The sequence below is a fragment of the Pholcus phalangioides genome, unplaced genomic scaffold (assembly GCF_987345545.1).
Source record: "Pholcus phalangioides strain wild (caught in Gottingen) unplaced genomic scaffold, Ppha-v1.0 ptg000011l_1, whole genome shotgun sequence".
NCBI lineage: Eukaryota > Metazoa > Arthropoda > Arachnida > Araneae > Pholcidae > Pholcus > Pholcus phalangioides.
In genome coordinates this window covers 21,114,157-21,373,219 of record NW_028301604.1, presented here as the reverse complement: position 1 = coordinate 21,373,219, position 259,063 = coordinate 21,114,157, and the positions used below count along the sequence as shown (strand labels likewise).

Sequence of the window (259,063 nt, the reverse complement as noted above, 5' to 3'; positions counted from 1 at the left end):
CTTGGCTCGGTAGGTAAAGAACTTGCCTCGAATATTCTATGCCCGGATTCGAACCCATGAACCTTCATAGTGGAAGACGAGCATCTTTACCGCTGCGCCACTCGGGCACCTATATATATATTACTGTCAAAGCCTGAAATTGGCCAGTTCGCGATCTGGCCAGCCCAGTGAACCCAGCCAATGTCCGAATTACGGGCTTTCGCCAGGCCCTACATGTCGATCCGTATACATGGATCACTAAGATATCGATATTCAGATTCCTTTGACTGTTAGAGTTGCCACAGCTAACCATAATAATTACGATTAGCTACAGCTAATTATAAATGGCCATAATTGTCACAAAAAATACTCCAATGCGGCGATAACCTCGAACCATAGGCATCGATATAAGGATGTATAGGAATACACACAAAAGGCTGGCCAAAGCCCGTATTTCGGACTTTGGAAGGGTCAACTGGGCTAGTCAGTTTGCGAAGTGGGCAATTTCGGGCTTTGGCAGTAACATATAAACCGTTATTCTCCTCTCTGGGCTAAATCCCCCCAGCTCCCACTGTGGGGCCATGGGAGCTGGACCCCCAAGAACAACACTGCCGTGTGCACGAGTTCAAAGGGTTCTGTCTATAGTGAAGTGCAAAATTATTGTGGGGGGGGGGGATATCCATGAATAAGGAACTAACTATTACACGCGTCTTCACTAGCGTGGATTTGGTAATCTGCAAATTCTTCCTTAAGACCAACTTAGAGGTTCAATTTTAAGAAATTTTTTGGTATGCGCCCCTTCGCCGCGAGAAATTCAAATCCCGACAGAAATCGCGAAGTGCAGCTTATACGGCGAAATTAAAATTTGAAAATTTATTTGATCGCAATTTATCATTCTTATCGTCGCCCCAACGCCCCTCGTCGCGAGAAATTCAAATCCCGACAGAAATTGCGAAGTGCGGCTTATACGGCGAAATTAAAATTTGAAAATTCATTTGATAGCAATTTATCATTCTCATCGGCGCCCCAACACCCCTCGCCACGAGAAATTCAAATTCCGACAGAAATCGCGAAGTGCGGCTTATACGGCGAAATTAAAATTTGAAAATTTATTTGATCGCAATTTATCATTCTCATCGTCTCCCCAACACCCCTCGCCGCGAGAAATTCAAATCCCGACAGAAATCGCGAAGTGTGGCTTACACGGCGAAATTGAATTTTTAAATTCGTCCGTGTCGGGATTTTGACCTTGTCGGATTTCGACCCTGTCGGGATTTTGACTTTTGCCCGCTTCGCTTCAAAAGGGTGTGATGCGGTCTCGTAGGGACGGCTCGCGAAGTCCTCACTCCACTTTCCTTATAGTGTTGGCCTACTACATTGCTGATAGCTCTTATTGATATGACAGTATGCTTATTGATTATATTGATTGACAGCACGTGGCTTAAATGTGAATTCAGTTTTGAAGGAATTGTGGCCAGATTGTTTTCCAGGCAGAGAAATTTCGAGAACTTTGACACAGTAAAACCCCTCTTAACTGGACTGACCATATTCGCTCAAGAAAAATACGTGAAATCGTACTTCGAAATACGGGAAAATATAAGACATTGCCAATAATCGCCGAAATTAAGCCTAATCCTAAAATCCCGTATTATTTCAGGAAAATATGGTCATCGCTCATTTTACTCACAGTTCGGTTCAAAACAAGATCAGCTGATGAAAATGTTGTTTGTTATCGTATAGGGAGGGTGTGGAGTAGGGTGACCATATGTCTCGTATTTGCCGGGACAGTCCTGTTTTTTTCTTTTTTTTGACCGTCCCGACTTTTTGGTGAAAGTGTCCCGGTTTTTCCCGTTTTTTATATGACGCCTACTTGGATTATAAATATTTATTGAAGTCAAAGATTGAAATTACTTTTCAACTCATAAATTATATTATGATTAAGAACATTAATCTCCCATATTTATCTTGGTGAACGTTTTATTTCGTGGGATTCATTTTAATCCACTGCAATTTGCTGTAATGCTTTATTTCCCGCCATGGCGATTTTTCCGTTAAATCAGCAATATTTGGCAACTTTTTCACTTTTGGCGTCATTTTTGGCGATTATTGGCGATGTCCCGTATTTCCCCGTATTTGGAATTCCAATTTCCCGTATTTCTCTCGAGGAAATATGGTCAGATTAGTGTGGGGGAATGAGTAAGAGTTGGGAAAGGCAGAAGTAAGCGGAAAAACTTACAGCGTTTTCCCGGTGTCAACATTAAGGCATTTTGTCTGTAAACAACTTTTGTTATTGAATGTTGTTTCTTTAGAATTAATCACGTTATTCCATGGCGATAAAGCTTACTTAATTGAGTTCTACTATCAGAAATTTATGAAGATTGCTGTAATTTATAAAGAAGTTATGATGCGGTGAGAAATCATACCTTACAAGTTCAAGTTATAGGTATGCTACTTGTCCCAAAGAATTTGAAACTAATGGTTCCTTGGAGGAAATAACAATATTAATATAAATTTTCGAACAAATCGAAGAAGATATTTACATGCTTCCCAGTGTGTCCTGGTCATATTATGTGTTAGTTTTTTTTTTTTTTTAATTTTATAAATATATCTTTGAATACCTTTCGGAAAAAAATCCCAGTTGCAAAACTAGCTTATTTATATCATTATGAAGAACACGGACCATTTTATGATTAGTTTTTTTCATCTATCAAGAAGGATATTTGTTTCTTTCGTTGATTACCTGCTGAAATATAAAAGGTTTCCTTAATATTTGATAAAAAAATGAATAGTTCTCACATGGAGAAAAATTTAGAGGCCAAATGCAAAAATATAACTCAAATCTTGCAACGTGAAAGAAGTTAAGTTTGCATCAAACTCTTCAAAATTTTTTCAAAGGGTAAGTATGAAAGTATATATCATTCTTTTTTTCTATTTTTTAGTTTAAATTGAGGATAACCTAACCTAATTTAAAAGTTTAATGCCGGGCACAAGGCCAAGCCTCTTTCAATGGCAACTTAAAAGACCCTCGGGGATGAGCACGGAAAATTCTAGAGAAATCTCAAGTCCCAGGAATATTTTGAGTTAGACGTCTTCATCTAAAAAATTTAGAAATGGAAAAATGCAACCACAACCTTACTTTGTGAGAGAAGAAATGTCGCTGTGAAGAAAGCCGGATATCCATGAAATTTCATCTAAATCCTGACTCGCTGTGATTAGCCAGTTTGGTAGTCTTGCTTTACCATTGCCTGAGGCTGTTCCTAGATAGTAGAGATAATTATGTATTAGGATGAATTGGGAGCCTGAAGGCAGCAAAATAATTTTTAGAAATAATGTCAGCATGTCTACTAACATGGAAAGGATCTTCAAGTCCTTGACAAGTCAAGGGATAACTTTTGTGGAATTTTTTTTCCAAAAGGGAAATGCTTGGCATTTATGAAATTTTGGTTGCCACTTTTCCTAATTCTTTCAGTTAATAAAACACTCGAAATATTTGTGTGGAAAACCTATGCAAAATTTGATTAAGATGTCTGATAATTTCATGCAAATGAAAAATTGCCTCTTGGAAAACTGGGAATAAATATTATTTTTAATTATTATAATTGTAAATTACTTTACTAAAAAAATTATAAAGAAAAAATTTGATGAGAAAATTTCTTTCATAGAAAAACACTAGTTTGTTCCAGGTCATTATGCCGTAAGGGTAACAAGAGAATCTGTATTGCCACCTATATAAAACTTTTGATATGTCATTATTAAACCGGAGACTGAGAATGACACAATATTTTCTGATTTCGTGACAGTGGGTCTTCCAACTTAAAGGGTCATTCAGTCCTGGAAAAGTTGAAAAAAATTATTTAGGACCATTTTTCGTGGGAAAAAAACCCATGCGATGCTCTTGAGAAACTTAGCTGATGCCTAAATTTTTTTTCAATTTGTCAGTCTTGGCTTTGTATATACCAAAAACAATTCTCATTTGGGAACAAAATAAATAACACCAACTATCTTTCGACTTTTCTTTGAGAATTTCACGACACAATACTTATTGGAGATCATCCTGAAGTAAAATTAAATTTTTTAACTGGGTTTGAAAGAAAAAGAAAAAAAAAGTCTTAATATATCAGGAAAAAGGTTATTGAATATAGCAGAACTTGACAAATTAAAATAAAGAAAAAATCTACTTATCAGCTAAATTTCATTGGAGCCAAACCTTTTTTTCCTGAGGAAAAACAGTCCAAAATAATTATTTGAAGTTTTTTAAGCCATGGCTTCATTATAGAAAATAATGGTGTATTTTCATGAATAAAATAATATTTTTATGAAATTTTCTTAGCCTATTCCATTTAATATATGTGCTAAAAATTTTCCATAAAATTTATGAAGTTTTTTTAATTATCACTGAATTAAATAGTTTTATGCATCATCTTAAATCAGCTTTTGTTACCTGTAAATCATCTGTCATTTGAGTGATTGGCGTTTCATGCAAAACGTAAGACATCAGATTCGCATGACGTTGGTTTCAAACAAGTGACTGATGTTGAATTTGACAGTCCAGACCAGTGTTTTCCGAAGAAATAATTTTTAAGAGTAATTTCTCTCCTCTCCAAAATTTTAAGGGGTATTTTATTTATTTATCAGTGAGAAATCTATTAAAAAAATTACCTAAAATTTGAAGGAGTATTTTCACTCCAACAAAATTTGGAGGGGTGAAATTGAATTTTGATGCGTATTGGAAAACACTGGTCCAGATATCACAACAACCAGGGTATTTTTAAATGATGAATGTATTCGATATTTAGATATCATGTAGGAATAACATATCACCCTTATATTATAAAAATGCTTAGGTTTGATGATTAGTACTTTGGTTTTTAATAAATAGGATTTTATTTTGCTATTTCAGTGATGATTTAGAAATCCAAGAAAAGTATGCCTATAATTTTCATTCCATTTTAAATGAGTGTTTTGACAGAGAAATTCAGTATTGGTTATTCACATGCCCGAAGAAAGTGAACCTAGGTGAGTTTGATAGTAATATACTTTTCTTTCTGAACGTGTCAGCTGAACATCATTTTACAATTTTATGAACATAGGAAGAAAAAACATTTTTTTTGATATAAACCTATACATAAAATTTGTTATACAAAGATAATTATTGGTTTGTTTGTACAAACTTTTCGCAGTTTTAATTTATGAGGAAAATCTCTGAAATATATACATAGGCCTGAAAGCAGAGATCCCGTTGTTTTGCAAGCCAGTGTACGCCATTTTTAAAGAAAGCTTTATGCTGTGAGAACAACCAATCTTTCACAATGCTCTTCATCTAAGTGTATACGACTAATAGCGTTTATGGGAGTTTAGATATAACTTTAAACTAAAATGTGTTAATTCTTTTTTTCCTCCATGTAAGGGCGGCTCAAGCTTACTTGCCACTCGGGTGCGAAGCCTCATGTGCCGCTCCTAGAGTGGTGATTTATTACAAGGTTGATTTTTATTCATAAATTTATTTCAAAAAAGTGTTTTTGGTGCTCCAGGGACTGGACAAGTGAGTAGCCCAATTTTTCCTTTGCCTTCATTTGACCATTCGGGAAAAAATACTAGGTGAGGGAACCAAAATGCACAGTTACCCCTTTGTGGTCAGGGTCCCTGATACAGGATGTGTGGGCCATGGGAAGAGGATAAGCCGGAAGCAGAAGAAATAAGTCTTGCATGGACAGAGATTCCGTCTCGAACTACACCTGGTGGATTACTCTCTTGTTTCTCTCAAACTTTTGACATCTGATCCCTGGGCCTATATGCCTAGAATGCTCTAATAAAAATAAATGTTATAAAAATCAGATAAACTATGTTTTCCTTAACCCATTACATGCCAAAACCCCTATTATTTAACTTTTTCAAAAAAAAAATTATATAAAAATGATAACATGGATGGAAGGAAAACTATTTGGAGAAAAAAGTTTCATTAAATTAAAATTAATTAATCATTATTTATTAAAAATTTCAGAATATTTTTATTCAGTTTGTAATGTTTATAGCAGTCAGTTCAAGATTTAGGTACAGCAATCAAAACCAAAAATTTCACTGCCAAATTAGAAATGAAAACAAGCATCCCCTAAAAATTGACAATGGTAAATATTGGGTTAAACCAAGGGTTCTCAAACTTTTTCCACTGGCGGTGCCCCTTCTCTTAATCAATGCTTATCTGTGGCTCCCCAAAGCAATTTAACAGAGAATCTCCTTGAAAAACCTTTGTCCAGGCTGGTGCTCCACCCCTGATAAAAAAAAACCTTTGTCCAGGTTGGCAGACAAACCCACAAAGGTTGGACCAACCCACAATTTGAGAACCCCTGGGTTATATGAATCATTAAGAGTAAGCAGACATCAATATTCTAAGCTTGACTCAAGCATAAGCGCCAGAACCTAGGGGCTGAGGCCATTTGAGCTCCCCCCAAATATCAAAAAATATGCAATGCACCACACCTTCCCTCCCTCTTGAGTACGCATTTGAGTCCTGTATATACGGGATGACTGACAACTTTCAGCCCCCCCCCCCCACCAATGTTTTCTTCATGTCGGCATCTCTGGGCATGAGTCAAAAATGCTGCAATGCACTAGTTCTAAATGTTTTTTCTATGCTAAATTCATCTCACTATGCTGAAATTATTTTCTCTTAAGTTTGAAAATGATTTCTCATATTGAAATAAATTTTAAATCAATAATTAGGAAAATTAGATGTTTAATTATATTAGATTTATGTTCATAACGATGATAAGAAAGTAACCACGTGCTTATATCATGCTTTCTTTTTTAATAGTTCATCGATGAGGGTACGTATTAGCCTGAAGTTGTTACTACTAATTTTCACAGTGATTGTTATCATCACTACACTATCATACTGGACAAAATGTGATGTCAATCTTCCAGTAACAGAGAAACAGTGGCATCTGAAGGACCCATGTCCTAAACTGACTTCACAGAAATCATTTCAGGCTGATCTTTTTCAATTTGATGAAAAAGAATATTCTGAGTATGATCAGCTAGACACTGATCATCAGATTAACTTGCGTGGCAACTTGAAAACAGTAGAAGAGATAGAATGTTTCATAAATGATGATTACTCTGTTCCATGTCGACAAGAAAATGGTGAAGTGTATGTACCATTTTCTTTTTTGCATAAATACTTTGAAATATATGGAAAAGTTGTGAAGCATGGAGGTACTGAACGTTTTGATTGGCAACACAGCTATTCACGAGTATATTTCCCAAAGACTAAATATGATCCTAATGGACCATACCTGTGGTTTGAAAATTATAACGTGGAAGTCAGAGATCGAGTCAAGTGCATCAGTGGAACTGAAGGTGTGTAAAAGAATTATTTTAATTGAATCATTATTTCAACTTATGGTGTTACAGTTTGTTTAGTTATTATTGTAATCAAGGAAGGAGAAGTTATTTAAGGAGATTTAAAGGGATATAAATGAAAAAAATACAGTAGACTCTCTCGATAGTTCAGTCATGCATTAATCTGGCCCATCCAGTAATCTGACAATTTTTAGGTGGGTTTTCTTTGAGTATATATATATATAGAAGAGGAAAACATATCACTGTGCATGTCTATGAACAGAAGTTTATATTATTTGAGTGGGCTTTTTCAATTGATTTCCAGTAATCCGGCGATTTCGGTAATCAGGATTACTGGAATCACTCACTCATCTGGAATCATCAGCATACTCCAGTCTGATATGTGCTGGATTAGCAAGAGCTTACTGTAATGAAGATAAATCTGAATTTGGCTTGCACACAGAAGATTAAAGTTTGCTGACAAAGGAGTCAGTTTGCTGGTAGGAGTCAGGGCTTTGCTTACTTTTGCTGCTAGAAGGGGGTTGGGAGGCACAAAAGATGTTTAATTTCTACTTTTGTATTGGCCTATATATACACCTAGGGTTACCAGATTCAAAAACTGAGAAAGGAGAACTCCTTAGCATACGCCCTCGATAATGCCATTTTTTCTAATTTCTACAACAAATGACACTGTTAAACCAACAAAAAATTCACCACCACAATAATTTTTCCTAACTAAAGCACAACCACTAAAAAAAGTAAAAACAGAAAGAAAAAGAAACAAATAACAATTTGTGTCTCTGCTAAAAATGAATAGTTCAGACTCTCCGATCAGTTTTATTGCTCTTCCCTCAGAATGTTTTTTCTTCCAAGAGCATTGCTTTTTTTGTCAGAGGTGATTTGCAAATCACCATAGGAAATAGCGTTGAGTTTTTTTTATCCTATTCTCTTTATTTGTGAATGGAAGAGGTAACACCCTCCCCTTATTTAGTACACAGCATTAGCTGTTGGTGAGTAAACAATCGTATTCTCAAAATGGATGTTGCAGTTTTGTTCTTCCAGAGCTGTTTTTTCTGGACTGTTTTTTTAATATTATTCTGGAGCAAAAGCTTGGCCGTGGTTAGAATAGTATCTGCCCTACTTGGAGTCAACTTGGGTTCTTGTATTTTGGGAATTTTGGCAGCAATTGGTCAAAGCGTGGGAAAAAAATGTCAAACACTCATGTCAATGAAAAGATTACAGAGTGAAAAAAAAGAATTGGGAAACCTGAAAAGGAGAACAAAAGGGCAAATTTTCTAAAACGTAGGAGTAAGCTTGAAATGACATAAAAAAAGGACGTCTGGTAACCCTACCTACACCCCACCACAGCTGATGCGATTATCTAGGAAATGATCACATAAACAGTAGGCCTATCACTTTTATTAATGTTAAGGACGCCCTACAGTCACATGTATTGTCTCATGGCAGGGTTCCCTAGAGGCATTTTTCAGCATTATAATGTTTTGTTACATACAAAGCAAGGACATTACATGCATCAGGGGTCTGTCCAGCCGGAATTTGGGTCCGGAAAACGGACCCTTCACAAAATTCCGGGGCTAAAAAACGGACCCTTCACAAAATTCTGGGGCTAAAAAACGGACCCTTCACAAAATTCCGGGGCTAAAAAACGGACCCTTCACAAAATTCCGGGGCTAAAAAAAAGGATGTTTCACAAAATTTGGAGGATAATAAACGGATCCATCACAAAATTCCAGAAAACGAACCCTTCATGAAAATTACGTCGTAAAAAACGAACTTTTGCGACTGCTGTGCGACAAAATTCTTATCAGTTATGACCCTAGTTGTAATAGAAAGCCATTGATCTTTTTTTTTAAGCATGTATTGTTGGCCCAACACCACCACCCCCTCCCCCATAGATGAGTAATCTTATCTATAGAAGTTGTTGGTTGGATACCGGAAAACATGACCTTGAAAAGGCGATCGGAGAAAGAGCGTGACCTTGAGAGGGCTTTCCTTGTTTCTAGTCTTCTGGTTAGGACATCCCGCTGGTTGACCACGGATTGACCGCGTCCGATATTTTATCGCGCAACCTATGCCATTATACAAACGCTTTAGCCCCGCACTTCTCCTCAAATGGTCTTTGAATCACAACAACAATCATCAACAATTGTAGAATTGGATTTTTTGTGCACGTTTTTTTTCCTGTATTGCGCTTTCATTTTTGAAAATTTAATATGAAGCGTGGTCGACCACCAACAGGTGGAAATTCAAGGAATAGTGATTACTACATTAAAAAAATACGGCCAACTGACGTTAGGGGATGCAGCTCCATAACATCGTTTTTTAAACGAGGATCTGAAAACGTCACCAAAAAGACGTCAGATACAGATAATTCCAATTGTGCTAACCCGGAAAAAATTACTGAAACATTGCTTCCTTCATCGGTTTCGAACCACGCTGTCGAAACCTTGGAAACGGCGCGATACATTACCGATTTATCGGAGGCGCCTAAAGACATTACCGATTTATCAGAAGCGCTGAAAGACATTTCGGATTCTTCGAAAGACATTGCCGATTCGTCGGAAGACAATTCCGTTTCTTCGAAAGACATTACCGATTCGTCGAAAGCGGTGGAAGACATTGCTGATTTATCGGAAGCGCTGAAAGATGCTACGAATTCGTCGGTAGAGCCGGATTTTAAGAAAATTTCATCTACAGAAGCTAGAAAAATGGGTCTAAAAGTACCGAATTTGTTGAACATCGCACGTTTTGAGAAGCTTCACAGTTGGCTATGTTACAGCATTTCTGCATCTGGCTTTCTTTGCAAAATATGTTCTACATTTTTTGATAAGGGACCCTGGATTGACCAAGGGGGTGCAATTTGATGATCACCCAACACGATGTGTCAACAAGCATATATATAGCCAGAAACACAAACAAGCTGTGAGTGCATCAAAAACTAGGAAAATGATAATAAAAATGAAATAAAATAGGAAAATGAGGTTGCTGTTTAATTAGTATTACTTTCACTGCTATTTTGAACGTTTTCACAAAAATAAGGTACATTTTCACAAAAATAAGGTACATTTTCACAAAAACAGGACCCTGTGCAAAAAGTCTGGACAGACCCCTGTGCATGTTCCCACCTGGCTGCTTTACCTCCTTGGCCTACATAGTTGCAAGATCAATTGCTAATCAAACTGATCATTTGAGGTATCAACTTGTACAGTCCACAAGTTGCATGATCCCGAGCATAGTTTCCCAAACTATTTTGCTCATAGACCACTTTCTCAGTGATCTCATACGATCCTTTATTATATACGTAACCATAATTGTCCCTCCAGAGAAGATATTGCCTACTTTGGAAAACACTAATCTAGAGGCTCTGTTTCTGCAATTATGGCTAGATATGCCGTAGGATATGATATAGAACTTGTATGTCTTCGTGCTTGCCTGTATCACATCTTGTATCCAGTATAGGGGGTGACCAATTAAATAACTAGTCTCCTTTTATGTGTTCAGTTTTCTATTACAGTAAAACCCCTCTTACCGATCACCCCTGTTTTATGGCCAAATAAAAATATCCTGGCAAAAAGTCTATTTAAATAACGTATTTTGAACTTCTATTTAACTGTCACTCTCAGATACGGTCACAGACTCCATTTTCATCATTCGTTCCATTGGACTAAAACCCCTGTTCGTATACCAATAGTTCCAATTTTGGTTCAAATTATGATCGCTAGATAGCAGAAAAGGTTTAAATATTTGATCACAAATTTTTTATATTTGGCTACATTTGAATGAAATTTTGGCTTGAAGTTTGTCAATGTTTGGCACCTGATGTTCGTTTAGAATCTGAAATCATGTGTTGCTGTGATTGTCCTATATATTTTACATCATTCCCTGATGTTTAATATGGTCAGCTCTAGTATAATCATCACTCTGTATCACTAAGAGAAAAAATTGTCTCAAATACAATGAGAAATGTAAAATTTGAGTTCGTGTTCTTGCAAATGAATTCAATGCATTGATTAAATACATTTTCCTGTGAACACAATGATAGAAAGTCATTGGATTTAGTCTTTCAGCTTAAAATGCATTTTGTAGGAGTTGAAATACTCAGCAAAATCCACCACACCACGACTGATCAGTTTTTCCAAAGATTGTTGTAGAAAGTTGTTCAGCATGTAAACTTTGTATAACATTTCTTTTGTAATTTTAATTTCATATCTATGCAATAATTGTGTATTTTCATGAGTTTAAACAGATCTCATATTGTCAGAATTTCATTCATATTCAAATAAAGAACCATTTCAATTGCTGTTAATACAGTTTTCCAAATTTTTTGTTCCATCGCCCCTTCTTCAAAATTTTTTTCATTCTCATCGCTCCCCAACTCAAGTCAACCCATTAGGATCCTATACTAAATGCAAAGCTTGTACCGCCCCCGCTGGACAATTAATACAGGGAACCCCCCCCCCCCGATACGGTCACTCCTATAGTTTGTTTCAGGTTAACTTTGCAGTGAAGAGAAAGGTAGAGCGTGTATTCCTTCGCCACAAAATATAGTTCCCATACATCGGAGGTTTATGATGATCATTTATATAGAATATTTCAAATTTTTTTATGATTTTGAAAAAGATACTGAAAAAATACAGTTTTGAACCAATGGATTTTGAACCAATTCGTTTAAAATTTTTAAATTAGAAAAAATATTGGTTACCATTATCAAAAATCCATGGCTAGCTCATGAACATTTTGGCGCGATTTCCAAGAAATTTCCCCCCCCCCAATATTACTATTGTGCTTTTTTTTGGTTGCACAATTATCTACATATATTATATGGTCATTTTGTTGAATTTTCCGATACAATTTTTCATTCAGTTTTGCATGTAGTTATAGGCCTACACGCCCAGACAAATATTCAATTAGTTTTTTTTTCTCCCGAAAATAACCTCTAACGAATTCAGATATTCACTCATAGATTACAGGAAGTGTCCCTCTTTCACAACAGCGCCGATGCCGTTGTGAGAAGCTCTCTTTATGGGTGTAGGTTACGGTTCCAGACACCCCCTTTTTTTTTAAATTATCTATTTCTTGCCGTGTTTGTAGGATAGGGGTGGTTTCCGAATTCCAATAGCCGATAGCGGAGAATGTTGACATAAGTAATGTGTCTTTTACACCAACACCATCTTCTCCCCCACAGCAGAGGCTGTTCCTCCAGATGCCTCTCTCTTCAGTGTCTTTCCAGATAAATATAAATAAGCAAGCGAGAGAGAGACCCACAATGGTTTAGGCTTTCAGTGTATTTTTTCCTTCTGTGACAGTTGAATCTTTGTTTTCACTAGAGATAGACACGCTAAAACATTCTCCGTTCTTTTTGGCAATAATGCTTAAAGCACGTTATTGAAAAAGAAGAGAAATTTTGGATTGCAGATGGCCTGATGGAACACATGTTGGAGCAACAACAATTAATAAGTAATAGAGAATCCGATAGTTCTACAACTTCAAGTGAGGATTCCATAGAATGGGAATCCGTAAAAAATGTCTAAAACTGTAGCGATAACAAGTGGCATCGACATATATGCATTCGGGTGGGTGTGCGACGGAAATTTCGGCAAGAAAAGTGAGTAAAAGAATTCTAAATTCCCTCCGCCCCGTATCATTTTTATTATTATTATTTGGGGCTATTCCCAAATTTAAACGTGAAAACCGGGTTAATAGGAGTTAATAACATACTTTTCAATAAAAACAAATTTAAAAAACCACACTTTAATTTCTGAAAGTATCGATAATGATTTTTTTTTTCATTAGCTAATTTTTTGTTACTAACTGACTACAATTTTTTCTACAAGCATTCCGTTACACGTAAAAAATATTTGTTTTCTGCGAGATTGGCGAGAATCAGCCATACCTTACCGAGGCCGCGCATCGATACATAGGTTAAAAGGCTTTCGTTGTCATAGCAACGAGTGATTCTGTTCCCTCGTAGCTTCCTCTTCACTGCAAAGTTAACCTGAAACGGACTATAGACCCCAAAGCAGAATGTGCCAAAATCTGCAACGTACGTCGCAGAACAATTACATACATCGCAGAACATTGTACGTCGTAGAACAATGCTACTGCAGAACAATTTGGAAGGATTTTAAGAAAAAGTGCAAAAAAACATTATTACATGTATGGGAATTTTTACCACAGAACATTTCCAGTCAGCTGAGGACTCGTCGCAAAACAGTGCTAAACATTCTGCTTTGGGGCTCCTAGAGATGTGAGGTGAGAATATTCTCTGGAGAATTCTGGATGTAAAAATTGGAGAATAATCAAGAATATTCGTTTTCCTTTTAAGTAATGAAATTTTTTTGACTAATTTTATTTATATTATGAAATATAAATCAGTTTTCCATTTCCTGAAGCATTTAAAACAAAGCAATTTTTGACATAATCACCCTCCAATGACAACTTATTTCGGCACAGGTACGCCTGATAGAAAACGAAGTTACCTACTCCCTCATTACCCAAGGTTGGCCTACCGTTAGAAAATTTAAGATCCAGTTCGTTTGAAATAACGTCCTGGTACTTCTTGACCACGCTGAGGACTGAAGGCATGATAAAATAGTTGAGAAATCACAAAAATCTAATTATAAAAAAGTATAAAAAAGAAGAAATGTAACGGAAAAATACAACCTGGCAAAAAATCCGAAAGAAATAATCTGAGGTAATCCGTTGGAAACTAGAAACGAAATGACGCTACTGCACAAAGGGAAAAAATGCAGTTATCCTTTTGAATCGCCCGCGCTTTAAGCGCCATCTATAATGGATGGGTAATGGAAGCTTCTAGAAAGAAGCTACTGAGGAGCAATCTAGAACAACGACAACCCGGCAAAGCTGGCCGGCAGACACAAGAGCGCCGGCATTGGCGACTTATAGCACCCTTGGCGATCTGGATTATATTGGATTTGGCGGTCTGGATTATACAGCCCCTGTACCGAAAATTTTGGACATCTTAAGATTTAACCCTTGAAAAATTATTTTAAAATTACATAAATTTTCAGAAATAAGTTCAAAACAAAAATGAAACCAAAGTTGATTGATAAAGGAAGCTATTCTTATATAATCATCTTCATTCTAAGAACATACAGTACTGTAGTTTTCTACAGTGCACGTACACTTAAATTCTGTATCACTCATACTTCTTTAAAAGTTGTGCAATTCAGCCATGTTAGTTTAATTTTCTTGCTTTCAAACTTTAATATTGTGTTCTACAAAGTTTAATATTCCCATCTTCTTGACAGGAAGAGAGATGGGGACAGATATTTTTGAGAATATTCTCTCGAAGGATTACTATTATAAATTACTAGAGAATATTCTTATCGAAAATAATAAGAATTATTCTCTAGTTATTTATAGAGATTACTGGGAAAAAAGTTTGAATTATCAAAAATTCAAATTATCCAATTAAAGTATCCTGGATCTGTAAAATGACTAAAAATTGCAGCTTTATCATCAACATTCACATAGGATAATAATTATCTGTCATTAAAATTTTAACATTAGTTATATACAAAACTATTTCTCAAATTTTAATAATTTGTAACTATAATAATCGCTCTTAGCTGCTACGTTATTCCACTGTTCTGGAATCAGCATAACTGCAGAATTTCTTGACCATGTTCAAAGTCTGATTTACGGAAACATGATCTGGATACACGGAAAGTTCATGATCATCCATTATGAAACCATTTCCCAAATTTTGCTTATCATTCTTATGCTATCAAAGGAAATATACTTTCATTGACATATTATTACAATCTGAACTTTCTGATACTTTCCATACTCTTGATGATGACAAAAAGATTCAGATTTTGAATGCCATGCCTTGATCTATAGGTTGAAAAGCATAATAGGTATTAAGTGATACAGTTTTGATGCACTCCAGCTGAACAATGTTGCACATTAAATTATCAAAAAAAAGAGTGGAGGAAAAATAGTCTTTTCAGACTTTTATTAATTTCTTGTTTAACTACTTGATCGAAAAAGTCTGGATCCTTGAATTTTTTCCAAACTAAATATGCTCATATACAAAAATCATGATTTTTTCCTCCAAATTCGAATTATCTGAAAAATTTGAAAAAAGTTTGAATTAAACAAGAAATTTTAACATTAAATTGGATAGAAAACTCAAGGGAAGTTGATAACAGTTTGAATTATCCAAAATTTGAATTAACCAAGTTCTACTGTAATTACATCACATGAATAATACAATGTAATGACGTAAATAAACATACAATACAATATTTACAAATGTACTTACTATGAATAACGAGAGAGAAGGACTACTATTAATGATAATTTACAGACTTACTTTTGTCTGCAAACTTATTTTTTTTGTGTGGCTTTGAAAAAGAATCTATCCAATGACACTTGCTTTTCCCATTTTTTAAGATTTCTCAGAAATGTTAAAGTGCATTGTCATTGGCCCAATTCATTACTTGCACTGCTACAGCTTTATTTGGGTAGTTCTTTTCTAGAAACAGCAGCTTTTTGCACAGATTCCCACATTCTTCACATCTCTCTAATCTTATTTGAAGTGTGGAACTGAAGGAGGGTACATTTCTCTTTCTCTTCCAGTCTCATCACGAAATCTCATTCATAAGCCCTTGCTGTTGTGGAGATTCATCAGTGTGGTCAACTCCTGGTCATGTTTCCCCACTAGTTCTTGAATGTCATTCTCATTTGCCTCTAGTCCCATGGTCCTTCTTAAGGACACAATCTCTTTGACAACTGGTGGTTCCTGTTCATGAGCTAGCTCCTCAAAGTCTCGTTCAATAATACCCACAGTTTTCTCCAAACAAGATTTTTAAAAAACTAAGTGCATATACGCTTGGTTACAGTGCTACATCAAGTTTCCCATCATAAACAGTCACACTTGCATTGTGTGTTCATTTTTCGAGTGGGGCATGCTGACCAAAGACTGTAGGAGAAAATATCTGCAATTTTCCACAGGATGTGTGTTGACAAAGGTTAAAAACCATAGACTCAGTTGTGATAACGTGAAACTAAATAAAGCAATATGCAAAATTTTTGCTCATAATGCAAATCACTTGTTAATCAAATCAAACTTTGTTAAAGATTTTTGCTTGCTAACCACTTGCTTGTTTTGCCATGCCATATGGGTGCTGTTTTTAAGCCTTTACTGATTTACGTATCTGTTCCATTTTAATATCAAATCAGTCATATAGATGATGGCAGTTGTCCACTGAATGGTAATTTGTACTAGAATAAGTTTTTTTTATATGCAACAACCATAAATGTAACTTCCCTGTTAGGCGCTCTTGTAGGAAGAAAAGAAAACTTCCAGAGAAAATATTATTTTATTTACAGTGAAAAAAGTTGTTCTAAATTTTTAAAAATGTCAGACATGTTAATTTTTTTTTTAATATAATTTTCCTACTTACAAATATAACAAAAAAATGCAATAATAAATGTGATATTTTTTGGATCGAATTCAGGAAAAAATGAAACAGTTAACCCATTTTTGACTGATGTTGCATTTGTGCAATGCTTTAAAATTTTTTTCAGTTAGTTTTTATTCATATTTTTGAATGAAATTCAAATTTTTGGAAATAAAAAGGTAAAATGAATGTCATAGTATATTTTTAAATTTGTTTATAAAGAAATTTAATTTTTTTATGGCTTTTCAAAATTGAATTTTTTGGAAATTTATCCTGATTTTTTCAATCTGGTTTTATTCCCCATGATCAGGAGTAGATGTTTTTAAAAATAGAAAAGAATATTTTTCTTAAATTTTTTTTGTCACATGATACATGAGGTTTCCCAATGTCATAATCACTAATTATTTTAATTGAATTAAGTTAATTTATATTAATTAAAAAGTTTATTAATTTTAAATTCCCATTAATTACAAAGAAAAACATGCTAAATTAATATAAAATTTTTTGAAACTTCTCAAATACGTTATTTAAGTAACCAGTTATCATATATAAAAAATAGTACAATTTGGTCATGACTTTGAGAAGCGGTCAAAACTGGGTTAAGGAGTTAACCAAAGTTCCACTGTATCCTCATTTTAATCATTACTTATATTAATATTACACTCACATATGCATACAGTTTCATTCTACTCTTTCATCAACTCCTTAGTGGTATGTGGTTTTTATTTGGCTTTTATTTTGTGATCAGATATTGCTTACTTTCAAGATATTTTGTAGTTATTATAGGTGTTAAGTGGATCCCGCTTATAACGTTCCTGCTTAGTATGACTTCTTTTTATGGCCCCAACTGTTACTAATACTAATTGAGATTTCCCATTTAAAACATTTTCCCCACTTACAATGATTTTTATGACGTTTTTTTGAAAAACGTCCACTGTAGTTACAATTTTATTTTTTAGGAGTTCCTGTTTCTACACAGTGGGATACACGGGGACATTTCTACCCTATTCAGATTGCACAATTTGGATTAAGTCATTTTAGCAAAAACTTCACTGAAGTCTCACACTCGCTTGTGATTTTGGATGATGGTGAAACCACATCACATGGTCATTGGAATATATCAGCATACAGATCGAGAGAGACTTTGCTTAGAAAACTAAGAGATACGAGTATCCAGAATACAGTTTTGGAATTTAAAGCTTATGGTACATTGTTTTATATTAATTACTTTACATATGATACATTGTTTTATTAATTTTGTTTTACACAGTTTGAATTTTTTCCTATATTGGATAATTTTTTTTAAACCAAATGTCATGCTTATTTAGGTTATATTTTTACATTCACTTGCGGTTTTTCTTTTTGTTAAATATATATATACAGTGCAAGACATGATTATAAGATACTCTTAAATTTTAGTGAACGTACAAGGAGTGAAGTAAAAAATATAAAAAATTCTAAGCTGTTTTATGACAGTGAAAAATAACTTTATCAAATATTGGGAATATAAAAAAAGATTTTCATATATATTATTTCATGGAAAAACCAAAAATACGGTATACGTGTTCAGGGTGTCTACCATTACGGAAAAGTCACGAAGTCCCGAAAAAGTCACAAAATTTGAGTGAAGGTGACAGATTTTTTTTGATTCTCCAGAGATTCCCCCCCCCCCTAAAATCTAGGCTTTGGAGAAGCTGTGGCATTCAATATTTTTTTCTTGCTCAGGTTTTATTCCTATTTTTTTTGCCTCGGATGGATGGGTGAGTAGCAACAGAAAAGAACAATGTCAATGTGTAGCCACCCTGCATTGGGGCAGACATTATATGGGTGAGGCAAAAAAGCTAGACTGGATGAACAAAAAAGATTTTTTTTTTCTTTGCTTGTCCGGACCTTTCAACATCTGTAATGTTCCCCCTAAAGCAGTGTTCTTATGATCGCATGATAATTTCTAGAGGAGGAGTGTAATAGATCACAGCAGTAGAGAGTCCTCTTGGGAACAATATTGGTTTTTCGTAGAAAGGACATGACCTTCTCCCCCCAAATCATGGAGCAGGGCTGTTGGATCTTTGGTGGGTCCTCAAGCCAGAGTTTTCACTGAGTGGAGCTCTATAGTGAATTTATGGCATGAAAAAACAATAATAGTGCTTGTCCCGGGCCTTAAGGTTGCAGCTCATCTTTGTGGGGGCCAGGTGGAAGGGCACAAAATTTTTCCCCACGAAGGAAGAAACATTTTGTTTTAAAATTATTCCTTTTTTTTAATTACGTCTATCTTTACCGACTAGCTATAGCAAAAGAACCCGGTTGCAAGAGTACCCCCGTTACGGTTTGAATATAGACAAGGTTCTAGAATGCAAGCCCCGGACGCGTTGTCTAGGATGCCCGACTCAGCTAATGTTGAGGCAGACGTTGAAGATAAAATTGATAATAGGTTGTACCTTTTTTCTTTGTTGGATTTGTCTGAATTAGTGACGCAGCAGCGACTATAGTACAGTGATTTAATTAGTTATTTTGAAAAGAAAAGTTCTGGAGAAACAATACAAAATGAAAAAATTGAAAAGAATTACATTTTTGAAAATGACATTGTTTTATTTACGTAAAGGTAAAAAATTATTGGTAGTTCCTTCGTCTTGTAGAGATAAGTTTCTCTTTGAGATGCATAACCATCCAATGTCAGGACACATGGGTGTCTGTAAAATGTACCACTGTTGTATTCAGCGTGCTTACTGGCCTGGGATAAGAAAAGATGTAAAAAAATATGTTCTCGCCTGTAAAGTATGTCAGACTTGTAAATTCGACAACAAATGGAAGTGGGGGGGAAATTATGTCAACTTCAGTTAATAGTCCCGGAGAGGTGGTTGGAGTGGACACCATGGGACCGTTCCCTATTTCCTCTAAGGGAAATGTTCATTTGTTAGTCGTAGTCGACTATTTTCCTGAATGGGTTGAAATGTATCCCTTAAGGTGCATCACTACCAGTGCTGTGGGGAAAAAGTTTGTACACGAATATTGCACACGGAATGGTTTTCCAAACAATTTCGTCTCCGACAATGGGCCGTGTTTTGTCTCTAATGAAGGAAACATGCAAAGAACTTCAAGTTAACCAACGCTTCATTACACCCTATCATCTTCAGTCAAACTTAACTGAACAGGTCAATTAGACCATTAAACAAATGATTTCATGTTATGTACAAAATGATCACAAAAATTGGGATAGAAATTTGTCCTTTTTTGGTTTGGCAGTGAGGTCTGTACCTTCTTAAACAACTGGTCAGTCCCTGGCAAGGTTGTTCTTGGGTAGAGAACTCGTTTTACCCTTTGGTTGGATTATGGATCTTCCAGTTTGGGATCGAGTTAGTCTACTAGAAAAATTACTCGTACAAGTTAAAGAATGAGTTAAGAAGCAACAATGCCGACAAAAATATTATTATGATAAGAAGAGATTGCAACATAGTTTTAATGTTTCGGACATTGTTTTGGTTCGTACTCACTACTGTTCCAGTGCTCAGGGCAACATCATGGGAAAATTAAAAGCAAAATGGGATGGTCCTTTCCAAATTAAGATAAAAATTACTCCTGTGGTCTATCTCGTGGTAGATTTCGAAGATAGAACCGTTGGAAAGTTTAACGCCTGTAACATTAAAAAATTCATTGGGGACGGACAGGAAAATTCTCACTTGGCATTGAGTTCAGGAAATTTGACTCTAGCGAATATCACTCAACGCAATTTGGATGAGCGGCCCTCTGCGAAGGATGGCCAAACCAAACACATTGATGGTTCCGTCTTGCAGAACTCTCAAAACATAAATTTGAGTGTTCCGGTTGCTAGTAATAGTGGTTCAGGAAATACACTTCCTAAAAGGCTTCAAAGTTCTCTTGGTCCCATTGCCGCATAAAAATTACAGATTCCTTTTCAAAGAGGCTGGCAAAGAGTTCTCGTAAAAAGAAAAAAAGGACCTAGATCAGATGTGTACTATTACTCTCCATACGGGAAAAAATTTCGAAGTATTGTTGAGGTGTGTAATTTTCTTCGGGGTCAAGATACTGATCTCTCTGGTAATAATTTTTCATGTAACAGTAATGTGAATATACAGGGAGATAGGAGATTTTTAGGAACTTCAAAAATTTCCCTTGAGAAATTTTTTTTTTTATGGTCGGGGGGAATGTAACATGACGGCCTCCGGGTCATGTTTTTCCTTAATAATCCTAATATCAAGAGAGAATGCTTACCTTTAGACCCCAGGGACTGCTTAGCTAGCGGAAACCACCGAAGGTCTTGCTAGCATTCCGGTATGGGCTAGTTCGTTTGCTTAGTCTTTTGGCTGGAGGGTGGGGTCTTCCAGTCGCTTGATGAGGATGAGACTGCAGGTCGGGCTGCTAATGTCCCATCTAAATGAATCTCTCAGCAATATTTTCATAAGTTCTTAACCTGTTGGTGCCTCCTGGGAGAGATGTCACCTAGTCTCATTGGAGGTTGTGTTCCTTTTATACGTTTAACTATAAGTTTTATGCTGTTAACTTAAGCATTTTGTTTGCCGGCGGATGGCCGCGGACCTCCGTTGGTAAACCTTCCTGATTGTCGTTGGTCATGTTGGGTGAACCTTGCCAGTTCACCTGACATGTTGCCAAACGATAATTTATTGTTTACACTAATATTCTGAAACTATATGTAAATTATGTCAAAGTGTATGTTGTGACGTAATAGTTTTCTTGTTGTGACGAAGTGTTTCCGTGGTCCAAGTGGACCAAGAATATTTGTTTCATGATTAGTATGAATACGGGTTGTGCTTGTCGGACGTTCGCATTCCTTTTCACCTGATTCGTTTTACGAGTTCATTTCTCCGATATTGTAGTAGAGTGGTGCTAGTTTTTCACTAATCGGATTAAATGTAACGAAACTTCATCTAGCCTTAGGCTTGGAACCGTATCCTGTGATGTTTTTTTAAATTTGCATTTGTGTCTCGGCAGGTCCAAATTTTTTTTTTAATAGTAACTTTGCATATGAGCGGTGACTTAGCTCTTCTAACGCTAGCTAGGTGACAACGGAAAGGTCTCTACTCCTAGAGTTTCTGGTCTTGGTCTAGTTGGTATCGCCAACCACGTACAATGGATGGGTCGACTGTGGCTGTTCTCAACATCTGCCTCATCGCAGCCTGATTCCCAACCTCCTGCAATCCTAGCCCTTTGGCACTCTCTGGGCTGACGTCCGATGATTGCTTCACCTACAGACTTACATCACCTGCATGGTCAAATTCTCCTCTCAGTTTCAATGTTGTGCCAGTTCTAGACAGTGCCTCTTGAAATGTGGTATTGCGGTCCCCAGCGCACTCCGTTCACTTCGGGGCTAATGTGAATCGGCCACTGTCTGGTCTACTACTCAGAAGACATCCACTTGAAAACTGGACTTTGGAAATCGTGTGGAAACGGTGACTTTCCTCTAGTCACATGCTGAAGTTCCGAACCACATTCAGATAAGTGCAATATGTGAAAAAAATTTGTGATATAAACTGAAGAGCCAAAAAAACTGGTACAGGCATGCGTATGCAAATAAAGAGATATGGAACCAATCAGAGTACTACGCTGCGGTCGGCAACACCTATATAACACAACAAGTGTCTGGCATAGTTGTTAGATCGGTTACTGCTGCTACAATGGCAGGTTATTGAGATTTAAGTGAGTTTGAACATGATGTTATAGTCGGCGCACGAGAGATGTGACGTAGCATCTCCGAGGTAGCGATGAAATTTGGATTTTCACGTACGACCATTTCAGGAGTGTACCGTGAATATCAGGAATCCGGTAAAAAATTAAATCTACAACATCGCTGCAGCCAGAAAAAGATCATACAAGAAAGGGACCAACGACGACTGACGAGAATCATTAAACGTGACAGACGTGCAACCCTTCCGCAAATTGCTGCAGATTTCAATGCTGGGCCATCAACAAGTGTCAGCGTGCGAAACATTCAACGAAACATCATCGATATGGGCTTTCGGAGCCGAAGGCCCACTCGTGTACCCTTGATGACTGCACGACACAAAGCTTTACGCCTCGCCTGGGCCCGACAACACCGACATTGGACTGTTGAGGACTGGAAACACGTTGCCTGGTCTGGCGAGTCTCGGTTCCAATTGCTTCGAGCTGATGGACGTGTACGGGTATGGAGACAACCTCATGAATCCATGGACCCTACATGTCAACAGGGGACTGTTCAAGCTGGTGGAGGCTCTGTGAAGGTATGGGGAGTGTGCTGTTGGCGTGATATGGGACCCCTGATACGTCTAGATACGACTCTGACAGGTGACAGGTACGTAAGCCATTGTGCATTCCGATGGCCTTGGACAATTTCAGCAGGACAATGCGACACCCCACACGTCCAGAACTGCTACAAAGTGGCTCCAGGAACACTCTTCTGACTTTAGACACTTCCGCTGGCCACCAAAATCCCCTGACATGAACATTATTGAACATATCTGGGATGCCTTGCAACGTGCTTTTCAGAAAAGATCTCCACCCCCCCCCTCTTACTCCTACGGATTTATGGACAGCCCTGCAGGATTCATGGTGTCAATTACCTCCAGCACTACTTCAGACATTAGTCAAGTCCATGCTACGTCGTGTTGCGGCACTTTTGCATGCTCGCGGGGGACCCTACACGATATTAGACAGGTGTACCGGTTTTTTTGGCTCTTCAGTGTATATAAATGTTCTTCATTTAACGTTATACTAAATTTTTAATATTGTTCTTAAGTAAAATTTGTAACAATGTTTACTTTTCTTGTGATTGAATAAATGTCTTGATTTGAATTCTGTCATTGAGTTGTTTCCTTTTGCTGTCAAAGAACTTGAAAGTTAAAAGTAGAATCTGGGAGTGCACTAAAGAGATTGCACATCGGACTCGTTCGCCATTAATTGTGTTGCAACACAACGTTTAGACCAAATTTAAAGGAGTACCAGTATTTCCAAAGGTGTGCGTCGCGGCTCCTAGGAGTGTTGTGGAGAGTTGAAAATATTGATTTGTGCACCTATGTTACAATATCTGCCAAACTTTTTGGGAAGCTGCCGATGAACCATGAATTACTCAAGGGAAGCAGCTGAAAAAAGAGAACCATTGGAATACCGTGAAAAGCTTGCGATCTAGACCGACACCTTAGGCATGACAATAGAGCAAATAACAAGCATCTAATATTGGACTTCGAAAAATGTAAATAGGAAAAGGAATATGTGAAATACATGCGTCCTTCAGAAGGGCCCTTGGTTGGTTTAGTGCAGTGTTTCTCAACCAGGCCATGAGTGGTTTATTATTTCATTTTTACCCATTTCTCTTGTATGTGCCCAGGCCTTCCAATCAAGAAAAAGAAATCAACCGTGCGGTGGGATTCCAAAGGTTGAGAACCACTGGTGTAGTGGCCCCACATCCTGCATTAGGGCCCCCCTAAGCTAAGATCTTTGGTGGGCTCAGGCCAAATTTTTCATGGGCCCCATATAGTGAATTTATAGTGTGAAAAAACAAATGAGAATTATCTCATTTAGGGTCCCTACTGTGCTGCCTTCCTAATTGGAAAATCGGCCGGACTATGTACCCTTACACTATGGTTTCGGCTCTCGTATATATAAGAAACGCTTCTCATTTTTTTTATTTTACCTACAGCAATACGTTTTGTCTGTGTAACGTATTCATGGGCCCCCGGCATAAAAGTCTGAGATCGTCATCACATATACACATAAATGTTTACTTTTTGTTGTTTTTCGTCGGCAACGGTGGTCATGTGACGATGATCAAAACCGATCGTGATGTTGCCGGCCTACGATAACATGTAAATGAAATTACCTTGAAGCCAATTAGTTTGTTCAGACATGTGCGACCGAGAGTTTTCCCTTTAAATACCGGCCATACGTTGTCGCGATCACTCTCTTTTATCACTGCATTTTGTCTCCAATAACTTCTTGTTTTGCTAGCTTAAAACGACCAGCTGAGGTCATTAAACTAAAAAATCATGTCATAATTTGAATAACTTCTGTTCTCTATTTCCCGGCTGGTTCGGCGAAAATGATTTTATCACACACACGAAAAGTGATGTAAATGAAAGTCTAATAGCCTTTTACGAGTTTTACAGCACTGATCTGGTAACTATCGGCCTGCTCTGGATGATGAAACCCCAAACGGATCGGTGAAGGTGCCGATCTAGACGTTTCGTTATCCTATGTTCTAAGACGTCAGCTTTACTAGTTTCCGAGGACTTTCATCTCTAATCTCAGAGAGATCTTTGCTTGGTGTTGGTTACTGGTGACTTGCCATGAACTCCGGAACCTTGTTCTTCAATTAGTTCTACTAACGTGGATGGATCTGCATCGTGTCTACGACTGGACAGGTGATGTTCAGCAGAACATGGACTTCCTATGGTGAGATCGAACCATATCTACTAAAATGAAATTTTTTAACTGAAAAAAAAAAAACCCCACTTAATTGTAAAATTGTTCTTAAATGATAAATTGAGAGTTAACCTGTGAATGTAAATTTACAAAATCCGTTAAATGTAATAAAGCAGTTGAAATGATACAAAACAAACTTAATTATTTATTTTTTACTTGTTATCTGCCTTAACTGAGGATAATTCGAACTGGGCATGTAACCCCCCCCCCCCCCCCATAAGGAATGTTACAAATTGGGGGCTCGACCGGGCTCTCTACGTAGATCGACACCTTCACCGATAATCCGTTCGGGGTTTCATCATCCAGAGCAGACCGATAGTTACCAAGTCGGTGCTGTAAAACTCGTAAAAGGCTATTAGACTTTCATTTACAGAACTTTTCGTGATAATATCATTTTTGCTAAACCAGCCGGGAAATAGAGAACAGAAGTTATTCAAGTTATGACATGATTTTTTAGTTTAACGACCTCAGCCGATCATTTTAAGCTAGCCAAACAAGAAGTTATTGGAGACAAAATGCAGTGATAAAAGAGCGATCGTGACAACGTACAGCCAGTATTTAAAGAGAAAACTCTCGGCTGCATGTGTCTAAACAAGCCAATCGGCTTCAAGGTAATTTCATTTACATATGATCGCAGGCCGGCAACATCACAATCAGCCTTGATCGTTGTCACATGACCACTGCTGCCGACGAAAAACAACAAAAAGTAAACATTTTGTGTATATGTAATGACGATTTCGGACTTTTACTCCGAGGGCCCATGGATACGTTAGGCCCCTTTCACACGAGCACTAAAGATGCAGGCGAAACCCCCGCGTCGATCAGTAGTGTGTTCAGCAGTTTTAATTCGCAGGACGTGTTTTCAACGATCGTGGGTGCTTCCACGGAGCTTGCTTTGGAAAGTTGTGTCGTAAGTGGCAAAGGAATTCAGACACGACAAAACATTGATGAGGGGTGGGGATCTAGGGTTGCCAGACATCCGTATATACGATCCTCGAGGGCATATGCAGGAATGTACTGCATTAAATATTCGTGATCTGCTGAGGGCTTAGGCAATCTCGCCAAGTTCGTTGAAGCCATAGGGGATACGGGGGAGGACAATAAAGACGATCGCGCCGCTGCTCCCCCCCCCCCCCCCCCCATTAAAAAAATTATTGGCTTAGGCAGAAGAGCAGGTGGCCATTAGTTCTCCCCTTTATGCTTTTGCAGAGGGGCTAATGTGGCTTGAGCCCCTAAGGTCCAGTTTCTATGGGGCTTTGTATTTAAATCAATAAGCAATAATTACAATGCTCAAGTAAAGAGTTAGAAATGGATGTGCTTCATTTGTCAAAATGATTAGAGGACAATAATAAATGATTACACTACTTTACTGCACGCCAACTCCGGTCATATATCGCCATACATCAATTTCCAACCAGGGAAGTTGGGTGGGAAATGAAGGCATCATCTATTGGTGGTTGCTTCAGGCTCAGTAGGTAAAGAACTTATTTCTGATGTTTTCCCTGGATTCTAACCTGTAGACCTTGATGGTAACCTTCATCGTGGAAGACGAGCAGCTTACCACTGTGCCACTCGGGCAAAATGATTGCACTGCTTTACCGCACACCAACTCTGGTCATATATCGCCGTACGGCAATTTCCAACTAGAGGAGTTCGGTGGGAAATGAAGGCTCCATCAATGGCCGCCCCAGTTTCGGTGGGTAAAGAACTTGCTTCTAACGTTCTATGCCCGGATTCGAACCCATGGACCTTGATGGTAACCTTCACAGTGGAAGACGAGCATCTTACCATGCGCCACTCGGGCCCCAAAATGATTACACTGGCATTGAACACAAAAATTTAAACAAATCCTTTTTAAAAGGGATGGACAACACAGTAAAACCATCTGGGCCATCTTAACTTATTTATATCAGACCGTGTGTAATTTACACATTTGGCACTATGCTTTTGGAAGTGGTATCGAAAGAGCTGGCATTCTTAAAAAACTTACATATCTTCATAATTTGCTGTGCGTATTGTCAAAGAGAGTAGACAGACTAGACTGTGGAAGAATCCAAAAAAAAAAGTTATATATATATATATATATATAACTTTTATATATATATATAACTTTTATATATATATATATAACTTTTATATATATATATATAACTTTTATATATATATATATATATTTTGTGAGGAGAGCACAGAAAAGAATTATCTGTAGTTGCTAAGACCCTATTTTGGCCAAAAATTGTTTTTGTAACCAAGTCATTTTTTTTCATGTTGCTTTGGCTCAAGTTAATCTTATAGGGTACTGAAATAGTGCTATGGAAAAAAAAATTTCTAGGGATTTTTTTAAAATTATATTATGATTATGTTGTCTAAGAGGGGTACCCTCCCCCATTCTACTTTTTCTAATTTTTTAAGTGGGAGCCCTGCAAATGAGAAAAGGTCACAGAAAACTCCCTGAAAAGTGAAAGAATTTTTCTTTTGGTATTTGATAGACTTCCTGGTGTTTCCCAAAGTGAGTGATGGAATGGTGGGGGGGGGGGAGCAATAAAAGCTACTCATTTAACATAGGGTCCTATGAATTTGCTTGAGTTGGGGGGGGGGGCAGTGAGAGAAAAAATTTCTGAAGAAGGTGGGCGATGGAACAAAAAGTTTGGGAAACTATGGTAGACCAGTGGTGTGCAAACTGGATCTCGCGATCCATGAAAACTTCCAAATAAGAAACTCATTTTTATTTAAAAATATGTCAGAACTAAAGAATGCCTTTATTCAGCTGAGCTAATTACCATGTATCATACAATGTAGTTTTATCAAATTCTACCTGTACACTTCCATCTTGCATAAATTACATCAAAATACAAAGTAAGCATTTGAATGATATTTAAAAAAACAATATCTTTGGAAGTCAATGTCGCCTAATTAAAATCGGAGCAAGCGTTCCAAAAAGAGCTTTTGGGACAGCACGTTTACTGGCAGAAAAAAAAATAGGTATGTCCCAGAAAACCGGGACACGTGGTCAGCGTATGTGGGAGTCGCGGGACATATGGTGAGCATATGTAGGGTAGGGGGTCGCGATAAATTTTTTGGGCAAAAGGGGGTCGCGCTTCAAAAACTTTGCGCGCCACTGATCTAGACCAGCGGTTCTCAGCTGGTGCTCCACTGAGCCTCAAGGGCTCCGCACCCACTCAAGAAAAATTTTTTAAAAAGTTTTATTTAAAAAAATATATATAAATATTTTTTAAATAATGAAAATAAATCAGTGACTTTGATGAATAAATAAAAAATATGCCCACGTGGCTGCTCCATGGAAATTATAGACCAGAAAGGGCGCCACGAGTCAAAAAAGGTTGAGAGCTGCTGATCTAGACCATCCACGATTGATTTTTTTTTCATTGGAGAACAGAATAGAATACCACTGAGTCCAAGGCATGGTACGTTTTTCAAATGACCCTGTTTGTCTTTCAAAGTGAATGGTGGTTTTATCTTCATTTTCATGAATTTGATCTTACTTGTAGAACTTAAAACCGTTGAAATAGTTTGCTATGAGCACTGCAGTTGTAAGGCAGATTTTATATTTCTGGATGACATTTTGCTTGTTATTGCTAGAGACAAGCACTGTGCTTTGTTTGGGCAGACAAGCATGGGGTACACCCAGATTGGTTTTTTTTCACAGAGCCACATAATCTGCCATTTAAAACATTTGTAGTGGCATATCGAGAACATCCAGTTTGCTTTGTAAGTTTTAGAAACTCTGGTGCCATGCAATAGCCAAATTTCACAAATTTCACTTTCTTGTAGTTCTGTACCTCTGGCATTTTTTCTACTAATCAAGGTAGTTGTATAAGAGTGTATCAGGGGCGTAGCCAGAAATTTCGTTCGGGGGGGGGGGACCAAAGTGACAGAACAATGGATTTGGCCATCTTTTTCCCTTTTTTCGGTCATTTTCTCACATTTCGGGGGGGGGGGGGGGCCAGACCCCCAAGTCCCCCCCCCGCTATGCCCTTGGAGTGTATATTATTGGTTTGTTATCCAGTGATGTAAAAAATGATTTGTTTAAAGTAACGCAGCGCTACACTATTGTAAAATAGTGGAAATTAAAATGTTTTATATTTCTGTCCTAATTTCTTACTGATTCACGAAACTATTAAAATGTCAAAAACTATTTCTTGGACGTCCTTGCAATTTCACTCATAATTTTAAACAGGACCGATGCATGTACTTAAGTTTCATTATTGTGGAAATATTCTTTCCATGTTTTTTTCCGTGAATACTCGTGGTGTCTCATAATTATGTCTTGCATTTTATACACAATATGTGTTGTACTACAAATAAAACCTTTGAAGATGAAAATCTGATGCATATGTAATTTTTTTAGCTTACTTGAGTACACAAATATCTGTATCTGTTTGTGTAACAGATTTAAACTACCTCAATTCTCTTTTGTTAGAGATGAACTGCTTTCTTCATCTATGAGATGTTAGCGAGATATTCTAAGTGTTCCCAAAGGAGAAAAACTATTTGAAAAAATTATAATTTTTTTGTTAAAGTATGCCCTGCAATTTACCTTTCAAAAAATAGTAGGTGATTATTAAGTAAAAATATAGCAAAGTATTTTTTCTGTTAGAAAATTGTTTTCTGTAAATAAATAAATTTATAAAAATATATACAGTTGATCCCGCTTATAGCATTTCCTCTTAGTACGACTTATTTTCATGGTTTTAACTCTAATTCTCATTAAGATTTCCTATTTAAAGCATTTCCTGCTCATGTTTTTTCTTGGTGTTTAAAAAACCTTATAAGTGAGCTCCACTGTATATATTTTGATTTTTTTTCAATCATTGTGTTGCTAAATTTCAAATTAATTGCACAATTAAAAATGCAAGAGCAGAAACATAATGACTACTTCTAAAACAAATATTATTCCCAAATTTATGTCTCGTGATAGTATACAAAATATAGTTTATATGAAATTAAAAATTTTGTCTCAATATAACAGTCTATTTTCATGAAAAAATTCATTGTATAGAAAATTTATAAATTGAAAGTTATGGAGAAATACTTTTAATGTATAGTAAATTGACATTAAATGTGAGCATTACAATATAAATGTTATTATGTAGGAAAATTTGTCAAAGTTGATTATTTAGAGAGACTCCCTTTTATCTAATGCTACTTACTATAGTAGAACCTCGAAAACTTCACATGTGGATAACTAGACTACCCACATAACTTGACATTTATTATTCTCATGGTTAGCATAATATTAAATTCAATGGGGAGAAACCTCTTTAACTGGATACAAGATAGCTAAGCCCTGCTTAACTCGACTATGATTTGCATTTTGTTATCACAACTAATTTTTCAAAATTGCCCGTGGATAGGCCAGTTAATTTTCATGAAATTTCTCTTGTATATTTCAACAATTCTTCAATTCCTTTTTTTTTGTCATTTGTTGATCAAAAATACTTCCTCATACCTTGGGGTAGGGTCATTTTGCACTTTTGTGAGCCTGGAAACTCAACCTGTGGACTATAAAAGTCACTGATAAGCGTGGATGATATCTCTAATTTTTGAGCAGGAGGTGGTTCAATAAGGTAAAAAATAATTTTTTTAGATTGAAACTTTTAAGTTAAAAAATATGAACGTTTTCCTAACTTTCGACAATCTCACTGCTCATTTGCAAATAACAGATATTTCGATAAACTTATGCATTTGTTTTCACCATAATTCAAGATTGTTCAGAAACTTTCCGTACAAAATTGCAGAGAATTTGCTTATGTTAATTTATAGATGATAGAATGGAATTGTTCAATTATTTATACATATACATACATATATCATAAATGATGTTTAAAAATTGGAGGTTGAGATCAAATGAAGCCTCACTAACTTGACATGCGCTTAAGTCAACATGTTCATTGATACGTTTAGAGTGTTAAGGTACCACAGTATGTATACAGCAATACCCTGACCTAAGCAAACACAGAGTTATACAGTTTACTATCAAAAATGCTCATAGGTTTATTACCTGTAGTGGTTATTAAGTAACAATTGAGTAAGAATTTTCAGTTGATCAGAATGCAATATGTAATAGAACTATGCTGACTTATAATAAGGCTGCAGTAGAAGCTGGTGAAATAGGAAACATTGCTGTGATTTTAGGGCCATATGTGTGTGGTATCTGTCGTTTTTGTAGACTGCTTACAGTTGCATACTTGAAAAATGATTTTTATACTTAAATCGTTTGACTTTACAGAATTTAAGAAATGCAGTCTTTTTTAAAGACCAAATGGCAGTTAAAAGCAAGTTATATTAATTATATTTTATGAAGCTAATGGTATCAAAACAACTTTTTTTTTCCATTTAGTATGTTGTGCATTTTTTATTACAATTTTTACCAAAAGAGAGCTGCTTCTCCCGAATTTTTGTTCTAACTAATATTTGTATGCAAAATTGCATCCCAGACTTATGCAGTTATTGTCTCTCCCACTGATATCATTTTAGGGTATTGCTGTATAGTATGTTACAACAGAAAGATTTATTATTTCCTTATGTTGATTTTATATATAATTTTATCACTCATATTACTGTGATGATAAATATACACTCTAATAATGTTCAGTGTATTTTTAAATATTGGTATTTATAGGCACTGAGAAAGAAGCTGTTTTGTTAGTTGATGACAATCTTGAGGAGACTACACTAAGCTGTGATCTGATGCTTATTTCTAATGCAAGTATGACTGTAGTATTGAATGGTCAAGGCACTTCATCTACATATAAAATTCATTATGTAATGTCAGATACAATGTTATCTGCCACAGACTCTGAAGTGTTTTATGGGGTAGGAAAAAGTATTCAATGGAAGACTTTAACCAGAGACCTTGTCACAGACTTAAATAAAGGTCTGCCTTCACTGCAGATGAGCCGTAAAATACAGAAACTGCGGAATCTTCGTGTTCGATCTATTATCTTTCATGGCTTTGGAAGAGTTGACAACATAAGCTTATCATCATCTTCTCATATGGCACATTTTTATGCTGCTGCAAACTGGCTGGTGAACCATCAAGATAAAAGAGGTGGATGGCCAAACATGGTTACCAGAAAATTGTCTAATGGAATGCTTGAGTTGTCACCGGGTTGGTATTCTGCCATGGCTCAAGGGCAAGCAATGTCAGTGCTAACACGTGCATTCAAAGTAACTAATGATTTAAATTATCTAGAAGCAGCTCTACGTGCTATTAAGCTCTTTAGCATTCGTTCTGAAAACCATGGAATTCTAACTACATTCTTAGGCAAATATGTGTGGTATGAAGAATATCCTACTGTACCTAGTTCTTTTGTGCTCAATGGTTTCATATATTCTTTATTTGGATTGTATGATGTGAGGCAAAGCTGTACACATGAAGATTGTCATTTGGCTGGACAACTTTTTGAAGAAGGTCTAATCTCATTAACAAAAATGTTGCCTTTGTTTGATACGGGTTCAGGTTCAGTATATGATCTTCGTCATTTCTCTCTTGGTATTGCGCCAAATTTGGCACGATGGGATTATCATAGCACACATATCAATCAACTTCTTTTTCTTAGTACAATTCATGAGAATCCTATTTTGAAATCATTTTCAACCAGATGGACATCTTATATGAAAGGGAGACGTGCACAACATAATTGACACAAACCTTTAAAAATATTTCGGAATAATATAAAATATATTTTTCGTTTAAAATTATTCTGAGCCATGCAAAAATTTTTAATCCGGTTTTTTGTATATGCAGTATATATATAAATAGGTTTACCAATAATTATGAGTACAAAACAAACTGAGTTTTGAAATCTTTGAAAATTCAGTCCATAAAATTTGGTTTTACCCATTATCCGTCTGGGCATGGAAGCAAAACACTTTGTTCGTGTATGGTACTGAGAAGGTATTTCCTGGGGTTTTTCAAAACAGTTTATAATTCACAAAAAATTAGTTAGATTTGTTTACACATATCACACTATAGGAAATTTGTCTTCCAAATACATATTTCAAGAGGTATAATGTTTTCACAAATCAGATTGTTTCATTTTATTTATAGAAAAATATATATGTTGAAACTAAATAGTAAAATGGAAAGTACATTCAGAATAGTTCAATCTATTCAAAATCCCTCTTGGCAATAAAAAACATTTTTACTATTATTTTATACATTCATCCACTATTAAATGATTATTCTTTTATAGCAATGATATCAAACTCACGGTACAGAAAATATTCTGATACATTTTGGTTCCTTTAACTTAACTATCAATGAAGCATGCATGATTTTTGAATGTTTTCAATAATAATATATATATACATACACACAACGTTGAGGTTTCAAAAACAAATCACTTTGCTCCATCAAAAAATGTGTTTTTTAGAAAATTCCTGATAAAAAAATAATAGTGATTATTCCCAAAGTTTCTGAACCCAGGAGTTCTGTTCTTTTTCTTGTAAGGTTTTGAGCAAAGAAAAAAAAGTTTTTATCTTTACCTCACTAGTTTGAAGTACTCTTTTTTTTTTTTTTTTTTCCTTTCAACTTTATTTTTCTGGTATTTTAAAAATTCTTTTCTTGACGAATTTGGATGGTTTGGAGGCACAAAATTCATTTTTGTGTGTTTTCACAGCATCACATCAATTAGTGATTTTCCACATAAAGACTTTTAATCAGAACAAAACAAATGAAGGTCAGATGATACAATGTCTGTTTGGTTTGGTAGATTTGATGAAACATCCCAGCCCACCCTTGTTGTTTTTGGTAATTTTTCTCTCAGTAGTTTCACTTTTAACAAGACAAGTTTTATGAATTGTACTTTCGGGAATGCTTAGAATCTTTTTTGAGCTAAATTTTGAGTAATAAACTTTTTTGTTTCTTAGATTACCACCTGTATAATATTGTAATATGCTGCAACATGTCATCTACTTTAATCCTCACCTTCTAGACCAGTTTTTCTCAAAGTGGGCAGCACTGGTCAACAATGGAATGGTCCAAGGGGGTGGTAGAAGCTATAGGATTAGTATAGGATCCTATGGGTTAGCTTGAGTTTAGGGGGGTCATGAGAAAAATAATTGGAAGAAAAAGAGGGTGATGGAACAAACAATTAGGTAAACTACGTTCTCTAGACTGAAATGATCATATTCATAACTTTGCAAAAGCATTTTGGTTAAAAATTTTGTTTCAAAGAAGTTTGTTATAGTGTATTTTGAGATTCTACTGTATTTTGTATGCCCCTATAAAATTGTAACAGCAATTTTAATGTCTCTGCAGGAAATGTGCTCTCTAAAAATGCAAATATTTTCTAATTTTCTGTTTCTTATAATCCTCTGTCAGCTTTTATCTACCAGGCACACAAACTAATTTTATGTTGCATTTTTTTATATTGTGCCTGAAGGAGAGTAAATATACCTGTAGCTGACATTTAAAAATTCCCCTCATTTAACTAATTTCTGAACTAATTGGACTTATACATCTCAAAAACCTCATATATGTTGGTAGGGGGAAAAATTATACAATTACAATATCAGTGCTTTTTGACAAGCATTGCTGCAGTTTAATTGAGCTCAATAAAAAATAATTTGCATACATACACATAAAAAAAGCAATGTGAATATTCAAGAGTGAAATCATCTTTTTGCAAAATTTGGTTTTATTCAGATTTTAGTGGATTTAACAAAGCTGTGGTGTGTGAAAGCTACAGCATTGTAACAAAACTTGCATGTTAGCCTGTCATAGAGTCTGGTCTTAGTCTTTGACTAACAGTTTTTAAGAAACACCATAAGTTGCTGTAGGTTTTCATTTCATACTCATATTCAAACTTGGCTTACAAAACTATGAAATTAAGTGCAGTTTAATGATTAACAACTGTTTTGTTTGGTCTGATCAAATATAACTGTGAGAAAAGCTGCTGAATGTCTATTATAGCTTAACCTCTAGCATATCAGCGATTTACTAAAATATAGAATGCATTTTTTAGAAAAAAAAGGAAGGGAGCTTACACAACAAACACATTATAGTATGCATACAGCCAGCTGCACAGAATCCTGATTTTTTGAAAAGGGAGGGATTTATATATTTTTAAATCATGTGAGTAATCGTATATGTAATGTATGTTACATATATTCTATACTCTTTTTGTTTTATGGCCATTCAAGGGCAATCACCACCTTCAGCTGAAGAGTCGCAGAATTGATGCTACTATTCACTGGTGTAAGAAATTAAGAGAATTTGCAGACTTGGTCTATTATCTCTAGAACTACTGTACCGATTTTAATGAAATTTGATATGTACATACATGGATACAATACAAAACAAATAACCATGCAATAATTGTGTGTAATACACACGCATGATCGTGCGTAACACTCATTGGAGTCGGAAGGTATGAAACAGCGGTTGCAGAATAAACAAAAAAATAGGTTAATAGATGGGTTAATAGGGGGTATGGTCCCCTCTTACAGATATACAGGTCTTGCAGCGTGATTTCATACTTGAAATAAGGCAGTTTATCATTTCCTGTGGCAATTGGTCCCACTCGTTCAGCAACACTGTTTTCATTCCCTGGATGGTTCCCAGAGGGGGGTTGCGAGTTGCAATTGCCCTCCCCAGAGCGTCCCAGACATGCTCTATAGGGTTAAGGTCTGGAGATCTGGCTGGCTAATCCATCCGGCGAATATCCTCACTCTCTAGAAAATCATCGAGCAGAAGAGCTCTATGTGACCTCGCGTTATCGTCCATTAAAATTGAACTCAGGGCCAACTGCATCCCTGAAAAGGCAAACATGGGCTCCAAGACCTCATCCCTATACCTCACACCAGTCACAGTGCCTCTTTCAAAGACATGGAGAGGTGTGCGGCCATCCAACATGATGCCTGTCCAGACCATTAAACCTCCTCTGCCATAATGGTCGATTTCGCGGACATTGGAGGATAGGTAGCGGGTCCCTGGTTCCTGGTTCTCTCCATATGAATGTACAGCGAGAATCGGTGCTTAGGCTGAACCGGGACTCATCAGTGAAGAGAACGGTCGCCCATTGATCCATACTCCAATCTCTATGCTCTCTGCACCATGATAAGCGGATTCTCCTGTCCGTAGAAGTGAGCGGGACGCAAACAGCAGGTCTTCTTGCAAACAACCCTCTCTCATGAAGTCTTTTGGAGACAGTCACCCTTGATACACGGGTTCCTGTGGCTGCATACAAGTCATGAGAGAGCTGAGAAGCTGTAGCACTCCTGTTACGCCTCGCTATAATCGACAAATGGCGATCTTCTCTGGCCGTCGTGGCTCTTGGACAACCTTGCCCAGGCTTTCTCTGGATGGATCCGGTATCCTGGAACTGTTTCCATAAGTTACACGCGACACTGGGCGTTAAATTGAACTCTCTACAAATTTGGACTTGAGATTGGCCTGCTTCTAGCCTCTCCACAATTCGCCACCTCATTCCATTATCTAAATGTTTGTGGTTACTCATTTTTACTGTTACAATTTGAAATTAACCATTTGCTGCAAAATAACACCAAGAAATTCGCTGAGGTGTGCTAGCGACCGAAATGCGTCTTAACTTACGTGCGCTTATAAAGCCTGTTTCTCTACTGGCTCCGCCTACACACACGTGTACGCTTACGTATTTGACGTACAAGATTTGCATTTTTGTCTAGAAGCATTGGTTTTACATTCAGTTCAGTTCTTTTCATGAAATTCGATAAAATATGCAAATTCTCTTAATTTATTTCACCAGTGTATAATGAAAGCTGGATCAGTGGTGGGAAAAGGGGGATGATGTATATACACTGCTCAAAACAAGTAGGGGAGCAAGCAAAAAAGTGAAGAAAACCGTGCGAGACAGCCACGTATTGGCATACAATGGATAGTACACGCGTATCAATGCGCAATACAGAAAAAAGACGTAAAAAAAATTGGAATTAAGCTTTAATTCTTTGAAAATATGGAAAAAACATGAAAAGATGATTTAGGGCAACAATTTGGTTACATGTAAACGATAAAAAAAAGTACTGTTTAGACATGATGCATGAGTTTTAATAGGGCATGTGGTCTCCTCGAACAGCTAAGACTGCTGCACACCTGTTTGCCATGGATGCGATGAGGTTATCGATCAGACTTTGGGGAATACTGTTCCACTCCTCAAGAAGTGCAATCTGCAAGTATCGGACAGTAACAGGCGGCCTTGGTCGCGCAGCAATACGTCGTCCAGGAGAGGGATTCAGGTCAGGAGAGCACGCTGGCCATTCCATATGCTGTATTGTTTCAGCTTCAAGCATGTTTTCCACCAGACGAGCTCTATGCGGTCGGGCATTATCATCCTGGAAAACAAAGGAATCTCCAATGGCTCAAGCATAAGGGATGACACGAGGTCGCAGTATCTCATCTGCATACCTTCGGGCCGTCAAAGTGCCATTCCGAATGATATGCAGGTCCGTACGTCTGCCTATGCTGATTCCACCCCATACCATCCAACCAGCTCGTCTGTATTGTGACCTTTCATGAACGAATGCGGGGTTATTTTGAGTGCCCCTGTCCCTCCATACCAGAACACGTCGGGTGTCACACTCCAGACTGAATCGGGACTCGTCTGTAAACAGCACTTGGCTCCAATCATGTTGCTCCCAATCTCGATGTTCAGCAGCCCATCTTCTTCGGGCCGCACGGTGGCGTGGGGTCAACGGAATGCAGACCATTGGCCTACGTGCGTAGAGCCCTCCCTCATGAAGCCGATTACGTACTGTTTGGCTGGACACCCTTCGTCCTGTTGCCAAGAGCAACCGTCTTTGCAGCTGCGTAGCATTCTCTGTTCTGTTTTGACGGGCTGTTAACCGTATATACCGGTCATCAGTTGCTGTAGTGGCGTGTGGCCGACCTTGCCCTGGTCGACGTCTAACATTTCCTGTTTCTTGGAATCGATTCCACAGCCTTGCAACAACACTTCTGGCGACTCCAACAGCGTCCGCGACACTACGTTGTGTTTGCCCGGATTCCAGTCTGCCTATAACACGCCATGCCATGGATTCCAGTAAATCACGTTGTTGAGACATCCTCAAGTCACCTTGTGTCAAAAAAAAATACTGTGCAATAGAATTTCACAGTTACGGCAGTAAAACAGACGTTTCTGCAACATCCCGATTTCTGCCCTTATCTCCTTTTTCTGGTTTTGACGTCATGAACTTTGATTTGCATATGAAGTTTTCTTCTTCCGTTTCCTGCTAGGCTTTAAATTATGGATGATTCATTTTATGTTACTTATCGATATACATATCAAGTATACAAGTATATCTTTGCGTAATTTTGTTAAAACCATGTGCTCCCCTAGTTGTTTTGAGCAGTGTACATACTATGGGCTATTACTGAGACGAAAAAATTACACATTTATAGTGATGAATTTTATTTCAAACTTTATTATAAGCTTAGATTACATAGGAAATTTGAAAAATGTCTGGTATTTTTTTGCAGACAATAATTTTTAGTTTATATATGTTTTTGTTTTGTCTTTCGATCACTTTGAACAAAATTTTGACATCTTTTATGCAGTGTAATTTCTGACGCATGCATTAAAACACTCATCCCTTTTTCCATGAGCACTCAAATAAGAAGTTTGGTAAAAATGAGGAAATGTTTTGAATTCTGAAAGAGTTTTCTTTGCGCCCCTTTTTGCTATAAAATAGGTTAAAGCAACAGAATTTGACCATTTCCAAACTCTGGGTTCAAGGTTGATGGATGCTAATTAAAAGAAGACAACAAATTATCATTTGTCAAATAAACATTGGTATAAAATGCTTTTTCCGCCTTGTGTCTAGATTTTGGCCCTATCTCCTTTTTACACAACATTTTGGAAAATGGAAGGAAACATTTATATATTGACATGCAACATGGTTATCTTGCCATAGTCTAGAACAGGGGCTTCCAACGTAAAAGCTTTTGTAGAACCCTTGATGGGTATGAGGCTATTCCACGGAACCTTTGATGACAGTGTTTCTCAAAGTGTGCGTCGTGGCTCCTAAGGACATTGGGCTTTGTCAGGGCATCACGGCGGGCTGGGGATATTGATTTGTGTGCCTATTTATGCTTTGAATTGGCTCTTTTATATGGGAAAATATCTATCGAGATATTCTGATAAGCCACTTCCCTCCCCTAGTTGCACCTGGGGCACAATCAGTTCAATGAGCTTTCTTTTTGTAGGGGTTTTATGCATGGCCATCTCAGCATTATGGGTGACCCATGACGGGTTCCCTGGGCAAAGTGATGTTCTGTGGCCACATACCGTATATACTCATGTATAAGCAGACTTGTATGTAAGTCAACCCCCCCCCCCACTTCAGGACCACCAAAACTGCAATAAATTGAAAACCTGTGTATAAGCTGACCCCAAAAAATCCATGCATTTCAGAGAAAACAAATCTTATATTTTCCATGCAAAATGAATAGCTTATGGCAGCGGTTCTCAACCGGTGCTCCGCGGCGACTCGAGGAAAATGAAATGAATCTGTAAATTTGATAGATAAGTGAATAAGAGAGGCCTACAAGGTTCTGCCATAAAAATTATGTACAAAAAAGGGCTCCTCGAGTCAAACAGGGCTCCGCCATAGAAATTATATACTGAAAAGGGCTCTGTGAGTCAAAAAAGGTTGAGAACCGCTGGCTTATGGAAATTTACAATAGAAAATGATTCATACTTTTTAATCTATTCCTTCGGAGTCTCCAAGCTCATTGTAATCCATCAGATGATCATAGGGTGCTGCATCTTCGTTTTTATCTTCATCTGGGCTGTCATCGCCATTGTCACTTTCAAAGAGGATATCATTGTCAGTTCCATCCATCACATTGCTGATGCAACACTTTTTGAAGGATTGGATGATAATTTCAGTGGAAACAGAATTCCACGCCTCATGTACCCATTGGCACACTAGGCCAATATCAGGTTTCTTCAAAGTACCACTTTTTGTAGTTCATCATCGGAACTCATCCATTCTATCCACAAATTCCTCAAATAGTCTTTGAAAGGCTTGTTGATGCTCACATCTAAAGATTATACAATCGAGGTTAGCCCACCTGGTAGGAAAGCCAATGATGTTTTGGACTTCTTTGCCTCGGTTTGACATTATTGGTTCTGTGGGGTTTAAACATATCCCATACCAATAATGTTGGTTTCTCGAATACTGCTCCGGGCCTTTTGTTCCATATTTCCTGGATCCATTGTTGAATGCCCTTTTCCTGGGCTTTCACAATCATTCTTGGTGGGAACTTCGTGTTTGAAGGAATTTTCTTCCTTTTGAAAATCACAACTGGAGGAAATTTCTTTCCATCGGCCATTCATGACAGCACAACCATAAATCATATTTTTTAGTGCCCAGTTGTTCTAACAAAGATGGGGTTTTTTTTTCAGAGTTCATCAACAGGTCTATTTCTTGGAACATCAAAAGTAACTGGGGTTTCGTCCATATTACCGATTTGTGATCCATGTCTTTTTCACAGTTCAATTATGAACTTCTGGAAAGATTCGATTCTTCTGGGAATTTTTGTGAGATCTTTGTTCACTGGCATAAGCACAGGGCAAAACGGTTCATGAACCGAGTGCACTAACCTGGGGGATGTATAGAACATTTCTGGTTTTGCGTTTTTGAATTTAACACTCTCGGCTAGTTTTGATGCTTTCAGACGAATGGCTGTCCTTGTCATGATTATACCTTTCAGTCTGAGGTGTAGCACCCATTCATTCAGTTCCTTCGATCAGATCAAGTTCAGGGACCATCGATACTTTTCCTGGAAGAGCCTTTTTTGTCTTCTGCATTGCTAAAATTTTCTTTTTCGTTTCCCACCACTTTCTCTCACTTGTTTCTCATTGGCGTTATATGTTTGAGCTGCAGCACAGTTTTTTTTTTTTTTCGAATTTGATCACTTTCTGTTTGAAAGACGCATCACATATGCAAATTTTTTTACTTTCTCCATTTTTGATTGTTGATACCCTCTGATACAACTATAGATCAATGGTTTTTCTGTGGGTGATCACGACTTGTACTGCTCTGGGAAAAAAATGACCACTTGGATTTAACCTGGAAAGTACTAACACAACCGCCATCTAGAGCTACAAAAATCACTCTGATTTGCAATGCCATCTATTGCTACTAATCAGTAGCGCATCTATAGTTACAAAAATGACTTGATTGCAGGGGTCAATTTTTTCTCATCAAAAACTAACCCGAGTATAAGCCAACCCCCTCCCCCCCCCCCACTTGAGAAACAAATTTTTCCACAAAAAAACTTGACTTATACATGAGTATATATGGTACTTAGCTGGAATTTTCACAGCTTACATATTTACATCTACTTACACTCAAATCTACTCAAGGTCGGGAGAAAAAACTACTGCAATTACCGTTTTCACTGTTGTTTGGTCATCCAAATTAGTCAAAATATGTACTACTTTTTCATCAAAATGCAAAATAAAGAACAGCATCTGTAACAAGTATTTTATATTTTTCCATAAGGTCTCCGGGTTCCAAAATTTTTTTGGGATCCATAGTGTTTGATTTTGCGGAACCCCAAAAAACTTTTGCGAAACCCTGGGGTTCCACGGAACACCAGTTGGAAATCTATGGTCTGGAAAACCAATAAGAAATGAATAGGCATAGATTCGCATATATTCATGTTTTTCATTAACTTTACATGTTTAGTCTTGCATTCATTCAAACTTTAAAATGATGTGTTGTAGTGTGTGTTATTAAGATTTTATTTAAAAACTTTTATGAAAAACAGCCCATATAGAGACAAATTTTAAATTTTTCATTTGTTGTATCAACATGTAGCTATTTGTCATATGAAGAAATTCTTGCAAAACTGTTTATCAAAACTATTACAGTTTTCATGCCAGATGCTATCTATTTGTCCTGCAAGAAATACAGGAAGGATAAGGTCACAAAGTTTGGTAGCCTCATTTCAATAGGCATCCTAGTTTTATGCAGCCTAATGTTAACATTTAGCATGGCTATAAAAACCAGTATCTTATGACAGTGTTTGCTAAAAAAAAAAAGATGAACAGGAAAACCTGTAGTTTTTCTGATGGTGATTGTATGATAGTTTCATAAATTAACAGAAAATATTCAGCTACAATAATAATTTTTTTAATAATTTAATTTTTAATTTTTCCCAAGAAATTCATGTGATCTGTCCAGGAAATTTGGTAGTGTTAGCCAGTTGGGTGGTTATGACAGCATATGCTGTTGTGCTAATTTTTAATCTAATTATTTCAATTTTTGAAAACTAATTAGTAATTATTGCAATTATAATTTTTTTTGTTGATTTTAAAAAACAGTTAAGAACATAAAGTCAGTTTAAATGTATTCATGAAAAATTCATTTTATTAGCTCCAAACTTTTAAAAAAGGGAAACAGTAGAAATTAATTGAACAGCTGACATCCATGCACAAACCGAGACTCAATCCCAGACTTGTACGGCTAAAGACTAGCACGCTAACCACTCGACTGTTGGGCAGCAACCTCACAAATTTTAAACCCTCTTGCATTTATTATGTCATCATACTTATTTTAATAAAATACAGTACTTTATTCTGGACTGAATGCGAAATCTGAGTATGCTAATTTGATTAAGTACCTTATATATATACCTAATACTCTGAGTCTAATCATGCTATTTTCTATGCAACACATGCAGAACATCAATTGAATATGATACTATTTGAACTTCTTTAATTTACCTTGTGACATATTTTACTATTATTAGTGGGTTTAAATTCTTTTAAATTGTGTTATACTTGATGTGGTTAACTCACAAGTTGTTTTCAATTTCATATGTACAGGGTTCAAAGCAATATATTAGGATCTTTCATTTTGTAAATAAAATGCACAATATGTATATATATATATATATATTATAAATAAGTGTGTAAAATATCAATTTAGTGTATCCTTCCGTGTCTTAGTAAGCATATTTGTTTCATTTTATTTTTTTGTGTCAACCTGAAAACTGACAGCCATGGTAAAGATAAGCTTTGTAAAAATCAATGTAAATGCTGATTTGGTAGTCAAGTTTTATGTTTGAGAAAGCCTGCTCAAGAAATAAAGTTGTTGAATTGTATACTAAACTTCTTTTTCTCTCTCTTATCTACAATATCATTTAACACTTCACAACTAGTTATCATGTCAGTGAAGTTTGAGTCATGAAATGAATTAAATTTACTGAGTGTAGTACTTTCATAGCTGCCAAGTCTCCCGAATTTTAGCTTCATCTCCCGACCTCCCGAAAAGTTCTTAAATCTCCCGAATTTTTACGAAAATCACAAAAAATCCCTAATTGTTTCTAAAAATTCCCTACTTCATTTAAAAAAAATTCCTTCTTCTGAAAACAATCCCTAAGGAATTTCTTATGGGGCAAAAAGTTGCCTCTGTTTTTTTCCCCTTTCAAAATGATGTCATACGTTGTAAATGGAGGAATATTGGGAAATTCTTTTTTTAAGGAAGTTTTACTAACCATCATAGTAACAAGAAAAGTTGTTTGTCTTATTGTGCAGGGAAATACCTTAGCAGCCAATAGTCCTGGATAATAATTGAAGATTATAGTGATGCCATGTGATTACATGTGGTCAAAACTTCCTTTTTTGTTGAAGTTATGTAGGCCTACGTGCGATAAAACATGAATACTGATGAGCAAAAAAATATATAATCAATTTTAAAGATACTTATTCCGATTATTTCCTTTCATCAAACGTTCCAGAAAAAGGCTGACTTTTTCTTTTTGTACAAGTTGTGTTAAGGACATAAACATCTGTCATGGTGGAAAGACTGACATCATCACCCATGTGAAATCAAAAAAACATCTAGTAAGTGTAACAAAAAGTTGTGTTCCTCAAAAATTGACGTTTTTTTCCCTTCACGTTCCAATGATTTTGGGGTCATTCGCGCAGAATGTTTGTTCACATCGTTTCAGATTAAACACAATATTTTTTTCAGATCATTGTTTTGGCCTCTAATTTCACTTGTTTTTTGTGTAGGGATTTTATTCCCTACGCTTTAACTTTTGTGTGTGTAAAATCTCTTTTTATTTATTAGGGAATGATTTCACTATAAAATACGAGTCCGCATGAAAATCTCCCTAGTTTTCATTTTCAAAAGTTGGCAGCTATATACTTTCAATGACTTTTTTCGCATCAGTTTTTGATAGAGAATGTGAGATCCACTTTTATGAAGATGCACAGATTTACAGGAGTAGTGTTGCTGAAGGTATTGTCCCGGGGGGTTGGGAGCTTGCTAATGTGGTTCAGATATTTAAAAAAGGCAGTGGAGAAGGCATATCCAATTATCGTCCAGAGAGTTTGATGAGCTCCCTCTTGAGAATTTTGGAAATCATCAAAAGGCAATTGGTGAATTGGATGGATGAGAATAATGTTTTATCAAAAATCAGCACGGGTTCAGGAACGGCAAGTTATGTGTAACCTTCCTCCTTTGTTTATAATTGCATGACTAAGGCTATGGGGACAAGGGTGAAAACGATCTTGATTTCCAAAAGGCATTTGATCGGGTGCACCATGATAAAATCTTCAAGCATTTAAATTAGATTAGGTGCTTGTTGAAGTACATAGAATCGTGTGGTTGTGAGATAGGTGACAATGGACTGAGGCTGCTTAAACAAGGGGTGCGGTAGGTTGTAAGGGCGGCAGCGAAGAACTTTTGTTCAAAAGTTTTAAAAATTTCACACAGTAAAAATTCACATCACACTGTTGAGCTATACCTCAACAACGGAGGTGTTGAGAAAACTTGAGAGAATAGACAAGGCCTGGGACCATGATACACGGAAGTAATTTAACAGGGGGTGGTTTGAGACGAAATCTCTACCTGTGCAAGATAATATGTGATTCCAACTGGCTCGTAGCCAGAAATTTTGTTCGGAGGGAAGTCATCTTTTTTCTGGTCATTTTCTCACATTTTGGGGGGGGGGAGGACTAGGCCCTTAGGTTCCCCCTCTCGCTATTGCCTTGGATTCCAAAATCATAATGTGCTATCTCAGAATCATAATAAGTAAAACCTTGATAAGTCGTCACCTCATGTTATCGAAGAATTATGGCGGCTTAAGCGGAGTGATGACTTAAGCAAAGTGCCGTCAGTTTCAATGTGTAAATATTGTGAAAACTATATAAATTTAAAGTAATATAACATTTATTTTGAAATATGAATTAAAATTACAATATTAATAAAATTTATAGATTGCAAAAGAAAAAATGGAAATTTTTACTTTTTCAGAGTTTTTATTACTTAATTTATTGTATTAAAATATACTGGTACACTTTGATTTATACTAGTAATTTTTTTGATTTAGACTAATCGGCAACTGTTAGAATAGTTAACTTTTCTTCACAACAGAACTACTGCACATCAATTTTACATATACATGAAATTTAATTTTTGTTTTAATTCTTTATCATGAAACAACTACAAGGTAATCTCGAATACAGGGTCCACTTTGAGGGACTTATGGAGGGCCCGGGGTAAGGAAAAGCACACATTAGACGACCAACTTTGGAAAAAATGTCTGGTTTTTCAACAAAGATAATTTGTTTAAATTTTAAGCCCTAAATTAGTGGGGCCCATGCAGAAATCAGATTTAGCTCGAACAGTCCCTAATGTTTCAAAAACTTTAGCCGGAAAATGAACTTTCCCAGCGTAACTTTTGTTACCCGAACTGTTCCGTTTTGGAACATAAGGCTTTTATGGTGACTTTTAAGCACATGGCAATGTTGTCAACAAGCTATTTTTTTTAAAGGAAGCCATAGAGAAATTATCTGTTCCTTTTTCAAACTTTTTCATGGTGACGAATTAACCGAAATTACCCACGAGTAAACGAGGGTTTAGTAACATTTCTGTCTATGAGAGCTGGACAGGCCTGAAGAAAGACGACTAAATGAGGTTTTACTGTATGTGATTCTACAATCGTAATGTGTTATTCTAGAACCATAATACAGGGTGAATCCGACCTTTTTTTGCCAATCGAAAGGGGGTGATAGACGAGCCCAAGTGGATCATGAAACAACCCCCCCCCCTTCCAACCCTGTCCTATCTCAAACCGTTCCCGAGTTATGGTGGATAATCGATTATGGAAAAAATGTGTCAAGTCTAAAAAGCCCGGCATTTATGAAGTTTCTAAGAGACCAAGACGCAAACTAAGCACATATTTGGAAAGAACGAAATCCTATAGGACATGTAATCATTTTTATCGAAATGTCTGGATTTATTGGCGAAGTTCAAAATCGAATTTTCGACAAAATTTTTCATCGCCAATTATGCAAATACCCTTCTGGTTCAATCGGTCAAAGTTATTACCGAAAACTTATTCATTGCACCAGCTTTCGAAAAAGCCTATAATAGACTATATCAGTGTTATATGGTTCAGTAAAAATTTTGCCTTTTGTTCGTAATGTAGTTTTGCCGTTTGTCGAAGTAGATATTCAACGAAAATTCGGGATTGGCAGTTACATATTTTAACGACAATATTTGATTTTGCAGAAAAAAATTTAAGGTTACATTACAAAATCATCGACATCTACAGGATATTTGTATTTAATGGCGAGCTTCAATCGCTGAGAGATTGGTGAAGTGAAAAATCGAATTGTCGCCAAAACCTACTAAAATTACTTCGACGAACGCAGATTTCAGTGATGTATTGCGAACAAAGGGATAAATTTCTTCTGAACTAGAACACCGATACATTTTATTGTAGGCTCTTTCGAAAGCTGGTGCAATGGAAAAGCTTTGGTAAATTTAACCAATTGTAGCCAGAAGGGTATTTGCGCAATTAGTGATAAAAAATTTTTGCGACAATTCGATTTTGAGCTATGCCAATCTTTCAGCGCTTGTAGCTCACCAATAAATCTAGATATTTCAATGAAAATTATGTCATCTTATAGGATTTTTTCCGTTCTTTCCAAATATGCACTTAGTTTGCGTGTAGGTCTCTTAGAAACTTCACAAATGCAGGTTTTTTTTAGACTTTCCACATATTTTTTCCATAATCGATTATCCATTATAACTCGAAAACGGTTTGAAATAAGACAGGGTTGGTGGGGTGTTTCATAATCCACTTGGGCTCGTCTATCCCCCTCCCCCTCCTCGTTTGGCAGAATAAGTCGGATTCACGTTGTATATGATTCCACAATCATAATTTTTTATTCCAGAATCGTGATTGTAGAAGTGCTCTGGCAAATCGTAGTGGATTTGTATTTATTTCGTAGAAGAAAACGTTTATGTCACATGACAAACATGTGAGATGAATATTTATATTCATAAGTACCACTATATGATTGGGAAATAATTTCAATCCTTGATTTCAGAAAAGAAAAATTTGAGAGGCATCGTTGAAAAATCGTGTCATTTTTATAAAAACAGTCTATGGCCAAAAATACGAGAATTTCACGGGAGAAACGTTTCTTATTGTCACCCTACACCCTAACGAAACTTTTTGCTTTTCCCACAATCGCATTAAAATAAATTGTGAAGTTTGCAGTGACGCTGGGGAGCAATGCCCCCCAGCGTCAAAGGTGGAGTTGACAGATCTAATGTATATGCGTATACATGAATTCACATCATCATCATCGTGCGCCCCAGATTTCCAAGTCTATCTCCGCCTATGAACGAAACCCTAAATTTGACATTTCATTTTCCCTTTTTACAAAATTAACTAAATTATCTCTTTCCTACAAAATTAAGGACCATTTTCACAAAAATAAGGAAAATTTTCCCACAAACAGAACCCTATGAGGCTTTCGAATAGATGTCATAATCATCATCACAATCACTCTGAGGGATAAACACTGGATGATCCCCGTAGAGATCAATGTTAAAATTGCCGATTTTAGCGTAGAAATGCGGAAATTGAGTGGGATTTTCCACCACATCAATAATTTTAAAAATTGAATTGAATTCTTGATTTTCGAAATATTGAGTTTGAGAGACTTAGAGATACGAAGCCCAGAAAATTGAATATAAAATAATGAGCCAGACCCACTTTTGAGTTGGATATTCATAAAATAACATTGATTTCAGCTTTTTATTTATATCTTCTCGAGCACCAAAATGAAAATTAATGTCTCCGTATTGTCTTATAATATCCAGTTTTCAATCCATATTGTTTAGGATGTTTTGAAATTAATTATGAGCCCATATAAATTACATTGATGAAATTCCATAGCTTTAATCAAGTATTTTTAAAGCAAAAACAGGCAGATCGATAACTTGAACTAAAAGAAATTTCTAAATATCTGGCTCCATTAGGCTATCATTAAAAAAACGATTCATTTCCATGTTCCTTTAATTTAGATTTGTTTCATTCATGAGTGGCTAAGAAAGTCGCCATATTGGTTACCTTGTACGTCCCTCAAGAAAGAGAGAAATATCACTTGATCCAAAAAGCCTCATTAAAAAAAGTCTGGATAGACCTCTGAATGTAATGAAATTTTAATAGCATGTAATTGGAAATATATCTTATGATAGAGGTATGAATTCATTTCCATTGTTATACATTTTCAGTCTTCTTGCTTGTGCCATAATTCATTTTCGGTAGAAACTTTTTGGACGTGTCTTGAGAACAAAAGCAGTGAAGATGCCTCCACCAGCTAAAAAGACGACCCCCAACGATATCATAATTGGTCCTATAATTTTCAACAAATGAGTTCCCATGAATACATTGTAATTGGGACTATAATATTGTGGCCGAAGTTCAGTGAATGCAATTCCACTGAGAGCACCACCACCGACTATTAAAGCCAAGCCAACCAGCATCACAGTCATGATGATCCAACGGAAATATGTCAATGTGCTTGGCGAAGAAGGATGCGAAGGAGGCGAAGAAGGAATCTTTGCATTCATTCTTTATCTAATAAAAAGAAAAGAAAAATATCTCATATACACGTTTTCCTTATATATGTTAAAATAAGGTAATTTTGCCGGAAAAGTCAAATATAAAGGCAAAGGAAAAAAAAAATCTGTTTCTCAATTGTCCGATCTCTTGAGCAAAAGAAACGACATTGAAATAAATTTCTTTTAGTAAAAGTCACCTCGTTTTACTTGTTCTCTTCAGCTCCGCGGACTGCAGAAGTGGTTCGCAGGTAGACTTGATAACTTAATTCTCATTGAAAAAAAATTATTCTACCGTTGTAAAATTGATATCAGTAATATCCATAAATGACGACCAATTCAATTTAATGACGACGTTCAATTAAAAATAAACCTTTCCATTATACATCATCGAGGAAATTGCGATCGTAAACATGGCGCGAATCCAGGTGATGTGTTGGGGGGGGGCGATTTTTTCCAGTGAAGGTTTCAATCAGTGAGGCCCAACCCAGTGTCCGCAGATGCCAAACATGCTTAAAATATAAAAATTAATATTTTTAAAAAATGAATTTAAAATTATTTATACCTTTAAATTATTTAAAATTTAAATTGATTAAAAATTTAAACTAAATTAAAATTTATATTAATAAAAATTATATTTTTTTTCAATAAGTAACACACTTATTTAAGAAATTGCGTGTATAAACTAATGTTACAATTAATGAATTAGGGTAATGCCGAAAGAGCGTGGTAATGCCGAACACTTCAGGGAAATCTATAATTACTAAATTATTTGCAATATAGTTCATGAAAAAATTCACTATAGGTAGATTACCCTGTTTAATTACCTACTTAAAAACCACAAAACATTTGACTTTATAGTTAAAGTTTGCGTAGAAATTTTTTTTTGTAAGAGCTTACACTGTTCGGAATTACCCCGTGGGTCGGGGCAATACCGAACGGGGTCAGCTAAGTAACTAAGTAAGTAAGTAGCTTCCGTTAAGGCGCGGATCATGCAATGAGAGCATTCGCAATTGGTTGTTCAGTAATTTGTACGGTGTTGTGAACGATTCTTGATCTGTTTTCACTAGACCCACCTGGAATCGATTTTTTCAAGCAACGAATACAAAGGAACACAAAGGAAGTTTGTGTACTCACGAGCGGATTAGAACCGCTGCAGGGGGGTCGTGCATTGCAAGATAGGAGCGCTAGTGTATACACGCCTTTACGTAGTTTTTTTTATGAAATTAATTAACTTAATTACTTAAATGGCATAATAAACTCTAGAATCAATTGTTCCTGTGAAAATATACAACTAAGGTGAACATAAAGCTGGTAACTATTTTTAATTGATATGAATACTTTTCATGTTGTAAAAATTTAAGTAGCATTTGTATCATGTTCTTAAAAATAGCAAAAATAACATCAATAGCAGAGTTGAAACTGGCTTAGAACCTAACGCTGCCTACAAAAATCACAAATAAAATTTTCTGCAGTCTCTGCACCACTGCACTCTTGAGTGCATCCACCAAACAAGGTGTTCGGAATTGCGCCAAACGACACCTCGTGGCAATATCTCAATCTAACCTCAAAATGTACACAGCAACGAAACTTTCTTCCTACTTAATAAATAGCTAAAGAAACGTAGAATCTAAGGATACCAAGCCCACTACTCTAAACGCGAACGCATTTTACTTATCTCGTTTTAATTAAATAATCATAATCAGCTCGCAATTAAAATGTAATTGGCTGTTTATTAATTATTCTCTTATGAACGAGTAAGCTATTCTAGACCAGGTCGTAGACTCATAGAAATTTGATTCACCGGGCCGCGGTTCCAAAAAGGTTGAGAACCACTGTACTAGAGGGAAACAACGTAACTATACCCAAAATGAGAAGCGACCAACAGCTAGACGCGTTTCAGAATTGTGTAAAATTCCTTCTTCAGTGTAGCAAAGAAAAATTAAAAGATAAATATTTAGGATAAACATCATTTCGACTCTGTCTTGAACAGTGAGTAATTCCCGCTATAAGGAGTATTTATCTTTTAGTTTTTCTTTGCTACTGAAGAAGGAACTTCATACAATTCCGAAAGGCCTCTAGCTATTGTTCGCTTCTCATTTTGGGTATAGTTACGTTGTTTCCTTCTAGTACAGCGATTCGCAACCTTTTGACACGCGGAGCCCTTTTTGGCATATAATTTCTATGGAGGACCCCATAGGCATACTTTTCTACTTATTCATCAAAGTTACTGATTTATTTTTATCATTATATATTATTAATTTATTCATAATTATTTTTTTTTAATTAACTGTTTTTTGTTTTCTCGAGCGGCCGCGGAGCCCCTGGGGAGTGCGTACCGGTTGAGAACCGCTGCTCTAGTATATTGTCTCACCCAAAAGAAGTTTCATTTCTATTTACTGTAGTATTTCGAAAGAATTCATAGTTATTGTAAGTAGCATTAGAATTCAGTATCACCTAGATGCAGGGTGTCCTGTAAGTGCTAATACGGCCTTTATCTCATCAACTGTCCATCGTAGAGGAACGATTCTAATTCGAAAAATGCTCGAAAGGCGTTCAAAAATTACCCTGTACCAGTTTTGAGAGTTAAAATACAGTGTGTCACAAAAATAAAAAATCTAAATTTTTATGCTATCCCCCCCCCCCCCACTGTCCTCTAACTTCCAATTAGAAAGTTGTTGTCCTGTCTTTCCTGATGCCAAAAAAATTCCATGTTTTCTAAAAACAATATTCCCAGAGATATTCGAATTCGAAAAACGATGGAAACTTTGGAAAGAACAGCGTTAAATGCAGAAAAAGCATTTTACCCGCATTTAACGTTGTTTTTTCTGAAAAAACTGATTTTTTTCAATAGAGCTGAGCTTAATGTTATATTGACTTTTTGCTTGGATATAGAAACCGAACAACAAAACACACGATTTTTTTCTTTAAGCTTTTAAATAACGCATTTTTTTATTTCAAATCTTTATCAGAACATGTTCAAAACTGATCAAAAACATCATAAGAGTTTGAGATTTAAGAAACAGTAATGTTTTATGTTAACCTTAAGTGTTCTGTGTTTTCAGTAATTTTTTTCTTTATTTTAATTTTATGAAATATGATTTTAAATTACAATAGTAACTTTTAATAATACTTAGTAATAGTTAACTTTTGATTTCAATTGCCCTGGGGAAATTTTTACGGAAGAGGAGAGTAGGGGTTCATCATTAACGTTAAGTTTCAGTTATGCGAATATTTCATTTATACGACGCTTAGTCCCGCTGTTTCGGCTGCGTGACCAAAAACCTCATTTACACGACGCGGCGTATAATTGGGGTTTCGTTGTATGGACCCGAGTCCCCCAACATTTTCAATAACTATACAACTATGCATAATAACATTATAATCTCGGCTCGAGCGGGGGGGGGGGGTTAGAACCCCAAAAACCACCATTTTGCGTACGTTAATGATGCTATATGCCTCTTGGTCTTATTATTCAGGGCTCTATGGTTTACACTTCTCTTACAGTGTTTACGCCGCTAAATTTACGGTTCGAGAGTAACTCATTCCCGCTCCTCTGTGATTGCGAGTTCACTAGGGAATGTCGGATTTTTAGCTGCTAGTAAGTAGGCAAAGGCAAAATCAAAGATTTCTGGCAGTACCTATCGTATTCGATATTAGCTGCGCTCAGAATAGGCTCGCGGGGAGCCAATATGAAGGGGAAAGACAGGGAGTAATTGTTTTTTTTTTTGTGAAAGTGCATGAATGTTTGTCAGAGTCCGGTAAATTGTCTAAATCGGGGGGGGGGCACTGTTAATTATAAAAAACTAACTATTATAGGAATTACAAGCTCAACATGTCCTTCTGAGAGGGTTAGTATTATTACTTATTAATATTTTCGGCAGGAAAAGTGAACTGCTTCGTGACGTCACTACTTTACGCCATGGTCTCACCTCATTGGTCGGTTGAGTGCCTGAAATATGATTGGCTGAAAAATATTCACAATACATGAAATACAATTTATTAATGAAAAATATTAATTAGATTCCTATGCTTATTTAATTATTATAATAAGCATAGCAGTAATGTTCAGAAAATTAAAACCTAAATTGGTACCCAAGATGAAGAAGATGCGACATATCCGGCGTGAGCCAGTTGCGCGGAGCCGATGCTTCATATCACTTTCCGCGGTAACGGTAATATTAATTAGAGGGGAAGAAAAAAGAGGAATAGTATTAGTATTTTTACAAAGTTGGGAAATAAAGTAGGAGAAAATTTTTATTTTGTTTTTTCAGAGTCATTTCTGATATTACTATCAGAATAGACTCATAATTTATATTTTTTATAAGATTTTTTAAGAAAATATTTTTGGAAAGACGGTGAAGGGAAATGAAGGAGAAAGAGATACTAAAAAAAATACCGAAATTTAATTTCGGTCAATTAAGAGCAATTAAGTGCTCTTTAAGAATTTCTCGCCGCTACTATGCGAGTATTTTCCAGCTTCCTTCTTAAACTTCTGGAGAAGTTCTCGCTTCTCTTTTCTCGAGCTTAGCTGAATAATGTCATTTATGTATGCTTTTGCAATTGCATACATTTCGTGTGCTTGGTTAAGGCTAGCGGTCAAGTCATTAGAGGCCGAGGGCACTTTTTCACATGCCTTTGTTTTGGGCTTCCTAATGTCCGTAACCGTTCCTCTAGTGACGACTTGAGTTCTTGCCTCTCCGGTACCACTCACGGGTAGTCCTGGGTTCGACCCTTGCCCACGCTGGACGTCGCTCGTGCGTTGCATCTTGCTTGCCTCATCGCGTTTACCCAATAACTCGGTACTGGCTGGGCTAAAGTCCATAGAGCTGGACTTGTCAGCTGCTTGTCAGTTACCGTAGCAAAGCCCGTAGAGTGGATTCGGCCAATCGCGTTCGTCTTTGTCGTCTTTCCCAAGCGAAATTTGCTTTTTTCTGTCATTGAAGTTTTTCCAAACGCTTCGTGGGAGAAAAAAAAAAGTTACATTTGAATAATTTTTCCCGGATCTCACGAAAGTCGCGGGCGGGATTTTCTCCTGGATTTGATGGGAATCTGGAAAGTTCATTTGGTTGTTCCGGAATTTTAAAAGTTCATTTTTGTACGTTCACAACTAACTGCAGTATTCACCAACACAGTTTAAACTACAATCGCAGGTTAAACGATCAGCGATCGACACGGATTGGTTAAAATCCTTAATTTAACCAATCCGTTTCGATCTTCAATCCTTTCACCTGGGATTGCAGTTGAAACTGTGTTAGTGAATACTTAAGTAAACTGAGCTTTCCTTATAGCTTAATAGTGGCAATTGACTGTCCCGATAAATACGGGACGTATAGTCACCCTATGTCTTACCAACAGCACTGAGCACGGGCTGCAGGTTGCTATTGTAACATTAATTTACAAGTAATATTTTTTTACTTGTATTTCAAATCAGGTCAAACTTATTCATTTTCATGTACAGTCGGCTCCCCGTATTCGCGGGGTTACGCTCTAGGGGTGACCGGGAATAACAGAAACCATAGGTTTTTTTACAAATATCTTGTTTATTGAACATCATGAGAAAGAGCAGGGTGACACAGAGGTAGAAGGGAATGTAAAAGAGGGTAAGGCAATTGTTGGCGATGTTTTCTGAAAGAACATTGTGATTTCTGTTCGCCGTCTGTGGGGTAATCGAGGGGACATGTTGGGGTAAATCGAGAAACTATCCATTCTTAGAATAAGACAACCATAAGTATTCTTTATGGGCATTGTATAATATTTTATCATGTGTATATATTGTTTATAATTTGTGTTAATTGCATTTTTAATTGGGTTGCTGTATTTTTGAAACATATGACATCCATATTTTTATGGGCATCTTTTTATCAGCCACCTCGTTGGGCATTTTGCCTGTTGTGGCGTTGTATTTGTATTTGTCTCTTCTTCTTCATATCTTCAAGTATTTAGACCATAGTCTCCCAAACTTTTTGTTCTATCGCCCCGTTCATCAGAAATTTTTTCCTCTCATCGCCCCCCAACTCAAGTAAACCCGTAGGATCCTATGTTAAATCAGTAGGTTCTATCGCCCCCTTGGACCATTCCATCGCCCACCAGGGGCGATATTGCCCACTTTGGGAAACACTGATTTAGACCATTCTCAAATCTCTCCCACTGCAACATGCCGACTCCGTCTTCTTACTTGTCCCACAAGTCTTTTCCACAGTTCTTTTGAAATCTCAGGCTGCGGTCTCCGGCCCTTAAGCCAGGTTTTCCTAGAAGCAGGCTTTCTGCTGCGCGTCCAGCGTGAAAACTGTGATTGGTTAAAAACCTCAAATTCAGGTTTTTAACCAATTAGCGTTTTCACGCTGCACACTGCACAGAAATTTTACTCCTAGGAAAACCCGGCTTTATGTGCCACCCCCAGTAGCACAACGATATAGTACAATATCTGGACCATATTGTTATATATCGAAATGTCAGAGGAATATCAGATGTCATAACACTATGATATAGAACGATCTTGTCCTATATGGTGCAAATTATTTATGATATTAATTGATCAAGTCTCTAATTTTTCAGTCGAATATATATTAGATTCTATTTGAATAATCTCTACTTTGAAGGACAACTTGGGACGATAAATTATTTTAATATAGTTTGAAAAACATAGATCTATATCGTGAACCTGACAAAGATCTATATCAGATTCTCGATATAGACCTGATATAGATCTATGAAAGAAGACATAGCTCTATATCCTGAACATGACATACATCTATATCGTGAATCTGACAAAGATATATATCAGATACACAATATGCTGATATATCAACATATCGTGTGTTTTTAAATAAAAATATTGCCTTCAAATAAAAATTTGGAGAAAATTTAAAGTCGAGTGTACAATTTTTTGTTTGAATGGAAATTGCAACTACAAAGGTGCAACTACAACCACGGTTGTTCGGATTTTAGATTCCTTTTTCTTTTGATATATCTTACCGTAGATGATTCCGTAATAGCGGGCCACAGCAGCAATTGACTTACTTTAAGCATAGTCAATATATCCAATTTTTCTTGTAAAGTTTAAACTTTTGTTTGCCTTTTCGAAGCATTATCAGTAGCACTAGGAAAATGAGCCATGCTAAACACACACAACTCAAATTTTGTAAGCAAAACACGTGAATGACGATTGCTGAGTGTTGCCAAAAACATTTTTCCAATAAAGGAAAAAAAAAACCGCGAATACGGACGGGCCGACTGTATACACAAAAATTACAAAAGAAAAAATGTGAGACATATTTATCCTCTAAAAGCAGATGATTGAAAAAATTATATTATAATTAGGAAAATTATATAATACAAAAAAACACAACATAAAAAAAGACAAATTAATGTATTAAAATTGACGTATTGTGTAATAAAGGGTGTTTCAAAAAGAATCATCCGATTTTAACTATTCAGCTGTTAACCCGTTTTAATCGAATAATGTATAGATAGAAAGAGGGAAATCTCGAGTTTCACGCAGTTGCCAGCAGGTAGCGCTAACGCTCTTCCTTCTGCCGCCACTTCAGTGCATAGGCGGTGATAGACTTGGAAGTCTGGGGGGGGGGGGCACGATGATGATGATGTCAATTCATATATACACATATATATTAGATCAGTCGACTCCACCTTTGACGCTGGGGGGGAGCAATCCCCCCGTATCTCCGCCCATGCTTCAGTGTTTGTCAAGATGGCGACTTCACAACAGAAATCGTTTTGTGTTTTAAGCTTCGCGAAGTGTGAGTCCGTAACAACTGTTCATCGTGCTTTTCGTCTACAATACCCTAGTGTTGAACTTCCTACCGCTCAGAGCATTAGACGATGGTATAAACAATTCCAAGACACGGGTTGTCTGTGTAAAGGGAAATCCCCTGGCCGTCCCTGCATGTGAGACGAAAATGTGGAGCACATCCAACAATTTCGCACGAAGTCCACAGAAACCCATTCGCAGTGAATGCAAACATGCTCGCAAAGGTTTGGGACGAATTCGACTACCGTATAGACATATGCCGTGCATCCCAAGGTAGACATATTGATCACCTTTAATTTGGCGTGTAAAAAAACTTTATGATTAGAGTAATATATAATTAATCTTAAAAGTGTCTATGTTCAATATTTTTCGGAATATACGCATTTCAAATCGGGTGATTCTTACTGAAAATTCCTGTATATTAATTATTTATTTAAAATAATTAATTTATAAAAATACGCAACATAAAAAAAAGTTCTTTCTCAAAGTATGGTAAAAAATGAACAAAACATCTAAAATAAATAATAGTAACAAATAATTTGAAGAAAAACACACTCATATATATATACAACAAAAACCAGAGCAAATTTTTCTAAATTAAAAATTACCTGCAATTATAAAGTGGAAATTAAAGTTATGGTGGATAAGTTCTTGCTCTCCTAAAATACCAACATCTACGATATAAAACATACACAGTAAGGATTCAGATATAATCGATGAAACGATTTTTATAGATCAACATGATTTATCCTATTGAAATCAAAATTTCATATGAACAATGGTTCATTCAAACGTTTTTAATTTCCATTCAAACGCAAAATTGTACACTCGACTTTATATAAATTTTCTCAAAAATTTTATTTGAAGGCACACAATATGTTGATATATCGATATATTGTATATCTGATATATATCTTTGTCATGTTCAGGATATAGGACTATGTCATGTTCAGGATATAGGACTATGTCATGTTCAGGATATAGGACTATGTCATGTTCAGGATATAGGACTATGTCATGTTCAGGATATAGGACTATGTCATGTTCAGGATATAGGACTATGTCATGTTCAGGATATAGATTTATGTCTTCTATGATAGGTCTATATATATCAGGTCTATATCATGAACCTAACAAAGATATACAGGTTGTTCTAAACTTGGACCAACAAACTCAGAGGGTTGTTAGTAGCCATCAAGAGGAATAAAAATTGCAATGGAACATGGTGTCGCAAACCACGTAGAGAGGGTGAAAATTGAGAAAAACGCATGCAGGCTCTGAGTCCAGAGGAGACGAAAGGTGGATCTCAACTGATCGCTGAATGCGTTCGTGCGTTCGCTCACCATATCTGACGTAAGCAGCGTCGCGAAGCGCATGCGCTGGGGTAGGATCACGCTCTGCGGACGACATCAAAAGCACACCTGGTATCTTCGAGCGCGTACGAGAATCGTTTTTACGTTTTTGTAGACTGTGCAACGTCAGCGGCCGCCGCTTCCAACAACTCTTGTAATAATTAATCAAATAAATCTTTTTGTAGTTATAATTGTTCCAGCGTGTCGTCGAAACCTGCATGCGTTTTTCGCGATTTTCACCCTTTCAACGTGGTTGGCGACACCATGTTCCATTGCAATTTTCGTTCCTCTTGATATCTACTAAACAACGCTCTGAGTTTGTCGGTAAAATTTTAGAACACCCTGTATATCAGGTTCACGATATAGATGTATGTATTTCACACTATATTAAAATAATTTATATCGTCCCAAGTTGTTGTCCTTCAAAGTAAAGATTATTCACATAAAATCAAATACATATTCGACTGAAAAATTAAAGACTTGATCAATTAATATCATAAATAATTTGCACCATATAGGACAAGATCGTTCTATATCATAGTTATGACATCTGATATTCCTCTGACATTTCGATATATAACGATATGGTCCAGATATTGTACTATGTCGTTGTGCTACTGGGACTACATCATGTACAAGCATGTGAGTGACCAAAACAGTGTCCAAACATGTGAGTGTCCAAAACAGTGTGCAAGCATGTGAGTGACCACAACAGTGTGCAAGCATGTGAGTGACCAGAACAGTGTGCAAGAATGTGAATGTCTAAATGAATAACTTAAAGAATGTGTGACCAAAAGAGTGACTTGGAATCATAAGTGTACTTGCAGGAGTGGAGGGAGGCCAAGCGAGTGGCCACGTTGAGAGGGTGGCAAATTCGAGGAAAGAGTAGTCAAGAAAATTAGACTACAATTGGGGAAAGGCGGCAAAATTCGTGTATCCCGCAAGCGGAAAAATTATAAATGCGCCTCTGGGCCCCTGTTAATGGGGGCAAGCATGTGAGTGACAGTATTTTAAAATTTTCACTTACCGGAAATAGCTTTTTTTTTCAAAGATCCGGCCATTTTTTGGTCCATTTCAAGTTTGCATGTTTAAGGACTGAAGCCAAAAAAAGGAAAAAAGAATGACTAGAAATGGATGATTCATCTTATTCGATGGCTTGTGCTTCATTGTGCGTTACCAAGGAAACTGAAGGGTGTACGCTTGCCTTTTCCCTCGCAAAAAATTACACATGTACCCTTAGGAAGCTAGGGGTATGTATGGGTGAGTTGCACCGGAAAGGCAGCGTGGCGGCCGAATCACATCCTTACAGAAAGCTGAAGGTTACACTTCCTAGGGTACACAAATTTCAGCAAAAGGAAATTTAAGAAGAAAAAAATTAAGGATTAATAAAGAAAAAAAATGAGGTAACCGGAATTATGTTTGCTTGAAGGCTCTGGGGAGGGGCGATCGCCCCCTTCGCCCCTACAGAGAAAAATCCAAACGATCAAAATTACAGGATTGTCCCGTAATACGTGGCAAAAGTGGTCCGTAAAATTGTTTCAGAAATTTCGCTGGTCCTTGGATTCAGAAATGTTGAGAAACGCTGCTCTACAGGATAAGTACAAGTAATGATGGCTCATGAATAAGAGCTGTAATGTAGATTATTATCTTAGCCCCGTTCACATGTGCAATAACACATCCCGGGATGTTCTAGCACCTCCTAGAGATAGAAGGCCTCTGCAGTCGGCTTGTGACTTCAATAAGTAGTCCATTTTCCCTCAGAATATTCAGGGAAAAAATTCCCTGCTTCTGCCGGTATCATCTTTGTGAGGAAAAGAAATGATCGGGCTCAGAATTGGCGATTTCTATGCCCCACATCTAATCACTATGCGGTATTTGCGAGCCAATCGGGTAGATTCTATGCCGCTAGATAGTATGAATGACGTTTATGGCAAACCCTGCAGAGGCCTTCTATCTCTAGGAGGTGCTGGATGTTCCTGGTAACGGGGATTAACGCTACAAACCATTCACACATGACGTTTAGCTTATGCCGATAATCCCCCTCTTCTTTCCGGAAGTCGTCATTGATTACGTGAGTTGAACGGAAGGGGTTGGTTCAAGATGGCTGACGAAGGAGCTTACAGTAGTTTTCGCGGCGCAAAGGATTATGGGAGAGAAGGTCGGTGTCGACCACCAATCCACCCCAAGAAAGATGGACTTTTTTGTGCGATGAGCTTCTCTCCCACCTTTTTTTCCCTACGAGGGGAAAAAAGTTGTCATGCTGGTAATTATCACCAAAGCGACCCCCAATCTTGCAACGGGGCAAGTGAACGGGGCTCTTCGCATAAATAAAAACACCAAAGTAATCCTGGCCCAAAAGCGGGACGTATGGGCACGCGGAGTTTGTTTGGTTAAACAATGTGAGTGTGACTTTTGTACTTAGAAGAATCTGGTATATTTCAGGGTCAGCCTATCGCTAGGCCAGAGCCGTCTTAACAATGTCATGTCCCCCTCGGAGAAAGGGATATTTCTGAGGCCCCTAACCGGTTGGACATGCCTACCTACCAATTTAGATGCTTTATCTTGAAAACCAGATCTCATTACCATGAGGCCCCAGGCAGTGAGATGATTCGGCCATACAGGATGGGCAAAAGTCCGTAGAAACTTTAAAAATGAATAAAAACCTAAAAAAAATCGAAATAAAAAACGGTTTGCAGGGTTAGCATCGCTAGGTCACGGGAATTTTTTTAAGACAGGGGGAAAAAATAACAAAAAACAGCCGATAGGTGGCACTGGTACGATCGATTTCGGTGTAAATATGCAAATTAGGAGGTTATAAGAACTTGCTCTCTCCTAATCCACCACCAGTTCACCGTTATAAACCGTGTATGTGCACTTGCTGCACTCTGTCGTTGCTGGATTTGTGACTCGTCTGCAATGTGTTATCCCCTGCGGTGGTGGTACACATACTGCTGTAATAAACGATTTGGAGGCATTCTATTCGTTATTTTCGAATATTTTCTATGACTTGTGCACGTCAGTGCCATCTATCGGCTGTTTTTTGTTATTTTTTCTTCCCGTCTTAAAAAAATTCCCGTGACCTAGCGATGCTAACAACCCTGCAAACTGTTTCTTATTTCGGTTTTTTTCCGGTTTTTATTCATTTTTAAAGGTTCTACGGACTTTTTGCCCACCCTCTATATGTATGTGAATGTATGTCTCCTCCAATTGCTTCTAAAATGTACCTTCATTCGAATATATGTACATTCATCCTTCTTAACGAAACCCCGGAACTTTTCTCCAACTCCCAACGCCATCTCGTCTATAATCGCGACAATACCCGTTTGTTCGGGGAAAATATGTTGTAAAATTGTGTATGTTTGTTATTTTTCTAAGTGTTTTCCAACCTTTTTGATATTGCGTACCTCTTTCACGGGAGTTTCTGCATTGGAAGAGGATTACACCAAACTGTGCTAGGAACAGGGCCGACACCAAGCATAAAGTAATGAGGCAACCGCCAAGGTGGCATTATTTATGACAGATTTGTTACAACGGTTTTTTCCTTCGTAGATCTTTATTATACGTACATCGAAACCATTAAATGATTTTGATGCATAAAAACTCGCGGTTTCAAAATAAAAAAGCGCAAGTAAATACACTACTTTGAAATGCTAATTTATGTCTTTGCTATTCAATGCCCAATTCATCTCAATGCACCTCCTTTTCTGCGCCTCCAAAAAGTGCCGCCGGTCTCTACAGACAGGCCGGACGTAGCCGCAGTATATGTTTTCGTCCATCCTTCGGGAAGGTTCGAAATCGCATAAGTGATGGGAACTTGGGTGCATCTGGTTCTTCAGGTTTAGGCAGAGCTGGATTAACCATTAAGCAAAATAAGCACGTGCTTAGGGTATCGAGAGAAAAGGAGCACCACAAAAAATGATCAAATAGTACCTATATGTATATAGTAAAAGGATACATCATTTGTGGGGGAAAAATTCGCTAATAATAATATAAAAGGAAGGTAAAAAGAACAACTTCGTGTGTGTAGGATTAAAAAAAAACCTCGCGATGATGAGGAGCAAGGAAAGAAAACAGAGAGTTTGTTTGAGTTTATTTCACAGACGTTTGGACGCAATATTACGTCCTTGATCGTAAAATAGTTAAATGAGCCGTCAAACGGGTGGTGGTTCAGTGCTGGTTTATAGAGCATTTTCTGCCCAAGGAAAGACCGATGTAGTTTTTATACCCTCAAGGATGAACTCAAAAAGCTATGTAGAACTTTGGCAGGAGTAACTTGGTATATATAAAGACGTTCTTTGTGGCGGAGATTGCATATTCCTTTAAGATAATGCGTCAATTCACATGTCAGGTCACACAAACTAGTGGTTCAAGCAAGAAAACATCAATGTTCTTTCATGGCCGGCTCGTTCCCCTGACGTCAGCCCCATGGAAAACTTGAGGGGCATCCTTTGCAGGTCAGTATACGCAGTTAGGAGGCAATTTTTTCCTTCGAGAATCCAAAAGCCGCCATATCACAGGCTTGGAATGTCTCTTGTGAGACTCTCATTGATTTGGTTGAATCCATGCCAAATCGAATTTTGGCTTTGATTAGCAACAGAGATGGTTTAAAAAAAATATTGATTTTGAATTTGGCGAATTTATATGAATTGTTTTGAATTTTATTTCCCCTTTTTTCCTCAAAAGTCAATCGGTGTCATAATTTTGTCTATATTATATTTTATGTTTTTCCATAAAATAATGTGTAAATCTTTTTTTAAATTCCGAATGTTTAGTAAAAAGTTATTTTGGGCCATCATTAAACAGCTTGGAATTTTTTATATTTTCTACTTCGTTCCTTGCGATTTCACTGAAATTCAAGAGTGTCTTATAATTATGTCTCGCACTGTGCTTCCCGTTAGTCATTTGCTAAATCCGAGGTCTATTTTACTAATACGTGTCGAATAAACATTTCTGCAAAATTTCAGAATTTTTGGGGCAGTAGTTCTTTTTTAATCTTACGGATGAGCCCAAAAACTATAATCTGCGAAAATCGCATTCAAAGTGTTTTTTCTTGAATACGTTTACACTATAATTCATTATATATTTCTTTCATTATAAAAGAACAAATTAATCGACTAACACGAAATTTTTAGTGTTTTATTCGAAATTGAATGAAATATTTTTTGAAGCCATTTTTGAAAATTGACTTTAACTCCCTTTCCGATTCAGTGTGCCTCTGTGCACACCTAAAAATTCCCTTTTCAAACACTGAAAATAAACGATAAATAAAATGAAAATTAGTTTAGGGGGATTACTTTGAATCTTCTACATATCAACACTAAATAACAGCACTACTCAAGCCAATCCATACTTTTTGCTTGTGAGATTTTTTTTTTGAAAACCCTTATTTTTCAAATAAATGGATTCAAATTTGAAAGTTTTTGTTGTTTTTTTCGGACATAAAAAAAGATTTCTGAAAAAAAAAAAATTCTTTGTTATTTTATTGACTCTGTACACTAGTTTTAATTTTACATGCAAAGCTTACCTAAAATCGAGTCCCGAATTCAAGGTTGGGCACACCCACAAAATTAAAAGTCCAATCTTTACAAAATTATACCTACGTACTCCTCTAAGCCTGAATAGACTGCCTACAAAATTTTTTTGTGAAATTCCAACTTTAAAGGGTAGCGTGCCGGAAAGGGCCGCTTTTCCCTTAAAAATGCCAAAGTTAAAAGCAGAGGCATACGTATATTTATAGGAAGGCTAAGCGGGCTATTGGGTGGCTAATTTGGGGGATAGGTAGTGAAAAAAAAAAAATTAGATCAGAACGGTGTGAAACTGCATAGCTCGCAGACAGGAAAACCGTAAATCTGCTTCAGTATCAGAAAAAAATATTTTGATCAAACATACAAATACGAAGTCCACAATCTGCCCAACGAGGTTGTTAAAAGAAAAAAAATACCCATAATAATATGGATGTCAAATGAAAAATTTAAAATTCAGCAACCCAAAAAAAGCAATTTTCATGAACAAATGTAAAAGCAAAAAGTATGAGGAAAATATAATACATTGCCCATAAGGAATTATAGTTGTCTTCTCCTCTAAGTCAGCGTTTCTCAAAGTGTGAGTCGCGGCTCTTTGGGGCGTCGCGGTGAGCTGGAGATATCCATTTGTGTGCCTATGTATACTTTGAAGTAGTACTTTCGTAAGTGAAAATATCTACTATAAAGTATTCTGGAGAGCTGCAAATGAACCATGAATTGGGCGAGGGGGGTCACGGGTAACAATAGTTTGAGAACCACTGATCTAAGTATAGCTTCTCGATTTATCTACTAAAACTGTATTAACCGCTATTACTACTCTTTTGATCATGCAAAAAAAAAATTTCTCCATAATCAAAGTCTCTCTGAACGTCTAATCAATGAAAACCACTGTATACGAAATTTTATTTTGAAAAACCTCATAATTATGTTTATCAATTTTTCTTATTCCACGTAAATAAAGAAGACAAACACGATTATACCTGCGTATAGGAAGTTATTTAAATCAAAGAAATTTAAAAAGAGAACTTACTTGGGATTAATCGACGTAGAAAGATTTGTCAATCAGCAACATAATTTTTTGTTATTTATGTTTGTGAAATCGTGTCTTCTACCTTTTCTAAATCTTTAAAATACTTCTGTCTGATAGAAGACATCAAGTATAACCTCGAAAGATAAGTTGCGCAGATAAAGCTGTTGGAGGATTAGTATTAATAATGGTTCGTGCGATGTTATACGCTAAGAGAATGAGCTGTGTTGGATTTAAAGAAAAGTAAACGTAAATTATCAGTTTATACGCTATATTTGCTTCTAGTATATGTATTTTATTTCAAACATTGTGCACGTACAGTAGGCCTATTGTAAATGACACACAATATTCAATCTATGAAAATATCATGCTTGGAGGAATACGCCTTCTGAACTTTCATGGAACAAAGCCGTGCTTGCAAAATTGTGAGGCAAGTCTTTTTATGGGAGGCACCGAAATTCCCCGTTGGAGGCATAGATTTTGAACAAATGTGGATATAAACAAAATAGGGTGAAAAACACTCTCAATACACGATTTTTTAATAAATACCCCACATTAAAAGCATGAGCTAAAAAAAAATGTTGTATATGAATAGTGGTTGTTTGGGTTGAGAAACAAGTGTTGGCGTTTCTTCGTATATAGTTGCGCTATCTCTTGCAATGATATGTAAGGGGAAGTAACGTTATAACGGGTGCACGCGCATGCGTCCTTATTTCCAATTTCTGGAATCTGATAACCTCATGTCCCCACATCCGATAGCGCGGCCCCCCTTGTCACACTTTTCACGGGGGCCCCCCATAATTAATTTGTAGCGTGAAAAAAAAAAAGGATGAGAACTGTCCCGGTACCCTAGGGAGAATCTTGTCAGCCCGCCCTTGTGGGGGTCATGGTTAACACCACTGTAACCATAATAAGCGGAGATAGACTTCAAGGTCTGGGGAATGGGGACTAGAGGCGTATTTACGGGGGAAGGGGGACTATCCAGGAGGTGCCCTATAACCGATTTTCTAGCTAATCTTTTCGAAAAATCAATTGTTGTCACCCGATTCCTCACGCGACCGTCTCCCGTTGGAACACTGAGTAAAATTACTGTTTTTTGATATTTTTTGCATAGTTCTAATTCCCAATTTTCTGAGGAGATGCCACAAATACCGCTGATTATTATATATAAAATACAGTATATCTTTTTATATTTTTTTGAAAGTTTTTTTATTTTTGACAGATTTTTTTTTCGACCCATGTATGCAATGTTAAATAAATGGGAAGTATGCACGTTTGTAAAATCAAAAAGGGAAACGGAAAGGGAATTATCAGAATGGGGGAAAAATTTTCCCCATAAAAGATGGCTTTTTGATATTCAACGTTCAGTGGGAATGTATAAATTGGAATAAGTTATGTTTTCATCTTTTTCTTATAACTCGGCCTTACATTCAGAGCCGCAACTAGGGGAGAGCAGGCGGGTCTGGTCCGGGGGGGGGGGGAAGGCAAGTTTCACCCTTTCACCTCTCCTTCAATCAACATTACAAGCAGGGCCGCATTTAGATGCTTGGTCACCCGGAGCAAGTGCGCATTTTGGCGCCCCCCTTGTAATGTTGAAAGAGAGGTTTCTGGAATAAAATTTGCGCCCCCTCTGGTCCCGCGCCCGGGGCACGAGACCCACCTGCTCCCCCTAGTTGCGACCCTGATTAGAAGGGGACGCCAGAATATGTACTTGCTTGGCTGACCAAGCATCTGTTTGCGGCCTTGTCCACATTACTTGTTGAACATAAAACAGGGCCAGATTTCCTCATGGGGAAGTGAAGCATTTGCCCTGGGACAGGACCGCAAATAGATGCTTGGTCAGTCGGAGCAAGCAAGTATTTTGGCGCCCCCTTGTAATGTCGAAAGAAAGGTTAGAGGATAAAATTTAGCCCCCGATCCGGAGCACCAGACCCGCCCGTTCCCCTCCGGGTTACGGCCCGGCTCGGGAGCTCCAACATTTAAACAACATGCGTTCACTGATTAACAAAACGTCTTTGATCCAGGTCACGGATACCCCTCCCCCCGATGTCTGATTTGGGCCCCGACATGGATGGTCAAACTCTTCTGTTTGCGGGCCATATGGCAATGAAAACAGGGATAAAATTAATTTCAAAATGTTTAATTGATGCTTGAACAATTTCTGCATAGTTACTACTGCACCACAATCATTGGTGCATTATATAATATAATTCGATTTCGTATACGTGTTACCCAGGCGTGTACTTTTTTAGTCTGCGGGCCACAAACTAATACAATTATCGTGTTGTAAGCGCACTGGGTACTTCCTTAACAACACTTTTTCGCGAGCCGGATGGAATCTCTTGTCATCCCACCCTTGGGAATGGAGGGGACTGGTTGTCCCGCATATACGGGACTCCAGCCCTTATACAGGAGGGCAGTGGTGCGTTGCATTGTATATTTATTAATTATTGGGGGCTCAGCCCCCTCGCACAATTTATTAGGGAGGGACTCAAACATCTTCAACCCCAAGTTGCAGTGCCTATGGCCCGGAGACAGGGCCGGGTTTTCATTCAGCGGCACGGTGCAAGAACAGTTTTGTGGTCCTGGTGATAGGGGTTAGGCCGAGGTTAACTAATTTTTGCTCTACAAATCCACCGAAATTTCTTTTAGGTGTGGGTGGGTGGGGGGTTTCGAATTTGGATCCGTAAAAAATCTTTCCGAGGAGGAAGCCCAGTAAGTAGGGCCGTTTTAGCGCATGGGCAGACTGGGTATGGGCAGTGCAGGTGGTTACAAAGCTTCACATTAACGAGAAATATGTAAAACAATATAATGTCTAACAGGGCCGCAACTAGGGGGGTGCTGGCGGCTCTGGTGCCTCGGGCGCTGTACTGGAGGGGGCGCAAATTTCACTCTTTAATCTCTCCTTCAATATTATGAGGGGGCGCCAAAATGCATGCTTGCCCGGCTGACCAAGCATCTAGTTGCGGCCCTGATGTCTAATGCTGCGAAATAAGATTTTGAATCGGGATGACTGGCGCTTTAAGTCTGATAGGGTGAGTCCCTTGCACCGAGGGTTCATCACAGCGTTAAGGCCATGGCCAAGCAAGGGGTACTGTTTAAGTTAAGGCCATGGGAAAGGCAGACCGGGCTGTAGGGGCTTTGGCTATCGATAGGGTCTTATATTTATAAATATATAAAAATATAAATTTTCTTGAATTTCAAAAACAAAGAAGCCAGATAAAAATCTTAGTCTGGGGGTCCTTTCAAAAATTAAGGCGAAATTATAGTGTTATTTGTCAAAAAAAAAACGTACCCCCCCCCCCCATGCCCGTCATTTGGGGGAATCTTGCTCCCTTCCCCGGCTTTAAAAAATGCACTAGAAGCGATATATATGTGTATACATACAAGTTCTTTGTCCCCCTCCCCACCCAGAAAATATTGAAATGACGGGCCTCCCACCCCATCAGAGAAAAAATGAAACCCCGACCCCAGCCCTTGGGAAAATCCTGAGTACGCCTATGTGTAGTAATAAGACGTTTTCAATAAAAGTATCAGCAGAATATCAGAATATTTGCGGTACAAAAAACAATGGCATCTCAAGATGATGTGGCTCACCATTCGGGAATCACAGCCACTGTCTTCAATATAATCCCTAACATATCTCGCGACACTGTCGTACTCGGAGGGAAGAGCAGAATCGTCCAAAGAGCATCTTCTTGGGGCCCCCGGGAAAAAATTGATTTTTTTTAAGACCTCCCTACCTAACTAGAAATGGTTACACAGTGTCGCAACTAGATGATTGGTCAGTCGGGGCAAGCACGCATTTTAGTGCCTCCTTTTAATATTGAAGGAGAGGTTAAAGGTTGAAATTTGCACCCCTTCTGGTTCAGCGCCGAGGGCACCAGACATGACTGCTCTCCCCTAGTTGCGGCCCCGTGATTGCTTACCAATTTGCATGCTTAATCTCGCGAACGATATCTCATTATCACGAGGGCCACCTCTTCGTGAGACCCCCGGGCCGTGTCCGGGTGGGCCCATGCGTTAAGACTACACTAGGAAAGAGCGCGATTACTTTTTTTTAATGCAGTTAAAAAACGAACGAAAACCCCTTCCTCTTGTTATTGCCCCTTACCCACGGTTCCGTGGCATCCTGTTTGGGAATCAATTTCACTACATTATAACTGTTTAAACAAATTCAGGTGTAGGCGAGTTCAAAATAAAGATAATAATAATAAATAACTAGTAATAAATAATAATTAATAATATAAATAACTCTTATTTTACACCAAGAAATTTTTTTAAATTCAATCAAAATTATTAAACACTCAAATGTATCTAATATCTGTATGTTTTTTTCTCCGTAAAGACGCGTTCCTGTATCAGGAACGCAATTTATCATTCTCATCGGTGCCCCAACGCCCCTCGCCGCGAGAAATTCAAATCCCGACAGAAATCGTGAAGTGCGGCTTATACGGCGAAATAAAAATTTGAAAATTTATTTATACAAATACAACGCCACAACAGGCAAAATGCCCAACGAGGTGGCTGATAAAAAGATGCCCATAAAAATATGGATGTCATAAATTTCAAAAATACAGCAACCCAATTAAAAATGCAATCAACACAAATTATAAACAATACATGCACATGATAAAATATTATACAATGCTCATAAAGAATACTTATGGTTGTCTTATTCTAAGAATGGATAGCTTCTCGATTTACCCCAACATGTTTATCGTATTTCTTTTTAAACGTGTCAATTGTGTTACAATTTACTAACTCCGGGGGTAAGCTATTCCATTTAGCAACAACCCTATTAGAGAAAAATTCCCTGCGACACCATAACCTTGCATTATCCCTCACCAATCGATACTGGTGTCCCCTTGTAAAAGCAGTCGATTGGCGGTGTACTAAAAGTTCATGGTCCATCCTATCCATCCCATTGAAAATTTTGAACACTTCGATCATATCTCCTCGACACCTGCATTCATCCAATGTAAACATATTCAAAAAATGAAGTCTCTCTTCATAACTCAAGCCCTGTGTGCCAATAAGGACACGCGTAGCTCTTCTCTGCACCCCTTCAACCAAGTCTATGTCCCTCTGTAGGTATGGTCTCCAAAACCTTACAGCATACTCCAGTCCAAGGCGAACTAAGCGTCGAAAAAGTGGAAGAATGACTTTAGGAGAACGCGAAGAGACTTTTTTGAAAATGAGACCAAGCATTCTATTCGCTTTTTTGACCACCGCTGAACAATGTTCAGAAAACCTAAGTCGCTCGTCAATGAGAATTCCCAAATCGGTGACCCTAGTTGCATCCGGGATAGTGACACCATTCAACTCGTAAGAGAACCGTGGGTTGTTAAAACCAAAATGAGCGACCACGCACTTATCAACGCTAAACGTCATGCTCCATTCATTTGCCCATGCTGCAATCCTATTTAAGTTGGTCTGGAGCAACTCCCTATCGCTTTCATTCCCGATTACCCCCATTAGCTTCACATCATCTGCTAGTAATCCCATCGATACCCTGATCGAGTTTATCGATAAAAAGTGAAAAAAGTATGGGGCCAAGGACACTTCCCTGAGGAACTCCACTTGTGACGTCTGTCCAACCAGAGAATTCCCCGTTCACCATAACTCGTTGCGACCTATCTCTTAACCACAATTCTATCCAATTCAGCAAGTTGCCCCCAATTCCAATATCGTGTAAACGCTTCAAGAGTTTGCCATGTTGGACCCGATCGAATGCCTTCTGGAAATCAAGGTAAACAACGTCGACATTTTTTCTCTTACCCAAAGCCTTAGTCACGTGATCATAGAAGCAAAGGAGGTTAGTTACACATGACTTCCCCTTCCTGAACCCATGCTGATTATCCGACAATACATTATTCTCATCTATCCACTTCACAAACTGCCTTTTGATGATAATTTCCAAAATTTTCGAGAGGGAGCTCATCAAACTCACTGGACGATAATTTGACACAGTTTCTCTACTACCCTTCTTAAATATCGGGACAACGTTAGCAAGTTTCCAATCTCTCGGGACGATACCCTCAGCAATACTACTCCTGTATATCTGTGCGACTGGCCCCAACAATTCATTAGCACCTTCCCTGAGAACCCTGGGATAGATATCATCTGGTCCTGGTGCTTTGCTTGCACATACATTTCTTAGAAGATTTAGGACCTCCACGTCTTCTACTTGAATATCGTTGAGGGTTTTATTACCCCATGCAACATCCGTATATCAAATATCATTATCTCCATTAAAAACCGACGCAAAAAAGTCATTGAAAGCACTACACATGCCTACATTGCTCTCTACTCTAAGAGCCTCCTATCGAGAGGGGGCCAACTGTCCCCTTACATCCATTATTGACATATCGAAAAAATGATTTTGGGTCAGAGCCAATGTTATCTGCCAACCTAGATTCGACTTCCTTTTTACTATCCGTTATCGCTTTCTTCAACAGTCTTCTTTTATCAGTAAACAATGATAGGTCACCTCGTCCACTTTTATACTCTCTGAATGCTCTTTTCTTTTCAAGATAAAGGTTCCGACGCTATCCATGAACCATAGAGGGTGCGATGTACAAACATGCTTTTTTCGAACAAAGGGTATGACATCGTGCAAAACAGAGGACAGCTTCGTACTAAATTCTTCCCATTGACTTACCACCCCTACTGATTCCAACCAGTCTTTGAAAACTTCCGCTAACCTTCTTCTCAAAACATCAAAGTTAGTTCTCCGAAAACAAGGAACCAGTCTTTCGTTATCAACCTTACCCGAGGAAAAGTTACAGTGAAATCTGACAATACGATGATCACTGGAAGAAAACTTCTTCCCCCACCGAAACATGGTCAACTAGATCCTCAGAACTAGTAAGAACTAAATCCAAAATAACAGTACCCCTAGTGGCTTCTGATACATGCTGATACAAAAAATTTTCGAGCACCAACTTAAGAAAGTCTCTTTCATACTGATTTCCAGATGAAAGGTTCTCCCAATCAATACCTGGATAATTGAAATCCCCTAGTATGAGAACCCTCTTTCACTTACACATGTAGGAAATTTCATCATGCAATTTGGCGATGTAGTTTTGATCCCTATTCGGTAGATTGTAACAAACCTCAACAATAAGTTTCTGACGTTTTTTGTTCTCAAGTTCAACCCATATGGTTTCAATATCACTTCTCTGCACGTTACACTCTCTAGCCTTCAAACAGGATTTCACGTATATCAACACTCCACCCCCTTTCCTATCAGATCTATTTCTCAAAAAAGTATTGTATCCTGAGATGTGTAAGAAAGATTCATCCCTATCGTTTGCCCAAGATTCTGTAATGGCTACAAGGTCTAGGCCCTCCACAACTATCATAGTTTCTAAAAAATCTTTCTTATTACCCAAGCTCCTGGCATTTATTAGCACACATTTTAATTTGCCCCGTGATTTAGTGTCAATCGAGAAGCCATCCAAGTCAGAGGTGGGTGATTCCCCGTCAGTACTGTTGTGATTATCATTAAGTAACCCGCATTGCCGACTACATGGTCTGGGAGTAAAAAACCTGACCTAAGACTATCGTAAACCTCCCAGCAATTGATCGCAATTTATCATTCTCATTGGCGTCCCAACACCCCTCACCGAGAGAAATTCAAATCCCGAAAGAAATCGCGAAGTGCGGCTTATACGGCGAAATTGAATTTTTAAATTTGACCGTGTCGGGATTATGACCCACACCCAACTAAAATATAGGTTTTTCAAATTTGCATTTAAGGTAGCAAAACTATGACAAAATTTGAGCAAAGATTTAATAGTTAACTTGTAAAAATTACAGCAAAATTCCAAATTGAACGACGAGATTCAGAAACAAGACCCATGTAGACCAATAAATGTTCATAATTGTAAATAGAATTGTTAAAAACATTTTATAATTGACTTGTATGCTTGTTGCTCAGCTTTATAATAAGAATAAACAAATTAGAGGAATAAGAAAAAAATTAAAAGATAAATTGCATACTCCTGGTATCTATCATTGAAAAATATTTTACAGTTAAATAAAAAAATATCATAATTTGATTTTTTTTTGTCATGATTTTTTTTTACCAAAATCAAACAGTGTTTAAAACTTGTTTTCATAACCAATCCATGCATCATAAATATATATATATAAAAGAATTTCAAGTTACCAAAGAAAAATAAAATAAATAAATATGCAGTAAATATACAATATATACAGGATTGAAACTCAAGTCAGTTTCGACTCGAATAAATCGTAAACTGTTGGTTATAGAAAGATACTTCAAATTATAAAAAATATCCAATTAACGTGCCCATTTCAGATATGTAATTTTACTGGGAGCAATATACGAACTGAGATACAAAGTTTATTTTTTCATGCAGTCCCTTTGGGGCATTCAAATATTAGGTAAGAAGATTTTCAGCCATTTTTGACCCCCTTCCCCCTTTGTTAGCAAAAGTCAGCAAAACACTGACCCCCCCCTCCCCCCATCAGCAAAATTTCATCAGCAGCTTAGAATATTTCATATCTTCAAAAAGGGGTGGTTGATGACGTAAGCAACCTTCAAACCCCCCTCCCCCCTTGTCATCAAGAGTCAGCAAATCCGAAACCCCTCCTCGATGCTGACATAATACTTAAATGACCCCTTTGTAAACTAACTTCCAATTAAAAAGTTGTTTCCCTGTCTTTGCTGAGCAAATGCATTATCAGCCAAGATATCTGAATTCATAAATTTCTGGAAATGAGGGAAAGAACAGCATATAATAATAGTTCAGCACATCATATGCCACTTTTGCCCTCATTTCCAGAAATTTTTGAATTCAAATATCTTGGCTAATATTGCACTTGGAACTAGAATTTTTTTTTGAGCCAGGGCAACAGCTTTTTAATTGGAAATTAGAAGACAGTATAAGAAATAAAATTTTGTGACTCAGTACACATGTACAGTTGCTAGTACATATCTAAAATGTGGGTGAAAGAATATTTATATAACTAATGGTTTATGAGGTGTTTGAGCTGAAGCTGACTTAATGTTCCTAATGCATAGGAAAGTCCCTTCACTCTGGAATAACTCACAAACAGCTGATCCTAGAAACACACTTCCAATTGGAAAAAGTATCAAAATAATGTGTAGACCTCAAATACGTCATTCATTTTGTAAGGGGTCGTATAGTTATTAAAATAAAAAAATGTTTTGTCATTCTGTTGTAAAGAATCCAATTAGAGAAAGTTGTTGCCCTGTCTCTCCTGAACCTCCTCCCGAAAATTCCATGTTTCTAAGTGCAATTATTCATTTAGAAATTTGTATTCAAAAACCACTGAAATGAGAGAAAGAACCTCATAACTAGCAAACAAGCTTATTCTATGCTACGCTTCATATGCCGTTTTTTTCTTAATTTTCAGCAAATGTTGAATGCTTTGAATTTGAATATCTAAGTGAATGTTGCACTTAAAAACATGGATTTTTTTTTTGTGGGGGGGGGGGGGGCTAAAGAGAGATAGAGCAACAACTTTCTAACACACTTTTTTAGGATAGAGTGACCAAATAGAAAGTTAATTTTATTATTTAGTAATAACTATACAACCCTTGCAATATAAATAATGTATCTGAGGTCTACACGTTATTTGGATACCTTTTTCAATTGGAAGTATGATTCCAGGATAAAGTGACTTTCCTATACCTTCTGTACATACAGAATGTATATAAAGTCCAACCTTTCAAGCATATCCTTATATACCCTTTATCTTTTGAACTTTTGGTAATAGAAACATAAAGAGGGTGGTCATAAAATAATTCTGCTGATATACAAGTCTCTATAATGGCCATGAAAATCAACAAATGCAAATGAAATTCAAGGTGTTGATTCTTCAAAATATGTGCACAAGAATGAAGAGAAAACAAAATCCTAACTCTCATGGGTTACACAGCTATAAAATTTCAAAGAATTCGAATAGCAATGCTCACTTTTATATCATGTTAAGTGATCAGTCTAGTGAAAAACCATGAATAGCAGTAGAATGGTACTAGTAGCACAATAATCACCGGTGCAGGACACAGACAAGCAGAGAAGATCTCATCAAAGAAATGGTGCACTAACCCCGCAGGAGAAGGGGCTCTCTGCAGTAGTAATCTAATCTCATTGGTTGTTCCACATGTTTCTTTATCTACATCCTGTGCTGGCATTTATTATGCTACAGGTACTGCTCCTATGCCATTCATGGTTTTTCACTGTGCCAATCACTTAGCAAGATATAAAAGCAAGTGTTGCCCTTTGAATTCTTTAAAATTTTGTTACTGTGACCATAACCATTAGAACTAAGGTTTTGTTTTTCTCTTCATTTTCAAACACATACTTTGAAACAGCGATATCTCAAATATCATTTGTATTCATTCATTTTTGCGGCTGCTATGGGCTCGTATATCAGCTAAGTTATTTTATGATCACTCTGTATTTTCCAATTAGAAAAGCATCCAAATAACATGTTAATTTTAGATATGTAATGAAGTACAAAATTTAATTTTTTACACTGTCCCTCTGTCCTACAACTTCCAGTTAGGAACGTTTTGCCCTTCCCTCCTAAGCCCCCCCCCCTCCCCCACACACACTGAGCTCAGGACAACAATTGTCTAGTTGAACATTAGAGAGAGAATGGTGGGGGAGGGGGTGATTTAATTTCGTATCTTAGTACATAGACAGTCTCTAGTAGAAGAAATAACATATCTAAAATGGGCACGTTTCAGATATTGGTATACATCTAAAATTTTAGATACATACCAATAATAATTATATCAATAATATACATCTATATATATCTATATTTTAGATATATATTATACTTTTTCTAATTTCAATTATGTTTCTATCAACAACTGTTTGAAGTAAAAAGTGTGTATAAGGATAAAACTTGACACCCGGTATATCCAAGATCAAAATTTAGAGGTGACCTTCATCCAGCAGTGGATTGAAAATGGTTGTTATTGATGATGATATCCAAGATTGGACATTGACTTCTTGCAGAAGTTTTTGATTAGAGTTTTATTCAGCCAAGATGTTTCATAAATAGAAACTTACATATATTGTAATTAAGTTACATAATTAAATAAGACACTTGGAAATTCAGTGTAAACCACATTCAATCAAAATTTTGACTAAGATACCTGAAGCTTAAATATGATTGCACTGGCATTTCATTTATGACAGAAAAAACTTAAAACAAAAAAACTAGTTTCAATCACCACAACTTGTGACCATTTTATTTTGTTGTATATTTAGAATTATTTCCTTTATCCATCTTTAATTGCATGGGATTCAAATTAGACACATATAAAAATTGTGTGTATATAAAAATGAACCTTCTTTTAAAATCAAAATATCTGTTCAATATGAGGAAAAAGTTTTTGAATGCCTTCAAGAGAGAAATGAGAACGTGAATATATAAGGTAAAATGCAATGAAAATTAGAGAAAGAAAATCAGCAATGAAGTAGATATAATAAGAAATTTTGAGGTTATGTATAGATTGAATAAAAATACTGAAGGAACGAGCAAGATAGAGAGATTATAATAATAAAGGACATCAAGACATGTGAGACAAAATGAAAAAAGAGCGGTATAGAAAATGCAATAGTGAAAAATTTAAAAAGTTCCCTTCTGTTGGAGTGTCAGCAATCTATCAGAAGAAAAAGAGAATTTTAAACAAACAAAACAAAATAAATTTCACATATAACTCACAGTTAATACTAGTATGCTATTACAAAATTTAGATGAGTGAATAATTGAACATAACATTCAATGACACAATATGAAGTTTGTTAAAACATGTTCATTAGCAGTATTTTTAATTTGATTTCTAAATTATTATGCTTAACAAGTTAAGCCATTATATAGCTGTCACTGAAACCTGTTCAAGTCTGTAACATATTGTTGTATTACTAAATGTGCTACCTCATTCACTAATTACACAACATGACTTTGCCTTTGATGTTTTTTCCCTCCTCATACCCCAAAAACGAAAGATTTGGGTTCCACATTATGTGATTTAGAAAAAATTTCATAAGCTTTGCATCATACAAAATCTTAAAATCTAACAAAAACTAGCAGTAGAAATTTCAATTTATATTGAGGATCAGCGTATATAATATTATTAAAAATATCCGAAAAAGATGAATTTTCTCATTGAAATGTGCTAACTTTCATTGCTCATTTCACCATTAAATGTTTTTGTGCCTGTGCTTTCTTTTTCCAACGATAACAAATCTTTAAACCAGCAGTTCTTAAACTTTTGTCACCTACAGCTTCCTTGCTCAATTTATGGTTCACCTGTAGCTCCACAGAATAGTTTGGTAGATATTTTCAAGAAAAAGAGAGCCTCTTCAAAGCATAAATAGGCCCACAAATCAATATCTTCAGCTCCCCGCAATACCTCTGACAAAGGTTGGTGATGCACACTTTGAGAAACACTGCTCTAAACCATAGAATCATATACCAAAGAAATATGGTTTAGTTATCAAAATTCTGCTTCTCATTAGTCCAAGTCATTGAGAATACCTTAAATACAATCTTACACAAAGTTGACTTAGTAATAAGGTTTGTGATTTTGATAAAAAATCTAACTGAATTTTCATCTTTTAAAAGAATGTAATTGAAAAAAATATATATATAATGTACAGTTTTGTGTGCCGGCAATATATGTGTTTTTCCTACTATATGATCTCATATAATCATGATATGAGAATAGACATTTCAGAAATAGACTAAATAACATAAAACATATACCAACAAAATTTCACAGCACATGAATAATTAAATAAGCAACAAATGAAAGTTTTGTCAATATGATGCACTCCTGAGAATATCAGACACCTCTGATTACATGTGGCACCATTAACAGTGAATATATACAGAAAAAATTATTTTCCCTATGCTTGACAGTCTCGATAAAACGCAGATCTTTCGTCTATCATCAGTAAGTTTTCCTCCATTTCCATACTCAATTTATTAAGCAGATCAGAGTAATCCTTTAAACGTCTTTCATTTTCATCAAATTCATCTTCCATGCCTGCAAAATATGAATCATACCATTTTAGAAACTTGACAAAACATATCAAAAATAAAAAATTAAGAATTTATGTTTCAAAACATGCCTTGTAGTTCATTAAGTCGCCCATTCGCATCCTCTGCCAATTTTTTTGCTCTTTCGCGAAGCCTTTCTGCTTGTTCTTTGGCTGCTCCACTTATCTTTGCTTTTTCATCCAGTGCTTTGCTTGCATTACTATATTTATCCTCTAAAGCACGTGCATCCTATGAATAAAAGTGAGTTAGAGTGATACAATTGTGATTTTTATGATAACAATATATATGGCTTGTATTGAGAATTTTTGTTCACATCATATTCAGAATAGCTTGAAATTAGCACTCACCACATCAGTAGTATAATATTGATAAATATTTTGTGAGTTTGAAAAATGCTGTTATAGTTTGAAGATGTAAATATTTATTTCAACAGCTGTAAATATTCATTTCAGTAGCTGTAAATATTCATTTCAGTAGCTGTAAATATTCATTTCAGTAGCTGTAAATATTCATTTCAGTAGCTGTAAATATTCATTTCAGTAGCTGTAAATATTCATTTCAGTAGCTGTAAATATTCATTTCAGTAGCTGTAAATATTCATAGTACACTTGGTGTAGTCAGAGCTTTGCATAACATCTGTAATTTTTAACATCCACCTATAACATTTGTTTTCAAATGTTATAGGTGGAATATTCCCTGCCAGCAGGAAAAAAAATTATGAGAAGAAAAGAGTTGTGGTCCATTAGAAACTGGCTTCACAGACATCTTGTTCACATCTTTAGTGGTGGGAACCACAGTGTTGTTGTGATCTTTTTGGTTGTCTAGAAGTGACTGAACAAAAAAAAAAAAAGCATAGGATAGGATAAAAATTTATCTACCAAACTTTCCAGCATTCAGAATCATATTTGAATTCTAAAAATGCTCATTAGGTCACCTTAGGACACTTTTCTTTCATTATCATGTGACTCAGACTAAGGGATTCCATCTTCTATTGTTAAGTAAATTCCCATTCACTTCTTTCTTCCAATAATTATTCAAAGGAAGAAATACCCATCCATTAACCATTATCCTAAATAGCTATTAGATTATAATTTGATGGTTATTGGTGGGATACGCAAGACAGCTGGAGATCTGTGCAGTGTGTCTTAATATATGAAATCCATATATTTGCTGATGTGCCCTTTGACCAATTCCTCAGGCATAAAATATCAAGAAAGGAAATACAAACTGTTTTTCTAAAACAATGCAACATACCAAAAAAGTTGTTTGAATACAATTTTAGCAGCACGAGAGAGGATAGAAGACTAATTGAAAGGAGAAAGGCCACACAAAATTTAGATATTGGAAAAAGTCAAACAAGTGTTCCTAATATTGGTAAAAATTGCTCTAATTTAAAAATTTGTGTTCATATCAAACTTTTTCATAAAGAAAAGGCTATTGAAATCAAAGAAGAATTGTGCTTGTTCTTATGATGTGTTTGTATGCTGTATATATATTGTGACATTTTTAATGCCAACAAATGCAGACTGTTCTCCCACCAATACCAGATAAATATCTTACATTGAAAAATGAAAAATGTAATTATCTATTCCTAATTTATGCAAAAAATACTTTGTAAATGAATAATCATAAATGTAAATCACGAGTGTAAATTTTCACTTGTCAAATCAAGCACAGTCACACAGTCAGAAGTGTTTATAAAATAACTTTTCTTTGGTTCTCAGATGTTATACCAAGGTCCGACAGTGTTTATTGAATTATTGGTCTATGTCGTAATCTTAAAATGTAAGAATACCATAATTATTATGAACTAAATTTCCAAAATTCACTGCTTAACCACTTTTCTGATGTTCATTAGTCTTAATTTGATTTGAAGAAATACTTATGATCATCTTTGATAACCATAGGATAGAGTTGGGAGGAAAAAAAGGGGAAAAATACTGGTTGGACAAAGTAAATATTACAAAAGAAATAGAGGAAGGATGGTCAATGTTTGAGAGTATAGATGTTGTTTGGTAAGAGAAGAACAATTAAACACACTCATCCTTTTCCTATTTCCTGAATGTAGTGAAAAAATTCTAGCTTTGAAAATTTTTGCAGGGACCTAAACTAACATTACAAATTAAGACCAAATTTGTAACCAAAAACTCATTAGTGAGAGGTTGATACCTCTTAGTTCAGCAGATTGATGAGCACTAAACTTAATCCGACACAAAAAAAAACCAGTTTGCACATGTTTATTGTGCATGATTAAGTATTTGCACCATTAAAATTCCACAGAATTTTGTTTATGAACATTTACTTTTTCATTCATTTACAGGTGATTAATTGTTGAAAAACTAAGATAAGAATAAACACATAGCATAAAACTAGCGATTCTTGTAACATATATCATACTGGTGCGCATTTCTTATAAAGTAAGCCTAATTCTCCTTTTGATTGATAGATTATTCAAAAAAATTAATTACTGTGTAATTTCTGATCATTTTTTCATGTTTATTGTTTGTAGGAAAAATCTATTCTTTAAGAATGTGTGAAATAAAGTACTGAATACTATTTTTGATGATAATCAAAAAGCTGAAAATTATAACAACTTAACCTTTTAATGGCTAATATTTGAAATCAGAAGTTACTTTTAATGAATTAAAAAATATATATATCTGCATGCCAGAGGTAAAGGGCACTATGTCCATTTTCATCAACATTGGGATAACATGCTACTAATTTGCAGTACTTTTTGCTACAATACCTATAGGTATAGGAAACTAAATCCTTTTTGAATAAATTGCAGAGATATCCACTATAGCAGATGCATAAAATTTCACTTTGTAAAACAAGCAAATTCCACAGAAAGGCATAATAAAAAATCTTTACACGGTTCTCCCATAAAATTTCCCTTTTGTGTGACTTTGTGCCCTTTATATCTTTTATATCTCCAGAATACAGATATATATATACATACATTTATTTACAAGAACAATTTTATAAAAGCAGTTAATTTTTTCCCTGAAGATGTGATTCCTAACAATTTAGAAAACAAAAATTTCATTCATTTTTGAACTTATGAATAATTTTTTCTCTAAAATTCTGCATTTTCAAGGAAGAAAATAATCTTTGTTTTTGCTAGTTCAATGTTGTTTTTATGGACATAGGTGAGTACAGAGGAAACATACAGGAAAATGTTTTTCTGAGTTTTTGATCAATATCTTCAAACAAAGGGTGTTCAACTTTTAGGAGAGTGTGGGGCACTTTACTGATTTAAAATGTGTCGTTGGAAACTTTATTTACCCTTAAACTGCTCCCATCATCCATAGATGATGAGTATGGTAGCCTGCTCAATTGCTTTTTCACAAGTCACAAAATGGGGAAATTTTTTTCTTGCACATACAAAGGCATAATTCTGACTATATGCACAGTCAAGGGGTTAAATGATGTGGAACTGTACTGAGGGTCATTTAAGTACTCCGGAACTGTTCTGTAGAGATCTGTAAATATTCCAAAGGTCACTTAAGTGATCTGGAACTGCACAGCACAGTGAGTCACTTATGTGATCTGAAAACGTGCTACTTAGTCCACCTTTACAAAATTATGATTGAGGTTGAGGTTTCATCAGATGGCTCTGAGGGCCACATTTGGCCTGCTGGTCATGAGTTGAGTATATATGCTCTAAACTAAAATATCGCAATGGAAAATAAAAAGAAAAAGTAATGATCAATCCGAATCTTAATATGGTCTGTTAAAGGTTAACATATTGGGTGTTCCGAAATTTCTCTGTACAAATTTCTTGAACATAAAATTTTACCTATTGAAAAACACAATACACAATAGCTGTTAACTTTTGATATAGATAAGTCTCATTAAAATTGACGATACAAATTATCAATGGTGTTAAACAAATTCTTCAAGTCTCCACTCAAGTTTGCATTCAAACAACATAAATTATAATTAGATAAAACAGTGGTTCTCAACCTTTTTTTACTCGCAGAGCCCTTTTCAGTATATAATTTCTGTGGCGGAGCCCTGTTTTACTCGAGGAGTCCTTTTTTGTACTTAAATTTTATGGTAGAACCTTGTAGGCATCTCTTATTTACTTATCTATCAAATTTACTGATTCATTTTATTTTCCTCTAGCCACCGTGGAGCCCTTGGGGCTACGCGGAGCACCGGTTGAGAACCGCTGAGATAAAGTAAACTACACAATTGGTAAAATATTTGAATATCTCTTTGAATGTATGCATTGTCGATGTTAAAAGTTTATAATCTCACTAAAATAAAACTCTAAAGATAAAAATCATACATACCTGATCAATCTAGGATAATGCAGAAGAAAAAGAATAAATTTATTTCAAGTAAATAGGGTAAAAATATGTGGTTAGCCCATACAATACATATACACTGTCTGCCAGAGAAAATTCAATGACATGAATATAAAAAGATTTGAAGCACTGATCACACAATGGGATCTTTTTTAAAAATCTTACATGCAGCAAGTGAATGAATATACAGGGAAATGCAAAATAAAAGGTTCAAAAAGAAAACATGCCTGTAACTGATGTTATAAATTTATTTCACACATATCAACTAGGAATGGAACGAATATTCGATTGGTATTCTATTTTTTTCCTATTCGACCCTTTTGCTGAATATTTGATTTGGCTGAATGTTTGCTAGGCATTCAAAAAAATACAACCTCTGACAATAAAGTTCGGTGAATAGTTCTGTAACATTAACGTAGATGAAATGTTAATGAAAGTTACCTTACTGTCCTTTGAAATAGTCACCTCCCATTACTATGCACCACTGAGATCTGCTATACATGTCCTGGAAACTTTGCAAGAAGTCTTCTTTTGGGATGGAGTTCAAAAGCCTCGTCACGTTTCGCTGGATGTCAGGAATATCATCAAATCTCTTTCCTTTCAAAGCGAGTTTGAGTCGTGGGAATAAGAAGAAGTCTGGAGGATTGAGATCTGGCGAGTATGGTGGATGTTCAATTTGCACCACCCCTTTTTTGCCAGGAACTGTTTGACGATATTGGCTGTGTGAGGGCGAGCATTGTCGTGAACAAGAAACCATGAACCTTGTTGTGCATACTGAGGTCGTACCCTGCGTAGATGTTTCATGAAATGGGTCAAAATTTCAATGTACCTTGCAGCATTCATCGTCGTTCCCTCAGGTAGAAATTCCTTGTGGATACACTTGTCAGAAACACTTTCCCGGCCTTCTCTAAAACGGGCGAACCACTCTTACACACACTTCATGGACAGTGCTTGATCTTCATAAACACGTACCAGCATCGCGTGAGTTTCTTTCAGTGTCTTGCCAAGCTTAAAACAAAACTTTAAATTGATCTTTTGTTGATCATTTTCCTGTTCTCAGTTAAGAACCAACGCACTAAACAAGCACTTTGTAAAGCAAGTCTTTCACGGAACACAAATGACGCTCAACTGAACAACGGTGGTGGCAGATGGTCAACACCTGCCGCTATGCATGTGCAGCGTTTTGCTTTGCCAGTGTTGCCAGATCGGCCGTTCTGACTTTATTGTCAGAGGTTGTATTCATGGTTTAACAAATCCTAGGTGCCAGGTCACAATGGTGAGAATAAAATTATTATTGGGGGCCTATATATAAAATTTTCTATATATAATTTTTCTAAATTGAAACCTGAGGAGAAAGGAGAACACAAAATTTTCTGATTTTATGTGAGAGCATCCTACAACATAACCAAGGTGTTAATAAATTCTGGAAAAATTGGAAAAAAATTAATGGCAATTGAAAAATTTAACTGGAGCCTAATTTTGTTTCTGATTTGTCAACTGAATATTAGATAGATCAATATCATAACAATTCAGTATGTCAATTGTTAATGTAATCCTTTTTTGTGTATTTTTGCTGGTGGGCATACGGTTAAGACAACAATGACTGGGATGAACAAAGATTTAATAGAATTCATAGAACGAATACATGGAGCCAGGAACACAATGGCTGTGCATGTGAGGAGGAAGAGAACAACTGAACATATGGGGTTGCAGTTAGTGTGTATGAAATACAGTCAGATGCACTTGCAACAAAGTCAGAAAAACAGTGAAAATATTCGTTATATTTGAATTTTATTATATCCATACCATGTTGATGAGCATGAATAAGCAGTATGAAAGTCACAAAAAAAGTGAAATTTGTAATATCTGTGTTTGTTATAAGTGAGTCAAACTGTATGTATAACATCCTTAATTTTATTTTCAAACCAAAAACACCAATTTCATTTATAATTGCAATGATTTTTAAGAAAAGCTAATATTTTTTTGGCCACTGAATATTTGGTATTTATCCACAAAATCAACTGAAAAGTTGCCAGTCGCCACCTGGCAGTCCAGTGGTTAGGGAGCTAGATCTGACTATGCAGGTCTGGGTTCGAATCCTGGTTTAAGCATGGATGTCTACTATCACACTAAAAAATTCCCAGGACAGATCATAAAGGTCTCTTGGGAATACGTAATGATCACATTACTATTAAAAGTCTGTACTTGATTATTTGACCAAATCACTATTCATCCAATCTCTAATGTCAACCTACTGTGAAAGGTTAACTCTAATTTTCATTTGCCAACACTGCAAAACACCATATCCTAAATATTCACTAGAAGTGCAGTTAGTTTTTGCCAAATCAAATTAAAACATTGAATCCAATCCAAGTTAGTTTTGGCCACATTTGTGAGAGCACAGCCTGAGCAATTAAGCCAATCCCATCACCCACGCACTGCATCAACTGTTGTAAGTCTTGTAGGTGTGAACTTTTCACATACTCAGAAATTAGTGAAAAAAAAATTCGAAGTTGTTAAGAGTTTTTGCATATTCTAGCACACCGTAAGCTTTCTATTTCACTTATGCTTTCTTTTTGAATAACAGCACTTCTCGTGAACACTGAAGTGATGACAGCTTTTCGGTGTTGGCTAATGAAATGTGAAGAGTTAACCTTTCACGTTAGGTTGATATGAGTGAAGGAAATTAATTATAGCAGTCACAGGCATGTTTTCTTTTTCTTATCATTTATTTTGAATCATCCAGTACATTGTGATATGTAAGTAAAGAACTATCATAATGTGCTTGGGATTCTGCTACTCTGTGTGGCATAGATTGGATGAGAATTCCAATTAATGTTGAGGTATTGCTGCCAACATGACTAACAAACCTTAACATCACAATGAAACCCTCATCCAATCAACCGCACACAGAATAGCTGAATCCATAGCACATTATGGTGGTTCTTTACTTACATATTAGGCTGTATATTTGGCTACTTGCTATGGGTAAGATTTCAAAAGAAATATCATGTGCTTAGAACAGTGTTCTAATCAGTGTGCTTCTATCAGTGTTTCAAACTTCTTATTAATTATATTCATTCACTCCTTTGTGATGTTGTATTATCTCTATAGGCCAAAATACATCAAATCACAAAACATTTTCACTTTCTCAATTTCTGTAAGTGAATACAAGATAAGACGATAAACTGGTCTATACATCAGTAAAATCAGTAAAAAGAAAATCAGAAAAGTGGATATGATTTTGGTGCATAAAAAAGCTAAATCAAATGCTCATTATTATAGTCTGGAATATTTGTAAACTATGTAGATAGCACTCCTGAAATAGATTCTGAATTTATAATTATTAATTCTTTTCATCCACTTGTTTGCACGACATGTAAAGAAAGTATATGTGGAATGCAAATTCTAATCAGCTGAGGCAAACATTAACTTATAAATGTACTTCCTTCCCTCAGGAGAGAAAACAAATCAAATGAAGCTGTTAACTGCTATTTGCACGATTAGATAAACTGCATAAATGAATATTTGGGCATTCAATTTCAACAGAAAGTGTTTCAGGAATTTTACTTTTTGACATCCACATTTCTAAGCAACATATTTATAAGCTATACAGGTATGCATATACTTTTTGTATGTTTTTAAAAATAATTCTCAATGTCCCAAATAAAACCTTGCAGTATCTGGTACAACAGTTAGTGTAAAAAGTATTGCAAAATGAGCAGAAGAAAAGTGTATTTGCATACATTTTTAAGCTAAACAGCAAAAGCAACGCAAACACCAAACATCTGATACATTACATATAGATGTCTTTTTAAAACAATATCCACTTTTTACCAGCAATATTTCACAAATTCTTCAAATATTCCTTTCTGTTTCCACATTAGGCAAATTTTGTATTATGCGAAGTTAATATCACTGGAATGCCTATTTTCTCGTCAGAATGTTATTATTTGTTAACTGTGAAAAAGTTTCCTTCTTATGCACATTCAATTTAGGATATGTTAATATTGATTAAATTTATTTGCTAAGGAGTTATGACTTAGGTATGGATATTTTTTACACAAAACATCTTAGAAATATGCAAGTATTTATGGCCTGAAAACATAGAAATATGACCTTAAAATACAAGAATATGACCTAAAATACAAGAATATGACCTTAAAATACAAGAATATGACCTAATAATATTCCTTATTATTTCTTCTTTTTCTGTTATAGCTTCTTATCTTATTCAATTAAAAAATAAAAACCTAATGTTTTAGTTTCCCTGATGATTAAATAAGTAACTAATAATAATAATAAATATTTTATAATGATTAAAATACTTTTTTTTTGAATGATTTTCAGTTAAAAATTAATCAATTTAATTAAAAAAAAAGACTTCATAAATATGTCTTAAAATATGACATGTCATAAAAATCTGCACCGTTATGACAATTTTACTTCTTTAGAATGTTTTATTGTGGTTCTTAAAGATCGTAAAAAAAATTAGGTAGACATATTTTTCAATGATTGGAACCTAATGTTTACCACATGACATTGTTTGTTGACAAATCAAAGTGAAATGTAAATTTAATTGGAAGAGCTGATGATTATTATTACCTGTTCTGCTTGCTCAGCAAGTTTACCAGCAATGTCAGCCTCGAAGGCAGCTTTCTTTGCATTGAGTTCATTTTCAGTGAATTTTCTTTTTAGTCTGTCCAATCTATCTTGCATAGTTTCAACTTCCTCCACAGACTGATTGACAACTTTTTGAGCACCAGTAGTTTCAGTAGCTATCTGTAAATAATGAAATAAAAATTTTTTTTGCAAAACAACAGGGATGGCATTAAATCAAAATATGACTTCTTTCACAATTATTTTCTGCTCAAAAAATTATTTCACCTTTTCTTCTTAACAAATGCTACAAGGATAAGGGTGGAGTTTTTATTACTTCAGGAAAATTTGATGAAAATGATTGAGAAAGAGAAATGTGTTAATAAACTCAGTCAATAACAGAGCACCCATGAAGGGAACTTGTCCAGCAACCAGTGCTTATCCCATTTCTACACTTATTGCAATGGCAGAAATACTGGTGTACCAATATTTGGAAATCAAAAACTATTAATAGTTTCATCTTATTGTGAAAATAGTAGACCAGTAGCAAACATACAACCTTTAAATAAAACAGAAACAGTGACACATTTTCACATTTTTCCTTTTCTCAGGCAATGACCTCTTTAGAGCATCATTGCCCCCTCCCAAAGCAAAGTGATGTTCAGTTCAGGAGACCCCCCCCCCCATTCAGCTGAAGTGCCTGCCAACTAATTTGTATGATTACTCTGATAAAAAACATAGCATTGAATTTCATTATCATAAAGCTTCCTATGTTATTGACCTCCTTGGACTGTGTCTAGATGAGCCTACACATTAAGATGGCTATATTGTCAGGTCCTGTGGGTAATGTGCTACCTTTGCATCACAAAAGCCTGGGTTCACTTACTGCCTGCAACACAGTAGTAGTTGGCTGAAGTTGGATATATGTGGTTTTCCACCTTTGAAGCTCATATGCAAGTTGGTCCCTTCAAAAATATCTAGCCACACACAGCAATAGACTTAAACTACATAAAAAAAAATAAATAATGATCCAATGCCAGTTTATTACCTTTACTTTGGAAAATAGATGGCAGCACCTGAATACACAACATGCAATGCATGTAAATATAAGTACACAGTTATGTTCCACAAGGAATATTTCTGACAGAACCTCTAACTAAGAGATGGTTAGGAATAGATGTGATTAGAATAATTATAACTTTTCAGAGGCAAAATGGTAGTAGATTGCCTCTGTGGAAATAAAATAGGGTTGTGTATGGTTAGTTAAATAAAGTGGTATATTTTTCAACAAATTTACATGATTCAGATAACTGTATATATGAATGGTTCTGAAATAACATATTCATCTAGTTGTTCAAGAACTAGACGTATGAAATATTCTCTGCATGTCGAATTTTCTTTGTCATAAAAAAAGGGTATCTCAAAATTTGCAATTTCATTTGCCATACATAATTTTCTGACAGAAAAGCTACTTCATTTTTCATCAGCAGGCAGATTCTTAATTTCAATTTTTATCACAAAAATGACTGAAAATATAAATACCTCAGCTAAATCTGTATCAGCATCTAAAATATCATTTTTTGCTTTGCTGATGGCACTTTGTGCTCTGTCTTGTGCTTCACGAGCTTCTTCAAGGGCTTCAAGTACTTGTTTAGCTATATCTAAAATTTCATCTGCATTTGCTCTTTAAAAGAAGTATCAAATAAGATTTAAATATGCAAACACATAGGTCACATGATTAAGGTCAAACATAAAAAGTAATTATGATATTAAACTTCCTGCATGCATGCATAAGTAGGAGATGTTTAAAAGGTAACAAACATTTCACAATTTATTTCCGCTACAATCTGTCTCCCTCAGGGTATCTACCAAATATCTGTGACTTTTCGGTAACCTTTTATCATTTGCAGCACTCCCACTCAAAAAATTAGAAAAAGTAGGATGGGGGGGTATCCTCCCCCATCCTACTCCCCCCCCCAGACAACATAATCATCTTATTTTAAATTTTAAAATTAATTTTTTTCTCATAGCACACTATTTCAGTATCCTGTAAGCTTGACTTAAGCCAAAGCAAAATGACAGAAATGACCTGTTTACAATAAAAAAAAAAATTTGGCCAACATAGGGTCTTAGCAACCACACATAATTGTTTTCTGCTCTCCTCACAATATATATATAACATTCTCTTTTTTGAGAGTCTTCCACAGTCCAGTCTATCAACTCTCTTTGACATTACACACGGCAAATTATGAAGATATGTAAGTTTTTTAAAAATGATGCTCTTTCGATACCACTTTTAAAAGCAAAATGTGTAAATTACAAGGTCTGATATAAATAAGTCAAGGTGGACCAGATGGTTTTACTGCATTGTCCATCCCTTTTAAAAAATATTTGTTGAAATTTTATTGGTCAATGCCAGTGTAATCGTTTTCGACAAGTGAAGCACTTTCATTTCTAGCTCTTTACTTGAGCATTGCAAATATTATTTGTGTCTCTGCATGCCCTAAAAATACAGAACAAAATTGAATACTATTAGGCCATCAAAGTTAAAAAACCTAAAATAGGTCTATGTACCCAACTGCTTTGTTATGCAAACTGTTGTTTCACCTATACACAAAATGTGCACCATAATTTTGAATGATGAATGTTAGTTACTGACCATGACCATGAAGTACTAAATACAAAATTATTTCTTTTCAATCAGGCAGAAAGTCTAAGATCTTCAAAGATTCTAAAGATCTTCAAACTAAGTAATTGAAAAATGACTAAACCACTAAATGATGCACATACACCCCACCCCACAAATAACCTTAAAACAATACAATTTCTGCTTTGGCAGAATCATTAATTGCAATCTACTACATTTGTATTATTTGGCTTTATGTCCATGATTGTCTTTTCAATTAAAATCAATTATACAAATTTTATTGAATGGATTTTGGTAAAAAGGTAGGAAAAATGGGACATTTTACCAAAAAGTAGGAAAAGTAGGACAAGTAGGAGCCCTGCATTCGACAAAATGAGACTGTTTTCTTCCATCAGTTGTTCCCAAACTGTGAGTAGCAACCACCTAAGGGGGTTTGGGTTAATAACATAGAGGGTCTTAATAAAAGGGGGAACGCAAATAAAAGACCTGAATTTTGTTTCAAATTTTTAAAAACTTTTAAATTTAAACTTGATTTAAATACTATGCCCCATAGAAACTGGATCCTAAGGGCTCAATCCACATAAGCCTCCCCCCCCCCCGCAAAAGCATAAGTGGATACAGGTTGTTACCCTAACAAGGTGGGAGGTCTAATGTCCACCTTTTGCTCTTCTGCTTATGCCAATTTTTTTAATTCGGAGGAGGGGGGGGGGGCGATCGTGGGACGCACGATCGTTTTCATTGCACCCCCCCTGTATTCCCCACCCATGGCTTCAATCAACTTTGCGAAATCACCCAAGCCCTCAGGCTATCATGAATATTGAATGTAATCCATTCCTACACATGCCCTTGCGAGTCGTATATATGGACGTCTGGCAACACTAGACACCACCAATCATCAATGTTTTTGTTTCAACTTTCCAAAGCAAGCTTTGTGGGTGCAACCGCGCTCATTGAATACGCGTCCTGCGAATGAAAAACTGCTGAACGCACTATTGATCAATATTAAGCTGGCGCAACAGCAGCTTTGCGCTGCTACGCATAGTAATAATGGGCTCAAAACAGAACAAAAGACCAGAACGATGTTGAATGGAGCAAAGGTGTTATTGATCGCGCCGTTTGTTCAGTCGGTTCAACGATCGGCGCCAACTGTAGAAATTGACAGTTTGACGTCGGAATCGACATGCATTGCAAGACACGGATGAGCACCAGAACAAAACGCTGTCTTAACAGAATGTGCACAAATGAGCCCATTTCTTTACTGATTGCATTAACGTATTGACTCAGGTAAAATAAAAAAATTAGAAGAAACGTTTCTTATATACGGAGAGCTGAAACCATAGTTTAAGGGTACAAACATAGTCCAGCCGATTTTCCAATTTGGAGGGAAGCACATAGAGGTCTGATCCAGCCCGTCGACTATAAATGAGATAATTCTCATTTTTATTTTTTCACACTATAAATTAACTATACGGGGCCCGTGAAAAATTTGGCCTGAGCCCTCCAAAGATCTCAGCTTAGGGCCCCACTGCAAGATGTCCAGCCACTAGACCAGTGTTTCTCAACCTTTGGAATCCTGTGTCACAGTTGATTTCTTTTTCTTGATTGGAAGAGCCTGGGCATACACAAGATTAATAGGAAATAAATAGGTAAAAATGAAGCAATAAATCACTCACGGCCCAGTTTGGCAGATGCCAGGGCCTGGCGGTTGAGGGACACAGCACTAGACCAACCAAGGGCCCTTTCGAAGGATGGATTTCACATATTCCTTTTCCTATTCACATTTTTCGAAGTCCAATATCAGACGCTTTCTATTTGCTCTATCATCATGCTTAGGTGTCTGTCTAGATCAGGCATCTTCAATCCGTTGCTCGCGAGCACCATGGTGCTCCCTGAAGCACTTAGAGTGCTCGATGCTCATGTCTGATTTGGTGCTTGCAAGCACTTGATCAACGTTTCATTTAAACACCTTGTGCAAATTGCATTCAATTATTAAAATCATCCAGATTTCATGCATTTGTATGTCAAACATGACATAAGAGTGCTCTTCTTTTGAGGTACAGGCATTGCTCGCAACTGGAAAAAGGTTAAAGACCTCTGGTCTAGATCGCAAGCTTGTTACCATATTCCAATGGATCTCTTTTGTCAGCTGCCTCCCTTGCATAATTCATGGTTCATTGGCGGCTTCCCAAGAAGTTTGGCAGTTTTTTTCACCATATAAAAGAACCATTTTAAAGCATAGGGTTTGTGTGCACAAATCCATATTTTGAGCTCACCACAATGCTCTTAGGAGCCCAGATGCACACTTTTAGAAGCACTGTGGCACTCCTTTGAATTTGGCCTAAAAGTTATGTCACAACACAATTAATGTTGAACGAGTCCTATGTCATCTTCTCTTGAACTCTCTCGTTCTGTTGAATGTGTATACTGTACGTTTTCATTGTTCACTATAGCTAGTCAGTAAAGATGGACACGATCAAAAAATAAAAAAATAGATGATCATTTAAAAAAAATTTCTTTCATGGGGGAAAAATTGCTGCCCTTTCACCTGTCCCCCACAAGGATGGGGGTTGACAGGGATGCAGCCTTAAGGCCTGGGACAATCACCAACATTGTTTTTTCATGCTATAAATTTACTACAGAACCCCCCCCCCCCACTCAGTGAAAACTCTGGCTTGCGGACCCGAGAAAGATTCAACAGCCCTGCTCCAGGATGTGGGGAAAGAATCATGTTCTGTCTACAGAAAACCAATATTGTTCCCAAGAGGACTCACTACTGCTGTGGTCTATTACAGTTCCCCCTCCTCTAGGAATTATCACATGATCTTGAGAACATTACTTTAGGGGGAATATTACAGATGTTGAAAGGTCTAGACAAGCAAAAAAAGAAAAGTTATTTTTTGTTCATCCAGTCTAAATAGCTTTTTTGCCCCACCCATATAATGTCTGCCCCCAATGCAGGGTGGAAACATATTGGCATTGTTTTTTTCTGTTGCTACTCACCCATCCATCCGGGACAAAAAAAAGAGTGAATGAAACCTGGGAGAGAAGAAATATTGAATGCCACAGCTTTTTTAAAGCCTAGATTTTAAGGAAAAAAATCAGAAAAAAAAATCTCTGGAGAATCAAAAAAATCTGTGACCTTCACTCAAATTTTGTGACTTTTTCGGACTTACCGAGACCTTTTTCTCATTCAGTGGCTTTTCCGGGACTTTGTGACTTTCCTGTGACGATAGACACCCTGTCCCTTGTGAATGGTTTTAAATATAGGTAGAAAAAAAAATGGTGTTCTTAAGACTTATTTTGCTGTTTTCTTCTTCCAAAGTGGTATTTTGAGATATTATTTTTAGTGTTAGTCTTGTCTAGAGTGTAGTCATCATTATGAGCCATTGCCTTGCCTAGAATGCAACTTCAGGTCTTGTTCAGTGCACGTGCATAGCTTTGACCAGGAGCATATAAATTTGGATACAGAACATGCTCGTGCACTTAGAAGGCTAACTAGACATGAATGCAATGTATAAGCTATGATAAAATTACTTCTATCTCCTTTCATAAAATTCAACTTTGGAGTATGTAGGAGATATGTGCTCTCCTACCGACACATATCTCCTCAAACTTATGCAGCAACCTTTCTTAAAAAATCAAAATTACTTCATTCCCATTGGAATAGGATAGTAGGACCCGTAAAATATTCAAATTAGAATATGTTCATAAGGAAAAAAATGAACTGGAAAAAAAAAATCATATTAGTTGAAATACATAACTGGTAAAAAGCTGTGATATGAAATAAAAGATATTATTTACTAATGTAATGAGAATGGTGGTTTCCTTACTGGCAGTTACAATTTATGGCAGTTACAATAATTTCTCGTAATAAAGCAGCAGCTTGTACAGTTCTGAAAGTTAATTTTTTGGACTTGTGGTTAACTCAAAGCTATATCTTGTTCCATAACTTTTTTTCGCTGCTTTTTCTAAAAATTTTTCGTTCTTGCTGAGTATTGCTGACTTTGAACTTTACTGCTGTCTACAAATCTGCCACCTCCCAAAAAAAAAAATGTTTTTCTAAAAAAATGTTATCTAAAAAAAAAGGTTTAAAAAAAAAAAATTTTCCAGAATTCAAATCAACTTTCTTCAGCTTCAGAAAAAAAAATTGTGAATCTGAGTGTGACATTCTATATCAAAGTAGCAGCAGTAATACTTGGGACTACCCGGGTTTTCTTCATAAACTGGGAGCATTAAAAAAGTGACAAATCATTGTTTGGGAACCAAGGTAACAAAAGTAGACATTCCAAAAGTCATTGTTGCTGGGCAGTTTTTTGACCCTATCAGGAATTTTCCCAACTCTAATAAACTTTAAAGTAGCTGATCGTTAAAGTTGGGCGGCCTGTTTGGTACGCATACAAAATTTGGCAAAAGATTGGTATGAAATTGCAGATTTGGATAGAGAACATACATGCAGAAAATCAATTTTTTTTTTTGTGTTTTATAGTGTTATCTGTGAGTGAAATTTTAATTTTCTTTTATTTATCAACAAAAAAAACCTCTAGGCCATAATAAGTTATCTTAGTGCAAACCGCACCTTTTTATGTCAATTAATTGATTTGTTTTTTGTTTTAAACATGATCATCACATATTCCCAAGAGATCTTTAAGATCTGTCCAAGGAATTCATTAGTGTGTTAGTAGACATTCATGCCAGAACCCAGACCTGCAAAGTCAGAAGCTAGCTCCCTAACCACTGGACTGCCAGGCGGCATGTCATTAATTTTATTTTTATTCTTGGCTTGATATTTATTCTTTGGAGATGCAGTCATTGCATGACGTCATTTTGTACTTGATAGGATAATGGAATTCAAAGAAATCCTTGAACAAAAGAAGTTTATAAAAAAAAAACTGGACTTCCCTAGTTTTTCACAATTTGCTGTAGTTGTGTAGACTATTTCATGGTAGAAATTCATAGAAAGAAAGAAAGAAAAGAAATAAGGATAGGGAGGAACAGTACAGAGATAAATGGATAAGAGAGTATTAGTACACAGTGCCTTACTTTTTCACCCACACCTACAAACGTGTTTTGTAGTTTTTTTACTTGTTCTTTCTTTATCACTTCTATGTGCAGTATATGATAGAAGGATTAATTCTGAGAAAGATACATATTTTTTTATATGTGTGTAGGCGGGGGGGGGGGACGCCATGGAGAACAAGGAGGGGGAAAAAACTGAGGAGAACTCAACCATCATTGTCTCAGTTGATCATTATCTCATTGAGATATCATAATGATGGTAGGAGAATGGAGGAACACATGAACACACAACTTTGTTTTATAGGGTTACAATAAACCTTTATGATGAGGAAAAAAGAAGTTAAAGAAACAGTCAGCTGGATTGAATTTATTCCACTGGCGTTTTGACACAATATTACACCCCTAAATGCAAAGGGGTTAAATATAGGTAAAAGTGTGTTCTTAAGACTTATTTCGTTTTTCTGTTTTTTTCTTCCAAAGAGGTACTTTGAGTTATTTTTTGTGTTAGCACTTGTCTAGAGTGTAGTCATCACTATGGGCTATTGCTTTGCCTAGAATGCAACTTCAGGTCTTGTTCAGTATATAGTGTATAGCTAGAAGATCACTGGTCAACAGCATATAAATTTGGATACAGAACATGCCTGTACACTTAAAAGGCTAATCAGATATGAACACAATACATGAAAGTTATGATAAAAATACTTCTATCTTATTTCACAAAATTTTATGTAGCAAATAGAAAACTGACATTTCTACAAAAAATTTTATTCCAGTCACTTTTCTTGGTGCTGTGTGGATATTCCAGTGGCTCATTTGCTGGAAATTATGGTATATTTGAATTAAGTTTATTATATAAGGTAGAAAATATGATCATCATTCATCAAAATGTATTCAAGTCGAAATTTCAAGTAGTGCCAATTAAAAATAAAAATTTAATAATACGCTTTTACTAATAATACTTTTAATTTGACTTGTGCATCCACAAAGAATTATTCACAGCTGATTTTTAGTACATTCATCAAATTCATCATGAAAAATATTTCAATTTGAAGCGTTCATTTTACTGTCATTTTTATTGCTATATATACCTCTATTTGTATGTCAAGTGAATAATAAAAATAATTTATTCTAAAAAAGAAAACATGTTAGAGGAAGAACTGAAATATGAAAATATTCACAAATACCTACTTAGCCATATCTGCTCTATCTTTCAAAGCTTGCGCTTTTGCATGGTCTCCAGCAGTTGCAGCAAGTATCGCATCAATATCTGTGAGACTGGCAATGGTTTCATTAATTTGGTGAGCTAAATTTGTAATCTGTTCAGGTTCTAGTGATACAGATAAACTTAGACACTAGTTTGGGGGAAAAAAAATCAAAGTTCAAATTATCATCACATGACTTCATTTCATTGGAATTTTGATATTCAAATAACATGATAGCATATATGCATATATGTTTTTTATATTCAAGTAATGACAATAATCATACATACAAGTGTTAGATTTCAGTGAAGTGTGGAGACATTAATACATTAATTGTGTAAAGTGATAAGAAGGAAGTACAGGGTATAGGAGCAGTATTCAGAGGTTTCATACAGGCCTGAAGGACATTTTTCCCCCATCTCAGTCACATTTTTTGAGATTTCTGACTTCACTGGGATGGGGGTTCACTGAAATAGGGAGGGGGAGTTTACAAACCTCTGAGGTTAGTTTTTTATTCGCGGACCACTAAAGGACATGTGGAGTAATCAGTGAAAATTATGATAGTAGAACTGGGGAAATAATGTAATAAAGACCTGGATGGCCTCTTCATTAACAATACATCATGGAGCAATGAAAATGTGTTCTAATAAACACCAGAAGCTTGGATAATAAAAAAGAACTCTCAGAAAGTATGATGGCTGCCAAGGAGCCTTGATCTTATACAGAAACTTGGGAAAATGAAAGGATGAATCTTTCTCAAGCTGCACTCATATTGGAAGAGGTATGAATTACAAAAATTACTGGGAAGAAAAAATCGCATGGGGTGAAGGAAGAGATGTCAGCACAAAGTAAAGGAAGAGGAGGATAGAAAAAATTACTAGAAGGGTTCTGAAATTTAAGGGTGTGATGATGATGATGATCTCTCCTCGGAAGCTGTTTTTTAAAGAGGGAAAAAAAGGGAAAAAATGCACCAATCAGCAGATCAAAGTGAAAACAAATATGTTTGCTCAAGTCATGCACCTCATTGAGCGGCCTTTTTCTCTCCTTTGTCTCACTCCTTGAGTATGTGCCACGTAAAACAAAACAATATAATTGTTTTCATTGCAAGTCTCTATTATACACTCCCATACCTCTTGGTCATTCCACTATTTGTGCAACATTTTGCATCCCTGGATGCGATATATTTTCCAGAAATACAGCAAATAAGAAAGAGAAGGGGTATTGATACAGAAGAACCTTGATTATCCATGCACAGATTAACTGGGAAGAGGATTAACCATTTCATGTTCTGCTTTTCTCTATCTGCGATGTTGTTGTTGGTTTCTTCTTTTCATTACCCCTAAAAAACCTATCTAAAACAGATTTTTCCCATCCCCCAGTAACCATGAACATCCTGGTGCATGCCAAGTTTACATGGGCACCTGAGAATGAACATCAAACTACTATTTTATTGCGTTAAAAAACCAGTTTAACAATAAATTTGGACAATTTGACAACAGTGCCCACTGCCTAGAAAAAAAATGCAAGTGAGCTCCCAGGCACTTAAACGTCGGAGTCAGGGCCGCAACTAGATACTCTTTCAGCCAGGCACAAGCATGCATTATGCCTACCTCATGTAATTTTGAATAATTAAAAAAAAACAATTTGGTGCCCTCTCTGATCCAGTGCCTGGAGCACTAGATCCACCTGCATCCTTCTCTTGGCTTGGGGAGGAGTTCTGTGAAGAAAACCCTAGGCAAGAGGGTTCGATGTCTGAACTTTTACAGGTCTTGAACAGAATTTTAAGCTATTTGCTTTCGCAAAATGTTTAAGTCAGAATGTAATCAAAGTATTTTTTTTGCCTTTTCACGGCCTGGTGCAGCAGCATAGTTTGCACCTGCCTAAGTCCAGCCCTGGCTTCACCAGAGGAGGGGGGACTCTCATCTTTTTTTGAATTTATAAAAACTTTTCAATTTAAAATTCATTTGAATACAACACCCCACAGGATCGTACGGGTTCAAGCCACATAAGCAGACATAGGTTGTTTTGCGACCAGGCAGGATAAATGTCCACCTCTGCTCTTTTGCCTACACCAATACATTTCTTTCAATGAACAGAGGAGGGGGAGCAGGTATTTTAGGTGCGAACAAAGAATACTGTTATGAAATTATTGAATTTTAGAATTGTGGGTGGCAAAAATCCTGGTTACTGCCCCGACTAGCACACTTTATGTCACAAAATATTTAATGGCAAACAATTTGTCAATTCCATCACAGACTATATTCTAGTCTGGGATTTGTCTTGTCAAACTCTCTCATTCTGTCACAAGTGCATACTGAATGATTTTGCTATTCACTATAGCAGTAAAGACTGGTGCGATAAGAAAAGGATGATATAATTGCAAAAAACACAACTTTCTTCCTTCATGGAAAAAAATTGGTGTATTTTCTTGTGATCCACAATGGTGGGCCTGACAGGGCTGTAGCCTTGAGGCTTGGGAAAATTACCATCATTGTTTGCTTTTTCCCCACCCTTCGTGAAAACTCTGGATTTGCGGACCTGCCAAATATCCCAGCGTAGGAGTCCTGTTCCACGATGTGGGGGGGGGGGGTTTGTCCTTTCTTATATGGAAACCAATATTGTTCCTAAAATCCTAAAAGGTCTAGATCTGTGGTCCATGATTTTGATTAAATTTTTCGACTTTCCCATGATCCTTTTCTCATTTCGAGACTGTGACTTTTCTGTGATGGTAGACACCCTGGATTTCAGAATCCACTAGAAGTGCCCAAATTTTGGATTTGATTTTTACTAATTTCCGATGATCTTGTTGAGCATGTTTTGGGGGGATGAATTTTCTTCTAGTGATCATGTCATAAGTTTTGTCTGTAACTTTTCTTCGAATAAAAGTTGATAATATAAGAACAGTTCCTTTTCGTAGAACCAATTTCAATCTTTTGAGAGAAAGGTTGGTGGATACTTTCAAGGACCAGTTAGAATTAGTTAGTGTCCGAATGGCACAGTGGTAAGATGCTTGTATTCCACTATGAAGATTACTGTCAAGGTCCACAGATTCAAACCCGGGCAAAGAACATCAGAGACAAGTTCTTCACCTACCAAACCTGAGATTACCACTGATAGATGGCGCCTTCATTTCCCACCCAACTCTACTGGTTGGAAATTGCCGTACGGCGATACGTGACCAGAGTTGGAGTGAAGTAAAGTAGTTAGAATCAGTTGGAGAGATAAGCAGATGGGCAGAATTTTCTGAGAAACTTTCCTCTGTTTTGCATGACATAATACCCTTTGTTTGAAAGAAGTGTGTTTACTCATTGTTTCCCCTTTGGTTCACATTTGATGTGTGGAATCTTCATCTTGAAAAAAAAAGGGGTATGAATAGAATTCAAGAACTGAAGCTTCAGATTTGTTTACATATAATTGTGAAAGAAGGAAGTTGAAGAAATTGATTAGAGATAACAAGGAAGCAGTAGAATCTAGGTTGGTAGACTACTGGTGTTGAATAAAAATCACTTTTAAAGTATGTTAACACAGGCATTCCTTGTTTTATGTGATTAATTGGTTCCGCAAAATAATCATGTAAGATGAAACAGCATAAAGTAAGTTGAATTTAGCAAAGGTAAGATAGTGATTGGGAGGGGGGAGTTCTTTAGTTCAATTAAAAAAAAATTACTGTATTATTCAAGCTTATAAATGAATCTGGTAATAAATAAAATTGATGATTCTTTTTTTGTTAGATGAATGATATTAATTAATACCATTTTATAAATGCTGTATAATTAGTCTTCAGTCTAATTCTATAATTAAGTCTTCAATCAGATGATGAATAGACTAGTTTTGATCAGTGAGTGCTCTCCGGAAATTCTTGGGAAAAAAAATAATAGTCTCATACATTTTTTCAGTGAAACAGTCAAGATTTGTTTTAGACACAGCATTCCTTGTCTCATTAATGATATCTAGATGCCTCTCGCAAATGTGAAAATTCTATTGGAATGATTTCTACGATTACAATTTTGATGGCATAGTGAATGTGTTAAAAAAATCAGCCATTTGTTTTCTTGAAAACTTGGTGGGCTCAATAAACATTGGTAATGGACCCAACAACAAAAGGCTTCTAATTTTTATCATTCATTTCATTTTACATTCTACTATTTTTACATTACTAAGCATTTTTATTGAGCTATAAACACTATTGATAAGTGAATCAATAGCTCATTTGGATGTGTGGGATTTGAGCATTTTATATACAGTGAAACTTCAGTTAATGAGCTTAATTCATTCAACCAGCGTGCTCGTTATCCAAATCACTTGTTATGTGAATCAAACTTCCTCAAAGGAAATAATGTGAAATTGGATAATTTGTTCCGCAGTTATTCATTCACATGAAAATGACTAATAAAAACGTCATTCATTCATTCAATTATGCAGCATAATAATAATAATATAATAAATAATACAATAACATATTTAAAAAATAATAATACCATAAATAAATATACAATACGATAATGTTTACAAACTAAATTATTCTAAATGACCAGACAGAGGAGGAGGAGGACTACTGTTTAGGATTACTTACGCACTGCACTCACCATCTGTAAACTTATTTGTATGACTTAAAAATGGAACCTGATCTATCACACTTGCGTTTGCCTCTGTTTTTTTTTTATTTATTTTATTTGGAAGTTTGAGAGATCGCACTATCCTTTATTGTTCGCACTGCTACAGCTTTATATGGGGTGCTTCTCTTCTACAAAGTTTCACACAGATTCCCACATTCTACACATCCCTTAATCTCATTTGAAGTGAGGGACTTTTCATTTCTCTCTTCGTCTTCCTCAGAAGAGATCATAATAATCTCTTGCATTAATCATAAGTGAGATCTTAATAAGCTCTACGTGCATAAGCTCTGGCTGTTGTGCGCAATGGAGATCCATCAGTTTGTCTGTAGATATGATCATATTCCTCCAATTGTTCTTGAATGTCAAGCTCGTGAACCTCCAGTCACATGGTCTTCCCCAAAGACACAATCTCCTAAGAAATGGTGGCCCTTGTTCATGAGTTAGCCCCTCAAAGTCACGGTCCATAAAGCGATCAGGCCAAAGATTTTCTCCAAGCAGAATTTAAAAAACTTCAAGGGCACGTACACATGGCTACATCTAGTTTCATATCGTAAACAGTCACGTTTGTAGGAGGGCTGTTCATTTTTCGAGTTAGGCACAAAGACACAATCATCGCAACCTGATGACATACTGGTGAATTTTGACGTCGTATCATTGTTCACCAAAGTGCCACTGAGGGATGTCTTATCAAAACTTGATGAAATATTCGAAAAACATATAGTAGGTCTTTTCCAGCTTTGCCTTACTACAACCTACTTCACCTGCAACTACATCATCTATGAACAGATGGTTGGAGTAGCTATGGAAGTCTTTGAGTCTGGTAGTTGCCAACTTCTTTATGGATAATTTCAAGGAGCAGGCAGTAACAACAGCGCCTCTCCAACCAACAATTTGGCTCTGCTATGCTCATGATACTTTTGTTGTTTGGGGGCATGGAGAAGAAAACCTTCACAGATTCTTGGACCATCTCAATGGAATTCATGAAAACATCAAGTTCACTATGGAAATAGAGAAAGAAGGACAGCTCCTGTTCTTGGACATTCTGGTCAGCCGTCAGGGTCAATGTTTAGGCCACAGCATTTATCGCAAGCCCACTCACACCAACAGATATGTTCATAAGCTTTCCAATCATCATCCTCACCAAAAACGAGATGTACCAAAAACCTTGATCGAGAGGTCAAGAAGACTGTGTGAAGAAAAACATCTAAGTAAAGAGACTAAGCATTTAAAATCAGTTTTCCGCTCTAATGGGTACACAAAAGACGACATCGGAAAAGCCTTACACCCTATGAAGGAATCACCAGTGAAAAATGAGGAGTCACAATCAATTGGAAAAGCTGTGCTGCCTTTTATCCCTGGAGTGATGGCAAGAATCGGCAAGGTCATGAAAGAACATCACATAAAGACTGTTTTCAAATCAACCAGAAAAATATGTGAAATGCCGCAATCAACAAAAGGTCACCATGACCCTCTATCAACATCGAGGATCTACCAAATACCATGCACCTGTGGCCAGGTATACATTGGAACCACAAAAAGATCTGTGGCCACAAGAATAAAACAGCATGAACGATGCTGCAGAATGGGCCAAACAGAAAGTCAGTGGTGGCGGAGCATGAGCTTAACGACAACCACAGTGTACACAGGTAATAGGTAATGTTGACCACTTCTTCCCATGAATCTACAGAGAGGCTATTGATAGGAAATATACAAGAACAAGAACAGCTACAATAGCAGAGAAAAAACTTTGAAATTGAGCAGATCCTGGACACCAGCTCTCAGAAGAATGACAACCTTCCTCTTCAAGATCTAGCAACAGAATGACAACAACAGCCGATCAGATAACTCCACATCTCTCAGCAAATCAGGTTCTCCCGGCATAAGAACTGTTTTCAATTCATTGCCAGCCATAGGATCAACTGACCAATCGCAAAACAATAGTACATGTCAAGCCACTCATGTACGTAAATGCAACCTGAGACTCCGGAAAATTGACTTTTGATCCAGTTTTATCAATTCTCCTGATGATGTCAACAACTAGTGTTGGGGAAACGTTGAGAACTAACTCAAATGGACGACAGTCTTCGAACCTGAACAAACAATTTTCATCATATTTGTACACTTGAAATAAATTCACTTTGCATGTTTCTACTTACTTGTTCAGCATAATCTCTAATCTCTGCAGGTTTTGCCCCTCCGGCTTCAAGAAACTGATCAATTCTATCAAGTAGTTCCTCAATGGCTGATGTAGCATTTTCTGTTCTATTTTTTGCAGCTTGAGCTTGCTCAAATGCAAGTCTAGCCTCTTCTAAAGCTTCATCTGCTTCTTGCTTTGCTCCTTCCACCTGAGAAACAGAATAATGTGCCAATGGCCTAGAGGGTTAATTCTCAAATTACACTTCTTTCACCAGATTGCACTACTGAAATTGAACTAATTTTATTAATTTAATAATTATTGATAAATTTCAGTTCTAAGTTCTTACAATATAACTTTTTCTTTCATGCTTGAAAATTATATTTTTCTTTAATCTTTCAAAATCACAATCATCAAACAAGTATCAATAAAAAAATGAAATTAAAAAGGTAGAATTTATAAAAAAAACACTTCATTACTTCTCCTAAAAGTTTTCTTGATTTCTCTTCTTTATCTTTCAACTCTTTTTCTGCATCTCTGGCTAAGGAAAGAGCATTGTCAGCTCGTGTAACTGCTCCACCACAGCTCAAGCCCCCACATTTATCACAACCAGCTCCTCCACAGAGAGGATCACATTTTGAGACTGTACCACTACCATCACACACCTAGAATTTTTAATTTATAAATGATAAAATGCAGTATATTTTTTTGACTATATCTTGGAAAAACCAAAACATTTTTAAAACTCACAGTATTTTAAAGTGCTGTGGCACTATGATTGGAACTATTGGGAGTCACTTGCTTATTATGTTCAATATAATTTCATTTCCAAATACTTACCTTTGAAACCCTGATTGAATTTGTATGGTTCCACATAAAATGTGTCACCGCTTTTAGCCGGATCAACAACGGTCTGCATTATCATAAAACTCAAGGTTTAAAACTCATCAAACACACGATCAGACTAAGCGAGTCAGGTGATGGAAGTATAACTTAATTCATTTTTAATTTAACTAAAATATCACGGACCAGCCGGAACAAACCATTGATGAACAATAAAACAGAACAATGTGAGCGATAACATAACAAAAATCAACTATGTTAAAGAACGCTGGACGCATGCGCATTACACGGCACAAATCACTGCACAAGCTATGATGACGGAATAATCTTCATTTGCATATCCGCCACAAATTCATGGTACTAAAGTGTGTCATGGGTCATGGTGGGGAGGGAAACATGTGCTCTCCTCCCAAGATGATCAGAAATACTTTTGAATAATTTTTTTTTTAAATAAATTAATAAAATACCTTTGCATGCCATTTTAATCAATCTCTATAAATTTAACATGCTTTTAGAAGGTTAGTAACTCAAAATTTCTCTGAAGAGATTGTTGTGCATCCCTGTCTCAAATCTTGTATGCCTTGGAGTGGTTTTGCGCATTATTCTTAACTTTTGGACATGAGTGTATCAACTGTTTGTATTGCAATCTGGGTGGCAACCATCTCTAAGAGCATTCAATATTTTAAAGACATTACATCTATAATGAGCTTAATGAAATTCCCACTAAGTATTTGACTTGAGGTAGCAAAAAAAAAAAGAAAAAAAAAAAGAGAGACGGAAAGAGTACTCATGAAATTTTGTCTGTTAAATCAGAAGTCTATAGGAATGAGATCTGCTAAATCAGAAGTCTGTAGAGTCGAGATCTGTTGAATCAAGGATTTACTCTGTTTTTATTTAATTCAATAATCAAAACATGCAAATACCATGAAGTGCTTGATTTTTACATATCAGTATATGAGCATTAATATATAATTTTATTTACAAAAGACAGCTCCCGAGATGAGGTATATTAAAAATAGTAAATTACATATTTATGTGATTCAAAATATATAAAGTTATGAAGTTTTTGCAGATTTTGTACCTTCATGTGATACACATTTTATTTATGATATGGTAGCGTGGTGTCAAACTAAACTTTTTGAGAATAGAAATTTAAAAATTATGTTCTTCATTTTTATATTTTTGGTCAAAAAAAAAATCCAAAAAGTCACTAGAAATTAGCATCTTATTTCATCCTCTTTTACCAGCTACAGGCTTGATTTAAAATGTGAAGTTCATTTTTTTTTTTTTAATAATGTTTCTCAGCCACCTCATTGGGCATTTTGCCTGTTGTAACGTTGTATTTGTATTGTATAACTTGAGATACTTTTGTTATTCTTCCAGGAAATAACAGTGATTGACATTGAATAACATCCTTGATTAATTTATTTCTACCCTAATATTGTTGATAGAGCAGCAAAAAAGAAATTACCAACCATTTGATTAATGTCACTGATATCCCCTTCAAGGTTGACAATTGTTTCAGAAATTTTTTCTAAAGCAGCCTCATTTTCATTATATGTCTGGTTGTACAGTCCAGATGCTCGATCTAGAAGCCTTTCTGTTCTTCTGCGATGTCCTTCTGATTCGTGAAGTACAGCTCCTGTGTCTTGAACTTGCTTTTCTGCATTACGTGATCGTTGTTGAGCATCTTTCGTAATATTGAATGCACCTGGATGAAAGTTTGGAACAAAATACATATTTTATATGAATACATATTTTTAAGTTTTGCACTGCAAAAAAAATTGTCATAATTTTTTAAGGAAGTTTCAACAGATTTTGGGTATCTTGGAGCTTTCAATTTGAAAATCGATGTTACTTTTGACAAATTGGCTACAGTTTTGGAAATGTTGCATATTCTCAACATTTCAATATAGACTGCAGCCACTAATGTGTTCATGTAATTTGTTTACGGTAGTAAATGTCCTTTTGTATGCTGAAACATATAACAGAAAATTTAATTTACTTTTCATGCAAGACTTATTTTTTTAGCAATTCTGTTCTACAAAAAAATGACCATTGTTGATCAGAAACCAGCAAAACTCTGTGATCTAAATTTCGTTTAAAAAAAAAACCAAATACTTATCTATGCTAAATGAATCCAACAAAAGTGCTTGAACGATGAGTAAGCTGTTTCAAATATGAAATTATCAGTATAGGAAAATACAAAAATGATAATTTGTAAATTTCAAGGTTTTTTTTTGATAATTTAATGCCTGTTATAGCATTGTTCAGCTGGAGTGCATTGAGAATGTTTAGCACTTGATATGTTACATTGTTTAACCTATGGATCAAGGTGTATGATTTTAAAATCTGAAACTTTTTCTTGTCATTTTAAAGAGTGAGGAAAGTATCTGAAAGTACAAACTCCAGTAGTCAATTACTAAAATTTGGGAAGCAGTTTCACAACTGATGATCAAATTTTAATAATTGATAATTGTTATCCCATGTGAACATTGATGCTTAAGTTGCAATTTGTAGTCATTTTACAGATCCAGGATAGATTATTTGGATAATTCAAACTTTTTTCAGTGACTTTGGATTTTGAATTAACCAAGTTAAACTGTATTTACTTTCATATCTAATTAAGCACAGAATATTGACTGGATCAGTATTATGATGAAGATCTATTATTGAATGAAAGATGAATCAACAATAATCACTTACCTTCTACATTAGCCTCTTGAAGAGCAGTAGCATTATCTTTCAAAGCTTGAGCATCAATAGTAAGGTCTTTAGCTCGATTTTGTAAATCAGCCAAAGCCAAGTTGGCATCATATATACGTTGGGTTGTCAAATCTAACTCATTATCAACATTATCCAAATGTGTCTTCGTGACTGTCAAGTTATGCCTGCATAAGTGATAATGAGTAATTTGTGTCAGAAACTATATATAGCTTACATAAGTACTTTGAAATAAAGGAAAAAACTGCACTACAATCAAAGAATTCTGATCACTACATTTTGTATTTTTATTGCAATACAGTTTTGATACATTTTACTTTGCTAATACATTCAGTGCTCGATTTAATGAACCTTCAGCTTATGAATAGACACATTTTTGCATGCTAGTAAATGCTAGTCACAAACGGTATGCCTTAGAACTAATGTTAAAATCTGCTCCTCCCCTTTTATAAAACCATTTAGTTAATTTCTATTTAAGGAAAATTCTGTGACTTTCCTTGACTAATGTTTGACCTTTGCTTGCCTGACCATATGCACTTTGCTGGACCCCTCCATTACAGCAGTGACACTCAACGTGGTGCCCATTGTACCATTGTGTCTGTAAACAACAAACAATTTGCTATGTATCAATATAGTCACTATGCATCGCTATGTATGGTAACGCCTATATTATGCTTAATGAAGTATTTAGAAATAAAATTTGGACATTTGCAGCTACCATCCTCACAAAAAATTACACATGCATATCAAGGCATATAAAGTTGGGATCACTGCCATATAAAACACAAAAAAAGGAAAAATTTCTTTTACCTTACCAGCACCACAATCATTTCATGCAGCCAACTAAATAAAGATTTATTATTTATGGCTGATTTTGTACTGATTTTCTTCCATAACTGAGAGTTTTGTTCTCAAACTACTTGGTGTGGGGACCCAGCTGATGTAGTCATGTACTTGTGCAGCTGCCATGGTGCTACATTTCTTTCCCAAATACTTCCAGTCAGAAAGATTGTGACAAGAAGTGAACTAGTTTTGAAATATAACCTCTAAATGTTTTTTGATATATCAGACAGAGTTATGTGTTCAGGAGGTGTTGCAATTTATGTTCCAAATCAGAAGTGAGAAACTGATGATGGATGAATATTTTGCCCCCAATTTTGGGGCAATGACTCCTGCTGGATTCTAGCAATTTGGCTAATCAAAAACAAAATGTTACAAAATGGAAGAGAAAATTGGGAAAATTGATGCAATATTTGTTTTAACACTTGTTATTTGACAACAATTGGTAATATTAACAATTTAAATATCATTATTTAGTGACATTAGTGATTTAACTATCGTTATTTAGTGACATTAGTGATTTAACTATCGTTATTTAGTGACATTAGAGATTTAACAGTTGTTATTAGTGATACATTAATTGTTATTAGTGATACATTAATTGTTATTAGTGATACATTAATTGTTATTAGTGATACATTAATTGTTATTAGTGATACATTAATTGTTATTAGCTATTCAACAATTGATGTTAGCGGTTCAACAATTGTTATTATCAATTAAACAATTGCTATTAGCGGTTCAATAATTGTTATTAGCGGTTCAACAATTGTTATTATCAATTCAACAATTGTTATTCGCGATTCAACAATCGTTATCTGGTGACATTGGTGTTTAACACTTGTCATTTAGCTAAATTGGTGATGTAACACTAGCTGTTTAACCATATTGTTAAATTATTCTCGCGACCTCCACTGCACAATGGTAGAAATCTATCCAGCTTTTGCAATGGGAAGCCCAATTAAAACTATGATTCTCAGGGATAACTTTGAGCACAGGAACTTGCTGAGAAAATCTGAAAGTGGATTTGCAAAAAAAGTCTATCACACCTCTCTTATTTCATGACTTTTTCTTGACTTCTGTGACATTTATCTCATTTTGTGACCTTTTTCTTAACTTAGTGACTTTTCTATGATGGTAGACACCCTGTATTTTATGAACTCATTTTTTGTTTTTTAAAAATATTATCTGGCATTTTTAATTATTTAACCAATTCAATGAGTTTGTCATAAAAGCAGAGTTCAATTCAAACATTAAATATTTCCTAAGCAATATTTTGGAATAGTTAAAAGAATTAGACCTGCATCTCACAAAAATCAATATGGACAATTGTACAGATCACACTGAAGTTACTAATCTTTAAGCAATTCAATTGAATTTCTGAGTTTACTGAAACTACCACTTCTCTCAATGCTACAGCCTGTGGATCATGTAATCATTCATTTTAGGGATGGGACGAATAGTGATTTGGCCGAATAGCTGAATATGAACAAAGTGTGTGGTGTATGTGAAAATATGCAAAGGTGTAGTTATTGATGAAACTGAATTCTTTCACTGTACACAGTGCGAAGAACTTATACATCTGGTGTGTGATTGAACAATAAATCAGGTTTTCGAAAAACGTCAAAGAAAAAAAAAAGTGAATTGTCTGCAGACAGTGTAACCAGAAACAACAAACAGATCAAGAAGATGTAGAATCAATTGACAAAGATATCGCGTTAGTAGGAATGGAAAACATTAGAAGAGTAAAACAGGAAATAAAAAATATATTTGAGGCTGCCATAAGTAATGTGATGCAACAACAAAATTCCCTATTCTCTAGCAATAGCGATTCAAGAAGTTGTTAAGGCAATAGAATTTAATTCGAAACACATGGAGGAATTTGGAACAAAGAGATTTGGTGAAAATATAAATATTTTTTAAAAGTATATATATTATGTATAGGTCACTCATCTTTTAATTACAAATGACTCTTTTTATTAATTACTATTTTGACAGGTAAAACTTTTTGACAGTCATATTTTCTCCTATAATTGTCTATATTTTGACATTTGTCTCATACTTTTACTTGCATATGGTTACTTAATGACTGTGAAGGACAAAAGAAAACAAATATTAAATAATTTGGTAGAATCACATGACGAATTAAATCCTTTTAAAGGAATATATAAACACAATAATTGAAAGTGAATACAAGAAAATAATGTAGAAAAACAAAAAAAACTCAATATGCAGGCACAAATTTTCAATAATTATACTTCTGTTGGCAACCCATTTATTTCAGGAACATCACAAACATCTCGTTTCTCTCTTAAATTAAAAATTAAAAATGATGGCAAGTATGAAAAGCAAAAAACCTGAAAGTGAAATTGAAGATGACAAGATACAGACTTTGAAAGCAAAATTTTGAAGCAATGAAATTTTTTTTGCAGAATATGAAAATTTAAATTATCAAAGCAGGGCTCAAAAAGTAGATATTTCTGAACGGTTGCTACGCCTAAAATGCCATAAAGGGTTGGCATTTTCAATATAATTAGGCATAGTCACCTTTCAAAAATGCTTCCTTTTTCGTACCATGCATGGGGTTCCTCCTGATGACAGCCCATTGCGTAGGTTCTATTTCACTCTTGCATAAATTTCATCTTGTGTGGTTTTCTCTTTCTTCAATAATTATCTTTTGTGTATTATATATATTAATATACCTTATTATATATACACCTTAACAAATACAAGGTATATGTAGAAGGTGATTCAAAACTCAACATACAAACTTTTGGGGAGGTAGAAGAGGTAGAAACACAAAAACAGAACAGAATCAGAAAAAAAATTGTGTGTTCAACTATGGTATATGGATGGTAAGAATTTTGAGCACTTGTTGTGAAACTTAACATGTGCACGTACTGTCCTCGTGTAAAGTATCGCTAAATAAAGAGTTTTTCCACCCACTATTGGCTTGTCATTTCATTGTTTATTCTCCAGCTGATCAGTTTGGGGTTTCTGGTCATGCATTCCTATATGATTCTGTTTTCTACCTCCCCTAAAAGTTTTTACATTGAGTTTTGAATCACCCTGTGTATATATATATTTGGATAATCCAAGTTTTTGATAATCTGAGGTGATCTTCGCCCCCTTCAGCTTGAATTACTGTATAAAAATAAAAAGTCAATTATAGCAATGAACATTTTACTGTACCTTAATTGATTAACCAAATCTTGAATGTCTTCAACATCAGCACCAGTAATATTAGCACTGGCAAGTATCTCCCTGATTTCTTCTAGTTTTTCTTCCATTTCAGTGAATTCTTTTGTATAGGCACCAGTTGTCCCAGTCTGTTTGATTCTACTGGCAGCATCAAGTAATAATTGTGTTTGATCTATTACAATAGAAAAATAGAAATAACAACCTTGTATTGGTAAACCTTGATAAAAATGTGAGATTAATTCTACAGTAAGGAAATTGAAAAAAGAGAAGCCATAGAAGGAATCCATGAAAATTTTGAATTGAAATACGATAATTGGAAAGGGTAGCACAAACCACAGTCCAATGCATGAATTACAGTCTCATTATGAAATAAAACCAGTTATTCAGATTTTTAAGGGCTTAAAAAAGTAGAAAATGAGAGCTATTTTTCAAATGGTGGGAAAACCCAAACTCTTTGGAGAAACACAGATGACTGAGTAATGAAGGCAAAGCTTTTCTTCAAGTAACAGACATTGAGGGAGGTTATATAGTTGGATTCTGACAAGATGATCAGTCCTTTCCTTTTTATACAGATACAAACACAAAGGCCACAACAAGCAAAATGCCCAACAAAGCGGCAAAAAAAGATGCTCCTAAAAATTAAGATGTCAAATATATTTAAAATACAGCAACCCATATAATATAAATTCATATGCTTTAACCAATCTTATTCAAAATAGACATACTATATATACCATTCACTATTCTAATAAAGGCCATGCTCAGAGCTAAGGCTAGTATGAAAAGTAACAGATGTAAACACCACCACCTTTAAACAGCACAACAGAAATCGTCTAAGCCCCCCCCCCCCCTCAAAATGTTAAAATGTTATATCTTTTTTGATGTAGTAGTTTTTCTTCCAATTCTCAGCAGGTGAAAACTAAGGGGTATAGGGAAAAATGTTCCATTGGAAAATCAACTTTACAAAATATCTGAGCTTTCATAAATACTGATATGAGAGGCTTTTAATGATGTGAGATATCTCATCAATGCCACTTAAAGGGTTGAAAAACACATAGAGAGTCAAAGTAAATTATTAACTACCCTGGGTCCCAATCAGATGGAGTAATTGACACTCAACTATATATATACAAGCATGGTTTGGGAGCATCACATGCTTTAAGAATCAAAATATGCACTTACCCCATTCATACATAAATGGTACTAATTGAAAGCATGGAAATAAAAAGAAAATATGCATTTGAAATAATAATTATATTCCAACATTTTACATATACTTTATTAGCTCTTCAGTGATTATAAATGAGTTTCCCTCATGCACAGTGGAGCCGTGCTGTCAATTGATTGATTTGCTCATGCCAAAGTTTGAGTCAGAGGAAGCTTCAAAATTTTGTGCTACTGTTAGGACTAAACTGAGATAGAAAAAAGCTTCACAGAAGCATGCTAAACTTATCCATAAACTTGTCTACATCAGCTGTGCTTGAGAAATCAAGCTCTTGTGTTTAGCTAGCATTCTATTCTGGTTCTTGAAAGTATTGATGAAAAATAAAATGTTCATTTTCAGTTATTTTTCTCGGGGAAAAAACGTTTTAAGGGGTTAATCCAGAATAATAAAAATGCAGGTTTATAACTGAACATATATAATCATACAGAGTGTACAGGAAGTCCTTTAGACCTGAAATAACATGCAAACATAGAGCGCTACAGTTATGTATAACTTTGATAATGGGGAAAAAAGTACCCACAAACATTTAGATGCAATAAAAAAAAACGCATATAAAATAATAGTGCGGGGGATATGGAAACCAAAATTTGTATGCATCCTTTTTTCCCATAAAAAAAATGTGATTTGATAAAAATAATCTCCTTTTATTACACCAAATATCGATATTAATAATTGAAATTCATTATTTTTCACATTTTAAAAATGAGATTTCTGTATGTCTTTCAAGACCAAGTTATTTTACCACACAAGTAGAAAAAAAAAATCAAAAATTTCATTTACAGCAAGTTTTCCAGCAAATTTTTATCTAAGTGTCACTGGATAAATATCTCTCATCATAACAGAGAGAGTTCCAAATTTTTCTCATTGGAGTTTTTTGGATTTTGGGGGGTCATTTAAAAATTTCAATTTTTAGTTTTTTCAAACCATTATTCTTTTGCACTGCTTTTTTACTGCATCTGGAAGATCAGTCATCAAGTCACTTTAGCATACCATGATTTAGGTTGCATAGCTGCTGTTTCCTTACTTCACAAGTTATTTCAGCTCAAAAGGACTTTCCCTCGTATTGTGTACTAGATTGGCTCAAATGCCATGGATAACCAGCAAATTAGTTTGAAAAGATTGTAAACAAAACAAAAGTCCTACAGTGCAGTGAAAATTGTGTATTTATTCTCCAATCGTTATTTTCAGATATAAAACTTACAATTTCCTAATCCAAATTTTGATAATAATGAGTGTTACAATTAAATCTAGCATGTTCTTTGCTGTCTGAAACTTTAACTCTACCCATCAGAAAACTATGAAATGTTGGATCTTAATGGAGGGATGGAAAAGAAATTTGTGGAGCAAAAAGAAATAAAAAACATTCACCAATAGAGAATGTTTTCCATGTAAATTGTAGTGCACATACTAAATTTTCCAAACATGTGAACAAACAGCCCCAGCTTTATGGCAAGATACTTAAACATTTCCAGCAGAATCATTTAAATTCTCAATTCTTCACTAATAAATATTAAGTTGAGTTTTCAAGAATGTGCTTTGCTCGTAAAACTCTTTTATGAACACAAATATTCCACACCAAAAGCTATGTGGGAGTTTTTTGGCCTTTAAAAAAAAGCTTGAAAAAATGTTCCCGTCCCTCCATAAAGATGTTCCAAAAATTTTAATAATTCGCCAATGGTTAAGTTAAGGCTGTAAACAGCTCAGAAGAATCCAAATTCAATCACAAAAACCCAGAATATTGAGGTTTTTAAAGTTAAAAAAATTCTATAGAAACTCTTGGAACCCCATGGATAATCTTTAATGAGAATAAATTTCCCACAGGTAATCGAGAGTCCACTGAATATAAACAGTTAAAAACCTCAACGAAGAAATGTATTAACAAACCTTTCAATTCCTGCAAAATAGCATCCCAGTTATCAAAGCATTCTCCACATGCATCACAGTATGGAGCTGCTCCAGTATATCCTCTAGCACACTGGTCACATCGATATCCTGCAATGCCTTTTACACAAACACAGGAACCATCATCCCGTCGACATTGAAGACTTTGTGACCCTTCTCTATTGCACTCACATGCTAAAATGGATACAAAATAACATATTCTGTTTTTTGAAATGCAATCAAATCATCCGACAAACTGTTAAGCACAAACTTTTTATTGTACAAATATCTCCTTACATAAATGATTGAATATGAAATACTAGCTGTTACCCACAGCTTCGTTCGTGAGGATTTGGTAATCTGAAAATTGTTCAAAGATGATTCCCTCCAATAACATTCTAATCCCTCATGACTCCCTTGGGTTGCATTTCCAGAAATCCTGTCTCTACATAAAATATAATACTGAATGAATTTCATATTTATAGCTTCCATCGCTTTGGGCTCAGCAATGATTTCCCCACATAAATTTTAATCACCCTCCCCTTATGACCCCCTTACAGTATGAATTTTGAAAAATCCCTTGTTAGTGAGTTTTTCCATTACAAAGTAAAACTACCGACCAAATTTCATATTTGGTCGACCAAATATGAAATTTGGTCGGTACGATCCGACCAACGTATAGCATCAACGATTTCAGCTTATCGATGATTGTCCCATACAACTGTTGAGCCCTCTCATAACTATTTTAGGGGCTGAATTTCAAAAAATCCCTTCTTAGTTAGTCTTTATGTCATGAAATAAAACTACTGACCAAATTTCATAAATATAGCTCCAGCAGTTTTGGCTTGGTGATGATGAATCAGTCAGTGAGACAATTAGTCAGGACATGTTATTATATATATATATACACATATAAACCAATCAGAAATGAAATAAAATCAAATGACTGAAATGAAAAGTAATGATAAGTATGGAATTAATAAACTTTATTTGTGAATGATTAAAAAATTTTGAACAATTAAAATGTATCAAATTGATGATAAACAAGGTTTCATTTAATTAAAGCATCTGAAACATCATAGAATGTTCAATAAATGTTCTGTACTTGCAAGTTCATTTAATGGGAGGATGAATGAAAATTTTTTAATCTATATATATATATTGAATAAGATATATTACTGTAATATATACTCCAATTAGGGGCATCTACTGTAATACAGTAGATGCCCCTAATTAGAGTCACAGATAATGTCATCATTTGGGTGTTGCTAACACTACAGAATGAACCTACAATTAACCCAAAATTTATAAATGTCTCAAAGCAAACAATTTGGTTTATGAACATGCAAGTTGGAAAAAATTGTACTAAATCCAAAAGAAAACAATAGAGAAATCTGTTGTTTTTTTTTTTTTAAATTCCATCCCCTATATATGACTCCTCTTATCCAGCCCATGGATCAGCAAGTGATTTCAAACTCTGAGATTTTTACATCAAAAGCTTTTTCAAAGATGTTTTGCTATAATCTCTGATAAGGAATTAATACTCACGAACTTCTGGTAACGTAATTTTAATAGCCTACATTGCTTAGTTGTTATTGATAAAGCTTGACAGCAAGTGATTTAAAGAACCATGAATTTGACTGTTGTGGCCAGATGTTGCAGGCATAAATTTTGTGGAAATCAGGGCTCCCACTCAAAAAATGAGAAAAAGTAGGAAAACGCAGGACTAAAAAGTAGGATTGGGGAAGGTACCCTTAGACAACATAATCATAGCATAATGGAAAAGATTTCCTGAAAAAAAATTTTTTTTGCAAAAAAAAAAAATTTAACTGATTTTAACAAAAATATATAATTTTGAATTAACTTTTTTTTCCCCTAGCACTATTGCCGTCAAGCCAATACAAAATGACAAATGACTTGGTTACAAAACCAATTTTTGGCCAAAACAGTGCACTAGCAACCACAGATAATTCTTTGCTGTCTCTCCTCATATATATTACATTCTTTTTTGGAGCCTTCCAAAGTGAAGAGCTTGTCAACTCTCTTGGACAAGGCACAGCAAATTTCGAAGACGTAAGTTTTTTAAGAATGAGGCACCTTTGAGATCACTTTCGAAAGCACAATGCAAAATGTGTAAATTAAAAGATCCAATGTAAATAAGGCAGGGTGAACCAGATAGTTTTACTGTGTTGTTCATCATTTTTAAATTTTACTGTTTTGTTCACATTTTATTGTTCAATGCCAGGGTAATCATTTTTGACAAATGAAGCACTTCTATTTCTAGCTCTTTGCTGAGCATTGTAAATATTGTTTATGCCTCTTCATGCCTTAAAAATACAGAAGACAACAGACAACAACAAATACAGAATGCTACCGGGTAGCATCAGAATCACCAAACCTAGAATACGCCTATGTATCCAACTGCTTTCAAATGCAAACTGTTGTTTCACCTATTTGCACCATAATTTTGAATGATGAAAGTTACTGTCCAAGACCATGAAGTAATAAATAAAAAACCATTTTTCCATCCAGACAGAAGTTTTTAATGACTACTATACTTGTTGAACCCTCAAACTAAGCAAATGAAAAATTAATCAATCAAATGGTCCACATACACCCCCCCCCCTCCTCCAAATTACCTTAAAAATGATACAATTTCGGCTTTGGCAGAATCATTAATTGCATTCTCCAACATTTGTAATATTTGGCAATATATAAATAGTTTCCTGCTCAATTAAAATCAATTACACAAATTTTGTGGATAGGATTTGGTAAAAAAGTAGGAAAAGTAGGACAAAACCGAGAAAGTAGGACAAAAGTAGGACATTTTACCAAAAAGTAGGAAAAGTAGGGCGAGTGGGAGCCCTGGGAAATAAATAACAGTTGTTATGGGTCATTCATACATAGGATTAAACCTTTATGATGGAGTAAACAAAACACAAAATGGGCAGCAGAGAAAGAAAGATTTCATTTAAAGATTGGAAATCAAATTTAGTAAGTCAAAAAATTAATTTTCCGGTAAAAACAAATCAACATTTTTAAAATGTTACAGGGAATTTTTCTCTAATAGGGTTGCTAATAAATGGAATAGATTACCTCCCAAGGTAGTAAATTAGAACACAATTGACACGTTTAAAAAGTAATAGATAAACCGTTGGAAAAAATCAAGAAGCTATCCATACTTAGATAAGACAACCATAAATATTTTTATGGGTATATTGTATTATATATTATCATTATATATATACAGTAAAACCTGTCTTCAAGGGAATCAAAAGAGACAAAGTTTGTTTTTTTTTCATTGAACACAGGTTTTCGCTTAATACAGGTTCAATCGACATAACATGTAAAATTATGTAATCATCTTGTATGTAATTGAAATAAAATAAAAATAAATTACATAATTGAAATTAATATGTACATAATTTAAATATACTTAAAATAAAGTAATGTATATTATTTACTCTGTAATTACTAAACATTTACAGGTTTTCACAGCATCTGTATAAAACTTTACCCTTCGCTGTTCATCTGAATTGGTAACACTTACATTCTTTTTTTTACTTGCCTGAAATTTTCAATGAGGGTATCAATATCTGTCATGCCAGGTTCAATATTTATATTGTCATCTATGTTTATGTAATCCTCAGCACCACAGTTGAAACTAAGATTTTTGTTGGAGGGGAGCAACATAACTTTGATGCCCCCATCCACTGTAAAATTCAATGATTTACACCCCTAAATTTTGCTACCTGGGCAATCACACCACCCCACGTTCTTTTAATTGTGGCCCTGCTCAGCACTGCAATCAAGGAAAACATACAATTTTGACAGTCTTGCATATCATTTAAAAATCAAACTCTTTCACTGATTTCACTTCTAGAAAAGCCTGCTTTTCTGAAAAAAATTGTTACAGTTGAAGAAAGAGCATCTTTATCACTACGTATGGCTTTTTTAAACTATAGCATCAAGTACGGAAATGGTTTTTGCTAATTCTAAGTGTGACTGAAGTAGAACTCACATTGGCAAGCAAGAATTTGCATACAAAATTTCGATAGAACGCTTTAACATTTTGTATGATTTTATTTATTTGATCCTTTGTATATTGGTCGCAGAAAGTCATTATGCTTGTTTGAAATTTTCCGTTAGAGGGTAAAATTTTCCTTTTTGTTTCTGCATTAAATAGGATCCATTTAATCCAGGTTTTTTAATGTGTATTTTGGTCATTTGATCATTTTTGTCGCACCACTGTCATTTTCTGCACACGAGGGCTAATTAGACTCCGACCTACAATTTATTGCCAATTCCAAACGGCAGGCTTGTTTTTTATATTGTGGCATTGAAATCACGGGACCAAGATTTTTTTCTGTTGAAGATAGGTTTTACACTTTAATGCAGGTTCAGTTAAAGGCAGGTTTTACCGTATAAATGAAACTAAATATGGTTGTGGCTTTACTCTAGTATGAAGAAACCTAGTTACCTACCTCATAAGGTTCAAATTGAATCTCTCTAGGAAAATGTGTTTTCAGTGTTTGTTTAATGATTTCAGTTGGTTTTACTTTATGGACATGAGTGTGAAGCATTGTTGTAAAAGTTCAATCAGAAACCTCAGGGTTCCAGGAATGAATTAATTCATTTTACATTGATTACTATAGGAAAAATTGTTTTGGTTTGCAAACAGACTGTGCAGGAATGAATTAAGTTCCCAAACTGAGGATTGACTATACTTCATAACATGGTAAAAATTTTCATGTAGTTATCAGGATTTTGATTTACATTATAATTTTTTGCTGTCAATTTTTTTTTTTTTGCAAATTTTGAAGCTAATGTTGAATAGGACTTATTTTTCCCCTATTAGTTATCCTTATCACTTGGTCATAATATGTGCTGCTAGGTTTCTTTCAGGTATAGTTATCAATCGGTTATTGTATCAGAAACTCAGAGTCCCAATGTGATCACATTGAGCAGAATGCACTTTATTATTACAAATCGATGTGTGGATTTGTATTAAACACTGTTAAGTAATAAGAAGTATGTAAAATAAAAATTCCCAATCAATTAGAAATTATTAGAAACTAATGAGCATAACATTATTCAGTTGTTAGTATTTAGCAATAAAAGCCAATTACATAACCATATAAAGTGAAACTCACGGTAACACTGAACATGTGGATCACCCCAATAGTTTGCTTGACATTCATTGCAGCGTTCCCCACCTCGTCCAGGCTGACAAGAGCATTTTCCATCAAACTGAAAAAGAAAATAGAAAAATTTTAAATGCATCATAAAAGTGTTATCCCCTACCCCCACCCCCAATGAAAAAATATTCTATCGCAATTATTTTTTGCACATATACATATCACAGTGAAAGCCACACAAGCCACAACTACATATTACTTAACTCTTGAAACCTTAATTTTCAGCATAATTGCCTTTGGAGAATGAGAATAGGGAGATTTTTGCGCTGATCCAAATTATTTACAAAAATAAATATAAAAGGGATTTCTGTAAAACAAAATAGGGATTTTTCAATAACAAAAGTGAAACTATAGGGATTTTCTCCCTTACAAAGGTTTTTTAACAGCTGGCTGATTCAAAGATATATTTTGGAAAGAGAGAAAATTCAACTGCCCCGGCTGGAAATCGATCGCATGTCCTTTCACTTTCTGGGTGAATGCCCTAGACCACTAGATTACAAAGGCAACAAATATCTCAATGTTTCCTTGGAGCTCGTGTGCATTGAACAGGACCGTACATGGACAGTTGGACCTAACTCAGGATAAAGCTCACAAATGCTGACAATGCCACCAGATGGCGACTTATCTGAGGATGATGTCATTCTCCGCTATCCATACGAAAGTTTTTAATAGCTGGCTGACGCGAAGATATATTTTGGAAAGAGAGAAAATTCAACTGCCCCTGCTTTCCCTTTTTTTAAAAATGCTGATTTCTGTTATTAAATTCTCTAGATAATCACTGATACTTAAAATAATACTCTTATAATGCATAATATTAGAATATATCTAACAATCAAAATACTAAATTGTATAACTAAAATGTCCTTCAATTTGGCAGTGCTGGCTTTTATATATGATGCTTACAAAATTCCTATAACTTATTCTTAGTGCAAAAGTAAGAATGGGTAAGTTTGCCTATGATATGGTACGGTATATTTACTAGCACTCATAATGCAATGGTTTTTCAATTGAAGATGTATCTAAATGTGCAAAACAATGCTTTGGGTATTAAATCCTGCCAGCTCTGCTTTGATTGAAAATACTTTTTAAAAATCTAGATTTATACAGCCTATGCCATGAAATTTTTAGGTGAAAACAAATGCGTTTGGTGTATTAACAGGTACTGCACAAAAAAAGTTTATTTGTAATGAAATTTTGGACACATCAGAAAATTTAAAATGACAAAACAGGTAATTTTTCTCAGTAGTTACAATTCAAAATAGAAAAAACATGTTAACCTACATAAAAAAATAAGTGTTTTGTTATTTAACATATCTATCCATCAGGTTAAAAAAAACAAACAACAAAACCATTTGACACCATTGACAATAAGTTTTTGACTGTTTTAATACTGAGCTAGTTTCCGAGGTCAAAAACCTAACCGTAATATTCTAATACAAATACAAATACACATACATTGCCACAGCAGGCAAAATGCCCAACGAGGTGGCTGAGAAAAAGATGCCCATAAAAATATGTATGTCATATATTTCAAAAATATAGTAACCCAATTAAAAATGCAATTAACAAAAATTGTAAACAATATATACACATGATAAAATATTATACAATGCCCATAAAGAATAGTTATGGTTGTCTTATTCTAAGTATGGATAGCTTCTCGATTTACCCCAACATGTTTCTATCGCATATATTTAGAATAAACAGTTCTATTTCGCTTAGTAAATTGAACACTGGTAATCAGTAGTTTAGATTAAAAAAAATGGACCCTAAAATTATACATTGTCTGTTCTAGATTTTTGGTATGTCAAAAAATTTAAAATTGCAAATTGTAACTAATATGTTTTAATTATTGTAATAAGTTAATGTTTAAAAATAAAATTTAATGTACAAAAACAAGTTTCTCATCATGTTATATACCTATTATGGTCAGAATATTATCCAACAGCATTCATTTAGGTTTTTGATGGCTTAAACCAGTTTTTGATGCTTATCGTGTCAAAAAACCGATTTTGACATCAAAAACCCAACCCTGGCTAAACCACCTATTAATGGACACTCATTTAGTGGACAAAAATTTCTGTCCCACAAATGTCTGTTACCAAGAGTTTCCACAGTAAAAAAAAGGAGCGTTGCTGACAAGTGCTGAAACCATTGTAAGGTTGTCATTCTCTGTTGCTTTTCCATCATTTTCCTTCAGTAGAGCTTCAAAGTAGCTTTTCATGGTTTGGTGGAACGGCATAAGGCTGAAAAGCACAGTAAAGATGTGGAACTCTCAATTTGTTCTCCCTCATATAAACTCTCAGTTGATTGGCCCTGAAACCAGTCGTTTTGGATTTTGTTAGTTCAGAACTGCCTTTACCAGATGTGGGGACCAGTGATAAAATAAATGGGGGCCCCTTCAGAGGACAAAATTCACATATTACTTGTACTTTTCATATTTCCTGTGATTCTAGGAAATCTGATCTATAAAATCTTCCTAACATTTTCTAATGTGGACTGAACTTCACTCAGATAACTGAAACAGGGTTGGCAGATTTCTAACACATGGCAGTTTTTGAACATTTAAACTGTCATGTCAAAAATCTCAAATATTGCTTTTCTATATAAAAATTCCCATCGGAAATACACAAGTTAATTGCATATAATGTTAAGCATTATGTTCATAGGTGGAGATAGGAGATAGACTTGGAAGTCTGGGGGGGGGGGGCACGATGATTATGATGTGAATTCATATATACATTAGAACAGTTGACTCAACTTTTGATGCTACACACTCTGCCCATGATGATTATGTTATATAAAGAATAAATACTTAATATGCTTGTAAAATAATTTTGTCCTATTTGCAGAATTATTTTTGACAATATACCTTTTTTTTCTTATAAAATATACAACTTGAATAAAGCATAGCATAAATGCTGAAGGAAAAACTATGGAATGATTTGATATTCTTCAATTCAAGATGATTCTTGGTCTTCCAAAATTTTTTTAACTGCTTATATATATGTATAGATATAAACATCTGCTGTACTCCTTTTATAACAGATAGGTGTTTAAAAAATTCTTTTATACCATGTATGTAATGCTGATTTATGTTATTAAATTATCACTGAGATAAGATAATCACTGATACTTAAAACAATAAATACCCTTATTGTGTAATAACATTAGAATATATCAAGCAATCAAAATACTAAATTTTAGGACTAAAATGTCCTTTAATTTAGAAGTGCTGATTGTATATGATGCTTAAGAACAACTCCTATAACTCATTCGTAGTGCAAAAGTAGGAATAACTAATTTTGACTATGATATGGTATATTTACTTGCATTTATATAGTGCAATAGTTTTCCAATTGAAGCTGTACCTGAATGTGCAAAACAAACGCTTAGGGTATCAAGTTCTGCCAGCTCTGGGTTGATTGAATATACTCTTTAAAATTTTGGATTTATACAACTTAATCTAAGATAAAAGTAAGTTTTTTGCAATTTAACATATCTATATCAGGTTAAAAAAAGTATTTGACAACAAGATTTTGACTGTTTTAATACTGAGTTGGTTTTTGAAGTAAAAACTTAACCCTGATGCCCCATCACACATATTTTGAATAAACAGCTCTATTTTGCTTAGCAAATTGAAAACAGGTAATGAGTAGTTTGGATAAATAAACCATAAAATTATATTTTATATGTTCTAAACTTTTTTATGTTGAAAAATTCAAAATTGCAAATTATAATTAATATTTTGTTTTAATTATTCTAATAAACTTATGTTTAAAAATAAAACAATGCAATAAAAGTATCTCATCATTTTATATACCTATTGTGTTCAAAACATTATCCAAAAGCAGTAAGTTTTTGGTAGTTTAAACCAATTTTTGACACTTGTCATGTCGTGACATCAAAAATCCAACCCTGAATTGAAACCTCAGATAATATGGACCTTGCAGAATTTTTGGATAATAATGAAATCAATAAAGCCGTAAATGGTTAAAATTGCACAAAAGTTATTTTTAATTACCATATTTAATCTCTAATTACTATGGAGAAGCAAGGTGTTTTGCAAGTGATTTTACTGCACCTATTTTTAAATCAGTTTATGAAAAGTTCCTTATTAGTATATTATAAAGTGTTTATTCACCTCAAATAAAATTGTAATTCATTAGTTGATTAATAAAATTCATTTAATGTTTCACCACTGTGAAAGGGTTTACTGTATTGCACATTTGTGTACAGAAAGTAGCAATACCTACAATTTTATTAACACTCACAGTGATCAGATGGTGCGAATACCCTTATTAGATACCCTTGGGAAAATGAAAACAGATAAAGAACTTAAAAATAAAATTGAAAGCAATTTTAGAGCGAGATTTAAAAAGATGTCATTATGGGGGGGGGGGGATAGTTATCATAGTAAAGGATATCAAGGAGTTTAACATTAGCCTATGTGCAATGCCAAGCAATGTTTGAAAGAAGAAGAAAAAACACACATTACAGTATTTATTAACAATTTTTTTTCCGTGATATAATTTACCAGTATATCAAGCATTATTTTGTAGAACAATTCAAACAAACAAAGAGGAAATACCTAAACAATGACTCCCAGACATACTCGTGTAAAACAATACCCGGATTGAGAACTTTTAACATCAGACTTTCAGTAGGGCAAAATGAGTTAGTGAAGAAGACTGATATAGACTGTTTGTCTATAAATTGTAATTTTGTGCTGAGACTCTGCATTTTCTCATGTGCACAGCACAGACACATATCCCCTTTGCAATATGAATCTTTCCCCTATGCATCAGCAAGAAGAATGGAAGCTGTGGATCCACTATTCCAGGGGCGACCTATGAGTCACAACCCAAAGTTTGGTCATAGGAAGTCCTACGATAAATAACACAAAATCCAGCTACAAGCCAGTTATAAATATATTAGATGCGCTACTGGGGGGGGGGGGTTTCATGGGCATCTTAATGGTCTCGGTCACGTAGGATCCAGACATTTTTGGGGTCCTCTTGAACCATGATTTTGTAAATGATATTTTTCAGGAAAAGTCTGCATTCAAAAACACATACGGTTACTATAGAATGCTGGGAAAATATCTATGTGAAAATATGATCACAATGGAAAAAATATTGATGAACATTCAAATTGATGTGAATTTTAATAGGTGAGAGAAATATAGTTCCAAAATTAATGGAAAATATAATGGAAGAATAATGAGAGAAATAATTCCAGAATTAATGAAAGAAATAACTTCAGAACTAGTAAAAGCTTTTTAAACACACAATTTGGGGCTTCTGTTTGATTTAGGGTCCTGGGCTCAAGCCTGTTGACTCAACTGTTAATAAGCCACTGACTGGTCTCACTAAACATTTTGTTAATCAAAACAAGATTTAACAAGAATTTTCAAATTAAAAGTAGAGGATGGGTTGTGAAGTCTATCCTGTTGTTAGTTTTGGGGCACGGCTAAAAAAGGTTAAGAATCCCTGCATTATTCAATGGAGGTTCTAGGGTAGATGGCAATAAAGATAAATGAAGGGCATTTAATGATATTTTTGCATTAGATTATAACAAGGACAGTGATGTTTCAAGTAGGGTCAAACCATGGGTTGATAAGGAATTCAATGGAATTTTAATTAAAAATGAGGAAGTACTTCAGCTTCTCAGGATTTTACCTGCTAGCAAACACAAATTAGATAACATTTATCCCAGTTCCTTAGGGATAAGCTAAAGAACTGTTTTTGCTGTTACATAGATTTACAGGAGTAATGTTGCAGAGGATATTGTCCCACGGATTGGAAACTCATTAATTTAGTCCCTATTTTTTAAAAGGGTCACAGGAAAACTGTCTCAAATTATCACAGATGAGTTTGACTGGCTCTTCTGTAAAATACTCGAAATTATCATTGCAAGACAACTCGTGAATCTCGATTTTCACGAGTTACCTTGGAGGGAGAGTAATAATGTTTTGGCAGAAAATCAGCATGGGTTCAGGAAGGGATAGTCATGTGTAACAAATCTCCTTTACTTTTATGATCATATGACTAAGGCTTGGGGGAAAGGAAAAGATACTGATGTTGTCTATCTTGATTTCCAGAAGGCATTCAATTGGGTCCACCATGTTAATTGTTGAAGAGCTTATATGAGATTGGAATTGAAGGCAACTTGTTGAATTGGATAGAATTGCCTGATAGAAAAGATTGCTGAATTGGATATGTGCCCTGTTTCCCAACATGTATTTCTCTCAAATGTGCTGATGACTTTTCAGCAGAAATTTATGGAAATTTTTGAGACACAACCATGCCCTTCAGGGCAATGTGCTGATAGTATTGTGGTGATAGAATCTGGTGGTGCCCAGTTCACTATATAGCAAAGTTTCACTATATTCTGCAGCATTTTAAGTAAAACTTGATTGATAAAGAATAAGATTTAACTGAAAAGCCTTAAAATTTTTAGTAGCTTTTATTAACTTATATTTTCACCAACCTCATTACACTCAGTTGAATATGAACCAACTGGATCACAAAGACAAGGTTCGCACCCTTTTCTGCTGGAAATATTCCAATGATTTGGTACACAGCGATCACATGATAGACCAACAACATTTGGTAAACATGGGCACTGTCCTGTAGTTGCATCACATGCCCCAGCAGAGCTGTCAGTACCCAGTGTATTACACACACATCCTGGCATAAAAGAAATAATAAAATGAGTTGAAAATACATATGAAAAAATTTGTGAATATATATAGAAAAAATTGTAGACAAAGGTGAAGAATATACAAGTGCCACACAAAAATAATTATAATTCAATAAAGCCAAGTGACATTACAGCAATAAGAACAATTAAATTAACATGAAAATTTAAAATATATATATTAATCATCCACAATAAGAAAATTTTTTGTCTTATATGTATACACAATAGAACTTGGTTAATTTGAATTTTGATTAATTCAAACTTTTATGAACTCCTCGTGAGCTTTCTATCTGATTTAATATTGAAAAATTTCTTATTTCATTCAATTTTTTTGGATAATTCAAAGTTGGAGATAAAAAATCATGATTTTTGTATGAGCAAATTTAGTTTGGAAAAATTCTACAAGGAGTCAGACTTTGCTTTTCTTGATCAATTCGTTAAACAACAAATTTTTAAAGGCAAATAAAAAAATAAATTTAAAAATTCTGTTTTTTTCTACTTTTTTTATTTTCAATATTCGAGCTATATTGTTCTCGTATACAGGGTGTAAAGTTAACTTTTTACACACCATTTATCTTTTAAAGCAGTGTTTCCCAAAGTGGGCATTATCGCCCCCTGGTGGGTGATGGAATGGTCCGGGGCGATAGAAGCTACTGGTTTAACATATGGGTTTGCTTGAGTGGGGGGGGGGGGACGATGAGAGAGAAAAAAATTTCTGAAGAAAGGAGACGATGTAGAACAAAAAGTTTGAGAAACTATGTTTTAAACCATTGGTTAATAGAAACATACTTTCAATTAAAAAGTATCGAAATAATGTGTCCATTTTGGGTTATGTCATTTAGAAAGAGATTACCTTTGGGGTGAAAGAATAAGGATATTTAGAAAAAATGTAGATGTACCCAAAATATTTTGAAATGATCGCTATACTCGTTTTGGAACTATACAAGAAGAAAAAAAGATTGACATTTGCGGCCCGATCGCAACACCATGCCTTAAATTCATTTCGAGCGGGAATTACAAGAAAATTCGAATGGACCAATGGGATAGCACTATTCCGCAAATGTCCAATCAGGATGCTGCATTAGTATCTCATGCAGGCTCACAGCTTCATTCTGACCACGACGTTTGAAGTGAACAGACGTAGTTCTTCCGCTGAGCAACCGAGCGTGGAGATTTGGTATTCAACCCGAATGGGAAACTCGGTCAGCAAAAATAGTGGTTAAATTTTTCCTCTGAAGACGGCACCCGTTGGTGTTGAAATGCATTAGGACTTTTATTATTTTTTGTGTATTTGCCTTATTCGTTGGTGTCTTCTAAATATTCTTGGGCAAAGTGATGATGATGAATAAATGATGTGGCAGAAAACTGTTGTACTGCTGTCATCCTGTGCTTGTACCTCAAAGTGATGCTGATGATGATTATGACGTCTATTCGAAAAGCCTCATTAAGGAATGTTATCAAGCTTGTGTGTCGATATCCGGTGACACACTACAGAGAGTCACTGACAATTTCATTCTTCGTTTGCGACATGTGTATTGTGTGAAAGGTTAACATTTTGAATCGCTTTTGATGTGAATGCAATGAGTGCTGCTTGCATTACCGCCTATGTACAGCCTACTTATGGTAATGCCGCCTGTAGCGTTATCTATCGGCGCAATTTGTAACTAAAATTTTGAGCATACCACTGGTTTCATGCTTCTATCTATCACCGTTTTCGAGTTCTTTATTTTCAAATTTAGGAGTCCTTCATGAAACACCCGGTAACTGTATGATGTTAATTGACACTATAAAAATATATTTTGTTTATTTCAACAACATACTTATTCTCTAGATATAGGAATGGATTACGAAAATGAGGTCACCTGCTTGAATCAATTTGATCTGATGAACATGTTTGTCAAATCCAGGATTTAGTTGTTTTATTATTTTAAAAATTGGTTATTTTAAGAGTCACCAATTTCGCAACTAATTTCAATCTTCATGTTATTACTTGTTTCCATAGAAAAATGCTCCCAAATGGCACTGTAGCCAGGGTGAGGAAGCTGGTATTTCCCAAATACAAAAACTGTTACCCACAGTGGAGACAATAAATTTTTGTCTTGTCTTCTAAAACTTCCATCAAACTGAATTTGAAAGTTGAATAATTACTATTTTTCATTGACTCAACATGTCAAAAAATTTGATTGAAACATTGATGCAAAATAGGGTCATGTATCTGAAATGCTATGCACTAGAACATAATTTAAGACTTCTAATCGGTTTTGCAAAATAAATCAAACTATAAACTTTTAATAAAAATTTTAGTCAGATTTTAATCAGACTGATCAAATCGATAAGACAATAACAATTGGCCAATAGAATCACTTCCTCCTGCTGTAAAATCTTCGAACATATTGTAGCCAAAAAAATCTGTATCCACTTTGGACTTTCCCCCCCCCCCAACTAACACAGTTTTAGACAATCTCTCTCTACCTGTCAATTGGCCCTCTTCATGCATGATCTCTCAGGAGCCATTGATAAAAACCTACAAACTGATATCGTTTTCCTAGATTTCTCTAAATCCTCTTTGATAAAGTTCCCTATGATAAACTTCTCCTTAAACTCTCATACTTTGGCTTCAATGTACAATTACTTAATTGGGTGGAGGCCTTCCTAAAACATAGTAAGCAGTTTGCCCATTTTAATGATCATAACTCCCCATCCACTCCTGTAAAGTCTGGGACCCCCCAATGATCTGTCCTCTCCTCGTTACTTTTCTTAATTTACATCAATGACCTCCCAGAATCCCTCAACTGCACCACTAGATTATTTGCTGATGACTGTGTAATTTACCGTATTGCTCACCATGAATCTGATCAAGAACTTCTCCAACATAACCTGGTTTCCATCGCAGACTGCTATTTTTTATGGCAGATGCCAACCAATATCTCAAAAACGGTTCACATGAAAGTTATTCGTAAATTACTTCCTCTTGAATACTCATACTCCATCAATAATTTAACGTTATCCCAAGTTTCCCAAATCAAATACCTTGGTGTCAATCTCAGCTGACCTACGTTGGAACAAACATGTTAACTATGTTTACCAGAAGTGGCTAAACAAACTTTTCTTCTTCTGCCCCAACCTTAAACACTCCACTTGGGATATCAGACTACTTTGTTACTAAACTTATATCTTCCCCATTCTTTCCTATGCCGCTGAAATCTGGGACCCCTACACCTCCAGTAATATAGACAAACTCGAATCAATCCAAAATAAATCCACCCGATTTGCTCACGACTGCTGGTCATCTTTCGTTCCTATGTTCGAACTTAAAAATGAACTTCATCTCCTTCCTCTCTCTACTCTTCATTAACATTGTTATATAAAATTTTCCATGGTCAATTCAACATAGATACCTCTGGTATCTTAGCCGAACCGTCCTACATCTCTAGAAGACTCGACAATTCAAAGTGAAACTTTAATTATGACCACTCTATGTGTATATGCATCACTTACTTAAGCACTGTTGTTTGGTAGCATCACCATAGTATCCAGGCTCACAAAATTCACAGTGGGCACCTATTGTATTGTATAAGCATTTCAAGCATTCTCCTGTTATAGGATCACAGCTACCAGGTTGAGTTTCATCAATATTGTTGTTGCATTCACATTTTAAACATTCTCCTCCAGGAACTGTTGGCTCACCAAAATAGTTGTTTGCACATCTATCACAACGTTCTCCTAGATATTTCATCAAAAAATATAAATTAAAATAATAAAATACTATGCAGCAAGATATTGCATATATTATCTTATTTCGCCAGAACCCTTGTTGAATATTTTTGAAGAATTAATTATGATTTTCACAATCAAAAATTATTGCACATTAAAAAAATATGTAATACACAAAGTGAAGTTTTATAATAGTATTAAATGGCTTAAAAATATGTTGTCTAAAAAATATAAGTCTACAAAATGTTGCTTTTGAAAGATTAAATTTGTTTAACACAATTCATTTAATAAAGTAGCTACAATAATAATATTCTCAATATTGCACAGGAATTATTTCTTATTTTGCAATCATAATACTGTATTTTTTTATAAAATCAATAGCAAAAAAAAATCATTCATGTCGATCGGTTAAAAAAAGTTTATTAATTCAATTTACATTTCTTTTCCAAGTTTTCAAAAGTCCAATCAAAATTATGGAAACATAAATTATAAACCAACATAGGTTTCAGTAAGTCTCATTGAAAATGTGGGGGTGGTTTGAAATTCTCCAGCCTTAACAAAAGGATAACGAAAGTATAGTTTGAAAACCATTCCCTTAACACTAAATTAAACAATTTATTTCAGATGAATGTTTCAAGTTTAAGTGGTTCAGTTCTAGCGAAAACATCAGAGACTAAAACACACAGTCACACAGAGATTAAGTGTGGATAAGGACAGCATTGCCACACAGCTTCACATAAATAAAATGCAAATAACAATAAGGAACAATCACAATTACAACTATTACATAAATGCTAAAATTTTTTAAATTGTGTTAATCATTTTCCACAGAAAGAACCAACTGAATCTGAAATTTTATTAACATACATACACACACGTATATACAATACAAAAACACATAACGTATACAAAAATTAAATACAACATGACACATATACGAACATACGTGAACAACATACATGGCCCACTTTTGTTGCGCCTAAGGGATCAGTGCAATCCATCCAAGGCAAACTATATATAATATTTATGTTAGTGGCAAACACACACATAAATCAGAGTGAATAATGTAGCCTTAAACATGTTTTTCACAATCAATCCAATTAGGTGTCAATTTCAACCTTATTATAATTTTAAAATTGTTTCTGAAGCTAATTATTTTCCATTTAAAGTATAGAAGTTGTATGTTATTTGTTATTTATATAGTGGATAATGGCTTCCCTAAAGGAGTTTAAATTTTTGTAATTTTTTAATCACAGTTTGGGTTATTGTAGTTTCTGGAGGCGAAATAATGAAACTGCTTTTGGAAAATGATTTTCTTGGGTTTGTGAATGTGATAGGAAATTCCCACTCTGCTTTCAGGGTTTGATACAGTTTTGATTTCAAACCAAGAGTGGTTTTGCTGTATAAACATTAATATTTTAAGCATATGTAATTTGTTGAGATTAAAGCAAAAATCATTTTGATAACGAACTCTATTTGAATGGAACATTGTACGAAATATTTTATTTAGAGAAATATTATTCAGATTTAAATTTGATTCATAGTCTCCTCCCTATACACAGACCGCTGCTTACATCTAGTACTCTTGCAGAGTTTACCCTAAAAAATAATGCTATAGTGAGAATAGTTTGTGCCTTGGGCACTTGTCATCTTTGCTGGCTGGGCCGTGCATTTAAAAAATTGTATCTAACCGTCTATCATTTAAGCTTGTTGCAAAAATGACCTAAATCCTACAAGGTTATTGCATCAGCAGGGACAAACTCCGTCTTAAGAGTATCATGGACCCCTGGGCCAATTGATTTTTTTGAGGCCCTACCAAACAAATTCTCGAAAATTTCAACCAGATCTCATTTTTGTGAAGCCCTTCTTCGCTTAAGGTCCCCGGGCCGTGCCCGGGTGGGCCCATGCCTTAACACGGTTCTGCGTATCAGTGATGCTATGTGAATTTGCTTGATGTGTAAATGTCAGCCTGTGCTCCTGGAGTGTTTGCTTTTGCGTGAACAAGGTGATCGTCGATCTCATGCAATAATGCTGTGGTCTGCTATTGGTTGATGAATCTGTTTCCAGACATCTTGGTTATCTCCTCATCCTCTAAATGCTTATTGATGGACTTGTGTCGTCCTGAGTCCATTGACGTTGCGGTGAATTCGTTGGATAGTCCGGACTGACTGGCGCTGTGAACTGACTATGTATGGTGAGATCCACCTAATACACACACAATCACATGTTATCTGTAATTTAAAATTTATTTTAAGACGTTTTGGACAATTAACTGTTGTCAAAATTAATCGTTGAATGAAAATTTTTAGTGTAAATAAACATCATTGGTGAAAGAAAATAGTTTTCTATTTTCATTGTGTTGTCTGCCAACTAAGGAGGTAAAAATAAGAATCCAGGAATGTTACGAAAACCGGGGGGTGTGGTAGCCCAGTCGATAAGATGCTCGCCTAAAGTACCAAAGGATGTTCAGATGTGTCACGAGTTTGATACCCGGTTCGTCCTTGTCAGAAAAATTTCCTGATACAGGGGTACAACAGAAACAGCAATATGACCGCAGAAAAAGATTGCTACCGTAGGGGCTCCCTCATCAAGGGGTTAACGCACCAACCTCTTGATGAGTGTAAAAAAAGCAAGGCTGCCATTCGGATTCTTCAATAAATTGTAGGTCCCGGTCTAATTAGCACTCGTGTGCAGAAAATGACTGTGGTGCGACAAAAATGATCAAATGTTACGAAAATCGGTGCATCGCGGATTCTTCAAGTCATCTGGAAAGTTGTCTGGGCTGCTCAAGTACTCTAGAAATCTGTCATGGGCCACCCAAGTGCTCTGGAACTGCACCGCGCGTCACTCAAGTGATCTGTAATTATGCCACGGATCACTTGAATAATCTGGGAATGTGCTGAGGGTAATTTGAGTAGTGTAGAACTGCACTGTGGGCCACTTGAGTGTTCTAATACTGTGCCATGGGATAACTTAATGTGCCACAGACCACCCAAGTGTTCTGCAACTGTGTTGCAGGCCACTTAAGCGGTTTGTGAATGTGCCACAGGCCTACTTGAGTGATTAAAAAAAATGTGCCGCAGGCCGCTTAAATGCTCTGCAATTGTGACAAAAGTCACATGAGCAATCTATAAATTTGCCGCTTAGTTCATGTTTACGAAATTAGGTTTGAGGTGGCAGGCCACATTTGGTCCACTGGGCATGGGCATAGAGAGTAGGTCACAATGAATTTCTTAAAAAGAAATTTTGAGTTCTTAGTCTTCAAACAGCATAAATAAAACATATATAAGAAACATGAATTTAAAAATGATTAAATATATTTTACCAGCATATCCAACATCACACAAACATATGACGTTCTTTGTCCTGGGATCAAGTTCACAAGATTGAGCATGACTGAGATTACTTTCAGCTGTTCCCGGACAAGGGCATGGACGGCAGGGAATTCCAATTCCGATGCGGGGATCACCATAATAACCAATATCACATCTAAAAAATGGCAAAATCCATTATTTTTTGAGTGAAAAATAAGTCCATTAAGAGAGTTAAAAAAATCTAGTGTCGAAAGATTGTTACACAACACTCAAAGTTGAAAATAAATCTAACCGTTTGACTCATATTTATGAGATAAAATCAATAATTCTAAAAAATATAACATTTGTTCTGATAAAAAGTTTCTAAAAAGATCAACAAAAACAATTATAGAAAGTATCCGATCAGTATAAATAGTATATCAGCAAACCCGTGATGTAATAGATACTGATTCTACAGTCTTCTAATTTAATGGATGCAATTTCATAGCTGTTCTGTGCGTATTGTTTGTTTTCTTTTCAAATAAGATTTTAAATGGATGTTTTTTTAAGTTTATTATAACTATTATGTGTATCTAAAATAACAATTGCAATCAAATATATACAGTTTTCCTTGTCCCTCAGTATTCATGGGGGTTACATTCCAGGAGTTGCCACAAACACAGAAAATCTGTGAATAACCGAAACCATGAACATTCACTTTTAGGCATCTTGTTTACGCTTTGTATGGCAGAAGTAGAAGGGAGCATCCATTGCATCTTCTACAATAGCCTGCACAGTCATCATTGAACAATGTGTCATTTGTATAATGAGCCATAAATTTTTGCATAACCCCTGATCAAGCAGCCAAGTGGTAGATGTTGAGTTAGGAGGCATATAGAGGACTTCAGTGCCATAGTTTTAATGGGAGTTATCCAGTATGCAAAGAACTTTGAATAACATGTCTTTACTGTCAAGGTGCCTTCTTACTTATGGAATGAAATACTGTTTCATAGTCTCCAAGCTTCATTTATTCAGACAAAATACTGGAAGATGTGACTTATTCTTCCCTCAAATGCTCACAGATTTGCATATTTACTGACGGTTACTGTATGCTGCATATTGCATAATTTACAGATATTTTTTCACACCCATAGAAAAACCAGCACTTTCTACATAAGGGGAATGAGGATCCAGGGCTATATAGTGGCAGGTATAGCTACAGCAATGGCTGATTGAATTTTAAGGTTTTGGTTCTTGATATATCTGACTGTAATCTTGGATGATGTAATAATGCGAGACCACAGCAATGAAGATAACCTTTGCAATATTTCAAATTTTTCTTGTAATTTTTTCACTTTCAGAAACATTTATGCAACAATCTTTCAGAAAAATTTCCATAAGCACTGAACAAATATTTACGATGGATCTTTATATAAAACGTTCATTTAACACACACAACTTATATTTTGTTCTCATACGAGAATTATTACTGCAACAATGTTTACCAGCAAACTGCGAATTTCTTTTCAAGTTCTAAGACCAAGAAATTCCATTTCAAGTTCTGTATCTTCCAGGAATGGGTTCCATTGCTAAATAATTTTTTGTATAGAAAACAACATATTTTTTATTTCCATCTATGCAGCAGCAAAATAAAAGATGATGAACTTGATTCTGTATCCGTGCGAATTTCGCAGCACCACCAAATCTTATTCTGTCTCCTGTTCTTAACTTCTTAAAGTGTCTGATTCTAATAAATATGACAATATTTGGCTAATTGCAGAGACTTTATATCAGGAAATACCCACAACTAACAATACAAAGGATTATGAATCAGTGAAATACTCGCTGAGATGAAAAGTAAAAGGGATGTCTCACAATTTGAGAAGTTTTAATAAACTGCATCTTTGAAGAATCTTATGGAATTTTGCACTGATTTTTTTCTCCCTCAAGTTTATCCTATAATATGTGCTGTTTTTCCCCTCACTTTAAGCAATTTTTTAATTCAAATCTTTTAGCTAATATTGCTCTTAGAAACATGCAACTTTTTTTGGGCTCAGTAGAGACCAGGGGCAACAACTTTCCAATTGAAAGCCAGAGGACAATATAAAAATCAAAATTTGTATCTCAGTACATGTACAGCCCTACTGAAATAAATGAAATATCTAAAATAGGCACAGTATTTGGATGCTTTTTCAAATGAAAAGTCTGTTTCTATAATCAACATTTCAAAAGATAAAGGGTGTATAAGTGTTTGACTTCACAACCTGCATATGTTATGGCAAATGTCTAAAGTCCAGGCTTTTTGTGAAGGAACTGGTAACTGGTCTGCCACTTTGAAGTGTGGCTACAACTAAATTGTAATGTTTTATGCAATAAAAACCATGTGATGTAGGTGCATATCATTCAAATTTTCATAAAACAAAACGCATTACTCTTGAATATTCACAGGTTGCTAATTTCTATAGAAACCAATGTAATCACAGTGAATTTATCAAACAGCGCTATTTCCTTTCTGGTGTGGACTTGTTAAATGATTTCCTTTCTTTTTTTAGAACAGAAAATTTCATGTGTGATCTCCTCTATACTGTTTTTGAATTTGGAAACTTTTGGTCCATTATTTTTTCATTCACAGGAAATTCAAAGTGAAATTTTAATCATGACTACTCTTATGTCCAAAGCAATAAATATCAGGTCGTTCTGAAAATTCTTAGCATTTTTTATAGGCACATGTTACAGTTCCTGATGTTTTCCTTTTTATCAGATTGAAATAAACATTTTGTAGCAACATGGAATAGTTGAAATTCAACTGAGGTGTCTAGTCTGGTTTCTGTCATATTTTGAATATTTTTACAGGCTGTTCAACGTGTAATCAGAAGTTCTTTAAGGCTCTTGAAATTATCATTTGAAACAAAAATGGAAGTAGTTTTGCTTAAACTTGAAGATTTATGAAGTCTATAGAGGTAATGCTTTTGTGAATGAACAGTTTAATGATTTTATAAAATTTAAAATTTTATTATTTCAGTCTAGAAGATGAATATTGGAAGGGATTATCTGGTTGCAGAAAATAATGATGTCATAGAGGTGGAAACTGGAGGACAGAAAAATAACTAACCACTCAAAACTTTGCAGAGATTCCAAACATGCCTAAAACTATGATCCACTAATCAATTTGATTTGGTGGTTAGAGAAACCACTGATTCCACTACACTTTCCATAGTGTTAATATATTACATCTATAATGATACATTTCTCTGGTTCCTTGAGTATTGTTGTATAGCAATTCCACTGTAGTTTAATCTGTGATGTTTATCATATTCATGATACTGACAAGCCATCATAATATCTCACTTTCATTTGCTTGGCTCCTTCAAAGCTCCTTTAGTGGAGAATCATTTAACTTCTTTCCTTCAAACCAAGCACAACTCTGGTCCATTGCCATAGGCAATTAACTACCTATCGATTGAGTTGTGCCAGAAATATAAGTGTGTGTACCCAACAGTCTGAGGGTGAGTATGTATATAGTGTTTTGTGTGAATCTTTTTGTGTTCCCATCCATATTCCAAATTGTGAGTGAAGTGCAGTGATTGAATATTTGTACCGTTGTAGGTCTGTTGCTCTCTGTGGCGATACTTTTAATGGGGAGATCAGGTTGCATTCGCACCTCGAAGTTGGAAACCACAGAAAACCAACTTCAGCCAACCACCACTGTGGTTACTGACAGTGGGGTTCGAACCCAGGTGAGTCTGTCACTCAGACCACTCGACCATCACAGTGGCAGAATCATTCACTGATGTAGATGCAGTTGAAAGTCATACAGATAACTTTTATGCCTCTCAACCAACTGAAGTCTACAAAGACAGAATTTTGTAAGTAACCTAAAAAGAACTTGAAGTTGTGTTGAAAAAACAGAAAATTTTTAAGATAGAATTCAAACCTTTATTTTTCCTTTGCTCAATAACTCACCAGAAAATTTTTTAGAATTTTCAAGACAACTAAGCAGTTTCAAAATATATATCCCCCTCTATATTCATTTTTCTTTTAATGATTTTTTCAAAAACTTTTTTTTAATGCATGTGAATTTTAGAATCCATTTATATTCTGGCTAGTTCTAAATGAGAGAAGCCTTTATAACCGAATCAGCAAGATTTTATCCCAAAATAGAATGTTTTGCATTGTTCTGCAATGAGCTCTCAGCTGACTGAAAATATTCTGCAGTAAAAATCCCCATAATAATGCTCACTACACAGAAGAGTTATTTTCCCTTATTTTCTTAACACATTCTTCCCAAGATTGTTCTGCAGCAGCACTGATTATTCTGTGATGTACGTTGTAGTTTTTGGCTTGTTTTTGCTTTGTGGAAGATTTGTGTAAAATAAAAGGATAAATTTGTATGTAATATATATGCAAAATTATACATGCCTATCACACTTTGGTCCAGCAGTAAAATCTTTGCAGGAAATGCAATATCCAGTTCTAGAATCGCAGGTATCTGCATGGCCATTGCAGTCACACCGCTGGCAATTTGGGAAGTTCCAGAACCCTGGTTCACATTTGTCACATTGCAAACCATACGTGTTTTTCTTCCTACATTTACACTGACCAGTTTGTGCATCACAAAAATTATCTGAAGCACCAACACTATTACAATCACAAGCTGAAAAAAATTAATATAATGAAGAAAAAAAAGAAATTATGTAGAAATTAGTATTTACAATAGTCACTGAAGTTAACTTACTACGTTACTAAAATACAAGGAGCATTTCAGAAAAATGAGGGCTATTTGGCTATTAGAAAAGAAAATCTAATAGGGCCACACATGCACAGTAACTTAAACTTGTTTTTTGAGCATATGAAAGCAATGTATTAAATGTTATATCATTATTCACTTTTGTGTGACAGTGAGTAATAATGCAATGAATATGTGCAGAAATGAATATTCTTGACCATTGTAAGTCTAGGCAACTCTGAAGGTTTAAAAAAATTATTTTTTACTTTTTTCATGACATTTTTGTGAATAACTTTTTTTAATTGCACTCTATTGATATTGGTTTGAGATTTCAAGATAAATCTAGAAAATCACTAATTTAATTACAAAACAGTTCATGCCCATGTAATTTTTATTAAAAATTCTTATTTATTTATTAATATTTAATTTCAACAAACCCTTACAGTCTTATAGGCTGCTTGGTTTTACTAAATATATTGAAATATTAAATTCTCAACATTAAATATAATGACAAGATTAAAAAATATGTAAAGATGAATTTGATTAAGGATGTGCTTTGACTTGAAGTAAATTTTTTACAATATTAATTTCTATCATTGAAGTAAACATAATTTCTGTAAGACAATAATAATTTCCTTTAAGGCAGGGGTTTTCAAGCTTTCAGACATTGTGTGGCCAAATTCTAATTTTCCATGAAGTTCACAGGCCATCACACCAAGTCAAAGTCATATGGCAGTATTCATGAATGTATGATAGAATACATTCCCAAGAACTTAATGTAATGTGCATTGGTGTCTTTTCTGATGGGTCAAACGCAGCCCAGATTAAAAACAAGGGCCCTCAAGTAATTGAAGATTTTTATTTGTTCTGAAATTATTTATTTTATCAATCTTGAAGTTCATTTTTGATCAATTATTTCATTTGCTAATTCTGAAATTACTTGCGATAATTGTCATACATTATTATTTCATTAATTCTGCAATTATTTCTTTCAATACATCAATATTATTTCTTTCAGCAGCAATTCTGAAATTATTTCTTTCAATACATCAATATTATTTCTTTCAGCAATTCCGAAATTATTTCTGTTCATTAATTTTGAGATTATTTCTGTTCACTAATTTTGAAATTATTTCTGTTCATTAATTTTGAGACTATTTCTGTTCACCAAGTCTGAAATTATTTACCACTGATTCTGAAATTATTTTTCATAGTGTCCTGAACTGAGAGTTATTCAGAAGAAATATTTTATAGCTTTAAAATATGAATAAGCTGAGGCTTTGAGGTCTCTGGGATTGATCATTTTCATCAAATAATTGTGCACAAACTACTTACGTCTACATCCTGATGGGCCAAATCCATAAGTTCCAGAAGCACATCTGTCACATCGTCTTCCAACAACATTTAACTTACACTGACATTCACCTCCAAGAGAGCTGCAAGTAGCACTTATGGATCCAGTAGGATCACAAGCACATTCTGAAAGAACAAACTAGAAAATTTTACGTATTCATAGAGAATTGGATGTTATTGAGAGATCACTTGAGAGATCAAAATTTTTATGTATATACATACATACATGTGTGTGTGCTGCATTTCAAAAATAGGATAATAATAAAATAATAAGTTAACAAAGCGAAAAATAAAAATAAAGAAAAATGAGGAAACAGACATTTGTTAATGTTAGAAGTTTAAAAGAATTAACAAAAGCACTCTGAAATATTTTTCCCCCTACTCTTACCATGAGCTTTATCATACACATAAAAGCCAATGCTGTATAAATATTTTTTGCAAACATCACTGGGAGGTGGACGGACTACAGAAAAAAATGCTTGGCCACATCGGAAGCGTTCAAATTCCTGTCGCCTGTATTCATTAACAACAGATCCTTGAAAAAATGGAATACTGTCTATTCGAGGAATAAAAGCAATCTATAAAAGAAATAAAGAACAGCAAAAATAATTTTTTTTAAATAAATTTATATATCCATATTTCAAACTGTGTTTATGACACACACAAGACATTAATTTCATAACCTATAAAGTTTCAATGGTATAAAGATTCAGAAGAGTCAGTTTTCAAGTAGCTATCTCATTTGTCGTGATTACCTTTATTAACATCTTCTCAACTTCAGTCAGCCCAAATTTACATTGATTTGTCTTGAAATGATTTCTTTTTCAATTAGACACATTTAGCGCAAAAGCTTGAAGGCTTTCCAATATAGTGTTCTTAGAAGAGAAATGGCATGGCCCCCCACATACTGCTGCAGGGTCCCTAGGCTAAAGTCTTTGATGGGGCCTCAAGACAGACTTTTCGCAGCCCACCCCCCCCCCTTAATAGTGAATTTATAATATGAAAATAAAAAATGTTAAGAATCATTCTGGGGACCTAAGTTAGAGTCCTTGTAAGGGCCATGGGAAATGGTTCCCCACAAGATTTGGCGACCTTGATTTTTTTAATGTCTCATTTTTCCCGTAGTTGGTTTCAGCTTCAGTCACACCAAATTTACATTGATTTGTCTTAAATAGATGAACTGTTTTCAATTAGAAACACTTTGAGCAAAAAAGCTTGAAGGCTTTTCAATAGTGTTCTTTGAAGGAAAATTATTCCCTACAAGATTTGGCAATCCTGATTATTTTTAATGTCCCATTTTTTCGATATATTTTTAGTGAAACTTACTTAAATTTGTATATTTAATTGAAATCACACAAGAGAAATTTTTTTCTTTTTTTACAAATTACAAAATAATTATGACAATAAATACTGATATTCATGCCACATATTTGTCATATTCAATTTTTCTTTTTGTGAAGTACAATTCAATACAAATTTTGAGTTGCCTCTATTTCCAACCCAAAGATAAGTTTCAGCTATTTAATCTCTAATTGCTTTTTTCCTCACTTGGCAACTTTTTTGGAAAGAATTATCAATGCAACATACTTTCCTGTATATTTAGGATCTCCATTTCCCATATTTTTTTGGATGAAATATGGTCAGCCTAGAAGGAATAAAGAAAATCTGCATATTTTAATCTCCCTTCTCCTCCCCCTCCACTATCCTAATACGTGACTGTTGTTTTTTCGCAACTGGTAAAGCCAGTGATTCAGCATCAGTAGAAATAAGAAAAAGAAAGTATGGTCATTAAATACAATGGGCCATTATGTTAGTTGGTAGTTAATCTTTTATTTGGCAGTGTTGTTCCAAAAAAAAGCAACACATGGTTTTCTAATATTTTTCAAGTAAAGGCGTTTTATATTTTGAGCTCGTTTTGGCACTGATGCTTCAAAGCAACTCCTAACATTTGATTTTACCTGTTCATGAAATTTCCATAACTATCAGCTGAATGGCTGAAAGGTATATGTGTCTCCTATTTCTTGACAAGAAAAGCAGGAACAATTTTTGACTTTTACATTTTGAAGGGAAATGCTATTCGTAAAGGAGACATATTTCTGTGCATTCTCTTTAACAATGATAGAAAAGTAAGTTGGTAAACAACAAATGACATTTTTAAACTATTCAAATCTATGTAAATCATATAAATACAGTGTGTTCCATGTAGTGCAACATCCCATATTTTTTTTAATGTTGACAATAAATTTCTTTTAGTCACTTAATAGCATTCAGAATACCTCATTTGCCTAATACAATAGACTGTTGGTAATCCGGCGCATGTCATACCAGGGGTATGCAAGATTACCGGAAGGTCCAAAAAATAATGCATGCATTGGTCTTCCTCTTTGTCTTTTATCTTGTCCACATATTTGTGGAATGTGTTTGTATGCATATGTTTTTAATGTAAAAACGTGGTCCAGTGAGAGAACAAAGAATTGGCGGAACAAAGAATCCGGATTACTGGACAGAACGGATTAGACTACTGTATAACGAGAGTCTACTGTATAACCCCTCATAACTTTTCCCCTCTGGATATTTCAATGTTTGCCAATTAAAGAGTTAAATACAATGGATTATGGTAGTTTAATACAACAGATTATGATAATTAAATACAATAGATTATGGTTATTATATTTTTATGAAATTCAGTTGTTTTATTATTTTAACAATATATCAGTGGGAAAATTCACCTTGAATTGTCTTTTTTTTTTACATGTGTTGTTAGCTTTGGAGCAAATAACTGTCATAAGTCAGAGTATTACAGTATTTGATAAGTAAATATAGTAATGCATAATTACATCACACATGTCGAAAGACAAAGAAAAAGTCAACATAACCAGCAGCATTATCCAAGTCATAATTGACACAACTGTCATAACAAACATATCAATCCATATATTGAATTTCTATTGAAAATAAAATTTTAATAGCTGAATCAACTACCCATTTCCTTACTTTTACCAAGTTACATTTATTTTGTTTTGGCTGCTGGCATCTCGATACTTTTAGTATGTCAAGCATAAGGTTATGATATTTTGTAGCCTAGATGACTGGTGTGAGAGGTTGACTTTCAAAAACTTCTATCAATTATCATGAGTGCCTTTAAAAAATGTTTTCAAATTCAACTTACTGAGTCAACTAATACTGAAGCAGATGGAGTTTCAATTTCTTTATCATAATGCCTGAAATCTAATCGAACAGTGTAGCTTTTTCCTTTTTCCAAGCATGCAGGTGGAAATACAACACCATAACGTTGTCCTAAAAATATCAAGAAATTATTTCTCTCTAATTATGAGCAAGATCAATTAAACATTAAACAATTATTTGAACTTGAGCATTGAACATCTAAAACAAAAGTCGCTTCTAACTTATGAAGTTACTTGAAAATTGAATATTTGGCAAAAAAATTAAAAATTTAACTAGATCCGCCTTCTTCCTTCTCATTTGTTGCAGCCCTGGTTGCAGAATTATGTATATTTCAAGGCATGGAACATTATGCATCATGTATGCAATGTACATCATAATATGTACATTCATCTATGAATTTTAAAGCATAATATCTTTGAAAAACTTTGAAAAGTAGCGATAGAAAATGATAAACATTGTGGGAAAGTGAACACACTTGAAATTATGACCACAGAAAAAGATTGCTACTGTAGGAGGAGTCCCACACCGGGGGTTAGCGGGGGTGAGTATCAAAAAAAAAGGCTTCCGTTCAGTATCAACAATAAATTGTAGGTCCCGGTCTTGTGTGCAGAAAATGACTGTGGTGCAACAAAATGATCAAATGATCAGCTCACAACATGGCTGTGTTATGTTATCATGTGCATCCATATCAAAAAAATTATCCATTAGCTGAATCCGTGTTCGTTAGCCAGGGTACAAAATCGCAAAAAAATTTTCACTGAGGCATTCATTAACTAAAGTAGCACCATATATTCTATGCATATGTATAATAACCACTTAACATATAGGCTTTTGGAAAAAAAAATTGTGTGATATCTACTAGAGGTATCGTGATAAATCTGGTAGCATTGTTTGCGTATTAAAAAAAGGAAGAACAAGAAAGAAAATAAAAGAAAGCAAGAAAAAAAAGAAATAATGAGGGGGAAATACATTAGATAACTAAGTATGCCTACAGTGGATTTCTCTTTTGCCCTCACCCTCCCCATGTGTTCTTTTTCCCTTACATAAAGTCCATAATTAAAAGACCCTATTTTAAAGTAGCCTACAGGTGAAACCAGTCATCAGGAAAGTGTGAAATTTTGTGGAGGACTTCATGAAGTGATGAGAAATTGTTTCAGGGGAAAAAAATTAGTTGCACATGTCGCCACCAGAGGGCGTTTTATTAAGAAATTACACATTTAAACAAACGTTTACAATTTTCAAAATTGTTAAACACTTTTACAATTGTTACTGCAACAAAACATGTTCCACACGATGACCATCATTTTCAGATACCATGTGAAATTGCAAGATGGCATGTTCCACAACTGACTCAAGTGTGTGCAGGAAAATGTTCAGCACGTGGCGTGAAATGCTACCTTTAAGGCCAGGTAAAGTTCTTGGATTGTCATGACTTACCAGACATTTCAAATACCCCCCGAAGCCAAAAATTGTATTGATTAAGGTTCGGGGATCTGAGAGGCCATAGATTAGGGAAGCGCAGGCTGATGACACATTCTTCTATCAAATGTGTTTTAAAAACATTCTTAGTACACACTGCAATGTGAGGAGGAGCTCCATCTCGCATAAAGATTGTGTCTGCAAGGCAGTGACGTGCTTGCAAAGCCGGAACAATTTTGTTCTGTAACAGCAATGCATATCGCTTCCTGGTGATTGAACATGTCACTAGACCTGTAGAACATAACTCCTCGTAGAAGTAGGAACAGAGAATAAATGATGCAGTAAATCCACACCATACCATCACTTTTGGTGAATGCAACGGAACCTCTAAGATAGCATGCAGATTTTCTGGTTCCCGAATTCGGCAGTTGTGAGTATTAACTGCACCATCCAAGTAAAAATTTGCTTCGTCTGTCCAGAGGATATTCCAAGGTTATTCTGAATCAACCTCAGCGCGAGATAAAAACTGTAGTGAGAACCAGAGTCGAGCGTTATAATCATGTGGAAGCAACCGCTGCACAAGTGAAAGTTTGTACGGATAATATTGGAGGATATCCCACATGATCTTATGGACAGTTGAACGTGGCCTATCCAGTGCCAGTGCTACACATCTGAAACTAGTGTTTGCATGAGAATGTGTCTATAGAAACAGGTTTTCTTCCTTTTCCAAAACGAACAGCCAACGATCCTGTGGTTTCAAATTTTGTTATCATACTCCAAAGGTTTTTTAACATTCTTTGGACATTTTCAAATCCTCTTCCAAGTCTGATATTTCTGTAGAGCAATTACTGCGGAATTGCGGTTTTCATAAAACAATTTAACCAAGAAAGCACAATCTCGTAAACTTATCATCATTGTGATCAGCAAACACATTGAGAAACAAGATCTCTGCTAATGTTTCTAGGTTTTACAACAGCTGCTGCATGACATCACATAAATGTACATTTTTTACTACAAGTATTCAAAGTGAAACGCCCTCTGGTGGCGACATGTGCAACTCATCCCCGTGAAACAAATTCCCATCACTTCATGAAGTCCTCTACAAAATTTCACACTTTTCTGATGACTGGTTTTGCCTGTAGGTTACTTTAAAATAGGGTCTTTTAATTATGGACGCCCTGTATATAGCAGAAAGATTGGCTCTGAGAAAGATGCATTATATGTGGGGAAAAATCACTAATAACTAGGAGTATAGAAAGAATAGGGAGGGAAAAAAATTCAGTGCACATAGCGTTACAATGAAAATGATGAGGAAAGAGGTAAAGAAAACACAGAGAATTGGAATGAATTTCCTCCAATTGCGTTTGGACGAGATATTTCACCCGTGATCATAAAGGGGTTAACAAAAATCTTTGAATAGTTTAGGAGCCCTTGTTTGACTTGGGCCTGTTTGTTAAAATGTCACTGACTATGGGAGTAGCATTCATGCACAAGCCCATGAAAGACTATCTCACCCACTTGTTGTGTGTAAATGCTAGCTGGAATTTCAAACTGAAGCCCCTGCTATAACAATCAGGGAATAGCCAGGCTGCTGAGAAACCTGTATAATTGGAATTGAAGCCCTTGCTCCTGTATCATTCTGACTATACATGAACCTTTAGTATTAAATATAAAATAAAGTATGATAAATATAAGGTAAAATTAACCCGCACTTTATCTTAAAAAATGAGATGGCATGAGAGAGAAATTTATGGAACAAATCATTTGAGTTTCCATCATTTCTTATGGGAAGGTTTGATTTGATATGAAAGTGTTTTGGATTATGATTAGGTTTACAGATTGAGTTATGGTCAAGGTTGGTAAAAAAACCGGTTTTTTCGGTTTAAACCATTTTTTTTGTTTTAAATGGTATTAACATTACAAACAATGAAATTTCTGAAAAATCATTCAAACTTCCAATAATTAACTAAAATAAAATGTTTATTAATGTAATTAACACTATTCCCATGCTAATTAATCAATAAATATTTATTACATTTTAACAAAAACCACCTTTTCAAATTTAATTATTTTTTGCTTAACTCAATGGATTATTGTCTGTTTGAAAATTCTTTTAATGTTATTATTAATCATATAATATATAAAGGTTTTTCTCCAGTTACTTTCAGTATACTTAATTAGGAAGCTATTTTGCAAAAAGTAATAAAAATTAGGTGAATATAATGTATTTAATGAAGCATAAATAATGCAGATTAATTAACAATGATTTACGATATACAGGGTGATTATAACTAAGGTTCTGATTTCAAAACACTGTAAAAAAAGAACAATTGTCAGAATGACTTGAAAATTGACATGAATATTCCTAAAAAAATTCAATTTTATTTGATAAAGGGGGAAAAAATACTTAAAAATGTAAAATTAATGACACACCATCCAACATGTGGGAAATTTGCTCGCAGAATGGAAACGATAGCCAGTCATGGCAGAATGATACCTTAATTACAGCATTTCACGATTTCATAATTCATGGAAACATCACAAAAAACGAAGTGATTGAACAAATAACAACTTACTTAAGAAATGTTAAATATGTTGTTCACCGCGTGTTCTGGCTATGAGGTTGAAAGCACAAAAACTCTTGTTCGACAACAGAATCGGAGTATGCCATGGTCATAATGTGGATGTGCTTGCAATTCAGCTTTATTAAACCAAACGTGCCCCCTTTCCCCCGTTCATATTCCTGAGGAACTTCTAACATATAGGGAATGTGCTGGAGATTGCAATTCACCAAAAGTTTGCAATCTGACCACTGTTTATAACATTTTGAGGTACCCCCACAGCCAGAAGTTGCAAGGGTTAAGGTGCATCCTGACAAAATGGCTCTTCAGCAGCTGCTTTGCTGGTATTGCAATGTGCATCTTGATAGAAGTTCTATCCACACACTGATGCTGTGGAAGTGTCGAAATGATGTGGTTGCACAAAATAGATTTATACTGCTGGCCAAGTACAGCATCATCTACTTGCACATTTTGCACTTTTTTCTTTTGCAAAAGAAACTTCCATTGCTTCAGGAGTATCCATGCAAATTTTCAAGTCATTCTGATCAGTACTTATTGTATAGTTTTGGAATCAAATCTTAAATTATAATCACCCCGTATATAGCTGATTATTTTTCATAAATCTGTTACTACTATACAGTAGAACCTTGATTAACTGGGATAAAAACGGTGTGTGTGTGAAAGTATAAAAAAACAACTATTGAATATTAAGACTGGGAGATATACAGTAGGAGATGTGCTACTTCTTATGGGAAAGAAAATGAAAATGTATGTGAGGTAATGTAACCACTAGTACACTAGTCTTTGTCCTTTAAGGACAGCTGGTGTCTTTATTGGATTATAGGACCACCTGCCCCTAGCATGATGGTGTCACTACTGTAGCTGCTTCTTTGTGAAGGGAAAAAGAAACCCTGTGAGATAATACACCACTACATTTAGATGTGTGATGCAATCGTCATTCATGAATTTGCTAAAGATATATAGAGCATCAGAATGTAGCCAAAGGTTAGAAAATGTTGTAAGAATGAGAAATTTTGGCTTTTATATATAACTTTAAATAACTAAGATACTTCATATGAAAAATATATATATATATTTTGGCCACTTTTATGAGACTTTTAAAAAAAAAAACACTTATAAAATCTTATGTCATTTAAAGATATATGATTAGAATGTACCCCAAGGATATAAAATGTGGTAAAAATGGAACATTTTGGCTAATAATGAACCAATATGATATTTTTCAAGGAAAAAAATGATATTTAGGCAACTTTTATTTGATTTTTTGAAAAAAACCAAAGTAGTTTTTAAAAAAAAAACCACTTGGTTAAAACCAAGGTTTAAAACGTGGTTTAAACCAAACAACCCTGGTTATGGTCATGAACCAAAGTTTCACTATGCAAAATTAAAAGTGTATTTGATAAGCTTAATTACAGCATACAAGTGAATTGAAATCTCATTCTGATCAAATGCACTGCAAACTTTTTTGGGCTTTTGCTGTTGTAATTATTTCAAAACACTTCACAAAAACATTACATCAAAAATGTTTTTAATTCTATCTGTTCTATAAAGTATCTAATAAAGGGATAATGGACATACCTGAAGGCAAAGAAACCGTTTTGATATCATCTTGAGGAATGGTATTAGCACATGGCCCAGTTGGATCAACAGGACCAGGCCGCTCTATAATAACTTGAACTTCTTCCCATTGACCAGGCAACTGATGACAGACAATTACAGAGAAAATTTTTTAAATATTAGCAGTGATAACAAGTTGAATAACTTCATCATTATCAAATCAATACTTGCCATAAAAGATTATGAATCTATAGGTTCAACTGCTTTATTGAGAAATGGGCTATTAAAAATCTTTCTATCAATTGGTGTGAAAATTATAAAAAAGAAAACCTAAAAGTGTTTTGATACATGCTTTCCAAAATCAGAATGACTGTGCTTCAAAATATTTGCATGGGGGAATACTTCAAGCAAAACTATATCACTTTTCTGAGAATATCTATTCTCAAGGTTTTATTAGAATAGTTGATAAAAAGTATGGAAAAAATATCATAAACACCACTATACTTTCTATGTACTTGAGCTTGAAATGAAGAAAGGTATGAAGGAACTGCATCACTTGTTTCTATGGCAATGACCACCTTTTAGCCAATGTATTGACGTGTGATTTTATTAAAATACAGCAGATTATCATCAAACTCATTGAGAGAAAAAAAATTGTGTACCAAAAGTATTGCGTAGTGATAATTATGATAATTAAAACAAAACTGTTGTTGAAACTTTCAGAAATTCAAGTGCAGTTTTTGAAATGATTTATATGTGGGTAATGAATGGATCAGAAATGACACTGAAAAGCAATTGAAAAAATAGAAATAATGATCACTAGCTTATGTTTGTGGGATTCTTAATTTTGACCTGCATTGACATTGAACATATGTGTGTTGTTATCATTATAAGTCACATTAAAAATTATGGAAAGCATAGAATATTTTTGCAACAGATTTTGCCTCTCCTCTGTTGAAACTTTTTCCATGTAGTTGTTGAAAATTGTGTCCATGTCATCCATGTCATTCCTATTAGATTTTGTGCCACTCAATAAAAATCTAAAACTAGGATGTCTGTTGGCCTTCAGTTTCATCCTCACATAAATTTAACTCTCTCACATACCAGCAGTGAGCTTTAATACCTGATTAACAATGCGTATACTGGTTGATTCTGGATGACTGACAATGTTTTTCATTGAAAACTGGATAGGAAAGACAATTTTTTATTTATTTCAACTGTTTCATTTAATAATATGCTTCTAATCACTGTTGATGATATAGTTAAATTCCCGAACAAAGACTATATGAACAATCAAGTATTTTCTCTATAAAATATTGAAGACAATACAGAAGTACAGTAAATGATACAACATACAACGTGACTATCTATGAAAGCCATAATTATCACAGATATCATTTAGAAAAATTGAAAGACAGTGATAATATGACGATGGACAACAGCATGGCAGCATCACCAGATGAGTATATATAGCGACCACAGAATATCGTTGTGTTGTCAACCGGCGCCGACATGTCAGGCAACAATGCTTGGACATCGATGGAGGGTGCTATGGTAGACTGTGATGCTGTTGCAGAGGTTGAATAGCCCACAAGAGATCTGCAGATGGATAATCATTGGAGAGTAGCGTGTGCCCACTTCGCCAATGCCTTTAGTGCAAATGAGTTTGGCTTTGCGTGCAGCATGTGCGACCACTTATGGTTTAAACATGATTTGAAGAAGGTTAAACTAGACATCGCACTGTACTGGCAGAGGCATTCCTAGATGATATGGTCTCTGAGTTTGTTGCATGCAGCAAGTATACTAGAAGTCTTGATGGTGGGCGGCTGTCCATACTGAGTAGATCGAATGACTTAAGGACCCTCTGAGACCAGATAACCTGCCACCGTCGGACACCATCACTACTAAGTTGATATCACCCAGGTTGCCATTAATGCAGCTGAGGTGCTTGTAGCATGACGGTCAAGAGATTGATAATGAAATTACATATTAATACCAAACACATGAATCATTTGAAATCATTCCCAGCACTATCATCAAAGAAGATAGCAGATGAGTCCAATCAATTGAATAAAAAAATGAAGTGGGAGGTGGTGAAATAAATATCTCTTGGGGTCTCAACTCACAGTTTTCAGCTAACAAATAAAATAAGGATATCATGCAATGAAAGTTTTACCTGATATATGACATTCTCTACATGAAACCACATCTTTGCAGCATAAAAAAAAAAAATTATTTTTAAACATTTTCACACAGTCTTTATCATAACCAAAGATTTCAGCATTACATTTTACAAAGCCTCTCAAATTAAATAAAGCTCTTGCAGAACATGCATGCACATAAATGTATTATTTAATTGAGTATGAATACACTCAAACCTGATTTTTTCAAAAGGAATATGGCTCTCTTGAAACAGTAAACAGCAAACTTGGTTTACATAAAAATCTTAATAATCAGTCCTCGAATGTTTGTAACAATGAAATTTGACATCTTTACTATATAGGATATTTATCATTTTTATCATCTACTCAAAAAAAAAAAAATTATTTTGTCAAACTCATCTTCCTGACAATTTAAAAAGTATTTAGTTTGGAAAAACTCATGCTAACATTCAATCTCACTTAAAAACCTGTACAAAAATGTTTGATCAGTTTTTAGCACAAGTTTAAAAAATTAATAAGAACTCTGCTTCTGTACCATTTAAAAAATTATTTTCCTTAATCCAGGAGAACTCGCTGCATGAGATTTTTTCTCACGTCATGAAATATTTTACTTCCCACTCAAAGCTAAGAAAAGTCAGTTTCCACTCTTGCCTCGATAATCAGTGCACTTCAAGTGACCATAAGGATTAGTTTTTGACGTACTGTCAACGAATGTGAGAGTTTTTCTCCAAGCAAAATTTCTTATGAACTTGCAAACCTAGAGAGTTCTCCTGGGTCGATCAATTTATGTGACTCATTGAGTTTATTGTTCATTTATTTTCGGGGATCAAAATGTTTCACATGCCTGAAAAAGTTTGAGGAGTAAATAATATCTATGGCCACTTTGTTGACTAAAATAACTGTAATAAATAATTCACATATAAACAATTCATGAGTAACTTGTTTTTTTCTTCTTTTTTTAGGAGGAAAATTTTAAACAATATACATATATCTCTCCAGTAAAACTTCTCATATCTAGACCAACCAAAATAATTTTTACACATGCATATTCAAACACATTTCTACTGTAGAGTCTCCCCACTGAGGAGTTGGCCCACCAATCCCTCTGCGAGATATACAAAAGAAGAAAGAAATGCCAAATGCTGCTGTTCAGATAAAGAAATAAACTCTATGCTCATGTTTAATTAGCCCACCTGTGCAAAAAATATCAGTGGTGTGACAAAAATGATAGAATGATCAAATGCATATACAAGAACACATGCAATAACAGTGTTCACTAAAAGTCAATTACCAAAAAATAGTGCAAACAATTTGTTAGCTAATTTTATTTGCCTATAGTTTTGTCTATTTTTTCCTTTACGTGAATTTGCAGAAATGAAAAAAAAAACATGTTCTGCATCTTTTAACTCTTTATTAGCTCTAACATCCTTCATTTTAGCCTTCAGAAATATTTACTTGTAACCACAATTTTTGATATTCAAAATGGGTTCGGTCTCCAGTATTTTGAATAAGTTCTACTGTAATAGTTTGACCTATTTTAAACAGAAATGTTTAAACATTTTCAACCAAAAAAAACAAAACAAAAAAAACACTGACTTTCCGGTCAATGAAAATAGTCTAGCAAAATGATACAGTGTCATTTCGGTTAACAAGCAATTCACATACTGAGCAAAAATTTTGAACAAATTTTGACTTGGTTAATGAGCAATAATTTGAATTACCAGCAAAAATTTTTGCTTTGTTTATTTTCATGTTATCACTACTGAACTGATGGTTTTTTTGCTTCTGTTCACACATACTGTGGAATTGTGGGTAATATTCTCCCCTACAGTTCCCGATCACCATGTCCCACTCAAAAAATGAACACACATGCAAGCATGACTGTTTACGATACAAAACTAGACGTAGCATTGTGTCAAGTGTGTACACTCGAAGTTTTTCGAAATTGTGTAAGAAAATTGTGGGCTAATTGCATCATTTAATGTGACTTTGAGGGGCTATCTCATGAATAGGAACATTTGTTGAAGAGATTGTGTCTTTGGGAAAGGCTATGGAACTGGAGGTGCATGAGGATGACATTCAGGAACTAGTGGTAGAACATGGCCAGGAGTTGACAGTAGACGAATTGATTGATCTCCATCGTACCCAACAGCAAGAGCTTATGGAGGGTAATTGCATCCAAGGAGGAGAAGTCCCTGATTTTCCAAATGAAGTTAGAAAGATGTATAGAAGGTGGGAATCTGTGCAAAATTTTGTGAAAAAAAGAACTTCACAAATAAACCTGTAGCAAAACACACAATGAATCTGTTCAATGACAATGCAATTTCCCAATTTTTCTGAGAAATCCTTGAAAGGAGGCAAAAGCAAGTGTCATTGGATAGTTTCTTTTTCAAAGTCACACAAAAAGAATAAGTTTATAGATAACAGTGAGCCCATAAATCATCCTAAATAGTAGTCCTCTATCTCGTCATTTAGGACATTGGATCACAACCAGGGGCCCTGGGATATTCCAAGGGGGCCACGGATGAAAATCTTGCAAAAGAGGAGCCATGGCTGCTGATAAGGGGGCCCACAAAGAAATTTATGAAAAGAGTGACCAAAAAAATTTAATTTCAAACAAAATGCATAGAATATCTTTTCACAATTTTTCCTCCTATTTAAATAATATTAACATGAGCAAGGAAATAGAAAAGTGTTGCATGTAATCTCTGTAGTTTTACAACTTGGGATGGCAGTAGGCCCTGACTCAAACTACAGAAGAGGCTTCAGTAAAATGGAGCAACTGTAAAGACAGGAAATTGTATGTGCTCGAAGACTTTTCATTTAAAGAAGGCTGCCATTAAGAAGGCAGACAAAGATTTGTTGACTTGACATTCTTTTGAGTTCTGGTTATAGTGATAGTAGTAAATGTAATCCAAGAAGTAGAGAGGTGAAAAATGAAAGTTTGTCAAAAAAATACATCGTTTTCAAGCAATTACAGACAGATAGCCAGCCATCTAGCTTAGCACAAAGCTATCCTTAGCCAATCATTGAATAGTCTGTTGTGGGGTCAGAAAATTGAATAAAGAATGGTTGCTCTGGGGCATTTTTTTATGGCTTTTGAGAGAGGTGCCAATCTATCACCTCTGCTGAAAAGAAATATGTTATGCTGCTGAAAAATAATAGGATTATACCACTGTTCTTTAGGGATATTTGTTATAACCTTTCCCCTCCACTCGATGCTGAGGCTAGCCAATATGGTTCTTAAGCAGAGCCATAAATACAAATAAATGGGAAAAAATTAATTTAGACCTTTGATTGTGGTTAGCAGGATATTTCAACACCTACCATAGAATCGGAGTAGTTAGAAGAAGCTTAAAATTTAAAAAGTATCCGAAATTTTAAAGTTTCACGAAAATAAGCATGTAATGATTTTTTTTTGTATGTTTATCCAATTTGCCATAAGCTTGTGTTACATCATCATAAGATTTCAAGACAAACAAATGTATATACAGGATGCATAGGTAACAGGGTGTATGGAATTTTACTGGTGAACCATTGATCCTAGAGGCATACTTCTCAGCTAGAAAAAGTATCCAAATAAAATGCAGTATTCAGATATATCATTCATGTTGTGAAGGATTGTGAAGTTATTAAAATAAAAATGCTAATTTTTTTATACGGACACCCAGTGCTCAAGAACCCAATTAAAAAGTTGTTGCTTTGTCTCTCCTGATGCCAAAAAAATCCACATTTTTAAATACAATATTTACTAAGACATTTGAATTTGAAAAACAGAGAAAAGTTTGAAAAAACAATGTTAAATATTGATAAATGTTTTACTCGCATTTTTAAAGCTGTTTTCCCCAACTTTCCTTCATTATTTAAATCTCTTTTTTTTCTCCATTTTCTCCATTATTAACCTCTTGAACTGCAATTTATTTATGGGCAGCACTGCTCAGACATACAATTTCATGGCGAGCTGGACTGATAATTTCAGTTCAAGGGGTTAAATATCACAAAAATTCAATTTGCTTTAAGCACATGTTAAACTTTGTGATATAAAAACCATACATATATGAGAAAAAATAGCCATGAAATTTAATTTTTTAAAACTATATTGCTGTATAACTTAAGACACTGTAATTGGCATGAAATAACTGTTGTTTTAATTTCAGATGTTTGCATGCTATTCCTTTCAATATAACAGGAAAAATATAATTTTAAACATATTTAACCAGTCAAGTGGTTATGACGGGTTCAATGGTTACATATGCACACTGTATATTAAATATAGTACAGACTGTTATGTGAAATATTGTGTTGTGTTTAAGACAACTCGCACATTGCTTCATTTGCCTGCAAGAGAGTGGCCACATTATGAACAGAAAGCCACTTGAAGGTAGCTTGTTATCCAACAAGATATCAGATTTTCACTGTATCAAAATTAAAGTTAGCAAACCAATATAATTTTCTTATTTGAAAATCTGATTATTAATATTTCCTGATGGGCTTGAAATCCTGATAATGAATCATTACATGTTGACAAATTAATTAAACTAATTTTTTTCCAAATGTAGGTTTTATCATTGCGTACATGATTTCTCTGGAATGAATGGTTCAAACAAATATTCTAAAATTTTTCACACTTATTTTAGTTTATTTTTTTAATTTGTGAGCCTATATCCTTAACATATATATATATATCATAATTGAAAATGATGTGAAAGGTTGTACTTCTAACTTTCAATTGTGACTCAATTGTGTGGCTACTTTCTCACACATTACTAATTTTATCTGCTTGAAGAGAATAAAAGTAATAAAACTGTGTGCTACCACTTTTGAGATTTTTATCATTATAAGAAGGCATATTTTGAAAGCTACAACTGATGATTCTGAATAAAACTATAAATATTCACCTCCAAAAAAAAACTAATTTGTAAATAATACAAATTTTATCCACAATAGTAACTTTATGACATTGTGCCATCTTCAAGCGCAAAGTTTACATTGATTGAAGATAATTTATTCTATTTTTTTGCTCTTTCATTATTTTCATTAATTAAAAGTTAATTTAATTAAATTTGAACATATTTACACTTCTAAAGATATTTGAATAACTATCTTCTAACAAAAAAGTGTGGAAGAGGGGATAAGAAATTAATCACGGTTGCAATGGGGGCCACAGGAATGAGAAATGGTTGAAAGTGGGCCATGGGCAAGAAAGGGTTTCGAGTAGGTTAATTTGCAAACGTTACTGTATTGTATGTTTATTTATTTAGGGCATTATTATATTATTTACAGGGTCAGCGAGAAATAAGTTTCCCACTTCAGAGATGTTTGGAGTGTGTTTTACTGCTCCAAATTAGACAAAATTTGTACAACAAATTATTCAAAATGTCATTTATTTAAAAAAAAATCAATCAATAGGTGGCTCTAAAGCATACACATGAATATTGACTATGCTTACACACATAAATGTTTAATATAAAGCACTAAAACTGCTCAATATGTAATATAAATAAAATATAAAGTGCTGCTCAGACACATGCTAAACTTGGGCAAAAACTGCTAGAATCATGCACATGAACTAAGACTCTTATGCATTATTTAAAATTTTTAATAACATTACTAAAAAAGAAAAAAAGTATATTTTCAAACCAACATGATCATCACCAGTACAAGTCATAAGTCATTCATTCAAAGCAAATTTTTGTTCAAAAGAGTGAAACATGTGAAAAAAATCTATAAACTATAAATTTATATTTAAAGCAAAACCTAATTTATGACTTACCTGAGGTTCATAACGAATAACTATATCATATTCAAGTGATTGAGGGACATCTGTCACATCAAATTGCAAATGAGAACCTTCAAAAACTCTCATGTATCCCAGACCTGTCCAAGTTGAATCGCGGTCTGGAAATGGCTCTCTCACAAGAACCTGACAATCCTAGGAGTAAACATGAAGGAATTTATTCTGAAAACGATGATAAAAAACTTAAAAGGACAGACAGGTAATTTTTCATAGAATGGTATGAAAGCATATCCAGGTAATTTTCTCTCACAAGAAATTAAAAACTTTGATTCCTATACTTACAGGTGTTCCTTTTGCTAATTCTGCTTCATAAACCATGTAATCAAGGTTACCAGCAAAGAATCCAGATTCAGGTTCATCACACCGTCTACCATTAATGTGGCCACGGCATCGACACTGACCAGTGATGACATCACAGTTATTGTCATAAGAACCACCTGGATCACAGTCACATGCTTTGCAGCCTTCCTCATCTGAGCTCAAACCCCAATATTCTGGCTAGAATAAAAATTTCATGAGCGTTTTAGCAAACAGTAATACACAAAATAATGTGTTTCAAGGTATTCATGTCAATCACCTGAAATTGGAATCCTCTACTCCTACTAACACAATAATGAACCAATGATATAGGAAAATAAGAATGACAACCATGAATGAAGGAAAGATACTTTCCAGATGTCATTGCCAAGGTGAACTTAGAACAGAGACTCTGCTGGTCTTCGCCAAGAATAGAGTTTGGGTCCTTTTACAATCTGGCCAAGTGTGAAACATAACCACACATGTTAACAAACACACTATGCTAATACACTATGGGAGACACCAGTTTACTTTTCTTTTAACACCCAAAGTAGCATGACATGCTAAAGTAGAGACTAAACAATGAATACTAATGCATAATCTATACAGACATACTGTTTTTGTTGCGCAACAATGAGTCAAGATTTGGTAACCAGCTCAAGTAGGATCCCGGTAAGCATAATAGTGATTATATATGTATATATATATATATATATATATATCCTTTGCAGACGGAACCCATAGTGTGTTGAAATGTGCTAGGATTTGCAGCTTTCCTTGATATTAGACTTTATCATTGGTTTTTTATTATGTTAATCACCAGGAATCACATAAAATTCAAAATGAAAATAATTTATGCTAATATGTCAGTGTATTCATACACTGTTTTCCTCATATAATATATTGATATTAATAATAATACAAAAATCTTCATAACTGGAAGCTTAGACAGAACAGAGCGTTGCAATGGAGCTTTGTTATGATATCTTTTTTGATTGAAATGATTAAAAAGGTGATTTACCAAACACTGGTTACAATCTCTCCCAACAACATTTCTTTTACAAACACATTCACCAGTATAAATATTGCATCCTTGATTTCCTACTGTTCCATTGATGTTGCATGTGCAAGCTGAAATTTTAAAAAAAGTAAAAAAAGCTATTAAAATTCAAAAATCATTCTTACTGAATTAATGTGCTTCAAAATTGAAGCAGAAAAATTATGATTTAATGTATAATTTTTGGAATGAATGTGTGTGTGTGTGTGGTTATAAAAAAAATTCTACCTAATAAAAAAATTGTCATAATATAAAAAAAAAAAATCACCAACTGCAGTGACTTATAATAGAATTTGCCTACCTTAGTTTCCACACAGGTTCAATATCCGATATGGAGAACAGACAACAAAATATCTGTCATTAGTTGATCTAAAAAAATTTGTTTAATTAGAAATATCAAAATACTTACATTCACATCCATCAGGATTTTCAGTTTGAAAGTTCCAAAAGCCATTTTTACATCTATCACAGCGTCGGCCTTCAACATTTTTTTTACAGTGACAACGACCAGCAACTAGACCAGAAACACCATCGTTTCTAGAATCACATATACCATCATCTAATGAACCTCTTGGATCACAGTCACAGGCTAATAAAAAGAAATCCAATGAGTAAAATATTTTTGAAATGAAAAATCTAATTATGAATAAAAATATGTGTTTTATACATAATACATTCCTTATTACAAATACTGCAAAAATCCTGTATAGTGATAATATCTATTATGATAATTGCCTATATAATGATATTATTCTCCAGTCCTGTCACACTTCAATGTAGTCAATATAGTGTTATTACATTCCATCTATAATGATATATTCTGTAGAATACTACTTTCCTACAGTACCTTAAGCATTGTTGCATAAGAATTTCACTGTATATATATGAACAGGGTGCATATATAACAGCTGACATTTTAATTTATTGGCAAACTGTTGATGTTAGAGGCATACTTCATATTAAAAAAAAGTATCCAAATAATGTGTGGACCTCAAATACATCGTTCATTTTGCAAGGGGTTGTATAGATATTTTAATATATAAAATTAATGAGGATGCCCAATTTTTATAATGATGCCCAGTGCTTAAAAACATAATTAAAAATTTGTTTCTATGTCTCTTTTGAGGCAAAAAAATACACATTTCTATGTGTAATATTTGCTGCGATATTCAAATTCAAAATAGAGACAAATTAGAAAAAAAAACAGCATAACCTAACGGAAAATGGTATTTCCCCTCATTTATGCTGTTCCCCCCCCCCCACAATTTTTCTCAATTTTTTTTGAATTCAAATATCTCAGCAAATATTGCACTTAGAAATAGGGATTTTCTTTCATTGGCCTCAAGAGTGACAGGGTTAACTTTTAATTGGGTTAATTCGACAGTTAACTTTTTATTTGGGTTTTTGAGCTCAGGGTACCCACATAGAAAGTTAATTTTTTTTATTTTAAATGAATATACAACCCCTTGCAATATGAATGATGGATCTGAGGCCTGCACGTTAGTTGGACACTTTTTCTAATTGGAAGTATTCCTCTAGGATCAAGGGCTTGACAGTAAATTGTGGTGGTTGCTGATAACTATGCACCACCATCACCACAGTAGTGGTCAGCTGAAGTTGGTTTACTGTGGTGCCCAACTTCAAGGCACGAAGGCAAGCCGATCTCCCCTTTAAAAAGTCTCATCACAGAGTGCAACAGACCTACAAACAGTACAAATGTAATTCAACCATAACACATCACTCACTTCACTTCTGAAATACAGATGGCCGCACTGAAAAGTCAAGCACAACACTGCATACGCACTCAGATTGTAAGGTACACACACATTTACACTTCCAGCACAACTCACTAGGTAGTAAATCGTCCATAGATGGTGATAGACCTGAGTTGTGCTCAGTTTGAAAGAAAAAGAAAAAAATGTTAGCTATGCACTCTATCAAGGATGTAATGGGGGGGGGGGGAAGTTTGGTGGTCTTGCCCCCCCCCAAAAAAAATGTGAGAAAATGACTGAAAAAGGGGAAAAGATGGTCAAATCATTGTTCTACCATTTTGGCCCCCCCCGAACGAAATTTCTGGCTACAGGCCTGCACCCTGTATATATATTTATTTATTTATAACCCATTTATACACAATTGAATGTGTTCATGGAGTCTATAACTAGACAGCCACAGTTAATTTTGCAGTACACTAAGTTTGCCACTGACATTCAAGCATAAGTAGAAAATTTTCAGAAACATTTTGACCTTATGAGTATTTATTCAAAATTTCATAGTGCAGTCAAAATCCAAAATCTTTCATAACATTGCATCTGGCAACTGCTTTACTCCTTTTTTGAACAACATTTTTTGCTCTCATCAAGCCACCATGTGATTCCTTTTTCACGTGACTTTTTCTCTCTTTTTAGACCTCGTATATTTTTTTAAAAGTTTCAAAATTTTCTTTGGCAAACTTCTAATGCAGGTATTTGAGAGAGGGAATCCTTTATTCCATAATTTTCTCTTTGCCATGCAGGGAATCAGTCAAAGTCAACTACAGAATCAAGGTTGTCAAGAAGGTGGAAGGGAGTTGGCTTTTGAACGTGCTCATGAATGGTCACAATTGTTGTTGAAGGAATATTTTTCTATAGCCTTTTATTATATATTATATATTTTTCTACAGCCTCTTTGATTTCTGCAATATATGTTTGTAAATTAAATATATTTATACAAGATGTTGTCGCTCCTCTTTTCATCATCGCACATATTATTGGTGACAGCAGACGTGATTTTTATCGGGAGTCTAATAAAAAAATTTTTATACTGCGCAATCAATATTTTTTATATTTTTTATTTGCTGCAAATTTCATAATGCCCAAAAACCAACTAATGTTAGTCGGGTTGCTATCAAACACCTCAATTCTGGCATTCAAACCCATCCATGTGGTTCTGGCAGCTCCAGTCACAATTCACTCTAGCTGGAGTGACGACCTAGATAACGTGTTCCATCATGTTGTAGCGGCATTGGAACTGGAGGAATCGACCGTGGTTGGCGATATGCTCGCTAGTCCTCTTGCTGTGATTCCATACACAGCTCTGAAAGATAGCTTGTGCGTTCAGTATGCAATACCCAGGCAGAGTGTTTCAAAGATATGATCTCTGGCATGCAGTTGGGTGACAAGATGCTTCTCAAAATTCAGATCAAAGTGTCTGCTCACATTAGAGATGACCTCCTAAAGACTTGATGCCAGCAATGCTTGTCAACCCATCAGTTTTGAAGAAAAAAAAACTGAAGGAGTTTGAAAAAATAACGTACATTCAGACTCAGTGAAGTCATCTTGATAATCCGAGATAAATGGGATCGTCACCTTGGTACATCCAGAGAAAAACCCCAGAAAACTTAGATGTTGGTTTTATGCAAAAAGTGAGAACACACCTTGCAAAATATTTACATACATGGAAACCATCTCTTGGAATTTCATAATCTTGCCAATTTTGTTCCTATTACGAAATGGGATCTGCAAGTCCATTTCAAACTGAAACCATTCACATTCATAGAAAATATTTAACAATTTTTTTTATCGTTCTATACTCCTGTGTGTGTGTGTTTAGTGATCCCCCCCCACACACACATATATATATATATAATGCGTGTGTGTCTTTCTTAGAACTAATCCTTCTATTATATACTATACATGAAAGTTAGAAAAAGGACAAGTAAAAACTACCCTGCAAAACAAGTTTACAAGTTTGAACGTGAGGGTGGAAAAGCACGAGACACTGTACTAATACTTCCTTATTTAATCATTCCTCTGAGCTGTTCCTTCCCACTTGTTTCTTTTTTTAAATTTCTTTTCCTTTTTTCATTTGTGAACCAGGCTACCAGGCCACCACATTTACCGCCTATATTCAAATTTATCGCAAGCTTCTTGTACGGGAAGTGGTTAAGTACAAGTTTAAGCAGATTACTAATGTTCTCTTCTGACAGTAACCTGACACCTATTAACCCATAACCTTAAACAAGTCATGGGCAAGATATGTTATGGGAAGCAATAAAAATTCCAATGCATTCCTGGCTTTTCTACTATATGGAGCTGAGTGTCTGATGTCTAATACCATCTGGCCAAAGTAAGGTAAATGAATTAATTTTTAATTGAGAAATATAAGTGCTGCTTGTTTTGATTAGAAATAGTAAAATTATGCTTATTTTAATTACAACTCAGAATCGTGATATACTTTTAACATCATAGTGTGTAACATAATGGACCCGCAAATCACCGATAGTATGGGGGGTCCCGCATCATCGGTGGGAACCCCACAGAGAGTAGGCATCACCCTCGAGGAAAACGTGATAATATAATTGTGCAATATAAATTTAATTTAAAAAACATGTTTGTAAAAGTAATTATACTTAAGTGCAATATTTACCTCCATGTCATCGGTGGGCCATGGACCATTTTTACGGTCAATAATGTCATGAGAACTTTCATTTTACTATAAACCTTATGTTGTAGACCCCGGCCAGGTTTCCAATGTTTATGTTTTGTGTGTTGCCAGTTTCCATATGTCATAGTTGTGTAATAATATTTTATTCCATATTAATATGCAAATGAGATGTTGTTTGTTTATGGGTTTTAAAGGTTTATGCTAATTTCAGTGTAGTCAATTCTCAGTTTTGATTCTTTCTTATGATAGTGGATGATGAAAGGATTTTCCTTATATACCAGCAGTGTTTTGGGTATGATCGCATTCGATTTCATCATGGTTCACTGCTCAGGTATTTCGTCCCACTTTGTTCCATGCGAAGGGTTGCTTTCCTTTTCCAGTTTCTTGCTTTGGCATCAGAGTAGTATCACTTCTCCTCCTGGTTGCCATCTCTCTATCTGTCCAGGGGTCTTATGTCAAATAGCAGTCAAATATTCATCCCATCCCTATTGGAAACTTTGAGTTATCACAAACTTTTTTGACAGAATTTTGAAATTTAAATTTTTTGACATTTTTCCCTCATTTGGATTGAAATTTGTCAAAAATTCAATTTTGAAGTAAATTTAAAATTATTTGGCATGTCTTTATCATATAATATATCAATTAAAGTAAATAAATGAGTTTCTTTGTACTATAACATGTGAATCTGCTATGTGCATTTGAAAATGCACGCTCCATTTATGGAACATTGACGCTTCAATAGAATGGTAATCATGGTTAGTATCTGATATGTAGAGTGCTGGTTCAGTGCTCAGTGTTTTTTTGAACTGCCAATTCTTTATCAAAAGTAAAAATGTAGAGGGGCGTAAGATAAGATTCCAGACTGAGGTATATAGGCATATTGTTTTGGTTGGATTGTTTATATTTGGTGCAAGTTTTTTCTCCTCCCGACACTCTTTTGAATGGCTGAAAAGTTAGTGAAACTGAAATACAGGCATATTTTTATGGTGTTTCATTTATAGAACATCATAAAAAACAAAGAAAACTTTTTTCTTCAAATTTCAAATCAGTTCTGGGGATATGCATGTAAAAAGGCCCAGAATGCCAAATTTCAGAGCAAAAGTAACTCTTGATTTAGCATTTAAACAGTTAAAGTATATATGTATAGCAATATTCCTCTAATGATAAATTAAATTACAAACCAACCTTCACAGATGTGCGGATCTCTGAGATCACGGCTTGGGTCTTGGTAAAAAAATGGTTTACACTGTTCGCAATTACGTCCCATCGTATTATGTTCACAGTCATCACATACTCCACCACTCCCCGTTGCTTCAAACACAGCATGATCAAAATGACATTTTGAGGCATGGCCATTGCAATTACATCCTGGAAGAACATCACAAGTTTTACTTTAAAATAATCATGCATTGTTTCTTGCATTCATCTAACGGCTGTATTCACTGACAGAGTTTAACTGCAACTGCATTTTAAAGGATTAGAGATAAACAAGGTTTGGTTAAAATCCCAAATTTAACCAATCCATTTAGATCTCTAATCCTTTAACCTACGATTGCAGTTAAACTATGTCGGTTAATATGGCCATAAGAGTTAAATATTTACGCAAAACTTCAAAAGATACTATTGTGATATATATGGCAGAATTTTTTTTTATGCCAAGTACTAAAAACATTTTAGCAGCAGTAGTTAAAAATTTGTGATTTTCTGATGACAGAAAAGCCAAGCCAAGAGATAGGTAGAAAAATATATATAATAGGCAAAAAAATCATTTTTATTTTGCAAATTAAAATTAGAACAAGGATTTAAGTTTGGGGGGGAAAACATAAATTAAAATATAAATATTTACGACTTTTATTGTGAATCATACATATACTTCAAGTGATGTCAACATAAGTAATTACACAAGATAATTCAAAATGAATGATACAAAAAGAAAATGTGCCCTTGACTAATTAATTTATTTCACCCATATCAACATAATGTGAGAGGCTAACTTTCTAAGTTTCATTGCTGAAAAAGTGTTCACCTAAAAATGTTCATCATCCAGAGTTGCCAACTGCTACAGTTTGCCTGTAGTTTCTATGGTTGAACTTACTAAACTACAGAATTACAGAAAGTACCCAGATATTACGGAAGCCGTTTTTATACATTCTGTGAATGCAAATATACTCAACATGTTTAAAAAATTAGTTTTCTTTCCAGTTTCTATTATATTTTCCACTTTTTACCAGAGAAAAATCTGCTTAATTCACATAAAAACTATCAAAAAGTCACACTGCTTTTTATCCTTTAGTGGAATAAAAAAAAGTATGGTGTCACTTGATAGCTGTTTTGTGATGAGAGAGTGGAGATGGAAAAAATATTTCTGCACTAAATAGCTGTGGTTGCCCTTGGAGTCGTTCTTGGAATGGGATGGGTGTAATTATTTTATTGCCAAATCAGCTACTTGAAACATTCAACTTGTAGATCGGAAGAAAGGGTGTTTTCTTGGAACAAATTACCCATAATAGTCTTTAGTAATAAATATTCATAATAACTCTGGTTCTTCATGGGGGCGGTAATAAATACATACCATGCCAACCTGTATGTTTGCACTCTGCTTCTGAGATCTTTTACAGCGGCTGCAGCAACTTGTTACTATGTGGGTGAAGGAAGGGGGGAAAAGAGTAAATGCCAGCATAAACATACGTATTGGGATGCTCTTGTTAAGGGTAATAAATACATCTGGCTTTTTCTCCCTTTTTTTAGCCTGCCAGGTGCTTCAAGCTGAACTATGTGCAGCATTTTTCTCATTCCGCGTTTTTTTCCTTCCAAATCAGCAACAAGTTGGTACTACAGCTGTTCCACAAGATCCTGATACAATGGAGCGGGATGTGTCTGATGTACTGAGGGCTCTAGAGTAGTAATTTCCTTGCTTCTCTCCTGAATCATCAATCTTATCATCCCTTCACATGAAAAAATTAATGGCAAATACTTAATTTAGAATAATCTTGGGATATTTTCAGCAGGCATGGGTACCATTATATTCAAATAAAATAAAGCAATTCACAAAAAAAAAAAATAAATAAATAAAAAAAATAATAAAAAATAAAAAATAAATAAATAAAAAAAATAAATAAAAAAATAAAATAAATAAATAAAAAAAATAAAATAAAAAAATAAAAAAAATAAATAAAATAAATAAAAAAAATAAATAAAATAAATATTAAAAATAATTATGGTTTATGAGGTCATGTTGACTGACCCTCCAAACCCCTCCCCCCCCCCCCGCAGTGACAGCCTCCATCCAAATATATTCAATAGAAGTGCTTTTATTCGAAATGAAAGCATAAGTAGAATAAAAAGCTTACAGCATGCTAGAATATGCAAAAACTTCAAAGATTTTTCACTAATTTGGGACTATGGAAAATGGCCACTCCAACAGGACAAATATTCTTCAAAATTATTTTTAAAAATCATGAGGCATTAAAGTTCTTGCATATTTTAACATACTATAAGGTTTTTATTTAACTTATGCTTTTATTTTGAATAACACCACTTCTATTGAACATTTAGGTGGGTTTTTTTATGGTCAACATTTTTAGATCAACACTTTTCAGTGTTGGCAAATGAAACTTGGTGAGTTAACCTTTGATGTTATGTTGATATGTGTGAAATAGATTAGTTACAGAATTGACAGGCATGTTTATCTTTTTGTACCATTCATTTTGAATAACCCTGCATAATTATATGATCTACAATAAATATTTATTTTGTAAGTCACACCCAAAATAAAATGACTGGAGAAAAAAGTTTGGAGAAATATTTGTGTGTACACCCCCCATAATTTTGTAAAAGGAGATAAAAGCAATTTGATCAATAAAGCTCCTGCCTTGGGCTTCTTTTTCCTTATGCTTAAATACTTATACTGCATTTATATCTGGTAGTGTTCATCTGTGAATGCACCTGTATGTTTCTCATGAAAACAATTTACACGGTCTGACCAACTTTTTTTTTAAATTTGTAGTTATACTGAATAAGATTCAATGTTGTTTTCCAAGGAGGTCAGTTGATATTTAAGCAAAATGTCCCACTCTAGACTGGTATGAAAGACTAACAGCTGGAAACACTTCTTGGAAGAAAACAACAAAAACTCTCTTAAGAATGCCCATCAATAGCCATGGTTATGGACAAATGAAGACAAATTGTAAAAAGGACAACTACATATCTTCACTATGAAAAATTCAACAAAATACTGTATATGACATGGAATGTTATAATAAATTGATGTCATTTGACAAATTCCCTTCTGTTAAAACTCACTATTTATAAAACAGAACTACTTTAAGACCTTTAAAATCTAAGGAAATGTCATTTAGTTTAATAGGACAACAGTTTCCATTATGCTTTGGGCTGAATCGAAGAGTCAAAACTTCCAACTCAGAACAAGCTCAGTGAGCCAAATTCTTATTTGTTTATTGAACTGCACTAATCTCTTGATCAGTTTTTTCCCAGTTCAAAGTGTCTGGTCAAATGCAAATAAAAAGTCAAAACCTATTTGAATCATAAAAACAAAACATAACCATGAATGCTTGAGGACACAATCTGTGTCGATAGGATAATATCATCAAACTTTAATTGAATCAAGGTACCATTTGACTGATGACACAGGCCTGCAAACCTTTAGTATCATGATTCTGTCAAACAAACCAATGGTAGGACCAATAAACAATGACTTTATTGTTCAAATTGAGGTGATGTGTCTAGTGAGACAATGTTTTTAATAGAAAAGAAAATGTTTCGTGATAAAGTATGTGTTTTGTACTAAAGTATGGAAATGATCATCATTAACTTGAGACAAAGTTTCCTATAATCATCATTGATTACAGAAACCAGAGAAGAAAACATATATACATAAACCCTGTTATATTACAAAATCAGATATACCGCAGCCACTATCACATCCCCAATTATTTCATAGAATTAAGAAAATCCACTATTACATACCCTGCCATACCATAGATATGCTGTAATGTGCAAGTAAACCATATCCCCCAACATACATGGTATAATGAGGGCTACATTAAAATTTTTCTTTCCTCGCCACTGAATAAAAATCATCAATACACTGCTCTACAGGGTTAATTTATGGTTATCTGACCCCTCTTACACTAATTTTCTCTAACTTGAATCTAACTATTTAATGTGTGCAAACCAAAAGATATTAAAAATTTAAAGTCATACTTTTACATGCATTAGTCTGTCTTCCAAAAGCAGGCCTCCAATCAAGATCATTATAAAGATCTTCACATTTATCACAGTTTTTTTCTTTAGTGTGGTGGGTGCATTCACACTGTCCATGAACCTTTGCAACAAATGAAAACTCATAAATAATCACTTCAGTTACTGCAAACCAAATTTTAAATAAAAATTACAATTAATTTGTCATTTAAAAACATATAATTGTATTTCCTCCCTCTTTTTGCAATTAATTGATTCCACAAAGTAATTGTGTAAAGTGAGTGAATTTAACATGAGTAAGAAAAGATAAGGGTTTTCGAATTTAGAACTAAGAAAATAATAAATTTAACTCCAAGCAGCAAGATAAATTTTTGTGAATGAATTAATTACTCAAAATTATAAAAAAAGTCTCATGAATTCAAGCCATAAAAACAAATTTAATCAATGCCTTATTACTTTCAGCTGTCCTCAATTGGATGATGAATAAACTGGTACTGATGAGTGTGGATTTTTGCTTTTCTGAAAAGCCTGCAATGATAGGCTGATTGGGGAAAAGTGCCTCAAATCTGTTCCCTACCATAAATTTGTCCTCCTCTCTAATTTGCATGTACAGAGCTGCTATCTTGCAAGAGTGCCAGGAAACTCTTCAGAACGTTCAGTTGATTACTTGCAGTGATGTAGTTGCTTTGCTCTCTTCATTTACACTTTAATTTTTTGAAAATAGTTTTTGTTATAACTTGTTACAGTGTGAAACCAACTTTAACAGTTACATTTACTCCCCAAGGTAATTTTTTTATCAGTTAGAGATTGATAATTATACACCATTACTTGAATATTGCATTGCAATTTTCATAGTCATGTAGCTGTAGTCGTTTAGTCAGGAGCAGTCACAATTATTATTATAGCTGAATTCCTAAATATGTCCCCCTCTGAATATCTCAAATCCGTCCCGGGGATGGATTTAGGATACTCATAATGTACTGTTCTTGTGATATATTTTTATTTATTTTTTCCTGATACTTAGACTATTTCAATTGATCACTTGAATGTATGAATCACTTGTCAATCTTTTTATACTGTGTTTAACACACACACTTCTAGACTTCAACATCTTTCACAGCCGGGACTTTATTCCTGGTAACTATATATATATACACATGGAAGTCCCCATAAAATATCTCTAAAATCCTTTATGGAAAAGAAAAAAATGATGGAAGAACATAAAAAGAAACAATTCTAATAAAAGGCTGAGAAAAGTCTCATCATCGAAGATAAATATCAACCTGGAACACATAGTCAACAAAACCTCCAAAAATAAAACAAAGAAATATGACTTTATAGCTATATTAAAACTGGTCAAGTATTCAAAATGGTTCAAGTGGTGCCATGAGATGTGTTCATCATCAACAAAACTCAAAACTTTGTTTGCAATCTTTGTTTAGATGCCTAAATAATTTAGGTGTAATTTATTTACTAAGAAACTTATAATAACTTAAGCTTATTTAAAAATATGTATAAACATGTTTTCATCTCCATAAATTTATTATAAGAGATCTTAACACTGTTTTAATCAAGTTTCCAATAAAAATAAATGTGTAGATAATAGCTGGAAAGGGGGGTGGAATTAGAACACTTTTGATGAAAATCCAAAATTTGCACTGATTTGATTATTTATCTATTTTCGGTCAGGAAAAACTTAGTACAATTACACTTGCAGCACTATTAGGTATGGAGTTGAGTTACTTAAATCAGTTTTTAAATTATTTTTAACTCTAAACAAGTTTTCAAAATTAATGATTTTGCTTAGAAGGGACAGTATTTGGGCACTTTCCCTTAACTTTTTCAAAGAAACAGTCAAGATTTAACTGACAGACAGTATTTTTTATCTCTTTATAGAAACTTTGGTCACAAAGACAGAGAATATTGAATATCTCTTGGCAGTGCTGTCTTAATGCATGGATCACCCGGGCACAGCCCAGGGGCCTCAAGAGAAAAGGGGGGCCTCACAAAAATGGGAACTGATTCTTACGTATGGATGATTGGTTATTAAAAATCAAAAGGTGGTACACCCCGGGTTGAGATTTTCGAAAATTTCCCTGGAAGGGCCTCAGAAAAACCATTTGGCCCAGGGGCCCCATGATGTTCTTAAGACGGCCCTGTTTCTTGGAAATATGGAAATTCTAGTCTCATTAGGATCTTTTCTTCAATTAAATTGTCAATGTGTTACCAGAAAGTGTTAATTAGCAAGCTCTGGTTAATTTAGTTTGAGTGTTTCAGCTGCATTTGTCTCCTCTCATCCTCAAATCAAAACAAATTTTGCTATTTTAACCGTTTCCAAGCTCACTTTTGCAGTTAAGATTAAACTTCAGGCCAAACTTCACAGGTAGCAATTCTTAAATTAACTTTTGAAAATTGTGTTACAGTTAAATTGCATGAAGTGATTATCTTACAAAGCCAAGAGATACCTGTGTAACAAAAATTTCCAATACAAATAAAAATCGGATACTTTTGAGAATCACTCATAACACCCACTGCTATATATATTTTAAAATATGGGCATATAAGCCTGAACAATTTTATATTGCATGTTATGAAGCTTGTAGTACAAATCAGAAGTCCTGCATTTCGAGGAGAGATATAAAGCATTTTACTATTAATGGCCCAAAAGAATATATGAATTTCTAGCAGACCAAGATGAAAGTGAATACTTGGTAAATGGCACCTTTCTGCTCAAGGATTTTTCAATTTAGAATATCAATGGTTGAAGAAAGTGAAATAGTTTAAAAACTACTGTAAAACCAAAATAATTGGATAAAAATTACTGTAAAACCAAAATAATTGGATAAAAATTACTGTAAAAATAGAGATAATTAGCTAAATAATGTAGTAGCTGTTTTAACAGTTAATCAGCTGTATTTTTTTTAAATGTATTCAAAAAAGGTCACATCTTTGTATTTCCTGTTAAAATATTATTTTAATAATAATTTTATTATTATTACTTTCGTTACCACTTATTGGCATCAGAATGTTTTCTGTATCAAAAATTCAGTTGATAGTGCCAAACCTAGATTTGAAGACATAATTTGAAACAAATGTGGAACAAAATTGACGTACCAGTAAAACTTTTAATAAAATAAAATCTGTGAAAACAGTTTTAAACCTTAGTTTTTTTCTCCTGAATATATAAGCTGAATTTTAATTTGGAAATTTCTAAAACAAGCCATATTACAAACTGTTAACACATTGTTGACAGAAAATGAGTAAAAGTGTTTTTCATTTACCAGACTTTGATGATGGAACAAGTGGAAAAGCGTTTTTTTATTTCTCAAGCGCAGAATAAGGTGAATACAGTCAGGGGCATGGTTTACTCTGCATTGTATTTTAACTATAATATAATGGTATGTATGAAAATGGTTTTTATTAATCTAATAAAATAATGGGGACATGATGGCGGATGTGATATATCTGATTTAACAATACAGTCAAGCCCTGATTTAACAAATTGGAAGAAACATTCAATTTTATTCAGGGAAATCAATGAAATCATTAAGTCGGGGTCAAACTGATCAGGAGCATTAATGCACTCGAAACGGGAAATTGTAAAATTTTACTTACTTTGAGGTTGTGGTTACAACTTATTTCTAACAATTGAAAAAAAGATATAAACTTAAGAATAAAATCAGGATTCATGAAAAAAAGTGCTTGAGAGAAGTTTGATATGTTCAACATTTTTATCAAATTCTGTCGCAATCATAACTTTTTTGCTAACCAAAAAAACACTTCCTCTTCAGGTGACCCGTCACTTTTTGCTTGCTAAAACAAAGCACCAACTTGAAGTAAATTTACTTCTTTACTGAAATCTAAACATGTGAATAATGTTTTATACGTATTGGTGTACACCAATTGGCTTGAAACCTTCCCATGCCTCTGAATGGCTTTATTGTCTCATGTACTCAAAAAAGAACAGATTTCTACCCCTCTTCCTTTTTTGTCTCTGGAGAAAGGCTGAAGGTCAAATCTTGTGTGGGAAGACTTATCTTCCAATTGTGGGTTTTGGTGATGAGAAATAAGGAAAAATTGAGAATAGTTTGAAATAATTCATTACAATTTTTTTGAGGGTCTTTGTTAAATAGGGATTTGACCTTTATTTTCATCAGAACTTCAGAAAAAAATTCATTAAATTAAGGAATTCATTGAATCTGAGTTCATTATACCGAGTCCGGCTGTATATCAAGGTTCTATAGTACAAAAAAATGTGCAGGAGCTGAGGATCAATTTGTTTTGCAGCATACTGTCAACAATGTGTTAAAAAATCTGAATTGTAGCAATCCTAGCAACTTGAATGGTGAATATTGTTAAAGTTTGTAATTTCTTGATTTCTGATCGTCATCTCAATTGATTATCATTTTTCATTACATTTATTCATTCCAGAACATTCTTTTTACTTTTTCTTTTTTTTTGCCCTAGAGTACTATACAACCTTTAGATATACATTAGAACTCTATGATTAATGAGGTACAAGTGCATCCGGAGTAAAATTATGGGTTTGAAGAAGGAAATTATGTATATGGGACAGTTATTGAAAAAATAAAAAGTAACACCTAAATAATAACAAAAATTATTGGTAATAGAATTAACACACTAAAATATAAATTAAAATAAACTAAAATATGTGATTTATTCTCTCATATTTTTCATACTTGATTTTGCTGTCATAAATATCATAGAAGAAATCATCATTGTAGAAGTCACAGAGAACAACAGTTTCTGACTAGTTGTAGTCTGTCTATGTTACTTACCATAATTCTTACAATTTAAACAAAAGAATAAATAAGCTTTCTGTAAAAAAATATACCATATCGGGTCGAGTTGGTGCACCAAGTTCAGCAACACATCTGCTTGCGTGTCCATAACAGGAACAGCTTCCACGAACAACCATATCATAAATAGCATAGTAGTATTTTTCCTTTATTTCTTCTCTAGAATCAAGTAAGTTGTCTCCTAATGTATGAAGTTTAGTGAAATTTATTCGTAAATTTGTCATCTTCAAAAGATTCTGAACATCTTCACTATAAGGATTGTCTATTGGAATATTTGGTGGAAGGACTCTAAAAATGACCTGATGAATAAAAATTTCAGATGTTTCATTTAGGCTACTGCATATATTTCTATTAAAACAAAAATTTAAATTTAAATACTTTTAATATATTTAAGTAAATCTTGATGTGCATATATAACCATTGATGCAGTTCAGATTTTTCAATGAACATGATGGTTTTTGTGTTACCATATTTCTTAAGATGAGTGCTGTGCACCTATGTTGGTAATTGTTTAAAAAAATGTAACCTCTTAAAAAAAATTTTGTATCATCAATAAGAGTGATTGCTCACTTATACTTCCTGCAAGAGACCGAGAAAAAAATGACACATAAACAAGAATGTCTAGTTCAAACCATGGTTTTAATGAAAGTAACAAGGATCAACATGCTGGCATTACCAAAAACAAAAAATGTACAGTGCGGCGCCAAGCTATTATGTGTGTAATAAATTATACTATACACATTTTTCAGAATTTTAAAAGTTTCTTCTCCCGTATCAGAGAAAAATGTTGAAAATAATAAATATACAATAGAAACAAAAAAAACTTTTTATAGCATAGGTTGTTAGCTATCCACTCCAAAAGCTTCTTCTGTTGGTGTTAGAAAAAATAAGTTTGTAATATTTGGTTCAGTATAATCAAAAATTACAAAGTAAATATGGGTTGGATAAAGCATCAAAACTTGTTCTATTTTTTGTTTAAAATAAAAAAAAATACAAGGAATAGATTTCGTACAAGAATTTATAATAGTTTTTTTTTGAAAAAGTCTTTTGATTTTTATCTTAGAAAAATAATTGTATTTAAAAAATATGCATACGTGGCTTAATTTGCAAGCACATACAGGGTGTCCTGTAAGCGCTAATGTGGACTTTGCAAAATTGCTTTAAAAAAGTACTTATTTTAAGCTCTTTCAAGAAGAATGCAAAAAAAAAAATTACTTCTCCTTCAGTTGATGGCTCTACTCCTGAATATGATGAATCACAAACAACATCTGTTATCTTTTCCCTAGGACCTCGTGGTATTCCAGGAAATGATTCTGCACAGTCATAAGCAAAGTACTGATACACCTGCATGACAATTACAAATTTTAGACAAATAATTGGAGAGGAGCAATATTTCTCAATTATCATAGGCATATACTGTATGTTCTATAAATCCTTGCTTCTATTGAAAATATTGAGAAAAATTTGAACCATCAATGATTATTAGTTTCACCCTGCATCCATAAATTTGCTGTTAAATTGAATTACTGATTGAATTCTGTAACTCTTCCTTACAGAACTTCATTGAAGTCTGGCATGGTATTTGCTCTTTGATTTAGCTCATAATATTCTTAATTTAATTTATATTTGTATTCATATTGTATTTTTTTCTATATCCCTTCTACTTTGTTCTTCAGGCTAAACCTAACTTAATAGGCTAACTTAATATCTGTTATTATTCCCCCTTCCCCAATTTCCATTTTATCATTTATATAAGTTGAATTTTATTTATCACATTGTCACAGAATAAATTTTGAAGAAAAAAAACTTTTTTTTTTTGTTATTCTTATTTTTTGAAATTCATCATGCAGTCACAAAAAATGAATAAGAAAAAAAAAGCATATTACAAAAATGGGGAATTTTCCAGTGGTTGTTAATTGTGTGTTAGTTTTATTTTTCTTTGCAAAAAAAAAAAAAAAAAAATAGAAAATGCGCATACACTAACAAATGTGCCATACTCAAAAATAATATGTTTTCAAGTTTACTGATTGTTTTGGCAAACCAATTGGATTGCAACCAGCTGAACAGAAATACTAATACTGTAACAACATTAAATAACTTAAGTGGTTCAAAAACAATATGCATGACATTTCAGCTTATTCTACAATATATATATATGTGCGTGCAATTTGTATATGCAGGGTAAGTCAAAATAGTCAAAATGAATAACAGGATTTCAAAGCTTTACTATGCAAAATGTAATTAATGAATTTATTCAAAAGATACATACATGTAGAGGTATTATAATTAAGTTTTGAATATAGTACTCACAAATGTTCAATATGAGCTCCTTTTTTTACACGCCGTACATTAAGTCTGTAATGCAATTTTTGCCAAACCTTGTGTAGCATGACTGTATTGATGCTGGCGATAGCAGCTGTGATACAGGCTTTCAAATCAGTCATGGTTGTTGGAACCTGGAGGCACATACATGCGATCCTTTACGAACCCCCACAAAAAAAAATTGCACAGGGTGATATCCAGGGATCATGGTGGCCAAGGTAACAGTATGTCTAGAGCAGATACGTGACCAATCCACTGTTGTGGTTATGTGTTATACAGGTGGTTCTGCACTTCAGTCAGAAAATGTGGTGGTGCACCATCCTGTTGCAGAATAAAGCTAGGCATGTCATCATAACAATTATAAAATTATAAAATTGTTGCAAATTATTATTACAATTATAAAACTACAAACGACCATTCGTAACTTGTGTATATTACCTTTTACAGTGTGTATCTTTTGAATAAATACATTAATTACATTTTGCATAGTAAAGCTTTGAAATCCCAGCATTCATGTTGAGACTTACCCTGTATATATATATATATATACTTTTGCTAAAGTTGAACTTCTTTATAAAAAATTTAGGTAAGCTGTGTAGGAAAACGGCTGCAAGTTTTTAATATGAATACCCCATGTTAATATAAACAACTCAAAGGGAGATAGTAGTTTCAATCAGCTGTGATATTTGCAATATCACAATATTAAATGGTTTTGACCCTCGGTTGTAATAAATTGAAATGCCTATATAACAATACTCAAGGGACTGGGAAAATGTATCGTTATATATGCGGAATATATTAACACTATGAAAAGTGCATAGGGACTAGAGGATAATATTGTTATATAGGTAATTAGTTATAGAGAGTATCATTATATGATTTTCACTGTATTATAACGAAATGGTGCTTGGAGTTGATATGGCTTGACGCATACGTTGCCAGCCTTTGATTACTGAAAGGCTTATATCCCAGGAGGGACAGAGCCTGGGTCGTGTCTGGTCTGTCGGAGCCTTTGATTACTCCTGATAAGGTATTTGAGGTTCAGCATTAGTGACTTTGGACTTTTTGGAATCCTTACAAATCGTTATGACCTCTCCAATATTGCACACCCCAGTCCAAAGCTATACCAATTTTTGCTATGTGAGAAGACAATTTTAGTACTTTATGTTTGCAACATTATTGTGTCTTCCAATATACCAATGGTTCTCAAACTTTTGTCAGCTGTGGCTCCCTTGCCCAATTTATGGTTCATTTGGGCTCCCCTGAATGGCTTAGTAGGTATTTTCAATTATAAAAGAATCACTTTAATGCATAAATATGCATGCAAATCAATATCTCCAGGTCACTGTGACACCTCTGACAAAGGTTGCCAATGCCCCTAGAAGCCGTGACTCACACTATGAGAAACACTGTGATATACTGAGGTCAGACTTTTATTATTAGACACACTGAAACTCTGTATCTCTGTCTCTGCAACAAGATATTGAATATTGTATTTGCACTTGTTGTCTAGAAGTTATTCTGATTTAAATGAAAACAGGTCTGTCTGACCTATTCTCATGGCCCTCATTTTTTCAAACTGGCGTCTTGATTTATAAGACATAGTCACCTTAAAAAAAAAGGGAAATTTTCAATCGCTAATTGGAACTATGTGACATATAAAAAAAGAAAGGAGGAAATGTGAAAATGTATTTGCAGGATCACAGGAGTATTCTTATTGTTTTAGTAGAGTTGTGCCCTCCTGGCACGGAAAAAATAAGGACAGGTTGAATAGCAAAATTTCTGTTTTCAGTGTCATTTTACATTTAGTCATTCAGAACATCTTTGACACATTTAATGTCTCAATCTTCAACATGTCCAATTTAAAAATCCAAAACAGATGAAAGTGATTCCATGTGACTTTACCAACTGTACACAACCCCAGTCTATTAGCCATAAAGGTAATTTTTTACTATCATTTTATCTTTGAAAAGGTAATTGTACCAGAATCACATTTTTTTTTGTGGAACCTAACCATGCATGTATGTATGTGTAATGCATGTTCAAGGTGTTCACCATATACTGAAAGACAAATTTTGGGACTTTTCTTTAACTTTTATTTGTCTGGCAAAATGAGCTTGGCTAGACCATTCTCTTATAGCAAGCATCTTCAACCTGTTGTTCCTAAGCACCACTGCGTTTATTGGGGATACCCAAGAGTGTTTGATGCTCCTGTCTTATTTCAGGCATGCAAGATCTCAATAGACCACTCAATTGAATTATACCATTCAAAAATTCACATTATGTAGGTCTCAGTCTCAGCTAGTAGTAGTCAACCTTTTTCTTACCAGGGCAAATTCAAACACAATAATCTCATGTGTGCCATTTTCAACCCTATCACTCATTTTTGATTATTGATCTCATTTAGGGTTGCCATACATTTTGAATATAAAGAATTACTTATATTTCAAAATTCCTTCCTTATTTAACCCTCCAGCTGCGAGCGGTTTTTAATTTTTCTGTAAAAAATCATTGAGTAGTTTTATCTGCTATGTATATAGAACATGATAACAGCATACCCCTGCAAAATTTTATAGAATATGTCAAATGTGATCAGGATTGGGCTTAGGAATTTCATGGCCCAGTGCAAAAAAATTTTTTCACCCCTCCAAAAAATTTTATGCAGTTGCTCACTAACTTATAAATTTTTTGACTTACAAACATGAATCTTTAAGGCGGGAAAATTTCTCAGAAAGAACTCATTTTATTACACTCATTTTTCCATTATTTCAGGGACACATTGATAGTTGAGATCAGGGCTGCAACTAGATGCTTGGTCACCCGGGGCAAGTGTGCATTTTGGCGCCCCCTTGTAATGATGAAGGAGAAGTTTGAGAATAAAATTTACGCCACTTCTGGTCCAGCGCCCAGTGCCCTGGGCGCTGGACCTTTACCTGCTCCCCCTAGTTGCGGCCTTGGTTGAGATCGTAATCAATATAGCTTGGAACTTAAGCCACTAAAAACGGTTGAAATAGACACTAAAAAAAGGCATGGAAGGAAGGGAAAATAACAATAAACTAAGGTATTAAGGGGTCTAAAAACTAGCCAAAAAATTGGTTGCATTTAATCAGTCTACTGTTCCAATTAGAGTTTGTAATAACTGTATTATTATCTCAGTTAAACTGATTTCAAGCCCAAAATAAAGTATTTGAGGTCCTTCAGATCAATTCCAGGGCCACCATTACCAGATGCGGAGCCCGAACATAAAATTAACTGTGGGACTTCTTCGAGTTGCGAATAATTCTCGTTTATTTGATGTATTATTTGGAATAATCACTACTGTTTCTATAGTTCAAACATAGCTACCTTGTTCTATTGTTGTAAACACACACAACCTCATTGTTTTTACATTCCCACATATGTGGGACTCCTGCAAGCACGGGTCCTCTGTGACTCACCTGTCGCTCACTAATGAGGGTGGCTCTGGTCAATTTAATTGAATACCAAAATATATGTACGTAAAATAAATAGCTATGGTTGTTTGCAGTGCATTTATGGTGTAAAAGCAAAATCCAGACAACATGGGCCCCCCAGAGATCTGTCTTTTCCTACTTTGCCTTGGGTGAGTCATAACATCAACTAATGATCTCTTGGAACATTCAGTGGTCTTCTATACACATGCAACACAGTTCCAATGTATGAGTGAGATATATAATGTGAAGCATGAGGAGAAGTAAAAAGTTCTAATTTTCTTGTGCTTTTATAGCATGGGCTGTATTCATCAGAAACACCACGTCTAACACCCATGGCCCCCACAATGGTGGGACTGACAGGGCTCCAGCTGGAGGCCCGGGTCAATTCTTACCTTTTTTTGGTTTTTTATGCAGTACATTCACTACAAGGTTTTTTATCAACTGGATGTTGCGAAGATGAATTTTTGGAAAGAGAAAAAATTCAACTGCCCTTGTGGGAAATCAAACCCCCCCCCCCTCCTTTCACTTTCCAGATGAACGCCCTAGACCAGTGTTTCTTAACCTTTTTTTCCCTTGGCTCCCTTTGAACCATTTTTTTTTTCCCTTGGCTCCCTTTGAACCATTTTTTTTTCTCGTGGCCCCCCTGCCTTACCCTGAGTCTTCAACTCCCATCAAGAAGCAAGATCCTTTATACGTGTTGAAATAATTTTTTCATTGAATTTATACTGAACGAAAATTTTGCAAAGAAAATTGGCATCCAGACCACTGGCCTAGAATATATTGATCTCCCCGCTAGTCCGAGTTCTATCAGAATCGTCTCAACGCCCCCCCCCCCCACAGGCAAAGTGATGCTATGTTAGTCCCATACTTAGCTGGAAATAAACAGCCTACACATTTCCTACTTATTTTCAAAATTTATTGTACCATACAAATATCATAGTGTCTCTACCTTACTTATGGACATGAGGGCCCCGGGCATGACCCCTCACAAGAGTGGGACAGTCAGACCTGCAGCCCGAGGCCTGATATGGTTTTCATCATTTTTTGTTTTTCACACTATAATTCAATATAGAGAAGGGGGTCTGTGAAAAATCTAGTCAGGGACCTGCGAAAAACTTCATCCTAGGGAACTTGTTGCAAAATGTACGCGGTGAGGCCCGGGTATGTCCATGCCCTAAGACGGCCCTGGTTTTATGATGGGGGGTTTTGTTGGATTCTGTAAGTGTATAGTCACTAATATAAAAGCTTTATTTCTTCACACCTTAATTTTTCTTCTCAGCTCTCTGAAGCCCTCCAAACCACATGTCATGGCCCCATTTTCCATTTTCTACCGTGGCCCCCTTGAGGTATCCTAGTACCACTAGGGGGCCATATGGCCCCCGATTGAGAACCACTGCCCTAGACTACAAAGGCAACGAATTTCTCAATCTTTCCTTGGAGATTGTGCACACTGAAAAGAAAAGGATGACATGACTCTCCGCTATCCATACAAGCTTTTCAACACATGGCTGTAGAGAAGATTCACTTTTTCACTTTCCGGGTGAACGCCCTTGACCACTAGATTACAAAGGCAACAAATCTTTCAATGTTTCCTTGGAGCTCCTGTACACTGAAAGGCAGTCCCCACAAAGGCAGTTGAATTTTCTCTTTCCAAAAATTCATCTTCGCAACAGCCAGTAGATAAAAACTTTCGCATGGTAATGGAGTGATGTCATCCTTTCATAAGTTGCCATCTGGTGGCAGCGTCAGCAGTTGTGAGCTTTTCCTGAGTCAGGTCCGGCCGTCTATGTACGGTCCCTTTCAGTGTACACGAGCTCCAAGGAAAGATTGAGAGATTTGTTGCCTTTGTTGTCTAGTAGTCTAGGGCGTTCACCTGGAAAGTGAAAGTAAATGGGTTTGATTCCCCGCAAAGGGATGTGGGGGCCATGCTAACACTATCCGGCCAAAGTAAAGCTAACTCATGGCAATACCAAGTTCCCTATCTCTCAGATCATTTATTCAAGTTTAAATAAAGTTGGAAAGAGGAAGGAAACTTTCTGATGTGAAAATTGATACTGAGAGTTGGGAAAAAACCTTTTCTTTGGTTTCTCAATGCTCAATATATTCAAGTTTTGCATATTATATGTCCTCTCAAATGCACCAATAAGCTTAAGACTATGTTAAATTAGGCATTTATGGCAGAAAAAGTTCAAAAATGTATTTTTACAGAAAAGCTTGAAAATAGGCAAAAAAAACCCATTTATAGCATTTTGCCTGAACTTCCAGGTTCTAGTAATCAAACATGATACATTGAGAGGGAATTGCATTTTAATTAATTTGACACAATTTATAAATGATTAATAATAATTAGCGTGGTCCACCTGCTTACACTTACTTCATCATGGCTCAAATAATATTGAACAGACATACATTTCTGACACATACTTTTAAAGCGTTTCATCATCTTTATCTAATATATGTTGCAATTCGATAACTTGGATTATTTTTTGAATCTTTTATTGCTGTTTTTGCTTAATGTAAATAAAAGAAGTAAATGAATCAAGTACTGGGATTCACAAAAATAAAGAAAAAACATTCTGAAACAAAGTTAGAACTGTATTTGAAAATTTAGATTAATTAAAAATTACTACGGTGTATTCCACTTATAACGTTCTCACTTAGAAAGTTTTCTCGCTGAGTATGACTTATTTTCGTAATCTTAACTTTTATTAGCACTTATCAAAATTTCCCATTTAAAGCATTTTCCTGCCTACAACATTCTTTATGACAAGTTTTTGGAAAATGCTATAAGTGGGATTCACTATATATGAGTTCTACAATGTTATTACTTGTTTAAAACCAAGAGTTTCTTGCCACAAATAAAATCCAAGATTGTAATCTCAATATTTGATTATTCAAATTCAAAATGACGCCCTGGCATAGGTTTTCGAATATTAGCAACACTAGCTGCAATCAGCCTAATCCTCAGATATAATTTATTTAATAGTTGGCAAACACATTTTCTTATCAGAGAATGAACTATCGGGGCTACAAGCAACGTAGCCTACATCCTTTTTGGATTTTTGTGCTCTTAAATGTTTCTGTGCATGAACTCTCTGTTCATGAAACAAAATATCTCTTATGTCGGTACTGTACTAAATGAGTAATTACAATGAGAAGAAAAAAATCAGAGAGAGACATCTTACGTTTTTTTCGAAAGTTCAATATTAAAAATTATCAAAATTTAGAATTCATACATTGTATATCTGTCTTCCGGAATATATGAGAGAATGATTCACAGATGGTGGTGTTAGAAAATTTCGAAGAAGTACTCAAGACTCCCTAGTCCCTAGGGAAATATGACAGTTCAGAGGATCTCAGGAAGGCATGCAATTAACACTCCAGAGGACAGTCAAAGTTGCCTCATTCTGGGGCATTCATCATCTAAAGATGTCCATGCTACAGGCTACTATCAATCGTGGAAACACTGTCGGATGCTGGTGAATCACCTTGTGCGCACTATTGTTACCTCCAACCAAGATGGCAACTCCAACAAGAGGGGAGGTTTTCAAGGGGAAAAATTTACTAGGTTTTTTTGTGGTGTCCCTTTTTGTTTGGTGCCCTAAGCATGTTTTTTTTATTGGTTAATGTGGCCCTGTTATTTCTTTAATGGCAGAAAGAAAGGTCCAACTTTTTTCAGGGGTAGGACCACCTGCATATTCTTTTCCTGTTTGAAATAAGCTAATGCCATACCTAATAACACTAAAAATTATATTATAGGGGGCTTCAATCTGAAAGCCTCCTTTTACAATCAATAATAATTTAACGGGAAAAAATTAAATTTTAATAAAAATTTCCAAAACATCTGTGGGAAAAGGTGCTGCATCTAAGGGAGCCGCCAACTCATCTTTACTGCTCGCTTATCGGAGAAAGAGGTGCTCATCACAGTGCTATTGGTATTTTCCCCTCCATCTCCTCCCGGTTCAATCCTCGTGGGATGTCATTATATGCCTTGGAATCAAGCCATCAAACTTCCTTGTTTTCAAAGTGGACCGGTTCCTTGTCTCCTAGTGCCACCTAGTTTTCATTATTGATCAAGAAGTGGGCGTATCACTTCTGGTATAAATTCACTGCTCTCCGTCGACTGTCGAGATGCGGAATAGATATTCTTTCAAAAACGATGTTATATTCATTTTTATTTCTAAGTGTTAGTCCCTTCCACATTTTTACTTTAAACTGTTTTTTAATTTACATCAATTGGTTAACTTTTGTGCAATCCTGCATCTGGCATTTGAATCTTTTTGTACAATACATTTATATTTGTTGCTCCACCATCAACCTATTTTTTAGTATATTGTTCATTGAAAAACCCTTTCAGTCTGATATACAAATAACTTCTATTTGAATTTGTTCCATTCAGCATCACTTTCATGTTACCCGCATATACTATATACTCTCTTGGCTCGCTTGCTTTTACTGGCTGGAGATAACAAATTCAACCCTGGTCAAAGAGTCAACCACTTCCCCACCTGCTCTCAAAACAGATCAAATCTTCCGCCTATAACTACCACACCATCAAATAATTCCTCCAATTCATCCATTATTCGTAATATTCAAGATACTTAAGTAACTATTCTAAACCAACTTACCCTTCTCACCCATAAACAAGACTCATTCAGTCATCAGCTAAATGGATTATGCGAGCATCTTAGTGCAGTTGAGGAGAAACTTTTTCCTGTAGAGGAACTCGAAAATCAAGTATATGATCTCTCCTCAAATCTGTCCAAACTACAATCCTCCCTCACCAACAAAATTACTGATTTGGAGGACCGTTCCCGCCTTGACAACCGGATATTCCGTAACATCCCCAAAGAAGTTGACTTTGAGTCCCCCTCCACCCTAGAATCCAAAATCCTTCAGTGCTGCTCCGACCACATTGAATTGAACATTTTACCTAGCGATATAGATCGTTGTCACAGAATAGGCCCTAAAAGGGCCCTTGGGTGCAACAGACTCTCCACCATCAAATTTAATAAATTCAAAATTAAAAGTGATATTCTAAAAAATGTCTTTTTAAATTAAAAAATAGTAACATATCGATCTCGGAAGACTTCTCATCTGAAACACACAAGCTCATGGGAAAATCTGGAACTCTTCTCAAAAATTCTGTGATAGAAGCCAGAAAGTCAAACTGTTTCATAATTTTGCTCTTATAAATAACTGTAAATACGTTTGGGATCCCACTACCAATAATATTGTCCCTATCTTCTACACCCAATCTAGTAATAACCCTGCTTTGCCTTCCCACTCCTCTCAAACCACAACAGCCCCCCTTTAGGCCACCCCTCTCCCAGAACACTTGCATCATTCATCCAACCCCACTCGAAGTTTAAGAAATAAAGTTGATTTTCTGTAATCAATCTTGCTTAGTCATAATCCCCACTTCCTTGCAGTTACAGAATCATGGTTAGACAATATGATTTTTAATCTGAAATTTTACCACTTGGTTTCAATGCTTTATGAAAAGACAGAAACTCTCTGGGAGGGGGGGGGGGTGTTGCACTAATTTTCAATAATCCTATCCCCCTAACTGAAATCTTTTTAGATTCTGACCTAGAAATCGTTGTTTAACTGTTTCCCACTGGCCTTATATTTCCTATCTATTTACCGCCGACTTCCGATTTTCACTTGTTTGTCCAACTCAAATCAATCCTTGAAAGTTTCCTTAATACACATTCTCTTCTTATCTCTGGCGACTGGAACCTCCCGGGAATTGACTGGAAAAATTTGAAATCACTGTCTGGCAACCACAGAATCAACAATAAAGTCTTGGACATCTTCTATAAGCTTAATCTTGTCCAAAACATTTTAGTACCAACAAGAACTACTGTTCACTCCAGTTTCACCCTCGATCTTATAGCCACCTCTAACCGAATTCAAATTCTGGATACTTACATCTTCGAAGGTTGTTCAGATCACAATATCCCATTTATTGATTTCTCTCTTCATAACTCTATCCCTTCTTAAAAACTCGCTCCCAAACATAATTTTAACAAATCCAATTATCCTTTAATACAATCCATTCTTCTCTCCCATATTTCAATGATTTTCTACCAGTATCCCTCTCCAACGATATTTATATCCTATGGTCAACTTTCAAACTTATTATAGACAAATGCATAGCTACAGTCCCAACAAAAATAGTTTCAGCTAAGTTTCTCCACAGTCCTTGGATCAACAGAGACATCATTCCCCTTAAGTGGAAAATCTGGAGTGCCGCCTTCAAATATAAATCCAACATATCTAATGCACTCAAATCCTCAATTTCTACCTCCACTCGGAGTCTCAAGAACCTCATCTCTACCCAAAAGTCCAAGTACCTATCCCACTATTTACAAAATTACTTAGAAACAAATCCTAACAAATTTTAGAACTTCCGTGGACCTAAATCTGTTGGATCCACTTCTCTCAAAATCTCAAATAAAAACATCTCGTCTCCTTCAGATATTGCTACTGAATTCAATTTGACTTTCTGCTCAGTTTTTTCAGTTGATCCCACTCCCCCATAATACCCATTCATTGATTTTGTCCATAACTCAAATCCGGTCCTTTTACTAAAGAAGATATTTTAAAGTTACTAAAAAAACTGAAACCCCATTCTGTAGGCCCGATGACATTCCCAACTCTATTCTCAAATATTGTGCAGAAGAAATTTCCGACTATCTTCTAATCTTATTTAACGTCTCAATGAATACTGCCATCCTCCCCACCGATTGGAAAATCAATAAAATTATTCCCATTCACTAAACCGGTCTCCTCTCCGACCCCCCCCCTTTAACTTCAGACCAATATCTATTACTTAATCCTGTTGTAAGATTTTCTAGCATGTTATAGCAAAGGAAATCCACGCTCATGAAGACTCCATTAGCTTTTTCTTTCCAAACCAACATGGCTTCAGACGATCCCTTTCTACTACATCCCAACTGTCCCTTTTCATCCATGACCTTTCCAAAACTATTGATAACAAGTTACAAACCGATATCATCTTCTTGGATTTTTCTAAAGCCTATGATAAAGTTCCACACAATAGACTCCTCCTTAAACTTTCAAATCTTGGTCTTAATGTACGATTGCTCAAATGGTTAGAAGCTTTCCTAAAAAATCATAAACAATTCATTCATTTTAAAGATCATGATTCACCTTTTGCCACTGTAAATTCAGGTATTCCTCAAGGAGCGGTTCTCTCGCCTTTATTGTTTTAACATATATAAAACGATCTCCCTGAAACCCTCAACAGCACCACTAGATTTTTTGCTGATGACTGTGCAATCTACCGCACAATTAATCACAAATCTGATAAAGAAACACTCCAACGTAATCTTGTTTCCATCTCAGATTGGTGCTAATTTTGGCATATGCCTATAAACCTATCTAAAACAGTTTGCATGAGAGCTACTTGTAAAACTCTTCCCCTCGAATTCTCATACTTGATCAATAACGTAACCATATCCCAAGTTTCTCACTTCAAATATCTGGGAGTCATAAGCTCGGCTGATCTCTCTCCGTTGGAATAATCATATCGATTATGTCTACCAGAAATGTCTCAACAAACGTTTTTCCCTTCACCGCAACCTCAAACATTCTACTTGTGACATCCGACTTCTCTGCTACCAAACTTATATTTCTCCCATTCTTTCTTATGCAGCTGAAAAACCTCCCACACCTCTAGTAATATTGACAAGCTTGAATCTATCCAAAATAAATCTGCCCGCTTTATTCACGACTGCTGGTTATCTTTTAGTTCAGTTTCCAGTTTTAAACTCGAACTTAATCTCCACCCACTTACTACTCACCAACTTATCTTCTACCTAGTCATGCTTTACAAGATTATTCATGGTCAGTATTCTGACTAAGCCTTCCTATGCTTCCAATAGACTTGACCACCACAAAAAATTAAAACCTATTTTTGTCTTTACAGATTGTTTTATATTCATTTTCTTTCCCAATACCATAGTTGAATGCAACAAGCTCCCCTCTACAATTGTTAACTCCCCCACGATTTCAGTTTTCTTGTCAAATGTTTCAAAGCATATGTGTATAAACATACTGTGTCCTATTATATAGGCCTTGGGCCAACAATTATTGCATAAATAAATAAAATAAAGACATGTAAGCTTTTTCAGAATGATGCTCTTTCAAGACCACTTCCAAAAGCACAGTGCAAAATGGGTAAATTACAAGGTCTGATGTAAATAAGTCAAGGTGAACCAGATGGTTTTGCTGCATTGTCCATCATTTTTTTTAAAGGGGTCTGTTTACATTTTACTGTTCCATGGCAGTGTAAATGTTTTTGACAAATGAGGCATCTTCATTTCTAGCTCTTTGTTCAGCATTGTAAATAGTGTTTATGCCTCTGCATGCCATAAAAATACAGAAAACAATTGAATGCTGCAAACCTAGAATAGAATTATGTATCCAACTGCTTTGTAATACAAACTGTTGTTTTACCTATACACAAAATTTGGACCATAATTTTGAATGATGAATGTTAGTTACTGTCAAAGACCATGAAGTAGTAAATACAAAATTTATTTTTTCCATTCACACAGAAGTTTTTAATGACTATTCTAATTGTTGAACCTTGCAACTAAGCAAATGAAAAATTAATAAATCAAATGGGCCACATAAATCCCAAAATCACCTTAAAAATGATATAATTTCTGCTTTGGCAAAATCATTAACTGCAATCTAAAAATTTGTAATATTTGGCAATATATTGATGATTCCCTCCTCAATTAAAATCAATTACACAGATTTTGTTAATAGGATTTGGCAAAAAATTAGGAATAGGGAACCAATAGGGAACTATGGCATTGTAGATTTGTATACATACTTACATACTACAGAACATTATTTGGAACATTGTTACACAATCTACGGTGGGCAAATTTTGTGCATCACAGAATTTTATCTGCTCACAAAGTAATTCCAAAATATTTTTGAAACATTGAAATTCAATACAAGATATGTAGGTAAATGTGACATGTATACAAAATATAATGTGAACTATGAATACTGATCAAAGTTCATGACCATCTTTGCCTCAATCAAAGAATATATGTTTATATTCATTTCAGCAGTGTTTTCACTTCGTATTTGGCCTTTACAGTGATAATTCACTTTTTATAAAGCCTGAAAAAGCAATCCTAATGATTTTCAATTTAATGATTTTCACTGCTATTCATATTAATAATCTCAAGAAATACAACATTAACAAACATATCCTCCAATTTGTGACTGATAAATTTCCCATTGCTGAAAATTTTTTTATTTTTCTCCAAAAAAAAAAAAAAAAAAGAGAATAAAACAATAAAGAATGAAGTCAAATACATTGAAACTCTTCAAAACATAAAAAAATATTCATATTGTAAGCAAAAATCATTTGCTCAAGTTCATATTCAAACAGTTTCAATCATATAAGTAATCAGAAAACAAAATTATTTTCATGAGACAATACTTTATTACAACTGTCACATTGACAGCTGATAGTGAAGACGAATCTTGCAGTTTGAGGGTACTAACAACTTATTCATATCAATGGACTGATATTTGCAACATTTCTGAGTGTGAATATGAGTATTTATCTCACTTTCTGGCTGGAAATTGTAGAACATACATACTTTTCATGAAACCAAATTCATAGTCTGAAAAGTATGTAAACTAAATTTTGTTCTATTTGACTTTATTCTTTTGTCTGTGGAGTTCCGAAAACCTATCCCTTAGTCTAGCGATTCTCAACCTTTTTGACTCGTGGAGCCCTTTTCAGAACATAATTTTCATGGCGGAGCCCTGTTTGACTTGAGGAGGCCTTTTTATATGTAATTTTTATTCCTGAACCCTGTAGGCCTCTTTTTTTTTATTTATCTATCTATATTATTTTATTTATCTATTTATTATTTACTGATTTATTTTATTTTCCTCAAGTCACGACAGAGCCCCTGGGAAGTGCACACGGAGCACCGGTTGAGAACCGCTGCCCAAGTCCATTCTGTATCAGAGGCATATTTACAGCCCAGGGTGGTAAGTCTGGAGGGACAGCAAATTTTAATAATTGGTGGACAAAAACATTAAATTATAATGTGAGAAGGGCAGCAAAATTTTAATAAGTTGCATGTGACAAAGCCATAAATTTGCGTCTGCTCTTCATACCAGCTTCATTAATCAGAAAAGAACAGATTTGCAATCATTAAATGTTATAAATATTTTCTTGTTGGTAACTGAATGGGTTGTAAAAACTTATAATTGATAATCAAACTTGATGTTTAAATCATGGTTGGTACATAAAATTCTATTGCCATTTAGAACTAGCTCCAAGCTAATAGTTCAGTACATCACAGTCTGCTCAGCAAACCCCCCCCCCCCACATTACATGATGACCTGGGTAAGAAAAAAATGACAAAAACATTCAAGACTCCTATTAATGATGTTTTAGAATTAAGTTTGAAAGGGATAAAAATATCAATTTAGATGATTATCAATAAAATATAAGTTTTTACCTTCCATGTTAAACCAAAATCATGAGATCTTTCAATGAGCATAGCTGCAGGTCTGAATGTTTTGAATGTGATTATCAAATGAGTGAAATGAAATTCAGTATCAAGTGATAGTTCTATGGTAACATTTTCCACACCATTTTCAGATTGCCACCATGCTTTCCTTTTCTTTCCAAACCTACAGAATGATTCTTTAGTTAAACAGAAAAAATATGAAAATCATACAGGTATTTTGTATCAAAATAAAGATACATATATTAGATTGATAAAAAGAATTACGTCGAAGACTCTTATGATACACTGCAAGATGATTATGGGCCATATGTGCTTTATGGGCCAAAGCACAGAAAACTTATATTTTCACAGAATAATAATGCATAACATTAAACAAAAGGCATCTTAAATTATGTACAAAATATCAGTCTTCCTTCATGACAATAAAATAATTTTTTACTGGAATTTTTGTCATTCATAACTTTGAATTAGTCTGAAATAAGATGGTTCAGTTTAGTTTCACATTTTTTTATTTTTCAGAGTGTTACTTATGTACCCTGCATCTATATACAGGGTACATATAGGTAACAGGGCATATGGTATTTTACTGGCAAACTTTTGATCCTACAGACATACTTCCAATTAGAAAAAGTATCGTGCAGTACCCAGATATGTCATTCATGTTGAAAGGGATTTCGTAGTTATTAAAATAAAAATTTTAACTTTAGTATGCCTCTAGGATCAATGGTTTTCCAGTAAAATATCATACACCGTTACCTATACACCCTGTATATAAAATGTGTATGTCTTGACCATTGGCGTATGAAAAGGGGGCTCTAATCCCCTCCCCCTCAGGCCAAGGTTTTAGTGTTATTTTTCACAAAAAATCTTGAAAATCCCCCTTCAGAAAAAAAAAAATTGAAACCCCCCCCCCCCTCAAGAAAATTCTGCACATGCTTATGGTCCTGACTAATTCACTCATTTGTCATCACTGAGCCAAAACTGCTGAAACTATAAATATGAAATTGGTCAGAAGTTTTACTTCATAATGTAGACTCACTAAGAAAGTATTTTTCAAAGTTCATAAGGGGGTTTAAAGGTTATATGTGTGTGGAGAACCGCTGTAGCTATAAATATGAAATTCGGTCAGTGGTTTTATTTCATAATGTAGGCTCACTAAAAAAGGATTCTTCAAAATTCAACCCTAAGAGGAGTTTGAAGGTTATATGGAGAACCACTAACGCTATAAATATGAAATTTAGTTGATATTATATATTATAATATAGAGACTCACTAAGATGGGATTTCTGAAAATTCAACCCTCAAAGGGGTCATGACCATCAGTTGTATAATATTTTGTCATGTTCATATACAACCTCTGACAATAAAGTTCGGTGAATAGTCCTGTAACATTAACGTAGATGAAATAGTAACGAAAGTTACCTTACTGTCCTTTGAAATAGTCACCTCCCATTACTATGCACCGCTGAGATCTCCTATACATGTCCTGGAAACTTTGCAAGAAGTCTTCTTTTGGGATGGAGTTCAAAAGCCTCGTCACGTTTTGTTGGATGTCAGGAATATCATCAAATCTCTTTCCTTTCAAAGCGAGTTTGAGTCGTAGGAATAGGAAGAAGTCTGGAGGATTGAGATCTGGCGAGTATGGTGGATGTTCAATTTGTACCACCCCTTTTTTGCCAGGAACTATTTGACGATATTGGCTGTGTGAGGGCGAGCATTTTTGTGAATAAGAAACCATGAACCTTGTTGTGCGTACTGAGGTCGTACCCTGCGTAGATGTTTCATGAAATGGGTCAAAATTTCAATGTACCTTGCAGCATTCATCGTCGTTCCCTCAGGTAGAAATTCCTTGTGGATAATGCTTTGACTATCAAAAAAGGTGATTAGCCTCGTTTTGATGCGTGATTTTTCTGCTCTGACCTTTTTCCGATGAGGTGATGCAGGAGAACACCATTCCATGCTTTGCCATTTCGTTTCAGGGTCGTACCTGAGACACCAGGACTCATCCTCAGTGACAATACAGTTCAAGAAATTTGGTGTTGCATCCGCCGTTTCGACAAAATCCCGTGAAGCCTGTAAACGTGCCTGCTTCTGATCGTCAGTCAAGTGATGTGGCACAAGACGACAACACGCCTTTTGCATCCCTTAATTCTGGGTAATGACTTGTTGCACGGATTCACGGTTAATCTGCAGTTCATCAGCTATCATGCGCACAGTTAATCGACAATCTTTCGTGATCATTTTCATCACTTTCTCAATGTTTTCGTCACTGACGGAGGTCGCCGGTCTTCCGCTACAGGGGTTGTCAGAAACACTTTCCCGGCCTTCTCTAAAACGGGCAAACCACTCGTACACACACTTCATGGACAGTGCTTGATCTTCATAAACACGTACCAGCATCGCGTGAGTTTCTTTCAGTGTCTTGCCAAGCTTAAAACAAAACTTTAAATTGATCTTTTGTTTGTTCATTTTCCTGTTCTCAGTTAAGAACCAACGCACTAAACAAGCATTTTGTAAAACAAGTCTTTCACGGAACACAAATGACGCTTAACTGAACAACGGTGGTGGCAGATGGTCAACACCTGCCGCTACGCATGTGCAGCATTTTGCTTTGCCAGTGTTGCCAGATCGGCCGTTCTGACTTCATTCACCGAACTTTATTGTCAGAGGTTGTAGTTGTATTTTGGAAATACAGTCAAATCCTGTTCTCTACAGACCAGAGAAATCACATTGTTATAATGAAATTTCATTGCAAAGGAATTCCTATGGCTATGGCCCAGGGTGGCAAGTTCAGAGTGACAGAAAATTTGAGGAACAAGTGGCCAAGAAAATTAGTAGTAGGGGAAAAAGGCAACAAAATTTTTATAACTCTAAATAAATCCGCCTCTTACGAGACAGTAAGGGACAAAGTCAGTGAGTGACCAAAAGACTGACTGACTCAGAGAGTTTGCTAGTACATGAGTGAGCAAAAGAGTGACTTAGCACATGAGCAAGAATGTGAATGGCCAAAAGAGTGACCCAGAGAGTAAAAGCATATGAATAAAACATATTGGCTAATAATGAACTAATATGATATTTTTCAAGGGAAAAAAATTATATTTAGGTTACTTTTATGTGGTTTTTGAAAAAAGCCAGTTGGTTAAAACCATGATAAACAAACAACCCTGTTATGATGCCTCCCAAAACCAAGATAACATACAGAAATATTTTTTCTTAGTCTGCAGAATATAATTATATTACGATTTCAAGGTATTATAAAGTCACAAAATCAAAACAATAATGTACATACCTTGACACAATGTTTTCAATGCCATGATAGAGCTTGAAGTTGTCTCTAAGATGATATGCAGAATGACAATTGAAACACTTTTTTTTCTCCTTCAGATGGCTTACAATGCAATATTTTTCTTCACCTCTAGTCCCGCATGTTGAGGAAGCTCGAATTTTATCTTCTCTACCAATCAAAAGGTTTCCTGTTGCTGGGTAACAGCTAGATTCCTCGCATGTATGCAATGAAGATAGGCTTTGATTAAATATTCCTACAAAATTTTAGTTTGAAAAACAGTATAAAAAAAAGTTCAAAGATAAAACAGAAATTTAGAGCAAAAACAGATTAGATTCTCTTTTAACCCTTCAGCGTTGAGCGGCATACTTTGTACATCGAGCACAGACTTCACATATCATTGGTAGGTATAAAACTAAGAGTTTAATTTACTAACTATGACAGCATGTGAAGTCTAGGCCTGACAGACAACTGCACATCTTATAATTTTTTAATCCATTATATTATCTCATGATCTCTGCATGTTTGGTATCATTTAAAAGTGGAATAATGTGTCTTTGTACAATCAGAATTATTATATTACTTTCATGTATCATATTATATTGTGAGCAATGAACGTTTGCTGCTTAACATGTGGGGATCTGAGATATTATTATAAAGAACATGTTTCAGCCCATTGAGCTAAAACGCATTGTATAATTATTATTGTAAAGAGTGTGTTTAAGTCTCTTTGAGTTAAAATGCCCTGCATAATTGAGTTATTAGTTCTTTGTTACAGCAACGAGGCTGAGCAATGATGGTAACTTGTGGGAAAAATTGGCCAAAATTTGTCCAAGTGGGAAATTTCTTAGCATTTGTGGGAAATTTTGAGAGTTCATCAAACAAAAGAATTTTTTGAAAAAAATAAAAAAATTAATGCAGTGCAATACTTTTCTATTGTAAAATACGTGATTACATATTTTCCCCGCTAGACAGCAGCACATTTTTCGGAATGCATGGGAAAAATTTAGTCAAAAGGGAAATTTTTGAGGGAAATTTTGCTGGAAGAGGTTACCATCACTGAGGCTGAGTTATAAATCTGATTTTTGAGCCATAGTAGAAGAGAAAAAAACATTTTACCAAAAAGAAAATATAAACATTTTTTTAGGTAATACAGGTAATACTATATGTTATCATAGACAAGATGTTGTTTTATAAACATAAAAAATTTCAAATTGATTCAATATTAGTTTGAAAGTTATATTTTTTTAACTAAACATCTGTAAAAACCGACGATTTCATTTTAATCTCCTACAAACTATGAGATGAGACTCATCTAAATCTCCTCTGGGCTTGAGGGGTTAATTGGTTTTTCCTTTACTGAGATTAAGGTTTCAAACAAAAAATAATTAATAGAAAATGACTCACTGACAAGTTGGAGCAATTCAGATAAGCAGTTTTCAACCTTTTTGAATCAAGGAGCCCTTCTTAGAATCAATTTATATGTTGGAGTATCTTAGACCTTTTCTTAAATTTAATAAATATACTGGTTCATTTTATTTTCCAGGAGCAGCTGCAAAACTCTCAAGAAGTGCACATAAAGCCCTAAGGGCCCTGTAGAGCAGAGGTTGGGAACCACTACTAAGATTATCAAAAGACTTAAGATCAATACCAGTTGTTTCAGTAAATAGTATTTTGGATTTAGGCCTATTTATTTCACAGGCACAAAAGTTGTTGCCCTGTTGCTCCTGAACCAACAAAAAAATTTAATGTTTCTAAATGCAATATTTGTAATTTGAATTCAAAAATCCCTGAAAATAAGAGAAAGAACAGTATATGAAGTGGATAATAAATTTGTCTGTTTATGAGGTATCTAAGTTTTTACCCCATATATACAGCAACAACACATCTTCTATCATACGAATAATTTAAATTATGAGCATGTATTATGTTTTTTTCATATCTTCAAGGAATATTCTAAATATTTAAAGGCAAAGGATATAAGTGTTTGAGACCTCCCCATACTACACAAATATTTTGTCTTTTTTTTTTTTTTGTAAAATTTATTTTCAATATTCACATTGTGCGGATGGAGTTTAACACTCTCTTGGTGTGGATGATTTAGCATTCAAAGAGGTCTTTATATCAATAACTTCCCAGTAGAATAAACCCACCTATAACTGTTACTACTTGAAAAATGTAATTACTACTTGAAAAAAATAAATGAAATTCAAAAAGTCACTTTTAAAATGATTTTTAAAGTTTTCATAATTATCAAGATTTTCTTGACCTCATCTCATACAGGCTGCATCTACAAATAGCAGTGAAAATAACGTATAATTTTTCATTTAAAATAAACTAAGGAGTATTATGTAATGCTAATTGTCTTGAAATGTCCTAGACTAAAGGTATCCAGCCATGATAGGACCATAATATACTTTCTTTACCATTCAGATTCATTAGCATCACAGACTCTTAAAAGTCCAAGTTTGTCCAAAATTTATCCCCCGAAGTTAATCTATTAACTGAATAATTCATCTTAATGAATCTTAAATTTGTTCACCATAAGAAAAAGCATGGCAAATGATTCAGTTTCAAATCTTTCTTTGATATAAAATTGTAGATTGATGTTCTCTCAGAAATCTCACCAGTAACCTTCAATTTGGTAGAAGGCACAGCTCTGATAATCTTGCTTTAGATACATGTGTGTTGATAAATCTTCTTTTCCATTATTGGAGCCAGTCTCTCTAAGTGCTAGAAGATAAACTTGAACGCACTTGTGAATAACTTGAATTAGTGATTAAAGTGACTTTTTTAGCAAAGCTTCAAGGTTTGCAGGTAAGTTTAATTTGAATTATCAGCACCCACCACAATATTTTCAGCATCTAAAGCAAACTCCTCAGCAGGGTTTTATGCTTTGCAAATTACTATAGTGTTACTTGTTATGTTAATTGAAAATGTTGAGAATTCAATAAATATATTTTAATGTATCAGTTGAGAATATTAACTTTCAAGTCAAAAAAAAAAAAGACGCATTTGTAAAAAAGACGCACCCCATGTAAAGAGAGAACATGCAGAATAGTTATGATGAAATTAGTAGAATTAATTAATATATCAAATGTGTGTATATTTTTTGAGATTTTAGTACAGAGAAAAATAAAAAATGTGTAACAAAACATTTAAAGAAATAATATGGAATACATATTTTTTTGAAAATGAAAATAGACATATATTGCAGAAACTAAATGAAACAATGTGTGACTGAAAAGATATGGTACATCAAAATTGAAATATTAAGGTTGGCTAAAATAACAAATTTAATAAAATATGTATAAATAATGGCTTTTATATATATAAAGCCTATCGTTTTCAAGATGTTCAAAATAATAAAGATCTAATAAATTAATTGCTGTTGATTTTGTAAACATATTCCATAATCACTTTTTAATATCCTGTTGGCATAAACTAGAGATTTCCAAGCTTATTTGATTTACCATCCTCCCTTAAAACAAAACCTGGAAATGAAAATACTTAAAGCAAACTCATTGCTATTATCTTGCACCCATAGCTAAAACTGCCACTGTGAAACATCCTGGTACCCCCAAAGGATTATAATTCTTGTCTAGGGAAACCCTATTCTCTCTAAATGGAAGTTACTTTCTTTTACATAAAAAAAAAATAATACCATGAACCAAAATCCAGAAGGGGTGGAATAATAATAAAAGCAACAGGTGCTCATTATATGGAATCTTAAAAAGACATAAAGCTTTCAAGCTTGCCAGATTTAAAAATGAATTATAAGCACACAAAGAATTAGTTGCTAATCTAGTCTACTTGATCTTTAAAATTTTTAATGATTTGGGGGAAAAAATATAGTACACAATTTTCAACTTGCTTATATTTGGTTGCATAATCATGCATACCAAATTGCATTCAACTTTTACATGACACTGAAAGAGCATAAAAAAAGAGAGCAATACTCACTTTACAGAACTGGCATGGAAGAAAATACATGCTTATATAATACATACACTCACATGAGGCAACAATAATTATCATGCAGCAATTAATATTAGTGTGTTTAGTGAAGTTTTACAGAAATGCAGCACAAAAATTGTGGCATATCATTCAAAACCATAACTATATTGAAGCTTACAATTTTGAAGAAAACAAATTGAAATATACAGCATTGCGGGTAAAGTAGTAGGTATTTAAAAGAAACCAACAATGGCAGAAGTATGTGCAATTTCTTCTATGTATACAGAATAAAACTTTACTTATAATTGTGTTTTTAAAACTTATCAGTTACAAAGGTTTATAGCATATGCAGAGACAATAAAAACCTGACAAACTGGAATGATAGCTATTTGAGATCGAACAGTTCCCAACTTTTACTCATGATTGTGCATTTTCGGCATGGCCTTTGCAAAACACTTTCTCATATCAATTGAGAATATTAATTTCCATTCACACTCTCACATTGTCCTCTCCACAAGGAAAAAGCTTATAGGGCTTCAGCCAACAGTTCCCAGATAATTTAGATTGAGAAGAGATTAGAATGAGACAAGGAAATACATTCAAATTTTTATACAAATTCTGAAGCTGATACAGGCACATTGCCCAACGAGGTGGAAAAACCTACCCTTTACCAAGTAGAAAATTAATGTCCACAAAAATCCTATTCTAGTGGTCCAGCTCCAGGATGTAAGATCCCTGAATCAATTTAAGAAAAATGCAAATGATTTTTTTACTGCAGTGGAACCACGATAACTTGACATGTGAATAATTAAATTAATTAGCACAATACTAAATACAATGAAGAAAAAAACCTCTCTAACTTGACACATGGTAGTTAACGCCATGGTAGTTAACTCATTAACGCCAAATGTCCTCCTTTAAGGACAGTGAAGATTTGGCTTTGTATGATCTTTTTGACTTGCAACTAGGTGTTTGTATATTTTAGCATATGTACATCCCTACTTGGACAACCCTACTCATTCATTGAAAAAATACTCAAGAAGCTATTTCTGGTTTAGAAATGAACTCTTAGAGTTGGTGTATTTTATTGCCTCTCATAGGTGCCTTTGTTCTCCCCACCTTATATTATTATCTATATAATATTATTACTTTCATTTGAGTAAATTAATTTTATCTAGTAAGATAATTCTTTTGTAATTGATAATTTAGATTATACAGTTTGATGTAAATAAATAACACAATTTTGTTTCACTAACTTTTCTCTTAAATATGTCATCATATTTTGCTGTCTTAAATTAAGGACACTGGGCATCCAGTGTCATACTTCTAGTGGATGTATTTAAAAAGTCTGTTGCACTATTCCTAAGTAACACAATTTCAATAAAGTATCCCAATACAGGCCTAGAAGTGAAAATTTGAAAAAAAAAGTAGGAAAAATATGGGGGGAAAAAAATGTAATTCCCAAATTATCGTGGCATTTAAAAATGATGTGCCATTGAGATTCACGCCTTATATATTTTAATTATAGTATTATCTACTGATATTTTAAAAAAGTCAAGTTCTAAGGAATTTAAAAATCTTTCATTTCCACAGAACGTGCGATCGAAAACAATGTAAATAGCAAAACTAAAAAGAAATTAATAAAATTTCTACTGTTACTTGAAAAGTCCAATTAATGATCTTGACCCATTTCCCTCTCCCCCGTGCTTTTTAAAGAAAGAAAAACCTATCTAGGTGCCATAAAGAAATGTAGCACATGCATGCTTAAACCATTGCCCATGGGCCGAATGTGGCCCCAGAGTCATCTGTTGTAGCCCACATTTTCAAACCTAATTATGTAAAAATGAACTAAGTGACACACTTTCAGATCGTTCAAGAGACCCTGCGGTACAGTTTCAGGTCATTCAAATGGATCGCATCAAATTTACAGATCGCCGCTGCACAGTTCCAGATTACTCAAGTTACCCGAGCTGCTGCTCCACTTCACTTAAGTGAGCTGTAGCACATTCCTAGATCATCACTTGAGTGATCTGCGACACTGTTCACCAACACTTAAGTGACTCACAGCAGAGTTCCAGACCACTCAAGTGGTGGCGCAGTACATTTACATGTCATTCAAGTGACCCATGGGACATTCCCCTGATCTGTAAATATGTAGCACCATATTTACAGATCACCGCAGCACAGTTCCTGAGCACTCAATTGACTATGAAACTCTTCAAGATCGCTCAATAACCTGCGCCATGTTTCCACATTCTTTAGTGTGCTGCGGCACATTCCCAGATCATTTAGGTGATTCGCAGAAAATTTACAGATCACCGCGGCACAGGTCCAGAGTACTCAATTGACCCAGATACAATTACAGGTCAGCTTAAATGATCACGACACATTTCAAAATGAATGGAATGGCCCACACTCTACTGAATGTTGAACACCCTTGATGTAACACCTCCTGGAGTTACATTACATCCGAGGGATACAACGATTAGAATGACCTGCATATGTTCATGAATGTCTGTTTTTCGAATGTCTGTTGTTTGCTATTGACGACTGCCAGACAACGGCAATAGCATAAATAAGAACCTAGTGTGCCTTAAAACACACATGCTAACCCATGACCCTTGGAGTTATTTCATGTGGTCCAGGATGAATAACAAAACAAGTGACCCATGAACGATTATCAAATAATTTAAGTGGGACACATTTTCAGATTACTTCAGTGGCTTGCATTTCCAGATCATTTAAGCTGCCAACAGCATATATCCAGATCACCTAAGTGACCCCAAGTACATTTTCAAATCACTTGAGCAACTCGTGGCAAACTCCCAGTTCACTTGAGTGGTACGTAGTTCAGTTGCATATTACTTCAAGTGGTTGGAGACACATTTACAGATAATTTGAGTGGCCCGTGGCACGCTTTGAGATCACTTAAGTGGCTCGCAGCACACAGACCAGGGTTGGGTTTTTGACGTCAAAAACCAGTTTAAACCGTCAAAACTGTCAAAAACCTAAATGAATGCTTTGGGATGTTTCGAATAGAATAGGTATATAACTTAATGATGAGGCACTTTGATATTACAATGCTTCATTTTCAAACACTAATTTATTAAAATTGAAACAAAATATTAATTATAATTTGCGATTTTGAATTTGAGGTACAAAATGTTTGGAATAGATATATAATTAATAGTATGGTTCATTTTTACCACGTAGCATCTGATAACATGTAACTAATTTTGCGCATTTTTCTACACCTAAACGATTTCTAAGTTTTGAATGGACAAATCCAAAGTTAGAAAATACTCGTTCAATGGAGGCTGAGCTGGCGGGACTGGACAGCAAAAGCATTGCTAGTTTTATGAGTTCAGATGCAGGCTCAGCTGAAAAAGCATTACATTTAGAAAGTCCTTTCCACCAAATCACAGGGTTTGTCATTCTTCCTGCTGCACTGAAATAAGAAGGTGGAAAAGGAGTTTCTTCCGCTTCATATGAAATTAGCAATGGCAGACAACCGTTAATTTTCTCTGTTGCCCATGTGCGAGCCAAATCACTTTGCACATCAGTCAGTCCTTCACCTTTATATTTTGGGTGCAAATTATATGCCAAATAATGAAATGGTCTCAGAATCTGGTTCATCCTGTTTTGTATCTTTTCAATGTGAGGCTGAAGAGCACTTTCTTTGAGAAGGCTTAGCCAAACACGGCATGAGTCAGCTATTGTAGCTGTATCTGTTTGATGAATATCCAATGCAACACTTATTGGCTTGAGTTGGAATGAAAGATCTTTACACTGTTTGTATAAATTATAATTGTTGATTAAAATAACAATTCCTTTGTCAATGTCATTTTCGTGATCTTCTACTATTTTCTGAAAAAATGGCCTATTGTGTAAAAATGTTTCAAGACAAGTAAGTGTACTCTTCCATCGAGTATCACCAGGTAATTGGGGTTTTACTGACCCCATATGTTCATTAAGCCATCCCGAAGGCAAATGATGGTTTCTAATGTATTTTTGTATTTTAACCACCTGTTTGAGCACAGCTTCAGGTGTTAGATCTTGTCCGAGTAAGTTGAGCTAATGAGAAGAGCACCCATATTCTATTAAATTTTGGTCAATCTCATTAAGCAAAAGTTGCCTGGCTTTCTCCATTACTTTCGCATTATCAGTTACAACTGCCTTTACTTCACAAGAATATTTATCGTGGGCCAAATGTATTGAATTGTCAATTATTTGCTTGTGGTACTCTGCATTTTTCATAATAGCACCACACTCAACAGCTTCAAGAAAATAGGATTTACCTTCAGAATGTATACATGTAGCTATGACTGGATCGTTATGAATATTGCTCCATCCATCTTCAATTAAAGTTACAGCTTTTCCACTGAGATTGTCTTTTGCAGTTTTCTCAACCTCTCTTGTAACTTCATCAAGCAATGACTGAGCCAAAGCTTTTCTACTTGGGGTATTATAACCAGGTCGCAAAGCAGAAACTAGATCTTTGAAACTTGAATGTTCAACAACACTGAATGGGATATTATTGGCATAAAAAAACTTTGCCACTAATAAATCAATTTTTTTAGTTGTAGCAGAATTTGATTTCACAATGAAGTCATCAATTTTTTGCTTCTTTTTTTGAGTGAAAATTTCAGGTTCTGTTGATTCCAACAAAATAATAGGCTGTGAAGCAGTGGACTCTGTAGATGTTGATGTAGTTGCTTTTTGTACATCAGGTATTTGTTCAACATCATTGCCCCTTCCAATACACTGAGCTATATGGCTCTTCATCCTGTCCACACGCATAACTCCACAATTAATGCATTTTGCATATATCTTTCCATTTTTCTCTACTTTATCAAAATTTTGCCAGGCTATATGCTGTGACCTTCCACCACGATTCATTATATTTTAAACTAATAATAGACTAAATATTTATGATTTCTTAGAAATTGGTTTCACTAAACATAAAAAAATATCAAATGAAATTTCTGAAATTGGTTTCCATATTAATCCTCACTTCTTTACAATTCTAACAATAAATAGCAAAGTTGGACTTTTCTCTAGTACACTGGTCTTTGTCCTCTAAGGGCAGCTGGTGTCTTTATTGGATTATAAGACCTTCTGCTCCTATGATAATGCAGTCACCACTGTTGCTGCTTCTTGGTGAAGGAAAAAGAAAAACAAAACCCTGTGAGATATATAATATACCACTACATTTAGATCTGTGATGCAATCCCCATTCATGAATTTTCTAAAAATAGAACGTCAGAATGCATAGCCCAAGGTTAGAAAATGTGGTAAGAATTAGCAATTTTGATATTGTAATGTAACTTAAGTAACTAAGATACTTTATATAAAAAATATGTATATTCAGGCTACTTTTATAAGGTCTTTTTGAAGGAGAAAAAAACACTTATCATTTAAAAATATACCACCAAATGTAACCCAAGAATAGAAACTGTGGTAACAATGAAAAATTTTGACTAATAATGAACTAATTAATTTTTCAGGGGAAAAATTATTTTAGGATAATTTAGTATTTTGATTGCTGGATATATATATTCTAATGTTATGTACAATAATAATATTGTTTTAAATATCTGGGATTGTCTAGATAATATAATAACAGAAATCAACATTATATATAGCAAGCATGAAAGAACTTTTTAAACATGTATCTGTTGTAAAAAAAAAAGTAGAGCAGATATTGATATGCAAATATATATATATTCATATATAAATAAACAGTTGAAGAAATTTTAGAAGGTTGAAACTATCTTGAATACATTACATATCCTTCCGTAGTTTTATGCTATGCTCTACTCAAATTCTATATTTTACAAGTATATGTACATGTATATAATTGTCCAAAATAATTATGTGGGGGAGGGGGAAGATTATTTTAAAATCACACATTATGTATTGCAGCATAGTCACTTTAAGCATTACATGCAATCAATGTGCGTATTTTCAATGGGAATTTATATGTTGAAAAGCAGTATTTGAGGTTTTTGACAGTTTTTGACAGAGGTTTTGATGGGGGGTTTTTGACGTGACAGTTTAAACAGTCAAAAACTGACATGCGTCAAAAACCTGCCAACCCTGACACAGACCACCTAATAATATGCGATACATTAACACTTTGAGTGTGACCCAATGCATATTTTATAGATTGTTTTATTGGCGCTATTGACACATTTCCCTACCACTCAAGTGGCCCACTGCGTACTCTGAGGTCATGCAAGTGACTTGTGGCACATTTTCAGATGACTCAAATGGCCTGCGGCACACTTTCAGACCACCTGAATGACTCGCGGCACATTTCAAATTAACTCAACCTTTTGAAGAGTGTGGGGCAGGCCACTTAATTAAGTGATCTAGAGAAGTGTCATAAGTTATTTGTGTGATCAGTAAATGTGCCGCGGGCTACATAAGTGATCTGTAAATTTGACTTGGACAATTCCGACACAACTGACTAGGTAGTAAATTACCCATGGCGATAGACTTGAGTTGTACTCGGTTTGAAACCAAGCCCGACACGCTGTCCACTTCCCAATAAGAAAAGCAGTATCTTCCTACAGAGCGCAATACAGCTCACAACAGCGCTTTACGTCGGGCATGATGGGTGGACTGCTTCTGGAGGAGTTAAATGTGTCGTGTGCCATGTGTTTCACTGAGTTTCTCTTCATTTTTGTTGCATTCTCTTTCCCTTCCTTGAAACCGGAGCATGTAGACGACAGAGTAGCTGTGGGTCATATAATATGTAGCAGTCATGAGCAAATGCGTAGCGTGATTATGTAACACATTTTTGCTGACGTGAAATGATCCAGTTTGGTTCAAGCGGCGCAAAAACCTACTCCTAGGAAAACCCGGCTTTACTAATAAACGTTCGCTACGGTATCCCGGAAGTGAAACCTAGTCTCTCATGGAATCTCTCTTGTGTGTGGACAGCCTGTTGTGATGGGAATAAAACACGTCAAGAAAGGAGGGAGTGGGAAAGCAGTGACATTTTGCGGATTCGCAGAATTTTTGTAGTGAGATATTGGCTGTAAACAAAAGAAAGGAGGGATAAAATAGGAACAGTAGGAGAGAATAGGGGTAAAAAAAAGGACGATTGCGGCAAAAGTGTGAAAATACGAGTACATTTCTAAAAATAGGAAAAATAGGAGCGCTGCGAGGTCTGTGTCAATATCGAAATGAAATTCAAAGTGTATAAAGATGTGGGTGTTAATGCGTTAAGTAGACTATGACTTTTGTACAGTATTATAACAACTGATTTTTCAAAGCTGCACATCTGTTGGCCTGTTCGAAAAATTTCACAACCTTCCTTTCATCCATTTCAGCATTTTTTTTCATAGTTTTTCTCTTTTCTTTGTCAATTGATGTTTGTCAAAGATTCTCCCTCACATCTTGGGTGCTGTTACTTCCCATACTTCCTGCTATTTGAGGCCTGAAAATTTTACCTGTGATATACAATAGCCACAGATAGGTGAAGATAATATCTGAAATTTTGAGCAAGAGATGGTTGATAAAGCTAGATTGAAATTTATTACAAAAGAAAACGAAAGTGTTTCTCCTTTTTCTAAATTCCGCTGCTCATTCACAAACAACAGATCTTAAGATAATCAAAATGTTTTTTACCTCTTTAGTTGTGATTATCCTGAATATGGAAATTTTCCATGGAAAATTGCATATTAATACCATTTAGAGAATTTATAGATGATAGAATGTAGAACTGCTCAACTATATAGGGCTTATGGTATTTCACTGGTGAATTGTTGATCCTAGAGGCATACTTCCAATTAGAAAAAGTACCCAAATAAGATGTCGTAAGATGTCATTCATGTTGCATGGGTTTAGAGCTATTAAAATAAAAAATTAACTTTTTATACCATCCCTGTGTGCCCAAAAACCCAATTAGAAAGTTGTTGCCCTCTCTCTCCTGATGCCAAAAAAAAAATCCAAGTGCAATATTCACTGAGATATTTAAATTTGAAAAGGGAGGAAAGTGGGAAAAAACAGTATTACATGTGGGTAAAACGGTTTATCTTCATTTAAAGCCATTTTTTCTCAACTTTTCTATGTTTTTCAAATGTGAGTATCTCAGTGAATATTGCACTAAAGAATGTTGAATTTTTTTGTTAGCATCTGGAAAGACAGGGTAACAACTTTCTAATCGGGTTTTTTGGCACACAGGGACAGTATAAAAAGATATTTTTATTTTAATAACTATACAACCCCTTGCAACATGAATAACATATCTGAGTACTACATGTTATTTGGATACTTATACTAATTAAAAGTATGCCTCTAGGATTAATGATTCACCAGTAAAATACCATATGCCCCGTTACCTGTATATAAGTATACTTATACATGCATAAATTGGGAAATTGTTGAGGGGAAGATTAAATGAAACCTCATTCACTTGTTATCTAGTCAAGTCAATTTGTTTTTGATCCTCTTGAGGTGTTGAGCTATTGAAGTTCTACTGTATATACATTTAATATAGTAATTTTAATTTAATCTTGTGAATCAATAATTTTGTCAATATACAATAAATTGGTTGAAATGATTACTTAATAAAAAATGTTTAGGATGTGGCTTCAACATCTGTTCTTATTTATATTTTTAATTTTTGATAACAGAAATACTCTGATCCTCATGACTATAATCTCATTAATTTAATAACTTTTTTATGCATCATTTCCTCTAATTTCTATTTTATATGCGCAAATCTGCTTCTTCTGTGAGTCAGAAGACAATGTGGCAGATTCACCAATAGTAAATTTTGGGATTTTGCATGTACAGTTGCAGCTTAAAAAGAACATTGGTTTTATGCCTCATACCAATCGAATGGCAGAATGAATTTTTTTTAATCTATGCATGCACAGCATGGCACATGAGAAAATATCATAGCTTGTATGCTCTACAAATATTTTACAGGTAATTTTTCTACAATGTATTTCTGGTCCAAAAAATGGATATGAATAGAATTCAGAAATTTAATGAAAAAAATATTCTGTTGCAAGTGTGTTGTGTGACTATACTCCTTTTATTTCTTCTTAATAATTTATGCACTTACACATCTTCAAACTTTATTTTAAGAATTTTTCTTGCATACCTCGTTCTCGATCTTCCCATCTTCTGTCATTTCTACCAACATATCTACTGCTATCAGATATTGATCCTTCTGAGCCTGTCAAATGCAGTAAAAAATATTAGTGAAATTTTTTTACATGTGGTTATTTCAATTGAAAAAAAGAAAAACCTCTTAGATTAAAACATGCACATCAAGTGTGTGATCACATGTAATAAAATAAATATGAAAAAATCAAAGACATTGAGATCATATAAAACATGAGGAATATTGTAATAAGTTACAAGAGAATACTTACAATTTTTATAATCCCGAATAAAATTTTTATGTTCTACAGAAAGGTATAAGTTCCTGTTAGGATGAGTGATACTATTTTGATGGATGTAATACTGAATATGTGAGTGGGCAGAGTGTGGAAGAGAAAGAGATGATGACAAGAGAGAAACAAAAAACATGTCTAGTCTGGCAAACAACATTTGTACAAGAAATAGAATAACGATCATACAGTAGCAGTCAATTTGAGGGAAAGAAAAAAGTCCCCAAAGGAGGAGAAAGTAGCGTATAAAGTAGCGTATACGGGGAAAGAACATGAATACACACAGAAATAGGGGGAAAATGATGTTATTTCAACACTCCAACTTCATTTGAGCACATAAATAAACATAACATTTCCTAATTTTTCAACATTAAATGCTTTTGTGAATATACTAGTTACATATCACTAGTTATATACTAGTTACTTATATCAAACTTATATAAAACTGAGTCATCTGCAAAAGATATAATGCTACCATTTAGATTTAGTTTAGTCAGTTCATTTATGTAAATTAAAAATAGTATCGGCCCTAAGACCGACCCCTGTGGGACGCTTTTTTTTACTTCTTGAAAACTGCTAATTTTTTCTCTATTATTACAGCTTGTTGTCTAGTGTAGTAGTATGATTTAAACCATTCTAAGATATTTCCTCTTATACTGGCTGAATATAATTTCTCTGTTAAAATGTTTAGATCCACATAATCAAATGCTCGTTTTAGGTCCAAAAAAACTATTATTGAATATTTATTTTTATTTATTCCATTGTTTATCAAGCCCGTTAATTTCAGAATTGCCATTTCTGTATTTCTTTTTTTTTTTTTGGAATCCATATTGATTGGCTTCAAAGAATTTTTGATGATTCAGGAAATTGAGCAGTTGGTATTTCATACATTTTTCTAAAATTTTTGCAAAAATTGGGAGAATTGAGATAGGTCTATAGTTGTTAGTATCATTGGAATCTCCAGTTTTAAATATAGGATGTAGAGAATTTTTTAATTCAGAATAAAGTACTCCATTTGTTATTGAGGAATCCACTAAATCCTTTAATACATCTATATGGTAGTGAGAGATAATTTTCATCATTTTAGGTGTAATTCGATCGTAGCCACTTGCTTTATTTTCTTTAATTTCTGCCACAATTTGTCTCAGTATATGACTTTCAGTTTTGAGGTAGAACATGGAATTTATTGATGTGTTTGAGGAGCCTTCTTGTTCTATGAAAGTACAATTATCTGCATTTTCCTCATCATCATATTTCTTGTGATAAATTCTTGATGAAATTTATTTGCAAGTTCTGTTGGATTTTCAAAATTTGGTAACATATATATTTTTTAATCTTTATTTAATACATTTCTTCTAATAAATTGCTATTTCAATCTTTTATTCTTTTCACAAGTGTTAAAGTTCCTCTGGAAGTATTCTTGTTTTACCTTTTTTATATAAATTTTCAAATTTTTATTATAACTTTTGTACTCGTTCTCATATAAGGTTATGTGTGGATTTTTTTACATGTTTTTTATATAGCTTTTCCTTCAGGTTTATTCTGTTAAGTATTTCCCTAGTTACCCATTGTTTTTTATTTTTCTTAGGGTAATTTTTTGAAACTTTAGTCCAGAGATTAGTATTTAATGTTATTATATCCAAGAGATGTCTGTATTTATTTTATACTGAATCATTTTCTCGTATGCAATTGAAATTTATTGTTGATATGAATTGTTCAAACCTTATATAATCTATTTTCTTTATTTCATCATTTTCATCGTTCAAATTCTCTTCTTGTTTTTCAAGGAAGGTTATACTTCCTAATATTGGGTAGTGGTCAGTGATATCAGTGTTAAATACTGTGAAATTATGTGAAGTATTCCTGCTTGTTCTATAAAAGACGTGATCTATGCATGTGCGACTTTCGTTTGTTTCTCGTGTTATTTTTTTGTGTAGTGGTTTGAATCCATTTATGGCCATTATGTCTAAATATTGTGATGTTCCATTAGTTTTACTATATTGATCAATGTTGATATTGCCAACAATTAATATGTTGCTTTTCAATTTTTTCATATTGATTTCCAATTCTTCATTAAATTGTGTAATTGTGTATGCATGTGAACGGTACAAGAGCAAAATATTAGCATCATATTCTGTGAGGTGTATAAACAAATCTTCTGCTGTAGTGAAATTAATATGTTTTTTTGTGTTGATTTAATTTCTTTATTTATATACATAATTACTCCCCCTGATCTAGTGTAACTTCTAGAATTTGTTTAACAGTAATAATCATTGAGATGTTCATAATTTGATATATAGTAATTGAATTCCTCTCATTTTCATCTATCAATATTTCACTTAAACAAATTATATCAATTTTTTCATTTAGTGTTCGTAGAAAAATCAAAAGATTGTTAAAGTTTGTTCTAAGGCTCTGTATGTTGATTATTAAAAATGTAAGTGTTCTATTTCTTATGTTGTGACACCTTATCACCTTTCTCACTTCTTGAATTTCCTCCATAGGCCGTTGATCCTCTATCATATCTGTTTCGTCAGTTTCTTCAATTTCCATTGTCATTTAAGATTGGGTTTAGTTTCTGTAGTTGATCTGCATATATTCTTAGTGTTTTAGATTTCTCATCTCTCCGGAGGAAAATCTTTCCATCTTTTGCCAGGTTTTATTGATGGTCTGCCTGTTGGCAGGTTTTATTGTATAAAATTGTAAAGTATGGACAAAAGGCAGCTAAAGTTGCTATATCTCCTTTATCTTAGTAGGAAATGGAGGGATAGACGCAGGGCTGTCTTAAGAGCATCATGGGCCCCCGGGTCAAGTGGTTTTTCTGAGACCCTGCCTGGTAAATTCTATAAAATTTCAACCGGATCTCATTTTTGTGAGGACCTTATTCTCTTGAGGCCCCCGGGCCCATGCGTTAAGACGGCACTGGATAGACGTATGTGGGTACATCCTATTGATGAACAGGGACCTTAATATGGTGTTTTTAAGGGTATTTATGGCAAATATATATAATCAAAAAAATTCCATGCAAAATCATCTTAAAGAAGTAGCAAAAGATGCGGGCGAATTCCACCCGGACACGCGTTGTGTTAATAGCTCCGAATAACCCAATGTACAAAACCTGTATGTGCGGATGCGGAGCCCGCACTTAGGTTTTGACACATGCGGACGACATCCGGACCCGCATAAACACTTCGAAAGGTGAGGGCGCATTCCGCATCATCTGAAAGGCTCCATATATACCAATTGTTAAAACTTCTTCCGGACCCGCGTCCGTGTGAAACTACCCTAATACGGAGCGGATGGATATGCCTACATCCATACCTAATACAGTTGAACCTCTCGGTAACGGACACCCATGGGACCAAAACTTTTGTCCGCTATTGGGGAGGTACGATGAACAGTAGAACCTCGTTTATACGACTTTCACATTTTTACGACGTTTGGCTTCGGTCGCAATCAGTTCCTACATGTTACTGTGTGTAAAAGTGATACACTGGTGGCCCCAAAGCAGAATGTGCCAAAATCTGCGACGTACGTCGCAGAACAATTGGCGCTACTGCAGAACAATTCGGAAGAATTTTAAGAAAAAGTGCAAAAAACACTATTACATGTATGGGGATTTTTACCGCAGAACATTTCCAGTCAGCCGAGGGCTCGTCGCAGAACAGTGCTAAACATTCTGCTTTGGGGACTGGTGGTTATACATAATTCTCAGTCTGATAAATATGGGAAAATTTATAACGTTTCTTCTGTTCATTAAACCCATTAATTATTTTTATACGAATATGATACATGCAATACATATATTTTGCGATAAAAACTGACTTAAAATAAGTGTGAAGAAGAAATGAACGTTCACACATAACATTATCAGTTATGTTGGCTTTCTTCACACGCACATGTTGATGTTTACATGTGCAAATAAAACCAACATTACCGGACACATCGGAATCAGCATCCTGGACCATAATTATGTTCAGTTCATCAAGTAATTAATTGACAGATTGTCATATTTACCAATACGAGCTTGCGATTATAAATAATCACCATTGATTAGGGGCCTTTCAAGTATTACGTCATATTTGGATAATGCTTACGTCATCAACCACCCTTTATGAAAATATGAGTTGGATTCAGAGGGGGCAGAGCTGATGACGAAATTTTGCTGACATGGGGGGGGGGGGGTCGTCAAAAATGGCTAAAAATTTGCTTACGTAATACTTGAACGGTCTCTTATGATAAATTCTCAATTTATGAACAAAAATTCACAAATTAGAGTTTGGAAAAAAAAATTAGTTTGTCTAATTTTACTGTCCGCTAGAATTTAATATATTCTAATATATTCCCCTTCTCCACGGGACCGGGGATTCGAAAAGTATCCTCTAACGGGGAGTGTCCGTTAACGAGAGGTTCTACCGTAACACTAAAAATGATATTATAGGGTCTATAAACTGAAAGCCTCCTTTCAAAATCAATAATAGTTTAATGGGAAAAAAATCTAATTTTAATCAAAAATTCCCAAAACATCTGCTGAGACAGGTAAGGCCTTCTTTTGGAAAAAATTGCTGCCCGTCGGAGATAGAGAGAACAGCGCCTTTCAACCCCCCCCCCCCCTCCAAATCCGACCATGGCCACGACCTCGAATATAACCGTCGCACAGTGGTGCGTTTTGCGAAAATCGTGGCCAAAACCCCAAAAAAAAGTTTTGCTGTTCGACCCTGATTTTTTCACAGATGAAGAGTGAATAACCCCCGGCTTCTGACGTACATTTTTTTTCGTTCATCACCTCTTAGTTTTTGCCCAGAAGGAGCTCCAATGTGGTGATTCAAGTAGCAGTATACCGCACATCAATCGAAACCTTTTACAAAGCCGCTCTCGTTCAGAAATTTCGTAGCTCTCCGGGGAATTTTAGACAGTTATTTCTTTTCTTTCAAGTGTGTTAGCAATTTAGAAATGCATTTTGAATTTCGTTTTTGATATTTTTATTAGAACATAAATTATTTTTAACGCTAAGTCATTTTTTAAAAAAGTTCATTTTTGTGAGTGGCAGCAGAAACAAGTGACCTGATCTGACCTCCTGAAATTCATTTCCCAACATACTTTAACATGTTTAGTTTATGAAAAAGGTGAAATTAGCTGCTAATATCTGTTACTCCGCTGACCCCAGCGACTTTTCTTCAACATGTCATAGCTGAGGCTTGCCTATACAAAGGCGGAATAGATTTGAATTTGAGAAAATTTCTTTAAAAATGGCAGATTATTGCTCTGATAATCGCAGATTATTTGAGCTTTAACATTGAAAGCTGCAAAGCATGCCTCAGATTTTTTTTTTGTCTTTTTTAGTTTCAAACTCAGGGTGCTCCACTCTGAAAAAAATTTCGATTTTTAACAAAATACTTGTAAAGGATCATAGCTCAAATTTTAGGCAGCAATGCACCGATTTAGAAAATCGCGTAAAGAAATGAATACAGAGAATGATGTTTTAAATGCTTAAATTAAGTAAAATTTGAAAGGTGTACAGAAATCGTAAAAAAATGAATTGCAAATCTTGACTGATCTTAACAAACGTTCTCATTTTCTGCGAAGTACTGTACACACAAAGAATCGGTGGTGAACACATATCAGAATTTGCTGAGACTAATAAGAGAACAAAAAGGACAATAACTGATTCATTAAGGAAACAGCACGTACATCAAAAACTTGAATAAATTCGAAAAAGTTTCTTGCAAAAATTATCAAGATGTGATGCACGAATTAATAACTTTTTCTCATCCATTCATATCTAGCATGGGGGAAACAACGAAAAAAAAATTTAAGATTGCCGCAAAACGTCTTCAATAACCCAAAACTAGTTTTGACTATTTGAGCGATATCTATATACTATGTAAAATTGATTTTCTGTGTATATGTTCTCTCTAAAAATCCACAATTTTAGATCGATCGTTACCAAATTTTACGTATACTCGTAAACGATACAGGACCCGACTTGAACGATAGGTCACTGTAAAAGTTTGACAAAACAGGTCAAATGCCCGAAATTATCAGACAAGAATGGTTCTTGGGTCTCAACAATGACTTTCGGAATGTTTACTTTATTCACCGTGGTTCCCTAACAATGCGCCTCAGACATGTTTACGCCTTTACAATGGTTGTCACTTCTTCAACACTCGCAGTATGTTGAGAAAACCTGGGCAACGCCGGCTATTATAGCTAGTTCTTAATAAATCATAATTATGATTATAAAATTATGATATACAATTAATATATAGTAGTGACCATAATATTTCACACCCAGACCACGACCAGAAACATTTTTCCATTCATTACAAACTTTTATCATACATTTCTATGTTTAAATTACGTTTTACGCTTATTTTAATTTCCTGTTTTTACTTCTTTTTGAATTCTTAATTAATTTTTTTATGCAGCATTTTTATGTTATTATAAGTTTTTAATGCATCTCAGCAATATTCTTATATATTACTGCAATTCAAATGTCATATATATGATGATGAGATATCATGAACAAATCCATGCTATGTTTTTTATCGCAATTCTATCAATAGCCATAATGCATACATATCATATTTTATCCATTTCATATCCTTAAAATCCCTTTAATCATATAATCTGCACCCTTCCGTTAAAAAAGCATAATATTTATTGTTCCAAACAGTTTTCAAGAATATGCAACAAATTTCAAGGCGAGAAAAGAGTTTTGACCACATTTTTCGCAAAACGCACCACTGTGCGTCGTTATAGGAGGTTATATAGGAGGTCGTGCCACATGGCATGCTGGTTTCCGATTCTGCGAGTCGGCGCCGTTACGTATTGATCAGAAAAAATGAAATTCAAATTCCTAACCCTTCAGAGATTGTGCCAACTCACAGAATCGGGAAAAAGCGTGCACTATGTTCGTACCAATAGACTAAAGATATATATAGATGGCGCCCGCTATTCATAAAACTTGAACTTGAAGAAAAGATAAACAGTATTGTTGAGGAAAAAACGGGTTCTGTGTGTTATTAACATTTGGCGCGTTTTTGCAGAACCTGGGGATTTCGTGTCAACGCTAGTATGTTGCAGTAACGCATAATTTGACTCAATCAAAAACTTTTCTTTTTTTTTTTCTATTTTTCAAGGAATTTCATTCATTCTTTTGTAAAATATTTAGGGCATATCTCAGATTTGAAAAAAAAAATCAATTCTGTAGTATAAACAAATATTGAGAAAAGAAAAAAAATTTTCATTTTCCATTCAGGACAGTCTTAATAACTTCATAGAACTTTTGAGTTTTTAAATTTTAATTCGTGCATATTTAAAACGTTCAAGTAAATATAAACAAAATAAATTTCATAAAATAACTTTTTTTAGCATTTTTTAATAGCTTTCTAAATATGTACACGCACAGGAAACAAAATATACAACAAATATACACCCAGTAGCCAAAAAAATTACGAACACCCTGCTACTTACCACTAATATCGTGTGGGACCTCCTCTGGCTTTGATGACAGCAGATATTCTTCTAGGCATGGACTCTACAAGTTGCTGAAACCATTGAGGAGAAATATTAGCGCTGCTAACGAAATATGGCAGCTCTTATTTCCCTCAGGTTAGGTGGTGTTTCTGAGCTTTTAACAAACCTTTCAACCTTGTCCCACAAATGCTTAACTAGGTGAGATCGGGTGACTGAGAGAGCCATTGAATCAATTGAAACTCTGAATCACGTTCCTCAAACTAATCTGAGATAATTCCAGTCTCGTGGGAGAGTGATTCCGCTGCCACCCGCTTGAACAGTTGTCATGTGGCATGCCGGATCCGTGGCATGCCGGGTCCATGGCTTTGTTGTTGCTTGCGCCAAACACGGATCCCGCCATCAACGTCATGGAGAAGAAATCCTGACTCATCAGACCAGACAACCTTCTATTCATCAAGTGTCAAATTTCCGCGTTTTCTAGCACACGAAAGCCGTTTTCTTTGGTTTTGCGGCAAAATCAAAGGGACTCTTGTTGATCGCCGGCTATTAAAACTATTTCATTTTAAGATCCATCTTGTAGAGCGTACGGATATGCTTTGTGATGATCCTGAGTAGTACTGTGCTGCAATTGGTTATGTTGTAGCTCTGCTGTTGCTGCACACGATGCGTGTCAGTCATCTGGCACCTCTTTCATTCACAAACGATTTCCGCCCACTATTCCGCTTTCCGCTCGAAGTTTTTTGGTTCACCTGCCATTCTTTTTTGGAAGACTCGAGATACCGTTGTACGTGAAAAGCCAAGAAGGTTAGCGGCTTTAGAGATACTGGAACTGCCCCTTCTAGCGCCCACAATCTTGCCACGTTCAAAGCCACTTAAATCTCTTGTTTTCCCCGTGAACACGCAAATTGCAATGTTAACTGGTGCTTCTGACCAAGAGAAAGCTTTTATCAGCAAATCAGGTTTATAACGTCAGCGCACGTGCTGCACGGACAAGTCCATGGCCCCCAGGCCAGACTTATGAAGGGCCCCTCTATAGTTAATTTATAGCGTGAAAAAAACAAAAAAATAGTGACAATCGTCCCAGGCCCCAGGGCTCTGGGGCTAGAGCCCTGTTAGCCCCACAGTTGTGGGAGCCATGGACGAGTCAAAGTTTGAGGTTGGGGTGTTCGTAATTTTTTGGCCACTGAGTATATAATGTACATGTTACAGTAAAATGTGATAAATCTATAATTATGCGTAATCACCGGTAATTATGCGTAATTACCGATGGTTTTGGTAAGTTTGATACATTTCACTGCATTTATCACTTTTACCGACAATTATGAATATTCTCAAATGGAGTTGGTAAGTTTGATAAATATGGAAGTAATCATGTGACGTGTGTAACCTCTTTGCTCCAGAGGTATGTGTACCTTCATTTTTTAAGGCATTAAATACCATGGCCCCCACAAGGGGGAGGCTGACAGGGCCTGGGACGATTCTCATCATTTTTTTATTTTATTCACGCCATAAATTCCCTATAAAGGGCCCCGTGAAAAGTCTGGTCTGGGGGCCCGCCACACGTCCCATCCTAGGGGCCCTGTTCCAGGCTGTGGGGCTATGTTAAATGCTTTGCTATAAGATTTCTTTTACAAGATAAACTTAAAAAAATTATATGTATATAAAACTTATATAAAAACTTAACTCAAATGGTCCTAGTAAAGATATCAACTCAAGTTTTAATTAACTAATTAATTATCAATTTTCTTTTTGAAAGGCATTTGGACGTGCAACTAACACAAACAGGTCTAGAACAAAAAAACTAGAAAAAAGTAGGAAAAATAGGAACACCATTCACAAAAAAAGGAAAAACATAGGAGAAAAAAATGGAATTCCCAAATTATTGCAGCACTTAAAAATGTTCTTGTCGTTCAGAGATCCAAGCCTTAAATATTTTAATTATAGTATAATCTATTAATATTTCGAGAAACTCAGGTTTTAACGAATTTAAAAATCTTTCATTTCCACAGAATCTAGTATCATAAACATTGTATAGCATATATATATATATATATATATATATATAGTAAAACTAAAAAAAGTTAATCAAATTTCTATTGTTACTTGAAAAATCCAATTAATGATCATGATCCATTTTTACCCCCTGTGCTTTCGAAAACAAACCCTGTCTAAGCGTCATAGAAATGTAACACATGCATGCTCAACCAATAGCCCGCGGCCGAATGTGGCCCCAGTCATCTGATGTGGCCCGCGACCTCAAACCTAATTTTGTAAAAATGAACTAAACGACACATTTCCAGATCGCTTAAGAGACTCGCGTGCAGTTCCACTTCAGTGACCTGTGGTACATTCCTAGATCACTTGAGCTACCTGCCGCACTGTTCAAGAACACTTCAGCTACCTGCCGCACTGTTCAAGAACACTTAAGTGACCCACGATATTGTTCCAGGACACTCAAGTAACTCGCGGCATATTTACAGATTACCGCGGGACAGTTCCAGAGCACTCAGTCGATCACTCAAGTGACTCTCTCCACAGTTCCAGAACACTCAATTAACCCAGACACACATTTACAGATCATCTTTAGTGACCCGCGGCACTGTTCCAGATCACTGAATCAAGTGGGACATGACACATTTCCAAATTAATGAAATGGCCATCACTCTACTGAATGCCCTTGAAGTGTAACACCTCTTTGAGTTACACGACACCCGAAGGATACAACAATTTTTAATGAATGGCCTGCATATGTTCATGAATGTGTATTTTTTTCATCAATAGCATTAAAACGAATCTAGTATGCCTTAAAACAATAGTGCCCAATGTTTTCAAGAGTGTAGGCCACTTAATCCAATTCGAAAACGTGTCGCGGACCACTTAATTAAGTGATCTAAAACAGCGTCCCGTGGGTTACTTGTGTGATCTGTAAATGTGCTGCGAGTCACTTGAGCGGTTTGGTTATGCGCCGCCGGCCACTTAAGTGATCTGGAAATTTACCTTAGGCCACTTAATTAAGTAAAAATGCGTCGCGGGGCAATCAAGTGATCCGGTTATGTGCTGCTAAGTTTATTTAAAAAAATTAAGTGTATATGAGGTGGCGGGCCACATTAGATGAATCCCATGGCCGCATTTGGCCCGCGGGCCATGGGTTGAACACATGTATGTCTTAAAAAACAGGGCGTTTCAAACTGTGCGCCGCCAACCTTTGTCTGAAGCGTCGTGGAGTAGCGACCTTAACAAAGGTTTATCGAAGAGATTCTTTGTTAACAGCACTGGGGAGCAGCGGATAAGCATTTATTAGGGGGGAAAACTCCGCGGGCGGAAAAAATTTGAGATTCCCTTGCCTTAAAGATACAAGAAAGTTTTTTTCTGAAGGTTAAAAAAGAAATTTGTCAGGTATATTTTTTTTTTATAGCGACTACTCGGCTCGTCTTTTCCCCCTTGTAAAACTAGATGTGACCTGGGCTCTGTCCCGTTAGGGGTGAACGCTCGTTACGGGGATCCAGGGAAAGGCAGAAAGATCCCCGTTTGCATTTTAGGTGCGGGATCCTGGGAGAGAAACCTAGGGGTCTAGGTCAATTTGTCACGCTCAACTTGTCGCAGGACAATTCGTCGCATTCAATTTGTCGCAGACTCATTTCGTCATTTTTCCACATGATATTGAAATTTTATCACAGCAAAAATCAATTATTTAACATTTCAAATTTTTATAACTGAATTTTCAAATATAATTAAACTTTTATATGCAGCAACTTTTATATTTTTAAATGTAATTGATATTGTAATTTTAATTTCGATGACCTTTCTGCATTGACAAAATTACTTATTTTCAGTTAACTGCGTGTACACTTTTGTTCATGTTTTTATTTCACGTGTAACACAAAAACCTACATACAAGCTCGCGTGTAACATGTACAGTGAAGAATCGACGGTTCGACGAATTGATTCTGCGCTGTAATATATAAATTGACGTCACGAGGAATTGACACGGCGGCAAACTTGTACAGCTACGAATTGGAGCTGTGACAAATTTGTACCGCGACGAATTGCCACTGCGACAAATTTGTATTGCGACGAATTGACACTGCGACGAATTTGTATCGCGACGAATTGACACTGCGACAAATTTGTATCGCGACGAATTGGAGCTGCGACAAATTTGTACCGCGAGGAATTGACACTGCGACAAACTTGTACCGCGACGAATTGGCACTGCGCCGAATTTGTACCGTGACAAATTGAGGCGCGGCGAGTTGAGCGCGACAAGTTGAGTGCGACAAATTGACCGGCTACGGAAACCTAGTGTCTCCTCGAATCTCTCTAGTGGACACAGAATAACTCTTCCCTCCTCTTTTTTTTTGTCTTTTTATGGTAAACGACTACTCGATCCGGGAAAGATTCACTTTTCCCACTGGAGTTCAGGCTTGTTTTTAGCACTTTGACTGAGCGCGGCGACGAAAAGATACTTTTCTCGTCGTCCCCCAACTCCAGTGGAACTGCAAAAGAAAAAAAAATTCTATCCTTCTGTTTTAGTAGGGAGCTGTGAATGCACGTAAAAAAGGGAGGGAGTGAGAAAGCACAGTGATATTTTGCGGTTCCTCGGAATTTTCGTAGCGAGATGTTGACTGTACACAAAAACGGGAGGGATAAAATAGGAATAGTAGGAGGGAATAGGAGTATAAAAAAGGAGGATTGCGGCGAGAGTAAGAAAATAGGAGGAAAATTCTAAACAATAGGAAAAGTAGGAAAAATTGGAGTGCTGCGACCCCTGGACAAATCTATATACAGTAAAACCTCGTTAAGTCGTCACTCTGATAAGTCGTCACTCCGGTTAAGTCGTCATTTTTCTTCAGACCCTTCGAGCTTTCATACACCACAATGTTATTAAACCCCCGTTTACTCGTCTTACTCGTCGCTAATTTCGGTTAAGTCGTCACTATGAAAAAGTTTGAGAAAGAGGAACAGACTATTTTTATGGCTCCCATTAAAAAAAGATCTTGGTAACAGCATTGCCATATGCTTAAAAGTCATCATAAAATCCTATGTACCCAAACGGAACAGTTTAAGTAACGAAAGTTACGCTGGGAAAGTTCATTTGCCGACTAAGGTTTTTTGCAACGTTGGGGACTGTTCAAGCTAGATCTCATTTCTGCATGGGCTCTACTGGAGAAACCGCGAGACACCCAGGCTCTGTCACAAGAAGCAACGTAAGCACTTCGCCACCCCCCCCCCTCCCCGAAGGGGAGGGGACAGGGCATCTTCGGCAAAACGAAAATTTATTGATCTGTCAAAGTTTACATATAGTGCAAGGAGATCAAAAATTATGTAAATCGAAGAATCAAATGAATGAAGTTAAAGTCAAAGTGCAACGGGCACGGATAATAAATAATCATAGAAAGCATGGACTCTACTAATTTAGGACTTGAAATTTAAACAAAATATCTTTGTTGAAAAAAATTTGACATTCTTTCCCAAGTTGAGGTCTTCTGTTTACTTTTCCCTTCCCAGGGTCCCTCCACCAAGTCAAAAGTGTTCGAGATTACTTTGTAGTTATATCATGAACTACTGATGAAGAATTCAAACACTAAAATTAAATTTGATGTATATGTAAAATTAATGTGCAATAGAGAGCTGTTATGAAGAAAAGTTACTTATTCAAACAGTTGCTCTGTTAGTTTATAAATTAAAAATTACTAATATAAATCAAAGTGTACATTACATTTCTAAACAATAATTTAAGTAATAAGAGATAAAAAATTGCTATTTTTTTTTAGCAATCTATAAATTTTATTAATATTGTTATTTTGATTCATACTTTAATAAATGGCATATTACTTTAAATTTATACGATTTTCGTAACATTGCACATTAAATCTGACGAAACTCCGCCTAAGTCGTCACTCCGCTTAAGCCGTCATAATTTTTCGATAACTTGAGGTGACGACTTATCGAGGTTTTACTGTATATATATTTAACAGTCAGTTTGGACTTGGGCGCGAAGTGGATCTAAATACTATACTACTATTAGAGGTACCGTCAACTGGGGTGAGATTGTGCACTCCAAGGTGACTTTGTCCTGTCTGAGGAAACAGTTTCGAATTAGCACTGTCTGTTAAATATGTTGGCAATTAAACTAATAAAGGAACCATTTGACACAGTGCATACAAGTCTTCAATGTGTGACACAGAACTAGTTGAAATGCAGTGTTGTTCAGATGGCAGAACCTGTTCAGTTATTAGTGTTATTTGTAAACAAATTGTAGAGTGATAAATAGAGTGGCTTTGTCTGAAAGGGGATATTTCTTAAAAATAATAAGATTTTTACCTGAGAGACGGGCCCAAGCCCGGGTGTCATTGTCTCACTAAAAAAAATAACTGAATAACTGATTGAAATCGATGAAAAAGGTGTGAAAACGAATCGCTGCAATATCACCTTTACTGAAAAAGTTTCAAACCAAAAAAAAAAATGCACCATTCAAATTAAGCCCATAGATAATTTATACTTTAAAGTGCCCTTCCAAATACATGACTATTTTTTCTAATTCTAAATATGTATCCTATTTTATTTGGCATTAGATTTGCTCCTGAAAAACTTACTAACAAAAGTAAAAAACCCGCTACTTTTGGCTGGTATGCTGGCCCGCAAAAAGACAAGTTTCTCAATACAGATCTCACTGACTATTTCTATTCAAAAACGGCCAGGGTCTACCCAGGAAGTTTTTCTAAGCAGCGATGACACTCCATTTTGCACATTGTCGTTACGTATCTTCTCTCCATTTCCTGGAATCCCCCCCTCCCCAACGTGTCTCTGTGAAACGTTGCTGATTTTTTTTTGAAACAGAGCGCTTTTATTAGTTGAAACTAGATCCAGACAAAACCTGACATTGCCTTCTAGTCAGGGTTGGGTTTTTGACATGACAAGCACATCAAAAACTGGTTTAAACTGTCAAAAACCTAAATGAATGCTTTTTGATAATGTTTTGAACACAATAGGTATATCACATGATGAAAAACTTATTTTTTTGTATATTACAATGTTTTATTTTTAAACACTAATTTATTACAATAATTAAAACAAAATATTAATTATAATTTGAAATTTTGAATTTTTCAAAATAGAGTCTAGAACATAGTCTCCCAAACTTTTTGTTCCGTCGCCCCCTTCATCAGAAATTTTTTCCACTCATCGCCCCCCAACTCAAGTAAACCCATAGGATCTTATGTTAAATCAGTAGGTTCTATCGCCCCCTTGGACCATTCCATCTCCCACCAGGGGGCGATATTGCCCACTTTGGGAAACACTGGTCTAGAACATATAAAAAGTTTTGTGGTTCATTTTATCTAAGCTACTGTTACCCGTATTCAATTTGCTAAGCGGAATAGAGCTGCTTATTCAAAATATGTATGATAGGGGCATCACAGAGTTAGGTTTTAGACTTCAGAAACTATAAATCAGTATTAAAATAGTAAAAAACTTATTGTTAATGTTGTCAAATAGTTTTTTTAACCTGATAGATCTGCTAGATAAAAAACACTTACTCTTATGTAGATTAAAGGGTTATATATTTGGAATTACATAATTACTGAGAATCTATTTTTTTTGATATTTTAAATTATCTGATCTGCACAAAATTTTATTCTATGTAAAAATTCTCATACAGAATCTGTTAATACACTAATTAAACTAATTTATTTTCATCTGAAAATTTCTTAGAACTCAGGGTGTATAAATTCACAGAGTTTTAAAGAGTATTTTCAACCAAAGCAGAGCCAACAGGACTTGATACCCAAAGCATTTGTTTTGCACATTTAAAATCAAATACAGCTTCAATTGGAAAACCATTGCATTATAAATGCTAGTAAATATACCCAGGGCCGTCTCAAGAGCATCATGGGCCCCCGGACCAATTGGTTTTCCTGAGGCCCTACCTCCTAAATTCTATAAAATTTCAAACGAATCTCATTTTTGTGAGGCCCCTCTTCTCCTGAGGCCCCCGGGCCGTGCCCGGGTGGGCCCATGCATTAAGATGGCACTGAATATACCATATCATAGTGCAGAAGTAAGAATAACTAAGTTTGACTAAGGATAAGTTAGGAGTTTCAGGAGTTTCTTAAGCTTCATGTACAAGCTATCTGTTGCGACTCCCACTGCTTCCCAACAGAGGGAGGCAGAGGTACTCATCATGTAATTGAGGAGAAAAGAAGGACAGAACGTCTTCTGTCACTCTGATTTAAGAAAAGAAAAGATTATAATGGTTTTGTTTTCGATTAAGTGTTGTTTAATTCTTGCCCAGTGTATCATTTTATTCATAACGTGAGAGGGGTAAGTTTTTAATTTTTATTTGGTAGAAACATGATTTTATATTAAATTTTAGATCGACCCGAACGGGTTCCGCTTTGTCGATCCCTAAACAAGTGGCGAGCCAGCCAGGATAAAGAATTTTTGATTTTAAGAGTTTTTAAATGAAATAATTTTAGATTTAGTTGAAAAACAATTTTTGGATTTTCCAAGTGAAATAAGTTTAGATTTTAATCGAAGGTATTTTATTTGAAGAATTTCCATCATGGAAAAGTTAGTTAGACAACGAAAGCCAATTATAAGTTCATTCACAAAAACGGTAAACTCTTTTAAAGAGGAATTAGGTAATGAACCAGTGAATCAGAGTGAAATTCTAGATAAATTTACCAAGCTTGAAGAGTTAAAAGAAAAATTAGAAAATCTAGACAGTTCGGTTCTAGATGCACTTCTAGACTTGAAAGATGTCAGTGATGATGATATCTCATCTCAAAAGAATATGATACCACCGAAGAGTATAGAGATGTATTTATCACCATTAAACGTTTGGTACATGAGGCATTACAAAATGCCAGTCCAGAACAGGGCAGTAAGGCAGGATCTGTCATTAGTTCGAATAGACGTACTCAGTATAAATTGCCAGAAATTGAGCTTAAGAAGTTTGATGGGGAGTTAATCAATTATTTACCGTTTTGGGCTCAATTCAAACAAATTCATGATAATGATGAATTGAGCGAAATTGATAAATGTCATTATTTGTGCCAGGCTATGCAATCTGGAACCAAAGCCAAAGAATTTATCAATGCATATCCTGTCACAACGGAAAACTATGAAAAGGCAATTAAAGCTTTAAAACAGAGGTTTGGTAAAACCGAATTATTGATTGAGGTTTATGTAAGAGAATTATTAAAGTTGATAATTGATAATTCAGGCCATAACAAAAATAAGCTGCCCTTGGGTAAATTGGTAGATAGCATAGAAGCTCAGTTACGGGCTTTAGAATCTATGGGTGTTGATTTCGAAAGCAATGGAGCTTGACTATATCCCTTAGTAGAAAGTTGTTTGTCAGAAGAAATTCTAAGGGCCTGGCAACGCTATTCGTTTTCTTCCTCCCCCGCTTTAGAATATTCCACAGATGTGCACTCCATCCCCAATGAAGAATTTCCCCCTCAACGACAACCAAGTTCAAGGTTAACGAGACTCAGTCTTTTCTGCACCATGAAGTAGAAAATGAGGAAAGGGTGTTGTTGGCAAGAAAGGGATTCGAGGGAGGAAGGGATCAACGACCCCGAGAAAAACAGAAAAAAGGAGATTCTCTCCTTCCCACAGCAATAAACCTACATGCTGGGAACGTTAAGTTGAACTGTATTTTTTGTGATCGTCCCTCACATGAGAGTAAATATTGTTTTGAGGTTATGTCTCTTTCACTGAATGCAAAATTAGAAAAAATTAAAGAAAAAAAATGCTGCATGAAATGCATTAAAAGAAATCACATTGCAAAATTTTGCCGTACCCTCGTCCGTTGTCATATTTGTAATAAAAATCATCTCACGTTACTATGTCCCGAAACACCTTTGAAAAAGGCAAAAGATAAACGTACGATAGAGGATAATAAAACCCTTTCTTCAGATTCAAGCACTGTGCAAAGCACATCTGTTCAGGAGAAATGTACTTCATCTGTGGCATTAATGACATTAGAGCTTAAGGTTACGGGTAAGTTCTCAAAGAAAGTCCGTGTGCTTTTAGATTGTGGATCGCAAAAGTCGTATATTAAACGGTCCACAGCCGAAGAATTGGGCCTCGAATGCGTCACAGTGGAAACTATATCACATACCTTATTCGGGGGTTCAACAATCAGTGCTAAGCCCCATAAGAAATTCCGTGCAACTCTGGGGGCACCCGATAGATATTTAAAAACACAGTTAGAATTCAATTTTTGAGTCAGGAAGTGATTTGCGGAAGCATCCCACGGTTAGCCCTTGACAGTAAGCTACTAGAAGAGCTCAAAATTAATAAAATATGGTTAACCGATGTAGAAACTAATTGCCCAGAAGTTGAGGTACTGATAGGCGCAGACATATATGGTAAGATTTTGACCGGACGAGTGAAACAGTTGCAAAGTGGTCTAACCGCTATCGAAACAAAGTGGGGATGGACAGTATGTGGGGAGAAGAATGAAAACAAATGTCCAATTGACCGCTCCGCTAGCACTATGACAGTGACAAATCTATCAATAAGGGAGTTAAAAATTCCAGAATTATGGAGCTTGGAAACAATTGGCATTGGCGAAAACAGGAGTCATATGACTAAAGCAGAGGAGGAAGAGCACGCTCAAGAACAATTTTGTGAATCACTGGATAGGAAACAAGATGGTAGATACTGTGTAGGATTACCATGGTTGGACGGACGTCAAGGTATTCCTTCCAATCGACACATAGCCGAGAAAAGGTTGTATAGCGTTACTCACAAACTGAAAAGAACCTCTACTTATGATGATTATGGAAGAGTATTTAATGAATGGGAACAGGAAAGAGTAATAGAAAAGGTACCCAACAATGAGTTAGACCGAAAATGCCACTATTTGCCCCATCATCCTGTCATAAAACCAGATAGTTTGACCACCAAAATCCAACCTGTATTTGATGCTTCTTGTAAAAGTGGTAGGAATCCATCACTCGATGATTGCCTGGTAAAGGGACCGTTACGGTTGAAAGGAAATAGAGATACCTGGCCTAGTCTAGAAGTGCATACAGATGAGCGTCTAGTAACTGTAGAAAGAAAGAAATCGTCCACTGTAGATTTAAGTGTTAATGCTAATAATGAAAATTTTAGTTGGTATAAAAAATTCTCTAACTTCTCTCGCATTGTGCGCATCTTTTGCTGGGTGAGAAGATTCATCTTGAGAGCACAGAAAAAGGTCATCCCGAAAGGGAATCTAGTGGATGCATATGAGAAGGAGAACGCAGAAAATCTCCTCTGGTTGTCGGTGCAAAGAGAACCATTTCCCGTCAAGGAAAATCGCTTCAAGGGTCTGACCGTTGTGGAAGACCACAATGGAACTAATTTTGTGGGAACTTGCAATGCGCTAAAACTAATTGATTGGGTGAAAGTTGCCAACGATAAGCGTTTGTCTCCAATCAAGTGGAAATTCATCCCTCCTACTGCAGCCTGGTGGGGAGGATGTTGAGAGAGACTGATAAGATCAGTCAAAGAACTCTTAGTGCGGGTCCTAGGCCGATCATCTCTGCATTTTGAAGAACTCTATACGATCATTTGCGACGTTGAGGCTACAGTGAACCGCAGACCTCTCACATTCGTATCAGAGAATTCTGACGACCTGGTGGCGCTTTCTCCAGCATCCTTTCTCCAAGAAATCCCAACATCAGGAGTTCCGGATCTTGACGTGATTGATCATAAGAGCTCCAACGCTAGGCTCAAGTACCGTCAGAAGCTCCGAGGTGAATTGAGAAGCCGTTTCCGAAAGGAGTATTTGGGTCAGCTGATTCAACGGTCAAGTGAACAAAGAAGGAACTTCCAAGTCGGCGATGTGGTCTTGGTGGGACTGGAAGACAAGAAAAGAGCGTTGTGGCCCTGGCCAGAATAACAGAAGTTCTTCCCAGCAGAGACGGTAGCACGCGCGTGGTAAGACTCCAAACGAGATCTGGAACTCTAGTTCGACCTGTACAAAGACTTTACCCGTTAGAATTGAGTGACTCACAAGAACCGGTCATTAAATTCAGTGAACAGAGAAGGTCTAGATTCGGTCGAGAGCTGAAAATACCGGACAGACTTATATTGTGACACTCAACAGTCGTGTGTGCAAACAAAATCAACAATATGTGTCGCACTACATAATATGCATTTATTTTATGAATGTCATGCATTTTTATACATGTTTGATATACTCAAATTTTGAAAATTTAACTTTTATTATGGGTTATTATGTACAGCATATGTATTTTTCAACTTTTGTAGTTGCATGTGTATATATATAGCTATTTTTTGATTCTATGCACAGTAATGTTTATTTCGGAACAATATTTTGTATCAAGGAAACAGTTATTTTTCCGGATATTATGCTGAGGTGAGCTCGGAAAGAAAAGTCATCACGTCTCCGCCGGGACTCGAACCCAGGCCCTCTTGCAAACCGGGCAAGCATGCAAGAGGGCCTGGGTTCGAGTCCCGGCGGAGACGTGATGACTTTTCTTTCCGAGCTCACCTCAGCATAATATCCGGAAAAATAACTGTTTCCTTGATATCTCTGGCTGAGAAAAAAAAACCATCTATATCTCTCTAAATATTTTGTATAATTGGAATTTTGTTTAGGCGCACTGCAATTCCAATGGTGGGAGGATGTTGCGACTCCCACTGCTTCCCAAGAGAGGGAGGCAGAGGTACTATATGTACGAGCTGTATTATTATTATTATTTCTTTTCCTTTTTTTTGTGTGAGTATATTTTCAGTAGTACACATCATGTAATTGAGGAGAAAAGAAGGACAGAACGTCTTCTGTCACTCTGATTTAAGAAAAGAAAAGATTATAATGGTTTTGTTTTCGACTAAGTGTTGTTTAATTCTTGCCCAGTGAATCATTTTATTCATAATGCGAGAGGGGTAAGTTTTTAATTTTTATTTGGTAGAAACATGATTTTATATTAAATTTTAGATCGACCCGGACGGGTTCCGCTTTGTCGATCCCTAAACACTATCATTGCCAAATTAAATGACATTTTAGTACTACAATTTAGTATTTTGATCGCTAGATATATTTCACAATAAGAGCATTTCAGTGTGTGTGTGTGATTATCTAAATAATTTAATAATAACAGAAATCAACCTTACATATATGATGTAATAAACTTTTTTGAACACTTATCTGTTGTAAAAGGAGTACAGCAGATGGTTTATATCAATGCACATATACAAGCAGTTGAATAAATTTTGGAAGGTCAAGAATCATCTTGAATCAGAGATGTCAAATCATTCCATAGTTTTCCCTTCGGTGTTTATGCTATGCTTTATTCAAATTGTATATTTTATAAGAAAAAAAAACCATATATATTTTTTTTGTACAAAATAATTCTGTAGAGAATAGAAAATTATTTTAGAATCATATTAAATATTTATTCTTTGTATAACATAGTCACTTTAAACATTACATGCAATTAACATGTGCATTTCCAATGGGAATTTTTATATTGAAAAGCAATATTTGAGGTTTTGACAAAGGTTTTTTTGACGTAACAGTTTAAACCGTCAAAAACTGCCATGCGTCTAAAACCTGCCAACCCTGCTTCTAGTTATGGCAATCGCAATTAGGGACAGCCCCACTTCTTTGGAATGGCCCCTGTCCAGCAGTCCAACCTACAGTAAGGCCGGGACCTGACTGCGGCGCGGTTGCAGGCGGTTGAGGTTGGGGGGGGGGGTAGGCATCATCTATAGTTTTATTCTGTCAACGCACAGATACAACCGCAACCACTAACGGCGGGTTGACCACATTTTTTTGGACGGTTGGAGTAACCGGAAAGCTGCCATCATCTATTCCTATTGGAAAGGTTTGAACACCCTGATATGGACTCGCGGTTGTTGTGTTCCATTGTCTATTAATTGGTTTGACAAGGAGGATGATGGGATTTCGGATGCACTGGACAAAGGAATTGCTCTTCTTTTCAGGTTGCCATAAAAATGAGGGGAAAAGACAAATTCGAGGAATTGAATGGTGAAGTTCCATTCGACGGAAATTAATTCCGTTTAAACTACTCTGTTTGGCGCTCTTGCACTGATAACAATATAAAAATCCGATGAAGAAAAAATTAAATTTTTCTAAACCAATGAATTTTTTTTTTTGCTTTCCTACATGAGCACACATTAAAACTCGGTTATAATGACATTCATGAAGTAACGTGATTACGCCGTTAAAACCGAGATATATATTTTAAAATACTTGAATGAAATGCATTGGATCCCCGATTATAACGTCTTAGCAAAAAAACCAGTTAGTACCTCATCCAAAAAAGTACAAATTGCCAGGGAGCCCAACCATTTCTAATAAATTCATAAAAAATCATCAGAAGTAAAAATAATTAGACATCTGAAGGAAGAAGTTTTAATATTTGCAAATTCCATATCAAACTTTTTAAACATTTATTAAAAGCATAAGTAGGAACCTGGGAGGAAATATGTCCCTAAAAGCTGCATTGTGTGTGTTTTGCTTTCATTGTTCTACCTTTTTGGTATTTATTTTTGGATTGTATGCGCCCCTCTATCTGTTGTTTTTGCAATGAAAGAAGAAACCATCCAGACAAAACGTTGTATGTGGATAATATCAGAGTGCTCTATAGGCCCCTTTACACACACCGTTTTATCGTACGTTCTGGGGGGGGACCAAACCGGTCTGAAAATCGTGTCATTTTTTGGGGGTGTCTACACGCAACGATTTTTCAACCGTTTTATCTTGCGATCCAGCTTGTGACTGTTGATGGATGTCCACAATGGAAGACGCGCTTTCTCTTGCTATTCACTCTTTGTCAATTATATCAGTTGCAGAAGAGCAGGAAGAAAAATAAAAGAAATCGCAGGTCAGAGACATAATTTACTATATTAAAGAATCGATGAAGTGGAGGGAACATAATATAATATCAAAATACAAAAAAAAAAACGAACTATTCACAAAAAACGAAAATTACCCAACAAAAAAATGTTGGCGCACTGCCATGGGTGGAGATACGCCTGGGGGGGGGGGATGCACCCCCCCCCCCCAGCGTCAAAATTGAAGTCGACAGATATAATGTATATGCGTATATATGAATTGACATTATCATCATGCCCCTTCCCTCCCAGACTTCAAAGAATATCTCCGCCTATGCGCAGGGCAAGAAAAATACGTACAACTGAGGTCGGTAAAAGGCAAAAAGTGCCCTGAAATATATATGTCTTCTGATACGTGGATTTTATAGACTCCTTTGAATGGACGCAGACCATTTCAACTTTCGGGGGTCACCGAGAGATGTGCAAAAAGTTTGACCGTTTTCTTCGTAATTGTTTACTTAATCCGAGGTGGCCTCGGTCCGATCCTCCTCGAATTATCGAGAGACTACCGTAACTCTCTACTTGAGTTAAAATACGACTTTCAGAAGTTTCTCGATAAGCAAAATGGATTATGGCGTGCAAAACATTTCGTACTGCCCTCAGCTAGAAATTCCGTATCTACACTGCTCAAAACAATTAGGGGAGGAAGCAAAAAAGTGAAGAAAACCGTGCGAGACAGCCACGTATTGGCAGACAATGGATAGTACACGCGTATGAATGCTCAATACAGAAAAAAGACGTAAAAAATATTTGGAATTAAGCTTTAATTCTTTGAAAATATGGAAAAAACATGAAAAGATGATTTAGGGCAACAATTTGGTTGCATGTAAACGATAAAAAAAAAGTACTGTTTAGACATGATGCATGAGTTTTAATAGGGCGTGTGGTCTCCTCGAACAGCTAAGACTGCTGCACACCTTTTTGCCATGGATGCGATGAGGTTATCGATCAGACTTTGGGGAGCACTGTTCCACTCCTCAAGAAGTGCAATCTGCAAGTCTCGGACAGTATCAGGCGGCCTTGGTCGCGCAGCAATGCGTCGTCCGAGCATGTTTGGAGGAGAGCACGCTGGCCATTCCATACGCTGTATTGTTTCAGCTTCAAGCATGTTCTCCACCAGACGAGCTCTATGCGGTCGGGCATTATCATCCTGGAAAACAAAGGAATCTCCAATGGCTCCAGCGTAAGGGATGACATGAGGTCGCAGTATCTCGTCTGCATACCTTCGGGCTGTCAAAGTGCCATTCCGAATGATATGCAGGTCCGTACGTCCGCCTATGCTGATTCCACCCCATACCATCCAACCAGCTCGTCTGTATTGTGACCTTTCACGAACGAATGCGGGGTTATTTCGAGTGCCCCTCTCCCTCCATACCAGAACACGTCCGGTGTCACACTCCAGACTGAATCGGGACTCGTCTGTAAACAGCACTTGGCTCCAATCATGTTGCTCCCAATCTCGATGTTCAGCAGCCCATCTTCTTCGGGCCGCACGGTGGCGTGGGGTCAACGGAATGCAGACCATTGGCCTACGTGCATAGAGCCCTCCCTCATGAAGCCGATTACGTACTGTTTGGCTGAACACCCTTCGTCCTGTTGCCAAGAGCAACCGTCTTAGCAGCTGCGTAGCATTCTCTGTTCTGTTTCGACGGGCTGTTAACCGTATATACCGGTCATCAGTTGCTGTAGTGGCGCGTGGCCGACCTTGCCCTGGTCGACGTCTAACATTTCCTGTTTCTTGGAATCGATTCCACAGCCTTGCAACAACACTTCTGGCGACCCCAACAGCGTCCGCGACACTACGTTGTGTTTGCCCGGATTCCAGTCTGCCTATAACACGCCATGCCATGGATTCCAGTAAATCACGTTGTTGAGACATCCTCAAGTCACCTTGTCTCAAAAAAAAATACTGCGCAATAGAATTTCACAGTTATGGCAGTAAAACAGACGTTTCTGCAACATCCCGATTTCTGCCCTTATCTCCTTTTTCTGGTTTTTGACGTCATGAAGTTTTCTTCTTCCGTTTCCTGCTAGGCTTTAAATTATGGATGATTCATTTTATGCTACTTATCGGTATACATCTTTGCGTAATTTTGTTAAAACCATGTACTAGCCTAATTGTTTTGAGCAGTGTACATAAAAAAAGTTTTAGGTGTCAATACTGATCAAAAAAGGTTTTTGACCAGTTCAGGAATTGCAGATCGCAAAGTTATAATTAAAAAAAGTACTTTATTTATACAGCCAAACACGGTTAAAATGATATCGAAGATTCTGCGAAATTTTTTTTGGTACAAACGATTCGTCCTTAGTAGAGCCTGGAAGTTCAGGCAAAATGCCACATAAATGTTTTTTTTTACTTATTTTTAAACTTTTCCGGTAAAAATGCCTTTTTTGAAATTATCGTGCCATAAATGCCTCTTTTAACAGTTTCAAGTTTATTAGTGAATTTCAGAGGCATAATCTGTAAAACTTGAATATTACGGGCATTGAAAACTTAAAAAAAAATCGCTCTTTTTAAAGTTTCACAAATCTCAGTACTACTTATCGTCAGAAAGCCGCCCTCCCCAGCCCCATTTAGACGCAACTAAGTGATCTGAGAGATTGGTGTTAGCATGTATTAATTTTGCTTTGACCGGATGATATTAGCCGTGAATGATTTTGTTTCAGATGAACGCAGTCCGTGTTAGAAAATCGGAGGAAAGTTAGAAATTTGTTTCTCCTCACAGGTTTCATATAATATGTCTCGCTCAGGCATTGGACTGCGTTGTATGTGTATAATGGGCCGATGATTGTCCGAAAAGGTCTTGAATTGGCAACATGGCTTATGGAAGGCGGAATAGGAGCAAACAGGGCTCTGGGGCCCATGTTGTTTGGCTTTATTTTTTGCACCATAAATGCGCTGCAAACAACCATGGTTATTTATTAAACATGCACATTTAAAATCGATTAAATTGACAAAAGTTCCCTCTCAGGGGTGTGTGACAGATGCGGTCATGCAGGGCCCCACGCTTGAAATAGTTTTGTATACGTAGCAATATAAAAATATTTTTTTCTTTTTACAAAAATAGAACACGATAGCCATGTTTCAACTATAGAAATGATAATGATTATTCAAAATGATACGACAAATAAACGAGAATCATTCGCAACTCGAGATAGCTCCACAGATCATTATCCCTACCGACCCCGCGTCTGGTAATCGTGGCCCTGGAATTAACCTAATCCTGACGGTCTAGTAACATTTTATTTTTGACTTGAAATCCATTTAACTTAAATAATAATGTAATTATTATACATTGTAATTAAAATAATAGACGGATTAAGTACAATAGATTTTTCAGCTATTTTTTGGGCCCTCAATACCTTAGTTTTTAGTTATTTGTAATTTTTTTTTCATTAAAATTGTCTTTTTTTTGTGCCTATTTTATTCATTTTTAGTGCCTTTTTGCCTGCCTATTTCGACCATCTTTAGTGCCTAAACTTCCGGGCTCTAGTCATTACAAGCGAGGCTGACGTACTTATTTTTTGGATAAAAAAATGTAATCAGATGAAATCAAATATAATGTAAATAAAGTATTCATTGACCATAATTGATCTCAGAACAGTACGGTGAATTGGGATCATAAATACGAGACATCACCAATTTTTGCTAAAAATATAACCGATTGTAGGTAGAATTATCGAAAATTGGGAAAAATGGAGAATTTTCTTAAAAAGACATGCCATAAAAACAAAAGAAAGAGTGACAAAAAAATGAATCGTTGTAACCGAGGGCGTTGAATTTCTTCGACGTTGTAAGCAACGTTCATGAAAATTCTTCTGTATGGGAATTAGTCATTCCGCCAAGAATTGTTGTTATAGAAAAATTGTCATTGAAACCGCGATCGTTATAAATAAGTCTGACTGGGAAAAATAAATTCAGGAAATTAAAATAAAATACAGTGGATCCCGCTTATAACGTTTTTCAAAAAACCGCCATGAGGAAACGTTGTAAGCGGGAAAACGCTTTTAACGGGAAATCTCAATTAGAATTACCTAGACCCCCAAAATTAGTTGCATCAAGCAGGAAAACGTTATAAATGGGAACGTTATAACCGGGATCGACTGTACACGAAAATTCATTCCATAAAAAAGGGTGCGAGGAGGGAAAAAATTGACGACAAAACGGAAACGCGTTTACACGCACCCTTAATCGTAGGATTTCACGGAAAACTATTCCTCGGCCACCAGATTTTTTGACGTGACCTTGAACCACTTGACCTTCGATTTTTTCCGTCTACACGACACCATCTTATCGCAGACACTCCCTCTTTTCCCCAAAACGGTGCGTGTAAACCGGCCTTTAAGACAATTTTCACACATATCGTTCATTTCAAGCAGTTTTTGATTTATATATACACACACAAAGTCGCAGCTAGGGAAAGCAGGTCCATTGTAACGGGTGCTGAACTAAAGGGGGCGCCGAATTACCCCTTTAACCACTCCTTCTAACCTTTCCTTAGGCTGCCGGCACACTACGGTTCGGCTGGCGCGGTTGATCGTATCAGCAACCGTGGAATTTCGCGTGAAACACACACTGCTGTTAGCAACCGGGTTTTTTTTTATTTTTTAATGTCACGTGACATCTCGGGATTGGCTAAATTATTTTCGCCAAGCTGAAGTTGGCTCCAGTTAGCATGCGAATTCGTGCTCATAAGCTGCATTGCAGTAAAACCCCTGGGGAAAGATGGGGGGGGGGGGAAGCACGAGAAGGAAATACGGTACAAAGGGCCATTAGCTCACAAAAAAATTGGCAACCACTGGAACATATGATATTTCCGTTTAATGTAATTTTTTTTTAATTTATTCAATCACACATGATATAACGCTATATAATAATACTAAGAACATCCATCAACGGAGGATTAGTAAATTCGTTGTGATGAACACGAAGAACAGTGGTAACGAAAAACGTCATAAAAACTTCTTCGTTTTTCATTTCTCCCGATCAGTTATCAGATGATTTTTTCCAGATGATGCGATGACACGAAGGGAACGTAAATGTCCTTATACGAAATTATTTACATGCTTCACACTAAATCCGTTTCCAGACACAGATTTATGGCTTCGCCACGTGCTGGCTATTCGAATTGCTCTGCCCCCATTCACGTTATAATTTAAAGTTCTTGACCACGAATTACTCAAATTTGCCGCCCCTCTAAACTTGCTACCCCGGCCCGCTTAACACCCTGTACATACGGCATCAGGGCCGCAACTAGAGAGGAGCGGGGTGGGACTGGTGCCAGGGTCGTCTTAAGAGTATTATGGGCCCCCCGGGCCAAGTAGTTTTTAGGAGGCCCTACATGGTAAATCCTTGAAAATTTCAATCGTATCTCATTTTTGGGAGGCCCCTCTTCTCTTGAGGCACCCGGGCCGTGCTCGGGTGGGCCCATGCGTTAAGACGGCACTGACTGATGCCCCCGAACTCCGAGCCAGACAGGAGCGCAAATGTTAACCCTTCATCTCTCCTTCAATATTAAAAGGGGGCGCCAAAATGCGTGCTTGCCCCGGCTGACCACGCATGTCGTTGTGGCCCTGTTCATCAGTATGTATGTTGCAAGGTTTAAGGTTACATACAGGGCCGCAGCTGGATACTTTTTTAACTGGAGCTAGCAAGCTTTTGGCGTCCCCGTATAAGGAAAGGTTAGAAGGAGTGGTGTTAAAGGGACAATTCGGCGCCCAAGGGCGTAGCGAGGGGGGGGGGAACTTGGGGGTCTGGTCCCCCCCCCCCGAAATGTGAGAAAATTACCGAAAAAAGGGAAAAAGATGGCCAAATCCATTGTTCTGTCACTTTGGTCCCCCCCCCCGAACGAAATTTCTGGCTACGCCCCTGTCGGCGCCCCCTCTAGTTCAGCACTCGATACAGTGGACCCGCTCTCCCTAGTTGCGACTTTGTGTGCGTATGTAAATCAAAAACTGCTTGAAAAGAACGGTAGGTGTGAAAATTGTTTTAGTGCACTCTTCGATATTACCCGCATACAACGTTTTGTCTAAATAAGCGGTTCTCAATCTTTTTTGACCCACGGAGCCCTTTCCAGTGTATAATTTCTATGGTGGAGCCCCGTAGGCCTATTTTTTATTTATTCATCAAAGTTACTGATTTATTTTTATTCAAAAATATTAATACATAGCTGCCAACTTTTGAAAATGAAAATTCGGGAGATTTTCGCGCGAACCCGTATTTTATGCTAAAACCACTCCCTAATAAATACAATAGGGATTTTTCCAAATAAAATAGGGATTTTCCAAGCATAAAAGTTAAAGCGTAGGGAATAAAATCCCTACTTAAAAACTAGTCAAATTAAAATAGGGATTTTACTCACATGGAAGTTAAACCCTTGGAAATAAAATTCCTACGCAAAAAACAAGTGAAATTGGAGGCCAAAACTTCAGTGATGTAAAAATAAATATTGTGTTCAATCAGAAACGCTGTGAACAAACATTCTGCGCGAATGACCCCAAAATCATCGGAAGATGAAGGAAAACACCGTCAATTTTTGAAGAACACTGACTTTTTGTGACACTTGCTTGATGGTTTTTTTTTTCATTTCACATGAGTGATTATGTCAGTCTTCCCATGACCGATGTTTATGTCCGTAACACAACTTGTACAAAAAGGAAAAGTCGCCCTCTTCTGGAAGTATCTTTAAAATTGATTAAATATGTTTTTGCTTATCAGTATTCATGCTTTGTTATATTGCACGTACGTAACTTCAACAAAAGAAATTTTGACCATATACGCGTCACTAGAATCTTCAATTATTATCCAGGACTATTAGCTGCTAAGAAATTTCCCTGCAGGATGACAAACAACTTTCTTGTTACCATCAGAGGGTTTGTAAAACTTCATTAAAAAGGGAATTTCCCCATTTACGACGTGTGACATCATTTCGAAAAAAAAAAGGGCTTCATGCCCCACAAGAAATTTCTTAGGGATTGTTTTCATAAGCGGGGATTTTTTTTTAATGAAGTAGGGAATGTGTAGGGACAATTAGGGATTTTTGTGATTTTCGTAAAAATTCGGGAGATTTAAGAACTTTTCGGGAGGTCGAGCAATGAAGCTAAAATTCGGGAGATTCCCGAAAAATTCGGGAGACTTGGCAGCTATGTTAATAATTATTTTTTTCAAATTTACTGGTTCTTTTTTTATTTTCCTCGAGGGCCGCGGAGCCCTTGGGAGTTCACACGGAGCACCGGTTGAGAACCACTGGCCTAGATGGTTTTTTTTCATTGCAAAAACAACAGATAGACAGCCACATTCATATACGATACAAAAATAAATACCAAAAAGACAGAATAATGAAAGCAAAACACACAATGCAGCTCTTAGGGACATATTTCATCCCCGGTTCATACTTAGGCTTTTAATAAATGTTTCAAAAGTTTGATATGGAGAATTTACAAGTATAAAAATATATTCCTTCAGATGTCTGATTATTTTTACTTCTAATTTTTTATGAATTTATTATAAATGGTTGGGCCCCGTGGTAATTTGTACTCTTTTGGAAGAGGTAACTAATTGGTTTTTTGCTAAAACGTTATAATCGGGATCCAATGCATTTCATTCAAGTGTTCTAAAATATACATCTCGGTTTTAGCGTAATCACGTTAGTTTATGAATGTCATTATGACCGAGTTTCAATGTATGCTCATGTAGGAAAGCAAAAAAATTTCACTAGTTAGAAAAATTTAATTTTTTCTTCATTGGTTTTTTTTATTGTTATCAGTGCAAAAGCGCCAAACAAAGAATTAGTTTCCGTCGCATGGAACTTCACCATACAGTTCCTCGAATTTGTCTTCTCCTCTCATTTTTTTATGGCAGCCTGAGAAGGAGAGCAATTCCTTTGTCCAGTGCATCCGAAATCCCATCACCCTCCTTGTCAAACCACTTAATAGACAATGGAAGAGAGCAACCGCAGGTCCAGCCGAACCGTCATCAGGGAGCTCAAGCTTTTGCAATACATGATGGCAGCTTTCCGGTTACCCCAACCGTCCCAAAAAATGTGGATTTTCTCGGTTGAAAAAACCGCGCTCAGCGGTTGCAGTTGTATCTGTGCGTTGACAGAATAAAACTATAGATGATGCCTTCCCCCTCAACCTCAACCGCGTGCAACCGCGCCGTAGTCAGGTGCCAGCCTTAAACGGGGACGCCAAAAGCTTGCTAGCTCCAATTAAAAAAAGTATTCAGCTGCGGCCCTGTAAGTACCTTAAACCTTGCAACATACATACAGGGCCAAAACGACATGCGTGGTCAGCCGGGGCAAGCACGCATTTTGGCGCCCCCTTTTAATATTGAGGAGAGATGAAAGGATAACATTTGCGCACCCCTCTGGCTCGGAGTTCGGGGCATCAGTCAGTGCCGTCTTAACGCATGGGCCCTCAAGAGAAGAGTGCCCTCACAAAAATGAAATCCGGTTGAAATTTTCTAGGATTTACCAGGTTGGGCCTCCAGAAAACCAGTTGGCCCGGGGGCCCATGATAGTCTTAAGACAGCCCTGGCATCAGTCCCGCCTGCTTCTCCCTAGTTGCGGCTTTGGTGCCGTATGTACAGGGTGTTAAGCGGGCCGGGATAGCAAGTTCGGAGGGGGGGGGGCAAATTTTAGTAATTCGTGGTCAGGAACTTTAAATTATATCGTGAAAAAAGGCAGAGCAATTCGAATAGCCAACACGTGGTAAAGCCATAAATCTGTGTCAAAAATCCTGCTCCAGAATGGGGGGGGGGAACATGTCGACATAGCCAGGGCCGCAACTAAACTGAAGAGCCAATAAAACTGGTAAACCTGCCTAATATCGTGTAGGGCCCCCGCGAGCCCGCAGAAGTGCCGCAACACGACGTGGCATGGACTCGACTAATGTCTGAAGTAGTGCTGGAGGTAATTGACACCATGAATCCTGCAGGGCTGTCCATAAATCCGTAGGAGTAAGAGGGGATGGAGATCTCTTCTGAACAGCACGTTGCAAGGCATCCCAGATATGTTCAATAATGTTCATGTCTGGGGATTTAGGTGGCCAGCGGAAGTGTCTAAAGTCAGAAGAGTGTTCCTGGAGCCACTTTGTAGCAACTCTGGACGTGTGGGGTGTGGCATTGTCCTGCCGAAATTGTCCAAGTCCGTCGGAATGCACAATGGACATGAATGGGTGCAGGTGATCAGACAGGATGCTCACTTACCTGTCAGAGTCGTATCTAGACGTATCAGGGGTCCCATATCACGCCAACTGCACACGCCCCATACCATCACAGAGCCTCCACCAGCTTGAACAGTCCCCTGTTGACATGTAGGGTCTATGGATTCATGAGGTTGTCTCCATACCCGTACACGTCCATCAGCTCGAAGCAATTGGAACAGGGACTCGTCAGACCAGGCAACGTGTTTCCAGTCCTCAACAGTCCAATGTCGGTGTTGTCGGGCCCAGGCGAGGCGTAAAGCTTTGTGTCGTGCAGTCATCAAGGGTACACGAATGGGCCTTCGGCTCCGAAAGCCCATATCGATGATGTTTCGTTGAATGGCTCGCACGCTGACACTTGTTGATGGCCCAGCATTGAAATCTGTAGCAATTTGCGGAAGGGTTGCACGTCAGTCACATTTAATGACTCTCGTCAGTCCCGTTCTTGCATGAACTTTTTCCGACCGCAGCGATGTCGTAGATTTAATTTTTTACCGGATTCCCGATATTCACGGTACACTCGTGAAATGGTCGTACGTGAAAATCCAAATTTCATCGCTACCTCGGAGATGCTATGTCCCATCTCTCGTGCGCCGACTATAACACCACGTTCAAACTCACTTAAATCTCGATAACCTGCCATTGTAGCAGCAGTAACCGATCTAACAACTATGCCAAACACTTGTTGTGTTATATAGGCGTTGCCGACCGCAGCGCCGTACTCTGATTGGTTCCATATCTATTTATTTGCATACGCATGCCTGTACCAGTTTTTTTGGCTCTTCAGTTTAGATAATTTGTCGCCCGGGACAAACCGGCATTTTGACACCCATTGTCATGTAGAACAAGCAGTTAAAAGGGAATTAGGTGCCACTTCTGGTCCAGCGCCCGGAGCACCCCCCTTCCAGCTGTAACCCTGTGCCGAGCAACCCGGCAGGATAAATCCAGAAATGAAAATTTCGTACATAAAGCTTTCAACAGAGCACCCATAAGTCTAAAACACTTTCGTTTCTCCCCTTTGTAGGAGAATATTTCGATTTCAGAATAAATTCCAATCTTAGGCCAGGGGGTGCTCGGCCCCGTGCCTCAAAGTACTGGAAGTACTCGAGCGTCCTCCGTCGCTGTGTATTTATGGTTTTGTTGCCTGTAAGCTTTACAAATTTCGCCACCCTTCTTCCGTTCCATTCCCATATTTTCGAACACGTATTACTGAAATATATGCCACTTATCCGAACGTTTCGCTATGTAGATATAGTATTGAGAACAAAATATTTAAAAATAAAAAGCTTTTTTTACGAGCCGTGATGAGTCATCTATTTGGCCTATAGTATTTAGGAAAATCTTGGGCTGTTTTTTTCTCTTCATTTTGTACCTATCATTTTGCTCTTAAAGCGGTAGTTGTACGAAAAATTGACAAAAAACACAGTTTCAAATTGAATTTGAAATTTAAAATTGTCTGTGCTCGAGTTTTTGTTCTACCTGGACTAGAAGTATTTCTACAATATTTTGATATAAACAGATGAAACGCATTCTAATGTTTTGCATTAAAATGCTCTTTTCGCAAAAAAAGTCAGATTTTTTTTAACACCGCTTGTTCAAGTGTTTTAAAACATTATCTCTCTTTCAGCACTGAGGTGTTACATGCTTTCGCAGAATTTTTTAAAAATTAAAATGTTGAAAAAAAAATTTTGTAGCGCAAGATATGGATAAATTTTGGTTATTTTTGCAAAAGGTTCCATGTTGTTGAAATTAATATTCGAAAGCAAATAACAACTAAAATTGTAAAAGTTCTCGTTCAATTGTATAAATATATCCATAAAATTTGAGGGGAAAAAATCGAGTTCCTAAAGTGTACAGTAAATTTTTAAATGTTTTTTAAAACCGGGGATGTTTCTCATAGGAAAGCATGGGAAGCCACGGTTTGTTTGGGCTCTTACTTGGTCCCTTTAATAGAGCGATCACTGGCTTCATCTGGCAACCCTGATTCCCCATGCTTTCTCAACGGACGTGCTAGTCGCGCCACCTCCTGTTATTCTTTCCTCCATGTTGGACCCCCCACCAAATACCTCGTCCCAGAGTCCCGGTTTCAGGATGTGAGGTCTCCTGGCCCAAGGTTTTTGGAATATCCTGGCCATGGCTTTCACAAAGGCGGGGCTGGCAGCAGGGGCGTAGCCAGAAATTTCGTTCGGGGGGGGACCACTTTCATTTCGGGGGGGGACCAAAGTGACAGAACAATGGATTTGGCCATCTTTTTCCCTTTTTTCGGTCATTTTCTCACATTTCGGGGGGGGGGACCAGACCCCCAAGCCCCCCCCCCTGGCTACGCCCTTGGCTGGCAGGATCTAGCACTACTACTACTACTCTATGCTCTGGCTTCTCTTCAATACTTCGAGCCAATCTTTCACGTTTTACTAAAGTGGGGCCCGGGACAATTCTCATCATTTTTTTGCTTTTTCACACTATAAATTAACTATCGATAGGCCCATGAAAAGTCTGACCAGGGGGCCCGCAAAAGATCTCAGCCAAGGAGCCCCCCCCCCTCCCCCACCGAATGTGGGGTTATATCCCTGGCAACCCAGTTTCCTGATGATTTCAAGAACTGCATGGATCTGATTTCCGCATTGAGAAGAAGGGCAAATAATTGTGAGGGTCTCTCTATTTAAATCAGAATTTCCAAAACTTTTTTTTTTATCTCTCTCTCTATATACAGGGGGATTATAAAAAAACTATTCCGACATATGGGCCTCTAACTATCATACCATTCACAGAAACTGAATGAAATTTTGGCATAAGGTATTTTGATGTATGCGCTCAAGAATGATATGAAAAACAACAGTGTCACTCTAACAGTTACGGTTACAGTGAGAAAATTTCGAAAATATCAAATGGCAACACCAAGTTTTTTGTATTGGAATGTGATCTCCATTGTGAAAAACCCTAAATAGCGTTCGAACGGCAACTTTAGCATGAAAATCACCGGCGGTAGATAGGCTAAAAGTGAGGACAACCAATAAGGACAGAGAAGCAGCATAAAATAAAGCATTTTATTGTGTTTCACAAATTTTCCACATGACCTTGTGGAGGTCTAATCAGGCTGGGATCTCAGCCGAAGAAACGGTGTGACGAATGAAACGGACATTAATGCTCTGGTGCACGGCAAAGTCCTTTTTACTTTTTCCTTGCCTAGCTCCGGGGATTTTCGTGCTACAGGTGCCATTCCAACGCTATTTAGTGTTTTTCAGTATGGAGATCGCATTCCAATACAAAAAACTTGGTGTTGCCATTTGATATTTTCGAAATTTTCTCACTGTAACCGTAACTGTTAGAGTGACACTGTTGTTTTCCATATCATTCTTGAGCGCATACCTCAAAATACCTTATGCCAAAATTTCATTCAGTTTCTGTGAATGGTATGATAGTTAGGAGCCCATATGTCGGGATAGTTTTTTTATAATCACCCCGTATATCGCCCACTTCGTCCGAAATTTTTTTCTCTCATCGTCTTTAACACTACAATGAATGATTTTTTATTTTAAGCTGATAATTTTTTCCACAATTATTGAATATTGAACCCTTTAGAAAGCCGGGAAAAATATTAAACAAAAATCTATTCCAAATTGCACTCCTTGTACAGGGTCTCTAAGAGGACGTACAAAGGACGTAAAATCGCATATAAAATTAATGTATTGAAGTATTATTGCTTTCCAAATATATATATAATTATTTGATCATTTTTGTCGCACCACGGTCATTTTCTGCACACGAGGGCTAATTAGACCGGGACCTGAAATTTATTGAAGAATCCGAACGGCAGCCTTGCTTTTTTATACTCATCAAGAGGTTGGTGCGTTAGCCCCTTGATGAGGGAGCCCCTACGGTAGCAATCTTTTTCTGCGGTCATATTGCTGTTTCTGTTGTACCCCTGTGTCAGGAAAGTTTCTGACAAGGACGAACCGGGTATCGAACTCGCGACACCTCTAAACAATCGTTGGTACTTTAGGCGAGTATCTTATCGACCTGGGCTCTACCGCGCCCTCCAAATATATAACTACCTTCTTTATGATTCAAACTAAAGAAAGAAAAAAATATTGAGTTGTAAACTTGAACGTAAAATAAGAAATGCAAATAAATCATTTCGACCCTACAGTGCATGATTTTCTTTTTTGACGTGCAGCAGATTTACATTTCTGTTTTTAATTGAGGAATTTTACTGCCACCTATGAATGACTTTCGAAAGGAAATAAAGAATGGGAATAATGAATGTCTCAAACACGAAGTTGCCAATTGGTAATGGGAAAGGAAACATTTAAAGTAGATGTTGCCAATCGGCAACAGTATGCACTGCAGGGATAACTAAAGCCAACCCATAGGATCCTATGTTATACCCGTAACTTCTATCGCTCCCAGGGGGCAAGATTGCCCACTTTGGGCAACACTGATTTAAACAAATGTTTGTTCACCATCCACGTATCATTGGCCCTAGTCGGGGAAGGGGGCTCTCATACCTGCTTTGTCCAGGTATAAGAGTCGGGTCATTGAGTTTTTATCATTTTAAATATTGGGAAAAATTTCATTTTTAAACGTTTTTTCAGATTTTTCTTCCTAATCATTTATTCCTGGCTTCAAAATTCTGGAGCCGGTCAATATTTTTTTCAGCCCCCAATACTAAATTTATAATGTAAAAATAATCTGCGTGAGAATCTCGCGCTATAGAAGTGAAACTAGATTCACGAATTTTTTTAAATTTATAATTATTATAAATATGCCAATATAATATAAATTATGTCAAATAAATTTTAAAACTACATTAAAAACCGCTGTGGTGGTCGAGTGGTTATAGTGACGGACTCGCGATGCGAGGATCCGGGTTCGAACCCCACAGTGGTGGTCGGCTGAAGTTGGTTTTCTGTGGTTCCCAACTTCAAGGCGCAAATGCGAGCCGATCTCCCCGTTAAAAAGTATCGCCACAGAGAGCAACAGTCCTACAACGATAAATCATTCAATCATAACACTTCACTCATAGTTAGGAAAACTGGTGGCAGATGGCAGCACTACACATAACAAGCATTACAGAGAAACAAAAAAAAACTTCACGTCAGGTTTCACTACACGTACACGCACATTCCCGCATGTACCGATTCGTTGGGGGGTTCCGCATGTGTGGTGTAGCAGTAGTAGGTAGGGCCTCCAAAAAATGGCTCGGGGATCCATGATGTTCTTAAGTCAGCCACCTCGTTGGGCAGTTTGCCTGTTGTGGCGTTGCATTTGTATTAAAAACAGCTTGCACTCATGATAAAATAATCCGACATCAATGTAATTGAATTACTTTATTCAAAATAAAAGAAATTGAGTTTTATGACAGCGCAGTCAATTAGGAGCTGGCACTGTGACGTCACAAAACTTGCGTTCGCGTGCGAAACTCTCATGTGGCCAGGAAGGTGCGGCGTCACTGGGGGGTAAGGAAAGGTAATAAACTGCCTTTGTCCGACACAAACCGTCCAAACCAATCCCTCACCCAACTTTATTTCCTTACCATATCTCCTAGATTGACAGAGTTCATATTTCTTTTTTTTAGAGGGTTTTTGGCCGTAATCCTCCACGATATATCATGTAAAGAATCAAACGTTTGAAATGGAAATGGGCTGGACATATTGCAAGAAGACAAGACAACAGATGGATCATAAGTATTCTAGAGTGGTACCCCGTGGTGTTAAACGTCCCCACGCAAGATCGATTGACGAGATCAGGAAAATGTCAGGAGTGAACTGGATGGCTAAAGCATCAGACAGAGCAGAATGAAAAAATTTAGAGGAGACCTTCATTCAGCAGTGGATTGAAAATGGTTGTTGATGATGATGATCTCCTAGATAGCTTAGTAGTAGACGTAGTATCTAGTAGGTATTGTCCTTACACGGCCGAACCTCTTTCGACATCCCACCACCACCACAATGCAATTTTGCCTGTTGTGGCGTTGTATTTATATTTGAAGGCCACTGAGTTTGACAGTTGGAGGAAAAAGAAAGCGTTTCACTTTTTGTGATGAATCTCTTTTCTCTCACAGAAATTCGCTGTAATGTCACTATCACTGTTATTTCAGTTTAGATCTCGGCAACGGGATAAGTCTAGTGGCAAAGTTCTGGCGTTCATTCATTCATGTTATGTCAGTTTAACTTTCACTTAAAAAAAAATCAACCCGAGCTGAACTTCCTGATCAGCCTCCTCGATGTGGGGGGGGGGGCATGCCATAGGCTAGTGATGAGCAAACTACGGCCCGCCAAAGGTGTTCCGGTAGAAAAGTATCAATACACACAACATAAACATCCAGGCTGACCGTATTTTATGAAGAAAATACGGGAAACAGTAAAAATAAAACAGCAAATTATTGCCAAAAAAAATGTCAAATGCAAGTTGAGATCCTAATAACAGCAAAAAAAAAAAAAAAATTCAAAGGCAAGTAAACTTGCCAATTACAGCCAAAAAAATTGTCACAGGCAAGTAAAGTTGCCAGCCATCGTTAAACTGCTCAAAAATTACCAATGCCTGGAAGTAGGGAGTTTCCACAAGACGCAATGGGTGAAAAATTTGTAATTCACCAAACAAAACGTAGGAGAGGGTGGTACAAATCCGCCACCCTGGGCAATTCCGGCACCCCATTCTACTGGCTCTCGTGTTAGTGCTAGGCGCGAGTGAGTTAAACACTGCCCTAGAGGGAGACGCGGGAAGCTTCAGTCAGTGCAAACCATTCCATCTGTTGCGTGTAGTGTGTCTTAAGAGCAGCATGGGCAACCCGGGCAAGTGATTTTACTGAGGCCCTACGAGGTAAATTCTCGAAAATTTCAACTACTACTTACTGAGGCTCCTCTTCTCTTGAGGCCCCCGGGCCGTGTCAGGGCGGGCCCATGCGTTAAGACGGCACTGGTGTGGTGTTAAAAATAAGTAAATTTTCCTCATTGTTCTATAGTTTTCACAATCTATCAAACTTGTGACATTCGAAAAAAGGTGAATGTTTCCCAGTTTTGCTAGAATATAAACAAATACTGCACATTATCAGGTACATGGTACAAAAATTTCATTTGTTTTCGTCCAGTACTTTGTCAGGGTCCAAAATACAATAATGTCGTAATGGGGTGATTCCGCCACTCCTATGCGGGACAATTCCGCCATGTGGCGGTATTGCCGTAATGCCTAATCCAACCAGTACTTATTGAAGATGAGAGCGCTGTTTCGGAAACGGCAGATTCAACTTTAACCATCGCAAAACCTTCAGTATCAGAGTACCTGTATACTAATTCTCAACCAGGCACATCTTCGGAAAGATAATTAAAAAACAATTGAAGAGCTCTCAGCTGTGCCAGAAAAAGACCCTGCGTCAAACCAGACACGCACGGGCTCTGTTGTTTCTGGGATGTAAACCCTTTACGGTAAAGGGTTTACCCGTGTGGGTTGGATCGTGCTGGGGAGGGCCGGGTTGCCAGACCGGGAAGACCGCGCCTTTGAAGATTTTTGTTTGAGATTCGATTATTTTTTTCCATAAACCAGTTCCTGGGCCACAATTCTTCTTAGTCATTTCTTTTCAGTCACTATTTTGGCTGAGGTGGCTCGGGTGAGCCCGTCGCTTGTATGCAAAGCTTGTATGCTTTGCTTGTATGCAAAACTTACAAGCGGCTTTGCTTGTATGTGGCCAGCCCAGGTGTTGGGCCACTTCTCTCCACACAGTCTGTGGTTGATCGGTTCGGGTGAGCCAGGTTCGGGTGAGCCCGTCTTCTGCACGTGGCCTGGGTCACCTCTCTCCTTTTCTGTGTGTCTTTTGCTGTTTAGCTCGGGTGAGCCCGTCTTCTGAACGTGGCTAGCCCTGGTGAAGTTTGTTTCTGCGTAATGCTTGTTGTGTGTAGTGCCAAAGCCTCCTAGAAGTATCTAGTAGTATCTAGGAGGCTTTGGTAGTGCTGCTATCTGCCACTACGTTCTTATGTACTGTATACCCAACACCCCCTAAAAAAGAGGGGGGTCTTCTTTAGGGGGTGTTGGTATACTCCCTGTGACATTCTTAATTTTTAAAAAACCGTATCTAATACATTTACCTTATGGCGGAATTTCCCCACTATATGGGGCAAATCCGCCACTTTGCACAAACTTTTTCTTTTTTATATATCTAAGTTATAACAGAAGAATTTTTTTTTTTTCAAAAATAGCATAAGGTACAGAAATGATTTATTAATGTGTTTAAATATTAAAATATATTTTTCAGTTACTTTAAAGTCCAAAAAAATGTTTTTGTCTTAAGGTGGCGGCATTACCCCACTCTCCCCTATATGTTTGACAAATATTTGAGATGAATATGTATATATATATATATATACACACACACATAGGTAACAGGGCGTATGGCGTTTTACTGGCGAATCGTTGATCTTAGAGGCATACTTCCAATTATAAAAGTATCCAAATCACGCGGTTTTACCCGCATTTAATGCTGTTTTTTTCCCAACTTTCCTCTGTTTTTCGAATTCGAATATCTCAGTAAATATTGCACTTAGAAACGTGGAATTTTTTTAGTTGGCATCAGAACAGAAGAGACGGGACAACAGCTTTCTAATTGGGTTTCTGAGCTCAGGATGTCCATATAAAAAGTTAACTTTTTTATTTTAATAACTATACAACCCTTTGCAATATGAATGGCATATCTGAGTACTACACGTGATTTCCATACATTTTATAATTGGAAGTATACCTCTAACATCAACGGTTCACCAGTAAAATGCTATACGCCCTGTTGCCTATGCACCCTACATATATGACTATAATTAATTATGATAATTATCACTAAGTCATGAAAGAAAAGTCTTAATTCTTGATTTCAAAAGTTCAAGTAAGCCTCATTGAAAATAAATAGAAAACGGGAAATTTTTTATAAAAAAATGTTCGGACGTCCAAAATTATGGAAATCTTTCGTAAAATAAGGGTCATATGGTCACCTTATATATACAAGTTTCCGGTCCACGAGCGACGAAATACCGCATATCTGGCCCGCGGACTGACACTTGGGGGTCTGGTCCCCCCCCCCCCCGAAATGTAAGGAAATGACCGAAAAAATGGAAAAAGATAGTCAAATCTTGGAAAAAAAAAAGGCGTAAATAAAAGTGATCCTCCCTCTGAACGAAATTTCTGGCTACGGGCCTGAGGCCTCTGGTAGGTAATCTATGGGATATAGGTAGATATTATTTAAATATTCTCTAGAAATATCTATATAGGCATTATGATTAACTATGCATTATTAAAAAGAAAAACAGCATAGGTATTGGCGGGAAATTTTCGATCACAGTTTCATTAAGAGCGTGATCCATAGAGCAGGACATGACAAATCCTAGGCGCCACTTCACCACAGTGACTATAAAATCGGTATTAGCGTCTAAAATTTTTAATATTTGATTGCTAAATCAGCGTCAATCAGCTTCTAACTTTTGAGTTTAATAATTAAGAGAAATGGATGTTTATTGTTTTTTAGGTGTGGAGAGAGACACACCTATGGTGTCAAATATTGAAGGGGGGAGCCTCGAGCCCATTGGCCTGATACAAGTTCAAGTCTGTGGCAGGGCTCCACCAATAGAAAAAAATATTTGGCGCAAGACATATTTCTTTAGTTTTTTTTAAAGAAAGACAGTGCTAAATAACGGTTTTTTTTTCGAGATTTAATGATACTTTTTCTTGTGAGAGTACGTTATTATGGAATCAGAAAATTTTGTGTCATTCTTTGACGCTGATTTAGCAATCAAATATTAAAAATTTTAGACGCTAACATCGATTTTATAGTCGCTGTGGCGAACTGGCGCGTAGGTTTTGTCAAGTCCTGCTCTATGGATCACGCTCTTAATGAAACTGATCGAAAAAATTTCCCGCCAATACCTATGCTGTTTTTCTTTTTAATAAATGCATAACAAATGTTATATGTGATAAGATTTTTTTCCTCAAAAATGCTCAGGGAATATATAATTCAGATTTCTAATTTTTAGTAACAAACAAAAATTTAAAATTTTAGTCTTTTTTTTTTTTTTTGAAATACAGAGAAATTATTTTTTTTATCATTGTTTACAAACGGGAGAATTTTTGTGTTTAGAGATCAACGAGATGAGAATCAATAAAAATGACTTACCAGAGTAGAAAGCGAACACATATATAAAAATTACAAAATATCCGTTCATGGCTCCTAGAATTTTCAGTTAATAATTTAAAAAATGGATATTTATTGTTTTTTAGGTGTGGAGGAGAGACACACCTAACACGCGTGCATTCGGCAAAGCGCGCGCTGCTGTTGTGTTTTGTCGGTGGAACGAGAGAGGCGAGCGCTTCTCAACAGAAATTTGGCACCTCGGCTGTCGTCAAGCCGGCGGTCCCTGATACTGCCCAATGCCTGCTTCGGCAAAAAAAACCTAAACGTCTTTTTCTTTTCTTTTTTTTCAGTTTCCGGCAGCCAGCTATCCCATAACTGAAAGATTCATATCGTCAGCTGAGTTGCTGAAGAACAAGAGTGCCAAATTTGGCACTTCTTCGACCGTTTCACTCTAAAAGTACAGTGATACCTCGATTAACGAAGGTAATTGAATCACATTCGTTAGCCGAAACGCGATTATTCCTAGGTTTCTATGGAAAATTATTTAGTTCGTTCAAGAGACGGTCCAAAATTTGAAGACAAGTTTCATAAAGCAGTATGACCGGCATTACACTATAAAAGTTTTGTAAAAGTTCTTTTATAACACTTGAAAAATGCAACCAGTAAGTGTTTTGTTTATATTTGATTGAATTCAACCGATAGGCTTACTGGTTGTTTTTTTTTTAAGTTTTGTAAAAGATCTTATATCAAGATTTTGTAGTGTAATCCCGGCCTTGGTCCGGAATTACACTATAAAAGTTTTAGAAAAGTTCTTTTATAAAACTTGAAAAATGCAACCAATACGATCATCAGTTGTATTTGCTCGAATGTAACTAATATGCTTATTGATTGGATTTTTAAAGTTTTGTACAAAAATCTTTCATCAAACTTGGAAAATGCAACCAATAAGTTGATCGGTTGTATTCGCTCGCATGTAACCGATAAGCTTATTGGTTGCATTTTTCAATGTTTGTTAGTCGAATCCGTATTTGTTAGCCGAGGCAGAAAACGTTAGCCGAAAAATTCGTAAGCCGAGGTGTCCGTTATCCGAGATATCTGTAGGTATATATTGAAGCACGTGAATATTTCAAAAACAAAATAGTTTTTCTTGAAGGTAGGTAAACCAGCTGGACACCTACTCTCTATAGTGTTCATTCTCAACAACAGGAAGTGAATGATACATGATAAAAATGGAAATGTCAGCATACGTGTAAAGTTATTGGAGTTATTGAGAGAGCTCAAAAATATTGGGGGACTCAAACCAGGGCCACCCTTATCAGATGCGGGGCTCTGCGATGATAACTATTTATTATATTATCATTACATTTATACTTTTATTTCAATTTATTATAATTTTCTTCTTATCCTACTTTTCACAATGTCGGATATAAAGGGTTAAAAGCGGAGCTAGAGAAATTTTAATAATTTCGTAGCCTTTTAGCCCCAATTTTATATATTCTGTGGGAGAGGAGAAATGGCATCCAAAAATCCATACATTATTACAGAATTTACAGTGGAAAAATATCATTTAGATGAATAAAAATTTTAATGCTGAAAAATATCCATACAAAAAAATAGACACAATTTAAATATAAATTAACAAAAAAAAAATAATAATGAAAATTTCAAACTGAAGAAAATTTTAAATTGATGGAAGAAATATTTTTAAAACTAGTTAAAGTTAGGACCTGATGAAAGAAAGATGAAAATTCAGAGTTCCAGAAATATATATATAAATATATATTCCAAAATTGAGGGAAGTTCTGAGTTCCAAAATTGATGAAAGTTCAGAATTCCAGAGTTGATCAAAATTCAGAATTTATGAAGAAATTATTATTACCGTAAGACCGTAACTGTGAGGCCTCCAAAACGCACGACCCGGTGCGACTGCACCTGAATGAATGAACGCCAGGGTCTCTACCACCGGACTTATCCCGTTGCCGAGAACTCTTCCAGCCCAGCTTTCGTGGCAGAGTCTGGAACAAAGTGTGTGTGCACCTAACAGTCTGAGTGTGTAGCTAGTGTTGTGTATGATATTTCAGTGCTGCCATCTATACTTTAAATTGTGAGTGAAGTGTAATGATTGAATATTTGTAACGTTGTAGGCCTGTTGCTCTCTGCGGCGAAACTTTTTAACGGGGAGATCGGTTCGCATTTGCGCCTTGAAGTTGGGAACCACAGAAAACCAACTTCAGCCGACCACCACTGTGGGGTTCGAACCCGGATCCTCGCATCGCGAGTCCGTCACTATAACCACTCGACCACCACAGCGGCGGTGCGACTGCACCTGTAGCCATAGGTGCCAAAACCTAGGGACTGAGGCCTTGTGAGCCCATCCCAATAATTTTGTAAGGGGAGCTGATTCCCCCCCCCCAAAACAATGCAATGCACCTTCTCTATCCTGCGTACACGCTCGAGTACAGTATATACGGGACGACCAGTAACTTTTAGCCCCATCCCCCAATATTTTCTTCATGTCGGCGCCTCTGCCTGTCGTACACCCATAAGGGCGACTCACGATCAAACCCAATATTTCTATAGGTACAAATGAACAGGGTCTGTTTCTAACATGGGCAAACGGGGCTCATGCCCAAGGCCCAAAATTTTTCAGGGACCCAAAGTTGGCTGCTTCTTGTATTTTAGGCACATCCCAACTGCCCCCTTCTCCTGCGTATGCCTTTGCCTCAAAGAAGACAATATATAAAGAGCCCCAATTTTTTTTTCTAAACAGAGCATGAACTTAAGAAAAACTGGCACTGCTGATGAGATGGTGACAAATATTGTGGGTTTGTGAGTGGGGGGGGGGGGGGGTCGTAACAGGAAAATAAACGCAAATTGTATATTTTACCTTTCATTGTCCATTGTAACAAATTACAAAAATTAAAAAAATCCCCTCTACTTAATCAAATTGTTGTGTCGATATTGTCGATATGGGCTGTTTCAATTAAAAATATACCAACAGCACCTACACATTTACATTCGTATTTAAAAAAAAAATATTTCAATGTGTTTGAATACGTTTGAAATTTAATACGGGGTGAACCATAGAGGGTATCATCAGTGCCGTCCGGGCCCACCAGGGCACCACCTGGGGGCCTCAAGTAAAGAGAGGAACTAGCAAAAATGAGATCTGGTTGTTGAGAGTAAACATGTACATTTGCCTGGTAGGGCTTCAGAAAAATCACTTGACCCGGGGGCCCATGATGCTTAAGACGGCCCTGAATATGAGTATTATACTGTAGAGAGATTCAGGACCTTCATCTTATTGGCACGAAGAGTACGTGAAACGCAAAGGGTTAAGAAGCCCTGCTCTATTGGAAATCAAATGCAAAAATTTTTTAAAAATTGTATGTTAGTCTTCGGTTGTTAGTTGTTTCTCTTAAAATTTAATATACATAGTGGTTATAATTAAAGTTTCCGTACTCTTAGTAGTTTTTCTCAAAAACTGCTTATCTAAATACAGCCAAATTTATAGGATATCTTAACGAGACCATTGGAGAGATATTTATGTAATTAAAAAAAGTTTAATTTTCGATCACCAGGTGAAAAAGTGGCACTTTTTTATTTCATTTTTTTTCCAAGAGTAGTTTCTGTGTACTGACAATTTCATAGGTTGTTATTCTCTGATTCCCAACCAATATGTTACATCATTTTACAACGTCATCGAAGTTTCTCGTCATCGGGCGGGGGGTGCCACGAGATATTTTAAATTCTAATATCATTCTGAAGGGTGCAGTAAACGTAAAAAAATTAAGAATCTCTGCTCTATTTTATGATATGTAATTGTGAACTTTCTAAAACATTCACTCATGAAAAATTTCTTGTGTTCGTCAGAAACGTTCATATTGGTATAGCATGACGCATTTTTGTAGTAACAGCATGGGCTTGATTTCCTCACTTCCTCACTTGAACTTGAAATAATAGACAGATACCCACGTTAATATACGGAACCTCTAATGTAAAGGGTATCAGTTGGAAAACTAGCAACACCCTCCCATTGATTTCCTCACTGGTGATTGTGACATTTTTCAAGGTCGTATGATTTTTTTTGAATTCAAACAAAATATTTTCGCTGTCCCACCAACGAAACACATCTGGTCATTGCGCATCCCCCCCCCCCCCGAGCCGAGATTATGGTGTCTTTTCTGCAGTAAAAATCGTTAACCCCTCCGGGAAGAAAAAAATTGTGAAACCCCCTTTGAGAAAATCTTGTATACGCTACTACTGTATCTGGCCCCAGGGTCGCTGGAAGCCCAAAAGGGCAGGAGGGAGCAGAAATTCATGAAGAGCGTTGGTGAAAAAAGTTGGGGCAAAAATCAAGAAAATGGAAAACGCGGGAGCTGTAAATTCTGGAAAAATTGTTAAGAGGCGGGCAGAAATTAAAAAAAAACTGTCAAAGCGGGATGGGAAACCTGTCTGACCCTTCTAAACACCGGATAATATGGGAAAATTTGTACTGACTCGTAAAATACGGGATGATCATTCGAATTTACACAATTAGTCGCCCTTGGATCCGCGCATGCCCAGCCGTGGTCGCCGCGTTTTTTGTCGTTTGGCACAGGATCCTACACCTGCGATTCAGTCTGGAAGTAACAGCTGTATCCAGAGAAATTTCTTAAACCAAACGTAAATACTTATTCCAATTTTTCTTATTGAACATACACTGATGAGAAAAAAAATTTAAGCTAATCTGGAAGTAAAAAAGAATAAAATAAATGAGACCTTTTTCGAATGGAGACCACGTATGATGATTTTATCCCAAACCGTGCAATGGTTAACGATAAAATTTCTCTCCAGAAATTTAAAATTTATTTCGGAGCATCTTATTCTCTCATTTCCTAGATGGTAAGAAAAAAAAATTAATTCAGTAATTCTGATCCAATTTATAAGTTCCGTTCCATGAGAGCTTGGAGTGAAATCATAAAAAATCAAAAAATATAGGTACAGCAAAAAATAATTTATTCATTTCCAAAATACCTTCCCTCAGATAATATGCAATGATCCCATCGTTTAATTCACTTTTCAAAGCAAGTAGAAAAGGCTTTTTCTGGAAGCTACCTCTGTGAACCCTGCACAACTGAAATTGTTACAGTTCACGACGCTTTCTACATACGTGTTGTCACAAACTTTTCAAAACTGAAACACAATATGTAAATTTAATATTAAAATTATGCTGCAATCCCCTTTCAGTCCGGATTTTGCACCATGTGATTTCTGGCTGTTTTCGATATTGAAGTAGAAGTTCCGTGGGAGAATTATTAGTCATTTAAGCCAGTGTTTCTCAACCGCCGGGCCGTGACCCAGTACCGGGCCCTAACACTAGTCACGCCGGGCCGTGATTGATTCGCAGTTTCATTTTCCCATTAATTTCTCGTTAGTTGTGTGTATGACCGAGCCTTTCACTTACGCGAAAGAGATTTACCTGTCCGCGGGCTTCCAAAGGTTGAGAACCACTGATTGAAGCTGTGTAGGGTTCATTGAGACAGCTTCCAGGAAAAGCTTTCTCTACTTGTTTTGGAAAATGAATTGAACGAGAGGACCATTGCATATCATCTGAGGGAATAATATTCTGTAAGAAAGAATAAATTATTTTTTGTTGTTAGGCCGGTATTACACAATAAAAGTTTGATAAAATCTTTTTATAAAACTCAAAAAATCCAACCAATAAAGCTCATAGGTTACATTCGAGCAAATGCAACCGATGCCCTTATTGGTTGCATATTTCAAGTTTTATCAATGAACTTTTATAGTGTAATACCGGCCTTACTGTATATCTTGATTTTGTATGATTTTTCTTATGCAACAGACCTTATATATGTTCCTGTTTATTGCCATCAGAGCTGGGAAGAATCTTATTATTTTTTAGGGTTTTTTACTCAATAGACCCACTAAAATGATGCAGTGCTAGCTATATCAATATGCCATTGAAAATGCTAGCTTTGTAGCTCATCTTGAGGACTGAAAAGGGGCTGATACACAGTCACGCGGTGTATTTAAATTTGTGAAATTCAAAAATTTAACTACAGCTTAATCCGGTATAAAAAAAATTTTTACTCTATTTTCAGTTATTTCAGGTACGACGTTATCACCGTTAATTCTGGAGAAAAATTAGCAGAAGAATTTATAAAACACTTAACAAATGAGGCTTTATATAACTTTTCTTAAACTTAACTTGGCGCAAAATTTATTAGTAGGGTTACTACGAAGACGAGAGCGAAGTTTGTTGGGCATGCGCAATAGATATGACCTTTTGGAGTCCCGTTTTGAAGAGAGAAAGAGTCTTATGGGGTCTTCTCTCTCTCCCACCCTACCATGAAATGAAAAAGTCTTTTTTTTCGGTCCTTTCTCGTCCACATAAAGATAAGAAAAGGCCTGAATTGGAATGAGGTCGCAACTATGGCAAGAGAGAGAGAGAGAGAGAGAAAAAGCACACCGAGAGAGCGACTGACTTCCTACGCTGATCCATCCCACCAATTCCAGTGTGTCGCGTACCCCGCCTACTCATCATTATATTGATGGTCCAAACTTTGGCTTATCGCCAGTTGTTTCTTGAACAGCAGCTGGACAATAATTGTTCGATACTTGGCATAATTAATTTTCTGACAATTAATTAATGTTTGCATAATTTCGTATTGACGTAAAATTCATTAATGCCTAAAATTTGTTTCTGAAATTCATTTTTTCAATATTACGATTTGATATTTCTACAGTCGCCGTTCTGAAATGCAAAGATATCTTAATTATTTTTTCATTGTTTTATTTTATTTTTTAATATTTGTTACGAATTTACTAATCACCGCATGGTCATGGTTGGCAAAATTGTGGTGTTTAAAATTTGAAATAGTTGTAATAAATTAATTCCATTTTATTCTCTGAAGGCTAACTTGATACGACAACGCTTAAATGGGGAAGAAACACTTGATTTTCCACTAATGAAGCAACAGAGAGCAATTTTTTCTCCAGACGAAATACGCGTGGTGCATGGGTCAGATGCTTTCTTATCAGACACTTCTGATAAAAAGGAGAAACATCGTTTGAGGAGACGCTCGTGGGAGAATATATTATTCACTCGGCAATTTTACTTGGTTGCGCTTATCTGATTTCTTATCAACTTTCTGTCTAATATTCATGGGGGGGGGGGGGGTTATGATAGCCGGAGCAACTCAGAGAAATCACTTTAATTATCAAAGCATTTCGTGAAAATTATTTTCGAGAATTAATGTACCATTCAATTGAACTAGGTTGGTAACGAATGGTTATCACAATATTTCGGATATAACTTCAATAAGCGGCTTTCTTGGTCGATTCCCATAGAAAAGATGTCTCCGTATTTCAGCCCATCAGAACCTCGATGGTGTGGAGACTGTTCCACGGAATTGAAAAACAACAACAAAAAAAAACCAGAATATTTCTCTATATTACATGACCAAAATAAAAATGTAACAACTTTTGATACCACGAAACGCGAATGATCCTCTGAGCACCAGTTGGAGACGTAATTTGTGCCCGAGTGGCGCAGTGGTAAGATGCTCGTCTTCCACAATGAAGATTGCCGTAAAGGTCCATGGGTTCGAATCCAGCCAAAAGAACATCAGAAGAGTTCTTTACCGATCGAGTCTAGGATGGAGCCTTCGTTTCCCATCCAACTCCACCAGTTGGAAATTTCCATATGGTGATATATGACTGGAGTTGATGTGCAGTAAAGTAGTTGGATACGTAAGGTTCGGACTTCTCTTTCAATGAAACATAATGACCTGTGATATAAAGACACGTTTTCCAGCACTTTTTTTTCCCCCTTTCGTGGTGTTTTCTCAATAAATTTTTAGAAATAAATCTCACTCATTATGTCTTTTATATTGTTCAGGGGCATTAGCTATTTATTTATTCAGCCACCTGTTGTAACCTTTGAATTTGGTGTATGCAGTTGTATTGAATAACTATAATAATTGAGTAACTATAAAAACAAAAGGATTTCGTTCCGTACATGATCGATCGATCATTTTTTATTCATTATGCAGAGGAACATTGTCCAAGTTCACGGAAGCCGTGGTTCTCTTTTACAGTATTAAAGTATTATGATTTTTTCTAAGATCTATAGCAAACTGGGATTTTCAACTCTGCTAAATCCGTGCATTCATTATATCTAAGTTCCGTCTTTTGTTAGAGGGACCTGTCTGTGATTCTTTAAAGAATCCGCAAAAAGTTCGAAAAAATCATACGTATTTTTCGTTTTCCATACCAATTAAGATTTAGAAGGTGCGTTCTGCACACCTGTATACGAAAAACATCTCCCGAGGGTAACGAAAGCTTGGTTTATTTCTGCATTTTTACATGTTAAGAGGAAGAGAAGTTCCCACAAGCAGGAATTCTTGATCTTGATTCATACAGAAAAAAAGTGCGGACAGAAAGAGAGAGTGTGTATGTGCTTGTAACAGAACAGGGTGTGGAACAAAGCTTTGGTGTGGAATGTATTTCTGCACGTGATGCGATTTTTTTTTAAAAAAAGCAAACAAAAACCGAACAACAGCAAGAGCTTTGTCAGAAAGACTCTTCAAAAAAGAATAAGAAACTGCCGGAAAAGAAAAATAAGAGAGAAGGACTGTGTTTTTATCTTCTCCAGGCCCTTTATTTTCAAGTCCCTCTTCTTCCAAGTCGAAACATCCAAAGAAATAAGCACTCCCAGTGTCATTTAGTGAAGAAAAGATTCCCTCTGTTTGTGGTTAAATGATGGCTGGCAAGGAATTCCTGGAATATGATTTTTACGGTATACCTGTCGTACGCATTCTTCAAATGATATTTACCGAATTATTTTATTCATGTCATCCAATTTATAGTAATACCAAAACATATACAGTGAGACCTCGGTATAACGTCAGCCTGGCTATAACGTCAGTTTTGGAGGTCCTGATAGCCTAATTATCAAATTTTGTTCGCTCGCTATTGAGTCTAAGCCATAGTCTCCCACACTTTTTGTTCCATCGCCCCCTTCTTAAAAATTTTTTTTCTCTCATCGCCCCCCAACTTCAATAAATCCATAGGATCCTATGTTAAATCAGTTCGTTCTATCGCCCCCTTGGACCATTCCATCGTCCACCGGGGAGCGAAATCGCCCACTTTGGGAAACACTGGTCTAAGCTTATGAAGTAATTTTTATTCGGTCCCCTAGGGGTGACGTTGTACCGAGGTCTAACTGTATAAAGAATATGAATAATAATAATACCATTCTGGGCCAATCTTTTAATATGTGCTTTTACTTTCCTTTTGTCTGGTGGTCTTCGAGCACCATTTCTTGCTTCTCTGATATTGCCATTAAATCAAATGAGCTTAATGCTTATTCCTGAATGCAACTACAATTGGGTGTTTAATAAAATGTCCATCTCTCTCCTCTTATCACTTTTGTCGCACCACGGTCATTTTCTGCACACGAGGGAGAAGAATTAGACCAGGACCTACAGTTTTTTACCAATTCCGAACGGTAGCGTTCGACAATTTGCCTTTTTATAATCACCGAGATGTTGGTGCTCTAATCCCTGGGTGTGGGACTCCCTGCGGTAGCATTTTTTTTTTCTGTGGTCATCTTGTCTTCATTTCTGTTGAAATCATCAACGTAAAGTTCATCATCAGTAAAGTTTCTGACAAGGACGAATCTGGTATCGAACTCACGATACCTCTAAACATTCTTTGGTACTTCCGGAGAGCATCTTACCCACCCAGGCTACCGCGCCCTGTCCATCTCTTATTAACAATCGTGAGTCGGAATGAAAACAGAGAATAACGAAAATTTTCTTGTAAGACCACGGAAATCACGAGAATTTTTCTGGGAAGACCATGGGAATATCAAAATGGATGTTCTGGGCAGACCACGATAATCCAAAAATTTTTGTTCCGAGAACACCACGAGAATCGTTAAAATTTTGTTATGAGAAGACTACTTTTTTCCTTTTCCCTTCTGTTCCACGACACTAACTTTTTTATGCTGACACTACTTGCTAATTATTTCATATTTGTTTTAATTAATGTTATATTATAAGTGTAAAAAATAGAAATGTGTGTGTTTTGTGTTGCTACCCACCTTGAAACTGACTTCATAGCCAAATCAATAAAAGTATGTATGTATTCTATGGGGGAAGACCACAGGAATTACAAAAATTGTGTTCTATGAAAACCACGAGAATAACTAAAATTGTTCTGGGACGATCTAGAATAGCGAAAATCATGTTCAGGAAAGACCATGGGCTTTCTGAAAATTGCTCTTGAAAAACCACGGGATTTATGAAAAATTTTCTACAAAGACCACAATAATTGCGAAAAATTTGATCTAATATATGACCACGAGAATAAGAAAAATTGTTCTGGGAGGACCACTAGACTCACAAAAATTTTGTTCTGGAAGACGACAATATATAATCGTGAAAACTATGTTCTGAGGACACAACTGGAATCGTTAACATTTTTTTGATTAGACCACAAGAATATGAAAAAAAAAATTCGTGGAGACCGAGATTTCTAATTAGACCGAGACCAACAATTTATTGCCGATTCCGAAAGGTAGCGTTCGATATTTTGTTTTTTTTTGTACTCAACGAAAGGTTGGTGCGCTAACTCCCACCCTTTTCGGTTAGGGACTTACGATAGCAAGCTTTTTCTGTGGTCATGTTTTGCCACCATTTCTGTTATACCTCCGCGTTAGGAAATTTTCTGACAAGGATGAATCGGGTATCGAACTCGCGACACCTCTAAACATCCTTTGGTACTTCAGACGAGTATCTTATCGCCCTTGACTACCCGACCCTGGGAACATAGGTGGAAAAAGGGATGGGGGAGGGGACCTGCGGTAGGGGTTGACCGCCCCGTTCCCCCAAAAATTTGTATTATTATCATAGGCGGAAGGGGGGAGCTCCTCTCGTTTGAAGAGCCTGTATCTGCTTATTCCTTTTGACGACCACGAGAAGCCAGAACAGTCAAAATTACAGTAAAATACGAGAATGTCTCGTAAAATACGAGTCACATGGTTATCTTAGTGGATGCCACATCCTGCAGCAAGGCCCCTTGGCTGGGATCTTTGGCGGGCCCCTCTGTAGTGAACTTATCGTGTGAAAAAACAAACAATTATTAGAATCATCCCGGGCCCTAGAGCTAGTCTGACAGGGATCGTCTGACAGGGCTGGATCCCTGTCAGCCCCATCCTTCGGGGGGGGGGGGACAGGCCTCACTGATAATATATTCAAAGAGAGACGCGAAATATTTGATTTTCGTATCACAAATGGGAAGTCGATAACTTGCCAGTTATGTTTGATGCCGATCCCTGGTCAATGACATTATACGCCTTAACATGATTCGACAAACACTCTAAGGGTACGTCCATAGTGAACCGCTTCTCGCTACTCGCTTCATCGCGGTTGAAAAAAGATCGTGAAAAGTCATTGGGGCGGCCATAGTGCGCCCGCCTACCTGCTTTTACCGGCTCAAACTGCTTTTACCCGCTTTAACAGGAATGAATTATTATTTCTTTTTCTCGCTTGACCGGCTCACCGCTTGCAGTTTAAAACGGATACTTTCCTCTAAAACTTGAGTAGTTCGTTTTATAGTGGAATAGTAAATCGACGGAGTTTTTGTAACGACAATTATCGTTATTACTAATTATTGATTAATTATGACATAATAAAAACGAAATCATTAAGTAATTAAGGAAAATTTAAAATTACACTAAATCCAATTGGAGTTTTTGTGACGATTAATTATTGTTAATACTAATCGTTAACTAGTTATGGCATAATATAAGCGAAATCGGTTATTAATTAAGGATCATTAATGGTCATACTGAATCCAACGGAGTTTTTATGACGAATAATTATTAATACTAATCGTTAACTTGATATAACATAATAAAAGCGATATCGTTGATTAATCATTAATTAAGGTTAATTAACGATTATACTGAATCCAACGGAGTTTTTGTGATGGATATTTGTTGCTAATACTAATCGTTAATTAGTTATGACATAATAATAAGCAAAATAGTTAATTAATCGTTAATTAATTAAGGATCATTAATGATCATACTAAATCCAACGGAGTTTTCATGACGCCTAATTATTGTTAATACTAATCGTTAATTACTTATAGTTGACATAATAAAAACGATATCGTTAATTAATCAAAATACCGTTAGATTTCGTTTTATCGTTAATTAATGAATTAATTAACTAATTTTCGATTAGAAAAACTAAAATTAATCGTTACAAAATTCCGTTTGATTTAGTTTTGGCGATAATAGTTAATTAACTATTATAATAATCATGATCGATAATTAGTTAATTAACTAATTAACGATAAACTAAATCAAACGGAATTTTGTAACAATTAATTTTCGGTTTTCTAATCGAAAATTTATAGTGGCACTAAAAGCGAAATCGCTGATTTATTATCAATTAATTAATTAACTATAATTAGCGATTACACTAAACCCATTGCAGCTTCAAGGCGAGTCCTATTCATTTCATGTACATTCGTCATTCTTTCATATTTAAATTTTATGGTAAATATTTTTTGTTGTCAACAAAAACACACACAATAGATCCCCACGCGATAGCTCCATGATGCCAACTGCTCATGCAGGCAGACGCTCCCGCGAGCGGTGCACTATAACCACCACCGGCTAGAATCGCGCGGGATCATCTCGCCTTCTACAACTGCCGCGGTTTAAGCAATAAATCGAGAAGCGGGAAGCGGTGCACTATGGACGTACCCTAATGTAGAAGAGCTGGATTATATTTTCTTCTGATAACGTTTCGCAAAAGTAAGCATGTGTAAAAAAATTCTTTCGAATTAAAATACAAGGACAAATGACAATACTGTATTAAGAATTAAGAAGTATTTTAACTTGGACAATTTTTTGGTTGTAAGACTGGGATTACACTATAAACGTTTTGTAAAAGTGCTAGTATAAAACTTGAAAAATACAATGAATAAGCTGATCGGTTACATTTGACCAAATACAACCTATCAGTTTATTGGTTGTATTTTTCAAGTTTTGTAAAAGTTCTTTGATAAAAATTTAAAACTTCCACCAATAAGATCACCGGTTGCATTTGCTCGAATGTAACCAATGCGCTTATTGGTTAAAGTTTTCGGGTTTTATAAAAGATCTTTTGCAAAACTTGAAAAATACAACCAATAAACTGATAGGTTGTATTTGCTCAAATGTAACCGATCAGCTTATTCGTTGTATTTTGCAAGTTTTATACTAGCACTTTTAAAGTTTTATTAAAGAATTTTTATCAAACTTTTATAGTGTAATCCCGGCCTAAGATAGAAGCATTATTACTCTTTTCATGATCGGAAAATAGTCTGTTTCGGTTTCTTTCCCTTAGGTCGGTATTACACTATAAAATTTTGATAAAGTTCTTTTATCAAACCCGAAAAATGCAACCAATAAGCGCAACGGTTACATTCGAGCAAACGCAACCAATAATCTTATTGGTTACATTTTTCGAGTTTGGTAAAAGAACTTTTATCAAAATTTTATAGTGTAATCCCGGCCTTACAAAACAGTACGTATATCGTCCATTATTTGTGATGTACATCCTGTAAACTGGAGAAGCAGAATCGAAAAGCGTAGGCTAAGGCCACCAATTATCAGAATAAATTTCCGCAGTAAATACAGAATCAAAAGCGGATATGATCAGATCCGGTGAAAGAGAAGACGCAGGAAGAAAGGAAAAGAAAATTCATTCGCGTTTTATTACCGGATGCAATCAAGTGAGTAAAAGGCAAAGCTATGATGGACAACA

At 35.7% G+C, this 259,063-nt stretch overlaps 2 protein-coding genes across 6 annotated transcripts; one reads left to right on the top strand and one right to left on the bottom strand.

Moving 5' to 3' along the window:
• The first annotated feature begins 2,216 nt into the window (after window positions 1-2,216).
• Hsepi (D-glucuronyl C5-epimerase) lies at window positions 2,217-43,507 on the top strand. Its single transcript, XM_089239269.1, has 5 exons — window positions 2,217-2,875; window positions 4,880-4,995; window positions 6,791-7,335; window positions 17,729-17,974; window positions 31,843-43,507. The coding sequence occupies exons 2-5, from the start codon at window positions 4,973-4,975 to the stop codon at window positions 32,865-32,867; spliced, it is 1,839 nt and encodes a 612-aa protein (XP_089095395.1). The 5' UTR covers window positions 2,217-2,875; window positions 4,880-4,972; the 3' UTR covers window positions 32,868-43,507.
• A 32,275-nt stretch (window positions 43,508-75,782) lies between these two features.
• On the bottom strand, window positions 75,783-245,609 carry LanB1 (laminin subunit beta-1). Of its 5 annotated transcripts, XM_089239264.1 has the most exons (34): window positions 245,274-245,486; window positions 203,269-203,343; window positions 190,197-190,446; window positions 186,896-187,070; window positions 171,802-171,930; window positions 170,622-170,885; window positions 165,770-165,890; window positions 161,732-161,914; window positions 156,534-156,713; window positions 156,089-156,198; window positions 155,053-155,268; window positions 154,747-154,905; window positions 148,988-149,020; window positions 146,833-146,953; window positions 141,237-141,364; window positions 138,456-138,645; window positions 138,050-138,193; window positions 136,408-136,642; window positions 132,021-132,184; window positions 128,480-128,704; window positions 124,769-124,968; window positions 118,232-118,328; window positions 113,082-113,273; window positions 111,155-111,175; window positions 109,964-110,144; window positions 105,914-106,098; window positions 104,683-104,918; window positions 102,844-103,029; window positions 102,387-102,575; window positions 95,601-95,764; window positions 88,292-88,433; window positions 86,756-86,932; window positions 77,906-78,062; window positions 75,783-77,820 (listed from the first exon to the last, which is right to left on the bottom strand). In XM_089239264.1, exons 1-34 carry the CDS (start codon window positions 245,320-245,322, stop codon window positions 77,681-77,683), a joined length of 5,418 nt encoding a protein of 1,805 aa, XP_089095390.1. In that variant the 5' UTR covers window positions 245,323-245,486; the 3' UTR covers window positions 75,783-77,680. The 5 variants fall into 5 exon arrangements, with proteins under 5 accessions (XP_089095390.1, XP_089095391.1, XP_089095392.1 ...); XM_089239265.1 differs by lacking the exon at window positions 111,155-111,175; XM_089239266.1 differs by lacking the exon at window positions 148,988-149,020.
• Between the last annotated feature and the right edge of the window lie 13,454 nt (window positions 245,610-259,063).

What these genes read in the sequence shown, in the direction of transcription:
- Hsepi (XM_089239269.1), top strand. Translation starts at nt 4,973, where the DNA reads ATGCCCGAAGAAAGTGAACCTAG. An exon ending in CCCGAAGAAAGTGAACCTAG is followed by an intron (nt 4,996 to 6,790) that starts GTGAGTTTGATA and finishes CTTTTTTAATAG; the next exon opens with TTCATCGATGAGGGTACGTA. An exon ending in GTGCATCAGTGGAACTGAAG is followed by an intron (nt 7,336 to 17,728) that starts GTGTGTAAAAGA and finishes TTTATTTTTTAG; the next exon opens with GAGTTCCTGTTTCTACACAG.
- LanB1 (XM_089239264.1), bottom strand. Translation starts at nt 245,322, where the DNA reads ATGAACGGATATTTTGTAATTTTTATATATGTGTTCGCTTTCTACTCT. An exon ending in AACGGTTTCTTTGCCTTCAG is followed by an intron (nt 141,365 to 146,832) that starts GTATGTCCATTA and finishes TGATATTTTTAG; the next exon opens with GACAACGTTATGGTGTTGTA. An exon ending in CTGATACAGATTTAGCTGAG is followed by an intron (nt 86,933 to 88,291) that starts GTATTTATATTT and finishes CATTATTTACAG; the next exon opens with ATAGCTACTGAAACTACTGG.